The 288,358-nt window shown below is 42.8% G+C and overlaps 1 protein-coding gene across 1 annotated transcript; it reads left to right on the forward strand.

Annotated features, from left to right (window-relative positions):
• The first annotated feature begins 1,049 nt into the window (after positions 1-1,049).
• LOC124804758 (myogenesis-regulating glycosidase) lies at positions 1,050-238,999 on the forward strand. Its single transcript, XM_047265066.1, has 11 exons — positions 1,050-1,221; positions 114,530-114,663; positions 142,964-143,117; positions 145,911-146,048; positions 158,357-158,625; positions 173,334-173,495; positions 178,351-178,778; positions 190,841-191,091; positions 205,486-205,686; positions 221,950-222,261; positions 237,296-238,999. The coding sequence occupies exons 1-11, from the start codon at positions 1,201-1,203 to the stop codon at positions 237,611-237,613; spliced, it is 2,388 nt and encodes a 795-aa protein (XP_047121022.1). The 5' UTR covers positions 1,050-1,200; the 3' UTR covers positions 237,614-238,999.
• The last annotated feature ends 49,359 nt before the right edge of the window (positions 239,000-288,358 follow it).

Here is a 288,358-nt window from a genome sequence, read left to right on the forward strand (position 1 = left end):
TGTTCTGGGTACTGATTTCTCAGGGTCTATGCGCCGAAATTGCGTGAATATGTAATCACATGTCAGTTCTAGTATAATATATTTGTCCAATGAATACCCGTTTACCATCTGCATTCTTGGTGTAGCAATTTTAATGGCCAGTAGTGTATTCGAACTTTGAACATTGTATACGCTGGGAGAGACTCAGGGGTCACAGGTATAAGTGCGGCACAATGAAATTCAGTGAGTCTTAACCTCACTTACTGGTACACATACAGTGACACTTCTGGAAATTTTCTGTTGGCTTATCGAATCGATGCCACTACAATCTCTGCTGTGTTCCGTTCCGAAGGTGGACCAACACGCTGTTAAGCTGGTGGTCAGAGTGTTTTGGACCATGAGCGCGCGCGCGTGTGTGTGTGTGTGTGTGTGTGTGTGTGTGTGTGTGTGTGCGCAGAGTGCAACAAGCGCGGAGCCAGCAGTGATTTAACGCGGCGATCGTGTGTGTGTGTGTGTGTGTGTGTGTGTGTGTGTGCGTGTGCTGAGTGCAACGCGGCGCTGGTGCGGATCTGTGTGTGTGTGTGTGTGTGTGTGTGTGTGTGTGTGTGTGTGTGCGTGCAGAGTGCAACAATCGCGGAACCAGCAGTGATTTAACGCAGTGCTCGTGTGTGTGTGTGTGTGTGTGTGTGTGTGTGTGTGTGTGTGTGTGTTTGTTTGTGTGTTTGTGTGCAGTCGGCAGTGATTTAACGCGGCGCTCGTGTGTGTATGTGTGTAAGTGTGTGTGTGTGTGTGTGTGCGTGTGCGTGTGTGTGTGTGTGTGTGTGCAGAGTGCAACAAGCGGAGAGCCGGCAGTGATTTAACGCGGCGCTCGGGTGCCCGCAGGACGGCATCCCGTGGGCGGACGCGGACGATGTCGGGGAGGGGGAGCAGTTCCCGGCGCTGGCGGTGGCGCTGCCCCCGACGCCGACGCCCCCCACGGCGTCCACCGCGTCGCTGGCCGCCAGCTCGCTGGGCAGCGCGCTCGGCCCGTCGCCGCCGCCCTCGGCAGAGCAGCCGCCGCCGCCGCCGGAGCAGCAGCTGGACGAGTCGCTGCGGCCGACCGCCTCGTACGAGACGGTGGTCACGCTGCACGTGCCGCCGCGGCCCGCGCGAGCTACCGGCGCCGTGCCCAAGAGGCGCTCCAGAAGGACCTCCGTCTCGCTGCCCGCCGGCCTCGACGTCATGGACTCTCCCGACCTGCAGGTACGTCAACAGACAGATCAGCCAGAATTGCGCCCCTGTACTCTGCAACCTTGCATTTCTCTCGTTTGTCGTGCAGTATCCGAATGTTCGACCGTCCAGTGTACACGTAAACACACTGATGATCCAGAACGTTATGACCACCTCCTTACTAGCTTGCTGGTCCGCCTTCGGAACGAAAGACATCACTGATTCTGAGTATCAGGGATCTTGGTATGTCTCAGGAGGTATGTGGCGTTAGATATCTACGCAATGGTCATGTACACTGAAGCGCCAAAGAAACTGGTACAGGCATGCGTATTCAGATACAGAGATATGTAACCAGGCAGAATACGGTCGGCATTGCCTCTATGGGATAACAAGTATCTGGCGCATTTGTTAGATCTGTTACTGCTGCTACAATGGCAAGTTATCGAGATTTAAGCGAGTCTGTATGTGGTGTTATAGTCGGCGCACGAGCGATGAGGCACAGCGTCTCCGAGGTAGCGATGAAGTGGGGACATTCTTGTGCGACCATATTACGAGTGTACCGTGTATATCAGGAATCCGGTAAAACATCAAATTTCCGACATCGCTGCGGCCGGAAAAAGATGCTGCAAGAACGGAACTAACGACTATTGAAGAGAATCGTTCAACGTGACAGAAGTGCAACCAGAATGAGATTACTCACTCTGCAGCGGAGTGTGCGCTGGGATGAAACTTCTTGGCAGATTAAAAATGTGTGCCGGGCCGAGACTCGAACTCGGGACCTTTGGCTTTCGCGGGCAAGTCCTCTACCACTTTCCCGCGAAAGGCAAAGGTCTCGAGTTCGAGTCTCGGTCCGGCACACAGTTTTAATCTGCCAGGAAGTTTCAGAAGTGCAACCCTTTCCGCAAATTGCTGTAGATTTCGGCGCTGGGCCATCAACAAGCGTTAGCGTGCGAACCATTCGACGAAACATCATCGATATGGGCTTTCGGAGCCGAAGGTCCTCTCGTGTACCTTGATGACTGCCCGACACAAAGCTTTACGCACCGCCAGCGTCCGTCAACACTGACACTGGACTGTTGATGACAGGAAACATGTTGCCTGGTCGGACGAGTCTCGTATCAAATTGTATCGGGTGGATGCACATGTTTGGGTATGGAGACAACCTCAAGAGTCCATGGACCCTGCACGTCAGCAGCGGACTGTTCGAGCTGGTGGGGGCTCTGTAACGGTGTGGGACGTGCACAGTCAGAGAGATATGTGACCCCTGATACGTCTAGATACGACTCTGAACACGTACATAAGCAGGCAGTCTGATCACGTGCATCCATTCATGTTCATTATGCAGACCGGCGGACTTGGGCAGCTCCCTCAGGACAATGCGACACCCCACACGTCTAGAATTGCTGCAGAGTGACTCCAGGAACATTCTTCTGAGTTTAAACACTCCCGCTGGACACCGGACGCTCCAAACATCAACATTATTGAGCATATCTGGGATGCCTTGCAACGTGGGATGCCTTGCAACGTGGGATGCCTTGCAACGTCCTGTTCAGAAGAGATCGCCACCCCCTCGTACTCTTACGGATTTAGGGACATTTCTGCAGGATTCATGGTGTCAGCTCCCTGCAGCACTACTTCAGACGTTAGTCGATTCCATGCCACGTCGTGTTGCGACACTTCTGCGTGCTCGCGGAGGCCTACACGATATTAATCAGGTGTACCAGTTTCTTTGGATCTTGAGTGTAAGTCTTCTAACCACCACGAATTTCTTGCTCATGCAACCTCTTGATCTCAAAGTGGAACTTGCACCCTACTTCCTCAAACATTCGTTCCGTGGATAGCAATGTCAGTTTTCCGCTATAGATTTTACCCTATGTAGCCACCTCTAGTACCATGGAAATTATTCCCTGACGTCGTAACACATGTACTATCATCCGGTCCGTTCTTCTTGTCAGTGTCTTCCGTATGTTCACTTCTTCGCCAATTGTGCAGAGAACTTTCTAATTCCTTATCAGTCCGCCTCATTTTCAGCATCTTTCTGTAGCACCATATCTCGAACGAATCTATTCTCTAATTTTCCGGTTTTCGCACAGTCCATAATTGATTACCATGCTCCAAACGTATATCCCCAGAAATTTCTTCCGCAGATTAAAGCCGACGTTTACTCGTTGCTTTGACCGTCATGTGTTACTTTGCTTCCAATGTAGCAAATTTCCTCAACTTGGCCTACTTCCTAATCACCAATTTTCCTATTAAGTTTACTGCTTATTTGATTGCTACTACTCCTCGTCATTTTCGTCTCTCTTGGTGCTACTCTCAGTATATATCCTGTACTCATTAGACTGTTCGTTCCATTCAACAGCTCCTGTAATTTTGCTTCACTTTCTCGCTGAAGCAAGCAATGTGCTCAGCGACTCTTTTCACGGGTGTCCCTGCACCCTGAATTTTAGTCCCGCTGTTGAACCTTTCTTTTATTTCTGTCATTGGTTCTTCACGAATGACTGCATCCCTGTCTTACACTCTTTTTTAATCCCAGCACTTCGTTCTTTTTCTTCCATTTTTATTGTTTCCTTTTAGCTCTTGTACATATTATATATTGCCTGTCTTTCCCTTCCAAACACCTTGTACCATTTTACATTGTCGAACGCCTTTTCCTAGTCGACAGATTCTATTAACGCGTCTTGGTTCTTCTTAAGTCTTCTGTCCATTATCAGTTGCAACCTCAGAACTATATCGTTGGTGGCTTTACCTTGCCGAAGGCCAAACTGTTCGTCATTTAACAGATCCTAAATTTTCTGTTTTATTCTATTGTATATAATTCTTGGCAGAAACTTTGATGCATAAGCCGTCAAGCCGATAGTTCGATCTCGCTCTTATCTGCCCTTGCTATTTTCGAGAGCGTGTGGATGATATTTTTCCGAAAGTCTGATGGTGTGTCTCCAGACTCATAGATGCTACAAAGCAATTTGAGTAGTCACTCGGATTCCGCTTCCCCAAACAATTTTTGAAATTGTGAAGGAGTGTTATGTATCCCCTCTGCCTCATTTGATACAAATCTTCCAAAATTCTACGAAACTCTGATGCTAATGTGAGATCCCATATGATTCGCATCTCGACTACCATTTGTGTCTCAGTAATGCCATCAGGTAAGTCCTCCATCTCGTAGAGGCCTTCAGATCACTCTTTCCACATATCCGCTGCCTTCTTTGCTCTTTACAGAAGAATTCCCATTGCACTGGTAATGTTGCCGACCTCGCTTTTAATTTAATGGAAGGTTGTTTTGACTTTTCTGAATGCTGAATAAGTCCTTCTGATGACCATTTCTTTTTCGCTTTCTTCACATTTTTGTCGCACGTGTTTCGCCTAGGCTGTCCTGCACATCCCATTCGTCAGTCACTTATATTTCTGGATTTCCCAGAACATCGTTGTACTTCTTTCCTTCGTCGATCAGATTACGCAGTCTTCTGTTACCCAAGATTTCTTCGCAGTTACCTTCCTTGTACATAGGTTTTTCTGCTTAACTTCTATGATTGCCGTTGTTAGAGATTCCCATTTCACTTCATCTCAACTGCCTTCTGCGCTATTCATACCTGCAGCATCTATAGCTTCAAAGAAGTACAAATGCATCAACACTACTGGCCATTAAAATTGCTACACCACGAAGATGACGTGCTACAGACGCGAAATTTATCCGACAGGAAGAAGATGCTGTGATATGCAAATGATTAGCTTCTCAGAGCATTCACACAAGGTTAGCGCCGGTGGCGAAACCTACAACGTGCTGACATGAGGAAAATTTCCAACCGATTTCTCATACACAAACAGCAGTTGACCGGCGTTGCCTGGTGAAACGTCGTTGTGATGCCTCGTGTAAGGAGCAGAAATGCGTAAAGGTCGGATTGTAGCCTATCGCGATTGCGGTTTATCGTATCGCAACATTGCTCCTTGCGTTGGTCGAGATCCAATGACTGTTGGCAGAATATGGAATCGGTGGGTTCAGGAGGGTGATACGGAACGCCATGCTGGATCCCAACGTCCTCGTATCACTAGCGGTCGAGATGACAGGCATCTTATTCGCGGGGCTGTAACGGATCGTGTAGCCACGTCTCGATCCCTGAGTCAACAGATGGGGACGTTTGAAAGACAACAACCATCTGCACGAACGTTTGCAGCAACATGGACTATCAGCTCGGACACCATGGCTGCGGTTACCCTTGACGCTGCATCACAGATAGGAGCGCATGCGATGGTGTACTCAACGACGAACCTAGGTGCACGAATGGCAAAACGTCATTTTTTCGGATGAATCCAGGTTCTATTTACAGCATCATGATGGTCGCATCCGTGTTTGGCGACATCGCAGTGAACGCACATTGGAAGCGTGTAATCGTCATCGCCATACTGGCGTATCACCCGGCGTGATGGTATGGGGTGCCATTGGTTACACGTCTCGGTCACCTCTTGTTTGTATTGACGGCACTTTGAACAGTGGACGTTGCATTTCAGATATGTTACGACCCGTGGCTCTACCCTTCATTCGATCGCTGCGAAACCGTACATTTCAGCAGGATAATGCACGCCCGCATGTTGCAGGTCCTGTATGGGCCTTTCTGGATACAGAAAATGTTCGACTGCTGCCCTGGCCAGCACATTCTCCAGATCTCTCACCAATTGAAAACGTCTGGTCAATGATGGCCGAGCAACTGGCTCGTCACAATACGCAAGTCACTACTCTTGATGAACTGTGGTATCGTGTTGAAGCTGTATGGGCAGCTGACCTGTACACCCCATCCAAGCTCTGTTTCACTCAATGCCCAGGCGTATCAAGGCCGTTATTACGGCCAGAGGTGGTTGTTCAGGGTACTGATTTCTCAGGATCTATGCACCCAAATTGCGTGAAAATGTAATCACATGTCAGTTCTAGTGTAATATATTTGTCCAATGAATACCGGTTTATCAATTTTAATGGCCAATAGTGTAATTATTCCTCAGTACTGCAGTATCCCACTTCTTTGGAAACTGATTCTTCGGACGAGCCTACGCTTCATCATTAATGCTCGTGTATAGTTGAGAAAATTGCTAAGAAATGTCGATCAGGTGTTGGCACAACTCCTTCCCTCATTCAAAACAAACTGGACTGCTTGGGTTCTCAGGGAGCTTACTGTTCATTACAATGAACAGAGATTTCGCATCTGCACCGAGTTCAAAAATCGGTTTCCGTAGCGAAGGTGATGCATTTCTGGATAGGATTTTAACCTGTGATGAAACCTGGGTGCACTATTTTAAGACGGAGTACAACCGTTTTCGTACACTCAGCTTTCAAAATCGTATATGCGTTTTGGTAGCATCGTCGATTATTTGCTTTCTGTAAAAATGACTCAGACAATTTGTGTTTAATTTTGTTGTAAAAACGGAATAAACAGCAGCAAAGTTTTAGAATTGTTAAATATTCCTTTCGGTAAGTCTGCTAGATGTAAACCAGAAGTTTAGGACTGTTATCAGGGTTACGAAGAAGGCAGTGACGATGCTGGAGGCTGTAAACATCCTGGTCGCTGCATAACATTATCAGCAGATGAAATCGTGGAGAAGGTGAAATAAACGATTATTAACGACCGCCGAATCAGCATCACTGAGTCACTGGTGATGTTGGCATATCAAATGGTCCAAGTCATTAAGTTTTTGTGGGTTATTTTGGGTATCCAAATTGTGACAGAGAAATTGGATCCAAAAATGTTGAATTTCCAACAAAACCAGTGGCGAATGCAAGTTTTTCAAGAGTCGTTGGATGAAGTCAACAACGGTGCAGAACTAACGAAATGTGTCATGATAGGTGATGAAACATGGATTTACGGATATGACGTCGTAATTAAGGTTCAATAACCCCTGTGGGACCTTTTTGGATTGTCAAGACCGAAAAAAGTTCGTTAACGCTGTCCAATTTGAAGGCTATGCTCACTGTGTTCTTCTGTTGTAATGGCATGAGCTCTTAGCAAAAGATCAGACGATCAGCGCGCCATTTGCGTGAACCAGTCGGTAACAAAACTCCAGCGTTAATGGCGAAATAGTTCATGGTTGTCGGACTGCGATAATGCACCTAGTTACACTTCGTTGTTTGTTTGTAAATGAATCATTAAAGGGGCGTCGTTTCAAAATAAGAGATTAAATTAAGGAGAGAGCTAAAAGCTATCTCAAAGATCGACTTCCAGAAATGTTTAGGGGATTGTAAAAAGCGCTGATTCGAAGGTGATAACATTGATATAGAATAATAAATACAATTCTCTCAAAAATTGCTCATTATTTGTTGGTTAAACATTGTGTCTCGTAATGTGCTTCTTCAATGGTGCGTATTCACTGCCGTGTCCTCAGACAGAGCCTCAGTCATTATTTTGAAGTGAGCTGCATCGAACGGCACATCCACATATGAAAATAAGAAGTTTTACATAGCTGATTATTTTGGTGTTGATTTCGTTGTCTTCTTTGGAGGCATCATAATGTTCACAGTTTTTCTTCTAGTACGGAGAAAATTAACTGATGAAAGGATTGTAAAAATCGGGTAGTTCTCGAAATAGTAAATGAAGTAGAGTAACTAAACTTTGATACGTTTGCACTCTGCAGCATTTTACACATATTATGACGCTACAATTTTAAAAAAAAGAGAAATAATACATCTGCCCTTTATAGATTTACGAAACGACTGGACTTTCATTTACACCCACTTTCCGCCAAGTCTCTACACAAGGAATAAGAACACAGATCTATACACAGGAATGGGGCTGCATATTCGTCAGAGACAATCGCTGATACATATTTAGCAGAATTAATAAAATAAATTTACAAAATTTTATGTTAATACTTCAACATTATTTTAAATACATGGAATATAAATATTTAGACGGGAAGTACTTGATTTTTTAGATAAAGTTTTTTAAATAAATTTTTATCTGTGTATACGAATTTATTGATGGCCGCTGGTATCATAGGCTCCCTAATGTATCATTGGATAGATTACATTACAATCTTTGTAATCCGTCTGCTTGCTGTTATCGACGGTCGCGTCACGGATAGATATCTTCGGAATGTTTGTGGTATACGCGTGGTATGCGGTATACGCGTGGCATATGCTTTCGTGGTGGGACGTGACTGCGCGGGACGGTCGTCCACCAAGCAGAGACATTTGTATGGTGCACGCTTGTAGAATTTGCTGCTACCAAACTATCATCATAGGAGGGCGACAAGGGACTCCAAATTCCACAAGCCGCAACTCCGAAGTGTAATTTTCTGTGAAGACAATTGTGGTTCAGGAACTGCTGGGAATGTAAACAGCTGAGAGTTGTTGGGGAGTAAATACTTACCAATTTTAAAGGCATTTATTAGTAACACGCTCTACCAAATCACAGCACATGAGAGTAATAAAAACGAAGGAGATGTTACTTGTACTCAAATACATGAAATACACACAAACTTAATATCTTACCCAAAACGCCAACTCTACAATGCTATGAACCTTAAAATAAACGTCGCTTAACGAGAACAGGACAGCACAAGGTAAATCAACAAGCGTAAAACTAATCAAGTATGCCAGCTGGAAGGATATAAGGTATCTGGGCACAAGTTCAGATAAAATTCACAAATAAAATACAAATGAGAAGTGATTCAAAAACACCCAAAATGCCAATCAATTAAAGCCTGCACAAAAGACCTACACTATGCTGGAACACAGCAGGCCCAGCCAAATCAAACACTAGTCCAACCGATTAGAAAATCAAACACGAGTCCAACCGATTATAAGATCACCAATTTTAACAAAACTTAATAACAATACACTGCTGTGCAGAACTTAAGGGCGAAAGTCAGTCTCGCATGACGTGTCACTGCAGACTAGCCGCGCGGGATTAGCCGAGCGGTCTTAGGCGCTGCAGTCATGGATTGTGCGGCTGGTCCCGGGGGACGTTCGAGTCCTCCCTCGGGCATGGGTGTGTGTGTATGTCCTTAGGATAATTTAGGTTAAGTAGTGTGTAAGCTTAGGGACTGATGACCTTAGCAGTTAAGCCCCATAAGATTTCACACACATTTGAACTTTTTTTTTCTTAGTAAGAACTACTGCAGCATAGTACAGAAGATAACTGAAAGAAATATGCAATGAGATGAACAGAAATGACAGTTTTATTCAAACACAGTAATTGCACTGAAGTTACCGCAATTTATGGTGATCCTCTTGCCAGTAAGAAAAGGCGGGACGCGGTTCTTAATAGGGTGGGTGAGGTGATTGGAACTTCTTTATTTAAATGTGTGAATCTGTGCTTACATTGGTGAATGACAGAGCATGAAACTTCTACGTTATTTGATTCAGAAACAGCTGAGTAAAACTGAACGTACTGAGCCTACTTTCTCTTTACTTTTTCTTATCATGCCAACACTGACCCACAATATTCTAGCGCAACGCAATCTGAAAAAAAAAAATTACAACCTGACTTCAAATAATTAACACAAAAGAATGGCCCTGAATAAGAAGCAATCCTGACAATAACGTATACATTTCATTAGGCACTTACCTCGCAAAAATCTTCATTACGCGAACTACTGCAATACAGCGAGCGTCAATACTGCCAACTAAATAAAAGATTCGAACTAAAGCCACTAACTACTAATAGGCATGTGGTTAGCAAAGGAAATATTTTGTTGCAAATGAAATAATGTATTTTTTACCTTATTAATGTGACATACAATACATAGATATGAGAGTGAAACAAATGAAAACCTTAAATATTTTTTTGAATATTATCAATAGTGCAGAAGTAGTACAAAGCTGTATCACTTTTCAATATAATCTCCCCCACGCTCAATGCAAGTCCTCCAGCGCGTACAAAGTGCATAAATTCCTTTAGAAAAAAATTCCTTTGGTAGTCCGCACAACCACTCATGCACCGCGTGGCTCAAATGGTTCAAATGGCTCCGAGCACTATGGGACTCAACTGCTGAGGTCATTAGTCCCCTAGAACTTAGAACTAGTTAAACCTAACTAACCTAAGGACATCACAAACATCCATGCCCGAGGCAGGATTCGAACCTGCGACCGTAGCGGTCTTGCGGTTCCAGACTGCAGCGCCTTTAACCGCACGGCCACTTCGGCCGGCACCGCGTGGCGTACCTCTTCATCAGAACGGAAGTTCTTTACTCCCATTGCGTCTTTGAGTGGTCCAAACATATGGAAATCACTTGAGGCAAGGTCTGGTGAGTATGGTGGATGAGGAAGACACTCAAAATGCAGGTCTGTGATTGTTGCAACTGTTGTACGGGCAGTGTGGGGCCTTGCATTGTCATGTTGCAAAATGACACCTGCTGACAGCAATCCACGTCGCTTTGATTTGATTGCAGGCGGCAGATGATTTTTTTAGGAGATCCGTGTTTGATGCACTGGTGACAGTGGTTCCTCTAGGGATGTAATGCTCCGAAATGACGCCTTTTCCGTCCCAAAAGAGAGTCAGCATAACCTTCCCTGCTGATGGTTCTGTGCGAAACTTCTTTGATTTTGGTGATGAGGAATGGTGCCATTCCTTGCTCGGTCTCTTCATTTCCGGTTGGTGGAAGTGAACCCAGGTTTCGCCCCCCAGTAACCATTCTTGCAACGAAGCCATCGCCTTCTCGTTCAAAGCGCCGAAGAAGTTCTTCACAAGCATCAACACGTCGTTCTCTCATTTCAGGAGTCAGCTGCCGTGGCACCCATCTTGCAGACACTTTGTGAAACTGGAGCACATCATGCACAATGTGGTGTGCTGACCCATGACTAATCTGTAAACATGCTGAAATGTCATTCAGTGTCACTCGGCGGTTTTCATTCACTATGGCTTCAACTGCTGTAATGTTCTGTGGAGTCACAACTCGTTGTGCCTGGCCTGGACGAGGAGCATCTTCCTCTGAAGTCATACCACTTGCGAACTTGCTACTCCATTCGTAGACTTGCTGCTGTGACAAACATGCATCACCGTACTGAACCTTCATTCGTCGATGAATTTCAATACGTTTCACACCTTCATTACGCAAAAACCGAATAACAGAATGCTATTCTTCCCTGGTGCAAGTCGCAAGTGGGGCGGCCATCTTTATACTGATACTGCGACGGTATGTGCACATCTGCACTATGCTGCCACCTACAGGTCATTCTGCACGCTGTTTGTAGCACGCTTACCAACTTACAGGATAATGGCGCGGACGCCGGCCGAAGTGGCCGTGCGGTTAAAGGCGCTGCAGTCTGGAACCGCAAGACCGCTACGGTCGCAGGTTCGAATCCTGCCTCGGGCATGGATGTTTGTGATGTCCTTAGGTTAGTTAGGTTTAACTAGTTCTCAGTTCTAGGGGACTAATGACCTCAGCAGTTGAGTCCCATAGTACTCAGAGCCATTTGATAATGGCGCGAAATTTCGATTTGTTATTACAAATTTAAGGTTTTCATTTGACTCACCCTCCTATATAATCATGAATAATTTTCAATCTCCAAGACAGATACTTCCAGATCGTTAGCCTACGCTAACACTTCAGCCCTCTACCGTCTATCAATGCTAACTTCTCACGTTTAACTTCCATTACTGCTGGCGACTAACTTCCAACTGCCCAACAGTACTGGCGATTAATTTCCAACAAAGAGTCCGATCAGCCACAGAGTCTCTTACAAGAAAGCGCAGTCAGAGATCCAATGCAAATTGCCACACAGCACTGCCAACACAGGAGCAGCCCACTTACATGATGGCAATGCATGCTTGGAATGTATTCTCCTGCTGGCCACAATGTTCATGTTTGAAAGAAGTTCTTGTGGGAGGGCGTTCATTCCTGCACCAGCGCGATTGACGACTGTTCGATGGTCGTTTGTGCATGAGGACGTGCTGCAGTACGGCTCCCTATCGCGTCCTACACGTTCTCGGTCGGACTTTAGTTGGAGGACCGGGCATGCCAGTCAATACTCCGAATACCCCCTTAATCCAAGAGCTGCTCCATCTGCTTTGTTCGACACGCTCGCGGATTGTCATCGATAAAAATGAAGGCAGCGTTGGATGTACCCATGAAATGACGCGTACTAGGAAGGAGTACAGTGCCACAATAATGTTGATCAGTGAGTGTATTGTGTTTAAAGCTTTGGAGTTCAGCAAGCCCATGTATGCCTTTCTACACCGCAACACCTGGGCCACTGAAACGACAATGGTGGTCATTGTTCCTGGGAGCGTTACGTGTTCTCACCTCTCACCGTAGGAGGGCACATCCAGCATTGTCGACCATGATCGTTTTGGTGGTCCAGATGTTACGGTGTGGGGAAGTATTGTGTGTGGAGAGGTATGGTGTTGAATGGGCATGCTGACCTCCAAATCTTTGAACACAGTACATTCAAGGACTAACGTTATTGTGACGCTGTACTCCTTCCCCACAGCTTGAATGTGAATCACACCTATAATGCTAGCGATTGCACAACTAATGTTTTCATCAAACAGCGTTGGCACGACGCTCTTCTTGTGTACTGCTGCTCGAGAACACACTCCACGGGAAGTATCCACTAGGCTGCTCCACCGCTGGCCACACTAACTTGAAGCGCTGTCTGTAGTGCTCACACCGTCTCTGTTGCTCCCTTGGTGTCCTTCCTCGGTAGCTCACCATAGACGGACTCCACAGACTGACTGGTATCCCCGCTCGAGCGTTGTGGCGCTGTCTACACACCGCCCTCTTCAGGCTACTTCTGGGAGGCCAGCGACAAGCATCCGCTGCGCACGCTCAATGTACGGAAATTCAGTGTACTGTGTTTCATATCACAACCTGTCTCACCGAAACATTTCACCAGCCGCACCAACATCAAAGTTCCGAGAACCACTGCAAATTTTACTATTACCCAAAGATTACGCAAAAGACAATTTCAAGATAAAGCAACTAGTGGGAGTCTCATACTGTGGCTACAAGTGTCCAAATGATTCTACTCCGTTTCACGGCTTCAGAAGATGGCCCACAAAAACACTTAGTCTCAGTTATGAGACATATTCTAACTAGCAGTTTTTGACGAAGTTGGGTTACCTTCAGGCATTTATGATATAAACATCCAACAGTTTATTTTGACACACAGGCTAACACTAACTTCGCAAGAGCAATATGGCCTCTCACTATGCTTCTCAACCAATTATTCGGCAACAGTCACTCGCAAATATTCGTGCATTAAGACGTGATACATCAACTTTTTCTCTCTGTCATACAAAATGATAATGGCAAATCTCTTAATAATACCTTCAGCCGAAGCTCTTACGTCAATAACATTCTCACTGGCACAAAAGGGCGTGATATTCTTGACTATATTGCAGATCATTACTAAAGTGACACAGATTGACCCAGAATAGCTGCACAGAACCATGTGTAGTATAGGCATAAGATTTTTGTATTAAGATGCAGGAGATACCTGTGATTCATCCCTGCAAGCTGGTCAAACAAGCACAATAGTCCAGAACAAAACATTCCTTTAGACACTGCCAAATTGAACAAATTTCAGCTTTTGGAGGAAATTTGCACATTACCAAGTATATACGAACTACATATGTTACTAACTCTTCGGAAAGCACTGAAACCCTGGATTTTCTATGCTTTCCATTTTCACCATATCACAGGAAAAATTCTACGTCAACGTCTTGCATCTCTTCTCCTCTCTCACTTCAGTCAGTCATTTTGCAACCTACAGGTTACTTATAGTTAGCAGTGTGACTCTGTGATTGGAGTAATACACGTTATACATGTATAATATTAGACAATTTAAATGCAACCCTCGTTGCACTTAAATCCTTAAGAAGATACAAAGAATCGATCTTCTATTCTTTTTTTTGTTTTTTCCTTTATTGGTTTTCGATTCGCCCCCAGAGGAGAGGGGCGGGGGGGGGGGGGGGGGCTGGCAGCAGCTCAATACGCTGCTCTGCAGCCTACAGAAAAGTGATAAAAACAGAATTAGGAGATATAACAATAAAAGCAGGCGACAAAACGGTGCCTGTTAAAAACTGAAACGAGGCGAAAAAGTTGCGAAGAAAATATAAGAACAAAATGTCGGTGATACTGAGCAAAACACAATAGTAAGTAGACAGGAACAGTTAAAAAACATGACGACAGTCTGGTTTCTGTTCGCAACAGTTAAAAACACACATAGCGACAGTATGGTGGTTGGTCATAACACTGACAGGGGATGCACAACAGTGAACATTCACTTACAACAGCACTATGGAGGCGACATGCGGCAGACGGAGGCATGGGGTTGGACCTAAGCCGATGAAGGGGAAAAAGAGGGGAGGAGAGGAAAAGAAAAAAGGGAGGAGCCGATGGAGGGAGAAGACATAGGAAAAAGTGGGGGCAGGGTGGATGCAAGAAGGGGTTGGGAAGGCAGTGGAGGGGAAAGTAAAAGGACTCAGGGGAGAGAAGGGAGTCAGAGTGAGGGTAGGTGGGGAAAAAACCGGATGAAGAGGGGGAAAGGAGCCCAGGAAAAGGACAGAGGGAGAAAAGGGGAAGGTGAGGATCAGAGTTGATAGGAGGGATAAATGGAGGGAGAGAGGGCATCATCTGGGAGGGGGGAGTTGATGGAAGCCACGTCGGGAAAGGAGATGAAGGGTGTAAAGGTGGAGGGTAGACACAATGGAGAAAGCGCGGCTTTTGGGGAGGGGGGGGGGGAGGTTGGAGAGGAGAGGAGATGAGGGGGATCAAATCGACAGGAGGTGCAGAGGATGCGGCTATGCTGTAATGAAAAGGAGCACATGGGGGAAAGGAATCAGGTCATATTGGATCCATGTGGGGGACGGGAGGGGGAAGGTGAGGTGGAGTGCATGGCGCTCGAGGATCTGGAGGGACTTACAGCATTTGGGGGGTGGGTGGATATCCAGGTAGGACTGGTGACTGGCATAACAGAGGATGGGACGGATTAAGGATTTGTAGGTGTGGAGGATGATAGAGCGGTATCTTCTATTTTTTTTTCCTTTATTGATTTTTCATTCGCCCCAAAGGGGGGCAGGCTGGCAGCAGCTTAGTACGCCACTCTTCAGCCTACAGAATTTTTAAAACGTAAGAGGAACATAATAAACAATAAAAGCAGGCGATAAATTGGTGACTTAAATTGTAAAATAGCGGAAAATTGTGGAAAGTTAAAATATAAAACAAAGGGTTCGCGATGCTAATAAAATACACAAGAAGCAGACAGGTACAATAGTAGACTGACAATTAATAAAACACAGCGACAGTCTGGTTTCCGTTTGCAAGAGATATAAAAATCACGTCCAGCAACAGTATGATTTCTGTTCACAATACTTCAGAAAAGACACAAACACTGCACTAAAATGTCAGCACGAAGATGACACACCACGGCCAAGGGCAGATTGGGGGGGGGGGGGGGGACCTGGACAGATGAGGGGGTAAAAGGGTGGGGGAGGAGAGGAAAAATTAAGTGGGGTGGGGTGGGGGGGGGAGAACTGACAGAGGGAGAGGACTCATAAGGGGGGGGGGGCATATCTTCTATTCTTCTGTCTTTTATACCTATATACATTAATGCAACTGCCGTAATTCTGTCCTAGGTTCAGGGTAATCTTAGGAACTACTGTAGGGATTTTGATAAGGTTTTCAATTATAGATCGACTGATTTATGAGTAAGTTTTTTGTACTTAGCTTATAATTATTTCGTGCAGTCTGGCTGAGCTATGATGAATTGCAGTCTTCTGCCACTGTGAAAACGATGCAGTTACCATCTAGCGATGAATGGGAGAACTCAATTCAATCACAATAGCTCCTTTGTGTTCTATTCCAATGTCACATGTCAAACGATTCTTCGTATCAATGTTATGTGTCAGAGGGTGCTTTGTACCAATGTTCCATGGCATAGGATGCTTTTCACCAACAGTATGTGCAAAGGATGCTTCATTCCGATGTTTGGTGGCAGAGGGCTTTGTATCAATGTCATGTGGCAGAGGGTGTTTCGCACTGATGTGGCACGGCAGAGGGTGGTTTGCATTGATGTCTTGTGGCAAGAATAGTTTGTACCAATGTCAAGTGGAAGAGGGTGCTACATATCGATGTCGCTTGGCAGAGGGTGCTTCATACCAATGTTGAACAGCAAAGAGTGCACCCTACTTATGTTGCGTTGCAGAGGGTGCTTTTGTACTGATGCTATGTGGCTGAGGGTGCTTTGTAGTAATGTTATATTGCAGAGGGTGCTTTGTGCCAATGTTGCGTGGTAGAGGGTACTTTGTAACAATGTTGTGTGGCTGAGAGTGCTTCATACCAATGTCGTGTGACAAAGGATGCTTCATACCATGCTGCATGGTGGAGGGTGCTTTGTAGAAAACATGCCTGGTGAAAGGTGCATGTACCAATATCGTGTGCCAGAGGGCGTATCCTACAAATGTTACATGGTAGAAGGTGCTTCAGACTGTTGTTGAATGGGAGACGGTGCTGTGTATTGAGGCTGGTTCCAGAGGGTGTTTTGTACAAATGTTGCTTGGCAGAGGACACTTGATAACGAGATGGTGCAATGGAAGGTATTTGGTAGTGATTTCATTGGGAAATGCAGGAAAAGTTTATGCAGAAAATGTTGCTTGTGCCAGAGTGGTGCTGCAGTCAGGTGACCCCAGCAGTGTGGTAGCTCAGAGTTCCCACCACTGCCACGAGATGTCACTCCAAATTCCAGCTGAATATGGAACAGATGATATTCATTCCCCTGAGAACCTTCCTGCATTTGACTGCTCAAATCTTTTAAGTTACACGAAGGTTTTGGTACTCAGTTATCTAATAGTATTCTCTTTTTTTTTTGTATCATGAATCTATGCATTGTCCTGTCAACAAAGTTACTGCTGCACCAGACAAATCTTTCAGGCAAAGATACTTAGCACTATGCATACGAGAGTGGGGCAGGTCGCTAGTTCACTACTACGCATCACACGTCACCGAGCTTTAACAGATATAGTAATTCCTCGTGACACTTTTTGTAATATACATATCACATATAACTTCATAGATCTGGCAGAAATAGTCCTCTTTACTATGTACACAAATTTATCTCAAAAGATCTATTGACAATCCTCTCTCTTTTAACCACAACAAGTTGGATGTTACCTAACACCCTTCATCTCCTTTCCCAAGGTGGCTTCCGTCAACTCCCCCTCTCGGATGATGCCCTCTCTCCCTCCATTTATCCCTCCTATCAACTCTGATCCTCACTCCCCCCTCCTTTCCTCTGTCCTTTCCCTGGGCTCCCTCTTCCCCCCCCCCCTTCCATCCTGTTATTCCCCACCTACCCTCTCTCTGCCTCTCTTTTCTTCCCTGAGTCCTTTGTGCTCTCCCCTCCACTGCCTTTCCCATTCCTTCTTGCATCCACCCAGCCCCCACTTTTCTATGTCCCCTCCCTCCATTGGCTCCCCCCTATTTTGTTTCCCTGTCCTCTCCCCTTTTCCTCATCATAGGTCCGAGTTCTTTCTCCCGCCCCCCCCCCCCCCCCCCAAACAGCCAACGTGACACCTGTACAGTGCTGTTATAAGTGAGTGTTTAGTGTTGTGTGGCCCCTGTCGGTGTTGCGACAGCCGCCATACTGTCGCTAGTTGTGTTTTTTATCTCGGGCGAACAGAAACCAGACTGTCACCATGTTTCTTAATTGTGCCTGTCTACTTCTTCTTCCGCATCGTCACCGCAGTGTTTTTATATTTTAAATTCCACAACTTACCGCCATTTTTTACAATGTCACCATTTTATCACCTGTTTTTCTTGTTTGTTTCTATTCTCATTATGTTTTTTAACTTTTCTGTAAGCTGTAGAGCAGCATATTACGCTGCTGCCAGCCCGCCCTCCCCCCTCTCAGGGGAATTCAAATCCAATAAAGAAAAAAAAAGATGTTGCCTATATAAAAACCCTCACAATACTACAGCAGATAATGAGACATTTGACTTCAATGAACAGCAGACAGATTCAGCTTACTCACACCACGTCATTGACACAAATCCCGATTTAGGTATACTTGACAGAGAGTAATAACATGATCTTTCTCATTCACGTGCATCATATCGTATCATGAGAAGGCAGTTGAAGAAATTATACACAAGACGTTAGAAAATGTTATCTTTGTCAAAGTGGATACAACAGCACACTAATGGATACTGTCATCCATAGAAAAGGTTATACACTATAGCATAAAGAACGCCATCTTTTCATCCCTTACAAGAAATTCAGTGATAATGCAAGAAAAAGTACCCAATCCATAATGCATATGTATCATAAACAACACTGCCTTATAATGCACATCCACACTCTGACACCAGTTGTAGCGCAAAAAATGTTGGAAGTGGTAACTGCCAGAGTTGTGAGTGGGTAAATACTTATCAAGTTTAAACACATTTACATAACACAATCCAGCACATCATAGTACATATGCAAAGAAAAGTATTATTTGCACTCAAATCCAACAAATCGATATGAACTTAATTTCTTAAAAAAAATGCCACCAATCAAAAATCCTGGCCCTTAAAATAAATGTAACTTAACAGGAAGAGGAGAGCAGAAAGTGAATCAGCGAGCCTACAACTAGTAAACTACGTATGTTTGAAGGAAACAGCGTAGCTGGTCACAACTAGAGGATACAATTGACAAATAACATACAAACTTCAACTGACACAGAACACCTGAAATTAATACTAATTCTGCCAATCAGTTAAAGGCAACATGAAACAGACAAGTTAAACAACACAGAAAAGGGGTCTACAATGTGCTGGAATACAAACAAAATAGACAGCAAAATCAAGCACTACGCCAACCGATGACATGTAAAAAGATTACCACCTTAGATACAATTTAGCAACAACATAAGATCACACCCCCAGGGTTTAATTCACATTCTTAACAACTGAAATTTAGTTCAGCCGACCCACTTAAGCATTGCAGCAGCCCCACTGTCAGGACAGTTGTAAACAGTAAAAACATGGAACCATCCAACGGCTGGAACAGCTTGAAACCGTCTCACAACCAGAGCGCAAGTAATAGCACAGCTGATGCTTTCATCTAGCACCACCAACACGACACTTTTCTTATTGACTGCTGCTCAAAAGCACACACCACAGGTAGCATCCACTCGTATATTATAAGCAAAATCTCACCAAGACACCAGCCATCACCCAGCCACCCAGAGCAAACATCGATACCTGCGTGTTGATAACAATTTCCGATAGCTCTAGCTCAGGGCCAGACTCCATTGCACCATTGTGAATTTGCAGCACTGTGCCTATTGCTCATACCCAGCTCTGTTGCTGCCTTGATGTCCTTCGTCAGTCGCTCAACACAGACTGACTCCGCAGACTGACTAATATCGCTGGCCGAGGCTCATCGCAGCTCGACCGTACCAGCGCACTCGTCAGACTGCCGTGCTACTGACGATCTTCCGGCAACCAGCAACAAGGAGCTGCTGGACATGCTCAACTTAGCGGGTGGGAATGCAACATGCTGTAATTGATGGCACACGAGAAACACACTTCCTGCTGAGATTTTGCAAGAGTTGGATGCAACGTGCGACCAGCCCACGTGGTATTTGGCACAAGTGTTGTGGCCACGCCACGAACAACGCCCTGTCGGACGGATGAAGGTCCGCGCGGGATTAGCCGAGCGGTCTTAGGTTCAAAACGGCTCTGAGCACTACGGGACTCAACTGCTGAGGCCATTAGTCCCCTAGAACTTAGAACTAGTTAAACCTAACTAACCTAAGGACATCACAAACATCCATGCCCGAGGCAGGATTCGAACCTGCGACCGTAGCGGTCTTGCGGTTCCAGACTGCAGCGCCTTTAACCGCACGGCCACTTCGGCCGGCAGCGGCCTTAGGCGCTGCAGTCATGGACTGTGCGGCTAGCCCCGGCGGAGGTTCAAATCCTCCCTCGGGCATGGATGTGTGTGTTTGTTCTTAGGATAATTTAGGTTAAGTAGTGTGTAAGCTTAGGGACTGATGACTTAGCAGTTAAGTCCCATAAGATTTCACACACATCTAAACATTTTGAACGGATGAAGAGCATGATCAGGGGAAAGCGTCCTGTGTGCATGCACAACGTGAGTACCATGGTGCGTTTGGGAAACATGGGAGAAGCTATTCATGCACTCTACTTACTCGGAAATGACCTGAAAGTGATGTGTACTTGCCAGACAGCACATTTCAAGTGAACTGAGTGTCGCACTAGCACTGGCTTCTCCCATGGATAAGTGGTGTCTGGGAAATCACAGAAACAACGGGTAAATATTTCTCTCGTTGTGATATAAGCTAACCATTAGGTTCCTGTCACACCACACCCTTGGAAATCGGGGCATATTCGGAAGAACAGTCAAAATTTTTGATAATTAAGGGATATTGGTGATAAGTAAGTAATAAATATGCCTTTTACTCGCAGCCGTTTCATTCTTTGTTTTTTAATCAGACAGAAGTCACAAAATATAAGAAACTCCTCCATGAAAAGAATGCTCTTATATGTGAATAACATACACTCCTGGAAATGGAAAAAAGAACACATTGATACCGGTGTGTCAGATCCACCATACTTGCTCCGGACACTGCGAGAGGGCTGTACAAGCAATGATCACACGCACGGCACAGCAGACAGACCAGGAACCGCGGTGTTGGCCGTCGAATGGCGCTAGCTGCGCAGCATTTGTGCACCGCCGCCGTCAGTGTCAGCCAGTTTGCCGTGGCATACGGAGCTCCATCGCAGTCTTTTAACACTGGTAGCATGCCGCGACAGCGTGGACGTGAGCCGTATGTGCAGTTGACGGACTTTGAGCGAGGGCGTATAGTGGGCATGCGGGAGGCCGGGTGGACGTACCGCCGAATTACTCAACACGTGGGGCGTGAGGACTCCACAGTACATCGATGTTGTCGCCAGTGGTCGGCGGAAGGTGCACGTGCCCGTCGACCTGGGACCGGACCGCAGCGACGCACGGATGCACGCCAAGACCGTAGGATCCTACGCAGTGCCGTAGGGGACCGCACCGCCACTTCCCAGCAAATTAGGGACACTCTTGCTCCTGGGGTATCGGCGAGGACCATTCGCAACCGTCTCCATGAAGCTGGGCTACGGTCCCGCACACCCTTAGGCCGTCTTCCGCTCACGCCCCAACATCGTGCAGCCCGCCTCCAGTGGTGTCGCGACAGGCGTGAATGGAGGGACGAATGGAGACGTGTCGTCTTCAGCGATGAGAGTCGCTTCTGTCTTGGTGCCAATGATGGTCGTATGCGTGTTTGGCGCCGTGCAGGTGAGCGCCACAATCAGGACTGCACACAACCGAGGCACACAGGGCCAACACCCGGCATCATGGTGTGGGGAGCGATCTCCTACACTGGCCGTACACCACTGGTGATCGTCGAGGGGACACTGAATAGTGCACGGTACATCCAAACCGTCATCGAACCCATCGTTCTACCATTCCTAGACCGACAAGGGAACTTGCTGTTCCAACAGGACAATGCACGTCCGCATGTATCCCGTGCCACCCAACGTGCTCTAGAAGGTGTAAGTCAACTACCCCGGCCAGCAAGATCTCCGGATCTGTCCCCCATTGAGCATGTTTGGGACTGGATGAAGCGTCGTCTCACGCGGTCTGCACGTCCAGCACGAACGCTGGTCCAACTGAGGCGCCAGGTGGAAATGGCATGGCAAGCCGTTCCACAGGACTACATCCAGCATCTCTACGATCGTCTCCATGGGAGAATAGCAGCCTGCATGGCTGCGAAAGGTGGATATACACTGTACTAGTGCCGACATTGTGCATGCTCTGTTGCCTGTGTCTATGTGCCTGTGGTTCTGTCAGTGTGATCATGTGATGTATCTGACCCCAGGAATGTGTCAATAAAGTTTCCCCTTCCTGGGACAATGAATTCACGGTGTTCTTATTTCAATTTCCAGGAGTGTACACTGAAGCGCCAAAGAAACTGGTTTAGGCGTGCGTATTCAAATACAGAGCTATGTAAACAGGCAGAACACGGCGCTGCGGACGGCAACGCCTACATAAGACAACAGGTGTCAGGTGCAGTTGATAGATCGGTTAGTGCTGCTACAATAGCAGGTTATCAAGATTAAGGGGAGTTCGAAAATAATGTTATAGTCGGCGCACGAGCAATGGTACACATCGTCTCCGAGGTAGTGGGGATTTTCCCGTACGACCATTTCACGACTATAACGTGAATATCAGGAATCCGTTAAAGGCTGCGGCCGAAAAAGATCCTGCAAGAACAGGACCACATACGACTGAAGAGAATCGTTCAGCGTGACTGAAGCGCAACGCTTCTGCAATGTTCTGCAGATTTCAGGCCCATTCGTGTACCCTTGCTGAGTGCACAACACAAAGATTTACGCCTCGCCTGGGCCCGTCGACACCGACATTGGACTGTTGATGACTCGAAACTTGTTGCCTGGTCGGACAAGTCTCATTTTAAATTGTACCGATCGGATGGACTTGTACGGGTATGGAGACAACCTCATGAATCCATGGACCCCGCATGTCAGCAAGGGACAGTTCAAGCTAGTGGAGACTCTGTAGTGGTGTGGGGCGTGTGTAGTTGGAATGATATAGGAACCCTGATACGTCTAGATACGACTATGTCGGGTGCCACGTATGTAAGTGTCCTGTCCGATCACCTGCATCCATTCATGTCGATTATGCATTCCGACGGACTTGGCCAATTCCAGCAGGACAATGCGACACCCCACACGTCCAGAATTGCTACATAGTGGTTCCAGGAACACTCTTCTGAGTTTGAACACTTCCGCTGGCCACTAAACTCCCCAGACAAGAACATGATTGACCGTACCTGTGATGCCTTGCAAAGCGGTGCTTAGAAGAGATCTCTACCCCTTTGTATTCTTACCGATTTATGGACAGCCGTACAGGTTTTATGGTGTCGGTTTTCTCCAGCACTACTTCAGACATTAGTCGAGTCCACGCCACGTCGTGTTGCAGGTACTCCTGCGTGCTCGGTGGGGCTCTTCACGATATTAGGCAGGTGTGCCAGTTTCTTTGGCTCTTCAGTATAGAATATTGCAGAATATACTTGTATTCCATTCATGATGAAGTCACAGAATGTGTTAAAATCGCTAAGATGAAAAAAAAGTATTAGCATACGGCAAGATTCGTGTCTATTTCCTTCGACTCTGTAATCCACATCCTCTATTATTACGTTACGGCAGAGACGCGCGATTCTCAGATTCGGTGTTGTGCTTCTTAGTATCTGCTGGAGGCCTTTGCCCGCCGATGCGTTATTAACTGACGTTTCATTGTAAGACATCTCATCCAGAGTGACATATCTGTGATAAATTGTCAATGCGCTGTTGCCTCGAAGTGGCATACTGGAAGTTATAATATACAAATAGCGAAATGTGACGTAATCAGTATGTAATCTGAAGCATCGAGTGATACGTCATTTTGACATTTCCCAGTAAGGCGATTGTGAATTTAGTTTCTACCGGAAAACACCGGACACCTCACTGCTAGCGTAACGTTGATCGTTCAATTGGTGGCGACATCAGAGGTGATACGTCTGCAAGCTGCTGCGGCTTCTCCTGGACCGGGTACAGGGGATCTGCGCGCATCTAGCTTCATTGCCTTGATAGTAATTAGTTTTGAAACCTTCAGATCGTGTGGTCATCCACGAAGTAAGACCACTGTATCCCAACTGTCATTTATGTTGAATTTCTACTACTTTTCGTAGGCTTATACAGAAAAATATACTAGCTAAAGGAAAACGCTAATATTTTTCTTTTAAGCTTCTTTGTCTAACATACCTTTGGCGATACTATGAGCTCATGAAAGAGAATAATAAATGAATAACAGTAACATGCCGGCGAATTCGAACCTGCCGGGATGTTCCAATACCGGATTCGAAACAATATATGGTATTGCTAGTATTACCTAAAATTTTATCGGTACCTTGATAATGCCGGAACAAGAGTATTGATACTGACATTATTACCACATATTGATTGATTATGTACTTCTATACTTTTTACGTCTACATTCATACTCTTCAAACCGCTGTGAAGTGCATGGCGGAGGGTACCCACATATTAGAGCTTCCTCCCGCTCTATTCAGGTATGGAGCGCGGGAAGAATGGTTGCTTAAATACCTCTATCCATGTTATAGGAAATGAAATCTTGTCCTTGCACCCCCAATGGGGCGATAGATAGAGGGATGTAAGGTACTCTAAATTCCTCTCCTAACAGTGGGCTCTGATATGTTGTAAGTTGGTTTTCGCGGGTGATGGACTTCAGTCTAGAAGCCACTTTAGGTTTCACCGTTTTCGTGACCCGCGATGAAACAAACGTAAGGCAAATTCTGATACTTTTCTTTTTATACGTTCACTATCCCCTGTTCCTATTCGGTATGGATCCCCCACACTTCATCAATACTCTGGCTATTGATTGTTTATGTTTTTAACTTTTGCTACCTTTGCATGAAAAGGTTTTATAAGTGGTGCAATGTTTGGAAACTTGCTGTAAGTGTTCCAAAATAAAGAAATGCACTTGACAAGTCGAAAACATGTAGTATCCTACCACTTTAATTGCATTCAGATACAAATGGAATCATTCAACTTGTACAAATACTCGTGCGTAACAGCACTTATGGTCAGACTTGTGTGTGACCTACTAGACCGCGTCACAGGTAGAGATGAGTAAATTCGGTGTATACTGTATCGATCGATATTTTCAACATTTACAGGAATTTTTAAATAAATTGATCGAAGTCACAGAAATGATTTACACATATTTAAAATTTGACAAATACCTGTTTTACATCCAGCATTAACCAATAAAAGACACAATGTACAAAATAACTTATTTACATAAAAACTAATTAATGAAACCAACAATCATCGCCGATAGACATCAACAGAACTCTTTTTTTACTGTGTTCCCCTATCAGTCTGCTTCTGTTCTCTGGCACGACCAAGTTTACTAAGAAAGCCACTCTTTCGGACGAAACAGAAGAAGCTTGGCATGTTAAATATTTGTGAGTAATTTCTGAAAAACAAGTATCAAATGACAACTAAACATTTCACACAACAAAGTCTATTTTCCATTAAATACCAGTGCAGTAATGTGTGTGATTTTTGTGCCGATTGTGCATTACCTTTATAGTGCGTCTATCTTTTCTTGATACAGACAATTAGGAGATAAGAGAAGCGCACAATCTGTCTCATAACTGGGAGCAGGGAGCGATATTTTCCACCATTCTCATACAGCGATATCACCAAATGTATGCATTTTGTACCTTGTACCTATCGGGTGCAATGGAAGAAATATGAATATCCAGTGTAGGCACGTTCATGTTCAAATGTGGTGCTCATTTGTAGTACCAAATATGAAATTAAATTACGCCCATTGTAAAATATTTATTTTCAGACTGTAAAGATTGGTAGTACTTGGAATGGCTAAGAACTCTGCTAATGAGAACTATAGTGCCTATGAATCAAGAAAAGACAGACAAAAATATCGCTGTCCATATCTAGTATTAAATGTCCTTTCCGATGTACCGGTACCTTTAATGTAGACGATATATACCTATGTTACTTTGAAGTAATGACGAGATTTTGATACACCGATATATTTTTCCCATACCTAGTCACAGGGATCCTACACATGGCATTGTCAAAGAAATTTGGAAGTGCATTGAAGTCGCCGGTGGGATTCATGAAAATCAACTTTCAACTTAATCGCGCTATTAACGAATTGCGGCCGAAACTTTGGCATTATGCGCGAAAGGAAACAGTCTCCATTGCTGGCGATACACACCCAATTGCGGAGGATCCACTTTCCTCTGTCGTACTTTCTTTCTTTTCAAAGTTCCACTTCCTCGTGAGCACAATAAGAAAAATTTTGTACTGCGCTCTTCAGCTGTCACTCCCGGTAACGGCCGTACTGCTGGGTTAAGCTACTACTGAGAGGGCGGGCAGAGAGGAGTGATTCACCCACGGCCACTTGTATAGACGTGACAGGCGGGGATGAGTTGGCTATCTGCGATGCCGCTTGCACAATCAGGGGACGACGTTAACAGCTGGGCTAAGCAGCACTATGCAATAGGAACATCTTCTCTATTTCTAATGTTCCTAGAGAACATCGACAAGTCGATAGGACCGATGGATGTACAGTCGTGGACAAAACGAGCGAGACCCCTCGCCTTTTCGTTATGCTGATCCGCACAGCTTTGAAGTCTGCTACACAGCATAACAGGCAAGGCGACGAAGTGTTACCAACATACTATGCAAGTTCGATCAGCTGATGTACTGACATAGTACTGGAGAAAGTCGCGCTTCGAAGACGCCACAGCAGCATCTGCCACCACTTCGTGGGAAACGAAATACCTCAATTATAAGCCAATGTGTTGTATTCGCATATATGTGACTATGACTTGGATCTAAAGTGTGGTTATGGATAGTACGTATGCTCAGATTGCGAATTTAACATCATGAATAAAGACAAGGGGAAGGAAATTAGACGACCTTCCTCTTCCGTAACATCAAATATATTTTAGTTGTTCTTTCTTACATGGACTGCGCAGAAAATCACTCACCAGAAGTGAATAACGTTTTAGCAACACCAGTTGATATTAACAGCTTGCCGGCGCGCGTTAGCCGTGCGCTCAACGGCGTCATATCGCGGACCGCGCGGCTCCTTGCGCCGTCAGTTCGAATCCTTCCCCGGGCATGGATGTGTGTTAGGTCAGGTAGGTTGAATTAGTTCTGGGTCTAGGGGACTGATGACCTAAGCAGTTTGGTGGCATAGTTCTTAGAGCCATTTTTTGGCCTTTCGCGTAAATTTTCTTTACATAAACGGCCGTATTTTTAGATTGCGTTGACATAGCTCACTTCTTTACACCAGCAAGGGACCGTATACCGCAGGAAGTACGATACATTTCCGCTTGTTATGTCCACCTGTATTTGAGGTAAACGGGTTTTAATGGATGGATAGACAAATAGACGGTCAAGAAAGTGAGACTAGTAAGGTTCCATTTTTACCACTTTACGTGATGAAATCCTAACAACGAAAATAGTTACCATAGTTACTAAAGATGAGGGCCGCAAAATAATTTCCCCTACTCTTTATTCGAAATATTCTAGTTCAAAAATGGTTCAAATGCCTCTGAGCACTATGGGACTTAAGAGCTGTGGTCATCAGTCCCCTAGAACTTAGAACTACTTAAACCTAACTAACCTAGGGACATCACACACATCCATGCCCGAGGCAGGATTCGAACCTGCGACCGTAGCAGTCGCGCGGTTCCGGACTGCGCGCCTAGAACCGCGAGACCACCGCGGCCGGCAATATTCTAGTTGCATTCGAAACATCAAGATATTAATCGTAGCTATGATTTCGATCCAAATCACGTTTACAGGAATTCAAACAAAATCCTTTTGCCTATACACGTGGTAATTCAGATCCCACTATTAATGCCACCGCGTTTTAGATGCGCGAGCATTCCCATTTCTAGCTACCTTAAGAAACACTTCGGCTAATGAACGTTTTCTGACTGTGGCACGTCTAATGGAGAATTCTAAACATTGTAGAATACGTTTTGCAGCTACGTCGCCGTTTATTTCCTGGGGTTGTGCAGAATTATCCTACTAAATTTACTCGTTAATAACAGTTTTTTGTTATTTCGATAAACATCCCGAATGATTGTCACATAAGCGGTGACATAAAGGTAGACAATACGTGGTTTTGAGTCCAGAAAGCTCTGTGCAACAGAAACTGCAGATCATTTTGCTATTTTCATTGCGAAATTGCCCGCTTATTCATGTCTGGGCTGTTTGCCTGGGTTGTCTGCTAGCGTAGTGAAAGATGTTTGCTACTGCAAGGGAGGTCTGGTTTGTTTTCGGCTCTAATCTCAATGGAGGCAGATAGATAGACTATCAGTAAAGAAATTTTAAGAAATTCTCGAATTCCCAATACGTTTTATCGCTACCTTTATTCTGTACCGGCGTCCTGTAGATGTCGATATGAAACCCTTGTAGAATTTCATACTTGTTACTGCCTACGTTTCTCCGCTTCTGTCAGTAATTGAATTGAGTTAAATGTGGCACTGAATGATTTTTAACTGAATTTCGTTATATATCTTCACGCATTGCTAAATTTTCGCACTTTCATGGAAGGTCAGCAACGGTAATCCAATATGACTGATCTGAACGTTGACACAGACCATTTCGCGGCCGAATGCGCATAATATTTTGCTAATTCATAACGATTTGGATTACTTTGTCTTACTAAAACAGTTATGTTATCTCGATAAGCTGAAATTCATTTTTATTAGTACAGTTCGTACTAATTAGCGTTTCTTCTTTCATTTATATCTTACATTTAGGTGTTGTGGTTAACACACTAGTCAGCATTAATATAGTCTTACACATGATTGAAAACAGTCTGACAAATTTCTGATAGTTTTTCAATTTCACACCTGTGCATCGTATGTTGGTAGCACTTCGTCGCCTTGCCTGTTATGCTGTGTAGCAGACTTTAAAGTTGTGCAGATCAGCATAACGAAAAGGGGAGGGGTCTCGCTCGTTTTGTTCACGACTGTACTTACAGTGCTTATTTACTGTTTTTTTCTTTTCTTTTAGGCAACTATATTGTTTGGTTTTGATTGCCGCTACATCGTCAACATATTAAAGTATAGTAACTCTGAAAATAAAGATCGTCTGTGAGAAAGGATAGAAGCGAATGTCTTAGGCCACTGAGTTGTATATGTTACCGGCTAAATCTGATTTTAGGATGAACTAGTTTCGCCTAGGTCAAACTCGTTCATCCTTTTACCGATAGGATGAAATAATTTAGCCTAGGTCGAATCGGTTTATCTTAGTTAGCATGTACATCCTTTATGTTAAACTGGTACGTCCTAGTCTGAACTAATTTTGCCTAGTCGGAACTCATGTCGCTGCCTGTACGAACGGGGAAACTCCGAATCATCTCTGGCTTGCCCCTCGCGCCTCTCAACCGCTCTTCGCTCACACTGTTCTTTGAGTTGAAAGGTGTTTTGCATCGACGAGTGCGCGTGTTACGTTGATAGTTGCGTGTAAAAGATTTTATTATAATCCTAGTATAATGGTTGTGAGGCGTTTCATCATGGATGACCCTTCGTGTAGTAGACAAGCCAATCAAAAGCTTTGGAGAGAAAAGTTTCAGGAGGAAATTTTGCAGAGTGAAAACAAAAAGTCTTCGCATTATAATGTGTTATCAGTAGACGAAGATGCGGATATGGTTAAACAAGTAGAAGTTGGAAAAAAGAACATCATTACAAAAAAGAAGACTGAAACGATTTGCTGTTTTGAAAACTGGTGATGTGAAAAGATTCTTTGCTCGGTTTGAGGGGAATATAAAATACTTTGTTCCAGTTGACGAACTTTATGATGTGATTGACGCAACTCATGTGGCTGTGGGTCATGATGGTCGCCATAGGATGTTAGCCGAGACATATAAAAATTTTGTCAGTATCACGAACGAAATGATATGTCTCTATTTATCAATTTGTGATGTTTGTCAACAAAAGGAGACAAAAAAAGAGTGCTAGTTTCAAAGCCAACTCTCCATTCGGAAATGAGTAGCAGATGCCAAGTCGATTTGATTGATTTCCAAACACAACCAGACGGAAATTTAAAATTCATTCCAGTTTACCAAGACCATCTCACAAAAATTGTACTCCTTTGTGCGTTAACATCGAAGAGGGCTGAAGAAGTGGCTTATAATTTGAATGACATATTCCTAACTGTAGGGGCACCGTGCATTCTTCAATCTGATAATGGCAGAGAATTTGTCAATAATTTTACGAGTGAACTCGCCTAAGCTTTGGTCAGAACTGAAAATTGTGCATGGAAAACCAAGGCACAGCCAAAGTCAGAGTTCTGTTGAACTCGTCAACCAAGACATTGAAAATATGATAAGTTCTTGGTTAAAGGACAACAATTCGACGAAGTGGTCGGAAGGATTAAGGTATGTCCAGTTCATAAAAAATCGATCTTACCACTCTGGCATGAAACAATCACCTTACAAAGCATTATTCGGAATCGAACCTAGAGTAGGACTTTCCACTTCCTCGTTGCCTCAAGAAACCATAAATGATACTCAGGATGAAGATGACCTAAAGAAAGCAATCGAAGATGACAACAATACGAAGACAGTGATGATGATAGCATTTTAAAAATTAACACGAACGACATTCAACATACTAGAAAAATTGCGACAGAAAATTAGAAAAAACAAGCTAAAAGAATGAAAGCTTCCTCTGACGAATCCCATCCACCAGCTGACATTGGAGACAAAGTAACCATACCTGTTCCAGATGTAGATAAAGGCTGAGGTGACCTTCGAAACGTAATTGGAGTAATACTCCAAAAGACTGATGAGGCCTCTACAAAGTTGGCACCAAACATCGCGTACTTCAAAAACATTATTGCGGGTATAGTTTTATTAAAATTTTCCATAATTTTATGTAGTAAAATATTAAAAAATATTTGTTTTAACTTCTTTTTTATTTCTTTGAGAACGGATTTCGACGTCTGCATTCAGAAATTTTTAGATGCGGGAGACATTAACGAGGATACTGAAATATCTTTCAGGACTGCAGCCACAAAACATTCTGTTGGATCAGGGCAAAGCTTCGTGAAATGCAGTTGCATGAGAAACTGCACAACAAACAAATGCAATTCTAAGGAAAACAAAGTATTCTGCAGTAATAAATGCCACCAAAGTAACCCTAGCAAAGTAAGTAAATAAGCAAATTGCAGATAAGGTGATTTCTGTGGATGATTATATGTAAGTTGAACTAGTGATAGATGTGAAATTACTGTTTAGTTAATAAATAACTTTAATGAATCATATTGACTATTTTATTATATATTTATGAAGACAGTAGCTGATCTCGAAAGAACAGATACTATTGATGACCTGCACCAGGTTTCTCTAGAATGAATGATAATTAATTGAAACTCTCAGCTGCCGACAGGTGTTGTTGATATACCTCGACGGGAACACTTGAAAATGTGTGCCCCGACCGTGACTCGAACCTGGGATCTCCTGCTTACATGGCAGATGCTCTATCCATCTGAGCCACCGAGGACACAGATGAATAATGCGACTGCAGGGACTTATCCCTTGCACGCTTCCCGTGAGACCTACATTCCCAACTGTCCACAATTCTTTTCAGAGCACTCACACAAGGTTGGCGCCGATGGCGACACCTACAACATGCTGACATGAGGAAAGTTTCCAACCGATTTCTCATACACAAACAGCAGTTGACCAGCGTTGCCTGGTGAAATGTTGTTGTGATGCCTCGTGTAAGGAGGAGAAATGCGTACCATCACGTCTCCGACTTTGATAAAGGTCGGATTGTAGCCTATCACGATTGATGTTTATCGTATCGCGACATTGCTGCTCGTGTTGGTCGAGATCCAATGACTGTTAGCAGAATATGTAATCGGTGGGTTCAGGAGGGTAATACGGAACGCCGTGCTGGATCCCAACGGCCTCGTATCATTAGCAGTCGAGATGACAGGCATCGCGTATCCGTATGGCTGTAACGGATCTTGCAGCCACATCTCGATACCTGAGTCAACAGATGGGGACGTTTGCATGACAACAGCCATCTACGCAAACAGTTTGACGACGTTTGCAGCAGCATGGACTATCAGCTCGGAGACCATGGCTGCGGTTACCCTTGAAGCTGCATCACAAACAGATACTCAACGACGTACCTGGGTGCACGAATGGCAAAACGTCATTTTTTCGTATGAATCCAGGTTCTGTTTATAGCAGCATGATGGTCGCATCCATGTTTGGCGACATCGCGGTGAACGCACATTGGAAGCATGCATTCGTCATCGCCATACTGACGTATCACGCGGCGTGATGGTATGGGGTGCCATTGGTTACACGTCTCGGTCACCTCTTATTCGCATTGACGGCACTTTGAACAGTGGACGTTACATTTCAGATGTGTTACAACCTGTGGCTCTACCTTTCATTTGATCCCTGCTAAACCCTACATTTCAGCAAGATAACGCACGACCGCATGTTGTAGGTCCTGTACGGGCCTTTCTGGATACAGAAAATATTCGACTGCTGCCCTGGCCAGCACATTCTCCAGATCTCTCACCAACTGAAAACGTCTGGTCAATAGTGGCCGAGCAACTGGCTCGTCACAATACGCCATCACTACTCTTGATGAACTGTGGTATTGTGTTGAAGCTGCACGTGTACATGCCATCCAAGCTCTGTTTGACTCAATGACGAGGCGTATCGAGGCCGTTATTACGGCCAGAGCTAGTTGTTCTGGGTACTGATTTCTCAGGATCTATGCACCCAAATTGCGTGAAAATGTAATCACATGTCAGTTGTAGTATAATATATTTGTCCAATGAATACCCGTTTATAATCTGCATTTCTTCTTGGTGTAGCAATTGTAATGGGCAGTAGTGTAATTAGGAAAACGCTAAATATGAGTACATCTCACAGCATTATGTACTGCGTACAGTAGAGGAACAGATCGGCGACGATAATTTTTTTGTATTAGCATGACAATACACACGCTCATAAAAAATATATGTGAGTCAATGGTTTATGCACAATAACAAAATATGGCTCTGAGCACTATGGGACGTAACATCTGAGGTCATCAGTTCCCTAGAACTTAGAACTACTTAAACCTAACCAACCTAAGGACATCACACACATCCATGCCCGAGGCAGGATTCGAACCTGCGACCGTAGCTATCGCGCGGTTGCAGACTGAAAAGCCTGGAACCGCTCTGCCACGCCGGCCGGCTATGGACAATGACATTCTGAAGCCAGTGGAACACCTTTGGAAATAATGAGGACGTCGTCGTCACTGCATACCCCAGCGTCGAAAGATCGCTACCTCCTTTGGTTTCGCTCCTTGATTATCAGTGGTCTAATAACAATTCCTTATTGTATTTCATCACTGTTGCGTTTTATTCTGCTGGCGACTAGTTTCGATCTGCAGAGTTCATTTTCAAGTCAAGGCTGTTAAAACTGTTCTAACAGTGCTTTGTTAGGCGACAGTCACGTAGGAATTACACACATACTACACAGTCACAAGGAATCTCAGCCCGATTTCGCAATGTTGATGTGTTCAAAAAGTGCTGTTGAACTAGACTGTCATTCTTGCACAGACATCAGACACCTCATTGGAAGTGTCTCCAGCAGACTTCAAGCCATAATAGAGGCGAAGGATGGACATGCTCTATGTTAATGTCCAGAAATAGGTGTCTAATCAGATAGTGTACATTTGCTCATGCTAATCCACCGCAACAAAGGAGGGAAAGAAAATTAAAGTCCAACATTAAATTGACAAAACGATCACTATCCACGGAGCTCAAACTTGGATAGGACCTGGATGAGAACGTATATCAGTTGTACGCTCTTCGATGGAACCATTTTGGTATGTGCCTCAGTTGGTTCGGGGGAAATCAAGGAAAACGTAAGCAGGATGGCCAGACGAGGATCTGAATCGTGACAATTTAGAATGCGAGTCCACCGTGCAGTCTACCAGAGGCAGCAGAGTTTGAGCTGCAGCGACTGGCCGTGGAGGCGGCCGGCCGGCATTAGCCCATCAAGGCTGGTTCCTACTCATCAGCCGCGCCAGGGCTGTCCATACCGCCACGTGCAGCGCGGCCGACTGTCTCTGACTGTCTGTCCTCCCTCTGGCCATTTCTGACCGTCTGGTTTCCCTCGTACACCTCTCGTGCTATCCTAAGATCTGAATTTAAGAAAATGTGCTTTATTCTGGGTCTGCTTCTTAGTGTGTCGATGACAGTCATCTGGATGACATTTAGATGAATTACAGTACCTCAGGAAAGTGCACGGTGCTGCGTTTGCTGATGCCACATTCCCTTGAGTCACGAGACGGTCTAGACGGGGTACTGAAGGAAACGGTTCATCGCCGGCCGAACTGGTCGTGCGGTTAAAGGCGCTGCAGTCTGGAACCGCAAGACCGCTACGGTCGCAGGTTCGAATCCTGCCTCGGGCATGGATGTTTGTGATGTCCTTAGGTTAGTTAGGTTTAACTAGTTCTAAGTTCTAGGGGACTAATGACCTCAGCAGTTGACTCCCATAGTGCTCAGATCCATTTCAACCATTTTTGAAACGGCTCATCCTCTGCTTAACACCACACCCACAGGACAGTTTTTGGTTTCGCGGAGTTCAAATGGTTCAAATGGCTCTGAGCACTATGGGACTTAACTTCTGAGGTCATCAGTCCCCTAGAACTTAGAACTACTTAAACCTAACTAACCTAAGGAAATCACACACATCCATGCCCGAGGCAGGATTCGAACCTGCGACCGTATCGGTCGCGCGGTTCCAGACTGTAGCGCCTAGAACCGCTCGGCCACTCTGGCCGGCTTTCGCGGAGTCCCCACTGTAATACGACAATTTTACTTCTCACAGTTCCCACAGGAAGCCGGTTAAGTGATGTCCATGTCGACCACGACAGGCTGTACCGTGGCGTAAATCCTCTTTTAGTGGTATCTAATCATGTTTAGATCCGTCCTGCCACCACTGAAGTCTCGCTTCTGCCTTTGACTTCAACAGCGGAGCGGTAGTTGAGATAAAGCTTTTCTTGCAGCGAAGATGTTGTGCTACATTTCATGTTCGTGAAGTACGTGCCTGTCATTAGTGTTAACTTTGCTGCATTAGGATGTGGCTGTTACTATCTGATGTCGGGTGATGCTATTCCGGCCAGTACTTGAATTTCTGAATTGGAGTTGGTATCAACCATCCTGTCACCTGGTGGCAAGTTTCCAGTTGCAAGATGGTTACCACACAGGTGAAGCATGTTGTAACGCAAGGTTGAAGCCGACATCCGAAGCACATAAAACCTGTAGGCTTGTTCTCCAACTTGTGCCTTTGAGTTCTCGTAAGATATTAGCTCGTGCTGCGATCTTCATTATGACAATTATGACACTGTTGCATTGCTCCATGAATTCAGACCCCTGTCAAGAATAACCCAGAGGTATTTATGAACAGAGCTGTTGCAGAGTAATTTCCAACCATGAGACTCTGTAATTGGTTTATCAGTTTTGTATAAAGATCTATTATTCTTCATTTTCGTGTATGTATGTATTGTAATGTCAACGGTGTTTCAGCTGAACAATGCAAGTGGTATGCTTACGTAAACGCTATCTGATGAAAGGAGTCGCCGAATCCATTTGAAATTGTGTAGCTGTATTCCAGTTAAGTTTTACTAAAAATAATTAAAAAACTTAAAACTATATACTAAGGAAGCTATCACGTAAACGCTACATTAGGCAGTGCAGTGATCAGGACTACAGTGCGTGTCGTCACAGCGTGTCTCTTTCAATTGTAACGCTCAAAACTAACAGAGTGAGAACCCTGCATAAAATTACAAAGCTAACTTTGAAAGAATAAATGCCCAAAGGCTCCTGTTAAAATCCCCTGAAAATTTACGTAACCAAACTAAGAAAATTCCGAATATCAAAAAACACATACGCGAACATGTAACATAGCACTGCAAGAGTAAGAATGTCTGACAAAAAATAAATAAAAAATGAAAGAGAGAGAGAAAGAGAAAGAGAGAGAGAAAGAGATCTGAACTAAACTTTAACTGAACTCTGAACTGACCCTGATGATAACTTGTAAGACAGTGCTTGACTGTCAATAATCTTACTGTGTCCTAAACGTGATGTGAAAATGGCCCTAACGAACTTTCGTCACTTTTCTTGTGCCAACGGGAACTCGGTACTGCTCGAAAGTGGTGAATGTTAGAAAGCAGATCAACAACAAACCAGCTACAGAAAACCTTGCCCAAGTGCAATGCAAGGAAAAGCAACTAAGCAAAGCACATAAGCACATCGGACCAACACAAGTATGCATCTATCCTTGGGGACTATGTTCACCCACACATGCAGTTTGTTCTCCCTCGGCACGACTTTCTTCAGCAGGACAATGCCACGTGTTCACAAAGTTCGCAGTGTATGTGGATGGTTCGAAGAGCACCAGGATGCGTTTACCGTATTCCGTTGGCCACCAAACTCCTTGGATTAAAACCCAATCGAAACTATGTGAGACCACGCCGATCTGGTTGTTCGCGCCATGGATTATCGACCGAGAAATGTAATGTAGCCGACCACGGCACTGAAGTCGGCATTGCTCCACATCCTTGTCGATACCTTCCAGAACATCATTGACTTTCTTCCTGCAAGTCTCGCAACGCTCCGTGCTGCAGAAGGTGGTTACTCGGGTTCGTGGCTGGTGGTCACATTAATATGACTGGACAGTGTAAAATTAATTGCAGGAGTGGAAAATGGCAGACAGGTTCATGCAAAAATACTCATGAAGTGTTCACCCACAAAAGTGATAGGGTTTATGTAGGAAACAGGAAGGATCCAAGGAAGAGCAGCGCGGGTTCGTCACAGGTTCATTTAGTAATCACGAAACCGTCACCTCCTTAAACTTTTGCTATTTCTCCTGAAACATCGTGTGTATCTATGTGTGGTTTGCTTTAATCTGTTGCGAACAATGTGGCGAATTTTTTGCCGTACGTAAGTCATTTTTAACATTAATGACTGCTAACTTTTTAAAAGGAAAATAATTTAGGAAGTGACCTTCAACAACATATTACACTGAAGAGCCAAAGAATCTGGTACATCTGCCTAATATTGTGTAGGGCCCCCACGAGCACTCAGAAGCGCGAAACACGACATGGCTTCGACCCGAATAATGTGTGAAGTAGTGCTGGAGGGAAGTGACACCATGACTCCTGCTGGGCTGTCCATAAATCCATAAGAATACGAGGAGGTGGAGATCTCTTCTGAACAGCAAGGCATACCACATATGCCCAATAATGTTTTCGTCTGGGGAGTTTGGTGGCCAGCGGAAGTGTTCCAACTCAGAAGAGAGTTCCTGGAGCCACTCTGTAGTAGTCCTGGACGTGTGGGGTGTCGCAATGTCGAGCTGGAATTGCCCTAGTCCGTCGGCATGCTCAGTGGACACGAATGGATGCAGATGATCAGACAGAATGCCTACCCACGTGTCACATCTCAGAGTCGTAACTAGACATAACAGGGGGCTCATATCACTCCAACTGCATACGCCCCACACCGTTACAGAGCCTCCACCAGTTTGAACAGTCGCCTGCTGACATGAAGGACCGTGGATTCATGAAGCTGTGGCCATTCCCGTACACGTCCAGCCGCTCGATACAACCTGAAACGAGATTCGTCCGACCAGATAATATGTTTCCATTCATCAAAAGTTCAGTGTCGGCCAGGCTTAAAACTTTGTGTTGTGCAGTCATCAAGGGTATACGAGTGGGCCTTAAGTTCAGAAATCCGATATCGATGATGTTTCGTTCAATGGTTTGCACGCTGACACTTGTTGATAGCCCAGCATTGAAATCTGCAGCAATTTGCGGAAGGGTTGCACTTCTGTCACACTGAACGATTCTCTTCAGTCGTCGTTGGTCCCGTCCTTGCAGGATGTTTTTCCGGCCGCAGCGATGTCGGAGATTTGATGTTTTACCGGATGACATTGTAATTTTGTCGGAGACGGCAAAGGACTTGGAAGAGCAGTTGAACGGAATGGACGGTGTCTTGAAAGGAGGATATAAGATGAACATCAACAAAAGCAAAACGAGGATAAAAGAATGTAGTCGAATTAAGTCGGGTGTTGCTGAGGGAATTAGATTAGGAAATGAGACACTTAAACTAGTAAAGGAGTTTTGCTATTTGCGGAGCAAAATAACTGATAATGGTCGAAGTAGAGAGGATATAAAATGTAGACTGGCAATGGCAAGGAAAGGGTTTCTGAAGAAGAGAAATTTGTTAACATCGAGTATAAATTTAAGTGTCACGAAGTTGTTTCTGAAAGTATTTGTATGGAGTGCAGCCATGTATGGAAGTGAAACATGGACGATAAATAGTTTGGACAAGAAGAGAATAGAAGCTTTCGAAATGTGGTGCTACAGAAGAATGCTGAAGATTAGGTGTGTAGATCACATAACTAATGAGGAGGTATTGAATAGAACTGGGGAGAAGAGGAGTTTGTGGCACAACTTGACAAGAAGAAGGGACCGGTTGGTAGGACATGTTCTGAGGCATCAAGGGATCACAAATTTAGCATTGGAGGGCAGCGTGGAGGGTAAAAATCGTAGAGGGAGACCAAGAGATGAATACATTAAGCAAATTCAGAAAGATGTAGGTTGCAGTAAGTACTGGGAGATGAAGAAGCTTGCACAGGATAGAGTAGCATGGAGAGCTGCAACAAACCAGTCTCAGGACTGAAGACAACAACAACCGAATTTCTGATATTCACGGAACACTCGTGAAATGGTCGCACGGGAAAACCCCACTTCATCGCTACCTCGGAGACGGTGTATCCCATCGCTCGTGCGCCGACTGTAACTCCACGTTCAAACTGACTTAAATCTTGATAATCCGCCTTTGTGGGAGCAGTAACCGATCTAACTACTGCGCCGGACATTTGTTGTCTTATATAGACGTTTCCGACCGCAGCACTGTATTCTGCCTGTTTACACATCTCTGTATTTGAATACGCATGCCTATATCAGTTTCAATGGCGCTTGAGTGTATATGTGGAACTTGATCAAGTTAAAACAAACCACTGTCCGGCCGTCAGGAGAGGAAGCCCAATAGACGTCTGCCCTAATGTACGAAGCTTAAGCAGAGAGGTAACGTGTTTATGGGGTTGCACAGTTATAAGACTCTGAACTTGCATTCGTCAAGACGGTAGTTCAGTTTCTGTATAAATATCCAAAACTATATTATTTGGGCTTTCCATAAATCGCTTAAGGCATGTGCCGGGACTCAGGAGAGGGCTAGAAAGCTGAAATGAATTCCGTATACACTCTTTACACTCGCCAGCGTGTCCTGTGACGTCATCTCCGAACTCCTCGTCTCCGTGTGCCCGTAGGCTCGACTCGTGAGTCTCCACCGTAGCCTACTAGTCACCTGAGTCTGTTGTCGGGTGCAAGCGGAGCCAACTCGCTCAGGTAGGAGAGCGAGTACAGATATTCGGAAGTAAAACAGCACACTAGTGGCATTGCCGCTACATACGCAACCGTTTGGAAAGAAATTTCCCACATTAAACTGTAAATTACTTTTACGTCACAGTCATGATTTCGCTTTATAGCCTTTCTCAAATACATGTTTAAATGTCACAAAATGTTCGACTTGTCTACATGACCGATGCAAGTTTTATACCAATATAACGTCTGATCTGTTAGCAGTAAATATTGTTCTATTTACACATACATTTATACAGATAAATCTTTTACGAAGACTGCTGTGAATTTATTTTAATATTTCATATGTAGTCAGACAATGTTTAACAAGTACCTTGACATATACAAACTTTCGACGCGTTACGGAGTGTGTAACGACAGTACCATAAATTACATGACGATTAATTAATGTCGTGTGACTAGGGCCTCCCGTCGGATAGACCACTCGCCGGGTGCAAGTCTTTCGATTTGACGCCACTTCGGCGTCGATGGGGATGAAATGATGATGATTAGGACAACACAACGCCCAGTCCCTGAGCGAAGAAAAACTCCGACCCAGCCGGGAATCGTACCTGGGCCCTTAGGATTGACATTCTGTCGCGCTGACCACTCAGCTACCGGGGGTGGACTACATGAGGATGAAGCTAAAAAAAAAAAAAAATGGTTCAAATGGCTCTGAGCACTATGGGACTTAACATCTATGGTCATCAGTCCCCTAGAACTTAGAACTACTTAAACCTAACTAACCTAAGGACATCACACAACACCAAGAAATCACGAGGCAGAGAAAATCACTGACCCCGCCAGGAATCGAACCCGGAAACCCGGGCGCGGGAAGCGAGAACGCTACCGCACGAGAGGATGAAGTGTAATCTCTAAATGGCGATAAAGTAAATTACAGAAATGAATAATAAAAGTACATAACTCGCTGATTATTAATAAACGCAAGATGCCAAGACCAAATGTATACAGAAACAGCGCGCTTTTTTGTAGCAGCGACATAACAGTGACGTCGCTCTGTACCCTGTTTTCATTTGTCACAGAGTCACAGAACATATATTACTGCCGATTAAATTTGCTACACAAAGAAGAAATGCAGATGATAACGGGTATTCATTCAACAAATATATTATACTAGAACTGACATGTGATTACATTTTCAAGCAATTTGGATGCATAGCTCCTGAGAAATCAGTACCCAGAACAAGTACCTCTGGCCTTAATAACGGCCTTGATACGCCTGGATGGCGTGTACAGGTACAGCGTGTACAGGTACAGCTGCTAATGCAGCTTCAACACGATACCACAGTTCATCAAGAGTAGTGACTGGCGTATTGTGACGAGCCAGTTGCTGGGCCACCATTCACCAGACGTTTCCAATTGGTGAGAGATCTGGAGAATGTGCTGGCCAGGGCAGCAGTCGAACATTTTCTGTACCCAGAAAGGCCCGTACAGGACCTGCAACATGCGATCTTGCACTATCCTGCTGAAATGGAGGGTTTCGCAGGGATCGAATGAAGGGTAGAGCCACGGGTCGTAACACATCTGAAATGTAGCGTCCACTGTTCAAACTGCCGTCAGTGAGAACAAGAGATGACCAAGACGTGTAACCAATGGCACCCCATACAATCACTCCGGGCGATACACCAGTATGGCGATGACGAATACACGCTTCCAATGTGCGTTCACCGCGATGTCGCCAAACACGGGTGGGACCCTCATGATGCTGTAAACAGAGCCTGGATTCATCCGAAAAAATGACGTTTTGCCATTCGTGCACCCAGGTTCGTCGTTGAGTACACCATCGCAAGCGCTCCTGTCTGTGATGCAGCGTCAAGGGTAACCGCAGCCATGGTCTCCGAGCTGATAGTCCATGCTGCTGCAAACGTCGTCGAACTTTTCGTGCATATGGTTGTTGTCTTGCAAACGTCCCTATCTGTTGACTCAGGGATCGAGACGTGGCTGCTCGATCCGTTACAGCCATGCGGATAAGATGCCTGTCATCTCGACTGCTAGTGATACGAGGCCGTTGGGATCCAGCACGGCGTTCCGTATTACTCTCCTGAACCGACCGATTCCATATTCTGGTAACAGTCATTGGATCTCGACCAACGCGAGTGGCATACGATAAACCGCAATCGCGATGAGCTACAATCTAACCTTTATCAAAGTTGGAAACGTGATGGTACGCGTTTCTCCTCCTTACACGAGGCATCACAATATCGTTTCACCAGGCAACGCCGGTCAACTGCTGTTTGTGTATGAGAAATCGGTTGGAAACTTTCCTCATGTCAGCACGTTGTGAGTGGTGCCACCGGTGCCAACCTTGTGTGAATGCTCTGAAAAGCTAATCATTTGCATATCACAGCATCTTCTTCTTGTCGATTAAATGGTTCAAATGGCTCTGAGCACTATGGGACTCAACTGCTGAGGTCATTAGTCCCCTAGAACTTAGAACTAGTTAAACCTAACTAACCTAAGGACATCACACACAGCCATGCCCGAGGCAGGATTCGAACCTGCGACCGTAGCGGTCTCGCGGTTCCAGACTGTAGCGCCAGAACCGCGCGGCCACTTCGGCCGGCCTTGTCGATTAAACTTCACGTCTGTAGCACGTCATCTTCGTTTAGTAGCAATTTTAATGGCCAGTATTGTATGTTTTCTCATGGCGAAGATGGAATAAACGAGAATACAGCCATTTTGTTGGCATTGGTTTTGTATGTTTTACGTCTGAATAGCGGATTATAGCGTGAAAAGTTTTTCAGATTCACTCCTCCTCCAATAGAATACATTGTTAATTGTGTATTGCGCATTAGTTTTCATTTTACATCGTAACAGTCTCAAGGAACACGGCTTCTTGTAAGGCTGGCTCATCTCGACAATCGGTCATTTCGCCTTGTCGGTGCTACATTACAGCAGCAATGTCGTGTATTCATCTCCCGTGCTAACAATAAGTCACGACTTGCTTTACACTCCGGCAAGCTTCAATAACTGCCGGTGAGTCGACGAGTATGAAGCGACCGCAGGGCCACAGTTCTCAGGATCGTCATTCTCGTGGAACTGAAGGGCAACGAAGGAAACCCGTTAGTACGAACGTAAGAGGGCGCCTTGATCTGTGAAGTATACAACCCGAAACATTAGACTCGCACTCTCTCCGTTTCTGATCTCTAGAAAGGGCACCACCGTATTCTCCTCGGGTTCCATTTCTATCGAGCTCTTCGTCGATAGGACGTTAAACTCTTAGACTTCCTTAGTTTTAACACTAGTAGGGCAGATATCATAGACATGATTTGGAACAGAAAACCAATTTTCATGTGGCGTTTAGTCCAAAGACTATCATGCAAAGCCAAGTAGCCACATGGACAGTGCGACAACGTCTGTAGAATCACGAACTTTCAGCACGATGACCATGGTAGCGGCTTCACAGGAAGCGGCAGTAGCGACGTGGCGAAAGCAGTGCGCTCTCAAAAATGAAATGGCACCATGTCGTTTTTTTTCAGACGAGACGCAGTTATCAAGATGTCTGTGTCTGTGTGTGGAGACTCCAACAGAAACAGATGTTGCCATATTGTATACGACATCGTCGTATGGGCCAAACACATTGAGTTAGGCTATGGGGGTGCCAATGAGTACATAGTATGAACACAGAAAAATGGTCCTATTGGAGCACAAAAAAGGTGAGAATGCTTCAGTCTAAAAGACTGACTGAAAAGTGGACTACCAGATGTTTCCTTCTACCTTACTCAGCGCCTTTAAAAATTTTCTCAAAAATCTTGGCACGCAAACATATTTGCTTCGTTTTTAACATGTAATTCAACTGTCCTCAGAAAATCTCTCATAACTGTGAATCGCTCACTCCCACTAGCCCGTCGACGTAAGTCGCTCCTACCCATCCACTCCGACTAACTCATTCTCACTCATTCGTTCAGCCTGACGCATTGTCATTATCTCTTTGTTATTCTATAACTGTCACTGTCTCGTGTCTCACAGCCATAGTCTCCTTCGTTCTGTCCTACTACTACTCTCTTTGTCACTCTCTCCCTCTCGCTCTCTCTTGCTGCTGTTATCTCATTCATTCCTTCCCACTGCTGCTGCCTCTTGTCACCGTCACTGTCTCTCTCTTTCTCGTTGTCACTGTCATAGGCTCTATATCTCATCATCATTGGCTCTCACGAATTTCCACTTTATCCTTCTCTTTATTTCTCTCATCTACATTTACATCTACAAAGACGCTCTGCAAGCCACAGTACGGTGCGTGGCAAAGGGTACTCTGTAGCCAATACTAGTCATTTCCTTTCCTGTTCGATTCGCAAATATAGCAACGGAAAACTAACTTTCTGTATGCCTCCGTATGAGCCTAATTTCTCGTATCTTATCTTCGTGGTCCTTACGTACAATGTATGTTGGCGGCAGTAGAATCGTTAGTTGTTAGGCAGTCTGTTTCCGATGCCGGTTCTCCACATTTTCTCAGTAGTGTTTCTCGAAAAGAACGCCGCCTTCCCTGCAGGGATTCCCATTTGAGGTCCCATAGCATCTGTGTCGCAATTACATGTACGAGTAGTTCAACCCTACTGGTAACAAATCTAGCAGCCCGCCTCTGAATTGCTTCTATGTCTTCCTTCAATCCGACCTAGTACGGATCCCAAACATTCTAGAAGTACTCAAGAATAGGTCGCACCGGCGTCCTACTTGCAATCTTTTTTACATGTGAACGACTCTTTCCTAAAAGTTTCCCAATAAACCGAAGTCGATTATTCGCCTTTTCCATCACAGTTCTCACATGTTCGTTCTATTTCATATCGCTCTTCAACGTTACGCCAAGATATTTAAACGACTTGACATGTCAAGCAGAACACTAGTTATACTGTATTCGAACATTTCACGTTTCTTCTTCCTTCTCATCCGCAGTAACTTACATTTTTACACATTTAGAGCTTGCTGCACATCAACCGGAAATTTTGTCTAAGTTGTCTTGCGCCAGTCACTCAACCTCGGCAGCTTATCGTATATCACAGCATAATCAGGAAACAATCGCAGATTGCAGCCCACCCTGTCCACCAAATCATTTGTGTAGATAGACAGCAACAGCGGTCCTATCACACTTCCCTGGGCCACTCCTGACGACACCCTTGTCTCTGATGAGCACTCGCCGTCGAGGACAACGTACTGGGTTCTATTACTTATTAAGTATCCCACTGGCATTGTCTCCTTTACTCTTTTCCTAGCACAGTTCTGTCACTGTCAACTGTGTTCCAAAGGCACTGTATCCCTCTCTTTCTCTTACAATTGTCTCTTTTGCTCTTTCTACACCATAACCGCTGTCTACTATCTTCCAGTATTTATTACTTCTGCGTCTCTTTCGCACTGCCCCTGTCTCCTGCTCCCTCAGCATAGAAAAAGGGCGAATATGTTCGGATGCCCAAATTTTTGGGAAACTTCCTAATGGTGCTGAGGAAGGTAGAAAGAGGCAGCTGGTACATCACTTTCCAGTCAGTGTCTTTTAAACAGGAGCTTATTTGCCTTTTTTGTGCTTCCGCTTGTTACCTTCTTTCCCTGCCGCAACGGGGCGTGTCACTTATATGAAAAGAACTTCATGGCTCAGTAAAATTTTGGTGCTTTGGTGATGTGGAACTGAAATAACACAAAACTACTTTTACATCTCACACCGAATTTTACCTGCGTATTTCACGTGGACAAGTGTAACTTTGGATCTCTGTATCTCGGAAATGGATAAAAATATCAATAAAAGTTTGAATGTGGTTCGAGATCGGGACCTTAGGAACATATCGTAAAAATTTCAGCCGTGTGCTGTTAATAGCCATCTTGTCATCGTCGGATGAGATTTGGTCCGCTAGTAATGGTGAAAATGTAGTATAAAACACTTTTCTGAAGCGCTTATGAACTAATGGTGCCTCCAGACTTCCCATCGGGCCCACGGTAGACCACATGTAACAACCTGTTTGCTCCATTTTCCTAAGCTGGAGGGAAGTTTGACCCGTACGGTAGGATAGTGACAGTAAGATGATTATTCTGCTTGGTATACAAATGGCCCCTAACGCAAAGGCTGTCCAAAACATTTGATCCTGACAATGTATCACCAATAGAACCCCATGGATGAGCCTCGGAAGAATACCGTTTTTAAGCGCAGTATTTTGGAACACATTTGGGAGCACATGCTGCCACATGCGAGCCAATCAACTCTGGTTCTCGTAGCGGGTGATTTCGACAGCGGTTTTTACACTGTACCTTACCTTCGCGGCGCCCGTGATGTTACCTTTAAACAAGATAACACGAGACAGCATGTGGGCCGTACTGTCTTAACACACCTCGATACAAACGGAGTTTCACTGTTTTTCTAGCCCGCACTTCTCCAAACTTCTCACCATTTCAAAACATCTGGTCAGTAGTTGCTGGAGGGCTGTCTCACCACCACTTGCCTTTCACTACCATTGGTGGACTCAGGCACAGAGTACAGGCAGTATGGCATGGCATCTGAATCACTACTCTGCAGTTCACACTTAAGTGCCGAAGGGTTCGTCAACCACCTTATTTCTCTACTGTTCCACTCTCGAACAGCGCCTGTCTATAATGATCTCGATGTCGACGCAACGTTAATTTCGAACAGCCCGCGGGAAGAAGGAACACTTAAATCGTCTCGTGGCATCTCTGATTTCTCTTATTTTATTACGACGATCATTTCTCGTAATATAGATGGTTGCCAACAAAATATTTTCGCATTTGGAGGAGAAAGTTGGTGTCTGAAAGCTCGTGAAAGATTCTGCCACGACGAAAAATACCTTTGTTTTTATGACTGCCACCCATACTCGCATTTCATATCCGTGACGCTCTCTCTCCTTTTTCGTGATAGTACAAAACCGAGCTGACCATCTTTGAACTTATCCGATATACTCTGTCAATCCTATCTAATAAGGATCGCATACGGCGCAGCAATAATCCAGAAGAGGACGGACAAGCGTAATCTTGGCAGTCCCTTTAATACACCTGTTGCATCTTCTAAGCGTACTGCCGACAAAACGCAGTCTGGTTCGTTTTCCCCACAGAGTTATGCATGTGATCGTTCTAAATTAAGTTGTCCGTACTTGTAATCTCTAGGCATTTAATTGAACAGAAGGCCTTTAGATTTGAGTGATTTATCTTGCAACTGAATTTTAGCGGATTACCTTTAGTACTCCTGTGGATGATCTTCCACATTTGCTTATTCAGAGACACCTGCGACATATCGCACCATACAGATATCTTGTCTAAATCATTTTGCAATTGGTTTTGATCTTTGGATGGCTTTAGTAGCAGGTAAATAAATAACAGAAACATCGGTAAACACTCTGAAAGGGCTGCTCATATTGTCCCCTAAATCGTTTATGTAGATCAGGAACAGCATAGGCCCTATAATACTCCCTTTCAAAACGCCAGATATTACTTCTGTTTCACTTGATAACAAACACCTCTAACGCACGTCATTGCGGTGGCGTTGGGCTCTGAAGTAAGCCGGTTCGTAACCTGGCAGTGACCTGTTCGGACTAAGTTTAGTTTAATTTTTTTTAAGTGTACAGTATTTCACACCCTATGTCTTATACATTACAACTTTAGATTTGCAAACGGAGTGTTAAAATCAACGTTACCAAAATTTTCTCTAAATCTACAAATGCTATAAACGTAGGTTTTCCTGTCGTGGGCCTCTCTTCTAAGATACTCGCATGTCACAGGATAAGTATTGCCTCGCGTGCTCCTACATTTCTCTAGAAACCATACTGATCATCCACAAGATCAATAGCTATCAGCTGTATAATTCTTCTGTAGCTAATTAGATTTTTAACTTTGATGCCATGACTTACGAAACCGATGTTTCCGTGATACAGGGTGGCTATAATTAAACGAGAGATCGGAGAACAACGAAACATTTTGGAAACATTTGTAAGGACATGCGGAGGAGAGAAAAGAATAAACCATTGGAAGAAACATATTTTAATTTCCACACGGAAAGGTAACATTTTTAATTGTGCACCATGTTTACGTTCCAGGTGCTAGATGAATGGCTTGCCAAGCGAGTACAATTATTCGTACATCAGAAATATTTTCATGATTATCATACCCACTACAACTATGCTTGAAATATGAGCCCTAGTGCCTATCAGTTAAGCTATAATTTATTCTCGTCCTTACTTTTTAATGCAACAGAATGGATAACGCATCTGACTAGTAGCTGATGGACTCACTCCACCCTGACAAGGCTACATTTCCTTCCTGTGGTGCATATTTTATCCAAAGCTTGGAAATCCCAGCAAGAAAATGGAGGTTATGTTAAAATACCTCAACAAAATGGCTACCCACAACTCAGTAATCAAGACCACTATTTGTCTCATATAACTCCTCTTTTATTACAATAAATTCTTTCATGCTAATGTTGCAAAATTTCTTGCATTACACTTAAACACAATAGTAAAACAAGTGATTTTCCACCCAATGGGCATGATATAACATATGTATTTTACTATTCTATGGTCTCGTAATGTTTCAGTCTATTGCTACTGTTCGCTTTCTGGGTTGGTAAGGAATATTTTGCTACTTCATTCTCTCCCACGCTCTCGTAATCTCATTCATTAGCAACGTAACGAATTTACCGACTTTCGTGCTGTACTGGGAAAAATCATCTTGACCACTAAATTCGCTACTGTCTCATGCAAATCACACAGGTTAAATACACATAATAAATCACACTGACGGTATAAAACACATCTCTAAAAACAAAATGTTTGGTTTTCTACTCGTTCTGCTTTCCCACATCAAATAATAGTCATCCCAGATTCACACGTCACTGATCGACGTAATAATTTACCTATCACAAACTCTGGAGGATTTATGCACATCTCCCTGTGCAATGCAACCCTCATGGTGTTGCCGGGTAGATGGCTGACTCACCTTAATTCACTCTCAGAGTATCTGAACATCAAGCTGGCGTCACACGAATGTATCTCATAATGGAAGTTTTGGTATCTTATTTATTTCACACACGGATCCTCAACTGAATGCTAGGACAAGCACTTCTAATTCTGTTTATTGTCTCATAGTCAGGTTGTGACTCACACTGAACTCACCACGTGGAAGTGCTTGTCTCTAATTCAAGTTCTGCACACGGAAATCTTAATTACTTTCAACTTAGATTTACACACCCAAATATTTCATCTTAATACTACCACACGCTAGTATTTCGTCTTATGATTACAACACGTGGTTTCTTTGTTACTTTCGAAGAATCCTATGTTCCCCATGAATTTTTACCTGCCTATCTTTTTCAGAACAGTTTACATCAGCCTCCCACCAAAAGTTTCTGAAAAGAGAAATTATTAGTTCATCTACTCCTAAATATTCTACATGCATATCATTTTCATTTAACTTTGTTTTTCTGGAGCACACATAGAGCACGTCTTCACACCTCAGGAACCAGCGACAGAGTGCTGAAACATGGCCGTTCATCCGGTCATCCCGCACTTCCGCAGAAGTGTGGGAGGACCTTGCCACCGTATTGGTCAGCCACATTCCAGGCCCTCTGGTGCTCTGGTATAATTCCTCTCTTTGGTTCGGCCAAAGGTGACCAGAGAACCGTCTCAAGATGATCATAGAATCTACCTTCACTATCTGTGGTCAGCAGACGACCAGCCATTCATTCAATACACAAACATCACGAAACTGGATTCAGAGATCTATTTTAAGGAAGTGCACATCTGAATGATTAAACATAAAAATTGCCCTTCTTTTGTACATTGGTAACTGGCTTCGGTGTATTAAGTAAAATGGTGTTATTCTACAAAAAAGCTCTGTTCTGACAAGAACAACAAAGTATGATGTTGTACATCTTTTCTATGTCGAGCAGTACTGTACCCTTTCACAGATTACAGAAGTTGCTCAGTGTGACGACCATCTGATTTCACGACACCTGAAACCGCACTAGAGTTTGCTCTACTGCTGCCCGAAACGTCTCACGTGGGATGCTGACTTTCTTCCTGCATGTACTCATCCTCTACCTCCCTCACCGACAGAAATCAGACAGTTTCAAACCTAATGACCGTAGTGGCCACATAATTTTAAATTATCGGCCATTAATTCAGTATTCTCCAAATCTGACCTCAGCAACAAAGCGTTGATAGTCGCGAAGAGTAGCAGCACTATTACTGTTGTTTTGATAAACAGTTTTACGATTAAAGTACTGCTCACCTTGTGCATAGCCAAGTCGACTATTTGCAACTGTAACGCACACGGATGTTTGTGTTTCAACCCTTTATCGCAGTACCAGTACCGGCGCGTAACGACAGATCGTATCACTAACACTGCTAACAACGTAAATCCTCCAGCGTACAGGCTGAACATAATTCCTATAAAGCTGAGTATGCATACGCTAAAAAGTTTTCCTTCTACACTGGCTCAAGTAGCGAAAGTTTAATCACAACCACCCTGTACACCTGTCAGTACTTGCCCTCTTCGGTATAGCGATCATTATATTCTTTTTGAAGTCTGAGGATGTTTCACCAGTCTCATATATTTTAAGTAGCAGGTGGAACAGTTTTGCTACGGTTGGTTCTTCTAAGAACCTTCATAGCTCTCAGGAAACGTTGTCTACCACAGTTGCCTTTTTGTGTTTCGATTTAGGTCTTCCTGTACTCTGTTAAATAATCCTCACAGTATCGTTTTCATAATCGCATTTAACTTCTTTTCCTTAATGTTGTCATCAAGCGACTTTCCGTTATATGGCTCTTCTAGTTATTCCTTTCATCTTTCGTACTTTCATTCTTTTCTTGGTATTGGCATGCCAACTAGGTCGTAGTTGTCAACACAGCTCCTTTCCTTTGGCGCGTGTCATGGGCAGACATGCTGCCTCCACTTTGTATCTCTTTTCTAGTCTTTCTTCCTTCGCCACACCTTCTGTGAATCTATTTTTTTCCTTTTTGTCTGTTTCATTTTCTGCATTGTTACATATTTTCCTTTCATAAATTAAATTCTGTACGAGTATATCTGCGTAATTCAGGAATTTATATGGAACCCTTAACTTATTGCCTGTTTGATCCTCTGCTACCTTCACTTTCACATCGCTCAAAGCGACCCACTCATCTGCCTTTTTTTCTTTTTCGGTCAGTCATGGTCTGATGCCCGCTTCGAAACTCTCAATAGCTCCAATTTGTTTCAAGATAACGGTTCTCGTCCACTTAATTTAATACCTTTTTGTGGTCTCTTCAACATCTCAACATCAGTCAGCATGACAGACATAATAAATTATGCTCAGAGTCAACGTCTGTACCTGCATTCATTTTACTCTTTTACATCTGGTTCCTGTACCTCTGACTTATCATCATATAAATTATCTGAAACTTTCTGGTTTCTCTAGGCATCTACCACGCTTACAGACTTCCTTCATTATTCCTAAACCAAGCGTTAGCAAGCGTCTGCTCTGTCAAGGACGTAGTCAGAGTCAAAGGGGAGGTATACGTATATACAGGTTGGTCCACTGATAGTGACCGGGCCAAATATTTCACGAAGTAAGTACGCCGTGTACGGTAGATGCAGTATTAACCCTTTTAATTAAACATTTTCCAAAACTAACCTCTGTGGCTGTCTTTAAGAAGTGATCGGTACAGTTGTTGAGCCCTAATGTATACTACAGGTTGAATCAGAACTCTACCAACAAACATTCAGAGGTTGATCAGGAAAACCTCTGATTTTTTCGGTATAAGGGCCTACCGTCTCTGGCAGCTCGTTGCAGATTTGTTGCATTTTGTTTGATTCCTTGCCGTAACTACACTACTGGCCATTAAAATTTCACACAAGTTTGGCGCCGGTGGCGACACCTACAACGTGCTGACATGAGGAAAGTTTCCAACCGATTTCTCATACACAAACAGCAGTTGACCGGCCTTGCCTGGTGAAACGATGTTGTGATGCCTCGTGTAAGGAGGGGAAATGCGTACCATCACGTTTCCGACTTTGATAGAGGTCGGATTGTAGCCTATCGCGATTGCGGTTTATCATATCCCGACATTGCTGCTCGCATTGGTCGACATCCAATGACTTTAGTAGAATATGGACTCGGTGGGTTCAGGAGGGTAATACGGAACGCCGTGCTGGATCCCGACGGCCTCGTATCACTAGCAGTCGAGATGACAGGCATCTTATCCGCATGACTCTAACGGATCATGCAGCCACGTCTCGATCCTGGAGTCAACATATGGAGACGTTTGCAAGACAACAACCATCTCCACGAACAATTCGACGACGTTTGCAGCAGCATGGATTATCAGCTCGGAGACCTTGGCTGCGGTTTCCCTTGACACTGCATCACAGACAGGAGCGCCTGCGATGGTGTACTCAACGACGAACCTGGGTGCACGAATGGCAAAACGTCATGTTTTCGGGTGAATCCAGGTTCTGTTTACAGCATGACGGTGGTCGCATCCGTGTTTGGCGACATCGCGGTGAACGAACATTGAAAGCGTGTATTCGTCATCGCCATACTGGCGTATCACCCGGCTTGATGGTATGGGGTACCATTGGTTACACGTCTCGGTCACCTCTTGTTCGCATTGACGGCACTTTGAACAGTGGACGTTACATTTCAGATGTGTTACGACTTGTGGCTCTACCCTTCATTCGATCACTGCGAAACCTTACATTTCAGCAAGATAATGCACGACCGCATGTTGCAGGTCCTGTACGGGCCTTTCTGTATACAGAAAATGTTCGACTGCTGCCCTGGCCAGCACATTCTCCAGATCTCTCACCAACTGAAAACGTCTGGTCAATGGTGACCGAGCAACTGGCTCGTCACAATACGCCAGTCACTACTCTTGATGAACTATGGTATCGTGTTGAAGCTGCATGTGCAGCTGTACCTGTGCACGCCATCCAAGCTCTGTTTGACTCAATGCCTAGGCGTATCAAGGCCGTTATTACGGCCAGAGGTGGTTGTTCTTGGTAGTGATTTCTCAAGATCTATGCACCCAAATTGCGTGAAAATGTAATCACATGTCCATTCTAGTATAGTATATTGGTCCAATGAACACCCGTTTATCATCTGCATTTCTTCTTGGTGTAGCAATTTTAATGGCCAGTAGTGTAGCTTTGTATCTGTATTGCACTAAAAATAGTGCACAACAGTATAAATGTCGACGGTGAACGCCGTGTGTCTTGTCGCCATTTGCTGACGGTCCCTGTTCTTGACAACAGTAATACCTTCTTTAACTCGCTGCCTTCAAGTTTGCAATGATAACCGCTCGGTTCTGTCTAGGGTTTTGTTTTCCGGCAGTGTTAGTTACGCGTTAACAGCGATACACAGCAGTAGTGTGGAGGGCCTTGCCGATGAAGAGCTGGTCGACACGCACGTCGTGTATTGGTTCACTGAAATCAATGGCAGAGCGCATGACGACGCAGAGTTGAGCTGCTCTCAGTAACGACAGCTGCGTCAGCTGTAAATATTCGCCTACGAAAAACCAAATCCTTTATTTCGTGCTTTAAGTGTTGACGATTACGTATTACAAGCTTTTACACTGTTGTGAAGATATCTTCTCAGAAACAAAGGTGAATGGGGAAACAAATTGAATAAATCAAAAGTACATTATTATTCTGTTACGAGCTCCCAGACACCATGCGTCCTTTATACCAAACTATCCAGAAGGTATGACTAAACAACCTCTGAATCCTTATCGGTAGTTGTTTCCAGAATGAGAGCTGTAGAGCACTTCCCGGGAAATGCAAATGTCCCGAGATCGAGTCTCGGTCCGGCACACAGTTTTAATGTGCCAGGAAGTTTCTTTATCGGTAGAGTTCTGCTTTGCCTTGTGTGCTGTACTATTGTGAATTACTTTGTTGATATACTTAACGACTTTGTCGTTCGTGGGTGTTTATTACATGGATACTCTACACATGGTACAGATTAACTGGCCTGCTGCGACAATAAATACTGTACAACAAAAAGTTTCTAAAACTCTTATCATCATAATGCATACACTGTCAATTAAGTGAAACCGTACGTTTTTTAAAACGATGTTAACGTCTTAGCTGTTATTACGACTCGCGCTTACTTCAGAATTAGTGATGAGTAAATAATTTTTGTGCGGATAAAGGATGCGATTAGCTGTCACTGTTTTCTACAACATTCATTACTACTAACATTTATTCACATTTTAGTAATAGAAACGTACGTTCACAAACTGAAATAAGAATGAAATTCCACGATATTCATCAATATTTTAGTAATAGAAACATAAGTACATAAACTGAAGTAATAATGCAAGAGATTAGCCACAACAGCTGTCGAAATTTCTCAAACAAAAAAGATGCTTTTCCCACTTTCCTCTTTACTGTACTTCAGTAGACTACTATCACAGTTGCAGAAAGCGCTGAAGATACACTACATAATCTTTTCACTGGCATATATTCTCTGTAATGCATTTCTTCCAATATGATTAATGTTTCCGCCGTCATTTTACAACAGTCTCAGACGTAAGTTTATTTCATGACTTGACGTTACGGTACATTATACTATTTGCTAAAATTGAAATAGTGTACCAAGAAGAAAAAACCAGAAATTGATTAAATTTAGTCCTCCTGTATCATTTATCGTAAAACAGTTTTTTGTGCCTTCAGTGTTTTGACTTCTTTGATGCGGCCCGCCACGAATTTCTCTCTTGTGCTAACCTATTCATCTCAGAGTACCAAGCACTTGCAACCTACACCCTCAATTATTTGCTGGATGTATTCCAATCTCTGTCTTCTTATACAGTTTTTGCCCTCTACAGCTCCCTCTAGTACCATGGAAGTCATTCCCTCATGTCTGCTCTTTATCAGTGTTTCCACATATTCCTTTCCTCTCCAATTATGCGCAGAACCTCCTCATTCCTTACCTTATCAATCCACCTAATTTTCAATATCTGTCTGTAGCACCACATCTCAAATGCTTCGATTCTCTTCTGTTCCGGTTTTCCCACAGTCCACGTTTAACTACCATACAATGCTGTACTCCAGACGTCCATTCTCAGAAATTTCTTCCTCAATTTAAGGCCTATATTTGATATTAGTAGACTTCTCTTGGCCAGGAATGCCCTTTTTGCCATTGTTAGTCTGCTATTGATGTCCTCCTTGCTCCGTCCGTCATTGGTTATTTTACTGCCTAGGTATCAGAATTCCTTAACTTCATCTACTTCGTGACCATCAATCCTAATGTTAAGTTGCTCGCTGTTCTCATTTCTACTACTTCTCATTGACTTCGTCTTTCTTCTATTTACTCTCAATCCATACTCTGTTCTCATTAGACTGTTCACTCCGTTCAGCAGACCATGTAATTCTTCCTCACTTTCACTCAGGATACCGAATAGTATCATTAATATCCTTTCACCTTGAATTTTAATTCCACTCCTGAACCTCTCTTTTATTTCCATCATTGCTTCCTCGATGTACAGATTGAACAGTAGGGGCGAAAGGCTAAATCAATGTCTTACACCCTTTTTAATACGAGCACTTCGTTCTTGGTCGTCCACTCTTATTATTCCCTCTTGGCTGTTGTACATATTGTATATGACCCGTCTCTCCCAATAGCTTACCCTACTTTTCTCAGAATTTCGAACATCTTGCACCATTTTACTTTGTCGAACGCTTTTTCCAGGTCGACAAATCCGATGAACGTGTTTTGATTTTTCTTTAGTCTTGCTTCCATTATTAACCGCAACGTCAGAATTGCCTCTCTCGTGCCTTTACCTTTCCTCAAGCCAAACTGATCGTCATCTAGCGCATCCTCAATTTTCTTTTCCATTCTTCTGTATATTATTCTTGTAAGTAACATGGATGCATGAGCTATTAAGCTGATTATGCCGTGATTCTCGCACTTGTCAGCTCTTGCCGTCTTCGGAACTGTGTGGATGATGCTTTTCCGAAAGTCAGATGGTATGTCGCCAGACTCACACATTCTACACACCAACGTGAATAGGCGTTTTGTTGCCGCTTCCCTCCCCCACCGGTGGTTTTAGAAATTCTGATGGAATGTTATGTATCCCTTCTGCCTTATTTGATCTTAAGTCCTCCAAAGCTCTTTTAAATTCTGATTCTACTACTGGATCCCATATTTCTTCTAAATCCACTCCTATTTCTTCTTCTATCGCATCAGACATATCTTCCCCCTCATAGAGGCTTTCAATGCATTCTTTCCACCTATCCGTTCTCTCCCCTGCATTTAGCAGTAGAATTCTTGCTTTTAATGTTACCGAAGGTTGTTTTGACTTTCCTGTATGCTGAGTCTGTCCTTCCAACAATCATTTCTTTCTCGATGTCTTCACATTTTTACTGCAGCCATTTCGTGTTAGCTTCCCTGCACTTCCTAGTTATTTCATTCCTCACCGACTTGTATTTCTCTATTCCTCAGTTTCCCCAAACATTTTTGTACTTCCTCCTTTCATCAATCAACTGAAGTATTCCTTCTGTTACCCATGGTTTCTTCACAGTACCTTCTTCGTACCTATGTTTTCCTTCCCAACAACAGTGATGGCCCTTTTTAGGGATGTCCATTCCTCTTCAGCTGTACTGCCTACTGAGCTACTCCTCATTGCTGTATCTATAGCCTTAGAGGACTTCAAGCGTATCTCGTCATTCCTTAGTACATCCGTAACCCACTTCTTTGCGTATTGATTCTTCCTGAATAATGTCTTAAACTTCAGCCTACTCTTCATCACTGCTATATTGTAATATGAGTCTACGTCTGCTCCTGGGTACGCCTTACAATCCAGTATCTCATTTCGGAATCTCTGTCTGACCATGACGATATCTAACTGAAATCCTCCCGTATCACCCGGCCTTTTCCATGCATACCTCCTCCTCTTGTGATTCTTGAATACATTATTCGCTATTACTAGCTGAAACTTGTTACAGAACTCAGTTACTCTTTCTTCTCTCTCATTCCTTGTCCCAAGCCCATATTCTCCTATAACCTGTTCTTCTACTCCTTCCCCTACAACTGCATTCCAGTCTCCCATGACTATTAGATTTTCATATCCCTTTACATACTGTACAAGCATTTCAACATCCTCATATGCTTTCTCTATCTCTTCAATTTCAGCTTACGACGTCGGCATGTGAACCTGAACTATCGTTGTCGGTGTTGGTTTGCTGGCGATTCTGATAAGAAAAACCCTGTGACTGAACTGTTTACATTAACACACTCTCTGCCCTACCTTCCTATTCATAAAGAATCCTACTCCCGTTATACCATTTTTTTTGCCGCTGTTGATAATACCCTATACTCATCTGATCAGAAATCCTTGTTTTCCTTCCACTTCACTTCACTGACCCCTACTATATGTAGATTGAGCCTTTGCATTTCCCTTTTCAGGTTTTCTAGTTTCCCTACCACGATCAAACTTATGACATTCCACGCCCCTACCCGCAGAACGTTATCCTTCCGTTGATTATTCAATCTTTTTCTCATGGTAACCTCCGCCTTGGCAGTTCCCTCCCTGCGATACGAATGAGAGAATAGTCCGGAATCTTTTACCAGTGGAGAATCATCATGACACTTCTTCAATTACAGGCCACATTTCCTGTGGATACACGTTACGTGTCTTTAATGCAGTGGTTTCCATTTCCTTCTGGATCCTCATGCCGTTGATCATTGCTGATTCGTCCGCCTTTAGGGGCAGTTTCCCACCCCTAGGACAAGAGAGTGCCCTGAACTTCTGTCCGCTTTTACGCCCTCTTTGACAAGGCCGTTGGCAGAATGAGGGGTGACTTTTTATGCCGGAAGTCTTCGGCCACCAATGCTGATGGTTAATCAAAATTTAAGCAGCGGCGGTATTCGAACCCGGGACCGAAAGCGTTTTGATTATGAATGAAAGACGCTACCCCTTTTTTATCTCATTTCGTACTATATTGTTCGTTGAATTCATTCGGGGAGGACGTCCGATGGCACCCGTTCAAGTTCTTCGTTGATCCGTTTACTCAGATTTTTTGTTACAGAGGGTATCTAACCCTCTAACGAACATGCTGAATTACCGTGCCGGCATTTACATTACAAATATGCAGTTGCAACTGCAGGAGGAGATGCACACTACAGGAAGCTTAGTGAAGGTCTGAGGGATGTTATAGTCATTCAGATATTATGTACAAATATAATTTCGAGAAAAACGTGACACCACCAGCTTTACCTTCGAAATAAAAATACTCTCGTGTACTGAGACCTCAAGCGGCGATTGGTTCGCATCATGAATGTTCGGGTGCAGTGAAAATTGTGCACTGGCACCCAAAGTCCTTGTGTTGTGCCCCAATGAAAATTTCTGTTATGTCAGGAACAACTCGTCAAGCGTCGTAGACAATACGGTCTCAACAATGGTGAAATAACGCAGCCAACCGATTGCAAATAATAAATTAAACAATTATTTGCAATCAGTTGGTTGCATTATTTTGCCATGGAAACTCATATACGACTGCTGAAAGACAGCCATGTTCAAAACTGAAACGATACGCACGAAATCTGGATGGTCTGAGGTATTTGTACACTGGGGTCTACTGCGTCTGGAATCTTTTCGAGGCAAGTTCTGGAGTTTACTGCATATGTTATCAGGCTCAAGTTGGTTTTAGGACAAATGCTTTAGCCGACTCTCCATCATTACCAAATTGTGAAAAGAGTCTGTATTTGATCCTGGTTATTCCTTACAATCTATTATCTGATTTCGGAATCTCAGTCTGAACATGATGTAATCCAGCTGGAACCTTCCCGCATCTGCAGGACTTTTCCGAGCCCATATTCTCTCGTAACTCTGAATCACTGTGAATTTAATACAGACCATTCGATATCGATTCAGTCACAAGCGACGTCCCGAACGTAGGCTTCCACATGACAAGTAGTTTTAACTACAACTGTCTGTACCTGCTCTGGTGAGTGTGTGTTAAATGTCTTCACTTGTTCCTTTGTATCGGTTCCTGACGGCGGCTTCTTCAGTTGTCTGCAGTAAGACCAGGCTTGCAGTGCTAAAGCTCGGCAACCTGATCCTGCTGAGTGGATCGGATTCCATTCTCCGTCCGGCATTCGTTCCTCACATGTGTGACAACGCGAACTAAAACATCGGCAGGAGCTGTTCATTTAGTTGTGATAAAACATATGTTTCACACACTCAACCACATTCTGGATCATTAAGAGCAAATTCAAAGTTTATAAACGTTTAAAAATATGTTCAGTTAATAATATGTATTATGCACGGAAGAAAGATCACAGAAAACGAGGGTCACGGAGGGAAAGCTGTCCCCCCCCCCCCCCCTACCCCGCTTCCGCCATTAGAACTGACATCAAATGGTGCAAATGGCTCAGAGCACTATGGGACTTAACATCTGAGGTCATCAGTCCCCTAGAACTTAGAACTACGTAAACCTAACTAACCAAGGACATCTCACACATCCATGCCCGAGGCAGGATTCGAACCTGTGACCGTAGCAGTCGCGCGGTTCCGGACTGAAGCTCCTAGAACCGCTCGGCCACCGCGGCCGGCAACTGACATCATACCCAGCAGACAAACACACTGGTCCATTCAGTGTCTATTTAGAGACAGATGGATGATCTGATGGATATTGGCTTTTAGTAAATGTTGCCAGTGTAACCTGTCGTGAATTCTCGAAACTATTCCGCCAATCACTGGGAAATTAATATGAATTGCCTCTCCCCCCTCCATCCCTCCTTCCCCCACCCCTAGTTTAAATTTAATTCCTGTGTACTTTCTTAATGGGAAGTGCAGGGTGTCCATTAAGTCCCGCAGTCGTTTGAAAACATCATATAATGGAGACTTATTAGAGGTAGAACATCGTGGTTTGTTGGAAGATATTAAGCAGATCTCAAACATTTTTTCTGTTATGCTAGAATTTCAGTGTACGTCCCACTTGTTGCTAGTAGAACACCAAGGCGATATTCGAGTTCTACCCAACTATGGCTTAATATTTCAGCATCGACAGTTCCTATTGCTTCCACTGATTCATGCCCGAAGGGCAGCAGTGTCATTAACTAGTGTTCTGAACACGCGGTATTTGATATAATGTCACAAAAAGAAGTCAAATAATGCTACATCGGAAGAGAGCGGGGGCCATGCGATGGGGCCATCATGGTCCATCAGGAAATGTATCGTTCAGCACATCTCGCACATTCGAACTCCAGTGTGTGCTCCGCCACACTGGAAGAGGATGGTTGGCTGCAGCTCTTCAGTCTGTGGTAACAGGTACTGTTCGAGCATGCCCAGGTAAACATTTCCTGTTATGGTTTTCTTAAAGGAAAAATTAGGCCTATCTTGTACATCAGACCATACCTAACACTAAGCCCCGGTCTACCACAGATGTGTGTTCACTTGCGTTGTGTGTGTTTACGGAGCTAAAGTGCTGGCGGTTTACATGTCCAGAATGTTACTTCATATGCAAACAGGCACTTTCTCCCTCAGTCATTGTGAGCATCTGTTGAGGCCATCATGGAACACGCGAATGCATACCGCAGAGGACGATCGTTTGGCTGCAGTGCTTGGACCATTAGCACTTTGGTTGCTATAAAGGCGTAACCGCTTCATGGACAGTCGTTCTTGCTTGCTGCAATTCGCGTGTTTCACGACGAATTAGCTTCCCACGGCTGCGCTGACACGCAGCTGTCGACACATGCTTGAGACACAGGATTATCCACGTCGAGGAAGGTCTTCGATGGTGCCTGTCTAAAGGTTTCAAACCACCTCACTGTGCTTGTTTTTGCCGATGGTCTCCTCTCATACTGGCAGCGATAATTTCACGATATCGTTGCTACATATTTGGATTCTGCAAACCAGATGACACATTGCACCGCCTCCTGGTCTTTCGTCAGTTTGATGCAGTCCAAGTCAAGTCTCCAACAAAGGACAAACGAAAAATTCTTTATGAGCAATTAAACGTTTCACAGCATACTGTGATACTCTATCTTTAACAGTTTCCAGATTACGACTTTTTCAAATGATAGCAGAATTTTTGGACACACTATGCAGTAACAAACGGTCTTAGTAAGAAATATTAGTACACAGTGTCTACATCTAACGTCCTATTTTCAATTTGCTGCCAATACAACAATTAAGCCGCGCGGGATTAGCCGAGCGCTCTAAGGCGCTGCAGGCATGGACTGTGCGGTTGGTCCCGGCGGAGGTTCGAGTCCTCCCTCGAGTATGGGTGTGTGTGTTCGTCCTTAGAATAATTTAGGTTAAGTAGTGTGTAAGCTTAGGGACTGATGACCTTAGCAGTTAAGTCGCGTAAGATTTCACACACATTTGAACAAAAATTAAATGAAATAAATATATTTCCATCTCAGAAATAAGTTGTCCGACAAGTTAAGTTTTCACAAACAGTACAACATTAAATCAAAACAGTTCCACGTGAGCTCCTGTGGTGCCGCGAAGAATGTGTAGTCTGTTTTCACTTCCAAGCCAGGTATGGTGCAACATGTCTGGCGGCATGGTATCGATGACTTCCCCGAGTACGGGGTTCATGAAGGTCCCGCACAGCAATGGCGAACACTCTGTCCTTAATCTAGTCCCAGAGAAAACAAATCCAATGGTGTGAAGCAGGAGAAAGTGGAGGCCAGTTCACGAGCCCATCTCGCCCAATACGTCGTCAAGGAAATGTTCGATTCAGGGTTGTCGTAACATCTAACGACCAGTGACATGGAGCGCCATCGTGTTGAAAACAAAGATTTGTTTATAAGTCCACAACCTGGGGGGGAAGCAAACATCTTCTGCATGTCTAGATGGGTCATTCCTGCGCCGCGCGGTTTGAGGCGTCGAGTCACGGACTGCAAGACCCCTCCCGCCGGAGGTTCGAGTCCTCCCTCGGGCATGGGTGCGGGTGTTGTCCTTAGCATAAGTTAGTTTAAGTAGTGTGTAAGTCTAGGAACCGATGACCTCAGCAGTTTTCTCCCTTAGGAATTCACATACACTTGAACATTTTTTGGTTCCTGTGATAGTCTCCTCAGAAAATAACAACGGTCCAATTATCTTGATGCACTCGAGGCCACACCAAACGTTCACTTTCGGTCTATATCGCACTTTTTCCTCGTACTGTCTGGATTCTGTGATCCCCAGATGCAAATGTCATGTTTATTCATGGTTCAAGAGACATGGTAAGTGGTCTCATCAGAATGTACACTACCGGCCATTAAAATTGCTACACCAAGAAGAAATGCAGATGATAAACGGGTATTCATTGGACAAATGTATTATACTAGAACTGGCATGTGATTACATATTCACGCAATTTGGGTGCATAGATCCTGAGAAATCACTACCCAGAACGACCACCTCTGGCCGTAATAACGGCCTTGATACGCCTGGGTATTGAGTCAAACAGAGCTTGGATGGCGTGTACAGGTATAACTGCCCATGCAGCTTCAACACGATACCACAGTTCAACAAGAGTAGTGACTGGCGTATTGTGACGAGCCAGTTGCTCGGTCACCATTGACCAGACGTTTTCAATTGGTGAGAGATGTTGAGAATGTGCTGGCCAGGGCGGCAGTCAAACATTTTCTGTATCCATAAAGGCCTGTACAGGACCTGCAACATGCGGTCGTGCATTATCCTGCTGAAATGTAGGGTTTCGCAGGGATCGAATGTAGGGTAGCGCCACGGGTCGGCCGGCCGAAGTGGCCGTGCGGTTAAAGGCGCTGCAGTCTGGAACCGCAAGACCGCTACGGTCGCAGGTTCGAATCCTGCCTCGGGCATGGATGTTTGTGATGTCCTTAGGTTAGTTAGGTTTAACTAGTTCTAAGTTCTAGGGGACTAATGACCTCAGCAGTTGAGTCCCATAGTGCTCAGAGCCAGAGCCACGGGTCGTAACACATCTGAATGTAACGTCCACTGTTCAAAGTGCTGTCAATCCGAACAAGAGGTGACCGCGACGTGTAGCCAATGGCACTCCATGCCATCACGCCGGGTGATAAGCCAGTATGGCGATGACGAATACACGTTTACAATGTGCGTTCACCGCGATGTCGCCAAACACGGATGCGACCGTCATGATGCTGTAAACAGAACGTGGATTCATCAGAAAAACCGACGTTTTGCCATTCGTGCACCCAGGTTCGTCGTTGAGTACACCATCGCAGGCGCTCCTGTCTGTGATGCAGTGTCAAGGGTAACCGCAGCCATGGTCTCCGAGCTGGTAGTCCATGCTGCTGCAAACGTCGTCTAACTGTTCGTGCAGATGGTTGTTGTCTTGCAAACGTCCCCATCTGTTGATCCAGGGATCGAGATGTGGCTGCACGATCCGTTACAGCCATGCGGATAAGATGCCTGTCATCTCGACGGCTAGTGATACGAGGCCGTTGGGATCCAAGCACGGCGTTCTGTATTACCTACATGAACCCACCGATTCCATATTCTGCTAACACTCATTGGATCTCGACCAACGCGAGCAGTAATGTCGCGATACGATAAACCGCAATCACGATAGGCTTCAATCCGACCTTTATCAAAGTCTGAAACGTGATGGTACGCATTTCTCCTCCTTACACGAGGCATCACAACATCGTTTCACCAGGCAACGCTGGTCATCTGCTGTTTGTGTATGAGAAATCGGTTTGATACTTTCCTCATGTCAGCACGTTGTAGGTGTCACCACCGGCGCCAACCTTGTGTGAATGCTCTGAAATGCTAATCATTTCCATATCACAGCATATTCTCCCTGTCCGTTAAATTTCGCGTCTGTAGCACGTCATCTTCGTGGTGCAGCAATTTTAATGGCCAGTAGTGTATTTCACTTGATTGGAAAGCACGATTCCGGTCAATTCGATTAGGCACTTCACAGGCCTTTTGTGTAGTTGCACTTGGCGTCTGAAGATCCTGTGAAACCCGACGAATTCATTTGCGAGAACTTCGTAGGAATGCTTGGCGAACATTGTCAACTTCTTCTTCAGAACACGCCGACACCTGCATGCCGCTTCAGAATTCTGCTAGTGTCCAAAAACTCCGCCTATGTCATGTTTTTAACCTCTTGGCATCTGATGCTGCTTTCCTGTAAACAGAAAGAAACTGTCTTTGCACCATAACAACGGATTTAAACTCTGTGTAGGAAAGCACTGTTTTTGTCTTCTCCTAAACAGACACCTTTTTCGCTTGGACGCGCAATAATGAAACAATGAAAACTCGCTAAACGTTGACAAAAATTAGGCAGCAACTTTAGCACGTTCTGCACGCAACTGACAAGTGTGACCTAAAACAAAGAAAGAGATAGTACTTTCAAGCCGCCTTAAATATGGGGAATTTCGGAGTAGACACCCTATAGTTTTGCTCAAAAAAATATTAAAATGTGTGTGAAATCTTATGAGACTTAACTGCTAATGTCATCAGTCCGTAAGCTTACACACTACTTAACCTAAATTATTCTAAGGACAAACACACACGCCCATGCCCGAGTGAGGACTCGAATCTCTGCCGGGACCAGCCGCACAGTCCATGACTGCAGCGCCCAAGACTGCTCGGTTAATCCCGCGCGGCTCTGTAGTTTTGTACATGCTGCAATGCATACACAGTCCAGTCACATTAATGTGACCACTGCCTCTGTTCGATGTCAACGTGCAATGACAACTCACACACGGTAGGTGGCAGCACTAGCAGTTGAGGGTACATAAAGCGCGTAGGAGGGAGCGCGGACAGTAGTGCTGTCGTTGCAATGCGGAAATGGAGTGTTTTATGTGATGTCCAAAAGGGCATGATCGTTTGCTTTCGGGCCAAGGGTGGAGGAAATCCCGAAAGGCCTAAGTTTGTAAACTGTTCGCGTGCCGCCGTGGTTAAAATATACCGTGTTTAGCAAACTGGCGCTGAGTTAACAGCGGCGCACCACGGGCCATAAACGACTGACATGAACGACGGCTGCGGAGATGTGTATGGGTGCATAGACGTCCGAGTGTTGAACAACTCACCGCCCAGTTGAACCAAGCGGCTATCGACATTGTCACCTGCAAGACCATTCAGCGAACATTGCTGCGTATAGGCCTCCGCTGCAGGCACCTGGCTCATGCACCCATGCTGACCGCTGTTAATCGGCGAAGACGGCTGGAATTTGCGCACTAGTACCGTAACTGGACGTCCTCTGACTGGAGACAGGTGACCTTTTCGGATGAAACACGTTTCATGTTCCATCGGGTAGGTGGCCGTTGTAGTGTACGCTATGAAACTTCTGAAAGCAAACAGCCTACAACAATCTTCGCCAGCGTCCAGACCATAGGAGGGAGTGTTACGGTCTGGGAAAAATTTTCGTGACATCTCCTGGGTGAGGCCATTATTCTGGAAGACACAGTGGACCATCACAAGTATGCATCTATCTTTTGGACCACGTCCACCCTATATGCAGTTTGTTTTTCCTCAGCATGGTGCCATCTACCAGCAGGACAGTGCAACGTGCCTCGCAGCTTGCGGTATACGTATGCGGTTTGAAGAGCGTCAGGACGAGTTTACCGTTTGCCTCTGGCTACCAAACTATCTGGATTTAAACCCAATCCAAAATCTGTATGACCACTTCAGTCGGGTTGTTCGCGCCATGGATCCTCAACCGAGACTCCCAGCGCAGGCGGCCACTGCATTGGAGGTACCTTCCAGAACCTCACTGACTCTCTTTCCAAGCAGCAATCCGCGCCGCAGAAGGTGGTTATTCGGGCTTTTGACAGGAGGTTACATTAATGTGACTGAACAGGTGTATTTTGTCCGTGTATCCTCGTACACATTGGTCCATAATCAAGTGTAATTTATCTCTTAAATTAGCCCTCTTCCTTTTGAGGGTGAAGAAGGTGTACGAGCCGGCCGCTGTGACCAAGCGGTTCTAGGCGCTTTAGTCCGGAACCACGCGGCTGCTACGGTCGCAGGTTCCAATCCTGTCTCGGGCATGGATGTATGTGATGTCCTTAGGTCGGTTAGGTTTAAGTAGTTCTAAGTCTAGGGGACTGATGACCTCAGATACTAGCCGCGCGGGATTAGCCGAGCGGTCTAGGGCGCTGCAGGCATGGACTGTGCGGCTTGTCGCGGCGGAGGTTCAAGTCATCCCTCGGGCATGGGTGTGTGTGTTTGTCCTTAGGATAATTTAGGATAAGTAGTGTGTACGCTTAGGGACTGATGACCTTAGCAGTTAGGTGTAATAAGATTTCACACACATTACACACCTCAGATGTTAAGTCCCATAGTGCTTAGAGCCATTTGAACCATTTGAAGGCGAACGAAAGTGAATTCCAGATGAATTGGGAGGAATCACTGACATTATATTCTCGTTCAATGATTAGGCTGTACTGTGCACCAATTTACTCATGGCACGCATATTTATGCATTACTATATCTGCTTCTCTACTCTGCAAGCCACCTTTCGATACGTGGCGGAGAGCACTTCGCGTACCACAGTGATTTACAGCTTTTCCTGTTCCAGATGTGCACAGAAAAAACGACTCTATATAAAGCTTCGCATGAGCTCGAATTGCTCAGGCCAAGTTGTTCCTACCTCCTTAGCCTTTCTGCCAGGCAACTGACCAGTCCTGAATTTTCTACCTAAAATTTTTCTGTGTGTTATATCAGATTCTGTTATTCCTGCCTTCTTCGGGTCCTCTCTTACCACATCAATCAGTTTTATTTTTGTAATTTTAATTTTACTACGAGTTTCGTAGAACTTCACAATATTACTGTTTAATCTGGTTGGTTCTATTATATATACTGTCCAGTCACATTAATGCAACCACATGTCAAAAGCTTGAATAACCACCTTTTGCAGGGCAGACTGCTGCCACACGTGCAGGAAAAGGGTCAGTGAGGTTCTGGGCGGTACCGACAGAGATATGGAGCCATGGTACTTCCGCGTTGCGCTGGGTTTCTCGGTTGAGGATCCATGGCGAATACAGCGCAATCGATGTAGTCCCACAGATTATCAATTGTGTTTTAATCTGGAGAGTTTGGTGGCCAGGGGAGTACGGTAAACTCATCCTGGTGCTCTCCAAATCACGCGCGTACAGTGACAGCTGCGTGGCACGTTGCACTGTCCTGCTGATAGAAACCATAACGTCAAGGAAAAACATACTGCATGTAGCGGTGAACATGGTCCCCGAGGATAGATGCATACTTGTGCTGATCCATTGCGCCTTCCAGAAAGACGAGATCACCTGCGGAATGCCACAAAAACATTCCCCAGAGTATAACGCTTCCGACATTTGTTGCAGTGTGTTTGTTGTGTATATAGTTCCGCATAGTCAGCGCGTACACAACTTTCCCACTAGAGCGCGCCCCGCTAAGCACAACAGCGCAGGCGCAGCGCTCGTCCGTCTCTGCACTACGAGATGGCGCTGCCATAGAGACGGACCAAATTCTGCTTTCGCCGATCCGCGTTTTAGCATGTAACGCAGCCAATGAGATTGCTGCTTACGTAGAACCTTTTCTCTTCGCGGATCAGACTCGCGCAGTGATACATGAACGCACAAGGTATTATAACGAGTGTACAGACCTCCGATTAGTCAGTCTGCATTTGTCTGCAACAGTCTGTATGAGTTTTACATTTGTCTGTATCAGTCTACAGTCAAATTTCAGTCTTCGCCTAATAAGATTACCTTATTCCTGTACATAGCCATGAAGATAAATGTATAGACACTTTTGTCAGGTATCAGAGATATATCTGAGAATAAGATTAACGTACCAATACCAAAGGAACTTCATATTTTCAATTGTAAATAGCATCCAGAACCAAATAAGGTATTTTTATGCTTGTTAATATTTTAATAAATGTGTGTGAAAATTAATCAAGTTGGTCACCGTCAATCTGCTACTCTAAGCGTGCAAGTGGCATTTCTATCGTCTGACCTAACGGCAGAAGATAAACACGCCACGATAAGACCACGAGACATATTGCTGACACTCGCCTACTTCGTTAGAGCGACAAGTCAAATAATCTGATGGTGTGTATACTGAAGGTCTTACAGTAGGCGCACCACAGTGTCTTAACACGTTTCACGCCCTACACTCCGACGGCCATCTGTCCAATGGTCATGAAACGTGATTCATCTGAAAAGGCCACGTCTCACTGTATTGACGTGCAAATTCCAGCTTTCGTCGCCGGTCAACTGTAGTCAGCATGGGTGCACAAACCAGATGCCTGCTGCGGAGGTGCGTGAGCAGCATCGTTCGCTGAAGGGTCATTGAGGAGACTCTGTTGGTAGCACCTTGCTTCATCTGGGCGATCAGATGCTCAACAATTGAACGTCTGTTCTCCCGCACACATTCCCACAGCCGTCGTTCATCCCTGTCATCTATGGCTCGTCGTGTACCAAAGTTACCTCGGCACCGGTTTTGAATAACATCGTTTTGCCACGCACAGTATACTTTCAACACGGTGTCACGCAAACAGTTTACAAACTTAGTCGTTCCGGATATGCTTCCGCCCTTGGTGCGAAAGCCAATGATCTTGCACTTTTGGACGTCAGATAAATCGCTTCGCTTGAACATTACGACAGCGACCGCACCGTTTTCCGCGTCCCCCGTCATGCTTTATATACACTCCGCTGCTAGTGCTGCAACCTGCCGTCTGTGAGTGGTGATTAAACTTTGACGTCGAACAAAGGTGGTGGCTGTGTTAATGTGACTCGACCGTGCAATATGCCCGCAGAATTTTAGCCTCTACTTCTTAGTTTTAGAACAAATTTATTTTAAATGAAGCCACGTTCGCTTTTACCTGTAACCGTTCTTATTTTCCGCAGTTAAAATTTCAGGATTTTTGCCATTTCCGAGCATCTAAAAAGTCACGATACAACATGTTAAGAAAAATTTAATATGAGATTAGTAGTATGTAGTCCGCAGTTCGTGGTCTTCCGGTAGCGTTCTCGCTTCCCGCGCACGGGGTCGGGGATTTTCTCTGCCTCGAGATGACTGGGTGTTGTGCGTCTTTCATCATCATTTCATCCTCATTCACTCGCAAGTCGCCGTAGTGGCGTTAAAGAACTTGTGGAGCGGCGGCCGAACCGCCCCGCGAGGGGTCTCCCGGCCACCAATGTCATACGCTCATATATATATATATATATATATATATATATATAGTAGTATGTACAATCATATTTTGCAGTTTGTTAACATTCACGTACGTACAATATTTGATGTTATATTATATCATAGAAATAGGTTATGAGGCATCTTTGAAGGTACTGCGTAGGTTGGAGAAGGGCTATAAGAAAAATTTAGATTTATACCACCTGCAAAAAGTGCAAGAAACGGACCGTAGAAATAATTTTGTTTATATTGCTTTACGTAATCAATCTAAGGTAGTCTTATTATAAGTACGCACTTTTATATATATCAACCCCTCCCGTGATGTACTGGGTTCACTCAAGTTTTCAATACGTGAAACAGAGTATTGTGGTCGATAATGTGCCCTACAGCTGACTAGGCATGTGTCTTACGTTGTTAATTCTGCTCCAAGCTAAGTGACTCCAATCTGCATGTCAATAACAAACTTATTCATGTCATGAATAACAACCAACCACTATGTTGCAATCGAGAGTAACACAGTGATACAAGAACGTTATTCTTTCACCTATTTCAATACTTTTTTAACATCAAGTCTTGTAAGTATGTGAATGTTAACAATCTACAAAAATTTGTTGTACTCGCTGTCGATCTCATATTATGTCCATTAATTTCTTGTAGATGCCTGAAAATAGCAAAAACGCCGAAATTGCAATAGCGAAATAGTAGTTACAGCTAGAAGCAAAACTGATGTCACTTAAAAAATGTATAGAAATTGGGGACCCATATTACAATAAGCTAATGGAGTAAATGTTGGTATACTTTTCAATTTCTTTAAGAGCTTTTCGTTTGTATGTTCCTTCTTCAGTGTACTTTGGACCTAAAATTTGCCTAATTACATTTCTATATCTCTTTTGGATTTTGTTATATTTAGTAATCACCTCTGCTCTCCTGCTCTTCTCAGTACCTACTCGTCCTGTACCCTAATCATCCAACTTGTTTTTTCCATCGCTACCACTTCCACATCTGAGAAGCACCCATCTTGCTCTCTATTTCGTCAGTCTATATAAAACGCTTTGTCAGTTTTTTTTTCAAATCTTTGTACATATTTCTGCAGAAAAGTCTCCTTTTGTTACGAAATGCTTCTTTTACCGTTACTATATTGGTTTAAATTTGTGTGCTGCAAATCCAGCAGAAGCTTTCTATTCTGCTTCCTAGGCATTTAAAGTTTTGTCCATTCCACACCATCTTTAATGTTTTGTTTCCTCCTAGAGTCAATACTTTTGTTTTCTTTGTATTGATGTTCATTCCACATCTCTTTCTTTCGCTTCAATGACATCCACTATTTCCTGCAACTCTTTTTCATCTCTTACATGAAGTACCATGTCATCTACAAACATTCTTCCTCTTCTTCCTCCAGCATTTACCCCATCGTCATCCAGTGGACGGAGCTCAGACATATTCTCTACGTACAAATTGAAATGGGTAGATGACAGATAGGATCCTTATTATATTCCTTTCACAATTCATTTCGTTTGGTACTTTCTCCTGGCACTCTTACTGTCGCTTTTTGATTGAAATGTAATGAGTTTACAAGTTGCCTACTTTCCCAGTTTATTCTTTTACTTCATCTTAGCTGGTAATTGACCACAATGACATATGCCTTTTCCAGTACTATAAAGACCCTCATATTAGTTTATTCCCTTCTCAATAGACTACTCTATCAAAATTCGCAAGGGTCACATTGCATTCTTGCTCCCGTTTTCCTTCTGCAACCAAACTGCTTGTTAGCCAAATTCTCCTGAATTACCTTTTGCGGTGTGTTCCCTTGTATTTTTATTACTGTTCTGGAAGTTATTTAAATTTACTTCGTTGCTTGTCCTGCACTGAAGGCACGCAACAGATTCAATATGCTGCAGGTCCCTTTTACACAATTCGCAATACAATTTCGTCTTATAGCATTCTGAACTTTTAATCCATCTTTTATAGATCATTGTAGATAACTCATTTCAGTCTGTTTTTCTTGCGCCCCTTTCTTTTGAAATACTTATTCATTTCTATAAACTAGTTTTCGAGTCTTGTGAAGCTCGTCTTCAGATGGGACGTGCAGAAATTACGTATTTACTTTTGTAGCGTAATGCTGGATACAAGCTTGTGGCGTTGTTGATATCCATCAGGCAGCATCCACCTTCATTGCCTGTTGGTTAGAAATGGCTCTGAGCACTATGGGACTTAACATCTATGGTCATCAGTCCCCTAGAACTTAGAACTACTTAAACCTAACTAACCTAAGGACGTCACACAACACCCAGTCATCACGAGGCAGAGAAAATCCCTGACCCCGCCGGGAATCGAACCCGGGAACCCGGGCGTGGGAAGCGAGAACGCTACCGCACGACCACGAGCAGCGGACTGTTGGTTACAGAATTAATCACTATTTACTATAAATGCTGAGTGTCACCACAAATCCGCGAGAATCTAGCATACGTTGACACATTATGTATACTGCAGCGAGTTCTGGACACTCATTGTATACGGTGATTAGACATTAATTCTATTGCCATTAGGAAATGAAAACTGAAGGTTCCAGCTGGGTATTAACACCAATACTGCTCATACTGCGGCCAACGAGTATCCAGCACCACCCTACAAAAATAAAAGGTGTACCATGCGGTGTATCTATACAGTTAGTGACGGCTTAGCTAAAAGGAAAGGAAAGATGGAAAGAGCATTAACGGAATTTAGCGACTGACTAAGAGGAAACGGTTTGAACATATCACCGAGCGAATCGGCGCTGCATTTTCGCAAAATACGGACAACAAGAGCAGAATAAATAAATAAATAAATAAAACTGAGTTCTTATCAATTTATCAGTTTGCTACGACAAAGGTGGTAAAATACACATTTTAGACACACAGTAAGCAGATTAGAGAAAGTGGTGAGTATAACACGGCCGGTAACTGGCACTGCAAATGGGGAGCAGGTCAAAGTACATATCTGAACAAATATCGAGAATTGGTACGCCTACACTTAATTACAGGATGCTTCTGTTTTGGGTTCACAGCAGACAGTCTATGAGAAAAATTAAATAAGTGCTAATATAAAGCTGTTGGATTTCACACTGGAGCCATGGAGCCTCCACCAACTAACGCATTTTCCGTTAAAGCGAACGAACCCCAAATACATATAAGACGGAAATATGTAAGTTACAAATTTCTTATCAAACGTACGCACTTTTCTCAGGACATAATGATGGAAGACTTATACGACCTAACAGGTTTCTGACGGAAATATTTTGAGTTAACCAAAACATGTTGCTAATTGCATCTACATACATATCGAAAGTTTGAACAATGTGATAAAAACTATTTCGTCAACAAAACTACTCTATCATGAATGAAACTTAACAGGCCTATCATTGGGCCGAGCACTACCATATAATTTCGACGTACGAAAACTTGTGTATAGTTTTCATAGTACGACCATCATTTATGCAGATGGATAGAAGAATGAAGATGGCGCAAATAGAGGATATTGGGACAATACAAGGAAATATGGTAGAAAATTTAAGTATCACGATGATGGTAATGGAACAAATTGCAATCCCGGAAGCTCATCTTCCTCTTCAGTGTACTACTGAAAGTAATAACATTATTCTACCACATTCCAAATCAGCCTTTGCCTTGCTAAAGAACAACGCCGGAAAAATGAAATCATCCCATATCACACAGAATAGTTATGGATAAATCACAAACAATAAACGACCATCCATATATTCTACCGAAGAAAAAAATCCTGAAGTAATGGCAGACGTCTTCCTACAAAAATATAGACGACTAACAAGAAATGAATGGCATAAAGTACGGACGCAACTCATGAAAACATGAGGCACACAGTATGCTAGTATATCATCGGTCATATCAAGACCATCTTGCTACACGAAGAGCAGCTATGCAAGAAAGTTTGTATCCATTATAGCACGATTCATTTTCAACCATACACGCTTACTACAGCATCTACATAGCATTCGTGCGGCTCAGTCACCGCTCTGTGAAAGTTGAGTAACGTAGGACGTAAACCATCTATTCTTTGGATCCGACAATCGAAAAAAACAATCCTCAACATTGGTTTGGCATCTGGTGCCATTAATATCTGCTCTTCCAACATCTGCTGACTCTCCTGGCCACAAGAGACTACAGGGTTCACAAAGAACTCTTTCTCTTCCTGTGTGCAGGGAAATTAAATATGTAATATACACTGAAGAGCCAAAGAAACTGGTACACTGCCTTAATGTTGTTGTTGTGGTCTTCAGTCCTGAGACTGGTTTGATGCAGCTCTCCATGCTACTCTATCCTGTGCAAGCTTCTTCATCTCCCAGTACCTACTGCAGCCTACATCCTTCTGAATCTGTTTAGTGTATTCATCTCTTGGTCTCCCTCTACAATTTTTACCCTCCACGCTGCCCTCCAATACTAAATTGGTGATCCCTCGATGTCTCAGAACATGTCCTACCAACCGATCCCCGCTTCTAGTCAAGTTGTGCCACAAGCTCCTCTTCTCCCCAATTCTATTCAATACCTCCTCATTAGTTATGTGATCTACCCATCTAGTCTTCAGCATTCTTCTGTAGCACCACATTTCGAAAGCTTCTATTCTCTTCTTGTTTAAACTATTTATCGTCCACGTTTCACTTCCATACAGGGCTACACTCCATACAAATACTTTCAGAAACGACTTCCTGACATTTAAATATATACTCGATGCTAACAAATTTTTCTTCTTCAGAAACGCTTTCCTTGCCATTGGCAGTCTACATTTTATATCCTCTCTACTTCGACCATCATCAGTTATTTTGCTCCCCAAATAGCAAAACTCCTTTACTACTTTAAGTGTCTCATTTCCTAATCTAATTCCCTCAGCATCGCCTGATTTAATTCGACCACATTCCATTATCCTTGTATTGCGTTTGTTGATGTTCATCTTATACCCACCTTTCAAGACACTGTCCATTCCGTTCAAGCTCTTCCAAGTCATATGCTGTCTCTGACAGAATTACAATGTCATCGGCGAACCTCAAAGTTTTTATTTCTTCTCCATGGATTTTAATATTTACTCCGAACTTTTCTTTTGTTTCCATTATTGCTTGCTCAATATGCAGATTGAATAACATCGGGGAGAGGCTACAACCCCGTCTCACTCCCTTCCCAACCATTGCTTCCCTTTCATACCCCTCGACTCTTATAACTGCCAACTGGTTTCTGTACAAATTGTAAATAGCCTTTTGCTCCCTGTATTTTACCGATGCTACCTTCAGAATTTGAAAGAGAGTATTCCAATCAACATTTTCAAACGCTTTCTCTAAGCCTACAAATGCTAGAAACGTAGGTTTGGCTTTCCTTAATCTTTCTTGTAAGATACTTCGTAAGAACAGTATTGCCTCACGTGTTCCAATATTTCTACGGAATCCAAACTGATCTTCCCCGAGGTCGGCTTCTATCAGTTTTTCCATTCGTCTGTAAAGAATTCGCATTAGTACTTTGCAGCTGTGACTTATTAAACTGATAGTTCGGTAATTTTCACATCTGTCAACACCTCCTTTCTTTGGGATTGGAATTATTATATTCTCCTTGAAGTCTGAGGGTATTTCGCCTGTTTCATACATTTTGCTCACCAGATGGTAGAGTTTTGTCAGGACTGACTCTCCCAAGGCCGTCAGTAGTTCTAATGGAATGTTGTCTACTCCCGGGGCCTTGTTTCGACTCAAGTCTTTCAGTGCTCTGTCAAACTCTTCACGCAGTATCGTATCTCCCATTTCATCTTCATCTACATCCTCTTCCATTTCCATAATATTGTCCGCAAGTACATCGCCCTTGTATAGACCCTCTATATACTCCTTCAACTTTTCTGCCTTCCCTTCTTTGCTTAGAACTGGGTTTCCATCTGATCTCTTGATATTCATGCAAGTGGGTCTCCTTTCTCCAAGGGTCTCTTTAATTTTCCTGTAGGCAGTATCTATCTTACCCCTAGTGAGATAAGCCTCTATCCTTACATTTGTCCTCTGGCCATCCCTGCTTAGCCACATTGCACTTCCTGTCGATCTCATTTTTGAGACGTTTGTATTCCTTTTTGCCTGCTTCATTTACTGCATTTTTATATTTTCTCCTTTCACCAATTGAATTCAATATTTCTTCTGTTACCCAAGGATTTCTACTAGCCCTCGTCATTTTACCTACTTGATCCTCTGCTGCCTTCACTACTTCATTCCTCAAAGCTACCCATTCTTCTTCTACTGTATTTCTTTCTCCCATTCCTGTCAATTGTTCCCATATGCCCTCCCTGAAACTCTGTACAACCTCTGGTTCTTTCAGTTTATCCAGGTCCCATCTCCTTAAATTTCCACCTTTTTGCAGTTTCTTCAGTTTTAATCTACAGTTCATAACCAAGAAATTGTGGTCAGAATCCACATCTGCCCCTAGAAATGTCTTACAATTTAAAACCTGGTTCCTAAATCTCTGTCTTAGCATTATATAAGCTATCTGATACCTACTAGTATCTCCAGGGTTCTTCCATGTATACAACCTTCTTTCATGAGTCTTAAACCAAACCAAGTGCTAGCTATGATTAAGTTATGCTCTGCACAAAATTCCACCAGGCGGATTCCTCTTTCATTTCTTAGCCCCAATCCATATTCACCTACTATGTTTCCTTCTCTCTCTTTTCCTACTACCGAATTCCAGTCACCCATGACTTAAATTTTCGTCTCCCTTCACTACCTGAATAATTTCTTTTATCTCATCATATATTTCATCAATTTCTTCGTCATCTGCAGAGCTAGTTGGCGTATGAACTTGTACTACTGTAGTAGGCGTGGGGTTCGTGTCTATCTTGGCCACAATAATGCGTTCACTATGCTGTTTGTAGTAGCTTACCCGCACTCCTATTTTTTTGTTCATTATTAAACCTACTCCTGCATTAACTCTATTTCATTTTGTATTTATAACCCTGTATTCACCTGACCAAAAGTCTTGTTCCTCCTGCCACTGAACTTCACTAATTCCCACTATATCTAACTTTAACCTATCCATTCCCCTTTTTAAATTTTCTAACCTACCTGCCCAATTAAGGGATCTGACATTCCACGCTCCGATCCGTAAAACGCCAGTTTTCTTTCTCCTGATAACAACGTCCTCTTGAGTAGTTCCCGCCCGTAGATCCGAATGGGGGACTATTTTACCTCCGGAATATTTTACCCAAGAGGACGCCATCATCATTTAATCATACAGTAAAGCTGCATGCCCTCGGGAAAAATTACGGCCGTAGTTTCCCCTTGCGTTCAGCCGTTCGCAGTACCAGAACAGGAAGGCCATTTTGGTTAGTGTTACAAGGCCAGATCAGTCAATCATCCAGACTGTTGCCCCTGCAACTACTGAAAAGGCTGCTGCCCCCTTCAGGAACCACACGTTTGTCTGGCCTCTCAACAGATACCCCTCCGTTGCGGTTGCACCTACGGCACGCCTATCTGTATCGTTGAGGCACACAAGCCTCCTCACCAACGGCAAGGTCCGTGGTCCATGTGGGGGGACCGCCTTAATATCGACCGCCTTAATATCGACCATGAATCCTGCTAGGCTGTCCATAAATCCGTAAGAGTACGAAGGGGTGGAGATCTCTTCTGAACAGAACATTGCAAGGCGTCCCAGAAATGCTCAATAATGTTCATGTCTGAGGAATTTGGTGGCTAACGAGAGTGTTTGAACACAGAAGAGTCACTCTGCAGCAATTCTGGATGTGTGGGGTGCCGCATTGTCCTGCTGGAATATCCCAGGTCCGCAGGAATGCACAATGGACATGAATGGATGATGCAGGTGGTCAGACAGGATCCTTACGTACGTGTCACCAGTTAGAGACGTATGAGTGGTCCCATATCACTCAAACTGTACAGGCCCCACACCGTTACAGAGCCTCCACCAGCTTGAACAGTTCCCAACTGACATGCAGGATCCATCGATTCATGAGGTTGTCTCCATGGTCTATCCGCTCGATACAACTTGAAAAGAAACTCGTTCAACCAGCCAACATACTTCCAGACATTAACAGTGCAATATTGGTGTTGACGGATCCAGACGAGGCGTAAAGCTTTGTGTCGTGCAGTCATCAAGGGTACACGAGTGGACCTTCGGCTCCGAAAGCCCATATCGATAATTTTTCGTAGAATGGTTCTCACGCTGGCACTTGTTGATGGCCGAGCATTGAAATCTGCAGCAATTTGCGGAAGGGTTGCCTTCTGTCACGGTGAACGATTCTCTTCAGTGGTCATTGGTCCCGTTCTTGCAGCAACTTTTTCTGGCCTCACCGATGTCGGAGATTTGATGTTTTACCGGATTCCTGATATTCGCGATACACTCTTGAGATGGTCGTACGGGTAAAGCCCCATTCATCGCTACCTCGGAGATATTGTGTCCCATCACTCGTGCGCCGACTATAACACTATGTTCAAACTCACTTAAATGTTGATAACCTGCCATTGTAGCAGCAGTAACTAATCTGTCAACTGCTCCAGACACTTGTTGTCTTATATAGGCGTTGATGACCGCAGCGCCGTACTCCACCTGTTCAAAAATCTTTGTGTTTGAATACGCATGTCTATACCAGTTCCTTTGGCGCTTTAGTTTACATAGTTCTCATTGCAAGTGAATTACAACGTGTGAAAATTTTTATAGTGTTCGTATGGTGCGAGCTTCGGAAACCAAGGTAACCGAAGCGTTTGGTGTTGCAAGAGGCACCGTATTGAAGACGCCGCATACAGCGAAAGCGAAAAAACATGATAAGCTAAGTGTGTCTTGAATGAACGCGACGCCTATAGAAAAGGAGTGTGACGAAACATAAGAAGACAAGAGCTGCAAAAGTCACTGCAGAACCGAATGTCTCACTCGCGAACGCTGTCACCGCCAAAAGAACACGAAGGGAGCTCCATAACCAGGGGATTTCAGGGCGCAATGGAATTTCAGAAGCACTCATCAGTGATGTAAATGTCCATAATAGGACGCCGAAACAATAAAACATGGACTATGGAGCAGTGGAAGAAAGTCATTTGGTCGGATCACTCTCGTTTCACACTGTTTCCGACTTCTGTCCGAGTTTACATTCCAAGAGTGAAACAAGACGGGAATTCGGTGATGATATGGGGAAATCATATCGTGGTATTTCACGGGGTCCATAGTTTCTCTGCAAGGACGCATTACTGCCAAGGCTTATGTAACCATTTTGGGTGATCAGGTTCATCCTACGATACAAAAGTGTTTCCCAGTGGTGATGCTGCGTTCCAAGAAGACACGGCCCTGTTCACACTGATCCCATCGTCCAGGACAGGTTTTGTGAGAACGAAGTTGAACTGTCACTTCTCTCGTGGCCACCACACTCAGCACATGTCACTGTTATTGAGCCTTTGTGGTTTACTGTGTAGAGAAAAGTGTGTGAACGCTGTCTACCTCTATCATCGTTGCCTCAACTTGCCACTACTTAGCAGGAAGAATGGTATAAGATTCCCTTCAAAACCGTACAGATCCTATATTTATCCATTCCGAGATGATTGCGATCTGTTTTAAATGCAAACGGGTCTCCTACACTGAATTAGGCATGGTAACATGTTGTGTTCTTGGTCTTTCCATATTTCTCTGCACACCTCGTATATTGGTAGTACTTCTGTGTATTAATTATCTAGTAATGCAATGTGTACCTTTCATTATGGTTTCATCTCTCTCTGTTTTACTGTCACTGACCTAATGCAATACCACATACTATTTAATTCTGAACCTTCATTCATTCTAAATAGCTTTAACTCTCCATGTACTTAAGCAAAAATATTGTATCTGACCTACCTAAACCAGTTGAAAAAAGGCTAAGAAATTATAAGAATTAAGCACTAAAGATAAAAAAACCGTATGTAGATGGCTGTATGAGTAGAGGCCTAAAAGTCAATCACAAAACTTCTGCATGCCGCTACGCATCAAAAGATAATCCGAAAAGATTCGATAATCATTTTTATACTTAAATTAATGGCTGTCGGTACGTGCTCATACACCACCTCAACAGACATATGCTTCTCCAATTTGTTTTGACAATTCATGGTATAAAATGGTTCAAATGGCTCTAAGCACTATGGGACTTAACATCTGAGGTCATCAGTCCCCTAGACTTAGAACTGCGTAAACCTAACTAATCTAAGGACATCACACACATACACACATCCATGCTCTAGGCAACATTCGAACATGCGACCGCAGCAGATTTCATTGTAGACATTAGTTTAAGTCGTACACTCGTACGAAGTTATATAGGCTTAATAAACGAAAGATTACGACATAAAACGAATTTTATATCCACAGTATAATGAAACGAGTAAAAATTCTGCTGGTAACACGATAAAGAATGATAAAAAGTCGTTGGTACACATTTGTTATATTCCCAATATAGTTCGTGTTAATGACTATGTATCTAAATTAATAATAAACATTTCTTTTGTACGTTCTATAAGAATTGTTTCAAAAGCTGCGGGTGGATAACTGAATATTTGTGTAGATCTATTTGTGCCATGTAGACAGAACATGAAAAGCTCGATAACTAGTTGATGGAAATAAACTAAAGTTACGTAAGTGACTGATCGTAGTTATCTCTATTTGTATTCAAGATAGACATCCTCTAAGGTGAGTATTGTCGGCCTCGACAGTTCGCTAACCTAAACGCTTTCTCAGTGCACTGCGCGCCGTGCATTATGACAGACGAAATCAGATGAACGGCTGAGCCCGTCTGCTGAGTGAGTCCCGCGAAAGCGATAGGTCGCAGGCAGGCAGAGCGTCTTATGACGTCAGTTGGACCCTGGGTGGGGGGCACCGGATCGTCTGTCGCGCGAAGCACGCCGGGAGTCGAGACAGTGGCATGGCGGCGACGGGGCAGGGCGACGAAAACAACAACAGCACCAAAGACGCCGACGTCGCCGCCGCGCGGGCGTGCGTCACCTTTCTGCAGCCGACGCGGCCCAAGCGCAGCGGGGGCAAGAGGGTCAGGGTACGTATTCTCTTGCGGAGGCAGCCATTTTCTCTAAATCTCCGTGACTTTCCAGAGACGCTGCAGCATGGAGCACAATCTCGTGACATAAGCAGTATTGGTCCACTGGGAGTCTGAGTGTTTGTCTCTGCTACTTGTTGATTAGCTGCGCGCTACTTGCAAAATATTTATTTGTCTGACGAGTGATGATCAAACCGGCAAGTGAATGGAGAGGGAAGGCATGAGTGGTTCACATGGCAGAAGCTTACGTTAAGAGTGTAACACATGTATGTAATGTATTCTTTCGTTGTAAATAGAACGGTTCCGTTAAGAATATGGAATATGACAGTCTATGCGCCGTTATGCCGATCTGACGGTAACAAATAATGCTTTTTCGTTTCTCGTTTTTTTTCCAGCTAGTAAGCGCTCTGAGATATCAGTAACGACGACTTTATTGTTCCAATTAAGGTCACTTCTTTCTCGACGGAACGAGGAAAAGAAGTAAGAATCGACTGCTCTGTATCCACATATATACTGTACAAAGTGAAGTGACAGAGGATAATTTTCATTCTATTATAGACCCATATTAATATTCCTACCTGTTCCGAAAACGGATGTGCCTCTTTTTTTCCCCACGGGCTCGGAGGGACTGGAAAGAGGATGACGAATATTTGCAGATACCATATTGAATAACGTTTCCAGGAATATCGTAAAGCTCACTTCATGAAAAATTAACATCTTTCATCGAATGTCAGTCAGTATTTCTCAGAATATCTGTTAAACTGTCCCACATTTTACTTATGTTTCTTTCCACGTGTTAGAAATGTTATGTATCCATATCTACATCAAAACTCTGCAAATCACTGTTCAGTGTGTGGCAGAGGGTACTTCTTACTGCATCAGTTATTAGCGCTTTTTCCCGTTCCTTTCAGCTATGGAGCAGAGAGAAATGGCTGCTTAATCACCTCTGTGTAAGCTGTAGGTATCTTTTCTTCGCGGTCCCTGTGGAACCGATATGCAGGGGTTGTAGTGTATTCCTAGATTCACCACTTACAGTCGGTTATTGAAACATACTAAATAGGCTTTCACGAGATACTTTGTCTTCTAGCGCTTACTAGTTCAGTTCTTTCAGCATTTCTGTGACACTCTCCCATCGATCAAATAAACCCGTGACCACTCGTGCAATTCTCTGTATATGTTTAGTGCCCCCTGTTACTCCTGTTTGGTATTAGCCCCACAGACATAGCAGTGTTCTAGGATGGGTCATATCGGTATTTTTAAGCCATCTTCTTTGTAGACCGATTGTCTGTCCCTAGTACTCTGCTAATGAATCGAATTCCGCCACATGCTTCACCTATGACAGAGCCTAGGTAGCAGTTCTATTTCATATCTCTACAAATTGTACTATCGGGTATTGTATTAGTCGACTAATCTCTTTCTATACCAAAAGGCACTTTCGCCACACTATACTGCCATATCGAAGCATGCCTTTTTTCTAACTTACAGCTCAGTCTGTGAGGCTGTTCCTCATAATACGAATACTATTACTTCCAGCTACATGTATGACATAATAGAGTCCTTTCCTGACTCACAAATTGTGTTTTCTGAGACTGTCACTTTTTTGTTTAATGAAGTGTTCGCCACTACATTCCTCTTTATTGTCCACCTCTGAAGAAGGCTGTGAAAAAGAGACTGCGTATTTCTAAGATTTGCTACCGGAGTACACTTTCTCATGGATTACTGTATTTACAGGAAACCCTGTTATTGCTACTAAAACTGTCTGCTAAGTGGTGAATGTACAACATGAATAACAATGGCCCTGTTAGGCTTGCTTGAGGAACATTGCACGGGGCGTGTCAGGTGGAAGAGTAAGTATTTTGGAAGGACTGATTCGAATGAAACATTCTACATAACATGCTTACGCAGATAAAGATAAGTTTTCATTTCACCTGTTGGTATTCCACTTGTTATGGATTTATTCATCGAGTGTTAGTTTCGTTTTGACTTTAGTCTTACGAAGTTTTACTTGAATTTACATAATTGAAGTTTTCAGCTGTGAATGTGACTTACTGGATAATTCTACTGTATCGTTCAAGCACGCCGCACATGTTTACAAATGAAACAGGTTCAAAAGGCTCTGAGCACTATGGGACTTAACATCTGAGGTCATCAGTCCCCTATAACTTACAACTACTTAAACATAACTAACCTAAGGACATCACACACATCCATGCCAGAGGCAGGATTCGAACTTCCGACCGAAGCGGTCGCGCGGTTCCAGACTGAAGCGCCTAGAACCGCTCGCCCACAACGGCCTGCGAAACAGGTTCCTTTGGCTACAAGAATATGTATGTTAATACAGAACAATGGGACTCTGCACATTCTAGTTCTCAGGTGACACATCATCTAAACCTAACATACCCCGGAACATGGATCGGCAGATTAGTTACGTTTCTTTTCCGTCGAGGTCCCTGAAGGTTGCACCATTAGGTTTTTGCTTGCGTGGATGGTTGAAAGGCGAAGTCTAGAAAGAAACAGTGAACACAAGAGACGAACTGATCTTTCAGATTATGAATAATGACACCCCGATCAAAAAGAACCAAAACGAACTCAGAAAAGCTACGGGCGGTGTTGCAGAGAGAATCCCAAAGTGCATTGAAATCGGAGATAGAATTCATGGAAACTAACTTTGAATTAAATCAGTTGCCTTCGTTTAAAAGCTTCTGTCGGTATTTGGGTTGGATTCTAACAGCTGTATCTCTCTAACCAATGAAAAACGGACTCAGGTTGTATTGAATGTTTTATTCGAATATTTGCTGTTCCTCCTGACACACCCTTTATATTAATTCAGTGTGTTATATGACTTTTCATCCAGGATGGCGTTATGTAGCGGAAAAATACTCCTATAAAAGCACAAAAAAGGCGAATATGCTCCTCCTTATTAAAAGACTCTGACTGAAAAGTGGTGTACCATCTGCCTCATTCTATTTCCGTCAGAACTTTTAAAAAATTTCGCAAAGAAAATCGCGCTCTTTTTGACATATAACTCGCCTCTCATTCCCATAAGCTGGAGTAAGTGCTACTCGCTCAGACCCAGTAGTCCATCATTGTTAAGTCTCTCTAGCTCGTCCAGTCCCAGTTACCCATTCTCACTCACTCATTCTTCCAAAACTTCTTGTCGTTATCTGTTTGAGGCTGTCCAAGTGTCACTGTCCCCTGTCTCACAGCCACGGCCTCCTTCGTTCTGTCCTATTACTAACTGTCTCCTCTCACTCTCATTGTCTCCATATTATTCTCTCTGGCTACTACCATCTCATTCATTCTTTCCCCCACCTGCGAAAATTTTGAAGAGTGCTGATGAAGGTTGAATGAGACAGCTGGTACCCTGCTTTTTCAGTCTTTTCGTAAAGAGGAGCGTATTCGCCTTTTCTTTGCTTCGATAGAAGCATTTTTCCGTCGATTCCCTTCTGTTTTCTGCCACAGCAGGGCATGTCAATCATATGAAAAGAAATTGATGGGTCAGTAAGATTTTGATAGTTTATTGATGCGAAATTGAAATAACACAAAACTAATTTTACAGCTCACACCGCATTTTACGTGCGTATTTTAAGTGAACAAGTACAGTATCTTTGAATCTCTGTATCTGGGAAACGGACAAAAGTATCATGAAAATTTTGAGGTGTTTTCCAGATCGGGATCTTAAGAATAGATCGGAAAAGTTTCAACCATTTGCTGTTCGTAGCCATCTTGGACGCCTCGGATGGGATTTTTGTCCGCTGGTGAAGGCGGAAAGCCGGCCGATGTGGCCCTGCGGTTCTAGGCGCTTCAGTTTGGAACCGCGTGACCGCTACGGTCGCAGGTTCGAATCCTGCCTCGGGCATGGATGTGTGTGATGTCCTTAGGTTGGTTAGGTTTAAGTAGTTCTAAGTTCTAGGGGACTGATGACCACAGATGTTAAGTCCCATAGTACTCAGAGCCATTTTTGAAGGCGGAAAAATACTAAAAATACCCTTTTTTGGGTTTTCCGAGGAAGCGCCTATGAACTAATGCTACCTCCGTAAATCCCATCGAGCCCACCATAGACCTCATCAAATGCATAAAGAGCCAACCGATTTGCTCCATTTGCCTAAGCAGGAGAAAGTATATAATTTTCATGTTTTGACGCTATACTGTAGGCAGTGACACTAAGGGACCAAACTGCTGAGGTCATCGGTCCCTTGTCTTACACACTACTTAAATTAACTTAAAGTAACTTATGCTGAGAACAACACACCCACCCATGACCGAGGGAGGACTCGAACCTCCGGCAGGAGGGACCGCATAATCCGTGACATAGCGCCTCTAACCGCGCGGTCACTACGTGCGGCAGTGACACTAAGACGATCATTCCGTTGGGTATATAAATGGTCCCTAGTCCAAGGACTATCCAAAACTCTTGACCCTGCCTTTTTATCACAAATGGAACCCGATCTATGAGCACTGAAAAATCCCGTTTTTACGTACGGCGTTTTGGAATATGTCGGTACACATGATGTCGCATGTATACCGATGACATGAGTTGTAATGCTCCTATTACATTTGTCATTCGGGAGGCGCAGTAATAAAACACTGCACTAGCATTATGACGCTGGTATGTGTACAGATATCATTGGTGATCTTGCAGCTCTCGAAGAATGAAGTTATAATGAAATCTAGACCTTTCGCTGCTTACAGGGGTTGATAAATATCATCGGAGACAGTTGCATTAGGTTGAACGGTAGACCACAGGTCTGTCAGGGAATGTAAGTTTAGGGTTCATGGGTTCCCTAGATCGCTAAAGGCAAATGCAATCGATTGCCCCCCCTCCCCCCGCTTCCCCTCCTCAAGCCCCAAAGTCCTTCCTCACTCCGAACCCGTTCCCTGTTTCTAATGACCTCGTCGTCGGGGAGACGTTAAGCCTTATTTTCCCACGTCGATTACACTTCCTTGAGGCACGGCAAATAATACAAATGTACTTGCAGATTGTACCAGACCCAGGTAAACATGCTACGTTCTGCCTGCTGAGAAAGATTAATCCAATCGTAAACGTGACTGAATACGCCTTACGGACGTAGTTTCCTTAATACTACAGTGGAATCTCTTTTATCTAGACTAGTTGAGACCGCGGGTCAAACGGATTATTGGAAATCAGGTTAATACTTCGCAAGCCACCTTATGGCATGTGGCGGAGATTACTTTGTGCACCACTCTCGCTTCCCCCTTTCCCTATTCCAGTCGATAATGACTCACGGTAAGAACGATTGCTGCTACCATCCTTGTGAACTCAAATCTGACTTTATTTTCATGTTATTTTCACGAAATATACGCAGGAGGGAGGAATATATTGATTGACTCTTCTAGGAACGCGTGCTCTCGGAATGCTATCGGAAACAGTAGGCCACACCGTACTGCAGATCTCCGTGTCGCTTTCGCGCTTGCTAAATGAATCTGTAACGAAGCGTGCTACTCTTCTTTGGATCTTCTCTATTTCCTATATCAATCCTATAGGGTACTTATCCCAGCGTGACGTGCAGTATTCAAGTATTGGTCGAACGAGGTATTTGTAAGCTGCCTCCTCCTTGGGCTGACTAAATATCCTGAGGATTCTTCAGATCAACCTTTCTTATCTGCTATTTTTTTGACGTCATCGTTCCACTTTAAATCGATTTGTACACGTACGCATAGATATTTTATGGACGTGACTGCTTCCAGTGATTATTCTGAAATCGTGTAATCATGCAATAGAAGGTCTTTCTGTCTATGTATTCGCAATGCTTTACATTTGTTTGATTTGAGGGTCAACTGCCAAGCCCCGCAACAAACGTCGATCCCCTGCAGTTCTTCCTGTGTTTCGTTACAATTATATAGGTTTGCGGCTTCTTTGTATGCAACAACATCATCCGTATGAAGCCTAATGAAGCTTCCGACGTCATCCATTAGGCCATTTACACTGATCAGGCAGAACATTATGACCACCTACTTGATAGCCAGTATGGCCAGCTTTGGCACGGATAACAGCGGCGACGCGTCGTGGCGTGGAAGCTGTGAGGCCTTCGTAGGTCGCCGGAGGGAGTTGGCTTCACCTCTGCACACACAAGTCACGTAATTGCCGTAAGTTCCGGGCAGTATACAGTGTGTCTCAAACCTTTTGAGTCAAATTGAAACATGTGATAGTAAGTCCACAATCGTTTATATGGAGATAGGGAACAAATAGTCCGAAACCCATATTTGTGCTACGGTCGCAGGTTCGAATCCTGCCTCGGGCATGGATGTGTGTGATGTCTTTAGGTTGGTTAGATTTAAGTAGTTCTAAGTTCTAGGGGACTGATGACCACAGAAGTTAAGTCCCATAGTGCTCAGAGCCATTTTGAACCTCATCCGTGAACGATAAAAATTATACGAAGTTCGGCAATACAGCACTGCGGTCGATAATCCATTGGCAGGAGTGGACGCGGGGCTCAAAATCCATTGGTCCTGGTGCTTGCACACTTTGTTTATAATAAGGGTGTAACAAATCTTCCACCAGTACTCTCTATACTGTATCCTTCGAAATGTGCGTTTCACGGGCCAGTTGACAAGTGCTTATTGCTGGCCACACGATCCAACACCATGTCCTCAAACTCTGGTGTTTCGACTTGTCTTTGTGGGATCATGGGCTGGCTCTCTATGGCGTGAACGATTCCTTCTCTGGTAAGTTGGTGTGCACGGAGATAAACTCCTCCAGTTATGATGCGAGCCAGCTGACAAGTGCTTATTGCTGGCCACACAATCCAACACCATGTCCTCAAAGTCTGGTGTTTCGACTTGTCTTTGCGGGATCATTGGCTGGCTCTCTATGACGTGAACGATCCCTTCTCTCGTAAGCTGGTGTGCACGGAGATAAACTCCTCCAGTTAGGATGCGGGCCAGCTGACAAGTGCTTATTGCTGGCCGCACGATCCAACACCATCTCCTCAAAGTCTGGTGTTTCGAATTGTCTTTGCGGGATAATTGGCTGGCTCTCTATGACGTGAACGATCCCTTCTCTCGTAAGTTGGTGTGCACGGAGATAAACTCCTCCAGTTAGGATGACACCTGAAGGGAAAGCGTTCTCTGTACATCCTGCTGTACCGTACATTAAATGCCTGTCTCCCAACTTTCCTGACGAGTAACGTTCCATCTCTGACAAGACGTCATGCACTGCACACAGTAATACACTTCGCCATGGACACACCACAAGCTATCTGATCCAATGAACAACTGACACCAGTGATAGTGGTGTGCGTGTGACACAAGTTATTGTGCGGGTGCGATGCATGCAGTCGTCACATACACACGTGTTATTATCTAAGTTGTGTACAGTATGTCTGTTTGGTGGTGAGGGGCGTACACCATTTATCACCTGCTGCCTGTTCCTGTGTGCAACAGACACCTGGGATATTTGAGACAGTGCGACAGAATTGAATGCTCCGTTGCAGCACATGTAATGAGACTAGCGAGCGTCGCTTAGAATAATTACTATGAGCTTTCGTTGCTGTTATGCTGTGTACTCTTCTTACGTGCATAACACAATAAATGTGCATTTCGTACTATTGATACCGTATCTCCATTCAATCGGCAGTGGAACCATAGTCACCTGTTTCCATTTGACTCAAAACGTTTGAGACACCCTGTCTCTTCCACACCTCCTGTACAGTCCATAGTGGAGGGCACTTCGTAACAATATTGTCGATATTGTGCTTTGTTCCACTTACATATTCAGTGATGGAATAAAGACTCCTCTGTATTCGTCTGTATGCGCCCTAATCTCTATCATCTTCTCATGATCCCTAAACGAGATATACGATCAAGGCAGCACGACTTGTGGCGCTTCATCCTGCCTCCGTCCCCTTCACCCTCCTCCTCCCCCCTCCTCCCCGGGCCATTCCTCTAACAAATGGATCCAACTTACAGATATGAATCAAGCATTCAGTTTGAATAACGATCAGTCAGGACTTAGCATGGGATGTAGGTAAGCTGGAAGGCCTGTACCATAATCGTTACCGTGGGAGGACCCTAAATTTGACGAACTGAAATTCACCCTAAATCAAAGAAAACGACTCACCACGAGGGAATCAGCCGAATTGGACAGAAATTGGTAGATGTGATGTACATATACAGACAAATAACCGTTTACAATTTCAAAAAAATTGGAGGATTCATTCAAGAGAAAAAGCTTGATAAACTCAGCAAATCAATAAAGCGTTGATCCGCCCCTAGCCCTTACGCAAGCAGTTACTCGGTTTGACATTCATTGCTAGAGTTATTGGATGTCCTCCTGCCTCTAATTAGCGCGTTATGTCGTCAAAATACCTAGATGGTTGCAGGGCACTACCCATAATGCTCCAAACGTTCCCAGTCGCAGGCCAAGGCATAGTTTGGTAAGCACAAAGACAAGCTGTAGAAACTCTCAATGTGTGCAGGTGGGCATTTGCTTGCTGAAATGTAAGCGCAAGATGGCTTGCCTTTAAGGGCAACAAAATGGAGCATACAACATCGTCGACGTACCGATGTGCTGTAACGGTGCAACAAATGATAACGAAAGAGGTCCTGCTATGAAAGGAAATGGCAGCCCATACCATCACTACCGGTTGTCTGGCCGTATGGCGGGCGACAGTCAAGCTGGTTTCCACCCGCTGTGCGGAGCATCTCCAGACAAGTCTTCGGCCTAGAATCTCACTGATTTGAGTAGAATTGTCTTCAGTGATTAGTCCCGCTTCGAACTGAGCCTCGGCGGCCAGCGATGATGTCTCTGGACACGCTGCGGGGAGCGGTATGATACCAGGCCGACTGTCGCTCCTATGCTCCTCGACAGCTAGGAGTGGCGCCATTTCTTTTCATAACGGGATCTCTTTGGTTGTCATCCGCGGCACCCTTACAGCACTGCAGTACATTGACGATATTCTACGACCCGTTTTGTTGCCGTATGTGGCAAGCATAATTTCAGCAGGATAATACCCGCCCGCGACGCGGGGTAGTCGCGGGGTCTTAGGCGCCTTGCCACGGTTCGCGCGGCTTCCCCCGTTGGAAGTTCGAGTTCTCCCTCGGGCATGGGTGTGCGTGTTGTCCTTAGCGCAAATGAGTTTAAATTAGATTAAGTAGTGTGTGAGCCTATGGACCGATGACCTCAGCAGTTTGGTCCCGTCGAAACTTACCACCAATTTCAATTCTTACCCGCCCGCACACGACGCGACTTTCAACTGATTGTCTTCGTGCTTGCCAAATCCCCTACGTTGGTCAGCAAGTTCGCAAGGTCTCTCCCCAACTGAGAAATATCGGAGTATTGTGGGCGGGGCCCTCCAACCATCTCGGCATTTTGACCATCTAAGACTCCAGTTGGACAAAATTTGGTACGATATCGCTCAGGGGGATTCCAACAACTCCATCAACCAGTGCCAAGCCCATTAACTACTTGAATAAGGCGACCAATGGGTTATTGACTTGCTCAATTTGTGAAGCCCTTTCTCATGAAAAAATCATCCTATGTTTCTGAAATTTTAATCATTTGTTTGTCTGTAAATTTACAAACCTATGTCCATTTGATTCGGATAATTCATTCGTAATTCGTCGTTTTTTCTTGTACTCAATATTCTTCATTTAAAATGTACCAGCAAACAGGGAAAGGAATACTAAGCACTTTAAACGGAGGAATGACTGCACTAGAATTCAATATTAAGTTTTACAAGTGACCAAGCGGCAACTAAAAATAACAAAATGATATCAAGGAAGCCACTGCGTGGCTGAGACGGCCGGCCGTTATGGCCGAGCGGTTTTAGGCGCTTCAGGTTGGAACCGCGCGACCGCTACGGTCGCAGATTCGAATCCTGCCTCGGGCATGGATGTGTGTCATGTCCTTAGGTCAGTTAGGTTTCAGTAGTTCTAAGTTCTAGGGGACTGATGACCTCAGATGCTAAGTCTCACAGTGCTCAGAGCCATTTGAACCACTTTTTTTTGGCTGAGACGAGACAGAGAGAGAGAGAGAGAGAGAGAGAGAGAGAGAGAGAGAAATACTTGAAAAAAGGAACAACGGCGGCGCATGACAGCGTGTTAGCCAGCCTGTAGGCCGCATCTCACCGTATTATACGGACGGAGGCCAGTGTTTGTCTTCCGATCGCGTGAATCACGTAGATCATTTATACCTCGTGAATAGTAGACGTCCTACTCGATTTTAAGGCGCTCTCACAGTTCCTATTACGTGTATGAGCCCTTGCAGCGAGACTTTCACCAACATGGCGGCTACGACGAGGTCTTCTGTGATGAACACTGCCTACGAAGACGCTACGTGTTGCTGCTCCAGGACACCGGAAAAAGTGAGCAACAGACTGTAAGCGTCCACTTTTACAAAAAAGCTGTGTTTATCTCAGTAGCAAGTTCTGAGGCACCCTCCGTATCTTTTACGTTGCCATTACCTGGTTGGTAATAACAGCCAACTACCTCCCAAGAGGGTATTCCTTCGCTCCTGGCGTCCTTTTTCAAACCAAGGATTCTCTCCAAGTCACCGCCAACTTGGTGGTCACCAGTAATTACACTTTGAAAGGAGATGCATTAAAACTAACCTGGCGGAAAGTTACTCCTGGTCAGAGAGAAGGTTGACGCATTTATGATCAAAATTAATCAAAGTTATGAGGACACGTATTATAGGATATACAACGGTTTGATCTTTGCTAAGGTCACTTTCAGTGACGGACGGAGGCCAGTGTTTGTCTTCCGATCGCGTGAATCACGTAGATCATTTATACCTCGTGAATAGTAGACGTCCTACTCGATTTTAAAGCGCTCTCACAGTTTCTATTACGTGTATGAGCCCTTGCAGCCAGACTTTCACCAACATGGCGGCTATATTGGGTAGCAATAGTTAATATAGAATGAGATTTTCACTCTGCAGCGGAGTGTGCGTGTCTGTGGACGAATGTCATCCCATTATTCCCCAACAGCTGGAACCAGAGAAGGCAGAGCTGTGTGAAGTCGTCGTCTAACTCATCCCAAAAGTTTTCCATGGAGTTCAGGTCGGAACTCTGAACAGGCCAGTCCAATTCAGGAATGTTACTGACCACAGATCATTGCCTCATAGATGCTGCTTTATGATAGCGTGCTTTGACATGCTGCTAAGAATATTCTTCGCCTCCGAACCCTCCCTCTATTATACGCAGTACACACTTATGTAAAACGTGTTCAGATGCGTCCGCATTTATCGTTTTCTTAAGCGCAATAAGGAGACTACAATATAACTACGAAAAACACCGCCATTCCGTAACATCACTTCCTCCGTACCTCATTACTGGCACTACACATGATGGCAGATAACGTTCTCCACGTAATTACGAAACTCAAACCATTTCATCGGATTTCCACTGGGTGTAGCGTGATTCATCATTTCAAATCACTCACATCTATTCATCCATTGCCAGCCGATCGCTGTGGCCGAGCGGTTCTAGGCACTTCAGTCCGGAACCGAGCTGCTGCTACGGTCGCAGGTTCGAATCCTGCCTCGAGCATGGATGTGTTTGATGTCCTTATGTTAGTTAGGTTTAAGTAGTTCTAAGTCTAGGGGATTGATGACCTCCGATGCCAAGTCCCATAGTGCTTAGAGCCATTTGAACCATCCACTGCCCAGTGACGTCGCTTTTTACACACCTCGAGCGTCGCTTACTGTTTACTTCAGATATGTATGGCATTTGAGGAAGTCATCTACCATTGCACCCCATTCTTTCTAACTCGCTACGTAAAGTCGTTGTGTTACTGGACTGCTGGAAGTACGTCGGAACTCATGACTGATTCCTTCTTCTGATTTCATGCGATATTTTACAACCACCCTCCTCAGTGCTCGACGGCTTCTGTCCATTAGCTTACTTAAAATGTCTGTAGCTGAATAATGGAAACCTTTCTGGATTGCACTAAGTGACATTTAGTCTTTGTGATGATTATTTATTTCTAGTAGTGATTTCCTGAACTGAGCTGTTGATTTGAAAAAGAGATATTTATGACAGGTGTCATTAAGGAATAAATATATTGGGTAGCAATAGTTAATATAGAATGAGATTTTCACTCTGCAGCGGAGTGTGCGCTGATTTGAAACTTCCTGGCAGATTAAAACTGTGTGCCGGACCGAGACTCGAACTCGGGCCCTTTATCTTTCGCAGGCAAGTGCTCTATCATCTGAGCTACCCACGCACGACTTACCACCCGTCCTCACAGCTTCAATTCTGCCAGTACCTCGTCTCCTACCTTCCAAACTTCACAGAAACTCTCCTGCGAACCATGGCTAAGCCATGTCCCCGCAGTGTCCTTTCTTCTAGGAGTGCTAGTTGTGCAAAGTTCGCTGAAGAGCTTCTGTGAAGTCTGGAAGGTAGGAGACGAGGTACTGGCACAATTGAAGCTGTGAGGACGGGTCGTGAGTCGTGCTCGGGTAGCTCAGTTGGTAGAGCACTTGCCCGCGAAAGGCAAAGGTTCCGAGTTCGAGTCTCGGTAAGGCACACAGTTTTAATCTGACAGGAAGTTTCAATTGTTAATATCATCATATCCTTGAACAAGCCTCTGCACGCTGTTTGTGAGTTAACGAGCATTGTGCTCTTATTTAAATAAATAGCCAAAAGAATCAGCTTACAGGAATTGTGAAAAGAACCCTGTCGTCCAGGACCGCTTACCAAAAAGGACGAGTATTCACCACAAGATGGGGAAACTCACCGGCATCTGTTGTCTATTGACGCCTAAGCACTGTCGTATGCGAGTGAGACAGATGACAACCTGCGTCATAGGGAAACTCGGTAGAAGCCGATTGTGGCCGAGGAGACGAAGCAGTGTTAAATAAGGCAGAACTAAGATCGACCATAAAGGGAAACATTTATGAAAACTGTTTAATTCTGTAGTAATGCAGGGAATGAAGCCACAGTAATTTTAATCTGTCATCCTCCAAAAATTTTCATGGTGATCCCAATAGAACTTGGATATTGATCATATCTACGATAGTTTAGGATTTACTGTTAAAGTGAAATTAACAAGTTTTATAACAAAATCATGAAGGCTAAAATCTGAACGCTTTCATATAGAAGCGGATTATTAAAATGACAAATGTTGTAAATGTCAACTATGTAACTAAGTTTGTTTAAAACATATAGTAAATTTAAATTATCAGTATTTTCAGTGAAGCATCAGATGATCATTTCCTCCACACAAAACGCATTGAACGCTGACAGCATGACACCTTATTGAATCATTAGGTAATAGAATATTTGTTGTAAATTTTATTGCATAATAGTTACTTTTGTTCTTTATTTATTTATTAAAAAGCACATGGGTGCAACGCTACTGGCCGTGGCATTGAAAGCTAAGAAGGAAATTATATTGTTTTTATGTAAAAGAATTTAACGTTTTTATGTAATGGATATTATTGTTACTTAATTTAGAACGTGAAAGTGGTCAAGCTTTGATTATTTAAATATTTTAAAATGTAAAATAATGTAGAATAATCTGTAGCCAATCAGATAGACGGCTTCAGGAAAGGGAACTGTACCAATCAGTTGAGCGAGGATGTAAGACGCGTGGTAAACGCGGCCGGGATCGGGCAGAGGAGCCGTTCGGCTGAAGACACCGAAGCTTACAGTTCGGGTTGAGACGCGAAAGCTGACAGTCGGTCCATAGGCAGCTAGGAAGTGAAACGACTTAGAAAATTTCGGTGGTATCGCGGGACTTTGTCTCTGAGCGGTGAACCTACGCGCGCCTGGTCTGAACTAACTTTTCCCGTAGATAACTTGTATTTCGCGATGAGATTGTGAATGATCGTGCTGTGTCAAATGGATATGCTCTCTAATGTAACAATAACTCTAAATACGACCACTTTTGCTACTAGTTTGCTTTCTGAATAAACATTATTCTAACCAAATCGCAACTGTATGGCCTACATCATTCATGCGTCGTTAATTTAGTTCCCGATATTATTATTACTGTTATTATGTGTTATGTTAACTTTGTATTTAGCGAACTTGCCATCAGCCAGGCAATTTAACCAAAGAGCCACAAGTGTCTAATTTAGGGCGTGTAACGCGACACGTGCGGTTCAACCCCTAGACGAGTTTGAGCCAAGACATTTCGATAAAGCGGAACCGCATCTGAGCCCGAACATGTTTGGGATGTTAGCTCGCATGTTCTTGAGTTCACACCACAAATGATTCATATCACACCCTTTTGGACTTGGGTAGCTTTACCTTGGCTTGAAGAGTTATCCCAAAAAATGATCCCGTATGGCATTATGCAATAAAAGTAAGCGATTGTATTGCTTAAAATAATTGCCCAACCCTCATGACTCTGATAGTCTTTTTTTATCGGTAATACCTTTCTCAACCATATTTTCGCAGCAGGAAATCGGTACATGCAGCCTCCTATGTAATGGAGGTAAAAGTAGAGCTACATTGTCAGTGTATATTCTAAGAAAGAAAAAAAAAAAAGCCCCGCACCAGGGAAGTACCCGAATGAGAAGGAAACGAGTAGTAGTGACGTACATGTACAAATTATTACAATTTCAGTGAAACTGAATGATTTATTCAAGAGAAAGAACTTCACAAATTGAGCAGGTCAACAACGCGTTGGTCCACCTATGGTCTTATGCTAGCAATTATTCCGCTTGGCATTGATTGACGGTGTTACTGGAAGTCCTCCTGTGGAATATCGTACCAAATTTTGTCCAATTGGCGTGTTTGAGCGTCAGAATCTCGAGTTGGTTGGAGGGCCCTTCCTATTACGTTGTCAGTTTTGGACAGATCCGGTGAGCTTGCTGGCCAAAGGTAGGGTTTGGCGAGCACGAAGACAGGTGGTAGAAAGGCTCGCCGGGTGCGGGCGGACATTTAATTGCTGAAATGTAAGCCCAGGATGGCTTGCATGAAGGGCGACAAAACGGGACGTAGAATATTGTCGACCTAATGCTGTGCTGTATATCTGCCTTGGACGATAAGAAATAAAGTGACACCCCGGACCATCACTCTTGGTTGTCGGGCCATATGGCGGGCGACAAGCAGATGGGTACTCAGTCGCTGTTCGGCGCGTCTCCAGACAAACTCACGCTGGTCATCGGGGCTCTATTCGAAGTGGGACTCGTCACTGAAGACAATTCTACTCCAGTAAATGACATTCCAGGCCGAATGTGCCCGACGCCACCTCAAATGTGCTCGCTGGTGTACTGAAGTCAATGGTAGTCGGCGCACCGTGAATGTCACCCCCTATATGGCCAGACAACCAGGAGTGAAGTCCGGGATGCCATTTCATTTCATAGCAGGATCTATTTGGTTGTCGTCCGCGGTACCCTTCCAGCACAATGATATGACGACGACACTCTGCACTCCTTTCTGTTGCAAGCCATTCTGGGCTTACATTCTATCGAGATAACGCTCGCCCGCACACGGCGAGACTTTCTACTATTTGTCTTCGTGCCTGCCAAATTCTGCCTTAGACAGCAAAATTTGCTGGAGAACGTTTGGAGCATTATGGGCAGAGCCTTCCGATCAGCTCGGGTTTTTGACGATCTAACGCGCCAATTGGAGGCAATTTGGTGCGAAAACGCTCAGGACATCCAACAACTTTATCAGTCAGTGTCAAGGCGAATAAGTGCTTGCATGAGGGCTAGAGGTTGATCAACGCGTTATTGTCTTGCTCAATTTGTGAAGCTTTCTCTTGAATAAGTCGTCCAGTTTTTCTGAAACTGTAATTATTTGTTTGTTTGTACACGTGCGTCACATCTATCGGTTTCGTCCCATTTGGACAATTCCTATACCAGTAATAACGCTCCTTGTACTGATTTGCGAAGCGTACAGGTAGATGGAACCAGTAGAAGCTACTGTGAAACTGTAATTTCGTTTTTGGATCTCAGTATGTGCATGGCAAAGACGAAAGATTCCTGTTATGTTATGTTAACCGGGGACCTAGAAACGACGGAAAGGCTCTGTCCTCGCCGCAGCCGCAGTGGTCCGCAACCCCACGACGACTACCGCAGTCCACTTCACTCCTCCGCTGTCCCACACCGAACCCAGGGTTATTGTGCGGTTCGGCCCCCGCTGTACCCCCCCCCCCCCCCCCCCCCCCCAGAGAACGTCTCACACCAGACGAGTGTAACCCCTATGTTTTCGTGGTAGAGTAATGGTGGTGTACGCGTATGTGGAGAACTTGTTTGCGCAGCAATCGCCGACATAGTGTAGCTGAGGCGGAATAAGGGGAACCAGCCCGCATTTGCCGAGCCAGATGGAAAACCGCCTAAACCATCTAGAGAAAAATCCGCTGGGCGGTTTCGTGCCGGTGACCGGCGCTCCTTCCCGCCCGTAAAGCCGTGCGTTAGACCGCACGGCCAAGATTCCTGACTATAGTTTGGTTCAAAATGGTTCAAATGGCTCTGAGCACTATGGGACTTGACTTCTGAGGTCATCAGTCCCCTAGAACTTAGAACTACTTAAACCTAACTAACCTAAGGACATCACACACATCCATGCCCGAGGCAGGATTCGAACATGCGACCGTAGCGGTCGCGCGGTTCCAGACTGTAGCACCTAGAACCGCTCGGCCACCCCGTCCGGCTGACTATAGTTTACATCAGTGCGTCTTATAATGAGCGATAGTTCTCTATTGATCTACTGTTAAGATGCAAAAAAATTCTGCTAGTGTATCATTTCCTTTTCTGTCTTTTCCTGAACTTTGTTTTGCCACTGGCTGTTTGTTATCAACTAAGACAATATCTACCTGCCCCGTACCAAGTTAATGTGACAGAGATAAGATATCAGAGGCCTTGGTATCAGTGTTGCATTGGATAACTTAATTCTACTGGTGCGACTTTCTGCAAATGATTCGAGGGAGTAAGCTTTCCAAACACACCTCCGCAGTTACTAAGGAGCGGCGTACCCACATAATATGTATCTTCAGGAGCATACTCGCATAAATTGTATCTTTAAGTGCTTACCCACATATACTGTATCTTTACTTATACTTGTGTAACAGCACTATCGCAAGGGAGCAGGAGAAAAAAAAGACAAGGATATCCGTTACCATGACAGTCTATGTAGAAATTATGATTACAGAAGATGTACTGAGACAGCTGACTTACAAATTCTCCTTCAAGAAACTCAGTTCACGTTCTCTCAATTCTACATCTACAAGCGGCCCACAAAGTATGGTCAAATCGAGGAAGTCCAGTTCTTGAAGTGCGTAGGCAAGACCCATGAAACTAATGGAGCCGAAAAAATAGCGCAGAGAATTTGTCTGCAGGAACTCTTAGAGTGTATACAGAAGAATTCACCTAGCTCACAAGGTGCGACATAGTCGCGAATAAAAACAGTGAGTCGGTAAGTTTGGAAGGTATATCTATGTCTATGATCACAAATTTCGTATGTTAGGACTGTCGATTTCGGTAAATGACGACCATCCGCAGATCTGTTTAAAACATATCTCAATATAACGAAGCGAGCAAAGTTGCCTACTTCTCACCATATTTTCAATTATGTTCTATGATGCCTAATTGACTGTGTTTGTGTTTTCAACGATGCCACTCGGGCGTTATTATATTGCGATGTGGTTTAAACAGATCTGAGGCTTATCACCGTTGACGGACTTTGATAATATTAGGTCAAAAAATTTTATGATTGAAAGCTAGAATAAAACAAACGAATTCTGAACTTACTGATAACGGATATTATGAAATCCACCAAAGTAAACGATGATTTCTGGAAGATCACGAGACATGACAGGACTAGATATAATGAACTAGTGGGTGACTTAGCGAAGAGTCCCATTCAAAACGGCACATGTGAAACAAATTATCACCGTCATTAGACCTGAGAAGAGTCGTCGATACGCAGGAAAGGCAAATGTTTCAAACATACACAGCCAAAGATTCCCTCGAACCCCTGATTCCATACAGCTTAGGCAAATTAAAAGTTTCACAATGCGCATGCGATTTAGCCATGGATTCTTCCCCAGCCTTCTTTACCGAACACATGTTAGAGGTAATCCTTACAGTTGTCTCAGAACAATAAACTGTACACAGACCAGCAAACTCATTTGATACAATAGTTAATACGATCTCAGCAACAATAACCAAATAATACAACAGCGTTCCTTCATCAAAATAACATATTAATTTTAAAACTAATTAATATTTTTAAGAAATGTATTCTTGTAAAATCCTGGAAAATTACTAAAACACTAAGAGATTTATGGAAAAAGAACGTCATGATATTTACTACTATAACTAGTTTGTCTCGCCATACGCACGAAATCTTCTTGGACTGTCAACCGAGTGGCAGCGTCGTCTTGTAGTAACGCTGTGCGCCATCTTTACGGTGAAGAGAACATTAAAAGGTATGGCGCCATTTGCGCAAGAAGGGTTTTCCGCTTTAATGAGCAGAAAAAGTAAATAAAGAAATACATAAAAAATGTTGAAGAAATTCTCAGGATACAGCTGTCAGGAATTGAGCCTGATATTAACAAGCTTCTAAAAGAGATCCAGCATTAAGGTTTCCACTAATTTCTTACTAATTTGTTTTCCAGTTACATAGTTTCTGCTGCAACTTTGCTCATTATTAATTGATACGCTTTTTGTGGAATACTTATCATCCTCCACAACACCAACTCCCATATCTTTTATCCCACCGCTGGCGTCCCCCAGGGCTCTGTCCTCTCCCCGCTCCTTTATCTTTTATATTCCCAAGCCACCCCCACCTGTCCACCTTCTCCAGTATGCTGATGACACCGCCTTTCTGGCTCTCTATCCTACCCTTCAATGGTCCCAACGCACCCTCCAAACCCAGCTTGACCAGTTCACAACTTGGTGTAACCAGTGGTTTCTTCGTCTCAACCCCTCCAAAACACAGGCAATGATCATAGGCCATACCACCCACTCCTTCTCTCTCCATGATTTCTACCTCACCCTGTATGGTCATCCCATCCAGCTCACCCCCACCCTGAGATACCTTGGACTCAACCTCAACCAGCACCTCACCTGGACCCCTCACCTCCTGGCCATCCAGCAGAAAGCCCATTCCCATCTCCACTTCCTGAAACTCTTGTCTGGCCAGACATGGGGATCACATCCTTCCACCATCCTCCACACTTACAAATCCCTCATCCATCCCATCCTCTGTTATGCCAGCATTGCCTGGATCTCCGCAGCAAGGCCCTCCAAATCCTAGAACACATGCGCTCCGCCTTGCCTTCCGTATCCGCCTTCCTTCCCCCACATGGCTCTTGTATGATCCCATCCCCTTCCCCCACCTCCTCCATTTCCTCCAACATCTCCGTATCCTTTACACTGTCCGTAGGCTTGATCTCCCCCACCCCCTGGTTTCCTCCTTCCTCTCCACCCCCTGCCCATTGCCGTGCCTCTATTGCTGTATCCCTCCCTCTCTCCTCCTCCACACCCTCCATCTCCTTCATCAGGGCAATTTCCAGCACCTCCCCCTCCTGGATGATGAACTTTGCCATTACATACACCCTTACTTCCAACTTAAACTGGCCTTGTTCCCCTCCCCTTCCCCAGGGCCCCCCTTTTGCTTCCCTGAGTCACTGCACCCCCACCTCGGCTGTTTTCCTCTCCCATTCCTTCCCTTCTGAGCTCTCATTCGGCGCGCACCCTACTTTATCCCCCTTTCTCTCCCGTCCCCCTTTCCCCCTTTCCCCTTCTTCCCATTTCCCTTGTCCCCCCCCCCCCCCCCCTGCAGATACTCCCAGGTTTTTATTCGTTATCGGTGTGCTACGTTAGTGTTGTATTTCAGTGCCGTTTTACAGTGCCATCTAGTGATGTGGATTTTAATTATGTGCTCGACGTGTTTATCGTCCATGACAGTTCCTCGCTACGCCGTCCGCCATGTGGCTGTTTTACTCATTCTACGGGCTTTTATGTTCCAGCCGTACTTTGCCTGGCGCCTTTTAAAGTAGTGTGTGTTGCTTTTTTTGTGTAACACACATTTTTAGATTTTTATCTCCGATTTACAGTCACCGCTTTGTATGTCTTCTTTGCTTCTGTTCCGCCCTTTTTGTTTCTACATTCCGCCATGTTATCTCCTTTATATTGTTTTTAAATGTCTTCCTGTCTATTTATGTCTCTTGGCTGAACAGCAGCGCCTAAGCTGTTGCCAGCTCGCCCCTGATGGGGAATGGAAATGACAATAAAGGAAAAAAAAAGTGGAGCACTTCTGTGCGATTACCAGTCTGTAAATTATCACCGATAGTTTAACTATTTATTACATTTGTACATTAGACGTGCTAATGAACTTTTTTGAAAGATTTTTAGGGGGTTCTGCATTTCAAAATTTAGTTGAAAGTGGTCCTCCATCGAAAATAGAAACGTTGGCCTGTTTTCTGAGCTCTTTAAAGTAACACATGCGTCTGTCTCAAGAAGCTGCCTAGACAAAAGCTGCCTGCAACACCAGATCATTTTCAGGAAGACTGCAGTGGGTCGACAGTTCGGGCAGTAACCATCCAGAGCGACTTAAAGTGGAGTGACCACAGACAGATTCATCGAGAGAATTTTAAGGAGTGTAATCAGTTCACGAAAGAAGTGGCTTACAAGACACTTATCCGATTAGTATTAATAGAGGAGACAGAGAGACTGTCAAAGAGAGAGAGAGAGAGAGAGAGAGAGAGAAGTTCCAACGAAGAGGGACGAGTTTTTCACCACGGAATCGTTTGTTCGGTACTAGAATGTTGGTATCTTTTCTTCTTTGTAACTCTATATGCGTAGTGTAGAGTGTAAGTTCCTGAATCTAATTGCTAATAAATGTGATTACTTAAGCCCTGCATTGCCCAATTGAGAGAACAGTGATGTGTTGCCTGACGTCACAGTGGAAAGTTTTCAACATCTCAAAAAATACGCCAACATTGTTGTTGTTGTTGTGCTCTTCAATCCTAAGACTGGTTTGATGCAGTTCTCCATGCTACTCTATCCTGTGCAAGCTTCTTCATCTCCCAGTACCTACTGCAACCTACATCGTTCTGAATCTGTTTAGTGTATTCATCTCTTGGTCTCCCTCTACGATTTTTACCCTCCACGCTGCCCTCCAATGCTAAATTTGTGATCCCTTGATGCCTCAGAACATGTCCTACCAACCGGTCCCTTCTTCTTGTCAAGTTGTGCCACAAACTCCTCTTCTCCCAAATTCTATTCAATACCTCCTCATTAGTTATGTGATCTACCCATCTAATCTTCAGCATTCTTCTGTAGCACCACATTTCGAAAGCTTCTATTCTTTTCTTGTCCAAACTATTTATCGTCGATGTTTCACTTCCATACATGGCTACGCCAACATAAAAACAATAAAATTACACATCAAATGAACTGCTAAATTTCATATGAATAAATTATCCAAATTACTTTAATAAAAGTCCACTGCTGATTTACGTGGCTAAGAGATGAAACAAAACTCAGAATACGAAAACTGTTTCACTCACGGATATACCACACTGTTCTTCAAATGTACCTTGCATAACAACTAAATAACTTCCAAGCTGAATGTAAACTGACATAATCATTGATTAATTTTGTATTGAATTGTCCTGTATGTACAGTGTTACTGTATGACTTTGGCCCTCATCTATTCTTGCACTTACCTCGGTACATTAAAAGTTCTCTCGAAAGTGGAGCACAGCAAGCAGCGCCGCAACAAAGCTAAATTAAAGCGGTAAACTGAAATTAACATTGAAGCCACGTACAATTCGGACATAAGCAACACAGAATTTCTTGCATGGTAATAATTTTGGGTGCAAATGTTCTACAAATTGATGTTCTTAAAACAGTGTTATAGCAAAGAATCGCTTAATAACTTCAGTGTCAAGATCGTGAACAGTACTGACCTAATACAAAAATGACGGGTCTTCAAAACAGTTGTCACAGCTTGATAATTCAAAAATTTTACTTTTCACAAAAGATTAATCTACCCAAAATAATCTCTATTTTTCGCCTGGGGAGAAGAACTAACTTCCATAGCTCTGAGCAGTCCATGAGATGTTTCAACCAAACCTCTGTACAACAATAAATTTTACAACAGAGTGCTACCTAGATGCAAGTTTAAATTAAAGCTGTAAATTTACCTGTACTCAGTACTAGGCAAAACTCTTTTCAGAATCCATAAATACTCCCATCATTATCTTATTTAATCATCTACATCAAATTTGTATTCAACATTTAGCAACTGCTGACTACTCAGTTCCATGTCTGCTTCCCTACACATCTCGACTAATACATTGACGCTCCAAAGTAACTGGTATAGGCATGCGTATTCAAATACAGAGATATCCAAACACGCAGAATACGGCGCTGCGATCGACTCAGCCTATGTAAGACGACAACTGTCTGGCGCAGTTGTTAGATCGGTTACTGCTGCTACAACGGCAGGTTATCAAGATCTGAATGAATTTGAAAGTGCTGTTATAGTCGGCGCACTAGCAATCGAATACGGCATCTCCGAGGTAGCGATGAAGTGGGGATTCTCTCGTACGACCATTTCAGGATCGTACCGTGAATATCAGGAATTCGGTAAAACATCAAATCTCCGACATCGCTGCGGACGGGAAAAGATCCTGCAAGAACGGGACCAACGACGACTGAAGAGAATCGTTCAACGTGACAGAAGTGCAACCCTTCCGCAAATTGCTGCAGATTTCAATGCTGGGCCATCAAAAAGTGTCAGCGTGCGAACCATTCAACGAAACATCATCGATTTGTGCTTTCGGAGCCGAAGGTCCACTCATGTACCCGTGGTGACGGCAAAGCTTTGCTTTATGCCTTGGCTGAGCCCTTCAACTCCGATATTGGACTGTTGATGACTGGAAACATGTTGCCTTTTCAAATTCTATCAAGCGGATGAACATGTACGAGCATGGAAACAGTCTCATGAATCCATGGACTCTGCATGTCAGCAGGGGACTGTTCACTCTGGTGGAGACTCTGTTGGTGTCAGGCATTTGCACTTGGAGCGGTATGGGACCCGTGATACGTCTGGATATGACCCTGACGGGTGACACGTAGCATCCTGTCTAAGCACCTGCATCCGTTCGTATCGATTGTGCATTCCAGCAGGACAATGCGACACCTCACACGTTCAGAACTGCTACAGGATGGTTCCAGGAACATTCTTCTGAGTTTAAACACTTCCGCTGGTCACCATACTCCCTAGACATGAACGCTATTGAGCATACCTGGGATGCCTTGCAAAATGCTGTTTAGAAGAGATCTCCACTCTCTCGTACTCTTACGGATTTATGGACAGCCCAGCATGATTCGTGGTGTCAGTTCCCTTCAGAACTACTTCAGATATTAGTCGAGTGCATGCCACGTCGTGTTGCGGCACTTCTGCTTGTTCGCTGGGCCCCACACGATATTAGGCAGGTGAACCAGTTTCTTTGGCTCTTCAGTTTAATAATGGTCTTTCCGTCAGCGCCCTCAGGCAGAGACAATGTAACAATAAAACCAAAGATCGTGAATCGACATGGCATGCTCTCAGATGTGTGCATGTCGGTATATGAAAATAATAAGTTAACAGTTCCGTAATGACCAAGACGACACACACACCTCACACGTTGCAGAGAGACTCAGCAAACTCCAATGACAGACGTTACGAGTGAGGCGTTGTGCATCACTGAGAGATTTACTGTTGGTGTTTCGAGATGTTGGTTTCCATATTACTTCCTCCCACATACGTCTCGCGAAATGATCGAGTCAAGGAAATCAGTCATTAGATGTCATACGGAGCTCTAACGAAAGTCGGTCTCCCTGCGTGAAAGGAATAGGAAAGTGAGGAACGACAGTGGTACCAGAAGTGCCCTCCGCTACACACCGTAAACTGGCTTGCGGTGTACAAATGTAGACGTAAATGTTTTATGACGCTATCGTAACCGAGACAAAATTTTTCTTAGTTCGACTTTGTCGGGGAAACTTACACTCGGATAAACGAGAAACTTTATTCAGTTAGGAAGCAGACGAGCAGCAACTTTTATTTACGCACGGTGCGCAAGATTCGCGGAGCTGTTATGAGCTCCTTCACTGACCTTGATGCGTGCATGCGGTGTCCTGCAGGGCCTTGCGGAGCCGAGGCAGTTCCAGAAGCTGTGGACGTTGCCGATAACTCTTGCATAAGTAAACTCTATGTCGTGTCCATCTCAGCACCTTGTGTAAAGAAAGTAGCTTCAAGCCGTGTTAGTTCTGTGCTTTTACTTTAACATTGAAGAACGCAAAAATACAGAGAAATTTGAATTACAGGTCGCGTAGCTTCCCCTGCATACAAATTAACTGGTATTTCTAACTGCACAGCTGAACTTCAAAGTAATATAAGTTGTTATACGCAAACTCGTATGGACGTATTAGGCAGAGGACATCAGGAAAGGTACAACATTCCAGACTCAATAAATCAAGTGAGAATATCTATTAGGTACTAACATTACCTACAGTCTTTCTAACAACTTTCCCATCACAACGTGAATGTTTGAATGTGTATCATATACACAGAGTACTAAGTGGAAGGCGTTTTGTCACTGCATCGAACTGATCTCTCACTTTCCACTGTTTCCCGTTTTTGACGTCCGTACGTCTTGAGCATTTGCCTATCCACTAATTAAAGTGGTTAAATTTCTGTGGCGCTTGTGGTTCTTTGCTCTCCGTTCAGCCTAAATAATAGATATTTGAGTCTATTTACGTATTAGCTCGCAAAATACTTGTATGCACAGTTACAGATGGAAACGTCGTAAGCCGAGTAAGTAGAATCTCTATCGAATAGAACAAAAATTCTAAAATAATAATTTATTTATTTATTTACGTAGTTTACGCCTACATTGGAGCACTAAAATCAAACATAATACAACAGAGTTTACAATGATTACGTTTAGGTCTTAGCAGTCAGCAATTTCTTTGTTTTCCAAAATTTCCTCATTCGCTGTGACCTGGCTGCTTTTTCTTCTGCAGATATGACATACTTCTTCCGTTCTGATGGTTTGAAGGTCAGCCGTGTGTAATTGTTCTTCAGAAGCAGTTTCTCTTCTCTGAGTTGAATTTGGTGTGTGGTGATGTTCAATCCATCCATATCACTCTGTACTTTTCTAAACCAGACGTTTTTGGTTTTACTGTTCCAGAAGTAGTCCAAAAAGTACTTCAGGATTCTAGTATTTGGTAAGCAAGAAATGTGCCCGAAAATGCAATCCTTCTTTTCCGCATTGTATCAATAATATCAATAATGAATTCACTTTCTTTATACACTACTGAATTGGGCCAAAGTCTCTACTGTCCATTAACTTGATGTTTTTACTAATAATTGTTCAGAGTATTCTTCTCTCAACTTTCTGCAGTTTGTCAGTTGTTGTTTGAGTATTTAGTCTGAATAGTGTTTCACTTGTATATGTTGCTTCCGGTTTAACGATGGAGAAGTAATGTCGAAATTTAGCATTTATTGAGAGAGATCGTTTCTTGTACGTTGGCCATGTGGTTCTCTGCGCTCGCTTTAGTTTTAATGTTCTACTCTCTATTGATGCTCTTTCATTACCATTCCAGGTAATAATCTCACCAAGATATTTAAACTTTTTTACTACTTCAATTTTTTGATCATTATGGAATTTGGTATGGGATGTGTCAACAGGGAAGCTGGGCATCATTTCTGTTTTCTCAAACGAAATTTGCAATCCAACCTTTCCCGATAATCGTTCTAGTTGTACTATCTGAACCTTTGCTTCATCAATATTGTTTCTAACAACGCCAAATCATCTGCAAATGCAAGGCAGTTAAGTCGAATCTTTCTTCCAATCTTAATAGATGGTGGGCATATCTTGTTCCATTCACGAATGATTTTCTCCAAGACAATAATGTAGACAGTCCATCGTCTTGTCGAAGGCCAGTATGAATTTCAAAACGTTCAGAGACTTCATTTCTGAACCTTACTCTAGCTTTGGTATTTCGAAGGGTGACTGCAACGAGGTTGACAAGTTTCTGATGTAAAACAAATTCTTTAAGAATTGACAGTAGAGATTCACTATGGATACTATCGTAGGCTTTTTTAAAATAGACAAAGGTGATCACTAGCTTCTTGTTCCTGACCCTCTATAATTATTTGAATCCGAGCTACCTCCTTTTTTGTGTAGTGGATGATTATTGTAACATTCCATTCCTCTGGTAACCTACGTTTATAATTTGTAGACTTGAGAAATCTTTTGACAATGTTGACTGGAATATTCGCTTTGAAAGTCTGAGGGTACCAAGGATAAACTACAGGGACGGAAAGGCAACTTACAACTTGTACAGAAACCAGACGGTAGTTATGAGAACCGAGGGGCATGAAAGGGAAGTTCTGGTTGAGAAAGAAGTGAGACAGGGCTGTAGGCTGTCTTCCAACAGAAGTATAGGGTCAGTATTGCCCCGCATGCTCCTGTATTTCTGCGGAATGGGAACTGATCTTCCCCGGAGTCGGTATCTACTAGTTTGTCCATTCTTCTCTAAAACTTCATGTCAGTGCTTAGCAACAGTGAGTTATAAAACTGATAGTTCGGTAATATAGACACATGTCAACACCTGCTTGCTTTGAAATTGGAATTATTACATTCTTCTTGAAGTCCGAGTTATTTCACATGCCTCAAACATCTTGCACACGAAGTGGGATAATTTTGCTCAAAATGGTTCAAATGGCTCAAAAACACTATGGGACTTAACATATGAGGTCATCAGTCCCCTAGACGTAGAACTATTTAAACCTAACTAACCTAAGCACATCACACACATCCATGCCCAAGGCAGGATTCGAACCTGCGACCGCAGCAGCAGCGCGGTTCCGGACTGAAGCGCCTAGAATCGCTTGGTCACAGCGACCGGCCGATAATTGTGTCATGGCTGACTCTCCCAAGACTATTAGTGGTTACGACGGAAAGTCGTCTACTCCAGGAGCCTTGTTTGGGCCTAGGTCTTTCAGTGCTTCGTTAAATTGTTCTCGCAGAATCATACTTCCCATCTCATCTTCATCTACTGCACTCACCTTTCCGTAATGTTGCCTTCAGTTTCATCTCCTATGAATAGACCGTCCTTACTTCTTCCAAATTTACACTTTTCCTTCTTTGCTTAGTTCTCGTTTCCCATCTAAGCTCTTCACATTCACACGGCTGCTTCTCTTTTTTTTCAATTTTTTAATTTTGCTGTAGGCGGTATTTATCTTCCCCCTAGTGAAATATGCTTGTGAGTCCTTGTATTTGCCCACTACCCTTTCCTATTTAGCCATTTTTCGCTTTCTGCCATTCTCACGTTTTAGACGGTTGTATTCCCTTTCACTTGATTCGTTTGCTGCACTTTCATATTTTCTCCTTCCATCAATTAACTTCAATATCTCCTCTGACATCCAAGGATTTCTGCTAGGCGTTGTCTTTGTACCTATTTGATCCTCAGCTGCCTTCACTATTTCGTCTCTCAAAGCTAACCATCCTTCTCAGCTGCCTTCAGTATTTCGTCTCTCAGAGCTACCCAGCCTGCTTCTAGTGTGTTGCTTTCCGCTGTTCTAGTCAATTGTTGCCTAACGCTCCCTCTGAAACTCTCAACAATCTTTCGTTCTTTCAACTTACCCAGGTCCCGTTTCCGTAATTTCCTACCTTTTTGAAATGTATTCAGTTTTAATCTAGAGTTGCTAACCAATAAATTGTGATCAGAATCCACGTTGGCTCATGGAAATGTCTTACAATTTAAAATCTGGTTCCAAAATCTCTGTCTTATCATTATACAATCAATCTGAAACCTTTCTGTGTCTCAAGCTCTCTTCCACGTATACTTCCTTTCATGATCCTTAAACCAAGTGTTATCGATAATTAAATTATGCTTTGTGCAAAATCCTAACAGGCGGCTTCCTCTTCATTCCTTTCCCCCAGTCCACATTCACCTAATTTTTTTCTTTCTCTTCATTTTCCTACTATCGAGTTCCAGTCCCTAATCACAATTAAAATTTTCGTCTCCCTTCAGTACCTTAAATAACAACGAATAAAAGCACTCGCCACATGCCATATCAGGCAATACTTGCACAGAATTTCCATCCTCCCCTTGTTCACTTTCTTATTGCCTGCCTCTGCGAACCGATCTTTTCACTAAGTATGTACACTACCGACCATTAAAGTTGCTACAACAAGAAGAAATGCAGATGACAAACAGGTATTCATTGGACAAATATGATATACTAGAACTAACATGTGATTACATTTTCAGGCAGTTTGAGTGCATAGATGATGAGAAATCGATACCGAGAACCACCACCTCTGGCCGTAATAACGGCCCTGATACGCCTAGGCATTGAGTCAAACAGAGCTTGGATGGGGTGTACAGGTACAGCTGCCCATGCAGCTTCAACACGATACCACAGTTCATCAAGAGTAGTGGCTGGCGTATTGTGACGAGCCAGTTGCTCGGCCACCATTGACCAGACGTTTTCAGTTGGTGAGAGATCTGGAGAATGTGCTGGCCAGGGCAGCAGTCGAAAATTTTCTGTATACAGAAAGGCCCGTACAGGACCTGCAACATGCGGTCGTGCATTAGCCTGCTGAAATGTATGGTTTCGCAGGGATCGAACGAAGGGTAGAGTCACGGGTCGTAACAAATCTGAAATGTAACGTCCACTGTTCAAAGTGCCGTCAATGAGAACATGAGGTGACCGAGACGTGTAACCAATGGCACCCCATACCATCACGCCGGGTGATACGCCAGTATGGCGATGACGAATACACCCTTACAATGTGCGTTCACCGCGATGTCGCCAAACACGGATGCGACCATCATGATGCTGTAAACAGAACCTGGATTCATCCGAAAAAGGACGTTTTGCCATTCGTGCACCCACGTTCGTCGTTGAGTACACCATCGCAGGCACTCCTGTCTGTGATGCAGCGTCAAGGGTAAACGCAGTCATGGTCTCCGAGCTGATAGTCCATGCTGCTGCAAGTGTCGTCGAACTGTTTGTGCAGATGGTTGTTGTCTTGCAAACGTCCCCATCTGTTGACTCAGGGATCGAGACGTGGTTGCACGATCCGTTATAGCCATGCGGATAAGATGCCTGTCATCTCGACTGCTAGTGATACGAGGCCGTTGGGATCCAGCACGGCGTTCCGTATTACCCTCCTGAACCCACCGATTCCATATTCTGCTAACAGTCATTGAATCTCGACCAACGCAAGCAGCAATGTCGCGACACGATAAACCGCAACCGCGATAGGCTACAATCCGACCTTTATCAAAGTCGGAAACGTGATGGTACGCATTTCGCCTCCTTACACGAGGCATCACAACAACGTTTCACAAGGCAACGCCGGTCAACTGCTGTTTGTGTATGAGAAATCTGTTGGAAACTTTCCTCATGTCAGCACGTTGTAGGTGTCGCCACCTGTGCCAACCTTGTGCGAATGCTCTGAAAATCTAATCATTTGCCTATCACAGCATCTTCTTCCTGTCGGTTAAATTTCGCGTCTGTAGCACGTCATCTTCGTGGCGTAGCAATTTTAATGACCAGTAGTGTAGAAAGCTTAAAGGCAAAACCGTGTTTCAATTTTCCATAAGATAAGTCGCAGCAGTGGTTAATGTAAACGTTCCATCAAACTGCTCTGCCTCTTGATTCATCGATGCTATGGGCGTTTTGTGGCAATAACGATGTAACTATAAGGGGTAGTCAAATGTAAACGGGACAGATGGAAAAATTTGAGTAAACTGTTTATTATTTCAAAAGTAATTGCAATAATTCTTAATGCATTTATCCCACTGCGAGACAAGACAGTCAACTGTTTGATGGAAAAATGTTTGCGGTTGTCTACAGAGCAGCGAATGTACCGACGCGTGCACGTCTTCGAAGCAGATCGACGGCCACGAATGTTTAGTGTTGATACAAGGCCTGGTAGGGCATGTAAGGAGCGTGAATAGCGTCAGATGTTGAGCGATTATTGTGAAGGACACGGAGATGTCACGCACTCGCGTGAGATACCGTTATCAGTACCTGGCAAAGTTTGAAAGGGGCCTATTGTGAGCCTCTGTTTGACGGGCTAGTCGAATCGTGCAGTATTCAGTTTCGCGCTGCATTCAGGTGTGGCAGTGACACGATGTTGGACCGCGTGGGAACGTTAAGGCAAGCACGCTTGTCGTCAAGTATCTGGTGACGACATCTGATCACTGGAAGGAAGGATCACTAGACTGTGCGCCAAGCACATCGTAACCCTTCCACACCTGCGCCTGCCATCCGAGAACAAGTAATGAAATCTCTTCAACACTTTGTGTCATGGCGCACCCTTGGTCGGAGCCTGCCATCAACTGGACTAGAGAATCTCCGTCGTGTGCGTCGATTGTCGTGGACACAACAACATAAACGGCAGTGTTTAGATTGGTACCGTTGTCCGCAGCTCGTGGTCGTGCGGTAGCGTTCTCGCTTCCCGCGCCCAGGTTCCCGGGCTCGATTCCCGGCGGGGTCAGGGGTTTTCTCTGCCTCGTGATGACTGGTTGTTGTGTGATGTCCTTATGTTAGTTAGGTATAAGTAGTTCTAAGTTCTAGGGGACTGATGACCATAGATGTTAAGTCCCATAGTGCTCAGAGCCATTTGAACCATTTTTGGTACCGTGACGGGGAGACGTGGACTGTTGATAAGTGGCTTCGCATTGTCTTCAACGACGAATTTCGCTTCTACACTAGGTCCGATGACCATCATTGGAAGTCTGGCGGTAACCTCAAATGTTTTGGAGAGACAAAGCGGTGTTACTGTGTGTGAGAAGCCGTCAGGAATGACTTGAGTTGACGGCTAGTGGTGATTAGGACCGTTGATAATTTTAAAAATATCGGGAATCCGATACATCGTTAACTTGAAATAAATATCGATGTATTCTCTCGATACATCGAAAAAATTTCGACACATCGGTATGCTGACGCAAAAAATATCGACGTACCGGCCTAGAAAAATATCAGCTGCACATTGTAATCATACTGCCGGTTGTAAAGCTGTATATTTAGCTATTGATTTATTATTAGATAGTCTGTCCATCGACAAGCTAGCTGCCAGCCTATCCCCCTTAGAGCAAGAATTGAGAGGAAAACGATACACGTTCCCGCTTGGCTTGGTTCAAATGGCTCTGAGCACTATGGGACTTAACTGCTGAGGTCATCAGTCCCCTAGAACTTAGAACTACTTAAATCTAACTAACCTAAGGACATCACACACATCCATGCCCAAGGCAGGATTCGAACCTGCGACCGTAGCGGTCGCACGGTTCCAGACTGTAGCGCCTAGAACCGCTCGGCCACGCCGGTCGGCCCCGCTTGACGATAACCGCTTTACCAACATTGGTAACTGCATGCATGTGACACAATGAAAGGTATCCGATGGGTCCCTCGTTCGGTTTCGTCACATATCAGATTTGTCCAGAACACTCCCTGTTGACTTCCCAGGTTTTTCATTTTTGCCAGCGCCAGTGACTTAGCAGGTGCAGTGTCATAATTGCGTGATGAAGCTCAACTTTTTCAGTTTCTGAAGGTAGCGCTGAGCGCCGGTTACGTCAGCATTTCCTCTCGCACTTCTCCGTCCACCGCAAATACCAATCTTGTCGTTTAGACTTTTGTTCATTATTTGCAGCAATTGTTTTCGAAGAATGCCGATGTCAAGAAATAGCACACTAGTTGACTTAAAAATTGGTTTTTAACGTAACTGGCAACTGTTGTGGTACTTCTTTACATCGGAAATCTTGTTATTCCATTCATACCGCCCCTCCACCCCACCCCAGTGCAAGCGACTTTTTTTTCTTTTTTTTTTTTGCCACTTATAATTGCTTCACACAGTCAAAGAGGACTGGATGTGATGAAAGCTAGTAAGATTCTATCACACAATGAAAATATGTTCTTCTACAATTTCAAAAGAACAACTTCAAATATTTAGCGAAAACTCTGAAAAAAATAATAAAAATATCAGCACTCGATGTTGCCATTTTGATGTCGATATATCGGGGAGGATTATGTAGCCGGTATATAACGATATGTTTTGGAAAACTGTCGATACATCGATATTTTCATACATATCGAGTAGTGGTTGGAGAGCACTGACGGCACAACGGTACGTGACGGACTTCCTGCATCTTACGCTGGGAAGTGCGGTACAGGTTAAGAGAAACTGAATACCTGTAGAATACACGCCATGGTTTAAAATCCCTGTGGTGTGAGTATCACAGTAGATACTAACGAATCCAGAAATTCAATGCTAGGATCGTAACCGGGTCGGTACATACGTAACACAGTTTACAGTTAAGTTTTGATAGAAAGGATATAATGCTAGCTTAATATTTGAACGAAATAATTGTCCGATTTAGCTTTTGCACAGGATCGTTCGGAACTGAAACAGAATCGAAACAACAAAGACTACCACACAAATTACTGCTCTTTTACGAAAACAACACACGCTATACGTAAGTAATTATAGCAGTGCAGCATTAGTGAATTTAGGCAGCGATCGCACATGAGACCACTACTCGGTACACGTGAGGACTAGTTTAGTCGGCGCAAAATTGAACAGCCAGGTGGTTTTCCCACATTACTTCACCAAAGTAGATGAAGTCAATATTACAGCATTCGAATTAAAAACAACTGCCAGCATCAGTAACTTAGAAGTAGATATCCTCGATGTAGCGAACCAGGTTAAAGCACTTAATAAGGGCAAGCCTTCTGGTCCAGATATCGTACCTGTTAGGTTCCTTTCAGAGAATGACGATACATTAGTCCCATACTTAACAATCATACACGCCCATTCGCTCGGCGAAAGGTCCGTACCAGAAGACTGGAGAGTTACACAGTTCACAGCAGCACTCTAAAAAGGAAGTAGGAGTAATCCCCTGAATTACACATCCATATCACTGATGTCGATTTGCAGTAGGATTCTGGAACGTGTACTGTATTCGAACATTACGAATTACTTCGAAGATATGGTCTATTGACACATAGCGTGGATTAAGAAAATATCGTTCTTGTGAAACACAACTGGTGAAGTAATGAGCGTTATCGAAAGGGGATCTCAAACTGATTTCCTATTTCTAGGTTTCCGGGAGGCTTTTGACGCCGTTCCTCACAATAGACTTCCAGTCAAAGTATGTGATGGAGTATCGCTCCAGCGGTAAGACTGGATTCGTGATTTCCTGTCAGAAAGGTCTTAGTACTTAGTAATAGACGGGAAATCGTCGAGTAAAACCGAAGTGATATCCGGCGTTCTCCAAGGAAGTGTTTTTACGCCCTCTGCTATTCTTAATCCATGTAAACGATTTAGAAGCTAATATGAGCAGCCCTCTTAGATTGTTTTCAGATAATGTTGTCATTTACCGTCAAATAAAGTCATCTGAAGATCAAAACCAACTGCAAAATCCCGTAATGCGATATCTGTATGGCGCCAAAAGCGGCTGTAGTCCCGCAATAATGAAAACTATGACGCCATTCATATGAGTAGGAAAATAAATCAGCTTAATTTCGGATACACGATAAATCACAGAAATTTAAAGGCTGTCGGTTCAATTTAATACCTAGGAATTACAATTACGAACAACTTCAATTAGAACGACCACATAGATAACTTTGTGAGTAAGGCAATCCAAAGAGTAGGTTTTACTGGCAGAAACTTAAAAGACGCAACAGGTCTACTAAAGATGCTGCCTACACTACGGTTGTTCGTCCTCTGCTAGAGTATAGTGCGCTTTGACATCCTTAGCAAATTGGACTGATGCAGGACATCGAATAAGTTCAAAGTAGGACAGCTCGTTTTGTCGTATTATCACGAAATTTGGGAGACTGTGTTAGGGACATGATAATCGAGTTGGGGTGGCAATTGCTAAAACAAAAGTGTTTTGCGTTGCAGCGAGATCCTTTCACGAAATTTCAGTCAGCATTTTTCTGCTCTGAATGTGAAAAGATTTTATTATCGCCAACCTTCATAGGGAGAATAATCACCATAATAAAATAAATCATAGATAGTACGAAAAGATAGTTTAAGTGCCGATTTCTCCCACTCACTCTTAGAGACTGGAACGGAAGAGAAATTGTCCGGAATTGGCTCGAAAAACCCTATGCCACGCATTTAAGCATGAATTGCAGGATAATGATGTTCACTGAAGCGCTGAAGAAACTGGTATAGGTATGCGTATTCAAATATAGAGATATGTAGACAAGCAGAATACGACGCTGCGCTCGGCAACGCCTATACAAGACAAAAATTGTCTTGTGCAGTTGTTAGATCGGTTGCTGCTGCTACAATGGCAGGTTATCAAGATTTAAGTGAGTTTGAACGTGGTGTTATAGTCAGCGCAGGAGCGATGGGACACAGAGTCTGCGAGGTAGCGATGAAGTGGCGATTTTCCCGTACGACCATTTCGCCAATGTACCGTGAATATCTGGAATCCTGTAAAACATCAAATCTCCGCCATCACTGCGGTCGGAAAAAGATCCTACAAGCACGGAACCAACGACCAATGAAGAAGACGTGACAGAAGTGCATGGAGACAACCTCATGAAGCCAAGGACCCTGCATGTCAGCAGGGGACTGTTCAAGCTGTGGAGGCTCTGTAATGGTGTGGGGCGTGTGCAGTTTGAGTCATGTAAGACCCTTGATACGTCTATATACGACTCTGACAGGTGACACGTACATAAGCATCGTATCCATACATGTCCACTGTGCTTTCCGACGGATTTGGTCAATTCCAGCAGGACAGTGCGACACCCCACACGTCCAGAATTGCTAAAGAGTGGCTGCAGGAAGACCCTTCTCAGTTTAAACACTTCCGCTGGCCACCAAACTCCCCGGAGATGAACATTATTGGGCTTATCTGGGATGTGTTGCAACGTGCTGTTTAGAAGAGATCTCCACCCCCTCGTACACTTAAGGATTTATGGAGAGCCATGCAGGATTCATGGTATCAGTTCCCTCCAGCACTACTTCAGACATTAATCGAGTGCTTGCCACGTCGTGTTGCGGCACTTCTGCATGCTCGCAGGGACCCTACACTATAATAGGCAGATGTACGAGTTTCTTTGCCTCTTCAGTATGGATGTAGATGGGCTAGAATCCCAAAAAAGTACCATCAAAAATAAGTTACTTACCGTCTATCTCCTGCGTACCACTGAGCAACTGCTGCCTGAGGAAAATTCTGCAATGGTTGTACTGTCGTGTTTGCCATGTGTTTCGCTAGTGATACCGTCCTGCAATTGGTTTGACGCCGTGTCGTGGTATGTTGCAGCTGACACCCACCACGTCGCATGACGGCGACCTGAGCGACAGCTCCTTCACGGACGGCGACCTGACGCCCGGCAATGGCGGCACAGCAACGGGTACCGGCACTGAAGACTCAGACACCGACACCGACTCCGCCAAGTAGGTACCGCTGCCAGGCCTGAAGGCTGGTGCCGGCGGCACGACTGTTGTTCCCTCACTGCCACAACAAATGATGAATCTAGGCTGCACAAGTGCCACTTGCTATCTAGAAATTCTGAATGGGAGGGAAGAGAGAGAGAGAGAGAGAGAGAGAGAGAGAGAGAGAGAGAGAGAAGTAGCAGTAGTTCGAATCTGGTGATAAATGTTTTCATCGCTCTTGTTTTACCAGCAAAGGAGGTGGGGAAACTGTTGACACAACACAAAATTAATGAAAACACAGTCGAGATCGCGTTGGTTATTTTATTTAAAATGACCGGTTTCGGCCTAGTCTTAGACCACCTTGAGCACAGCACTGTGAGAGATAAGATAATTGCTAGTTACATTAAGAAATCAGTGACCTAAAATTAAGTAATTTATGCTTATTAAAACTGAAGAGTCATTACCCATCAGCTGAAGTTGAAGATGTCCAGGAGAGTCAGTAGACCTCAGTCGCTGAAACTACTGCTGTTGGCTGGGCAGCATTGCGTAGACCTGGTGAGGGCGTGTTTGTGCTCTACGAGGTGCGACAATAAAGTAATGAGACTGATGTGAAAAAAATGTTGCTTACCGTTTTAGCCAATTTTAGTGTTGTCTCCTTCAAAGTAGTTCCGTTCTGATTGCACACACTTTTTCCAGCGCTTCTGCCATTGATGGTAACATTTCTGGAGCTCATCTTCTGTAATATCCTCCAAGACCCTCGTCATAGTTTTTTGGACATCTTGTGTTGTTTGCAAATGGTGTCCCTTGACAATCAAATTGCAGGTCTGTGATTGTTGCAGCTGTTGTACGGGCAGTGTGGGGCCTTGCATTGGCATGTTGCAAAAGGATACCTGCTGACAGCAATCCACGTCGCTTTGATTTGATTGCAGGCGGCAGATGATTTTTTAGGAGATCCGTGTTTGATGCACTGGTGACAGTGGTCCTTCTAGGCATGTAAAGCTCCGAAATCACGCCTTTTTCGTCCCAAAAGAGTGTCAGCATAGCCTTCCCTGCTGATGGTTCTGTTCGAAACTTCTTGGTTTTGGTGATGAGGAATGGCACCATTCCTTGCTCGCTCTCTTCGTTTCCGGTTGGTGGAAGTGAAGCCAGGTTTCGTTCAAAATGGTTCAAATGGCTCTGAGCACTATGGGACTTAACATCTGAGGTCATCAGTCCCCTACAACTTAGAACTACTTAAACCTAACTAACCTAAGGACATCACACTCATCCATGCCCGAGGCAGGATTCGAACCTGCGACTGTAGCGGTAACGCGCTTCCAGACTGAAGCTCCTAGAACCGCTCGGCCACACCGGCCGGCCCAGGTTTCGTCCCCAGTAACTATTCTTGCAAGGAAGCCATCACCTTCTCGTTCAAAGCGCCGAAGAAGTTCTTCACGAGCATCAACACGTCGTTCTCTCATTTCAGGAGTCAGCTGCCGTGGCACCCATCTTGCAGACACTTTGTGAAACTGGAGCACATCATGCACAATGTGGTGTGCTGACCCATGACTAATCTGTAAACATGCTGCAGTGTCATTCAGTGTCACTCGTCGGTTGTCCTTCACTATGGCTTCAACTGCTGCAATTTTCTGTGGGGTCACAACTCGTTGTGCCTGATCTGGATGAGGAGCACCTTCCACTGAAGTCAAGCATTTGCGAACTTCCTACATCATTCGTAGACTTGCTGCTGAGACAAACATGCATCACTATACTGAACCTTCATTCGTCGATGAATTTCAATAGGTTTCGCACCTTCACTACGAAAAAACCGAACAACAGAACGCTGTTCTTCCCTGGTGCAACTCGCAAGTGGGGCGGCTATCTTTATACTGATACTGCGACGGTATGTGTGCATCTGCACTATGCTGCCACCTACTGGCCATTCTGCACGCTGTTTGTAGCACGCTTACCAACTTACAGATTAACGGCGCGATATTTCGATTTGATTTTACAAATTTAAGGTTTTCATTAGACTCACCCTCATAGTTCCCTTCTGATTGCATACACTTTTTCCAGTGCTTCTGCCATTGATGGTATCATTTCTGGAACTCATCTTCTGTAATATCCTCCAAGGCCCTCGTCATAGCTTTTCGTACATCTTGTGTTGTTTGAAAATGGTGTTCCTTGACCGTCGTTTTGACTTTTGGAAATAGAAAAAAGCCACACGGAGCGATATCTGGTGAATAAGGTGGCTGTGGTAGTACTGAAATTTGTTTTTAGGTTAAAAATTGCTGTACTGACAGAGCAGTATGGAATGGCGCATTATGGTGATGCTTAATCCAATTATCAGCAATGTTGGCACGGACACGATGAACTCTTTGACGAAGCCTTTCTAAAATTTCTTTGTAGTAATATTGGTTAACTGTTTGTCCAGGAGACACCCACTCTTTATGCACAATTCTCTTGGAATCAAAGAAGCACACAAGCATGCATTTCACTTTTGACTTTCACATGCGAGTTTTTTTTGGTCTGGGTGATCCCTTTGAGCACCATTGCCAACTTTGGCGTTTTGTCTCTGGATCATACTGAAAAAATCAACTTTCATCACCAGTGATAACACGGCTCAACAATTCTGGATTGATTTCCGTTTGCTCTAACAGATCGGCTGCCACATTTTCCCGTGTTTCTCGATGTTGTGGTGTAAGATTTTTGGGGACCATTTTTGCACAAATCTTTCTCATACCAAGATCTTCAGTCATTATTACATGAACCGTTTCTTGATTGATGGTCAGTTCTTCTGCAATCATTTTCACAGATAATATTCGATCAGATCGTACGAGTTCATGCACCCTGGCCTAATTGACATCCGTCCGTGAGGTTGATGGTCGTCCACTGCGATTTTCATTTTCAACATTCGTTCTGCCTTCACTAAACATTTTATTCCAACGAAAAACTTGAGCTCTTAACGTAACCTCCTCTCCAAGAGCCTTCTGAAGCTAACCGTAAGTTGTAGTCATGTTTTCACCCAATTTAACGCAAAATGAAATGGCATGGCGTTGCGCAATATTATGCAGTTCCATTTCCGTGACGAGAGACACAAATACGTGTTAACTTATTACAGCACAACTCACGCCTAACCAGTTGCATCGATGTGCCGCTTGGACTAGAAGCAGCTTATAGAGCAAGGTCAAAGATGTGCCTATGCAAGCCTGCATGGTTGCCACATCTTGCAAACAAAATCAGTCTCGTTACTTCATTGTCGCACCTCATATGACGTCAATGTCAGCCAATGAGGAACGATTAACATAAATTACATGTAATTTGGAGATACAGTTTACCTGAAAGTGAATAATTATAAAAAAGTTGTGTCTATAGGTCAGAACAGATTGTTAAAAGTAGTGAGTAACTGTAATAAGATTATTTAAAAATTATTTCTCTTACTTCTTGTGGTATCATCTGGCGGAAATAATTTATTTAACCGGTATAATATATCCATAGACCGGCTATTTAATCAATAGAATGTTTGTACAGAATAAACAAATGCATTTATGTAAAATAATTATCATCTATGATAATTACAAAGTAACTACACTGTGTTCTTGAATAATACGAAATTTAGTAGAACATTCGCGCCCTCTTCTGGTCTGAGCTGGCTATCTACAGACACTCATACACCACCAACATGGAGACATCCTAGTTAATATGGCTAGCAAGTATCAAAGATATAAAAAAATGGAAATGATCGTATGGCATTGTTGGGCAGGAGGCCCCCGTCGGGGAAGTTCGGCCGCCGTATTGCAAGTCCTTTTTAGTTGACGCCACTTCGGCGACTTGCGGGTCAATGATGATGGAAATGATGATGATGGACACACAACACCCAGTCCCCTGCCGGCAATCGAACCCGGGCCTCCTGCGTGGTAGGTGGAAAGGCTATCGCTACGCTACGGAGGCGGACCATCAAAGATATATATCAAGGACGACGGGTGTTACCGTAATGACAGGTCGATCACAGCTGTCAAAGGTAAACGGGATGGATAACGACTCTTCGATTTTAATAAGTATAAATTATTTTAAGTCACTGACCTCTTTATGTAACTAGCATGTTATCTATATTCCACAATGCTATTCTGAAGATGGCCTAAGAGTGGGCTGAAGCCGGTAATTTTAAATGAAATAACCATCGCGATCCAGCTTGCTTTTTCACTAATTTTGTATAGCTTACAAAATCGCTGTTTCCCAAAAAGTTACGAAAACTTTTTTGGCATGACGTTTCTTACTGTTCAGGGTCCTTCATGTTTAAGGCTACTGCTGGAAGCAGGCATCAAGGACCAGGAATGTGCGAAGTTACTGAGTAGGAACAGCAGGGTGGATACTTTTCAGAAACTATTCGGTGTGTCAGGTTTATTCAGAAAATCTACCACTGGGGTTATAAGTATGGTCCCAGGGAGGCCACCAACAGATTTCGGGGCATGTTGGCAGAGAGAGGGATGGGAATGCACGTCTGAATAGGTCGAGTGCTGGCTGCTAAGAGAGGCCAGTTTCTGTCGTCGGAAACATGAGTCCGTCAGTAACTCCTCACCAAGCCGTCACCCTGTCAGCGTTATTGACTATGAGAACGATGCGCTCACCAACAAGGTGTGGGTTGGCAGTGGCATCCAGTAGTCTCCAGCACCGAACAGGCCTAGGCTCGTCATGATTCTTCAGTAAATGGCTGTCACTCCGTACAGAGAAAAATTGAAAAAAAAAAGATGTTTTATTGGAAGAATAAAGTTTCTCCCATTGAGTCTCTCGGCCTACGATGCACATTACATTCTGTCCGTGCACTAACACCCTGTGTTGAAACCTATAAAGCTTATCAGAGTGGGCTGGAATGTCTGCTCCCGTCGTTTTCATTTCCTTATCCAGTGTGCCTCTCGAATACAATACAAGGTATAATGAGTACAAGTGCAGATATTTTTATTGGTGACTAAGGACGGAATGTTGAAAAACATTTCATCATCAATTACTTCATTAGAGACTAATAATTACAGCTATTGGGAGTAGTATGTTTTTAAGTTGGTTAGTACTTCCAAGTATATGTGGCAAAAACAAGTCAGTAGTGCCCATTATCTCCGGAGCAGTGGGTCAGGTGTCGAAGCTGGGATGCTTGGACGGAAAATGGTTCGTCAATACTGACAGGCGTAGTCCACTTAGTGGTACTGTTACGAACATGCAGGAAACATCAGATTGTAAAGTTTGTGACGAGTTCATGGGGAGACTGTTCGACGCAGAGAAAAAGCAACCACCACAAAGATGTGTGTTTATGTTAACGTAGCACGTATAAAAATATATACGTTTATACCCATTACACCACGCTAACAATACAGATGAGGCGGCGCTGACCTCCCCTGCTGTTTTACTGGCGATCGGCAGGGGGATTTAGTTTCTTACGTTGGCTAGGCAAGAGTGACACCAATCTAGAGACTCTGAAAAAGAAGAAAAAAGTTATTCTCCTGCGACGGTGTTACCGGGAAACAAGTTTGAACATAACGCCCCCTTTCTTGCTTTTTAATGAACACGCCATCTTGGGAATCTTAAAATTATACGGTCTTCTCATCCTGTGGTCTTTTCCTTGACAACACGTCGGTCAATTCTAAACCCTTTCACAGCAATAAAAACAGATTTCTTTTGATTCTATTTATGACTCTCAATGATGCCTGACGCAACAAGTTACCCCATGCTGCCCGTAATCCATTCAGTGAGTTATATAATTACGTCCTATTAACGGAACATGCTAAGACATACCTACCCAAAGGCAATGGTAAAAGAAATTCATTGATGACGATTTGAAGGAGTAATAGACGCAACGTTGGAAAAACAGAGCCAGTGACACTGACATTGATCACACAGTGATCAATGTTCTACGTGTACTGGCTGCCTGTGTGACAGTCGCATTTCAGCGCACTTGATGGACACCAGGTAATCCTGACGGGATGCACGAGTCAGACAGACGAAACACTTTTCAGGATTACTAAGACAGCCGCTCTCAGGAGGGTTGCAGCCACATTGTGATAAACTGTATTGTAACAACAAATAGAGAGCCTAAAGTGCAACAGGTCACTAGTCAGTTCAGTACTGGACAACAATAGATAGCACACAGTCACACCGCTATCAACCACCTCCTTGTTAAAGGTGACGGAAACCGTTGTCTCATATGGACATCTTAGAGCAAGTTTCGGAACAAAAGGATTCACATGCGCAAAGGAAGACCACCTACGGACGTTTGGGGCATGCTGCCTAGACGGATGAGGCTCAGCATGCATTAGTCCACAGTGGCAGCGAGGTAATATTGGGGCGAAAATCACAAAACGTAGTGGACCGCATTCCCAGGTCCGCAGTTATCGGAGTAAGGTGCGGGTAGGGTAAAGACATGATTGTTCGCTTCACTCATGAAGTTTCATCGCTCACAATATTTAAAAAAAAAAGAATACGTCGGCAGCGCTGTTCACATTGTTAAATACGTAAAGTTAGTGTTCGATGCGTGTAGTTACATTTCCACAAATTATGGCTTGGGAAAATAAAAATCTGCACCCAACTACAGCATCACAAACACACACGGAACACATTTGTCTTACTAGGAAACGAAGCAAAGAGAAATAAGCTTTTATTACCAAAACATTACTTAGACAACACAAGCACATATAGCCAACAGCTCGTGACACGACCAAAGACTGTAACAGGGGGAGATGTGACATTTCCAAGGAAATGTCCGAGTCGATATCTCTGAAAAAACAACATACCATTATATATTGCGAGACACCTCACACTTTGCAAGCACAAATTTAGTATTGCCACATTTAAATTGTCTTTTTATAATAATGTAAACAAAATCGTCACGAAAATTCGATTTTGTACGCGTTGCAGACACAGAGAGCTATCATAATCCTCCTAACGCAAGACTGTATGACCGCCCTCCGCAGCTATAAAGGCCAAAAAGCTGCCACAACAGGTACTAAAGTGATGCTGTTCTCTACATCGTATAGATGTGTAAATGAGGGCCGGCCGGTGTGGCCATGCGGTTCTAGGCGCTTCAGTCTGGAACCGCGTGACCGCTACGGTCGCAGGTTCGAATCCTGCCTCGGGCATGGATGTGTGTGATGTCCTTAGGTTAGTTAGGTTTAAGTAGTTCTAAGTTCTAGGGGACTGACGACCACAGATGTTAAGTCCCATAGTGCTCAGAGCCATTTGAACCATTTGTAAATGAGGAAGTCGTCGTATTCTAAAAAAATTGGTGTATCACAACCGGAAATGACGATAGAGATTCTACCAACTGAAATATGTGCTTAATATCAGGCCCCCAGCCACATCCACCATGTCAGGACTTCTAGTAAGCAAAGCTTAACGAAATAGCTGTAAATATTATAAGATTTTAACATTGTAGTGTGGTAACACGACAGTGCCGGTTCGCAGAGACTAAGATAACCGACGTCGTAATACACGAAAAATAATGTGATTACTGCAGCGACTAGCGGTACGGAATTACCAAGAGTAGCCGAAGTGACGCAATTATATTCCACAACAGAATAGTTGAAAGGTCATCAAGTTCGTAAAGCCTTGCACAGGCAACAAACACACAATCAATTCTGTAGTGGTCTCTAGCCAGGTCATACCAAGTTCATTCACGTGTCTGGTCACTTTATAAAACTTATAACGTGGTTACCAGTAACGTTGCCCACTACTGGTCTTGTGATTTAAGACATGTACACTACTGGCCATTAAAATTGCTACACCACGAAGATGACGTGCTACAGACGCGAAATTTATCCGACAGGAAGAAGATGCTGTGATATGCAAATGATTAGTTTTTCAGAGCATTCACACAATGTTGGCGCCGGTGGCGACACCTACAACGTGCTGACATGAGGAAAGTTTCCGACCGATTTCTCATACACAAACAGCAGTTGACCGGCGTTGCCTGGTGAAACGTTGTGTGATGCCTCGTGTAAGGAGGAGAAATGCGTACCATCACGTTTCCGACTTTGATAAAGGTCGGATTGTAGCCTATCGCGATTGCGGTTTATTCGTCAGCGCCATACTGACGTATCACCCGGCGTGATGATGTGGGGTGCCATTGGTTACACGTCTCGGTCACCTCTTGTTCGCAGTGACGACGCTTTGAACAGTGGACGTTACATTTCAGATGTGTTACGACCCGTGGCTCTACCCTTCATTCGATCACTGCGAAACCCTACATTTCAGCAGGATAATGCACGACCGCATGTTGCAGGTCCTGTATGGGACTTTCTGGATACAGAAAATGTTCGACTGCTGCCTTGGCCAGCACATTCTTCAGATCTCTCACCAATTGAAAACGTCTGGTCAATGGTGGCCGAGCAACTGGCTCGTCACAATACGCCAGTCACTACTCTTGATGAACTGTGGTATCGTGTTGAAGCTGCAAGGGCAGCTGTACCTGTACACGCCATCCAAGCTTTGTTTGACTCAATGCCCAGGCGTATCAAGGCCGTTATTACGGCCAGAGGTGGTTGTTCTGGGTACTGATTTCTCAGGATCTATGCTCCAAATTGCGTGAAAATGTAATCACATGTAAGTTCTAGTATAATATATTTGTCCAATGAATACCCCTTTATCATCTGCATTTATTCTTGGTGTAGCAATTTTAATGGCCAGTAGTGTAATATATACAATTGGAGGTCACCCGTATGAAGCAGCCAACCCTAACTGTCTTGTAGTATGACATAACTCTACTTGTCGCTGTATATGAGAGATGTCACTTCCAAGCGAACGTCACCTTCCACCTAGGAAAAACTTTATAGAATTACCGATACAAGTTGGTTCCGTTAATGTAGATTTGTAGTGAAGTTTCGTGAGGTAGAAATCGTGAGCTGTGTATAAACTAATGGTGCCGTGGCATATTCTGCAAAAAATGACAGCGAATAATAACGTAACGGGATAATTTAATGGTAAATTTCGCGATTTGTGTGACTGAGCAGCAAATAGCGATGGACAGGTAGTACCACCGACGGTACTATTGAGAAAAACGTTTCCTCTGTTTTAATACAGCCCTTCTGTCTGAGACAGAGTTGCTTATTATAGCCGTATGCAGACAGAATATAAAAGTTAATGGTCTACCTGCATGCGAGAAGATAAACTGCAGAGGGGTTCCGAGTCAAAAAAATGGTTCAAATGGCTCTAAGCACTATGGGACTTAACTTCGGAGGTCATCAGTCCCCTAGAACTTAGAACTACTTAAACTTAACTAACCTAAGGACCTCACACACACCCAGGCCCGAGGCAGGATTCGAACCTGCGACCGTAGCGGTCGTGCGGTTCCAGACTGTAGCGCCTAGGACCGCTCGGCCACCCCGGCTGGCGGTTCCGAGTCAGTCCTAGCAGAAGTGATGTAGTCACAGTACACAAGTATAGGAGACAAATTATCGGATTGGTTGTTCGAATACAATGGGTGGAACCTGCTAAATTGAATTATATTAAATTGTCATCTGCTGTCCAATTCTCATGTGCTGTAAACGATTTGACTGCAGCAGGAAGGTGGAGCTGCAGGGATGTTAGTGATCAACCACAAGGCGATACTGCTGACACAGAGCTCTCAAACAATGTCATTCTACATATAACAAATCGCAAAGTTCGCGTATGTAACACTTTAGCAAGCCTACCAGCTGAAATAACACCTAGGAAAAACTTTATAGAATTACGGGTACAGGTTGGTTCCGTTAATGTAGATTTGTAGTGAAGTTTCGTGAGGTGGAAATCGTGAGCTGTGTATAAGCGAATAGTAGCACATATGCCGGTGGCGATGTAAATACTGCTTGCTGACGCGCATTTCCAAACAAGGTCTCTGACACATAGTCTGAGCGATGCTGTATACGCTTCAGACACTTAGTAAAGCACTTTTTAATATATATATATATATATATATATATATATATATATATATATATATATATATATGGGCAGGGTTACAAATTGCGTGTGTGAACTTGCTTAAAAAACACATTTAATGTTTTTAGAATAGACACATATTAATTTGTGAACTGTGGTGTTTAACATATTACAAAGGCAAAAAATACACTATTTGCTGATAATGTCTTAATTATGTTGAATGAATACTCTACCTATAGGTGTATAGGTACCCAATATGCAGCACACGAGGAAATGGGAGTACACATTTAACACAGATAGAAATGTGTACTCACGGATGGGGTAATGCGCTCACCTCGTCCTGGAAGCGAATTTTACAGAGACGACCACCCTCAACCACATGTTGTTCAGATGACTTATCTTTGTTCGGGATATCTGTCTAAAGTTTAATATTTAACACTTCAAGGGCACTCAGCCCTTGTGAGGCAAAATGAGGAGCTACTTGATTGAGAAGTAGCGGCTCCGGTCTCGGAAACTGACATACGGCCAGGAGAGCGGTGTGCTGACCACATGCCCCTTCATATCCGCATCCAATGACGCCTATGGTCTGAGGATGACACGGCGGCCGGTCGGTACCGTTGGGCCTTCATAGCCTGTTCGGGAGGAGTTTAGTTTGAGTTTAGTTTACTGTAATTATTGCATTTTTTGTTCGACAGATAGTATGCACAAAGTCAGTGCTCTTTACATGAACCAGAAGCATACATTTGCAGAACCAAAGAGCGTGTGGTGTCCACGGATCAACTTTTTCATACCAATGCTTCAAACCACAATAAAAATACACTGCATCATCACCATTGCCCGTATAAACGTACCCCGCTTCACTTACCTCATCTGGTCGCTGCTTAGTAAGAAGAGACCACTCATGAAATGTTGGTAAACTAGACCACACTGGTCCTGGTATGATTTTTTCTGAATTGTATTGAGGCGTTGGTTCTGGAAAGCAATTTGGACGAATTTCGATTCCGCCAGGTCTACGTCCTACACTTATATAAATAATCAGTACGGTTACATGACTATTATCGATTTGCAACTGCCGTGAACTGGAATCGTAATGCACACTGCTGTGTCACGTGCTGCTGCAGTGGAATTGGAGAACGGACGACGACTCAGCACAGCAATACCAGGCCCTCTGCGACTGCTGCTGCAACCTGAGGGACAGGTCAGGTCTGCGGTGGTCTAGCGGTTCAGGCGCTCAGTCCCGAACCGTGCGACTGCTACGGTCGCAGGTTCGAATCCTGCCTCGGGCATGGATGTGTGTGATGTCCTCAGGTTAGTTAGGTTTAAGTACTTCTAAGTTCTAGGGGACTGATGACCTCAGATGTTAAGTCCCATAGTGCTCAGAGCCATTTGAACCATTTGACAGGTCAGGTCTGCAATTGCTCTTCTTGGTATCAAGAACCGACGATTTGGTATCCTCCTGTTAGGACTTGCTGTTGCAAGAGACCGGTCTCCCAATTAGCAGCAAAAGTTGTACCGCTTTCAGTCTATTCCAATTGTCTTATCGTTGTCCACAAGCACATTACTGTTTAAGTGGCAGTCTCATTCGATGCAGACGTTGTAGTCTCATGTTAGATCGTCGCATATGTCTACTCTGTTAAAAAATTCCAGCAAAATCTTGCGTTATGTCCAAATCCAAATGGTAATCGTCATCGACATTAAGCTGCTCCAATATTGTTGGCATTTTAACGTCGGCTAATTCCACTTTACGTGGTATAGCTACAGAACGTATATATTTCCCTGAGATGGTTTGAAGTGCTTCTTACCGATTTTTTCCGGTATTTCTCTTGATGTGAAACTGTCATTCCCCCGTAACAGAAATGGTATCTTTACCTTAACACCACATCTCGCAGTGATAGACTTGGAGAAACTGCGACGTAGATAACAGATAAGATGAAGAGCTGGGCACAGGAGAGGAATTCGTGGCGGTCCGCATCATACCAGTCAGAAGACTGATAACTTAAAAACAGAAAAGATAAGTTGAATAATCCACACATCTCCCTCTTTAACACTACAGACCGCCCCTTCTCTAGTTGCTCCTGGCAGTCCACTTGATCACATATTTTAACAACCTTAATGTTATTGCAAAACAGTTCCGTAAGGAGTATAAGCACACTTTCATCCTGCTAAGAAGCGTGCCATGGTTGGAGTAATGCATACTATCAATATCAGTAACAAGGTTGTGGCCTGCCGCGGTGACCGAGCGGTTCTACGCGCTTCAGTCCGGAACCGCGCGACTGCTATGGTCGCAGGTTCGAATCCTGCCTCTGGCATGGATATGTATGATGTTCTTAGGTTAGTTAGGGTTAAGTAGTTCTAAGTTCTAGGGGACTGATGACCTCAGATGTTAAGTCCCATAGCTCAGAGCCATTTGAACCATTTTGGATAACAAAGTTGTCCATGTTCTCCAGTAATGACAACAAACCAGAGCGTTCGTAAGTTGGTCTTTTCTTCCTCCCTAATAACTGAGAAATGTTTAGCACATTGTAGGAAGACGTATTAATACCACAGAAGCCTCCTTTTACCCTCTAATGATGAAAGATAGAAATACTTCTGATCACATGATCTTCCTCCTAAATTTGCTTGTACTTACAGTCTGGTTGTAAACTCCTAGTTCAGTTGCACTACTGTGCATATCCATGTGTCAGCTTCTCACAGGGCTGTCAGGCGTTGGACGTTGGTCGTCATGTGTCAGGCATCAGAATCAGGTGTCAGGCGTCATGCATCGTGTGTCAGGCAGCAGGCACGAGAAGCTGGGCGTCAGGCGTTAGGCGTAAGGCAACCAGTTCGGTTAATGGGAGATAGTAAGGCAGCACCTTATCCTGGAACGCTGGTACAACACGTTATAACCAATGATGCAGCAGCTTAGGCGTACAACGAGGTGAGAGGCAAGGCATCTGATGTCACTCACAGGTAAGCAGAACCACCTACGGAATTTCAGTTTAATGATTACGTGATCAATGCAGTAGCAGATATACTACAGTTTGTAAAAGTAGATTTATAGATGCAGGACTCTGTTGTTGTTGTCTTCAGTCCTGAGACTGGTTTGATGCAGCTCTCCATGCTACTCTATCCTGTGCAAGCTTCTTTATCTCCCAGTACCTACTCAAACCTACATCCTTCTGAATCTGCTTAGTGTATTCATCTCTTGGTCTCCCTCTACGATTTTTACCCTCCACGCTGCCCTCCAATACTAAATTGGTGATCCCTCGATGTCTCAGAACATGTCCTACCAACCGATCCCTTCTTCTAGTCAAGTTATGCCACAAACTTCTCTTCTCCCCAATCCTATTCAGTACCTCCTCATTAGTTATATGATCTACCCATCTAATCTTTAATATTCTTCTGTAGCACCACATTTCGAAAGCTTCTATTCTCCTCTTGTCCAAACTATTTATCGTCCATGTTTCACTTCCATACAAGGTTACACTCCATACAAATACTTTCAGAAACGACTCCCTAACACTTAAATCAATACTCGATGTTAACAAATTTCTCTTCTTCAGAAACGCTTTCCTTGCCACTGCCAGTCTACATTTTATACCCTCTCTACTTCGACCATCATCAGTTATTTTGCTCCCCAAATAGCGAAACTCCTTTTCTACTTTAAGTGTCTCATTTCCTAATCTGATTCCCTCAGCATCACCAGACTTAATTCGACTACATTCCATTATCCTCGTTTTGCTTTTGTTGATGTTCATCTTGTATCCTCCTTTCAAGACACTATCCACTCCGTTCAACTGCTCTTCCTAGTCCTTTGCTGTCTCTGACAGAATTACAATGTCATCGGCGATCTTTAAAGTTTTTATTTCTTCTCTGTGGATTTTAATAGCTACTCCGATTTTTTCTTTTGTTTCCTTCACTGCTTGCCCAATATACAGATTGAGTAACATCGGGGAGAGACTACAACCCTGTCTCACTCCCTTCCCAACCACTGCTTCCCTTTCATGTCCCTCGACTCTTATAACTGCCATCTGGTTTCTGTACAAATTGTAAATAGCCTTTCGCTCCCTGTATTTTACCCCTGGCACCTTCAGAATTTGAAAGAGAGTATTCCAGTCAACATTGTCAAAAGCTTTCTCTAAAGTCTACAAATGCTACAAACGTAGGTTTGCCTTTCCTTAATCTAGCTTCTAAGATAAGTCGTAGGGTCAGTATTGCCCCACGTGTTCCTATATTTCTACGGAATCCAAACTGATCTTCACCGAGATCGTCTTCTACCAGCTTTTCCATTCGTCTGTAAAGAATTCGCGTTAATATTTTACAGCTGTGATTTATTAAACTGATTGTTCGGTAATTTTCACATCTGTCAGCACCTCCTTTCTTTGGGATTGGAATTATTATATTCTTCTTGAAGTCTGAGGGTATTGCGCCTGTCTCATACATCTTGCTCACCAGATGGTAGAATTTTGTCAGGACTGGCTCTCCCAAGGCTGTCAGTAGTTCTAATGGAATGTTGTCTAATCCCGGGGCCTTGTTTCGATTCAGGTCTTTCACTGCTCTGTCAAACTCTTCACGCAGTATCTTATCTCCCATTTCATCTTCATCTTCATGCTCTTCCATTTCCATAATATTGTCCTCAAGTACATCTCCCTTGTATAGACCCTGTATGTACTCCTTCCACCTTTCTGCTTTCCCTCCTTTGCTTAGAACTGGGTTTCCATCTGAGCTCTTGATATTCGTACAAGGGGTTCTCTTATCTCCAAAGGTCTCTTAATTTTCCTGTAGGCAGTGTCTACCTTACCCCTAGTGAGATAAGCGTCTACATCCTTACATTTGTCCTCTAGCCATCCCTGCTTAGCCTTTTTGCACTTCCTGTCGATCTCATTTTAAGACGTTTGTATTCCTTTTTGCCTGCTTCATTTACTGCATTTTTATATTTTCTCCTTTCATCAATTAAATTCAATATTTCTTCTGTTACCAAAGGATTTCTACTAGCCCTCGTCTTTTTACCTACTTGATCCTCTGCTGCCTTCACTACTTCATCTCTCAAAGCTACCCATTATTCTTCTACTGTATTTCTTTCCCCCATTCCTGTCAATTGTTCCCTCATGCTCTCCCTGAAACTCTGTAAACTTCTGGTTTAGTCGGTTTATCCAGGTCCCATCTCCTTAAATTCCCACCTTTTTGCAGTTTCTTCAGGACTCTATCTGTAACATATGTTTATACGAATATAGCCCGTAGTCCTCTCGATGAGTATGGAGGTGGCATAGGCGGTCACGTGTTCTGAGAGACGTAAATTCTTGCAGTGAAACGTGTGTCCAAGTCACAACAACATAACAGGACGCAATATACGGGAGAAAACTGTCAGCTCAACTACAAAAGAAATAATAACAATAATAATAATAATAATAATAATAATAATAATAATAATAATAATAATAATAATAATTCCCGTGGAGGCCCGGGAAAGAATAGGGCTCCGGTATGTTCTGCCAGTCGTAAAAGGCGACGAAAAGAACAAACCACTAATAGGGCTAACCCCCGTTTTAGTGTGATTAGTTGGTTCAGGACAGAACTAAAGAACCCTCGGACAAGCGCCGTCATGGTCGGGGACGACGCTTGAACCCTATGCCCGCCCACAATGGTAACGACACTGCTAGCCAACTGGAAAATGATTCAAATCCAAATAGAGGTGTTTTGCAGGATATGCTTCCTGCAACCACCCTAGAAGGAAAACAAAGACAGAGGATGAGATGGTCAGATGAAGTTAATCGACACCTCATGTTCTGTTATTACCAAGCAACAAACCTAGGAACCAACACAACTGGATACAGATCACAAGTATACACAACATTTATTACCAGATACCCAGAATTAAAATTTTTAACAGAACAACGACTAGCTGATCAGATCCGTGTAATAATTAAAAAATAGCAGGATACCCCAGTCAGAATTAGAAAACATCAAACAACAAGTACAACAAATACTGGAACAAAATAATGTGCAATCAGAAGAAGAAGAAATTACAGCAATGGACTCAAACATCCCAGCACAAACAAACAAAGAACACCATGCATCAATTAAACAATCAGAGGAAAACGAAATCTTAAGACAGCCACCAGAACAAGCACAAATAGAACACGAAGTGACACACATGTTAGATATAGAAGAAAAATTTCAGCTGACATATATAGAATACAAAGACACAAATACAGACATTAGACCATTCTTGCATAGACCGCCAAATAACCCACAAGTCGAAACAACAGTAAAAACTATCAACACAATCATACACAACAAAATAAATGAAAATACAACTATGGAAGAGTTACAACTACTGGTTTATATAGGAGCATTCACTACACTAAATATACACACTAGGCAGAGATCAGAACCAACCAACACACAGAAGAAACCCACAAAACCAGCATGGCAACACAGGCTACAGATCAGAATAGAAAAACTGAGAAAAGACATCGGACAGCTAACACAATTTATAAGAAATGAAATGTCAGAAAAAAAACGAAAAAGGTTAGGTAAAATCTCACAACAAGAAGTGATAGAGCAATTAGATGAAAAGCAGCAGAAATTACAAGCATTGGCCAAACGACTTAGAAGATACAAAAAAAGTGAAAATACAAGGAAACAAAACCAAACATTCAACACAAACCAAAAGAAATTTTACCAGGCAATAGATAACACACACATTAAAATAGACAATCCACCAAACATAACAGACATGGAACACTTCTGGAGCAACATATGGTCAAACCCGGTACAACATAACAGGCATGCACGGTGGATACAAGCAGAAACAGATACATAAAAGATAATACCACAAATGCCTGAAGTGATAATTTTGCAACATGAAGTCACCCAAGCAATTAATTCTACTCGCAATTGGAAAGCCCCTGGAAAAGATAAAATAGCAAATTTCTGGCTAAAGAAATTCACCTCAACACATTAACACCTAACTAAATTATTTAACAGTTACATTGCAGACCCATACACATTCCCTGATACACTTCCACATGGAATAACTTATCTGAAACCTAAAGGTCAAGCAGACACAGCAAACCCAGCTAAATATCGCCCCATAACATGCCTACCAACAATATACAAAATATTAACTTCAGTCATTACACAGAAATTAATGACACATACAACACAGAACAAAATTATAAATGAAGAACAAAAAGACTGTTGCAAAGGAGCACGAGGATGTAAAGAGCAACTGATAATAGATGCAGAGGTGACATATCAAGCTAAAACTAAACAAAGGTCGCTACACTATGCATACATTGATTACCAAAAAGCTTTTGATAGTGTACCCCACTCATGGTTACTACAAATATTGGAAATATACAAAGTAGATCCTAAATTGATACAGTTCCTAAGCATAGTAATGAAAAATTGGAAAACCACACTTAATATCCAAACAAATTCAAATAATATCACATCACAGCCAATACAGATTAAGCGTGGAATATACCAAGGAGATTCATTAAGTCCTTTCTGGTTCTGCCTTGTTCTGAACCCACTATCCAACATGCTAAATAATACAAATTATGGATACAATATTACTGGAACATACCCACACAAAATCACACGTCTGCTATACATGGATGATCTAAAACTACTGGCAGCAACAAATCAACAACTCAACCAATTACTAAAGATAACAGACGTATTCAGCAATGATATAAATATGGCTTTTGGAACAGACAAATGTAAGAAAAATAGCATAGTCAAGGGAAAACACACTAAACAAGAAGATTACATATTGGATAACCACAGCGACTGCATAGAAGCGATGGAAAAAGAGATGCCTATAAATATCTAGGATACAGACAAAAAATAGGAATAGATAATACAAATATTAAAGGAGAACTAAAAGAAAAATATAGACAAAGACTAACAAAAATACTGAAAACAGAAATGACAGCAAGAAACAAGAAAAAAGCTATAAATACTTATGCTATACCAATATTGACCTACTCATTTGGAGTAGTGAAATGGAGTAACACAGACCTAGAAGCACTCAATACACTTACACGATCACAATGCCACAAATATAGAATACATCACATACATTCAGCAACTGAAAGATTCACATTAAGCAGAAAGGAAGGAGGAAGGGGATTTATCGACATAAAAAACCTACATTATGGACAGGTAGACAATTTAAGAAAATTCTTTATAGAACGAGCAGAAACTAGCAAAATACACAAAGCAATTACTCATATAAATACATCGGCTACACCACTGCAATTTCATAACCACTTCTACAACCCTTTAGATCACATAACATCAACAGATACGAAGAAAGTAAATTGGAAAAAGAAAACACTACATCTAACACAGCCACACATCGATCAAGACGCATCCAACACATGGCTAAGAAACGGCAATATATACAGTGAGATGGAAGGATTCATGATTGCAATACAGGATCAAACAATAAACACCAGATATTACAGCAAGCATATTATTAAAGATCCCAATACCACAACAGATAAATGCAGACTTTGCAAACAACAGATAGAAACAGTATATCACATCACAAGCGGATGTACAATACTAGCAAATACAGAATACCCAGAAGACATGACAATGTAGCATAAATAATACATCAACAGCTTGCCTTACAACATAAACTTATAAAACAACACGTTCCCACATACAAGTATGCACCACAAAATGTACTGGAGAATGATGAATACAAATTATACTGGAACAGAACCATTATAACAGATAAAACAACACCACATAACAAACCTGACATCATACTCACCAATAAAAAGAAGAAATTAACACAACTAATCGAAATATCCATACCCAATACAAGAAATATACAAAAGAAAACAGGAGAAAAAATTGAAAAATACATCCAACTGGCTGAGGAAGTCAAGGACATGTGGTATCAGGATAAAGTTGACATTATACCAATTATACTATCAACTACAGGAGTCATACCACACAATATCCACCAGTACATCAATGCAATACAGCTACATCCAAACTTATATATACAACTACAGAAATCCGTAACTACTGATAAATGTTCAATTACCCGAAAGTTCCTAAATGCAATATAACATATACCGTACAGTTAAAAGGAAGTCACACATTTGATCAAGGTCCACGTCACTTTCAATTTTCGACCAGACATAACGTCTGAGAAAAGAAGAAATAACAATAATAATAATAATAATAATAATAATAATAACAAAACGTATGTTACACAAAACGAACTCGTCACAGCTCAGAACTAGCAAAATATACAATGACGGCATGACATACTAATCTAGATCTGTGACTGAATTTGGTTTGGAGCCACAGCGCATACACATTGTACAATTCAAGGAAAATAATAAAAAACCCACTGAGGATGCCACAGTCACGGTGAAACATGTTTGGAAAAAGGCGGGCCCATCCTCTATCGGTTATAAAAAGAGAGGTAATTTAATATCTCCTCCAGTTTCTGTTTTATGTTTTTTTTTTTTTTTTAATGAGGAAGTTCCCGCGCTGCACCATGTAGTAGTAGTAGCAGTGGTAGAGTCTGCGCAGGATACAGTGATCGGTGCGCAGTGACGAATTTTCGTCGGAAGTGAAGGGTGAGTTCATTCGTTTGTTCGGAAGGGAAGGTCACCATTATTTGCCCGCTTTTGACCGCTTGGCAACTCAGTGTTCTGACAGTATCGTGGTGCACTCCCTGCAATCTTTCTAAAACGATTTTGCAGGAACTATTTGATAAAAAAATTCAGTTTTCCATTACTTATAACTTCATATGTCGGCTTCATGATGAAGTGCTCATCGCTTCGTTAATACATGTAGTTCAAGGAATTGTGACATCTGTATTTAAGTAAGACACTGCACGAAATTCGAAAAATTTTACAATGAAAAATAGGGGTTCCTATAATTTGGCATTTGGTGCATATTACATAATAAGTAGCATGTGTGAAATTTATGTAACATACTGAAATTTTTCGACTCTATATCTCACCAGTCCTGAGAAAATTTATTTTATCGAATACACTCATGTGTGATCGCACGCATCAGTGATATAAAGCCAGAATGAAATGTTCGTAACATTTCTCATCTCTCATAAAATATTTGAGATATCGAAATGAGATTTTGGCAAATGATTGCACGCAAAAGTGAGAGCGTTTCTCCATGTGGTTAATGCGCGAAACTTCATTATCGTCTGTGTTATTCAACTAACTACAGACTTTTTCGATGAAACAATGTAATTTTTAAGCGCCATCTATATGTGGTAAAACGTGAAGTACTGTGATTTTGGAACAAAATAAGTGAAGACAATATACGTTTATTTTTGTACCGAGGATGTGATTTTTCATAAGCTGGTGACCTTACTTTTCCTCAGTTCCTCACTTAATAAACTTAACTAACCACTGTTTCGGGATTCTATCGTAGGTGCTTTTGCATAGTACGTTAGTGAGGTGAGAATGTGTAAATTCCACTGAATTTTAGCAAAATAGGCTAATCTTCACACAGAAACAAGAGAAATGTATGTTTTACTCAAAATTCGCCACGTATGACTCTTCTCTGGGTGTTCAATCCATTAGCAAGTCAGGCGAAAATAAATCGCTGCTTTTGTTGCAATTTCAGGGGAATTCCTTTTAGATATTAACCAAAGAAGAGGTGACACTAAATTTTTTTTGATGTTCAAATTGAAAGTGTAGTCATGGAGGGGCTTCATTTAAAGTTTCCAAATTTATGGGCTTAAGCGTCAGTTTGGCATTTCACCTGCAGTGGATTGACGGCCCACCTGCAACGCCCACCATTACCTCTCTCCCCATGCTTGCCTACCCGATTGTGTGTCTGTCAGCCACTTTGTTCGGCATGCACTTTTTTCTTATTGTTGTTGTTATTGTTACTGTACATCCTGTAATAGAGCTAATAGTAGCATACAAGTAAAGTAATTAAGATAAGTGAACACAGACTGAAAATGACTAAAACCTATGATTCTTGCTTTGTGACAGGATAAGGGCACTGAACTATGAATTATAATAAAGTCATAGGAGAACTGCAATTATGGATACTTGTAGATAATCATAGAAATAAAGTAACAGTATTATATATTTTTTCATTTATTTATCGTATGGTACATATCATAAAATATGTCATGTAAATTAACAACACGACACCACAGAGATGTAGGACTCTAAAGCACAAACATAAAATTTAAAAATGTAACAAAATTTACACTTTAATATAATGAAGAATCTGAAGTGTCGGCAGAAGTGCCAACACCGTGTTGTTTGAGGAGCCGAAATGCACGCTATAAGCTCACGCAGGATGGCGTGAGGTCTGAAACAGAATACGTAATGAATGCTATAAAGAAAAGTACGTAGCTTCTGGAATACTTAACTTTAATTCATAATTGTAGAACATCGCTCTTGATGATACATTAATAGAATCTCAATATCAATTGAATACGGCGGCTTGCTAGGTCGTAGCAAATGTAGCTGAAGGCTATGCTAAATATCGTCTCGGCAAATGAGAGCGTATTTGTCAGTGTCTGTTGCTAGCTACGTCGGCTGTACAACTGGGGCGAGTGCCAGTCCGTCTCTCTAGACCTGCCGTGTGGTGGCGCTCGGTCTGCAATTACTGACAGTGGCGACACGCGGGTCCGGCGTATACTAATGGACCGCGGCCGATTTAAAGGCTACCACCTAGCAAGTGTGGTGTCTGGCGGTGACACCACAGAATCAATCACATAATTCACAACTGGACATCTGGATTTTTAATGTAATGAATCACACTTCGTATCAACGTCAGAAATTCGTTTATGTGTTTCCCATATGTCTGTCATATAATAACGATTTATTGACTTGTACCTTGTTAAGCTAAAGGCCTTTGGAAGCCCGCTTGGACAATGCAAAACAGGAAATCACAGACAATGCAGAGAGCCAAAGTGGTAGCATTTAAGTTGCCGGAGATAAACAGTAGCACTAGATCCTATGGATTGCAGACGCTGTGGGCAGCTGTCCCAAGGGAGAAGTTTCATCTCAGAGAGTTAACTGGTAACTACATCCACCGCCTACTTCACAGTAGGAGATGGTCACAAAAAGACACGTCCTTGCAGAGATAGCAGTCTTGATACTTGCCCATAAGAACCGCAACGTCAGTGAGTTTACAAAGGTTAGAGCGCTACAACAGTGGTCCCCATCCGCGAAAGGCCTCAGGGCAGGTCCAAATGACGTGAAACACTATAAAGGATGGGGTCCCTCCACGCCCACACCTACGTGGTGACCAAACCAAAAGTTCTACTGTCACCTCCGTACAACATGTTAGTTTTTGAATCAGGAGTCACAGAATGCGGGCTGTGATGTTATCCATGCGTCTGGGTAAGATTACTCATTTACATGGTCCATCAGGCGATAGAAGTGGTCGAAAACGATCGAAGGGTAGCGGTTGTAAGGGCAGAGGAAGAGAAAGTGCCAAGGCAAGCGCCAAGGGAAAAAAAACCTCTGCGACAGTAGGACGGGTAGTAAGGACAGTAGTGGCTTGCTAGCCGCGACAGAGCATGCAAGGTGAGGTAAAGTTAGTGTGAGGTATCGTGCATCGTTACCTATGTGCTGCGTGTTCGTTAACTGGGGCAGTCCGGTTGCTGCGGCTGAGCTCGTGTGGAGTTTCCTTGGCCTGCTGCAGTGGCTTCCTCCCTGTAACAAAGGAATTCAGTGCGGCAACGCATGCGTTGCTGTTATGCCCTCTGCTGCGCCGCGTCGTCAGTGATTTGGCACAGCTTCATCAGGCTGGTGCTGAACATCGGCGGCCGGCCGCCGTATGGCGTCCTGCTCTACTGCACGGCGCAGCCCTTCTGCACCTGAACCTCGAGCAGCTCCGCTTGTTCAGAGAGCTGCGCCGCTTCAGCGTCGGAGAAATGCAGGCCGTTCACTCGCGCTCGTGCGATGAAGGCTGCGTTTTTGTCTTCTCGGTGCCTTGCGGGGGCCGTCCCAGCGGCGGTCGGCGTCGCCGCCAGTGCCTCTGGGGCGGTGGTTGTCTTCTTTGCACCTTCCACCTGCGGTGCTGCTGGGGCAGCCGCTGGGACAGGCACGCGAACGTTCTTCTGCCAGGTCGCAGGAGTGTTCGCAGGTTCTTCTGCACAGAGGCCTTGGGCGAAGACTGCACGCAGTTGCCTCAAGGCCTCTTCCTTCTCTGCAGCCACGGCGGCTGCGAAGGCAGCCCTCTCTGCCGCCATGACGGCCCTCACTGTTGTTGATAGCCTAATAGGAGGGACAGCGACGTTTAGCTATCGGATGAACGCTGTTGCTACCAAACAAGTAATTTCTTAACGTACCAGTTAGAAACGTTCCTACCTACAGAGCAGGAGAAAGGGGAGGAATGTGAATGTGGTTGACCAGAGGCGCCCTGAAGATGCAGTGCCACTCGTCAGACGGGCCAAAGCCTGTAAAGTGCCAACGGATCGGTGGGCCGACTGTAGTAACGGAGAGATAGTGCGGCGCCACAATCCTTTAAAAACCCAAGTTTTCGTATTCTGGCAAAGTTCTCAGTCAGATCGTTGGGATGCCAACTGAGGGTCGCTCATCGCCAGCCTCGGGTAAGGCTGTTTCTCTCATTTGGAGTGTTGCTGTCAATGTTCGTACGATGCTACTAGTGATTGCTGTTTGTGTTAGCTCTGACCTCACGAACTCGGGCACGGACTTCTATTGTGCAACCATAGGCTTTCTTAGCTTTTTCTAATGTTTAGGTTTAGCATTCAATGTATTAGTCTGATTGCAAATGAATCGTGTCAATCATACCCTTGAGTATCCTTGAACCACCTGCTGCGAGCATCCTATCGACTCCCAAAAGCAATGCCCCTCGTAGATACCCAGTGACAGTGTTTGGTGTTGATCCATGATATCTTCACTGGAAGCCTGCCTTTCTGCATTTGTTCTTAGCCGCTTGGAAATTACAGACCGACCTGCATCCCCTGTCTTCCCTATGTCCTTGACTTCCGCAAGGTGTTCGATACAGTTCCCCACAGTCGTTTAATGAACAAAGTAAGAGCATATGGACTATCAGACCAATTGTGTGATTGGACTGAAGAGTTCCTAGATAACAGAACGCAGTATGTCATTCTCAATGGAGAGAAGTCTTCCAAAGTAAGAGTGATTTCAGGTGTGCCGCAGGGGAGTGTCGTAGGACCGTTGCTATTCACAATATACATAAATGACGTTGTGTATAACATTGGAAATTCACTGAGGCTTTTTGCGGATGAAGCTGTGGTATATCGAGGGGTTGTAACAATGGAAAATTGTACGGAAATGCAGGAGGATCTGCAACGAATTGACGAATGGTGCAGGGAATGGCAATTGAATCTCAGTGTAGACAAGAGTAATGTGCTGCAAATACATAGAAAGAAAGATCCTTTATCATTTAGCTACAATATAGCAGGTCAGCAACTGGAAGCAGTTAATTCCGTGAATTATCTGGGAGTAGGTATTAAGAGTGATTTAAAATGGAATATCATATAAAGTTGATCGTCGGTAAAGCAGATGCCAGACTGAGATTCATTGGAAGAATCCTATGGAAATGCAATCCAAACACAAAGGAAGTAGGTTACAGTACACTTGTTCGCCCACTGCTTGAATATTGTTCACTAGTGTGGGATCCGTACCGGACAGGATTGATAGAAGGGAGAGAGAGAAGATTCAACGGAGAGCAGCGCGCTTCGTTACAGGATCATTTAGTAATCGCTAAAGCGTCACCGAGATGATAAACTCCAGTGGAAGATTCTGCAGGAGAGGCGCTCAGTAGCTCGGTACGGGCTTTTGTTGAAGTTTCGAGAACATACCTTCACCGAGGAGTCAAGCAGTATATTGCTCCCTCCTACGTATATCTCGCGGAGAGACCATGAGGATACAATCAGAGAGATTGGACAATCTTTCTTTCCACGAACAATACGAGACTGGAATAGAAGGGAGAACCGATAGAGGTACTCAAAGTACCTTCCGCCACACACCGTCAGGTGGCTTGCGGAGTATGGATGTAGATGGAGATGTAGATCCTGTGTTAGGACATGCCACATCCTCACGTTGCGGTGTCGTTTGATGTGACCGTTCATCTGTCTTTTGGCACCGTTGTCACACTTTGAGGAAGTAATTATGTTGTACTTGCGAAGTGCATGAGCTGACATGGAATGGTTGGTCCTGATCGGGTTAATGGTTGACCATGTCGTATGTGGTAGTTCTTAGCCGGCTAGGGTAGTTGTTACGCACAACATGTTGTGAAGTTCCGACTGCGCTGTATAGGTCGATATTTCCTTCCACTAGCAACATGGTAATATGACGAATATTGTAAATTCGCATTACTATTTAATGGAGAAGGAAATGCACACTAAAGATAAGCCATAATTATTTACATAAATGTAAATCTGAGTCGTAATGGACCATTATTGTTACTAATATACTTGACTATAAAAAAATAAATAAATGTCTCGTGGAGTTCATGACATGTTGCGTTCTCATTAGTGCAAACAGATCTGCACGTGATAAGACGGATGGTGAGACGATACGCAGTGATAGGGGCAGTATACCACGTGACACTCCAGCCAATAGCGGCATTCGACCGAGTAAGATTGTAGAGTGCGCTTTGGAGTGCTAGTACCGCACATAGTGTTGATTTCCACCTAGTTTAAATACAATAAAAGTACTTAGCCACTGGTGTGTTCCATACGCCTGACGCCTGAAATAAAGCTAACATGACATTTATTACTTTGAGAAGTGAGAGCGATACTTTTCTGATAATGTAAATTTTTCCATGGTGGATCAGCAACGGATGAGATGGCTCAATGCGGCGCTTTCCCCCAACATTGGCAGTTACGAGGGTAGGCAACGTTTGGAGCGTTTGGTGTGGGACAGAGATAGAGAACACAACGGCCACACTGCAAAGTATTCTCTCTCTCTCTCTCTCTCTCTCTCTCTCTCTCTCTCTCTCTCTCTCTGCCCAGAATGCACCACGCACCCGCGTTCCTTCTTGAACACCGCTGTCACCAATTCAATTGGCAATGGACACCTGTGCATGTGTTACGTCACGGATTACTGTTCCATTAAAAAGGGGCTTTCACGATATTTGCGAAGTAGTTGTACTCTTTATAAGACATCTGAAAGGATGACTCGGAAGTTTGATGAAGACGATAATGGATTTTTTATCTGTAGCCAGCAATGTTCTTTAGCGAAAGACTTTCAAGGCGAATGAAGAGACAATACGTTTATTTGTAGACAGCGCTTTGTCGACAATACTTCAGCCTTGTGATTTCTGTTTTTCATAGTTTTCAGACGTGCTGTTGTTTTCGCGGCATCCTACATCACTTCTTTTCTGTATGTGGATCAGAAGTTTCCTCATCTCTAGCTCGAAAATTCACATGTTTTGTTCCTGCTTCACAAAAATTACATTCATCTCCCTGTTAGCAGCGCCAGTTTTACTTCAATCCTATATTCTTGAATTTCCATTCTTATAAAAGGAATATTCGGACATTAGCGATTCTATCGTGGATCTCTCCGCTTGGAGCTCTAGGTGGGGGGACAACTTTACCGCAAGAAGTTCGTTTTAGAGGACAGCATACAATGTGGTTACACTTTAATGTTTTCGATGAGGCAGTTTCTGACGATTCAGCGTCCCTGTGCCTTTAGCCATTGCTGATTTTTGTCACTTTTTTGTAGTGTACTAGTTTCCCATCCTTATGGCAAGAGGATGAGCTGAATTTCAGCTCACTAAAATTCGCTGATTAACTTTACACAATTTCGAATGGTTTAGAAAAATTTCACATGATACACTGTAACTAATATTCATACAAAAGCCAGTTAATGTGCGTTCGTAGGAGAGGACAGAATACTGTAACATTCGATTAAAACCTTGGTGAACACCTGTGAGACATGTCACACAGCATTAAATATCTACAGATAACCCTACAAAGCTGCTTCAACTGAAAGTGATACAGAATCAATTCGATTTCTTGAGAAAAATCTGGGAAGTCCCATGCGTCTACAGGGTGTTACAAAAAGGTACGGTCAAACTTTCAGGAAACATTCCTCAGACACAAAGAAAGAAAATATGTTATGTGGACTTGTGTCCGAAAACGCTTACTTTCCATGTTAGAGCTCATTTTATCACTTCTCTTTAAATCACATTAATCATGGATTGGAAACACAGAGCAACAGAACGTACCAGCGTGACTTCAAACACTTTGTTACAGGAAATGTTCAAAATGTCCTCCGTTAGCGAGGATACATGCACCCACCCTCCGTCGCATGGAATCCATGATGCGCTGATGCAGCCTTCGAGAATGGCGTATTGTATCACAGCCGTCCACAATACGAGCACGAAGAGTCTCTACATTTGGTACCGGGGTTGCGTAGACAAGACCTTTCAAATGCCCTCATAAATGAAAGTCAAGAGGGTTGAGGTCAGGAGAGCGTGGAGGCCATGGAACTGGTCCGCCTGTACCAATCCATCGGTCACCGAATCTGTTGTTGAGAAGCGTACGAACACTTCGACTGAAATGTACAGGAGCTCCATCGTGCATGAACCACATGTTGTGTCCTACTTGTAAAGGCACATGTTCTAGCAGCACAGGTAGAGTATCCCGTACGAAATCATAATAACGTGCTCGATTGAGCGTAGGAGGAAGAACATGGGGCCCAATCAAGACATCACCAACAATGCCTGCCTAAACGTTCACAGAGAATCTTTGTTGATGACGTGATTGCACAATTGCGTGCGGATTCTTGTCAGCCCACACATGTTGATTGTGAAAATTTACAATTTGATCACGTTGGAATGAAACTAAAATGAGCTCTAACATGGAAATTAAGTGTTTCGGGACACATGTCCACATAACATCTTTTCTTTATTTGTGTGTGAGGAATGTTTCCTGAAAGTTTGGCCTTACCTTTTTGTAACATCCTGTATAAACGAGACAGCATAGCAGAGTGTTGTGCGGCTTTATGTTGAGTACTGCTTGAGCTTTTGAGACCCCCGTATCTTTACCCAAACGAAGAAGTCTGTAGAGTTCATACACAGGCTGTGTTTAAGGAGGTGATCTGGTACGTCCATGAGAGTTGTTGGAAGAAAGTCGATATTCTTTTTCCCTCACGAAATGGTATTGGATGGTTTCAACGCAATCCTTATTCAGATGGACTACAAAACAGTTGGTCTGTGCCCTTCGAATTTTTCGTCTAGGACCGAAAAGACACACTCAGAGAAGTTAGTGCAGTATCCATTCAGTTTTTTGGAAACAACTGACGAAAGCGCCAGCTACCGTCCAAAGTGACCTGTTCGGTAAGAGGTTGAGCATTAGGTTCAAAGCGAGAAGGTCGTACTCTAGCTACCAGTCCCTAAAACATTGCGTCTGTCGAACTACTGTTACATCCACGTGCATCTTGGGACTGGATCCGCTGTTAATTTAGCTCTGTCCGTTTCTCACGTACAGGTCGCCGGTTCGACGCGTGCGACGAAAGTCTGCGGCGCCGCCCTCGGACGTCCGAGTCGACGACATCGACTACCTGGATGTGCCGGAGCTGTCGCCGGGAAACTCCATCACCAGCAACACGAGTATTGCTAGCCTGCTCAAGGAGAAGATCGCGGTAAGTTCGTCGCTGTCGCAGATTGCAGACCCCTGGGTCAAGGCGCCAGGCGATGCTCTTAGCTTTGTGATGTTCCGAGTCGCTGGTTAGAGCGCTACGACAAACGATCCTCGATCCTGCATGCAGCATCACGATGGACGTGTAGATGTCTGGAGGCTCCGAGTGGAATGGACGTTGCCAGATTCTATTCATCATCGTCATATGGTCCCAGCACCTAGAATGGTGATAGTATAGGGTGCCATTGATTTCATAACTCGATCAACTCTGGTTAGCATAGCTGATAATTTTAACAGCGGGCTTGTACATTCCAAACAGCTAAGGCCAGTGTCTGTGCTCGGTTTTCAAGGTCTTTCTACAAGAGCCGCATGTTATCTGTGCCATCTTGACCTACCGCGACACAGAAGGTTTTCGCCTGTTGCTCCTGCCGGGAGTTTCCATAGATCTCTCACTCTTTCAAAACGGGTGGTTATTACTGAGAGTCCGCACACCACTCGCCAGCGACCACGATTAATGAAGGGTGCCCATACGCCCGACATCCAGTCTCACTTCGACTTGATATCTGACTGTTAGGGACGTTGTTGTTTCCAGAAGTGGCAACTCTGTGTACTAAACTTCGCAGCATGCACACTTCAATTCACCTATAAATTTAATCATGTATTCTTTCTACTATACTATTCTGTTCTATCGCTTGCGCCTTTGTCCCGCATTTTGCGCGGGGTTGGCGTTGTTAAATCGGATTTGGCATGTTCATGTGAAGGGGTGGCTGGATGCCCTTTGCATGGGGGCTTAATTTAATTTATGATTGAAAATATTTTTAGTAGCTGTATGTCCGTCCGATTACGCAGTGTCTCGTAATCGGTTGGCCCTGACTAGTATTATTACGCTATCTGATTGCAACAAACAATGTAAGTAGATTTTCGTAAACACAATTAATTAATTAAGTCCCCAGCAACTATAAAACCTACAAAATCCAAGCACAAATGTAACTGTTCTCTATGTGGGAGTGTGACTCAACGTACGCATCTGGCACGGTTCTTCTTCAATAACACAAGAATTTTTAATTAACATTTATACTGAATTAATTAAAGAAAGTAAAAATACCATAATTACTCAAGAGAATCACAATTACACTCTAATCCAAGAACACAAGCCAGATGCTTTGTTGACTGAACCTGTAATGACGCATTATTTCAGACACACAATTAATAAAAGAACATTGTAGTTTTTACCTTCATATATATTGACGAAATGCACACAATAACATCTGCTATCTCTCCCATCAAATAACTGCATAAAACATGGAACAACACTCTTTACTACAACATCTTACTCCGACCTCACGACAAGCAGTGCCTACTAGCACATCTCGGTACGAACTCTTAACACATACTGTCCTCTACGAGCTCTCTACTAGCACTGACTTCTACGAACTCCCGACAACCACTGACTGCTATGAGCTCTCGACAAGCACTGACTTCTACAATCTCATAACAAGCACTGACTGCCATGAACTCTCAACACACACTGTCCTGTACGGGCTCTCCACAAGCACTCACTGCTACGAACTTTCAACAAGCACTGACTGCCATGAACTCTCAACACGCACTGTGGAGGCGGCTTAATAGTACTCTTTGGCGCAATCTCTGGCGCAGTGGCACAGTGTAGCCACCTTTCACCTTCCTGCCGCCACCCCGTATCCCCCGGGACGGAATCAGAGTACCCCATCTGTCTGCGTCTAGTGTAAAGCATGGAAAAGTGCGGGTGTGTTTTAAATGTCTGTGAGTCGTGTAACTGAGGCGGGACGTGGGGACCAGCCCGGCATTCACCTGGAGGGATGTGGAAAACGGCCTAAAAACCACATCCAGGCCGGCCAGCACACCGGCCCTCGTCGTTAATCCGGCGGGCGGATTCGATCCGGGGCCGGCACGCCTACCCGAGTCCAGGAAGCAGCGCATTAGCGCTCTCGGCTAACATGGCGGATTTGGCCAACCTGGCGGGTTATTCTTTCTATTATACTGTATATACGTAATTAATAAAAAAATATTTTATATCCTTTCCAGTGTCGTAACTGTAATGTCCAGTAGTGTATGTAACTGAATAGAAGGGCTACCTCAGGAGAACATTCCTTTAAAATTTTCCTTAAAATTTTGCTTTTAAGAGGTTTCAATATTTTCCCGAAGTCCCTCGAATAATGTGGACTCGCTTCAGTTTGACTGTGTTCCTGATGATTCTCCTATACTGCAAATGCTTCGACCGCTCGCATCTTATCTTTAATTACTAGTTCATCATGTCCCGTGACAGGCTTCCCAACTTTCCATCTAACCATTGTATTTATTTTATTTTCATAGCTATTAATATGTGTCAGAACATGCAATCTTTATTAATTTTGGTAATTCTTATTAGTGCAGAACAACACCGTTTGTAATATGTCATGATTTGCAGATCTATGATTATCGTGCCCACTGTCCATTTTGTACAGATTGCTTTCCCTGGTGCAATGTCCTTTGATATCCATGATTTCTTGGATACACAAGAAGACACTGTGAGCTACCAATCGCTCTAAAATTTATAAGAACACAATCTAATGGGAACATCTATTGTGCAGTTGATGATATACTGTAGAATGCGTGAGACTTAGCTATTTTTTATTTTGCTGCTTCTTTTTTTAACCTGATATTGTCAAATGAACTGTATTACATAAACTTGATTACAGGAATTTCATGATCTAAGATTTTTCACTAACTTAAAGAGCCTTGTGCAAGTGATACTCCAGAACTGGCCATTTATTTACAGCTCTCGTTCCCCGCCTACCTAAAGAAGAGGAAGCCGCCACGCGAGTACAAACTGAAGGCGTTCGTCAGTTTCTTGTTCCTGTGCATCGTTTTCCTGGTCGGTTTCGCATATGTAATGTATGACAAGCACGTCCTCCAGGTAAGTCCAGGTTAAACTGCATCCTATTGTCCGTAAAATATGCACTATGTATTGAGCACATGTTATATCAGTGATGGAGTTCGAGATAATGAATTAGGAAAAATAAAATTCGTTAAACACCATTTGAGTTCAGTTGCACTATCTTTGTGATAATCTTATTTACTTGCCATGTACGTGAGATTCATTTGATGGCTAGAAAGGGACCGTGAACCACTAGTAAACTGACGGAAATGGAAACTGTTTCACCATGAAGCATCAGTCCGTTATTGACCAAAATTTGTGAACATGTTCAACACATAATGAGTGCTGAATGATTAAAGTTCCATTGCATTCAAACTGATGTTCATCATCAGCATTAGCATCAGGCGTGATTCCCACGGAACCGAAAGCACTCTGGTATTTGTAGTACTAATAGAGCATACTTCCCCCGAGGGCAATCTTAGCGAATTTCTTGCCTTATGTAACATACATAAATAATATAAAATATTTCTTCTCGTAGTCAAGATAAATGGCATAAGGCTGTTTAGCCAACAGTCCTGTAGTCTCAGCAATACTCCATGTCTTCCAAGCCAAAATGTTAGCATGCCACAGCAATGCCTCTGCGACGTGGTTGCCGTCGTCGCTGGCGGCGCAGTGTTCCTGTGTCTCGCAGTTTGAAGGCGATTGATATTGACTTGGCCGGGCAGTTTAATAAACAGCAGTTGACTGGAGGTCCAAATGTTTTTCGTGGACTCCATCTGAACTTCACTTGTGATGTACAAGCAGTGTTTGGAGGTAGTACCTGGCTGACACTTGCTGTTGTATGGGGGAATCAAGCAGATTATGGTGGCCTTGAAGCATTTCCAGATGCTAACAATCTTAGCGAATTTCTTGCCTTATGTGACATACATAAATAATATAAAATATTTAATTGCATTAATATAAGTACTTGATTATACGGAGTTGTCAGAAACAGTCTGAAAAGCTTGTAAGGGTGTTGTCTTGAGAAATTACTGTGAAGAACAAAATTCGATTCGTTGCGCCACTTCCGAGTTAATTAGCTTTGAAGTTAGCCAATTTTTTTTCGCTCGCAGATTCAAGCAGCGCACCAGAGACGGTGTTGCCAAACGTGCTCTTCATTCGGTTTTCTAAAAACGGATAAATGGGGAGGTACGAGAACTGGACATGGGACTGTAGTAAGGATCGGGCCCGAGCCAGAAGCTGGGCAATCCCCTCCGCTATCATCTATGGTATGAGAACAACTGACACTAATTGTACCTGGTGGGCCGCTGGGATTTGCGAGCATAATTATTTGTCAGCACAACCTACCCTACAACAACCCTTACAAGTTTTTCACACCGTTTGCGACCATCCTCTATAATAATTTTCCCCCCTAAGAACATAGGTAGCTACAGCGTTTGAGAAATACAAGCTTTAGAATAATAAATTAATATTAGTTAAATGAAATTTATAATTACGTATTCAGCTAAATTTAGTGTATTACATTAAAATATTCGCATTAAAAAAATGAAACATGATTTTGAACTCCAAAAATTAAATAACTGAAAAGAAAAATATACACAAAAAATTTAAAAAAGCTTATATATACACGCGCGTGCACGCACACACACACACACACACACACACACACACACACACACACACACACACACACTGCTAGGCCAAAACATTATGACCATTCCCCTCCGCGAAGTTGAATGCCTCCTGGTGCTGGAATGTAATCGGAAGAGAGACGAATAGGCAGTCATTATAGATAAGATACGGGCCGCAAATGCAGAAATCCACAGATATAAACGATTTTATTGTGGCGCTGTGGCTGGAAAAGAGGATCTCTAAAACGTTTAAGCCGGTCGCCTGATTGAGTGCTACTGTCGTGGGCACCTATGGAAAGTGATTGAAGGATGTGCGAAATAACGAATAGGCCATATAGTATTGGAGGACGACCTCGTCTCTTCACAAAACGTAAGAGGTAGGAGAATGCCCCGATCGCCCCCCCCCCCTTCCCTCCCCCTCCCCCTCTCCCACCGACATGCAATCCAGGATAGGTAGCGAACTGTGGCACATCTGACAACAGAGTACAATGCTGGTGCAGGCCAAGTGTTTGGGAGCACGCCCTTCAAAGGGCATTGTTGAAGATGGAGCTCCACGTCACACGACCACTATTACGTGTTCCTGTGTTAACCCAACGACTTCGTCAGTTATGACTGCAGTGGGCACAGCATCACTTAGTTTTTATCCATTTCTTGTTACATCAGGTCGATGGTTAGGTTCTTAAACGCCCTCATCCAGGCGAACGGCTGCACGAAGATCCAGTCCGGTGAGGGCAGAATTGTGCGATGGGGTACACTGAGTTGGTCTTCCACGGGAGCTGTGGTGGTAAGCGAAGGCGTCATGACAGCAGTGAACTACGTGAACATTATTGCAGATCACCCGCATCGCTTCATGCTTGAAGTCTTCCCCTATGGCGATGACACCTTCCAGCAGCATAACTGTCCGTGTTGCAAAGTCAGAATTGTGTTACAGTGGTTTGAAAGGCATTATCGTGAACTGACACTGATGTCTTGGCCAGCAAATCTGTACCCATTGAACCACATGTCGGGCGCCAGCTGCGTGCCCGTAAACCACCATCTCGTAATTTGCAGGAATTGCTTGACCTGTGCCTAGACATCTGGTGCCACATACTTCTGGAATCCTGTCGAGGACTTATGGAATCCATACCAAGCAGAATTTCTGTTGTACTGTTTTTTAAAAGTGGAGCAATTCGCTATTAAACAGGTAGTCATAATGTTCTGGCTCATCGGTGTATATGTATTACAAACAATAATTGAGTACCTGATCAGAGGGTTAGCAAATCATGAAGATTGCTGGCTGGAGGCTGCTGTTAGAGTACACGTCTTCCTATCCCATTCCAGGCACGGTATATGGCTGACAAATCACGGAACTGGGAATACCAGTGTTGGATCCATTCATTCCTCAAGATATTCCTGATGTGAACTTCAGGGTGCATTATCCTATTGGAATATGTCGTTTGGGAGCCTGGTCATGAACGGTATGATAACATGCCTTTTTGTTCTTGCCACATATTGGTGAGCTTTCAGCCTCCCTTCTAAAAGTACCATATAAGCCCTTTTATCATATCCAAAGCTCCCCACACCATTATTCCAGGAGTTGGAGAGCTATGGGTCTCGAGAATCTCTACTTCCTGTTACTTTTCACCAGACCATCTTCAGACTCGTTGGTGTCCATCTGAACGCCACAAACAGAAGAGATACTGCTCGTTTTGTACTACAGAATGCCGTTCAGAGTCTCATTTGACTCTGGCTCTACATCAGTCGCTGTTGTCTGTGGTGCAGTGTCAGCCATTAAAGACCCATGGCAAAAGGAGCGCTCAGTCCAGCTTCCAGCATTTTGTTCCCGGCGGTTCGAGGTGACGCTCTGCCTTTAACTGCAGCCCGGATTTCAACTGTTGTCGTCCTCCTATCCGTCAAAGTCAGTCGAAGAATCCTGTTATCTTCGCCTCTTATCTTTGGAAAAGCCAGCGCCTAATCTACTTGCCACACTGTTCTCCTGACTCCATCTCATCACCACTCATTCTGCAGTCATTGCACTATAGACAGCTGTCTCTGCGATATGTCAGTGTGATGCTCCCCACGTCCTTCAGGCGAATGTTTCGACCTTACTCAAAGCTCGAAAGATGGCGGAAAGCTACACTTGCACATTCTCTGGGCATGTTTGTTCAGATCCGCACCTGAAACATACCAGTAACGTTAGGCACTTCCAAAAGCCATCTAGCCATCATGTACCCGTACTATTCTTTATCTGCAGGAACAGAAATTTTCTGTTCTCAAAATGCGCTCACCTTTAGATGAAATTTTAATCATATATCCTACAGCTATGGAAATACTGGAGTACCAGTTTGGTAACGGTTGGTGGAGGTGTTCGTTGTGCAACACCTTCCATTGCAGTGAACTGGAAAACAGCACACTGTTTGATTTTTTATTTTAGTATACAAACTTTTTTTTTGCTTTATTGCCTTCATCAGTACATGTCCTGAAGTTGTAGATGCACATATGTCAACTTCGAGTAAACCATTATTGCTGTCTGTAGTTGTTGGTCGTAAAGTTATTATCAGAAATATTTTAAAGTTGTTCGATAATTTGCTGGTGCTTGTGTGTAATACGTTTTTTTTTACTATCTGACAGTTGTAAAAATTTGAGTTTGACAGCTAGTTGTTTACTCAAAGATATTTACTGTGCAAATATCTTTGAGTAAACAATCAGCTGTCAAAAATGGAATTTTTTCAGCCCAAACATGTCAGTGGTTCTGTTTTATCAAGAGGCTGAAAAAAAAAATTCCTCAAAATTTCTCATAACACAAGCTTTTATTTTCTTCATAGCAGTTGGAAATAATTTTAGAAAGTAGTGCATCAGATTTTAGACTAGAAACAGAGATAGAGGGAGGGAGATATGGATGAAGAAGGTGATGCATTTACTGTTTACTGACTGGTCTGTGTGCCGACAGCCGATGTACTTCGAGCAGATGCGCTACAACCGAGGCCCACGAGGAAGACAGGCCGCGGCGCGTACATCATGAAGGTAGGTCTGAACTCACTCGCTCGGTCAGCACAGCAGACATAATGCGTTTCCAAACCTGTTAACTTGTAACAAGGTGTGTACGCACTAACGAGAATTGCATCTTCTACTGGAATCTGCTATTATGAAGTCTTACTAATTAACAGTACTACAACAAAATTTAATTGAAGATCAATGCACGATATAAATGGTATAACGGCTTGTTTATAGCACTTTGTCTCTTTTGCTTAACAGTCCCCATTTCATACAAGAAGTAGTGCTTATGCAACTGATAATCATTTCGGCATGATTTTAATTTTCTTATACCCCAATACAGCCGTAACAAATTATAAGTAGGCCTATAGACTTTCGATCATTGTAGGACTAACCACAGTAAGACTCCATGATAGCAAATTCCAGTAGAAGATACAATTCTCGTTCCTACGTACATACCTTGTCACGTGTTAACAGATGTAGAAACGTAGTTTGTGTGCTGAGTAGAGCGAGCGAGCGCAGGCCTACCTTCGTGACGTATGAGTCGCGGCCCGTCTTTCTCGTAGGCTCGGCTACAACAAGGAGCGGGAGATGCGCACGTTAGATCGCATCTCGTACATGATATGTCTGAGGGGGAGGGAGGGAGGGAGGGGGAGAGGGAGGGAAGGTCGTATGTACGAGGGTCGTTCAATTAGTAATCCCCCGCATTTTTTTCTCAGGACTTATTTATTGTTAAGAGTCAGAGTATGCTGACAATATGCAACAACATGTCTTGCGCATGTCCTATTTTTCTACGTAGTCTCCATCACTTTCTATGGCCGTATGCCAACGTTGTGGAAGAGCATGTATTCCCTGCTGGTAAAAGCTCTTGTCCTGTAAGCGTAGCCATGTTTTCATTGCATTACTGACATCAAAGTGTATTTCTAATAGAGAATCTTTAAGCGGTCCAAAGAGATGGAAGTCCGTGGGTGCCATGTTAGGACTGTCGGGTGGACTGCCTTTTTGTTTCCGGCGCAAAGTGGTGCACCCAGCTTTCGTCCCCCGTAACGATCTGTGACAGAAAGACCTCTTCGTCTGTCTCAAAATGCTCCAACAATTCAGATTAAATGGCCTGTCTTTGAATCTTGTGGTCAGCTGTGAGCATTCATGGAATCCATCGTGAGCACGTCCTTGAATATCCGAGAGTGTCGATCATTGCAGACGCACTTCCAATGCTGAACGACAACTGTAGAGCCAATTGTCGAGTAGCGATGCGCCGGTCGGCACGAATAATGGCATCCGCACGATTCAGCATGTCTGGAGCAGTGGCTGTGACAGGACATCCGGAGTGTGGCTGATCACGGAGATCTGTTTCTGCGTTTCCTGAGGCTGTAACTTAGTTTACCCATCGTCCAACTGTACTTCAACTGCACCATCGCCATACACCGCGCTGAGACGTTTATGGAAGTTCATCACAGTTTCTTTTTCTGCACACAAGAATAACAACACGCTGCTTGTAACGTGAGTCGTATGTATTCGCCATTTTGACTCTGTACTACGGCTCTGCCATCTTCCAGAACGGTTCGAAACTTCACCGGCGCACAGAACAAACATCAAATGTGAACTACCAACAAGGAATGTAATTACGTAAGCTTCTGCGACCAGAATCAGTCGACATAAAAGTTTTCTGGGTGTGGTACTGCGTGAGGAGGAGGAGGAGACTAGTGTTTAACGTCCCGTCGACAACGAGGTCGTGAGAGACGGAGCGCAAGCTCGGGTGAGGGAAGGATGGGGAAGGAAATCGGCCGTGCCCTTTCAAAGGAACCATCCCGCCATTTGCCTGAAGCGATTTAGGGAAATCACGGAAAACCTAAATCAGGATGGCCGGAGACGGGATTGAACCGTCGTCCTCCCGAATGCGAGTCCAGTGTGCTAACCACTGCGCCACCTCGCTCGGTACTGCGTGATAATGTATAAAACTACTGCTACAGGAGAATAACCAACGTTTCGGCCACGGTTGCAGAGGCCTCCTTCTGAGTCTACTGGTGCGTTCAGGCTACGCAGTATCCCTTATATTTTGTTGTTACTGTTCACTGCGCATGCCCTTACGTAGGTAAGATCTTTGAGAAGTTTCCCTATCTTCATCCTGAACGTACCACACCCAGAAAACTTTTATGTCGACTGGCTCTGGCCGCAGAAGCCTACGCAGTTATATTAGCAACCTGTATGGGCAGGAAACACACAGCAACATCCACAAACTGGAAACGTTCAGGAAGAAGACAGGGAAACTTATGAACGATCTTATCTACGTAATGGCATGTGCAGTGAACAGTAATAACAAAAAATAAGGGACACTGCATAGCCTGAACGCACCAGTAGACGCAGAAGAAGGCCGCTGCAACCGTGGCCGAAACGTTGGTTTCTCTCCAGCAGTAGTTTTCTACATTATGACGCGGTACCACACCCAGAAAACTTTTGTGTCCACCAACAAGGGCGTTTGTCTATGTTGTTGTTGTTGTTGTGGTCTTCAGTCCGGAGACTGGTTTGATGCAGCTCTCCATGCTACTCTATCCTGTGCAAGCTTCTTCATCTCCCAGTACCTACTGCAGCCTACATTCTTCTGAATCTGCTTAGTGTATTCATCTCTTGGTCTCCCTCTACGATTTTTACCCTCCACGCTGCCCTCCAATACTAAATTGGTGATCCCTCGATGTCTCAGAACATGTCCTACCAACCGATCCCTTCTTCTAGTCAAGTTATGCCACAAGCTCCTCTTCTCCCCAATTCTATTCAATACCTCCTTATTAGTTATGTGATCTACCCATCTAATCTTCAGCATTCTTCTGTAGCACCACATTTCGAAAGCTTCTATTCTCTTCTTGTCCAAACTATTTATCGTCCATGTTTCACTTCCATACTTGGCTACAGTCCATACAAATACTTTCAGAAACGACTTCCTGACATTTAAATCTATACTCGATGTTAACAAATTTCTCTTCTTCAGAAACGCTTTCCTTGCCATTGCCAGTCTACATTTTATATCCTCTCTACTTCGACCGTCATCAGTTATTTTGCTCCCCAAATAGCAAAACTCCTTTACTACTTTAAGTGTCTCATTTCCTAATCTAATTCCCTCAGCATCACCCGACATAATTCGACTACATTCCATTATCCTCGTTTTGCTTTTGTTGATGTTCATCTTATACCCTCCTTTCAAGACACTGTCCATTCCGTTCAACTACTCTTCCAAGTCACTGTCCATTCCGTTCAACTACTCTTCCAAGTCCTTTGCTGTCTCTGACAGAATTACAATGTCATTGGCAAACCTCAACGTTTTTATTTCTTCTCCATGGATTTTAATACCTACTCCGAACGTTTCTTTTGTTTCCTTTATTGCTTGCTCAATATACAGATTGAATAACATCGGGGAAAGGCTACAACCCTGTCTCACTCCCTTCCCAACCACTGCTTCCCTTTCATATACCTCGACTCTTATAACAGCCATCTGCTTTCTGTACAAATTGTAAATAGCCTTTCGCTCCCTGTATTTTACTCCTGCCTCCTTCAGAATTTGAAAAAGAATATTCTAATCAACATTGTCAAAAGCTTTCTCTAAGTCTACAAATGCTAGAAACAAGTACGTTTGCCTTTCCTTAATCTTTCTTCTAAGATAAGTCGTAGGGTCAGTATTGCCTCACGTGTTCCAACATTTCTACGGAATCCAAACTGATCTTCCCCGAGGTCGGCTTCTATCAGTTTTTCCATTCGTCTGTAAAGAATTCTTGTTAGTATTTTGCAGCTGTGACTTATTAACTGATAGTTCGGTAATTTTCACATCTGTCAACACCTGCTTTCTCTGGGATTGGAATTATTATATTCTTCTTGAAGTCTGAGGGTATTTCACCTGTCTCGTACATCTTGCTCAGCAGATGGTAGAGTTTTGTCAGAACTGGCTCTCCCAAGGCCGTCAGTAGTTCTAATGGAATGTTGTCTACTCCTGGGGCCTTGTTTCGACTCAGATCTTTCAGTGCTCTGTCAAACTTTTCACATCTCTGATCACACCTCGTACAGGTTGTGTGTGAGTCAGAGGGAAAGGAGAAGGGTAGGAGGGAGGGTCGGGTGGATGGATGAATGGATGGATGCAGTTGGCGGTGCATTTACTGTTCAGTGATTGGTTTGTGTGCCCGCAGCAAGTGTACTTTGAGCGGATGTTCTAAAACAGGGGTTCCCAACAAAATTTTCTCGAAGAGCTCCTCATCGAGCCTGATTGGTACCTTGTCATATGACAGTATCAAATACCTAAAGAAGCCAAATTAAGAGTCTTTTTATACGCTTTCTATTTTTGGTACTTAGAAAAAACATTGACATATTCATTATTGAAAAAATATTGAGCTTAAAACTTTTTCAATTTAGCCATCATTGTTATTGCTAAATTTGTAAGTAGGCTGTTTAGGTTTTTATGTTGGTAACGCCACGTAGCGCTCTATATGAAAATCACTGACTGTGCTGTGTGAAGGCTGTGGTTGGTTTGCATTGTTGGAATTTGCTATTGTAGTGTTGCGCAGTTGGCTGTTAAGAGCGCGTAGCGTTGCGCATTTGGAGGTGAGCCGCCAGCAGTGGTGGATGTGGGGAGTGAGATGGCGGAGTTTTGAGAGAGGATGATCTGGACGTGTGTCCATCAGGGACAGTAAATTTGTAAGACTGGATGTCATGAACTGATATATACACTCCTGGAAATTGAAATAAGAACACCGTGAATTCATTGTCCCAGGAAGGGGAAACTTTATTGACACATTCCTGGAGTCAGATACATCACATGATCACATTGACAGAACCACAGGCACATAGACACAGGCAACAGAGCATGCACAATGTCGGCACTAGTACAGTGTATATCCACCTTTCGCAGCAATGCAGGCTGCTATTCTCCCATGGAGACGATCGTAGAGATGCTGGATGTAGTCCTGTGGAACGGCTTGCCATGCCATTTCCACCTGGCGCCTCAGGTGGACCAGCGCTCGTGCTGGACGTGCAGACCGCGTGAGACGACGCTTCATCCAGTCCCAAACATGCTCAATGGGGGACAGATCCGGAGATCTTGCTGGCCAGGGTAGTTGACTTACACCTTCTAGAGCACGTTGGGTGGCACGGGATACATGCAGACGTGCACTGTCCTGTTGGAACAGCAAGTTCCCTTGCCGGTCTAGGAATGGTAGAACGATGGGTTCGATGACGGTTTGGATGTACCGTGCACTATTCAGTGTCCCCTCGACGATCACCAGTGGTGTACGGCCAGTGTAGGAGATCGCTCCCCACACCATGATGCCGGGTGTTGGCCCTGTGTGCCTCGGTCGTATGCAGTCCTGATTGTGGCGCTCACCTGCACGGCGCCAAACACGCATACGACCATCATTGGCACCAAGGCAGAAGCGACTCTCATCGCTGAAGACGACACGTCTCCATTCGTCCCTCCATTCACGCCTGTCGCGACACCACTGGAGGCGGGCTGCACGATGTTGGGGCGTGAGCGGAAGACGGCCTAACGGTGTGCGGGACCGTAGCCCAGCTTCATGGAGACGGTTGCGAATGGTCCTCGCCGATACCCCAGGAGCAACAGTGTCCCTAATTTGCTGGGAAGTGGCGGTGCGGTCCCCTACGGCACTGCGTAGGATCCTACGGTCTTGGCGTGCACCCGTGCGTCGCTGCGGTCCGGTCCCAGGTCGACGGGCACGTGCACCTTCCGCCGACCACTGGCGACAACATCGATGTACTGTGGAGACCTCACGCCCCACGTGTTGAGCAATTCGGCGGTACGTCCACCCGGCCTCCCGCATGCCCACTATACGCCCTCGCTCAAAGTCCGTCAACTGCACATACGGTTCACGTCCACGCTGTCGCGGCATGCTACCAGTGTTAAAGACTGCGATGGAGCTCCGTATGCCACGGCAAACTGGCTGACACTGACGGCGGCGGTGCACAAATGCTGCGCAGCTAGCGCCATTCGACGGCCAACACCGCGGTTTCTGGTGTGTCCGCTGTGCCGTGCGTGTGATCATTGCTTGTACAGCCCTCTCGCAGTGTCCGGAGCAAGTATGGTGGGTCTGACACACCGGTGTCAATGTGTTCTTTTTTCCATTTCCAGGAGTGTATATATGATGACTTTTGAATATTATTAAGGTAAATACATTGTTTGTTCTCTATCAAAATCTTTCATTTACTGACTATGTCCATCAATAGTTAGTGCCTTCATTAGTTAGAATCTTTTATTTAGCTGGCAGTAGTGGCGCTCGCTGTATTGCAGTAGTTCGAGTAACGAAGATTTTTGTGAGGTAAGTGATTCACGAAAGGTATAGGTTATCGTTAGTCAGGGCCATTCTTTTGTAGGGATTTTTGAAAGTCAGATTGCGTTGCGCTAAAAATATTGTGTGTCTTTTTAGTGTTGATCAGAATAGGTAAAGAGCGAAATGTCTGAGTACGTTCAGCTGTTTGAAAATCAAATATTGTAAGTGTTGTGTACATAGTTCCGCGTAGTCAGCGCGTACACAACTTTCCCACTAGAGTGCGCCCCGCTAAGCACAACAGCACAGCACAGCGCTCGTCTGTCCCCGCACTACGAGATGGCGCTGTCTTAGAGACGGACCAAATTCTGCTTCCGCCAATCTACGCATTAATATGTAATGCAGCCAATGAGATTGCTGCTAACGTAGAACCTTTTCTCCTTGCGGATAACACTCGCGCAGTGATACATGAGCACGCGAGGTATTGTAACGAGTGTACAGACCTCCGATTAGGCAGTCTGCATTTATCTGCATTAGCCTGCATTAGTCTATAGTCAAGTTTCAGTCTGCGCCTAATAAGATTATCATATTCCTGTACATAGCCATGAAGATAAAAGTATAGACACTTTGTCAAGTATCAGAGATACGTGAGAATAAGATTAACGTACCAAGGCCAAAGGAACTTCAGACTGTCAATTGTAAATAGCATTCAGAATGAAGTTAAGTAAGGTTTATGATTGTTATTATTTTAATAAATGTGTGTGTGAAAATTAATCAAGTTCTGTTTAAAGTTGGTCCCCGTCAATCCGCTACTCTCAGCGTGCAAGTGGCATTTCTATCGTCTGACCTAACAGCAGAAGATAAACACACCACGATAAGTCCACGAGACATATTGCTGACACTGGCCTACTTCATTAGAGCGACAAGTCAAATAATCTGATGGTGTGTGTACCGAAGGTCTTACAGTGCGCACACCACAGTAAGAGGTTTATTAGCACAGTAATTCATTAATTTTTTTAAGGGAACGTTTCAAATTGTCGATTATTGCTCAAAATCTTTGTCTTCAAATCTAGATGTTTACTATAACAAACTCTTTAAAAAATATAAATCGAGTATGAACAGTAAATGACAGGAAAAAATTAAAACTGAGTGTATTGGTCTTTCAATTTTAATCGACTTGAGATTGCATTGAGTAGACATGTGTGAAACATAATAGCATCTTGCGGACCCCTCTCGCATAGCTCGCGGACTCCTGGGGTTACGCAGACCACCTGTTGGGAACCACTGCTGTAAAACGAGGAGGAGTGGTCAGGTGCGGATCATGTTCACACCTCGTACAGGTTGTGTCTAAGATAGATAGATAGATAGAGAGAGAGAGAGAGAGAGAGAGAGAGAGAGAGAAAGGGAGAGGGGGGTTGGATGAATGGATGGGTGAATGCAGAGGGCTATACATTTGCCGCTCAGTGACTGCTCTGTGTGCCCGCAGCGTGCGTACTTCGAGCGGATGCGCTACAACAAGGAGGAGAGGCAGGTGCGCATCTTCGACGAGTCAGAGCGCGAGCTGGTGGTGGGGCGGCTGGGGCTGGAGCTGGGGCTCGGCCCGGCCTACGAGTGCCTGGAGAGGGACCGGCGAGACGCCGCCGCCGTCTGCATGGAGTGGCCGCGCCGCGCCCGCCTCCACTGGCGCTACAGCGAACCACAGCAGGAGCCCAACGCCGTGCGCTGCTACCGCCTCTCCTGGCAGGCGCTCAACACGTCAGTACTAGAGATGGGCAAAACTGTTCTTTTCAGAGATTGGATCAGAACTGTTCACTCCCTGAAATGAATTAGCTCTTTTTCATGACTCACCACTCATTTACAATAGAAAATAAATGGAAGGCACATTGTCCTTTAAACTTGGTTTATTCCAGTACTACACCTGTATTTTGATCTTATTTGATCCTATTTTTAAGTAACACAGATAATGAGTAAGAATTTTGTATTGTTTATTGAAATTTCCACGATATGACAAAGTTTTTGATTATTGCTTTATTTTGCACTATCGTGGTTTTGTGGGTGATCGGAAAATGTTGTAACTTGAGATTTACATTAACAATATATTTGGCTATAATGTATTAAAATTTCATTAACCTCATACAAATTCATCGCAAGCCATATATTTTTAAAGTGAACGTTTCCTCCCGAAGACGCCTAAAATCGCAAAATCCGTACCAGAATAAGAAAAAAAAAATATATAAATTTGACTGTAAAACGAAAGTGCTGCATATAGCCTTACGCAGAATAAAACAAGGAAAATATTGGTGTATCACATTTTGCGATACGTTTATCGGTTCGCTCGTAATTAAAGCGTAAATTCGAGTGTCCATAATAAAAATCCTATAGTAAGAGGAGTCATCAGGAACCTAATCTAATCAGTTTAAACAAATAAAAATAAAATAAAAACAATTGATGTATACATAACATAATAATGTAATATACATAGCGGTATTACTACGAAGAACAATATCCAGTAGGGACGAACTCCGATGCAGAGGCGCTGAGTCGAGCGGGTCGAGCCGCGAGCTGTATTACTGCGTGAGCTGAGACCGCAGAGACCAGAGTGACACCTGAGTCGCTTTGCTCAACGCTCTGGCTAGAGTCGAGACGGTGGGGTGAGCGTTGAGCGGGCGAGTTCCGAGGGTGGGGGGAGCGGTGAACTCACCCGCTCCGAAACAAATCGTCCATTCCCTTGCGAGCAGGTTGTCGCAAGTAGTTCCTATGGTATCCGCTAGGTGGCTCTCTGTACTGTTGCTCGCATCAACTGCCCAGAGGGCAGGACGTGCGACTGAAACGATCGCCGACAGAGTGCGATGCGATGTTAAGCTGCGCCAGACACTGCGCGCGGCAGACGACGCACATGGACGGCACGGCATATGTGAAACACAAAATCCAATGGGGCACTGCACAATGCAGGCAGCCAAGGTAGAAGCAGGGCAGAGGCCGGCGCTGGCTGTGTTGTGTGGCGTGCACTGTGCTCTGACCAGCAGAGGCGCTGCTGATATGCTCCGTCTCTCTCTCTCTCTCTCTCTCTCTCTCTCTCTCTCTCTCTCTGCCGTGGGAAACGTTTGGAGCTACCGTTCTTTTTTTCTGAATCACTGATTGTTCACTCCTTTGAAAGATTCAACTCTATGAATTAGTTCAAGAGCGCATCCCCCATCTCTAGTCAGTACCTCAGGCGTCAGCCACGCGTCTGCGTATACAGCCTGGTCCATTGATCGTCACCGGCCCAAATATCTCACGCAATAAGCGTCAAACCAAAAAACTACAAAGAACGAAACTCGTCTAGCTTGGAGGGGGAAACCAGATGGCGCTGTGGTTGGCCCGCTAGATGGCGCTGCCATCGGTCAAACGGATATCAACTGCGTTTTTTACAATAGCAACCCCCATTTTTCATTACATATTCGTGTAGTACATAAATGAATGTTTTAGTTGGACCACTATTTCGCTTTGTGATAGATGCCGCTGTAATAGTCACAAACATATGGCTCACAATTTTAGACGAACACTTGATAACAGGTAGGTTTGTTAAATTAAAATACAGAACGTAGGCACGTTTGAACATTTTACTTCGGTTGTTCCAATGTGATACATGTACCTTTGTGAACGTTTCATTCCTGAGAACCCATGCTCTTACAGCGTGATTACCTGTAAATACCACATTAATGCAGTAAATGCTCAAAATGATGTCCGTCAACCTCAATGCATTTGGTAATACGTGTAATGACACTCCTCTTAACAGCGAATAGTTCGCCTTCCGTAATCTTCGCTCCTGCATTGACAATGTGCTGACGCATGTTGTCAGGTGTTGTCGGCGGATCACGATAGCAAATATCCTTCAGTTTACCCAACAGAAAGAAATCCGGGGACGTCAGATCCGGTAAAAGTGCGGGCCATGCTATGGTGCTTCGACGACCAATCCACCTATCATGAAATGTGCCTTTCAATACCGCTTCAACCGCACGCGAGTTATGTGCCGGACATCCATCATGTTGGATGTACATTGCCATTCTGTCATGCACTGAAACATCTTGTAGTATTCCCGGCGGGGTCAGGGATTTTCTCTGCTTCGTAATGACTGGTGTTGTGTGATGTCCTTAGGTTAGTTAGGTTTAAGTAGTTCTGAGTTCTAGGGGACTGATGACATTAGCAGTTAAGTCCCATAGTGCTCAGAGCCATTTGAACCAGCAATTACGCACTAAATCAGCATACATTGCACCATTTAGAATGCCATCGATAAAATGGGGGCCAATTATCCCTCCTCCCATAATGCCGCACCATACATTAACCCACCAAGGTCGCTGATGTCGCAGCCATCGTGAATTCTCCGTTCCCCAATAGTGCATATTATGCCGCTTTACGTTACCGCTGTTGGTGAATGACGCTTCGTCGCTAAATAGAACGCGTGCAGAAAATCTGTCATCGTCCCGTAATTTCTCTTGTGCCCAGTGGCAGAACTGTACGCGACGTTCAACGTCGTCGCCATGCAATCCCTGGTGCATAGAAATACGGTACGGGTGCAGTCGATGTTGATGTAGCATTCTCAACACCGACGTTTTTGATATTCCCGATTCTCACGCAATTTGTCTGCTACTGATATGCGGATTAGCCGCGACAGCAGCTAAAACACATACTTGGGCATCATCATTTGTTGCAGGTCGTGGTTGACGTTTCACATGTCACTGAACACTTCCCGTTTCCTTAAATAACGTAACTATCCGGCGAACGGTCCGGACACTTGGATGATGTCGTCCAGGATACCGAGCAGCATACATAGCACACGCCCGTTGGGCATTTTGATCACAATAGCCATACATCAACACGATATCGACCTTTTCCGCAATTGGTAAACGGTCAATTTTAACACGGGTAATGTATCACGAAGCAAATACTGTCCGCACTGGCGGAATGTTACGTGATGCCACGTACTTATACGTTTGTGACTATTACAGCGCCATCTATCACAAAGCGAAAAAAGTGGTCCAACTAAAACATTCATATTTCTTTACGTACTATACGAATATGTAATAAAAATGGGGGTTCCTATTTTAAAAAAACGCAGTTGATATCCGTTTGACCTATGGCAGCGCCATCTAGCGGGCCAATCATGGCGCCATCTGGTTTCCCTCTTTGAGCTAGATGAGTTTCATTCTTTGTAGTTTTTTCGTTTGATGCTTATTTCGTGAGATATTTGGCCCGGTCACTGTCAGTGGACCACCCTGTATACCACTACTCCGCGATTGTAGACTGGAAATGAGAAACTGTGAAGAACGGAGCAATAAACTGACACAAATCCGCATTAGAAATCGTTTTATTTGAACGAAAGGGAATTGTGATACATGATCTAGTCGCATTAATGTACCACTACTCCGCGATTGTAGACTGGAAATGAGAAACTCTGAAGAACGTAGCAATAAACTGTCACAAATCCGCATCAGAAATCGTTTTATTTGAACGAAAGGGAATTGTGATACATGATCTAGTCGCATTAATGTGACCTCCAGTCAGAAACTTGAATAGTTACCTCTTGCAGTGCGAACTGCTTCGACAAATGCAGAAATAGAGTCAGTGAGGCTCTGGAAGGTACCGATAGGGACGTGGAGGCATCAACACTCCAGTGCCGTGTCGAGCTGCGCTAAGTTCCCCGGCTGAAGATCCATGGCGCGAACAGTCCGATCGAGGTGGTCCCACTGATTCTCGAATAGGTGTAAAACCGGGGAGACTGGTGCCCAGGAGAGTAGGGTAACCTCACCTCGGTGCTCTTAGAGGACACACGTACACTGCGAGCTGTGTGACACGTAGCAGTGTTCTGCTCGTAGATGCTATCGTGCCGAGAGAAAAAAAAAGCTGCTGGTAAGGGAGCACGTGGTCCATAAGGCTAGATGCATATTTGTGCTGATCCGTTGTGTCTTCCAGAATGACGAATTAACCTAGGGAATGCCACGAAAACATGCTCGAGACCATAACGTTCCCTTCTGCTTGCACGGTCTTTGCTTTCGGACGTTTCACGTTGTACACGCCAAAGTCCATCTGTCCGATGGAGCATAAATCTGATTGATCTGTAAAGACCACGTGTCACCACTCAGTGGACGTGCAGTTACGGTAGTGGCGTGGAAATTCCAGCCTTCATCGCCGGTGAACAGAAGTCAGCATGAATGTATAAACTGTGCGGCTGCTACGGAGACCCGTGCGCAGCAACTTTCGCTATGCAGTTCGCTAAATGGTCGTAAAGAAGACACTGTTGGTTGCCCCTTGGATCATCTTGGCAGTCAGTTGCTCAACAGTTGCACATCTATTCGCTCCCACTGTGTCTGTTTTTGTGTATCATTAACATGGACAAGTGCAATGAATATGGATGATACGATACTCTATGGTATTCTGCGGTTTGAATTCACTCTTTTTTTTTTTTTTTTTTTTAGCAGGTGCATTGATTTGATTTTGTAAATGATACTGACAATATTATACACATGTATAATGCATTATTCAAACTACAACTTCTCCCGGATAATTACACTCCTGGAAATGGAAAAAAGAACACATTGACACCGGTGTGTCAGACCCACCATACTTGCTCCGGACACTGCGAGAGGGCTGTACAAGCAATGATCACACGCACGGCACAGCGGACACACCAGGAACCGCGGTGTTGGCCGCAGCATTTGTGCACCGCCGCCGTCAGTGTCAGCCAGTTTGCCGTGGCATACGGAGCTCCATCGCAGTCTTTAACATTGGTAGCATGCCGCGACAGCGTGGACGTGAACCGTATGTGCAGTTGACGGACTTTGAGCGAGGGCGTATAGTGGGCATGCGGGAGGCCGGGTGGACGTACCGCCGAATTGCTCAACACGTGGGGCGTGAGGTCTCCACAGTACATCGATGTTGTCGCCAGTGGTCGACGGAAGGTGCACGTGCCCGTCGACCTGGGACCGGACCGCAGCGACGCACGGATGCACGCCAAGACCGTAGGATCCTACGCAGTGCCGTAGGGGACCGCACCGCCACTTCCCAGCAAATTAGGGACACTGTTGCTCCTGGAGTATCGGCGAGGACGATTCGCAACCGTCTCCATGAAGCTGGGCTACGGTCCCGCACACCGTTAGGCCGTCTTGCGCTCACGCCCCAACATCGTGCAGCCCGCCTCCAGTGGTGTCGCGACAGGCGTGAATGGAGGGACGAATGGAGACGTGTCGTCTTCAGCGATGAGAGTCGCTTCTGCCTTGGTGCCAATGATGGTCGTATGCGTGTTTGGCGCCGTGCAGGTGAGCGCCACAACAGGACTGCATACGACTGAGGCACACAGGGCCAACACCCGGCATCATGGTGTGGGGAGCGATGTCCTACACTGGCCGTACACCACTGGTGTTCGTCGAGGGGACACTGAATAGTGCACGGTACATCCAAACCGTCATAGAACCCATCGTTCTACCATTCCTAGACCGGCAAGGGAACTTGCTGTTCCAACAGGACAATGCACGTCCGCATGTATCCCGTGCCACCCAACGTGCTCTAGAAGGTGTAAGTCAACTACCCTGGCCAGCAAAATCTCCGGATCTGTCCCCCATTGAGCCTGTTTGGGACTGGGTGGAGCGTCGTCTCACGCGGTCTGCACGTCCAGCACGAACGCTGGTCCAACTGAGGCGCCAGGTGGAAATGGCATGGCAAGCCGTTCCACAGGACTACATCCAGCATCTCTACGATCGTCTCCATGGGAGAATAGCAGCCTGCATTGCTGCGAAAGGTGGATATACACTGTACTAGTGCCGACATTGTGCATGCTCTGTTGCCTGTGTCTATGTGCCTGTGGTTCTGTCAGTGTGATCATGTGATGTATCTGACCCCAGGAATGTGTCAATAAAGTTTCCCCTTCCTGGGACAATGAATTCACGGTGTTCTTATTTCAATTTCCAGGAGTGTATTTTGTTCAAATTGCACAAGAATTCCACCTGACGTAGTGTAATAATGTTGACTGTAAGCAGAGTTCATATCACTAAAATTACATATCGTACATCAGAGCTTTTATAATATTTCTCTTCAATGGATTTAATTATTCTTAGCAAATTGATCATGAAAAGGAACCACAGAATACCACCCGCACGCAACACTGACGTATGCTACCAGAAATATTTTCCCCCGTGATTCGTGCGTAGTTTAATTTTGCCCACATACATCAGCAATGAAATCTTGTTTAACAATAAATACCATCAGCACTGTTCCTAGAAAATGTACTCTGATTCGATTAATTTTTTTTCTTTTATAGATAGAATTCAGTACCAAAGGTGCACATTTATTTCTTACACATCGTAATATTGTTTGCAGTTTCAAGTAATTTAAGTTTGCCGTTGTAATAAAAGTTAAGATTGCGGCCAACAAAAGATAGAGGATTTCTTTTTTGATTAAGATTTTCCTTTTCCCAATAAATAGTTAATCATTTAAATTGATGCCACCAATAAAAAAAAATTATTAAATTTTTTGCGAATTAGTTTAACACAAACCCATGCTATTTTCAACTAGAAGTACAGACGAAGTTGCTATATAATCGCAACTAACAATGGCTGCGCTTCTTGCAGCTATGATAAAACAATTAATAAAAAATTTTAATTAAAAGAGGAAGTGAATTTTCAATAATTAATCACAAATAGTTTTAACGCATTTGGCTCTATTTGTTTTTACCGGCAAATGAACATAAAGGCACAATAATTTTACATTAAATGTTTTTCATTTAACAGACCTCAAATCGATTCGCGTCTTGCGTCGGCGATGTACATCAGAAGAAGATGACCAAAGGGTACAAAACAAAACAAAAGAATGACATAGATTAACACAGAGTGTGAGACAAATATTGTCTCTGTTTTACATAATTATCATCTTTTTAAGAAATAATTACATAATTGAATGAACGTTATCCACACGTTCATATTCCACTCGGAATAAAAAATACATATATATCGTGGATGTTATAGCACACTCCTCCGCAGCTGTCATTGATCTCTGTCATCTATGACCCATGGTGCACCTTATTTGTCGTGGGGCTCGTTTTGGTTAGCGCCATTTTGCAATGTACGGTACACTTTAACCACTGTGTCATGGCGAACAGTTTGGAAACTTGGTTTGAGCATTACGACAACACTGCACTGTTTTACCTGACCCCCATCGCCACCCTCCTCCCCTCCCCCCCCCCCCCCCCCCCCCCCCCGAAGGCGGTGGTCACATTAACGTGACTGCACAGTGTAGTTTCAGACAGGAATGTCTCGTGGTTTCACACAAGTGAAGACTGAAATATTTATCATTCGGAACTAACCTAAACCACGGACAATGCTACACATCAGTGCGTCACCAAAACCAAGATTTCAGGAGGGGGAGGTGTTTATAATCAACTATTAAATAACACCAAAAGCGAACTCCAAGATGAGATTTGTAAGTATCATATCTTCCTATCGACATTACATTTCCCGACACTTTGTCACATGAGGTCTTACTAAAAGGCGCCTTTTGGGGAGATCTTAAATGCCATGGTGGTAGGTTCGAGGTGTGCTTAATGCTTTTTGTGTTTTCAATTCTAAACTCGAGACGTTTAATGTTTTGTGTGTATTCTATGTGCGGCGTTCATGAATTCCCGCTACGAAAGAGTAATAAATTTGCGTGACGTCGCGGGTCTTGTGCTGCGATGATTTTTGGACCAAGGAAGGAATACTGAATAACTACTGTCGAATCAGGTAGTAACTTAGAAAACAGTCTTGCAGTTTGTTAACCTATCAAAAATGGCTCTGAGCACTATGGGACTTAATTTCTTAGGTCATCAGTTCCGTAGAACTTAGAACTACTTAAACCTAACTAACACAAGGACATCACATACATCCATATCCGAGGCAGGATTCGAACCTGTGACCGTAGCAGTCGCGCGGTTCCAGACTGTAGCGCCCAGAACCGCTTGGCCACTCCGGCCGGCTGTTAGCCCATCCTGTCAAGCATGTTCACACAATGGAATAAACTCACTTCTAAGAGTGAGAGGGAAAGAGAACTCCTATACGTACATAACATCCAATATTACAGAAGATACTTTCCTATTAAATTAATAAGAAAGTCCGAGAAAGTTTTAGAAAACGTGACAGTGAAGGAAATAATGAGGAGAAAATGGTACGTGAACCGACAAACATGAACGCAATGTCTGCGCCTATATCCACTAAACTATTGTAATCTGTGACACTTATGTTGCTTATATTATCCCCCAATCTCTGACGTGCCACTAACTGACATTTAGTTATAATACAAGAGCTATTCGGAAAATAAGTTCCAATCGGTTGCGAAATAGAAACTACTATGAAAATGAAAACTGTTTTATTTGCAATAGTTAGCTACACCTTAGAGCTACTTCTTTACATAGTCGCCGCTCAGACTTACACGTTTTTCGTAGCGTTGTACCAACTTTCCAACACCCTTGCCATAGAAGACAGCCTCCAGTGCTTCCCGCCAATTCTCTGCGCTTGTCTACAGCTAGTTGTCTGTGCCCAAAATGTTGTCTCCACAGCCAGAGGCTCATGTGAGCAGTGACGAAACTCAGGACGAGACAATTACGGGCTGTGTTGTGGGTGATCAAACACTTCCCATCGAAAACGCTGCAGGAGCATCTTCATTGTTCCTGCAGAGTGCGGCCGAGAATTGTGATGGAGAACAAAACGCATGATAGTTATGTTATGTGGACTGCTAAATCTTTCACCAGGCCTTCATTTTTCGCTGGAGACACTATTTTCTGTGTATCTTTACGTGCTCACTGTGCGCTCAGAATTGAAAAGAGCGACGTGCCGCGATCGACGGGCATACTAGAGACACTACCTACCACATCTGTGCAAAATTCATCGTATTTTCACGGTGGTTTCCATTTCGCAACCGATCGGAAGTTGCTTTCCGAATAGGTCTCGTAGATCGTACCAAGAACGACACTATATATATATATATATATATTGCGTGTGCCATTGCCTTGAAAGGGCACTGTTTCATAACACATAACTTATAATACGAAATACAAAAACTGTTTACCAACAATATGACGCTTCCCGTCACTTTCGTACACCAGATCGCACCAAAATCGAAGCACAAGATATCCTCAGTGTGCTGATGCTTTGAAACAGCATAATATATTCATAGGACATAAGTTATACTATAAAACCCGCCAAATATGGGCTTCAACAGATTAGGACGAAATCCAACATGGTGTCCCCCAAGTCCTGCTTGTTAAATAGACATGAGGTATACGTGATGCAGGACAGCTAGCGGCGAGGGATTATCCGAACGGTCTGGGGCGCTGCAGTCATGGACTGTGCGGCTGGTCCCGGCGGAGGTTCGAGTCCTCCCTCGGGCATGGGTGTGTGTGTGTTTGTCCTTACGATAATTTAGGTTAAGTAGTGTGTAAGCTTAGGGACTAATGACCTTAGCAGTGAAGTTCCATAAGATTTCACACACGTTTCCTAGGACAGCTAGGCTGATGGTACTTTGCTTTCGCTAGAACTATAAGAACTTTATCCTGTAACAGGCACTGAAATACTCAGCTACATACAGCTTAGCCGGCGTTTCAAGGCGCAGATTTATTACTGCCTGTTCGAAAACTATCTGTCAATATCACCAGTTCTAAAAACGTTGACTATCATATACACTTTGGAGCGACACCGTCCCATAGCTTATAACTACAAACTGTGTATATTTTATGTCATTCATAACGTGTGACAGAAAATGCAGTTTACAGAAAAATACGAGAACATCCAATTTCGGCATTTTTAACGTTCCCATTTCCAGTCTTCAATTAAAACCTAATTGTTTAGCAGAGGGTGCAGTGAATTCACTTCCAGACTATTTCTCTACCACTGCATTAACGAATAGTGCGTTCGAAAGGCAATCATTTAAACTTTCCGAGCGAGCTCTGATTATCTCTTATTTGGTCATGACGGCCATGTCTTCGTAAGTAAGAGTCCAGGGCGCAGTGGTCGCCACATCTCACAGGAACTCGCGGTCAGCTGTACCTTATTTACGTTTAGGCTGTTCCAAATGCGGAAACGTGTTCCAAGGCACAACATGGTCATGTAACTATTGAAATTTAAAAGCGTTGCAATAGAGAAAATTTTGTCAGTATGGTATTTAGTCGTCTACTGTTTCATTATTACGGTACTACATAACAAAAACCAGTAAGTGAAATCAAATTAAGCAAAAGTGTTGTTAGGGAGTTAAATACATTTTCAAACTGAAGCTACCAACTTCCGTTTTCAAGACAAGTAAAATTGTTACGACATTAACGAAACTCAGTTATTTTGCAAGTATTCCAAGTTCCGCTGTAGAAAACGTTCTTCTTTTTCAAGACAGCAGATGGTAACGACCCAAGTCTTTATCGGCCACAAGTTATTTAACAAGTTTTAGAAGTATATAGATTTTTACTTGCCATAAAATTTTGTAACTGAAGAATTAACAATACACTCCAAATAGCTTGAATGCGTTACACAACAATAAAATATATACGAATCTAAATGATACACAAGTCACAACTTCATATCTAGCAACAACAAAAGCTGTAGGAAATGGCGGAAACTGTTTCCGGCGGCCTCTAGTACGCATTCCTTCATCCGATTCTAAAATCAGTCACTAGACTGAAGTACCGACCAGAAACATGTGTTCCTAGGTACACTAACCTCTAGGTACAGCACTCTCTCCTGTCTGAAAGTAAAAACGGAAGAATTTGGTCCTTACAGTAATTTCACAGTGTCGTAAATCACTCATATGGCGCATGGCATTACTCCAAATTCGATATTTTCACGTACACACTCACCTTTGCGTACTAGGAAGCCATTTTGTGGCGCCATCATAACGTAGTTAATTGAAACAGAGACTCGGCAGTACCATCGAGTGCAGCAGAAAACCTGAAACATGGCAGTGGCTTCTTCTTTCCTTATAAGAATGAATAAATAAATAAATAAGTAAATAATAAAAAATTGAATAGGAGCGACATGCGGGGTGTGAAACTTGTCAGAAGCACGCAATATGCATTTGAATTTATCCCATCAAAGCTTAAGTTCATTCCAGGTACCAAATGTGAATTATTACGATGCCTATGAAACCTTTGTAGTGTTGACGGTACTATTGAACGGGGTCTGTCTAAAAAAACGATGTAATAATGTTGAAAGTCAGCAGAAAGCTCTCGGACCAACCTTACGTCGTCCCATAGTCACGTGATTTTTGAGGTCAGTGTATGTTAGGTACAAAAATTCGGTTCTGGTCACCTGAATGCACGCTCCATAGATGCCTCGACTCTTTGGTTGCTACACAAGTTTACAATGTAGCAGGAAGTTTAACGGGTGACTCCATGTTTCACTGTATTGCGAGCAACTGCTGCACTGGTGTGTGCGCCCCCTCAGATTTAGTGCTAACATGGCCCAGTGAATAGCCCTTCAAAAACTGAAAACAGATCAAGCATGAAAAGAGGAATAAGGTGTACTGAAGAGTGAAAGAAAAGCAAAGTAGGAACAGTGAGCGGAACAAGCTTAACAAATGCAATATTGATGGAAGACAGCCAGCCATGGCGTCATGGTTAAGTGGTCACGGTGTTGGACTGTGAAGCGAACAAGCCGTGTTCAAAACTCTCACGTACTACTTACTTTCTTCGCCCCAACATTACGAACATTCCTTCCAGTCACTGAAATGTCCGCCCCCGGTAGCTGAGTGGTCAGCGCGACAGAATGTTAGTCCTAAGGGCCCGGGTTCGAATCCCGGCTGGGTCGGAGATTTTCTCCGCCCAGGGACTCCATGTTACGTTGTTCTAGTCATCATCATTTCAGCCCCATCGACGCGCAAGTCGCCGAAGCGGCGTCAAATCGAAATACTTGCACCCAGCGAACGGTCTACCCGACAGGAAGCCCTAGTCACACGACATTTATTTATTGAAATGTTTGATCTGTTCCTGTAGTTTTGGCAGTTGTAGAGTGGTTGTAGAGCATGATTCTTTGGTAAGAATACGTTACCGACGCAAGTAAACGTGATGAATAATGAGAGCACGTGAGATACCATGTAGACATCTCACAGATGGCTCTGAGCACTATGCGACTTAACCTCTGAGGTCATCAGTCGCCTGGAATTTAGAACTAATTAAACCTAACTAACCTAAGGACATCACACACATCCATGCCCGAGGCAGGATTCGAACCTGCGACCGTAGCGGTCGCTCGGCTCCAGACTGTAGCGCCTAGAACCGCACGGCCACTCCGGCCGGCCGTCTCACAGAAATGAAAACATTATATAAACGGGTATGAACTTTGTTAAAACTTCCGAAACGGATCGGAACTCCAAAAACGTTAACAAGACATGCTTTGAGAGAGCACAGAGAAACTGTCAGATGGTGAAAATGTTGCGTTCATTTGCTGCAGCGTATGTGACAAACTATTATGTTTTCATCATTTCCTTGGGTGTGATCACATTCACATCCATACGAACACGCAAATCGGGCAAGGAGGTATATCGCACTCACTTACCAGGCGTACAAATTAGGTCCTATCATATGACGCACGCACTGTCACTAATGCCGTGAATGACGCGCCACACGTCTTTTCCTGTGGAGTATTCAGTTGACTAGTCGCATTGTGATCAAACGTTTGCAGTTGCCATTCGGAAGCAACTTCCTTTCGGATGCCAATAGAATAGTGCAGAATCAACTTTCATTATAGGTCTCTTACTCACACCTCGCTGTTGCAAACGGACGCTACACCACACACAGACACAAATTTGAATACAACGAACAGTCGCGTCAGTGACTAGACGGACAGTTAGCAATCTTGTGAAAAAAAAGAAATCGGCACGATCGAACTTTGAACACGGGCTCGTCCGCTTTGCAGTCCAACAGCGTCACCGCTTAACCACTTGGACCGTTCACTGTCATTTATTCGCACGAAGTAATGGCCGCTATCGACAGGGGATCTCAAGTTGATTCCGTATTTCTAGATTTCCGGAAAGCTTTTGACACCGTTCCTCACAAGCGACTTCTAATCAAGCTGCGGGCCTATGGGGTGTCGTCTCAGTTGTGCGACTGGATTGGTGATTTCCTGTCAGGAAGGTCGCAGTTCGTAGTAATAGACGGTAAATCATCGAGTAAAACTGAAGTGATCTCAGGTGTTCCCCAGGAAAGCGTCCTGGGACCTCTGCTGTTCCTGATCTATATAAATGACCTGGGTGACAATCTGAGCAGTTCTCTTAGGCTGTTCGCAGATGATGCTGTAATTTACCGTCTAGTAAGGTCATCCGAAGACCAGTATCAGTTGCAAAGCGATTTACAAAAGATTGCTGTATGGTGTGGCAGGTGGCAGCTGATGCTAAATAACGAAAAGTGTGAGGTGATCCACATGAGTTCCAAAAGAAATCCGTCGGAATTCGATTACTCGATAAATAGAACAATTCTCAAGGCTGTCAATTCAACTAAGTACCTGGGTGTTAAAATTACGAACAACTTCATTTGGAAAGACCACATAGATAATATTGTGGAGAAGAGAGCCAAAGGTTGCGTTTCACTGGCAAGACACTTAGAAAGCCGGCCGCGGTGGCCGTGCAGTTCTAGGCGTTCAGTCCGGAACCGCGCGACTGCTACGGTCGCAGGTTCGAATCCTGCCTCGGGCATGGATGTGTGTGATGTCCTTAGGTTAGTTAGGTTTAAGTAGTTCTAAGTTCTAGGGGACTGATGACCTCAGATGTTAAGTCCCATAGTGCTCAGAGCCATTTGACACTTAGAAGATGCAACAAGTCTACTAAAGAGACAGCTTACACTACACTCGTTCGTCCTCTGTTAGAATATTGCTGTGCGGTGTGAGATCCTTACCATGTTGGATTGACGGAGGACATCGAAAGGGTACAAAAAAAGGGCAGCTCGTTTTGTATTATCACGTAATAGGGGAGAGAGTGTGGCAGATATGATACCCGAGTTGGGATGGAAGTCATTAAACCAAAGACGTTTTTCGTCGCGGCGAGATCTATTTACGAGATTTCAGTCACCAACTTTCTCTTCCGAATGCGAAAATATTTTGTTGAGCCCAACCTACATAGGTAGGAATGATCATCAAAATAAAATAAGAGAAGTCAGAGCTCGAACAGAAAGGTTTAGGTGTTCGTTTTGCCGCGCGCTGTTCGGGAGTGGAATGGTAGAGAGATAGTATGATTGTGGTTCGATGGATCCTCTGCCAAGCAATTAAATGTGAATTGCAGAGTAATCATGTAGATGTAGATGTTTATATTTTGCTGTTTTTTTTCAACGTTCAGCACACCTTTTTCTTGTTTTCATGCTTGCTACGTGATCAGGTATGACCGGATGTCCGTTGGGCCCTTTTACCACTAAATCTGACGGGGATGCGACGTGGAGTTTCCCTTGTTCGTAGGCCTGCCAGATGAGGTGGTGCTGCGTTGTGTTCCAGGCAGCCCGTCCCGCGTGACTGCTACCAGTTGGGTGACGCCAACTGGTACGGCGCAGGGCACGTGGCGGGGAAGCTGTGGCCGTTGCCCCAAGGGCTGTCCCTCAACTGCTCGCCCTTCGTCACTGGAGGCGGGCCTCATCCGTGGGGGAATGTGCTCAGCAGGTACGTGTCCTCTACTGGTAGAAATTAACTACGTTTATGTCATGTGCTGCTAGGTCTAAAACTGCTATTATTATACACTGTTTTCCTAAATAACGAAAATATAACAAATGAGGAATCACTCGGCGAAATATAATGAAATTAACGCAACATAAGCTCACCAGACGATATATTAGACAGCCTCCTGAAAGAGCACTCTGGTCACTTCTTACAAGGGAACCTCCCCACCGCACCCCCCTCAGATTTAGTTATAAGTTGGCACAGTGGATAGGCCTTGAAAAACTGAACACACACCAATCGAGAAAACAGGAAGAAATTGTGGGGAATTATGAAAAAAAATAAGCAAAATATACAAACTGAGTAGTCCATGAGCAAGATATGCAGCATCAAGGAGGATGTAAGCTCAAGAGCGCCGTGGTCCGGTGGTTAGCGTGAGCAGCTGCTGAAGAAGACGTCCTTGCTTCAAGTCTTCCCTCAAGTGAAAAGTTTAATTTTTCATTTTCAGACGATTACCAAAGTTCAGGCACTCACACATAATCAACTTCGCTCTCCAAAATTCCAGGACATGTCCAGATTTGCTTGGACATATGCAGGATCTGACGGTCTACCCACGGAAAAATTTGAAAACGTTAAAAACATATGTTTTGACAGAGCACAGGGAAAACTGTGCGACTGTGAAACTGTTGAATTCATTTGTTGCAGTTTATGTGCCAAATTCTTATGTTTTCATAACTTTTTTGTGAGTGATTATCACATCCACAAGAAAACCTAAATCGGGCAAGGTAGAAGAATCTTTTTACCCATTCGCCAAGTGTACAAGTTAGGTGGGTCGACAACATATTCCTGTCATGTGACGCACATGCCGTCTCCAGTGTCGTATAAAATATAAAAGACTTGTTTTCCTGTGGAGGAATCGGTTGACCTATGACCTTGCGATCAAATCTTTTCGGTTCCCATTGGAGAGGCACGTCCTTTCGTCTACTAATCGCACAGTTTTTCGGTGCGGTCGCAAAACACAGACACTAAACTTATTACAGTGAACAGAGACGTCAATGAACGAACCGACAGATCATAACTTTGCGAAAATAAAGAAAGTAAACTTTTCACTCGAGGGAAGACATGAACCAAGGACCTCTCGTTCCACAGCTGCTCATGCTAACCACGGGACCACGGCGCTCCTGAGCTCACACTAACCTTGATGTTGCCTATCTTGCTCATGCACTACTCAGTTTGTATATTTTGCTTATTTTTTTTCATAGTTCCACACAACTTCTTCCTGTTTTCTCGATTGATCTGTGTTCAGTTTTTCAAGGCCTATCCAATGTGCCAACTTATAACTAAATCTGAGGGGAGTGCGATGGGGACGTTCCCTTGTTAGAGGACTTGATAGCAGGGCTGTTGATAAATTATTGGTACAGGGTGCGGCAGTCAAACCTGCATCTTTTAAATGAGTGTAAAATAAACTTGGATGCAGATATCAAAATTTTATTCATACAGTTTTATTCTACGTTAAAAAGCATTTAAGAAACATCAACAAATTTTTTTCATTGTTTCAAAATGACATCAGCAAGATGGCGTCCTCCTCGATCACAGCGTTCTCGCAGGCGATTTACGAAGGTGTCCATCACACAGCATAGCATACCCTGAGAGATTCTCTCGATTTCCATCCGGATTCTTGCTTTGGGATCACCAACGTTATCAGGTCTTTCTTCACACACTTTGCTCTTAAGGTAGCCCCATGAGAAAAAAAACCACAGGCTGTAAGGTCGGGTAAACGGGGGGGGGGGGGGGGGGGGAGGGGGGCGCAAGCAATCGCTCCATTCTTGGAAATCACCCGGTTATTAAAAATTTCAAATTTCATTGAGAACATTAATGCTCACACAGGCTGTGTGACTTGATGCTCCATGTTGTTGAAATAATGTTTCATCATTCACTGTGTACTGACGAAGCTGAGGTATGAAGAATGTCCTTAACATTCTTGAATAGCTCTCAGCATTCATGGTAACAGACTGCCCTCTTTCGTTCTCAAAAAAATAAGGGCCTATCATTCCTGATGAGGAGATTGCACACGAAACTGTTACCTCGGTTGAGTGCAGGTGTTTTTCATGGAGTTGGTGAGGGTTCCGATCACTCCAGTATCTAAAGTTCTGCTTGTTCTCATATCCATTGAGGTGAAAATGTGCCTCGTCACTTACACAGAGGTTGTGAACAAGCTTCTCGTTTTCTTCAATCGTTTGCAAAAGTCTTTCACAGAAATGCTATCAGACCACGAAGTCGTTATTATACAAAGCGTTAACCACGTGGATTTTGTATGGGTGGTGATGTAAGTGTAACCTCAAAATCCTTCAGACAGTCCTGTCAGAAATTCCGAGCGCAACACTTTGTCTACACGCTGATCTCTGGGGGCTTCTTACACGTTCCACATTCTCGGAAGTACGCTCTGTCTTCGCTCCGCCACCTCTTTTCCTTGTTTTTTCACCGACGTTTTCAAAGTTTTCGACACAAGTCTTTATTGAGTCAACCGAAGGGACCGGCCTATAACGATTAGTTTGAAAATGCTCCCGGAAACGACGCTGAGGGGCTACATAGCTGCCGCTTTGGTAGAACGCTTTCACCGCTGCTCCGTGGGTACTGAAATGCTTTGTGTTGGGGAACGCAGTAGTGACCTTGGTTACTCGCCCCCCCACTACTTCCAACGCTTCCGTGCAGTAAAAATAAAAGCAGGTTTGACTGCCGCACACTGTATACCGATATATCAGTACGTCTCCAAGCAGTATCGATATCGAAATGACAATATCGAGAAATGATATTTTTATTTTTATATTACATTTTTTTCGCAATTTTCGGTAAATATTTGAAATTGTTCTTTTGAAACTGTGGTAGAACATAATTTTACTTTCGTTGTGTATAGGAGTCTTACTACGTTTTGAGCTCTCATCACATACAGTCTTTTTCTTTGACTGTATGGTGCAAGTATAGGTGGCACAAGTGGCACAAAGAAGAAGTCCGATTGCACTGGGGAGGGGGAGGAGGGGAGGAGACATTTGGAAATTTGTGGTAAGGTCTAATGGGACCAAACTGCTGAGGTCATCGGTCCCTAAGCTTACACAGTATTTAAACTAACTTACGCTAAGGACGACACACAAGCCCATACCCGAGAGAGGGCGGACCGTGGCAAGACGCCTCAGACCGCAAGGCTACGGAAGGAGGTGGAGGGGGGGAGAGAGGAGGCCGGAGGGACGGGGTGTGAGTGGAATAGCAAGATGTCTGATGTGAAGAAATAGTACAGCAGTTGCGTTAAAAAACAATTTTTAACGCTACTAGTGCGGTATTTCTTCACATCGGCATGCTTCACAAAACAGTTGCTGAAACTGATGAACAAAAGTGTAACTGGCAAGATTGGTCTTTACGATGGGCGGAGACGTGAGGGGAAATGCTGACGTAATCCGCACTCGGCCCTACCAACAGAAACTACAATGTTTAACTTGACAGCGCAATTTTGACGTTACAACTGCCAGGTCGCTGGCGTTTGCAGAAACGAAAAAGCAGGGAAGTCGACATGAAGTAGTCCAGACAAATTCGATATGTGACGAAATCGAACAACGGATCCATCGGACACCTTTTTCTATGCCACTTACCTGCAGTTACCATTGTTAACAATGTGGTTATCGCCAAGCATGAAGAAGCGTCGTTTTCCTTTCAGTTCTTGCTCTAAGGGAGATAAGCAGGCTGCTAGCTTGTTGATGTACAGAGTATCTAATATTATTGTGTACTGAACTGGGGACCTAGAAACGACGGAGAGATTTCGTTCCTGTCGTAGTCCTCAGTGGTTCACAACGCCACAACAGGCCACAGCAGTGCACTCACCCCACCGCCGCCCTACACCAAACCCAGGGTTATGGTGTGGTTCGACCCCCAGTGGCGCCCCCCCCCCCCCCCCCCTCCTGGATGTTTGCGTGATAGAGTAATTATGGTGTACGTGTACGTGGAGACAGTGTTTACGCAGCAATCACCAACATAGTGTAACTGAGGCGCAATAAGGGAAACCAGCCCGCATTCGTCGTGGCAGATGGAAAACCGCCTTAAAGACCACCCACAGGCTGGCCGGCACACCGGACCTCGGCACTAATTCGCCGGGTGGATTCGTGCTGGGGACCGACACGCCTTCCCACTCGGGAAGCAGCGAGTTAGACCGCGTGGCGAGCCGGGCGGGCATCTAATAGTAAATCAGTACTTCAATATACAGCTCTAAAACTAGTAGTATAATTTACTGTGTGCAGACGATATTTTTTTGGCCGGTACGTTGATGTTTCTTCTTGCAATATATCGATAATCTTTCCGACATATCAATGGTCGAATATTATATATTTTTAATTACGATGTATCGGATTCCCAATATTTCAAAAAAATATCGATAGTCGTACTATTAGGAGGTGAACAAGTGACCTTCACAGCTGACGTACAGAGTGCGGCATTAGGAGAACAATGTGTGGAAACCTATCTGCTAGGAAGCTCAGACTCTGGTGACAATACTAGTCTGATAATCACGAAGGTCCTATCTTACCCACTAAACACATTACATAATGAATTTTTCACTCTGCAGTGGAGTGTGCGATGATATGAAACTTCCTCTTAGCTTACAACCGTGTGTGGAACCGAGACTCGGACTCGAGACGTTTGCCTTTTGTGGGCAAGTGCTTCACCGACCGAGCTGCCCAGGCATGACTCACGATCCATCCTCGCAGCTGTACTTCTAAGGAGATCGAGTCTCGGTCCAGCACACAGCTTTAATCTGCCAGTAAGCTGCACTCAACACAGTCGATTAGCGGTTGTCGAGCAGAGAGCTGCGTGTCGGCAGGTACTTCCTGAGCTCTGCCGGCGTGAGCATCTCCGTGGACGCGGGCACGCCGCTGTACGTGTCGCTCAACGCCAGCGGCGACGGCGCCCTCTGCCTCGAGGGCCAGCACGACAAGTTCGCTTACCACCGCGCAGGCGCGGGGTCGGAGGCGCCGCCGCCGGCGCAGCTCAACTACACGGTGTGCACGGCTGCCAACATGCGCGACCTGCACTCCTTCCTGGCCGACAAGAACATGTGGGACGGCATGCGCGACCAGGACCGCGAGCTGGTCGACGCGCTCATCTCGGAGCCCGTGTGGCAGATCGCGCCGCCCGCCGCAGACCTGCTCACCGAGGCCGCCGTCTACAACTACACCGAGGAGGTGATCGCGCTGCCCTTCCTGCGCCAGGGACACGTCATGCTCAACTCGCTCTGGCAGGCGCACGCCGGTAAGGCGCGCGCAGTCCCACATTAACCATTTGAGTTCCAACAACTACAAAAAATATGTAATTTTAAAATTTTTCACAAAATTAACCTTTATTGTCATCGTAAGCAATGAATACAAAACTGAAGACTGGAAGTGGGAAACGCTGAATGTGCCAAAAATAAATATTTATGAAAATGGGAATTTTTTCTTTTTAAAATTCAGTCTTGATCACACCACGTATGTTACAAGAACATAGGTCACCGGTTTCGGTCATATCACATGACCATCATCAGACCTTTAATTTAATATAGAAAGTAATAGAAACCTTACTAGATTGACAACAAAATGACAAAATGGTTATAAGGATAAAATACAATAAGACGTGTTATATCCATGGCATCCTTCGCAGATGGTAGATGGAGCACTCTTCTAAGCTGCTGTGATGTCAACTGGTGCCAGCAAAGTTTTTTTTTTTTGTTTTTTTTTTCTTTATTGTAAGTTAGGACCTTATACAAGGTGGGCTGGCAGCGGCAATTGTAGACCGCTCTTCAGCCTCAGGCAGTACAAATAGAGACCTCCACAACATCGTTGACTTTGAAACCATTGTGGTAGTACCACCTTAGCCCATAGGGGGCACACTGAGTATATATCGTCTGTACAGTTATTTTAAAGCTTTTAATTGATATTTTATACAATATTTAAGTAATTCCATAGTTGTAAAGAGATATTTTATACATAACTATTTTTATATTATTATTGTACTTTGTTTTTTAACGTTTTGACGATTATGTGAACCCATTTTATACTGATTGGTTGACGTGAGGTGGAGGGAGAAGAGGTAGCGTATGCTTGTCACTTGCTGGCACCCCCTCCCTGATGATGCCCTCATCCCTTCCATCTACCCCTCCTATCACCTTTGATCCTCCTCTCCCACTTCCGGTGTTTTTCCTCAGGGCACCCTCCCTCCCTTCTCTCCTTCCTCCCCCCTCCTCCCCCTGGGCTTCCCCTACCCCCCATACCTTCTTTCTTCTCCCCATCTCCTCTGCCCCTGGCATCTAAACTCTCCCTTCTCCCCTCTCCCCCACCCTCTTCTCCTCTTTTGCAGGTCCCCGGACTCACACACGCGTCGTAGACATTAGCGCGCCGGAGATCGTCGCCATCAGTTTTGTGTGTGTGCTGTCGTGTTTGTGCTTTAGTGTTGTTCGCCGCCCACGCTCCATCGTTCACGGGTATCGTCATCATCATCAGTGTTCGTGCACAGCGCTGACAGTCTTTTGTTTTCTTCACGTGTGAACAGCTTCGTGTTATTTTTAATTGCTGTGTCTACTGTTATTTTAACTGCCGTTATGTTCTGTTACTTATGTGTCTTCATTGTTTATCTCTATTTGTACTGCCTGAGGCTGAAGAGCGGCGTACAATTGCCACTGCCAGCCCACCTTGTATAAGGTCCTAACTTACAATAAAGAAAAAAAAAAACTTTGCTGGCACCAGTTGACATCACAGCAGCTGAGAAGAGTGCTCCACCTACCATCTTCGAAGGATGCCATGGGTATAACACGTCTTATTGTATTTTATCCTTATAACCATTTTGTCATATTTTATTGTCAATCTAGTAAGGTTTCTATTACTTTCTAAATTAAATTACAGGTCTGATGATGATCATGTGATATGACCGAAACCGGTCACCTATGTTCTTATAACATACGTGGTGTGATCAAGACTGAATTTTTAAAAAGAAAATTTTTTTAAATTTTTGATCACTGTTTCAAAAATGTTTATTAAAAATGGGGAGTACGTTATGAAAGTTATATTACAAATAATTTGTATTCAATGAAATATAAATTCCGATATTTGACATTACTGTTAATACTTCACCCAAAAACGTTTTAAAAAGAAACATTTATATTGAGCAGAGACTACCTGTAAAACTTAACGTATTGAGGCTGAATGTGTCACGCAACGTAGCCAAGGAAACGCCGAATGTCCACTCATTTACACAAAGATTCATAAGCGCTCTAATTTCACATCATGAAACGGAAGCATAGCAAGTAGGTCCCATAGCAAATAGATCCTTTTTCTCTCTTCACTTAATTTTGTTAACAGTGAAAGTTGGGTCACATTTCATAAGGACGGCTGATCATTGAAGTTCTCTCCCTTTTTAAACACAGACAACTCAGTCCAGTCTTTTTCATCAAAACGAGTTTTCATTAGAAGCTTGCCTTCCTTGTCTGAAGTGAAACTATCACTTCAAGCTTAGGTTGTCCTTAGTCTGCTGCTGTTAAGATACGTATTAGCTAAGGAAGCCAGATCCAAGAAACCACCTTCACCCATGTTGATAAACATAAAAGGTTTTCCTTACACTACTTGGGACCACCACATTTTCCAGTTCCTCAGGCACCACTGCGTTTAACATTCTTTTTCCTTTTCTCTAAAACACCAAAGTCTCTATCGGAAGGCATGTAACTACGAGTGGACACTAAAAACTTGATTTCAACACTTTAAAAGATACGTACTGGAACAAGCAACACTGAAGCTACCAACATCGCAACATCGTACGACACAGTTATCACACCACAGAATGAGTTTACACAACATTCAAAGAGCTACAACGGTAGGAACTCTCAGTAGGTACAGGTTACTACAATCACTGCCTTTAGGCGAATGGCACATTCTGCGTTCACCGTGCCGCTGCCGATGGAACACTCATTCTCCTATATTTATCGGCCGTCTTGTGAACTAAATGGAAACCTTTGTGGTATTTGCAGTGTTTTGGCACTTTCAATGTTTCCCATTTCCAGTCTTCAATTGTCCAAAAGTAAATAACCGATTGTTTTATGGAGGTAGTCTCATATTGGAACCACTGGGACCTACATTTATCAGTCTGCCATCATTTACCGTTGGAAAAAAAGCTCAAAAACACTTCTGTGGGAGATTGACAGCTTACATCAACATTTGATCCGACCACTTCAATGAAGTCATGCTCAGCTGCTAATTTGTACAGTGTAAACCATCATATTTGTGAGTTTATCATGGCAAGCTCATCTCCACTGTCGTCATCACCGTCGTCATGAACAGCATTTTCAATGAGTAGTTCAGGATCTGGCAAAGGGGATGAAGTTCCTGCTGTACTTGCCTGTTGGAGAACATATACAGAAGCATCCTCAGGGCAGTTTCTGCCTCACATGTCTGTGAATCCAAATCACTCGTAATTTCCTCCTCTAAAAGAAAAATGTTTAGATCATGGGTGACGTCTGGAAACTTCTATGAACATATAATGCCTAAAACAAATTATAGTTCCAAATAACAACAAAAATGGGCCTAAAAATTAAAAAAATTACATGCAATTACAAAATTAGATATGAAAGTACAAACAGTCCCAGTGGTTTCGCCTCGAAACCACTCCTAAAGCCTGTAGTACAAACTCAAATTTACGTCGCAATAACTTTAGAAATACTTACTTTCACTCTCAATGGTCTCCTCAATAAGATCACAATGCAAAATCCATGTGTCAAGTAAATTATATAAAAAATTTGCGGACATATATCTCCTACACTCAAGTAGAAAAAACTCCGCACCGACTGTTGCTTTGATTGCTGTAAACGACACCTATATTCCAATGCATTCGTGGAATAATTCAGTGTACAGCTTGGGGTTTGTGTCTCGCAATAGCATAATTGTTTCACGCGAAAGGCACTAGTACCGCAAAAAAATTAACAAAATGGTAGTTTCAGGCAGAAACCACTTGGGCTCAAAGGGTTAATCCTTTCTATTTATCCTATTCCAGACCCATTTCAACGTTTCCCAAACTTTGAGTCATAAGCAAAGCTCGGATTTACAAGTTAAAGCATGTTGCATTCATGTTTCCATGTTTTGACCATTTGGAGGAAATGCATATTTCGAAGATTTCATCGATATAACTGCGTGAATTTAGGCATTTATTTTACATGAATATTACTCAAATATCAGATTAATAAGTCATGATTGCAAAATATTAATACGAAGTCTCCACAAAAGAATGGAAAAACTAGTAGAAGCCGACTTCGGGGAAGATAAGGTTGGATTTCGGAGAAATGTAGGAAGACGCGAGGCAATACTGGTACTACGACTTCTCTTAGAACATATGTTAACGAAAGGCAGACCTACGTTTAAAGCATTTGTAGACTTAGGGAAAGTTTTTGGCAATGTTGACGGCAATACACTTCTTGAAATTCTGAAGGTAGCAGGGGTAAAACACAGAGAGCGAGAGGCTGTTTATAGCTTGCACGGAAACTAGATGGCAGTTACAAGGCTCGATGGGTACGAAAGGGTGTGGGACAGGGTTATTCCATCTATACAATGAGCAAGTAGTAACGAGACTAACCAGAGATTAGGTCAAGGAATTAGTGTTCAAGGAGAAGAAATAAAAAGCTTGAGGTTAGCGGGTGACGTTGTAATTCTACCAGGTACAGGAAATGACTTCGAAAAGCAACAGAATGGAATGACCAGTTTCTTGAAAGGAGGATATAAGATGAACATCAACAGAAGCAAAACAAGGATAATGGGGTGTAGTCGAATTAAATCAGGTGGTGCTAAGGGAACTACATTAGGAAACGAGACACTTAAGTAGTAGATGAGTTCTGCTACGTATTTGAGCAGAAAGAAAATAGGTGATGGCCAAAGAGAGAGGATATAAAATTGAGGCTGGCAATGGCAAGATAAACGTTTCTGAAGAGGAGAAATTTGTTAACGTCGAATATAGATTTAAGTGTTAGAAAGTCTTTCCTGAAGGCATTTGTCTGGAGGGTAGCCAAATTTTTGGAAATATGTGGTAAGGTCTTATGGGACCAAACTGCTGAGGTCATCGGTCCCTAAGCATACACACTGTTTAACCTAACTTAAACAAACTTACGCTAAGAACGACACACACACACACATGCCCAAGGGAGGACTCGAACCTCCGACGGGGGGCAGCCGCACGGGCCGTCACAAGACGCCTTAGACCACGCGGCTACCCCGCACGGCTGGAGGGTAGTCATATATGAAAGGGAAACATGGACGATAAACAGTTTGGATAAGAAGAGAATAGAAGCTTTTGAATTGTGGCGCTGCAAAAGAGTGCTGAAGATTAGATGGGTATAACGAATAACTAATGAGGAGATACTGAACATAAATGGGGAGAAAAGAAATTGATAAGACACATTCCGAGAGATCAAGGGATGACAAATTTAGTGTTGCAGGGAAGTGTGTGTGTGTGTGTGTGTGTGTGTGTGTGTGTGTGTGTGTGTGTGTGTGTGTGCGTGCGTGCGGGGTGGGGGAGGGGGGGTAGGGGGGGGGGGCGTCAGAATCGTAGAGGCAGACCAAGTGATGAATATAATAAGCAGATTCAAAAGGACAGATGTTACAGAAGTTACTTGGAAATGAAAAGGTTTGTACTTGGTAGGATAGCATGGATAGCTGCGTCAAACCACAACAACAACATTGCATATTATATCATTTTTCTGGTCTCTGTGCATATACTGCTGTACCTTGCATGATAAAATCTTTTGTTATGGTTTTTAGGATTACGTAACTCATTCGGTAACAACGAAACCCTTAGAGGATCACTTCACACTGACCGTCTGTCGGTTTGTCTGTCTCTACGTCTGACTGTTAAGACCCCTTTTTATCAGGAAAGGGTAGAGGTATCAAATTGAAATTTTTCTCAGATACTAGGGTCTGCAGTCCCTTGGCGATGTACAAAATTTAAGCTTCTAAGTCACTGCAGCCATACTGTAATTTATGTTATATATTTCGATACTTGCAAACTGAGTCATCAAAACCTGTAGATGAACTGTCTGTATATGTAATTAAGATTTTGTGAAATCTACAGAGCGTGTGTGCTACTCTCACTTGTCTGGTAGCCAAAAGTTCATAGTATGAGTAATTTTTCAAATGTTGTTTAAGTCTGCAAACTTCATAGTGAGTTAGTTTGGTTCGGTAGATGTCGGTAGAAGTTAATATACTTCATGCCAATAAATTTCAGTAAAAAAAGGATCCTACTGTTGTTAAGCGGCGCTGCCCTGTGTATCATGAGGGCCGGGAAAGAAATTAAAATGTTTTTTCAATGCGTTAAATCGTACATAAAAAAATATGACAACTGCAAGGGTGCGGATAAATTGGTAAATATTTCAGAGATTTTGAGAAACGCCTCTGCCCTTATCGGTTAGTATAATTGAGTAATCGTTCGTAACTGATGTTCAGCTAAGCTTAAGCAGCATTATTGTTGTTAGTTAAGCCGTTGAGACGATTCTGGGTTGGTTGGGCCACTCTTGAGGTGTCGCGCGGCGCGAAAGACACCCTTTTGACGAGTTTCGGTCACAGCAAGTAGTCGCTCAGCCTGCAGCGCCGTGCGCCGAGCCATGGAGCTTCTCCTTGCGACGTTCCACGGTCAGGATCCCACCGATATGGTGACGAGCCCTGGAGGGGCGCTGCAGGCGATGTCGTGCTGTTAGCTAAGGCAAGTCGCTTTGGTCGTCTGCTGCCATACTCCATTAACGCCAAATTTCGCAGCACTGCCCTAACGGACACGTTCTTCGTACGTCCCACATTGATTTCTGCGGTTATTTCACGCAGTGTTGCTTTTATATTACACTAACGACTGTACGCAAACGTTGCTGCTCTCGGTCGCTAAGTGAAGGCCGTCGGCCGCTGCGTTTTCCGTGGTGGGAGGTAATGCCTGAAATTTGGTAGTCTCAAAACATTCTTGGCACTGTGAATGTCGAAATATTGAATTCCCTAACGATTCCCGAAAATGAATGTCCCCTGCATCTATCGCCAATTACCACGCCAAACAAGGGTACGTACATTTCTCAGGATGCGGGGGCGTTGTGGAGTCTTGCATTATCCTGCTAGATTATACCATTTGGTACCTTGGTTATGAAGAGGATACCAGCAGGGTTTATATCATTCTTTCAAAACGCTGACGAGCATTTACCTTCGGCCGGCCTTAGTGGCCGAGCGGTTCTAGGCGCCTCAGTCCGGAACCACGCGGCTACTACGGTCGAAGGTTCGAATCCTGCCTCGGCCATGGATGTGTGTGATGTCCTTAGGTTTGTTAGGTTTAAGTAGTTCCAAGTCTAGGGGACTGATGACCTCAGATGTTAAGTCCCACAGTGCTTAGAGGCATTTGAACCATTTGAATTTAGCTTCCCTTCAGCAATTGCTAAACCAGTCCTGTTGGTACATGCTATAGCTCTCCACATTGTGATTCCTGAGGTTGGAGATGTATGAGTCTCAAGAACGGCTGCTGCCAGTGACCTTTCAATCTGTGGTATGGTATTAGCAATAAAAAACGGATAGCGGTTCGAAGTCTTACCTCAAGTTTCTAGAAATCTTTTGCCCACAGTCCATGCTGCCACTCTGTCTGTAGCCTCTGCCCAGATTGCAGCTGTTGTCATCGGTCTGTTTCTCAGAGCCAGTCGAGTAATACCTCAACTTTCTCGTGGTGTAGTCCTTCTGGAAGGACCTCAGGCTACTCTTCTTGCCAGACTGTTTGCGGCGGCGCGGTTCTTACCGTCCCTTTACGACGAACTCGCACCTACCTGTGAACATTGTCTCAGCATATCATCAGTAGGGAAGCCGAGCGAAACCTACTGTACTTCGACGTGAACCAGGCTGCAATTAAAGTCACTAATCTACGTTTCGGGAGGAAGTTTTCGCACGAAATGAAAGGTTGGAAATTTTGTCCTCAATTAATATATTCTGAAACTTAGGTGAACAAGTATCACTGCCAAGCCCGTGCTAGTCTTAACGCAGTCACTCACTACCCCTTTCACTCACGTTAGCAAGTTTATGGTGTTGCATTTCCCGAAAACGTAATATCTACAAAAGTACGGATTGTTTCTGATTGAGAATGCTCGCCAAAAAAAAAAAAAAAAAAAAAGTCTGTCGGTACCTAATGTAGTCACAGATTTTAGCCACCGACCTGCTCAATACGCCACGCGGAATTTACGTCTTTCTTCGTCACAAAATACACTTAAAAATTCCGAAATTTCTACACACCCATCGGAATAATTACGCCGTCACTTTACGACACTTTTGATGTATGAAACACTGTTAGATCCGGAAACTTATCATTTCCATCGGAACTACTACTACACGCTACTACACACGTCCGAACTGTTTCATGGCTAGGCTCCGACTCCTCTCAAGAATACTGTAAGTCTTCTCTACCAGCAGAGAAAGGCGCGCGAAGAATATTGCTTTACCATTGGTCAGTTTACTCAACAGCCAATAGCAAAACAACATTCTCCCGCGTCAGTCCGCGCTTTTCATCAATAACCAATCGCAAAATAGTAAACGTAACGACTGCACATTTTACCGATGTGCTGAAGTTTTGTTTATGCATAAAGTTATTTACTATTGTTGTTTATACCTGAATTAACTTTCCCTTTGCCGTAAACTTACTTTACAAATCTATTCTACAGAAATCCCCTTTGTCCACATCCATACTTCTTCGAAATGTTCCCACACTAAATCCCACTACATAACTCGTTGAACAATTATCTTCATTTTAACATTAAACTGCGTTCACGCATCATTCATGCTGCTAAAACATATTTATAACATTTTACACACACAAAAAGACATAACAACACTTTATGAAAATACTAGAACAGTTTATGAAAAACATTCTATTACTTTAGTGCACTCTAGTGGGCACAATCGAAACTAAATCACAGTCCCCTATCCAATACTGTCCTCTATCGGCTGATACATAAACTACGTGCGCGTCCAATCTCGCGTCACCATCTGTCGCTATCCAGCTCTGAGACTCATCTCCCACTTAGCCGCCTCCAAGGCAGGATCGGTATATGGCCGAACGCCTCATGTTGTCCATAGCGCATCTCGTCACCATTCTTCCTACTGTCTGCGCGATTTGTCGGCACGATGGTCCCACGTCGCTCATGCCAATGATTCGACCTTTCTCAAAACCCCAAAGATGGAGACAGGTTGTGCGCGCATGTCCTCTGTATATGATGTGTTGCGACCTCCTCTAAAAGGTAAGGACACAGCCAATAGCCAGGTTGTGCCCACACTATTCTTTTCCTAAAACCGTAATGTTTTCCTGTAGTGGAAACCCTTAAAAGTAAGCTCGCACAGGGATGTAATACTGTTCAGTGTGAAACGGAACTTGTTGTGCCGTTCCAATGTTTTATTAAGTTGCTAGCACGCAGAAATTGTTAGCAAGAGTTTCTTCTCTTGCAGGTAATACCTCAGCTGGTGTCCAAAAGGAGAGAATGGACTAAACAGTGTTATTTATTGAATTTTTTTTCTGTTGTGTACCACGTTTCCCATTTTCCTTTCCTTTGTGCGGCCTGGACGGTATAAATGAGTGAGTGTGTGAACTAGCAGAAAGCTTTAGGCACAGATTGTAGCACTGCATGAATGGTCGTTCTGGGGTAGGGTGGTACCAACCCCCAAACGTGAACAAGTTTAGCAGAGACCAAGTTTGCAGGTCAGGGCAAAGATGACACGTAGGCGCGCGAATTGGCTCTGTCAGGTTGGCGCGCCACCCCCACCATGTTTTGTAAGCGGAACGGTTAGGCGAATTCGGTTGGAAGAGCACTTGTTCCTGGGTCGTGGTGCTGGACAGGCATGGAGACGCAGCTCTCGTTTTGGTAATGTTTACATAGGTATGAGATTGTCTGAAATCTGCTCTCTAATGAAGTCCAGATGTTGAAATCAGATGCGAAATTACCACTGAACCCCATAAGGGAATTGATTTTCTTAATTTACTCCAATTACAGTAGACCTTGCGTTAGTGCCTTGTTCAGGCAACGCACCATGTGCCTTAAGCTCACGGCCACGTTATTGCTCTGTGCTTAACGGAAATTCACTCATTCAATGTATTTTAATCTGCTCTTCCATTTACAGTAATATTTTGGGGATTTTTATTTATTTTCCATATGTTTTCTTTGTGATCTTGCTTTCGCGCCACGTGGTCGGTTGGAGCGCCGCCGCATTGATAAATTGTAGTCTCGGTCTGAAAATATATTGTACACGATGAATAATCATACAATAGTGAGCGAGTGTAAAATAGGGAAGGAATAATCGTGTGTGTCCATATTTTTCTGGGTTTCTGTTGGCTACTGAAACTTGGCCATATGGGTTGAACAGCATTGAAGTGATGTTTCTTGTGCACCCCCATAACGATTTGATTTGTTGGCGATTTTGTGCGTTACGTAACATACTCGTGCCACTAGGAAAAGTATCGGATTTTAATGCCCACCGATTTGATAAAGATTTGCGAAATACTCTTCCACCCTGACCTAGTTTTGCTTGTATTGTCTTCGCGGAACTTGTTCTGAGTAATCTATGGCAACTGAATGTAATAACCGAGGGTTTAGGTATAATTGTGCGGTTGTATAGAATTACATTGAAGCCAGGTCTGCGCTCCTCCGTCCCATTCCATAATTACGTGGCGAAACTGAACCACGTTAACTAGAGACCGGTTTTGATGATGTACATTGCAAGAGAAACACGACTTGTTGTTGAAATACCATCGGTACTGAATAAATATCAATTAATCTCTACCCTCGGCTGATTATTTACTCCTTCCATCATAAAGAATGAGTGGCAGTCAGTACCACAGTCGAATTCTGGGTCATGAAAGCAAATAAAAGCTATATACTGCCTATTAAGCCCTGTATAGGTGCCTTCTGTAGTGGTTTAACAAAAATGCGTTATCCGTTGCCTTCAAATTTCTACCGGTTCGTTAAAACCTTCCGCTAGAAATTATTAATACCCAGCAATAACTCGTAGAGGCCAGTAATTTCGTGGACCACACGAATTTAAGAAACCATTTACTACAGATGGTAGCTTGCAGTAGCGGTAGGACATGTCAAAGCGACGGTAGAATTTTACCACCACCACCACCAGTACTGGTAGGTTACGTTGCAAGTGTATCCCAGAGGTACGGAAATACTGGAGTATCAGTGGGGTACTGTTCGGTCGAGGTCATTTCTGTCAGTGTAACGTGAGACGTGTCAGTGTGGCCGGCCGGAGTGGCCGAGCGGTTCTAGGCGCTTCAGTCCGGAACCGCGCTGCTGCTACGGTCGCAGGTTCGAATCCTGCCTCGGGCATGGATGCGTGTGATGTCCTTAGATTAGTTAGGTTTAAGTAGTTGTAAGTTCTAGGGGACTGATGACCACAGCTGTTAAGTCCCATAGTGCTCAGAGCCATTTGAGCCACTAATGGCTGCTATATCTAAGATTGAACCTTTGCGTTTCCCATCTCAGATTTTCTGCTTTCCCTTCCACGTTCAGACTTCTGACATTCCGCGACCCGACTCGTAGAACGTTATACTTTCGTTGGTTATTCAATCTTCTCCTCATGGTCATCGGCCCCTTGGCAGACTCCTCCCGGAGATCCGAATGACGGACTAGTCACCAATCTTTTTCTAGTGGAGAGATCACCATGACGCTTTTCAATTAGAAGCAACATCATCCGTGAATACACATTGTGTCTTTAATGCAGTAGTTTCCACTGCTTTATGCAACCTCATGGCGTTGATCATTACTGATTCTCCCGCCCTTTAGGGGCAGTTCCCCAACCCAAGGGCAAAAGAGTGCCCTGAACTTCTATGCGTTCCCCCACCCTCTTTGACAAGGTCGTTGGCTGATTGAAGGTGACTTCTTACACCGGAAGTCTTCGGCCACCATTGCTGATGATTTTTATTAAAATTTGAGTGGAGCCGGAGTTGATTACTAATCAAAGACGCTACCCCTACACCATCGGTGCTATCTCGCACAGTATTAAGCGTTTTTCGTACCATATGATTAGCATTACCACTCAGATCCCACACTCTCCAACCTTCAACCATAGTTTCCTTCGCAAGAGGGCCGGCCGCTGTGACCGAGCGGTTCTAGGCGCTTCTGTCTGGAACCACTCGACCGCTACGGTCGCAGGTTCGAATCCTGCCTCGGGCACGGATGCGTGTGATGTGCTTAGGTTAGTTAGGTTTAAGTAGTTCTAAGTTCTAGGGGACTGATGACCTAAGAAGTTAAGTCCCATAGTGCTCAGAGCCTTTTGTCAGTGTGCTGAGACGTCGCGTACGGTGGTCAGGTGACCTGGAGCTGGACGCGGAGCGGTTCGCGACGTGGGAGGAGACGTTCGACATCCTGCAGCGGCGCGGCTTCGGCCTGGTGCTGGGCGTGCAGCCGTTCGTCAGCACGGAGTCGGCGCACTTCGCCGAGGCGGTGCGGGCGCGCCTGCTGGTGGCGCAGAGGGACACGCCCTACTACGTGCCCGCGCTCGTCGCCCGCGGCCCGGGGCTGCTCAGCGCCGGCGTGCTCGACGTCACCAACAACCACACCGTGAGTGCGCACCTTGACCGCCACTACTTCATCTACATCTACATTTGTACTCCGCAAGCCACCCAACGGTGTGTGGCGGAGGGCACTTTACGTGCCACTGTCACTACCTCCCTTTCCGGTTCCAGTCGCGTATGGTTCGCGGGAAGAACGACTGCCGGAAAGCCTCCGAGCGCGCTCGAATCTCTCTAATTTTACATTCGTGATCTCCTCGGGAGGTATAAGTAGGCGGAAGCAATATATTCGATACCTCATCCAGAAACGCACCCTCTCGAAACCTGGGCAGCAACACACACCGCGATGCAGAGCGCCTCTCTTGCAGACTCTACCACTGGAGTTTGCTAAACATCTCCGTAACGCTATCACGCTTACCAAATAACCCTATGACGAAACGCGCCGCTCTTCCTTGGATCTTCTCTATCTCCTCCGTCAACCCGACCTGGTACGGATCCCACACTGATGAGCAATACTCAAGTATAGGTCGAACGAGTGTTTTGTAAGCCACCTCCTTTGTTGATGGACTACATTTTATAAGGACTCTCCCAATGAATCTCAACCTGGTACCCACCTTACCAACATTTAATTTTTTATGATCATTCCACTTCAAATCGTTCCGCACGCATACTCCCAGATATTTTACAGAAGTAACTGCTACCAGTGTTTGTTCCGCTATCGTATAATCATACAATAAAGGATCCTTCTTTCTATGTATTCGCAATACATTACATTTGTCTATGTTAAGGGACAGTTGCCACTCCCTGCACCAAGTGCCTATCCGCTGCAGATCTTCCTGCATTTCGCTACAATTTTCTAATGCTGCAACTTCTCTGTATACTACAGCATCATCCGCGAAAAGCCACACGGAGCTTCCGACACTATCTACTAGGTCATTTATATATATATATTGTGAAATACAATGGTCCCGTAACACTCCCCTGTGTTACGCCAGATGTTACTTTAACGTCGGCAGACGTCTCTCCATTGAGAACAACATGCTGTGTTCTGTTTGCTAAAAACTCTTCAATCCAGCCACACAGCTGGTCTGATATTCCGTAGGCTCTTACTTTGTTTATCAAACGACAGTGCGGAACTGTATCGAACGCCTTCCGGAAGTCAAGGAAAATAGCATCTACCTGGGAGCCTGTATCTAATATTTTCTGGGTCTCATGAACAAATAAAGCGAGTTGGGTCTCACACGATCGCTGTTTCCGGAATCCATGATGATTCCTACAGAGTAGATTCTGGGTTTCCAGAAACGATATGATACGTGAGCAAAAAACATGTTCTAAAATTCTACAACAGATCGACGTCAGAGTTATAGGTCCATAGTTTTGCGCATCTGCTCGACGACCCTTCTTGAAGACTGGGACTACCTGTGCTCTTTTCCAATCATTTGGAGCCTTCCGTTCGTCTAGAGACTTGCGGTAAACGGCTGTTTGATGGAGGTATTCGACACCGGAATTGAGGAATGCACTGATTCACTCAAAGCAGTCAGTTAGTTTCATGTTCCGTGCGTCATTTGTATAGTGAGTTACTCATAATTATGTGGAACGCCTCATTTTACATTCATATTACATTTTGATATGTAAATACAAACCTACGTTTCTAGCATTTGTAGACTTAGAGAAAGCTTTTGACAACGTTGACTGGAATACTCTCTTTAAAATTCTGAAGGTGGCAGGGGTAAAATACAGGGAGCGGAAAGGTATTTACAATTTGTACAGAAACCAGATGGCAGTTCTGAGAGTCGAGGTACATCAAAGGGAAGCAGTGGTTGGGAAGGGAGTGAGACAGGGTTGTAGCCTCTGCCCGATGTTATTCAGTCTCTATACTGAGCAAGCAGTAAAGGAAACAAAAGAAAAATTCCAAGTAGGTATTAAAATCCATGGAGAAGAAATAAAACTTTGAGGTTCGCCGATGACATTGTAATTCTGTCAGACACATCAAAGGACTTGGAAGAGCAGTTGAACTGAATGAACAGTGTCTTGAAAGGAGGGTATAAGATGAACACCAACAAAAGCAAAACGAGGATAATGGAATGTAGTCGAATTAAGTCGGGTGATGCTGAGGGAATTAGATTAGGAAATGAGACACTTAAAGTAGTAAAGAAGTTTTGCTATTTGGGGAGCAAAATAACTGATGATAGTCGAAGTAGGCAGGATATAAAACGTAGACTGGCAATGGCAAGGAAAGCGTTTCTGAAGAAGAGAAATTTGTTAACATCGAGTATAGATTTAAGTGTCAGGAAGTCGTTTCTGAAAGTATTTGTATGGAGTGTAGCCATTTATGGAAGTGAAACATGGACGATAAATGGTTTAGACAAGAAGAGAATAGAAGCTTTCGAAATGTGGTGCTACAGAAGAATGCTGAAGATTAGATGGGTAGATCACATAACTAATGAGGATGTATTGAATAGAATTGGGGAGAAGAGGAGCTTGTGGCACAACTTTACTAGAAGAAGGGATCGGTTGGTAGGACATGTTCTGAGACATCGAGGGATCACCAATTTAGTACTGGAGGGCAGCGTGGAGGGTAAAAATCGAAAGGGAGACCAAGAGATGAATACACTAAGCAGATTCAGAAGGATGTAGGTTGCAGTAGGTACTGGGAGATGAAGAAGCTTGCACAGGATAGAGTAGCATGGAGAGCTGCATCAAACCAGTCTCAGTACAGAAGACCACAACAACAACAACATGTAAATACAGAGTGAACTACATTGTAGATCCAAAGAAACTGGTATAGGCATGCGTATTCAAGTACAGAGATATGTAAATAGGCAGAATACTGCGCTGCAGTTGGCAACGCTTGTATAAGACAACAAGTGCCTGGCGTTGTTGTTAGATCGGTTACTGCTGCTACAATGGCAGGTTATCGAGATTTAACTGAGTTTGAACTTAGTGTTATAGTCAGGTGCAGGAGCGATGGGACATAGCATCTCCGAGGTAGCGATGAAGCAGGGATTTCCCCATGAAACCATTTCACGAGTGTACCGTGAATATCAGGCATCCGGTAAAACATCAAACCTCCGACATCGCTGCGGCCGGAGAAAGATCCTGCAAGAACGGGACCAACGACGACTGAAGAGAATCATTCAACGTGACAGAAGTGCAACCCTTCCGCAAACTGCTGCAGATTTCAATGCTTGGCCTTCAACAAGTGTCGGTGTGCGAACCATTCAACGAAACATCATCGATATGGGCTTTCGGAACGGAAGACCCACTCGTGTACCCTTGATGATTGCACGACACAAAGCTTTACGCCTCGCCTGGGCCTGCCAACACCGACATTGGACTGTTGATGACTGGAAACATGTTGTCTGGTCAGACGAGTGTCGTTTCAAATTGTAACGAGGGGATGGATGTGTACGGGAATGGAGACAACCTCATGAACCCACGGACCCTGCATGTTAGCAAGGGACTGCTCGAGCTGGTGGAGGCTGTTAAAGGTGTGGAGCGTGTGCGATTGGAGTATTATGGGACCCCCTGGTACGTCTAGATATGACTCTGACAGGTGACACGCACGTAAGCATCTTGTCTGATAACCTGCATCCATTCATGTGCATTGTGCGTTCCGAGAAAATTGGGGAATTCCAGCATAACAATGCGACACCCCACACGTCCAGAATTGCTACAGAGTTGCTCCAGGAACACACTTCTAAGTTTAAACGCTTCAGCTGGCCACCAAACTCCCCATACATGAACGTTGTAGAGGATATTTGGGGTGCCTTGAAACGCGCTGTTCACAAGAGATCTCCACCCCCTCGTACGCTTACCGATTTATGGACAGCTCTGCACGATTGATATTGTCAATTCCCTCCAGCACTACTTCAGATATTAGTGGAGTACATGGCATGTTGTGTTGCGGCACTTCCGCGTGCTCGCGGGGGGCCTACACGATATTAAGGGGGGGGGGGGGTACCATTTACTTTGGCTCTTCAGCGTATATGAAATAAAGTCGCCATAACTTCTGAACGGTTTGCGTTAGGACATTCAAACTGAGTGGTTGGCCGCGGGGCGTGATGGAAATTAGTATGTGAATATGGTTTAGTTTAAGCGAATAAGCCCAATTTTTTGGGATGGGTTCGTCAATAAGCAAAATTGGCGCATTTAGGGGACTGAGAATCCGCATTTCGCGAGCAAGAAGACTCTTCACCCGCTACGGGTGACTATATGGTGTGCACTGCCCAGTCACGGAATAATCGGTGTATTATTCCTTGATGGCACAGTGAGCACCGAATGGTACGTGAAAGTTTTGGAAGATGATTTCATCCCATTATCCAAAGTGATCCTGATTTCGACAAAATGCAAGACGGAGCTCGGCCCCACCGAAGCAGGAGAGTATTTGATGTCTTGGAGGAGCACTTTGGGTATCGCATTCTGGCTCTGGAATACCGAGAGGCCACTGGCATGGGCCTCGATTGGCCGCCATATTCTTCGGATCTGAACACATGCGACTCCTTTTTTTGGCGTTTATTAAAGACAGGATGTACAGCAGTAAACCCAAAATCATCGCTTAGCTTAAAACAATCATTGAGGATGTCATCGACAGCATCGATGTTCCGACACTTCAGCCTGCCATGTGGAATTTCGCTTTTCGTCTGCGCCACATCAGCTCCAATGATAGCAGGCATATCATACATGTCCTAATCTAAATCCGAATATTTGTAGCGACGTTTACATGTTGAATAAAGTCTGTGCACGTCGTAGTTTGTAACTAATTCACGTTTCTTTTCATATAGTTCAATAATTGTCAATCTGCATGAGTACGTGCTGACCAGTTACATTTTTAAAAAAATGCTGTACAGTGTTAATAATTTCTACCATGCATATTTTACACCTTACAAAAATAGAAATGCTTCTATGGAAAAGAAGAAACTGTGAAGGAGAAATTTTGTCTATAAATGACATGAATCATTGTACAAGTCTGCGATCATTATCCCTGGTCAGTATAATTGACTGTGTTAATTGCTATTTACATCTATTTTTTGTAAAAAATACACACGTTAGTGCGTTTCGGTTATGACTACCGTCTGAATCTGTCAGATAAATAGAACAAATGAGAAGTAATATTTCCGCAAGAAATACTGTTATACATTGTATAGAACAAATGAAGACATGCCACATTTAAAAGCTCGATTTACTCTATTTTGCCGATACACGTGTACACTTGTACCCTGACTAGAGCTCTTTAGTGAGACAGTCTATGTTCAGTGTCAATCTGTGGACTTCAGCTGGCGTTAAATGCATCTCGACCTGTCAGCTAAAACAAAATTAACATCTACAAATCAAGCATACAGTCATTTCATAAAATAAACTATAAAAATTATGAACTGCAACTTTCACGCTAAAATTAAAAATAACGTCCACAAATTGAACAAACTCATTTCATAGAAAACAGCGTAAGTTTCCTGGAGCCACCCTGTAGCAATACTGGACGTGTGGGGTGTCGCATTGTCCTGATGGAATTCCCCAATTTCCTTGGAACGCACAAATCACATGAATGGATGCAGGTGATAAGACAAGATGCTTACGTGCGTGTCACCTATCAGAGTCATATCTAGACGTATCAGGGGGTCCCATATTACTCCAACCGCACATGCTCCACACCATTACAGAGCCTCCACCAGCTTGAACAGACCCTTGCTGATATGCAGGGTACATGGATTCATGAGGGTGTGTCCCTAACCGTACACGTCCATCCGCTCTCTACAATTTGAAACGAAACTCGTCCGACCAGGCAACATGTTTCTAGTCATCAACAGTCCAGTGTCGGTGTTGACGGGCCCAAGCGAGGCGTAAAGCTTTGTGTCGTGCAATCATCAAGGGTACACGAGTGGGCCTTCAATGATGTCTCTTTGAATGGTTCGCACGCTGACACTTGTTGATGGCCCAGTATTGAAATCTGCAGCAATTTCCGGAAGGGTTGCACTTCTATCACGTTGAACGATTCCTTTCAGTCGTCGTCGTTCCCGTTCTTGAAGAATCTTTTTCCGGCAGCATCCATGTCGGAGATTTGATATTTTACTGGATTCCTAACATTCACGGTACACTCGTGAAATGGTCGTACGGGAAAATTCCCACTTCATCGGTACCTTGGAGATGTGTCCCATCGCTCGTGCGCCGACTGTAACACAACGTTCAGACTCACTTAAATCTTTACTGTCTCCCATTGTAGCAGCAGTAACCCAAGTAACAACAGTATACACGGGTATAATTTAGAATCTTACACTTGTAGATCTAGTACGGATAAAGGAGGAGTTGCCATTTTCATAAAACAAGCGTATAAATACAGAACTGTTGAAATAAGCAAATTTTGTGTTGATCAGCACTTTGAGGTTTGTGCCTGTGAACTTCAGCTAGCTAATTATGTTGATATTAGCAAAAGTGTACAGGTCTCCACTAGGAAATTGGGAGCTATTCATAAAAAAGTTTGACTCCCTATTATACTGTCTTATCAGACAAAAAGAAGAAGTTATTAATCTGTGGTGATTTCAGTGTTAACTTTCTAAGCAATTCTGATAGGAAAAGTGGACTAGAAGTGTTAACAATGTATAACTTAGAATCAGTGATGAATTTCCCTACACGTATAGCTCAGGACAGTAGTACTGTAATAGATAATGTATTTGTACAGCAAGAGTATGTAGAACAAACACATGTTTTCCTCATGGTAAATGGATTATCCGACCATGATGCACAACTCATTAACTTACAAAACCTAATAGGGTGTACACTTCAGAAACCTTTAAGTAAAAGTGTGAGCGTGCTCAACCCGGTATCTATAGATCACTTCAGAGAAAGTTTAGGAAATGTAAACTGGGAAGATGTATGTAATGAGCCAAATGCTAATGATAAATCCAGCATATTTATTGATAAATTTATATCCCTGTTTGAACATTGTTTTTCAAAGAAAATTACTAAATGTAACACCACAAACTTTTCAAAGAAACATTGGATTACTACAGGTATTACAGTATCTTCAGAATGAAAAAGAAAACTGTATGAGACAGCAAGAACTAGTAAAGATCCAGAAGTAGTTTTACACTATAAAAATTATTGTAACACACTGAGAAAAGTCGTAAGTAAATCAAGGAATATGTATGTCAGAGAAGAAATTAACAACTCCAGCAATAAAATCAAATCAATATGGAATGTTGTTAGAAGGGAGACGGGAAAAGTAACCACTGGGGTAGGTAGTATTACTGTCAAAGAGAATGAGACCATCTTAACCAACAGTACACAGGTATCCAATGTATTTAACAATCACTTCTTAAATGTAGGAGAAAAAATTGGTGACAATCGTTCAAAAGAAAAAGCCAGGCAGTACATGGAAGAGACAGTTTTGAAGAATTTTAGTCAGATTAAGTTTCATCTAACAACTCTTGCGAAATAAGGAAAATTATTAGATCTTTGAAAAATAAATGTTCTGTTGGAGTAGATGACATCTCTAACAAGTTATTAAAACGAAGTGGAGCAATTACAGCTGATGTTTTGAGTCACATATGTAATGCATCACTGACTCAGGGTATTTTTCCAGACAGGTTAAAATATGCCATTGTCAGGCCTCTCTACAAAAAGGGAGAAACCACACATGTCAATAATTACCGGCCAGTATCCTTGCTTACAGCATTTTCAAAAATCTTTGAGAAAGTAATGTACTCAAGAGTGGTTAGCCATCTCAACAGTAATGGGATGCTTAGTAAATCACAGTTTGGATTTCAGAAATGCTGTTCCACTGAGACAGCAATATACAATTTCACTGTCCACATAATGGAGTCTATAAACAGTATCAATGTCACCAGTAGGAATATTCTGTGACTTATCCAAAGCATTTGATTGTGTGAACCATGACATTATGTTAGAGAAATTGCAATTCTAAGGTATAAGTGGAACAGCATATGAGGTTTAAGTCATATCTATGGAACTGGAGGCAAAATGTTTCTTTATATGCTTCCAATGATTCAAAGGAGTTTGCCACTTCATCTAACTGGGGTGAAACTACATTAGGTGTTCCACATGGTTCGATCATTGGTCCCCTCCTGTTCTAGATATATGTGAAACAAGATGCTGAACTGACACCGTTTGCTGATGATACAAGCATAATTATTAATCCAGTAAAAGGAAGTCCGGTAGAAAATGATACAAATAAGGTCTTTGGAATAGTTATTAATTGGTTTTCTGCGAATGGGCTTGCTCTGAACTTTGAAAAAACACAGCACATCCAATTTTCTGCTGCAAAAAGTATAATTCCTTCATTAAACATAACACATCAAAAGAAGTCAGTTGCCAGGGTAGAGCATACTAAGTTTTTGGGTGTACATGTAGATGAGAATCTTAATTGGAAAATTCATATTTTGGATCTCCTAAAGCGACTAGGTTCACCAACTTTTGCAATCAGAATAATTGTCAATTTTGAGGATGTAGAAATTAGTAAGCTAAAATACTTTGCATACTTCCACTCTCTGATGTCATACGGAATAATATTCTGGGGCAACTCAACACTTAGGCAAAAGGTATTCACTGCTCAAATAAAAGTAGTTACTGGATTAATCAACAGCGACATTCATGATTACAATACCAGAAAAAAGAAAGACCTACACTATCCTTTATTTAACCTATCTTTGGCATAGAAAGGGGTAAAATATGCTGCTATAAAACTTTTTGATAAATTACCAGATGAAATAAAATGTCTCACAGACAGCAGTAATAGTTTCAAAAACAAATTGAAATCATACCTCCTTGACAACTCCTTGTATACCATAGATGAATTCTTGAATGTGAGTAAATAAATCTGGAGATATAATGTATGCATTTTGTGCCATTTAAGGGAATGGGATAGATAATAGAAATATTTAGGTATAATACTATAATTTTAAAAAAAAAACCTTGTTTCCTGTGCGCATTTCTTGTGCATTTGACACGTTCCACATCATAACGGTTTTCCGTGCTATTGATCAATGGAACACGTAACTTACTAACTAACAGCGCCAGACACTTGTTGTCTTATATAGGCGTTGCCGACCGCAGCGCCGTATTCTGCCTGTTTACATATGTCTGTATCTGAATATGCATGTCTATACCAGTTTCTTCGGCGCTTCGGTGTATTTTAGTAATAATGCCTTTGTCTATATCTATTCTACTATATAAAGACAAGTCGCTGTCTAACGTTGTTAGCAAAAGTCTCGGCAAGTTCTTGACCAATTTGCTTCAGATTTTTACACCCTGCCCTAATGAGCATACTGAAGATCAGAGACTATATATTTTATTATATGTAATACATAAGGACCTAAGCAATATACAAATGCGAAATGTTACTACCAGAAACCTCGAAAACTTCTTGATCTGTTTACTTCACAATTTTACATATTACTCCAACGAGCTTCCAGATGGATTTAGGCTGTACATTTTTTTAATATACACTGTAAGGCAAAAAAAGACGCACCACGAAGGAGTTACGCAGATTGGTCACAAAGCGGTAATTACACAGGTATTGTAAACTTTGACGGCAGATGGATGAACGTGTGACGCTGCAGTACAATTCCACTGTACAGTTGGCAAGCTTAACAAACAAGGGCATGTCGATACCAGGGCATAAAATGCTCGCGAATTTCATTCTGTGTACTCAGATGGGCAGTAATTATATCTCGCAGACAGGCGCGTGAGCAGTTTGCGCAGGTCTCAGTATCTGAGTGAAGACACGTAGTTGGGCTATAAGAAGCCAGTTGGGATAGTCGACGATTTGAGTAAGTGCGCTGCCACTGTTCGACGGTGTTGCCAGGAATGGGAGAACCGCAACAGAACACAGCGTCCAGAAGGCGGCGGTCGACCTAGAGAGACGACAGAACGTGAGGGCCGAACAGTCGTCAGAGACACACTCAAAGCTGCGCAATCATCATCATCATCATCATCATCGATCCGACGTGCAATCTGGTGCTTCGGTGACCACAAGGACCATTAATAGGCGGCTCACAGAAAGGGGGCTGAGCTCAGGGCATTCTTAGCACCGACTGTCATTGACCTCCGCCCACCAACAACCCCTTTGCAGTGATGTATTCGGCCTGGAATCTGACTGACGAGTAGAATTGTCTTCAGTGATGAGTCTCGCTTCCAAGTAAGTCCCAGTCACCAGCGTAGTCGTGTCTGGCGACGCCACAGACAGCGGTCGGATAACAACATGAGTATCGCCCACCATACGGCCCAACAACCAGGCGAGAGGGTCTGGGGTGCCATTTCATTTCATAGTAAGACTCCTTTGGTTATCATCCGCGGCATCCTTACTGAACACTAGTACGTCGACAATGTTCTATGCATCGTGTTGACTTGCTCAATTTGTGGAGGAATTTCTCTTGAACAAATCATGCAGTTTTTCTGAAACTGTAATCATTTGTTTGTCTGCACATGTACATCGCATCTACGATTTCCTTCCCATTCGCATAATTCCTTCATGGTAGGTCGCTTTTTTGTCTTAGAGTGTACATAGCATATCAATATACAGTATACGTAACATTTAAAGGGGAAGGTACATAGCAAAGTCTCGAAAAGTTCTTGACCGATTTATTTCAGTTTTTCTACATGATTCAGATGCACATAGACTATCTATTTTTTAATATAGTCATACATATTATACAATAAAAGAGTATGTATGTATACATGTGTTCCACATGTCCTCTTAAACTGAGGGTTAAGAACCACCTTTGTCTTAACGGGGTAGGGTGGGCGTTAAAAATAAGTCTAGATCACGTCGCACAAATAGCCATATTAGTAACTTGAAACAAACTTTACACATAATTTCAAAAGATTACGAGACGCCCGCATCTCGTGGTCGTGCGATAGCGTTCTCGCTTCCCACGCCCGGGTTCCCGGGTTCGATTCCCGGCGGGGTCAGGGATTTTCTCTGCCTCGTGATGGCTGGGTGTTGTGTGCTGTCCATAGGTTAGTTAGGTTTAAGTAGTTCTAAGTTCTAGGGGACTGATGACCATAGATGTTAAGTCCCATAGTGCTCAGAGCCATTTTTTTTATTACGAGACTTTCTCTCGCTTACAACCCCTCCTACACCACTCCCGCCCCCTGAAAACACACAATATACCTGAAAACACACAATATGGTGAAGACAAAGTTTATCGCTTAGTACATTTCCGCTGTTCATGCAGTAAACGTGACACATCAGACAAGACATTTTCATGTATTACTTCTTTACTACTAACTGTATTCCTAAAAATGTTGCATTCAGTGTCTACATTTGCCACAGGGTGTATCTCCAAAATTATATCATTGTACCACACATAGTTCAGAATATATGACATAAGCACTGAGCAGCGAAGTTCGCTAGAGATACAAGTGAAATACGTCCGTGTTTTTAAGTAAGTGCTGTTCTGAAATAAATGAAAAACAAGTAGACTTATCTTAGCTATTTCATTTTTACGCGAAAACCTATACCTAAATCCACTTTCCTACATAATTCCAGCCAACATTTCGACACTTATCATATCGTTAAACCAGATTTTGAATACCGTCCTCATAGCAATCTGCCACTCGATTAGGCAACAACTACACGAAGCGCACTTCTTGACGATTGAGGAAACTCATCACGCAACATCGAAATCGTAAAACGTCTGTTATCTATCACTTTTTCATCAACGTCCGGCACCAAATCGTCAGTAATGACTTAAAGTCACCCACCTCGTTCCTTGTGATGCACATTCGTATGGCCATCGTTAAAAGCTGTCACGCATTTCCGTACCATCGTTCAAAATGTTTTTTTCTATACACCTCATCGATCTGAAAGCTCAGAAAGTGCTGAAACATGTTCAAGTAATTGTGTCTTTTATAAATCAGAATTTCTCTCCAGAACCCCATTTTTACCGTTTGAAGTACGGGACAATTACAGGATCACTTGTCCACCTGTCTGTCTGACTGCTAAAATCCCTTTTTCTCATGAATGAGTAGACGTATAAAGTTGAAATGTATGTCCCATACTATGGTCTGTAGTCCTTTGTCGATGTAAGTAGTGTAAGATTCTAAGTTAGCGCAACCAAAAGATACGACCGTTTATGTCAAATTACTCGAAACTCTCACCAGAGCCTGTAGGGTACTTCCCTTCGAGCTAGAGCCATGAAATTTGGCAGGAGGCAAGGTGTCACAGTACAAGTAGAGAAAAAATTCTACAAGGGATCATTTATGATTGTATCACAGGAAAAATAATTTCTTGTTATTGTCAGACTGTATGGCTGTCCGTCTGTTAAGACCCCATTTTCTCAGCATCGGGTAGACGGATCAAGTTGATAATTATGTCGCATGCTAAGGCATATGGTCCCTTGACGGTGGAAAAAAGTTAAGCTTCTAAGTCCATACAATCAAAAGATACAAACTTTTATGTCAAATATTTTGATACTCGCAAACTCACTCATTGAAATGCATAAGTACTTCTGGTTGATCTATAAGCTACGAAATATGGCAAGAAACGAGGTTTTATGGTAGAAATAAAAGAAAAAAAAGGTCAGATAATTGTTAACCTGTAATTATTTCACATGAAAAAAAATTGTTATCCAACATCAGATTTAAAATGAAAATCTGGGAAGTCTTGGAATTCCTATGACTGATATTTTCGCAGTGTGAACATCGATAACAGGCTAAAATAATTGAGATTCTCGATTCTCGGAATGGATGAACTGCCTATACAGAGTGGTCCATTGATAGTGACGGGGCCAAATATCTCACGAAATAAGCATCAAACTAGAAAACTACACCGAGCGAGGTGGCGCAGTGGTTAGCACACTGGACTCGCATTCGGGAGGACGATGGTTCAATCCCGTCTCCGGTCATCCTGATTTAGGTTTTCCGTGATTTCCCTAAATCGTTCCAGGCGAATGCCGAGATGGTTCCTTTGAAAGGGCACTGCCGATTTCCTTCCCAATCCTTCCCTAACCCGAGCTTGCGCTCCGTCTCTAATGACCTCGTCGTCGACGGGACGTTAAACACTAACCACCACCACCACCACCACTAGAAAACTACAAGGCACGAAACTCGTCTAGTTTGAAGGGGGAAACCAGATGGCGCCATGGGTGGCCCGCTAGATGGCGCTGCCATAGGTCAAATAGATATCAAGTGTTTTTTTTTTTTAATAGGAACCCCCATTTTTATTACATATTCGTGTAGTACGTAAGAAAATATGAATGTTTTAGTTGGACCACTTTTTTCGCTTTGTGATAGATCGCGCTGTAATAGTCACAAACGTGTAAGTACATGGTATTACGTAACATTCCGCCAGTGCAGACGGTATTTGCTTCGTGATACACTACCCGTGTTAAAATGGCTCGTTTGCGAATTGCGGAAAAGGTCGATATCGTGTTGACGTATGGCTATTGTGATCAAAATGCCCATCGGGCGTGTGCTATGTATGGTGCTCGGTATACTGGACGACATCATCCAAGTGTCCGGACCGTTCGCCGGATAGTTACGTTATTTAAGAAAACAGAAAGTGTTCAGCCACATGTGAAACGTCAACCACGACCTGCAACAAATATTGAATAGCATATTTCATGACAATTGGATTGGTCGTCGAAGCACCACACCATGGCCCGCACGTTCACCGGATCTGACGTCCCCGGATTTCTTTCTGTGGGGTAAATTGAAGGATATTTGCTATCGTGATCCACCGACAACGCCTGACAACATGGGTCAGCGCATTGTCGATGCATGTGCGAACATTACGGAAGGCGAACTACTCGTTGTTGAGAGGAATGTCGTTACACGTATTGCCAAATGCCCTGAGGTTGACGGACATCATTTTGAGCATTTATTGCATTAATGTGGTATTTATAGGTAATCACGCTGTAACAACATCCGTTCTCAGAAATAATAAGTTCACTAAGGTACATGTATCACTTTGGAACAACCGAAATAAAATGTTCAAACGTACCTACGTTTTGTATTTTAATTTAAAAAACCTACCTGTTACCAAGTGTTCGTCTAAAACTGTGAGCCATATGTTTGTGACAATTACAGCGCCATCTATCACAAAGCGAAAAAAGTGATCCAACTAAAACATTCATATTTCTTTACGTCCTACACGAATATGCAATGAAATATGGGGATTCCTATTTAAGAAAAACTCAATTGATATCTGTATGAACTACGGCAGCGCCATCTAGCGGGCCAACCATAGCGCCATCTGGTTTCCCCCTTCACGCTAGACAAGTTGCGTTGTTTGTAGTTTTTTCGTTTGATGCTTATTTCGTGAGATATTTGGCCCTGTCACGATCAATGGACCACCCTGAATACATAATTAAGTTTGTTCGTAACCCGCAGAGCGCGAGCCTTAACCGCACCTGGCCAATTTTTCCTTCTCTTTTGTTTAATTAATCAGCTCGTTTGATGGTTGTCCGCCTGAACTCGTGTGCAGGTGGCGTGGCTGCAGCAGCGGCTGCGGGGCGTGCAGGAGCGCTACCACGTGACGGCTTTCTACCTGGAGGTGGGCACCGCCACGGACCAGCCGCAGTTCTACCAGTACTCGCGGCCGCTCTACTCTCCCGACGAGTACAAGACCGTCTTCACCGAGAGCGTGCTGCGCGCCGGCTGTCCCGTCGTCGGCGTCACCGGTGCCGTAAGTTCCGAGTCCTCCGGTCGTCTCAGGCCGCTACTGACGAGCGTGCCTGCGCCTTCACTTCTACTGTCTTTACTAATACACTACTAGCCATTAAAATTGCTACACCACGAAGATGACGTGCTACAGACGCGAAATTTAACCGACAGGAAGAACATGCTGTGATATTCAAATCATTAGCTTTTCACATCATTCACACAAGGTAGGCGCAGGTGACGATACCTACAACGTGCTGACATGAGGAAGGCTTCCAACTGATTTCTCATACACAAACAGCAGTTGACCGGCGTTGCCAGGTGAAACGTTAATGTGATGCCTCCTGTAAGGAGGAGAAATGCGTACAATTACGTTTCCGACTTTGATAAAGGTCGGATTGTAGCCTATCGCGATTGCTGTTTATCGTATCGCGACACTGCTGCTCGCGTTGGTCGAGCTCCAATGACTGTTAGCGGAATATGGAATCGGTGGGTTCAGGAGGATAATACGGAACGTCGTGCTGGATCCCAACGGCCTCGTACCACTAGCAGTCGAGATGACATGCATCTTATCCGCATGGCTGTAACGGATCGTGCAGCCACGTCTCGATCCCTGAGTCAACAGATGGGGACGCTTGCAAGACAACAATCATCTGCACCAACAGTTTGACGACGTTTGCAGCAGCATGGACTATCAGCTCGGAGACCATGGCTGCGGTTTCCCTTGACGCTTCATCACAGACAGGAGCGCCTGCGGTGATGTGCTCAATGACGAACCTCAGTGCACGAATGACATAACTTCATTTTTTTCGGATGAATCTAGGTTCTGTTTACAGCATCGTGATGGTCGCATCCGTGTTTGGCGACAGCGTGGTGAACGCACGTTGGATGCGTGTATTCGTCATCGCCATACTGGCGTGATGGTATGGGGTGCCATTGGTTACACGTCTCGGACACCTCTTGTTCGCAATGACTGCAATTTGAACAGTGGACGTTACATTTCAGATGTGCTACGACCCGTGGCTCTACCCTTCATTCGATCCCTGCGAAACCCTACATTTCAGCAGGGTAATGACGGCCGAATGTTGCAGGTCCTATACGGGCCTTTCTGGATACAGAAAATGTTCGACTGCTGCCGTGGCCAGCACATTCTCCAGATCTCTCTCCAATTTAAAATTTCTGGTCAATGGTGGCCGTGCAACTGGCTTGTCACAATACGCCAGTCACTACTCTTGATGAACTGTGATATTGTGTTGAAGCTGCAAGGGCAGCTGTACCTGTACACGCCATCCAAGCTCTGTTTGACTCAATGCCCAGGCGTATCAAGGCCGATACTACGGGCAGAGGTGGTTGTTCGGGGTACTAATTTCTCGGGATCTGTGCACCCAAATTGTGTGAAAATGTAATCATATGTCAGTTCTAGTATAATATATTTGTCCAAGGAATACCCGTTTAGCATCTGCATTTCTTCTTGATGTAGCAATTTTAATGGCCAGTAGGGTATTTTAATTTTTTGCAGGACTGACAAGGGAAACTCCCATCTCAAGCACCTCAGTTTTAATGGTACGATGGCCTAGTGGATAGCTCGTCAAAAACTGAACACAGATCAAGCACGAAAACAGGAAGAAAGTACACTGAACTGTGAAAAAACAGACAAAATAGAAACAGTGAATGATCCAAGCATGAGATACGCAACATTAACCGAACTGGTAGATCCAAGGCGCCGTGGTGATGTGCTCACGGTGTCGGACTGAGAAAGCGGAGTTCCATGTTTAAATCTCCCTCGTGCCTTTTTTTTTCACAAAATTTTGAACTGTCCGTCTGGTCATTGACGTGTCTGTTCGCTGTATCCACATTTGTGGCCGTGTCCAATGACAGGACGGACAATTAATAATTTTGTGAAAAAGAAGGTATTTTGCTACGAGGAAGATTTGAACACTGATCTCCTGTTTTGCATACCAACACGGTAACCACCTAACCACGACGTCTTGGCTCTGCCATTTCGTTTGATGTTGCATGTCTTGAGCTTGGAAAGTTCACTGTTTGTATTCTTCTTCTTTTTTCGTGCATCAGTACACCACTTTTCAGTTTTTATGCTTCGTCTGCATTCAGTTTTTGACGGCTATCCCTTGGGTGAGCGATGAGGAGATTTCCTTGTGAGTAGTGCGTTTGTCTGAGATATCTCAAGGTTCTGCGACACGTGGTCTGTTACCTCGAAAGATATCAAGCTGCTATCATGAAACTTGGTGATGGTGTCAGTACTTCTCTATGTATTCGCCCTTCGATGCAACACATTTTTCCCAACCTCGAATGTCGAAGGACGCGGAGGAAATATTAGTTGTATAACCTTGAAAGCGGCACAGGGGAGGGGGTGGGAAGGAGGGCGGAACTTTCATTCTCTCTCAAATGCAGCTAATGATACGTTACTCAACACAAGCACATAAATACGAATATTAATTGACTGCTTGTATAGACCACACGTACCTGTTTATCGTCGGCACTTGTCTTCTCGATGCTGCACCACCAACTCAAACTTAATCGTGTAACTGTTTATTTAATTGGTTGTATGTTGGGGGAGCACACACATAATGAGAACCACAAGTATCTGATAAAGATTACATATATTCTACCAGTAAAACACGTTGATGTGGGTCGCGCTGTTCGTCCACTGTTTAAGTCATACAACAGACGTAAGTTTTAATTAGTACTTCGGCTACTATGGTCTACAAGATGCATGAAAAGTTTGGTGAATGGTCTCAGAAAGTAAATAAAGCAGCAGTTACAAACAAAATGTATTTAGTGACCTTCAAAGTAATCATCATTAGCTACAACACACTTCTGACATTGGTTGTAAAGCTGCTGAAAAATCACGAGACGTGGCCCTATCAGTATGATCCGCAGGCCAAGCGACGGCCAGTCGGATGGTGTTCATCGTCTTTCCTGCCTCCCTCTGGGAGAAATTCATGATGGATCAAGGTGATCAACTTCGTCTTAATGTCGGATTTTGTCAGCCACCGTTTTTTCAGGAGGTGGGCAAGCTGATGAACATCACACCGTTGACTGTCGCTTGGTCTCCGGATCATTGTTGTAGCATCAGGTCTCATACGTGTAATGATGCGGATGTCCAACAAAACGTGCCAATTGTGCTTGAAGTGATTCCACGAGAAGAGTTTTGCTGACAGTTTGCAACAGCTTTACAACCGATGTCAGAAGTGTGTTGTAGCTAATAGTCACTATTTTGAAGGCCAATAACGGTATTTTGTTTGTAACTCTTCTTTCCTCTATTTTCGAAGAGCATTCACTGAACTTTTCAGGTGCATCTTGTCTTTGCAGTACATTGAAACCTACTGCCCCCATCTCTAGTCACACTGTTCGTTTACTAGTATATCAGTCACTAAAAAACCACTTTTTAGAGAATTAGCTATACTTCTGATAGTAGGCACAGTTTCTTGTAATTAACATTAGTTCACCCTGACGCTGCTACAAATCACCTTCACGAGTTTCTACGCACCGTATATTACGGCGAATAAGATATAAATCTTCCTCAAAGATATTTAGTTTTATTATATCCTCACCCCATAAGATGACCCCCAAACTATCAACGGCCTTAAATTTAGTTTATAATATTCATAATCCGGGTAATAACATGCGCACTGATTCGGGTAATGACTATAAGTATATTTATAAAAGCGTCGTAATGATTATTGTTTTGCGGACATACGCGATCTGTACTACTAAACAATTGGTTCGGCTGCACACGTCATAAACCAAGAGACTCCTTCAGCAATATTTTAGGTTTTGACTGTATAAACACGTGCCGAATAACGAACTCATATGTACAGCTAACAAGTATTGTTGAGTTTGGTTTCTGTGTTCAAACAGTTTGTACTGTAAGTGAAATCGGCATCAAATTTGTGAAATGCGTGCCTAATGATGGATCCAAAAAAAAGAGAAGGCATTACGAAGCAAGATTCAAGTTAAAGGTCATAAAACAGGGTAAAGAATGGAATATCTGCGCTGCAAATGGTTCAAATGGCTCTGAGCACTATGGGACTTCACTTCTGAGGTCATCAGTCCCCTAGAACTTAGAACTACTTAAACCTAACTAACCTAAGGACATCACACACATCCATGCCCAAGGCAGGATTCGAACCTGCGACCGTAGCGGTCGCGCGGATCCAGACTGTAGCGCCTAGAACCGCTCGGCCACTCTGGCCGGCCATCTGTGCTGCTGCAAGGGCTTTCGATATAACAGAGACGATGGTAAAAGATTGGTGAAAGAATGTAGACGCAATTAAAATAAAATAATGCAATGAAGAAGTGTTCTTACTCGCTGGCCAGACTTAGAAAAATGGTTCAAATGGCTCTCAGGACTATGGGACTCAACTTCTGAGGTCATCAGTCCCCTAGAACTTAGAACTACTTAAACCTAACTAACCTAAGGACATCACACACATCCATGCCCGAGGCAGGATTCGAACCTGCGACCGTAGCGGTCGCGCGGTTCCAGACTGTAGCGCCTAGAACCGCTCGGCCACTTCGGCCGGCCAGACTTAGAAAAAAGCGTTGCAGAATGAGTATAATAACAGGGGTGGCATTGTTACACTATGTGATAAAAAGTATCTCGATTCTCCCAAAAACATACGTTATTCATATTAGGTGTATTGTACTGCCACCTACTGCCAAGTACTCCACATCAGCGATCTCAGGAGTCATTAGTCATCATGAGAGAGCAGAATGGGGCGCTCCGCGGAACTCACGGACTTCGAACGTGGTCAGGTGATTGGATGTAACTTGTGTCATATGTCTGTACGCAAGATGTCCACGCTCCTAAACATCCCTACGCCCACTGTTTCCGATGTGATAGTGAAGTGGAAACGTGAAGGGACACGTACAGCACAAAAGCGTACATACCGACCTCATCTGTTGACTGAAAAAGGCCGCCGACATTTGAAGAGGGTCGCAGTGTGTATTAGGCAGACATCTACCCACACCATCATACAGTAATTCCAAACCGCATCTGGATCCACTGCAAGTACTATGGCAGTTAGGCGGGAGGTGAGAAAACTTTGGATTTCATGGTCGAGCGGCTGCCCATAAGCACACATCACGCCAGTAAATGCCAAACGACGCCTCGCTTGGTGAAAGTAGCGCAAACATTGGACGAATGAACAGTGGAAAAACGTTGTGTGGGGTGACGAATCTCGATACGCTATGTGGCTATGCGATGGCAGGATGTGGGTATAGCGAATGCCCGGTGATCGGCATCTGCCAGTGTAGTGCCAACAGTAAAATTCGGAGGCGGTGGTGTTATGGTGTGATGTGTTTTTCATGGAGGGGGCTTGCACCCATTGTAGTTTTGCGTGGCACTATCACAGCACAGGCCTACATTGATGTTCAAGCATCATTACGCTTCCCACTGTTGAAGAGCGATTCGGGGATGGCGATTGCACCTTTCAAAACGATCGAGCACCTGTTCATAATGCACGGCCTGTGGAGGAGTTGTTACACGACACTAACATGCCTGTAATGGACTGGCCTACACAGAATCCTGACCTGAATCCTATAGAACACCTTTGGGATATTTTGGAACGCCGACTTCGTGCCAGGCCTCGCCGACAGACATCGATGCATCTCCTCAGTGCAGCGCTCCGTGATGAATGGGCTGTCATTCCCCAAGGAACCTTCCAGCACCTGACTGAACATATACCTGCGAGAGTGGAAGCTGTAATCAAGGCTAAGGGTAGGCTAACACCATATTGAATTCCTGCATTACCAATGGAGGGCGCCACGAACTTGTAAGTCATTTGCAGCCACGTGTCCGGATACTTTTGATCACATCGTGTATGTTGTTACAAGTGATATGACTAGGGATTATACATTGATGTGGGCACGTGCCAGTCGAGAGCACGGCAAAGAATTTAAACCAACAGTAGGTAGGTGCAGTCGTTTCATGAACAGAAAAAATCTGGTAATGTGCCAGAAAAGAAAATTTGCTCAGAAATTACCGAAAGATGTTGACCATAAAGTTACGGGTTTTTATACATTTCTTATTCATATGAGGAAAAAATATAACTTTCCACTATCTCATATTGGAAATATGGATGAAAAACCTATGAACTCCAATGTGATAAACAAAAGAACTGTGGAAACGAGGGCCGGCCGCGGTGGCCGTGCGGTTCTAGGCGCTTCAGTCCGGAACCGCGAGACTGCTACGGTCGCAGGTTCGAATCCTGCCTCGGGCATGGATGTATTTGATGTCCTTAGGTTAGTTAGGTTTAAGTAGTTCTAAGTTCTAGGGGACTGATGGCCTCAGATGTTAAGTCCCATAGTGCTCAGAGCCATTTGAACCATTTAACCATTTGTGGAAACGAAAGGCGTAATAACTGTTCAGGTCAGAAATATAGGCTACGAAAAGACCAGGTTTGCAGCAGTATTAACATGCATGGCAGATAGAAAAAAATTAAAACTTATGGTCATTTGAAAGCGGTTAACCTTTCCTAGAATAAAATTTTCACCAAGCATTTCTGTAAATTTTCTCGAAAGCGGAGGGATGGGCGGTAATAGTGTAAAATTGTGGCTGAATAATGTGTGGCAGAGGTGACAAGGTGCTCTACGAAATCAACCAAGTTTCCTGGTGTGGGATATGTTTCGCAGTCGCATAACTGAGAATACCGAAAATCACATCACAAGAAGAAATACTAAGATTGATGTTATACCCGATGGTTTATCTTTGATGCTACATCTTTTAGACGTCTCTCTGAATAAAGCATTCAAAGACCACATGCCCAAACAATGGAATAATAGGATGACGAGTAGCGAAAAGTCGTATACGAAAGATGGAGCTATGCCCGCTGCACCACTTGACATTATATGTGATTTCGTGATCAACTCAGTGGAAAAAGTGGAGAGGAAACTCTGATCAAATCCATCAAGAAGTGTGGGATTTCCAATGCTATGAACGGTACTGAGGACGGTTTGTTATGGGATACTGATGACGAAGCAGAAATCGATTCACAACGTGCATATGACGACCCTGTCAACAACGAAAGTGAGAATGTACTTGAAGAGCTGCTTTCCTTAGATGATGATTGCGAGGATTTTGCAGCGTTTTAAATATACTGATGAGTGCTTTATTTTATTTTATAAAGGTTTTAATTTGTACAAATTTCAAACTATGTTTTATATCTGTCGTATAAGACGACCCCGATTTTGGGTGCCTTTTTTTTATGCTTCAACTATCGTCTTATCTGCCAAAATATACGGTAATTGTTTCGCGACGCGACTGAATATTGATCTCACGACACGAGGTACGAACGACAGTATTTCCACTCATAAATTTTAACTGCACATGGTTTATAGACCTCACTCTCTCAATTACAGTGTTCACTGAATTAGGTCAAGTCCACGCTTTGTTGATTCAGTAAGCATCACGGCGGGGCTGGTTGTTACCTCGACGACAAGACACACGAATGCAGAGAGTACGCTTTTCACAATAATTTAATAATAGTTTACCAATGAACACAGATATCGAATATAGAACCTCTATGGTGAACGCTTTAAGTGTTCCTGGCAACGTAAAACAGCCGGCGGTTTGTAGGGCACACATCCAGTAATACTCGTGGCTCGCACAATGAAATCTCAAGCACAATTCACTAACATTCACACTCCACGCTCTCAAGAGAGGCTACCATCAATTATTAGGCGGGCAGTGATAACTACAATTCGCTTACAATCGCCATTTTGGCTGTACGCTAAACGGTTCACCTCCAAAGGCGCTTGTCACTCAATGGTTTCTTCATCCGAGGAAAGCGGAAGCAGACACGGGTGCAATGTAGAGAGAGTACAAGGGATGAGGCAAAATTCGATGGCTCAGAATGGCTCTGAGCACTATGGGACTTAACGTCTGAGGTCATCAGTTTGCTAGAACTTAGAACTACTTAAACCTAATTAACCTAAGGACATCACACACATCCATGCCCGAGACAGGATTCGAACCTGCAACCGTAGCGGTCGCTCGGTTCCAGACTGTAGCGCCTATAACCGCTCGGCCACCCCGGCCGGCTCAATGGCTCAGAGATGCAGCATGTGTCCTGTATAGTACGAATTAAGATTGTGCCGTGGAGCAAAAACACACCTCTGTCTCCAAATCTGGCACAAAGTCCAAAGAAATTCTGGTCCTATGTGAAGTACGCCAGCGACAAGACGCAAGCAATACCTTCACTGCCAGCCGAAGTGGCTGAGCGGTTCTAGGCGCTACAGTCTGGAACCGCGCGACCGCTACGGTCGCAGGTTCGAATCCTGCCTCGGGCATGGATGTGTGTGATGTCCTTAGGTTAGTTAGGTGTAAGTAGTTCTAAGTTCTAGGGGACTGATGACCTCAGAAGTTAAGTCCCATAGTGCTCAGAACCATTTGAACCATTTTTTGAATACCTTCTCTACATGATAGCTGTGGTAATGTTGCCAATGACAGTGCCACTAAAGCGGGGTTAATTAAACACCGTTTTCCGAAATTCCTTCACAAATGCGACGAAGTACGAGTACAATATAGACTGGAGAACTTGCCTTTATTAAGTAATTTATGCTGCCTCGCTACACTGACAATATCTATTTCTAAGTTTCTCATGTAGGAAGCTGATCTTGACTCTAATTCTGGAATATTTATTTCGTATTCTTTGGCGAAGGATTTACTGAAAACTGTGTTTAGTAACTTTGCTTTAGTGGCACCGTGATCAGTAACATGAACGTTGTTATCGTGCAGTGAAGGTATTGATTGCGTCTTGCCCTTGTGTATATTACAACAACAAAAAAATGGGTCAAATGGCTCTGAGCACTATGGGACTTAACATCTAAGGTCATCAGTCCCCTAGAACTTAGAACTACTTAAACCTAACTAACCTAAGGACATCACACACATCCATGGCCAAGGCAGGATTCGAACCTGCGACCGTAGCGGTCGCGCGGTTCCAGACTGAAGCGCCTAGAACCGCTTGGCCACACCGGCCGGCTGTATATTACATACAACCAGAATCTTTTTAAGTGCTGTGCCCGGTCTAGCGGTTCTAGGTGCGCAGTCCGGAACCGCGCTACTGCTACGGTCGCAGGTTCGAATCCTGCATCGGGCATGGATGTGTGTGATGTCCTTAGGTTAGTTAGGTGTAAGTAGTTCTAAGTTCTAGGGGACTGATGACCTCAGGAGTTAAGTCCCATGGTGCTCAGAGCCATTTGCTGTGCCCGATTTCGGGAGAGAGTTTTGGTGTGGAAATTATTAAAAGCATCTCGCATTGAAATTCGTGCAGAGTTTCGAGCTTCTGTAAAACTTCGCCAATCTTTGAAATTGTGCGTTATTTTAAATTTGGCAAGCTTTTTTCGTCGCTTCTGCAACAGTGTTCTGACCTGCTTTGTGTGCCATGTGGGATCAGTACCATCTCGTATTAATTTATATAATTTTCTCAATTGCCGTCGATACTATATTTTTGAACGTAAATCACGTAAGGTCTTCTCTTACATAGTCAGTCAAAATATTTCTGTGTAAGCTTGTTGCAAATTTCCCAGATTTTTATGAAATAATAATGTCTATTCATCCACCAAATTTTCCTTTGCTTTTTCTTTTCATGCCTTTTATGAAAATATTAATAAATACGACACAGGATGTCCGTACTTAAAGTTCCATTTTAAGAACGCTGTAGAAAGAGAACCTTTGATCATAATAACGTCAAATTTAAGCAGCTTAATATTGATGCAGGGGGAAGCATCATGGATCAAAACATAATGAACGAAAATTTTACCAACAGATGGCGTTGAAAGCTTCTTAACGCAAATGGTGTGGCTACAAATGAAAGATGAATCGAAATATGACAGCTTTGGTTTGAGTTGCATATTACACCACCTGTACTGTTCAAAGTGCATGACTGCACAAGCTGGCAGCCGACATGTGTGACACTGTTTGTTAGGTAAGCCCATCCACTACGGCAAGGTCGTACCACCTCGTATGGGAAAAATCGATTTTTAATTGTCCTGAGGCATAAACAGCATAAAAACTAAAATGACATCGATTTTTAATTGTCGTGAGACCAAAAAAAAAACCGCATAAAAAATAAAATTACTTCGGTTCTTACTAGTATTTGTTCTGGGGCCAAGAACTACATAAAAACAAAATGACATCGGTTTTTAATTGTCATGAAAATGGCACAAGACATGTTCAGTATGCTGTCCACTGTTTTTTGCCGTAAGATGAAATCATGAAACAGCGTGTACCACAACCTACTGGAGTGTCTCGGGTATCACGTTCAGAATGCGTTGCACAGTGCGTGCCTTCACTTGAGCTACGTTCGTGACTGGAGCACTGAACACAAAATCTTTCATATAACACCATAGCCAGAATTCATACGGATTAATATCGGTGATCTGGATGGCCGGGCTGTAGGGAAATAACCGCTGATAATTCTAGCATGGCTGTGCGATACACGGAGGAGCGCCATCTTGGACCAAAGTGATCTACTCACACATGCACGCTGTTGTAGGGTTAGAAGACTTTGATGCGCAAAAGACTCTCATAGCGTTTACCAATGGCGGTACAGGTAACAGCACCCAGAGGACTCTTCTCGATAAAATACGGACCTGCGATAAAAGACGCCGTCAACTCGCACCACACAGTGATCTTTGCAAAATGAAGCGGTATCGGTTGATGGGTGCGCACGTTTTCCGTTCTGCTTATTCAGCACCTCTGCGTATTGACATGTTCTTTTAGATGGAAAGCTATATGGCAAGCTGGATAGAGGGATTGCAGAGGAGCAGTTCGGATTTAGAAGAGGAAAAGGAACAAGAGATGCTGTTGGCCTGTTAAGAACTATAGGGAAAAGATATATGGACAAAGGTAGAGAAATCTTTGCTGTTTTTATAGATTTAGAAATGGCTTTTGACAGATTTCAATGGAACAAGCTGATGGATATTTTGAAGTGGAAAGGAGTAGATTGGAAAGAGAGACGACTGATACAGAATCTATATTTACACCAGAAAGTAAGGATAAGGATTGGAAATGAAATGTCAGAAGGAAGCAGCACTGGACGAGGTGTTAGACAACGTTGTTGCCTTTCCCCACTGTTGTTGAGGAGATTATTGCGAAAGGCTTAGATGGGAAAAGAGGAATATGTATTGGTGGAAAGAGAATAGAATGTATAAGATTTACTGATGACATGGTATTAGTGGCAGAAAGTGAGCGGACAGTGAATAACATGCTCAAAGATCTGAATGAAGCTTGTGTGGAATATGGGATGCAAATAAACACAGCAAAAACAAAGAGTATGGTCATCAGTACAAGACGCAGACTGCCGAATATTAAAATAGGACAATCTAGCATTAGCCAAGTAAGTGCATTTAAATATCTCGGAAGCACAATAACTGAAGACTTGAGATGTCACCAGGAGGTGAAAACTAAAATTGCCATAGCGAAGGAGGCATTCAACAGAAAGAGGAGACTCGTATGCGGCAAATTAGATGAAGGCCTGAGGAAAAGGCTTGGCAAATGTTTTGTCTGGTGTGTCGCACTATATGGGGCAGAAACATGGACGCTGAGACGAGAGGATGAAAAAAGGTTACAGGCATTTGAGATGTGGATGTGGAGGAGAATGGAAAGAATTAGCTGGATGGAAAGAATGAGTAATGACAGAGTATTGGAAAGGTTTGGTGAGAGATGTCTGCTGAAGGTTGTAAGAGAAAGGAAAAAGAACTGGTTGGGACATTCATCGACAAGGGAGTGCTTGCTAGCAGATGCTTTGGAAGGATTGGTTTGTGGGAGAAGACTGAGAGGAAGAAGGAGATACAAGATGATAGACGACATAAAGTGGAAAGGAAATTATGCAGATCTGAAAAGGATGGCAAAAGACCCGGCAGCCTGGGGAACTGCCATGTGAAAACCTGCCTTTTGGTAGAACACTGATGATGATGGTAGATGGAAATGTGTTTCATCCGTCCACAGAATAGAATGTTCCATAGACATTCATTGTCCACTTCCACGCGAGCATGAAATTCCAGGAAGGTCGGCAGGAAACAACTCCTGAACGTGGGTGATTTTGTATTTTCGTAGGATTTTATGCACCGTGCTAACAGGCAGGTCCAATGTTCGAGCAATTCCCCGTGCACTGCCTGTTTGCACACCACCGCCCGACTCTTCCTGCGATGTTCTGGTCATATCTTCGACAGACTTTGTATCAACTGCTTTCCTCCCTCTCCCGTTTTACACTTCAAAAGAACTTGTCGTTTCGAATTTTGTAATCATTTTCACCAGACCCTTAGTAGACGTTGGAGCAATGCACTTTTTCATACCTTGAGCGTCCAGAACTTCTGCACAGTTACCGTCCTTGTAAAAGAGCCTTACCACATCGTACGATCCTTCACACAGTGAAGTTGGGGATATCGGACACAAACTGAGGAACAGCCATGTGGCACATGCCTGTTGGTGTGCATTTCTGACGCTTACAGCACCATCTATTGATCAAATTTTCGTTACATTGTTTTTGCTCCATGACGTTTCCCCCTGCGTCAATAATATGCTGTTCAAATTTCACGTCATTCTGAGCCGTGGTTCTCTTTTTACAGCGTTACGAAACTGGAACTTTAATTATGGTCACCCTATACAGTCAGCATAATTTCAGTTTGTTTGCAGTTTAAGTAACGTAATAACTCAAAACAAGAAAAAGGAAAAAAATTACCGCAGAAGGACTCGGCCTTTCAGTACCGTTCAGAGGCCGCTGCGCTAACCGCCGCCCGCAATTTACGTTAACACAAAGGGCTCATGTCTCGCGCGAACCACGCTAGATATGCTATTTTTTCTAAACACTTGGCCATCTGGAGTCCCTTACACTTCTATCGCTTTCATTTCTGGCCAAGCTCCGCATATTCCGTAAATCTGGATGAAATCAGTCACCTCGCCGAGTGTCAACTTAGTTTGCGGGGACGGTAAAGGGCCCTACACTCGCACCGACCGAACGACCATCATATCGGACTTGTGTAGGCGTTTTGGCCAGCCGACCGACTGTCGCGTCTTTCTTCATCCGATAAACTGTGCTCTGTGTAGCGTTGTCGTCCCAACTGCCCTACAAAAGTTCGTCTGTTGCCACTGCGCATGGGATTAAATAGTGCAGATGCCCGTCTACCTTTCGTATTTCGATATTTAAGTTTTAGTTCCGATATTTAACGGAAACCAAAACTAAAAACCGAAATACAGATAGATTAAATCTTAAATTTCATTTCCGATATGGCTCAGAAATCAAGCCTAGAAACGGAAATATAGATAGTCGACGGATTTTTATTCAGGAATTAATAAATTGGCGACATTGTTACAAGTGTTAACAAAATACAGCAGATATCCAAGCCTTCCGCGATGAATAGCGAAGTGTAGGACTTTTCTTTTTACATTTCTCACAGTTGCTAAATGCTTCATTTCTAATGCATCTGTTGTATTTACTAGATAATGGGCACCACCACCATTTGTAGTCCTCTAATTTGAAATGAACTTGCTAAACTTTCAGGGGACATCTTGTACTCTACATACATACAGAAATTAATAACTTTTACATGAATATCTTTTCTTCTATTTACTTTGCTTTTTTAGGATGTATTTCCCAGGCAACTATAAAACACGTTGCAGGTAACATTTTATATTATAATTATGAATATACAATTACACTTTACTTGTGTTCCTCAGAGCTTCTGCCAGTGGCTAGAGACTGTAATGTCGCTAACAGCCTCTCCTCGCAGCTTGCAGCCTTTCATTACTGCACCGTATTCCTGTTTGTTGAGAATGTGCTGACGATGTTCAGCAGCTGTTGAATTACGAAACCACCTCCATAAGTAACAGAGCATCAGTGAGTTAATTTCTTTCTTTGCGTTAGCCATTTCTTTATCCACAGCCTTCTTTCGGCTTTTATTGGCCTTGTTACCTTTAAAACAGCCTAGACAAATCGCAGTTTTTTGTTATTGTATAAAACAAAGCAGCATCTCATTGAAAATAATCTCATAGATTTGTTATAGTACGATAAAAAATTATTTGATAGTTGACGCCTGTCGCTTGCCGCTACGGTATTGCCACATCGGCTGCTCGCTACTTCTCAGTTATAGGTGACACACACATATGATGCGGATCACTTCACAGATGTTGTTAATGTATGACGCGGAGCGATGTTGGAAGCGACCGCCGCGAGGCACCACACAAATGGCAAATGCGCAGTCAACAGCTTACTTTAAGTGGCCAAAGGCTACGGTAGACGACGCGTTTTGTAGCCCAGAATTTAAACTCATGTACCAAGCTAACCACAACCATGTTACGTGCAGTGCATCCAACAGAACGGCGGTCGAAAATCTGTGGCAGAATTGAAATCACGATCTCTTTGTTCACAGCGATTAAAGCTAACCTCTAGGGGGAAACTTAAGACAGAAAAAATTTCAGTTTCAGCCTTGAAAGCTAACTGTAATTGCTCGCTGTCATTGGTTACCTGTAACCATCCTCACGCTGGCTACACGAGCTGCCATGTTACCAAGGATGAGCAGTCCTCGCTGGCATTTGGTCGCATATTATACGCAACACACAGATTCCAAATTAAAAAAAGATTGATAGGAAGAAAAAATAAGTACAAATAAAAAAGTCAATACGGCGATGAAAATGACGCAGCGCGATATTATAAATAAAACATTGCATTTAAACTAATTAACTGAATAAAAATAATGATCAAATTTCTTTGTTTAGATTTAGAAACAAAAAAATTCGTTACATGTGATGATATTCGAGCTGACGAAGTACACTTCGGGTGCATCCGTTAACCATTACGCTATGACACAACACTCGTTTAAGAAGCGATAACCTAGTCGCATCAATGAATTACAGTCTTAAAAAACTCAGGTTCACACAATGTCGTGCGAAGCTTATTTAATGTAAGCCAACCGCTGTGCTTGTAACCGTTAATGTGACAATGAATCGCTTCGTGTGTGGAAGTAGCCAGTAGTGTTTGGTTAGTGCTGCGTATTAAATGTGTGTATTTCATTAGCTTCGTTGTGTGTGTGTGTGTGTGTGTGTGTGTGTGTGTGTGTGTGTGTGTGTGCTGGTTTTGCTGTTGTCATTATGTGTGCTGAAACATAAAATAAAACGTGGCAGACCTGTGATTGGGAATCCAGAAATATCAAGAAAGAATATCAGACAAGGAATTGGAAGTGAAATGACCAATTGTTCTGGCAGTCTGGGAACAGTGGATGGTTCTGGCGTGCATTGAGCGCTTTGAAGGAAGGAAACCAGCTCTAATGCGTGAAGTGTCAACTATCAAGTACATCTACATCTACGTGATTACTCCGCTATTCAAAATAAAGTGCCTGGCAGAGGGTTCAGTGAACCACCTTCGAGCTGTCTCTCTACCGTTCCACCGGCCGGAGTGGCCGAGCGGTTCTAGGCGCTACAGTCGGGAACCGCGTCACCGCTACGGTCGCAGGTTCGAATCCTGCCTCGGCCATGGATATGTGTGATGTCCTTAGGTTAGTTAGGTTTAAGTAGTTCTAAGTTCCAGGGGACTGATAACCTCAGCTGTTAAGTCCCATAGTGCTCGGAGCCATTTGAACCACTTTGAAAAAGGCCTTTGTGTTAATGATTTCCACACCAATTCACATATCATGTCTGTGGCACTACCTTTCCTATTTCGCGACAACACTAAACGAGCTGCCCTTCTTTGAACTTTTTCGATGTCATCCATCAGTCTCACCTGATGCGGATGCCACAACGCACAGCAATACTCCAGAATAGGGTGGACAAGCGTGGTGTAAGAATTCTCATTAGTAGACCTGTTGCAAGTTCTAAGTGTTCTGCCAATGAATCGCAGCCTTCGGTTTGCTCTACCCACAACATTATCTATGTGGTCATTCCAATTTAGGTTATTTGTAATTGTAATTCCTAAGTATTTAGTTGAATTTACAGCCTTCAGATTTGTGTGACTTATCGCGTAATCGAAATTTAGCAGATTTCTTTTAGTACTCATGTGAATAACTTCACACTTTTCTTTATTCAGGGTCAGTTGCCACTTTTCGCACCATGCAGATATCTGATCTAAATCATTTTGCAATTCGTTTTGCGCATTTTAATAGAACTGTATAAATAACTCGCTGTGAGCGATACGAATGGGGCGGCGCTGTATTCGCTGAGTTCAGTCAGTCACAACGTGTGTAGGCTGCCACGAGATCGATCGGTCAATCGACCGATAAAACTGGTGCTTGTGAGCGAGCCGTGTGACAAGTGAAACACGGGACGCAGGTGCGGCGGCCGCGGGCGCCGGTGTTCGTGTCGCTGCCGCTGGCCGCAGGCACGTGGGCGGCGCTGCAGTCGGTGATCCCGGCCATGCTGGCGTACGGCGTGGCGGGCTACCCGCTGGTGATGCCGGGGGCGGCGGGCGGAGACCTGCAGGCAGAGGGCGCGGACGGCGGCGAGCCGGACCGCGAGCTGTACGCCCGCTGGCTGCAGCTGGTGCACTTCCTGCCCGTGGTGCGCTACCGCCTGCTGCCCAGCGCCTACGACGAGCAGCTCGTCGACGTCGCCAAGGAGCTGACCGCACTGCGCGCCAAGACGGTCAGTGTTTGTACTAAGTCGCCAATTCGAGAGAGGTCGTGCTGCCCTCTCTCCCATCCCACAAACAACACTTTTTTTTAAGAGAGTCGTGTTACCAACTTAACCTGCTGGTACAGTACTTTATTTATACAACCAGCTTCTGTCATCTGACCATTATCAGGTTCTCACACAGAACTACGAGGGTCACTCCAAAAGAAATGCACACTATTTTTGTAAAAATACAGTTTTCATTCTGCATGTGTGAAAGTATTACTGTGTGTAGAAACATCCTTCCCGCTTGTTTTCAAACTTAGTTCAACCTGTTCCCGTGAGTGGCGCCTTCACAGCATGTCTTCAAAATGGCTGCTACACTTGACATTCGTCAGAAGCAACGTGCTGTCATAGAATTCCTGTGCTGTGAAAACGAGACAGTGGGAAACATCCACAAGAGGTTTAAAAAAGTGTACGGAGATGCTGCTGTCGATCGCAGTAAAGCTAGTCAGTGGGCAAGCAGGTTACGTGATGAAAGCGGGCACAGCAATATTGAGGATTGTCCTCGCAGCGGCAGGCCTCGTACTGCACACACTCCAGGCAATGTGCAGAGAGTTAACGAACTGGTGACTGCTGACAGACGCATCACAGTGAACGAATTGTCACGCTACGTTGGGATAGGGGAAGAAAGCGTTTGCAGAATACTAAAAGTGTCGGCGTTAAAAAACGTTTGTGCCAGGTGGAATCCCAGGATGTTGACAGTGGTTCACAAAGAAACAAGAAAAACGGTATGCAGCGAACTTTTGGAACAGTACGAGAATGGTGGAGATGAATTTCTTGGAAGAATTGTTACAGGTGATGAAACATGGCTCCATCGTTTTATACCAGAGACGAAGAGGCAATCAATGGAGAGGCATCATGCAAATTCGCCCAATTAAAAATTCAATTCAAAACCACACCTTCTGCTGGAAAAGTTATGGCTACAGTTTTTTTCGTTTTCGAAAGACTTTTGCTTGTGGACATCATGCCAAGTGGAACCACCATAAATTATGATGCATATGTGACGACACTGAAGAAACTTTAAGCTCGACTGAGTCGTGTTCGACCACATCGGCAAAAGCAGGATGTTTTACTGTTGCACGACAATGCACGGCCACATGTCAGTCAAAAAACCATGGAAGCGATCACAAAACTCGGATGGACAACACTGAAACACCCGCCTTACAGTCCTGACCTGGCCCCATGCAACTATCATATCTTTGGGAAGCTGAAAGACTCTCTTCGTGGAACAAGGTTTGAAGATAATGACTCCCTTGTGCACGCTGCCAAACAGTGGCGCCAACAGGTTGGTCCACAATTTTACCGTGCGGGTATACAGGCGCTGGTTCCAAGATGGCGTAACGCAGTTGAGAGGGATGGAAATTATTTGGAGAAATGGAAATATTGTTCCTAAAGGATGTATCTACACACTGTAAAACTTTCAAACATGTAGATTAAAACATGGATTTAAAAAAATAGTGTGCATTTCCTTTGGAGTGACCTTTGTATTAGGCGAAATACACTGAAGCGCCAAAGAAACTGGTATAGGCATGCGTATTCAAATTCAGTGATATGTAAACAGACAGAATACGGCGCTGCGGTCGGCAACGCTTATATAAGACAACAAGTGTCTGGTGCAGTTGTCAGATAGGTTACTGCTGCTACAATAGCAGGTTGTCAAGATTTAAGTGAGTTTGAACGTGGCGCACGAGCTGTGGGACACAGCATCTCCGAAGTAGCGATTAAGTGGCAATTTTCCCGTATGACCAATTCACGAGTGTACCGTGAATATCAAGGATTCGGTAAAACATCAAATCTTCGACATAGCTGTGCCCGGAAAAACATCCTGCAAGGTTGGGACCAACGACGACTGAACAGAATCGTTCAACGTGACAGAAGTGTAACCCTTCCACAAATTGCTGCAGATTTAAATTCTGGGCCACCAACAAGCGTGGCGTGTGAACCATTCAACGATGCATCATCGGTATGGGCATACAGAGCTGAAGGCCCACTCATGTACCCTTGATGACTGCAAGACAAAATTTTATGCCTCGCCTGGGCCCTGTCAACACCAAAACTGGACTGTTGATGACTGGAAACATGTTGCCTGGTCGGACGAGTCTCATTTCAAATTGTATCAAGCATATGGACGTGTATTGATATGGAGACAACCTCATGAACCCATGGACCCTGCGTGTCAGCAGGGGACTGTTCAAGCTGGTGGAGACTCTGTAAAGATGTGGGTCGTGTATACTGCAGGACAAACATGACCCTGACAGGTGACATGTACGTAAGCGTCCTGTCTGATCACTTTCATCCAAGCATGTGCATTGTACATTACGACGGAATTGGATAATTCCAGCACGACAATACGACAACCCACACATACAGAATTACTGCAGAGTGACTTCAGGAACGCTCTTCTGAGTTTAAACACTTTCGCTGGCCACCAAACTTCCCAGGCATGAATATTATTGAGGATATCTGGGATGCTTTGCGAAGTGCTGTTCGGAAGAGATCTCCACCTGCTCATACTCTTGCGGATTTATGGACAGCCAGCAGGATTCATGGTGTCAATTCCCTCCAGCATTACTTCAAACATTAGTCGAGTCCATGCGACGTCGTGTTGCAGCACTTCTCTGTGCTCGCAGGGGCCCTACACGATATTAGGCCGGTGTACCAGTTTCTTTAGCTCTTCAGTGTATAAAATAGTTATTGTCAGGTGTAAAACCATGAATAATAGACAGTTATCACAGTGTAATATCAGTGTAAATGTGTGGCGTGAATCTGTTCAGTGTTAACACTGATGTGACAACAATCATGGGTTAGCAATATGCACATATACAGATGACAGTAATATCACGTAAACAAGGTGTAAAAGGGCAGTTGTAGGCGCTAGAGTCTGGAAACGCGCGACTGCTACGGTCGCAGGTTCGAATCCTGCCTCGGGCATGGATGTGTGTGATGTCCTTAGGTTAGTTAGGTTTAAGTAGTTCTGAGTTCTAGGGGACTGATGACCTCAGAAGTTAAGTCCCATAGTGCTCAGAGCCATTTGAGCCATTTGTAAAAGTGCACCGCATTGGTGGAGCTGTTACTTCTACTCAGGTTATTCAGGTGAAAAGGTGTCCGTCATGACTGGAATTAACAGACTTCGAACGCAGAATGGTAGTTTGTGCTAGACACATGGGACATTACATTTCAGAAATCATTAGGGAATTCAATATTCCGATCTACAGCATCAAGTGTGTGCCGAGAATACCAGATTTCGGGCATTGCCTCTTACCACAGACTACACAGTGGCTTACGGCCTTCACTTAACGACCGAGAGCAGCGGTGTTTGCGTAGAGTTGTCAGTGCTAACAGACAAGCAACATTGCATGAAATCACCGCAGCAATCAATGTGGGACGACGACGAATGCATCCTTTAGAACAATGTGGCGAATTCTGATGTTAATGGGCTATGGCAGCAGGCGACAGATGTGAGTACCTTTGCTAACAGCACGACATCGCCTGCAGCGTCTCTTCTAGGCTTGTGACCATATCAGTTGGATCCTAGACGAATGGAACAACGTGGCCCGGCCAGATGAGTCCTCATTTCAGTTGCTAAGAGCCAATGGAGGGGATAGAGTGTCCACAGGCACTACAAAACCAAGGACCTAAGTTGTCAACGAGGTACGGTGCAAGCTGGTGGTGGCTCCATAATGGTGTACGCTGTGTTTACATGCAATGGACTCAGTCTTCTGGTCCAACTAATTAAACACTGACTGGAAATGGTTAACTTCGGTAGCTTGGAGACCATTTGCAGCCATTTACGGACTGTGTTCCCAAACAACGATGTCATGTCACTGTGCCAGAAATGTTCGCAACTGGTTTAAAGAAAATTCTGGACAATTCGAGCAAATGATCTAGCCACCAGGATCGCCTGACACGGCTCCCGTCGGATATTTATGGGATGTAATTGAGAGGTCAGTTCGTGCACAACATACTGCCATGTCGAGTTGCTGCGTTATGCCAGGAAGGAGGAGGCTCGACACGGCGTTTGGAGGTGTCCCATGACTTTCGCCACCTCAGTGTAGTTTTAACAGGACTAAGTACACTCCATAACACAGTTTTTATACATGGTGATCCATTGATAGTGACCGGCCAAATATCTCACGAAATAAGCATCAAACGAAAAAACTACGAGTACAAAGAACGAAACTCATCTAGCTTGAAGGGGGAATCCAGATGGCGCTATGGTTGGCCCGCTAGATGGCGCTGCCATAGGTCAAACGGATATCAGCTGCGTTTTTCTAAATAGGAACCCCCATTTTTATTACATAATTGTGTAGTACGTAAAGAAATATGAATGTTTGAGCTGGACCACTTTTTTCGCTTTGTGACAGATGGTGCTGTAATAGTCACAAACGTATAAGTGCGTGGTATCACGTAACATTCCGCCAGTGCGGACGGTATTTGCTTCGTGATACATTACCCGTGTTAAAATGGACCGTTTACCAATTGCGGAAAAGGTCGATTTCGTGTTGATGTATGGCTATTGTGATCAAAATGCTCAACGGGCGTCTGCTATGTATGCTGCTCGGTATCCCGGACGACATCATCCAAGTGTCCGCACCGTTCGCCGGATACTTACGTTATTTAAGGAAACACGAAGTGTTCAGCCACATGCGAAAAGTCAATCACGACCTGCAACAAATGATGATGCCCAAGTATGTGTTTAGCTGCTGTCGCGGCTGATCCGCACATTAATAGTAGACAAATAGGAATCTCAAAAACGTCGGTGTTGAGAATGCTACATCAACGTCGATTGCACCCATACCATATTTCTATGCACCACGAATTGCGTGGCGACGACTCTGAACGTCGTGTACAGTTCTGCCACTGGGCACAAGAGAAATTACAGGACAATGACAGATTTTTTGCACGCGTTCTATTTAGCGACGAACTGTCATTCACCAACAGCGGTAACGTAAACCGGCATAATGTGCCCTATTGGGCAACGGAAGATCCACGATGGCTGCGAAAAGTGGAACATCAGCGACCTTGGCGGGTTAATGTATGGTGCGGCATTATGAGAGGAAGGATAACTGGCCCCCATTTTATCGATGGCAATCTAACTGGTGCAATGTATGCTGATTTCCTACGCAATGTCCTACCGATGTTAGTACAAGATGTTTCACTGCATGACAGAATGGCGATGTACTTCCAATATGATGGATGTCCGGCAGATAGCTCGCGTGCGGTTGAAGCGGTATTGAATAGCATATTTCATGACAGGTGGATTCGTCGTCGAAGCATGGCATGCACGTTCACCGGATCAAACGTCCCCGGATTTCTTTCTGTGGGGAAAGTTGAAGGATATTTGCCCTCGTGATCCACCGACAACGCCCTGACAACATGCGTCAGCGCATTGTCAATGCATGTGCGAACATTACGGAAGGCGAACTACTCGCTGTTGAGAGGAATGTCGTTACACGTATTGGCAAATGCATTGAGGTTTAAGGGACATCATTTGGAGCATTTTTTGCATTAATGTGATATTTACAGGCAATCTCGCTGTAACAGCATGCGCTCTCAGAAATGATAAGGTCACAAAGGTACATGCATCACATAGGAACAACCGAAATAAAATGTTCAAACGTACCTGCGTTCAGTATTTTTATTTAAAAAACCTACCTGTTACCCACTGTTGATCTAAAATTGTGACCCATATGTTTGTGACTATTTCAGCGCCATCTATCACGAAGCGAAAAAAGTGGTCCAACTAAAACATTCATATTTCTTTACGTACTTCACAAATATGTAATAAAAATGGGGTTGCTATTAAAAAAAAAAACGCAGTTGATATCCGTTTGACCTATGGCAGCGCCATCTAGCGGGCCAACCATAGCGCCATCTGGTTTTCGCCTTCAAGCTAGACACGTTTCGTTTGACGCTTATTTCGTGAGATATTTGGCCCGGCCACGATCAATGGACCACCCTGGAGATTGACGACATAATTTATCTTGCGATATGATAGCAGTGTATTATTCAAGTTTTATCACATGACGATTACGATTTTATGTTTCGCCTAACACAGTACTGTGAATACTTTTATGTGAGAACCTGATTACAGTCAAACGACTGAAACTGGTTTTATAAGTAAAGTACTTTACCAGCAGCTCAAGACGATAATAAGAAAATTTTCAAATGTATGAGAGCTGTGAGACACCCTCTCCTAAAAATGTATTGGAACCTTTTTTTATTTATCTTCATATGAACTATCCAGGATCATGTAACGACAGTCCTTTGTCGTTTGCTATTTTTCCAGTACTTCTCCTCACGGTAACGTTTCCTTTCTTTCGTCCATGTTGTTCCTGATTTCTTATTTATTCTGCCCAGAAAGTCATCTAAATTTAGTATTTTACTGTCGGTTTATGTAGGTACGATATGCAGCCAGTCCTTTTTTATGGGTTCGTACCTCGATCGGTAAAAATGGAACCCTTATGGGATGTAGGTATGATATGCAGCCAGTCTCTTTTTATGGTTCCGTACCTCGATCGGTAAAAATGGAACCCTTATGGGATCACTTTGTTGTACGTCTATCGGTCTGTTTGTGTGTCCGACTTTTCCGCACAACCATTTTTCTCAGGAACGGGTGGATGTATCAAGTGGAAATTTGTCACATATTAGGGTCTATTGTTCCTTGGCGATGTAAAAAAGTGGTTGTTCTAGGTCAATGCAATCAAAAGATACGGCCATTTATGTCACATACTCGTATTTTGATACTCGCAACCTCGCTCACCAAAACATATAGGGTACTTCCCGTCCACCTCCAATCAAGAAATTTGGCAGGAACCAAGGTAACACAGTATTAACAAGGAAAAAATATCCTAAAACTGTTAATTTATAATTATATCATACGAAAAAAATATTTATTTTGTGACTTGTTGTTCGCTTTCAAGCTTGAAATTGAAACATTCTCGGAAGTCTTTTAATCCCTTGGGTCGGTATCTTGCCAGTATCAACGTAGATAAGAGTCAAAAACTGTCGAGACCCTCGATTCTCGGAACGGATCGACTGTCTATAAACATAAATAAGTTTGTACGGAATCCTAAGAGCACGAAACCTATTCGAAACCGGCCAATTTCTGAATTTAATACCATTTATTTTACGATTAAGTAATTTTTTAGGCACTGCAGGACCGTCGTCGGATTACGGTATTACAGGAACATTATTTTCTAGACCAAATGCAGTTTGACGCTAAGGTTGTTGCGCTGGCGAAAATATCGGAAATTTAGGCTTAAGTTAACAAAATGTTTACGAAAAAGGTTTTATGGTAAATGGACATCGAACGTATATACAACAAGTTTGCGGATGCTAGTCATTCCATTTAGCCGCATTGTTATCTTTGACAAGAGATGCATTATATCATAGAATAACATATTTACAAGAATTGAAATAGACTCAAGGGCGCCCATATGATGGTTTGCGGGGGGTGGGGTCCTAGACGTGGGTGCATGAAACATTTTTAAGATCTTTGAATGCGAATGGCGTCATAAAAGAACTCCAGTTCTGACCCTGTTAAAAATATGTGTAATATCAACTTTTATTATTTCTTCTCCCTGAGAGCTGGGATGTGTACATGAATTGAACTTTTGTCTGTAGAAATATGGCAATATACTACTACTACAACTAATAATAATAATAATAATAATTGAGAATAAAGGTAACAGTAAACTAACAGAGTGAATTGTTACGAAGTGTGAAACAATTAAAAGCATGGTACCATACTTCCCTCTGATTATGAGCCTACAGTGGCTCAAAAACTAGTTAATGGTACAATAAATCATATTTAATTGAAAAATCAACTATGTGTATGCCATGCCTACATAAACTGCTAAGTCAAGTCAAAGTTGCATACGGATATAATAAATTAGTATTTTATTCTTAAAAGAGCTTCTTTCTGGTATTTGTAAGTCTTTGATGTTGTTTCTTTTTAGTTCTTTGACACATACTGTCTTTTCCATTCCTTCAATTACCTTGTATTACAGGGACACACCAATTTGGCACTATAGTCATGCTGACCTGGTGCCATGTGATATCCAATTTTCTGTGCACAACTGGAAAACCTCCAGCAACATGACCCCACGCTTTAATATATCTCCATTGAGTAGTTAATGTTTGGTACATCACTTTATCTAGCTCGTTCTTAAATTTTGGGGACAGTGTGTTATAACTAGAAATAATATTCACATTTAGATTACAAATTTCTGCTTGTGAAGGCACAGATGATGAAAATATCCAGAGTGCCTATGAAGCATTAGCTGGGCAGCCAAGTGTTGTGGATAAACTGAACAAAATGTGTTGGGTAGAGGGAGAGAGTGAACCTGAGGAGATCAAGGAACCCCTTTACCATGCATGGCATGTTTTTCTTTTTATAATTACACTTTATAGTTAATCATTCTCTAAAATTTTGCCAGTTTTTGTCAACAATGAGAAGTTGTCAACTCAGTAAAATACTTATAACTGTATGAAATTGCAAGCTGTACATATCATCTCTAATCAAAGAGAAGTATAGTCTTGAGGTGACATTTCAAATAGTGTTACCATATGTAAAATTTTTAAAGTAGGGTGTTTATTAATGAAAAGGAGAATAATTTTTGAAAAGGAAAGAACACTCAGAAAGGTATTTACTGAGTGAAATGTCATAAGCACCTCTACAACTTGAACTTTCTTCTAAACAGGCGAACTGTTTTCTGCAAACAATGACATTGTTCTTTCCACTGCTCAAATTTCTCTCAAGATCCCCAGACCTTTTGTTTCCAATAATCGTAAAAGCTGTTACACATTTTACATTTTGCCTAACTGTCACAACACCCTTCTTTAAAATAAGGATATTTTTGCTTTTGTTAACCTGAAATTTACGCTTCCTCTTCTTATGCGTGTTACAAACACTACCCAGTGGTTCTTTCACTGGCCCCTGCCAATGAGCTAACTCCAAGTTTTTCTCAAGAAATTAGTATCACAGAAAATAATAGCCAGTAGAAAGAAACATGACAGTGATATTTTTTCTTACTCACACCACAGTCTAACTCCAACTTTCCAACCATGACCCAGATATTTGAGGTTAATACTGAACCACTTGGAACTATTTCTTTCACACTTCATGGGCTCATATAATACTATACTTGTTTCAAATTTAAAGGATTTTTCATTGTTAAATTACACTACCTGACAAAAAAGGTGAAGCACCAAGAAGGCATTGCTGGATGTCAATGTAACTTCTTACACATACACACCAATGGTTGATAAGTAAATGACTGTAATTGCAATTTTATGTGAAAGATGCACTATGTGATCAAAAGTATCTGGACACCTGGCTGAAAATGACTTACAAGTTCATGGCACCCTCCATCAGTAATGCTGGAATTCAATGTGGTGTTGGCCCACCCTTAGCCTTGATGACAGCTTCCACTCGCACAGGGTGGAAGGTTTCTTAGGGAATGATTGCCCATTCTTCAAACAGTGCTGCACTGAGGAGAGGTATCGATGTCAGTTAGTGAGGCCTGGCACGAAGTCGACATTCCAAAACATCCCAGAGGTGTTCTGTAGGGTTCTGGTCAGGACTCTGTGCAGACCAGTCCATTACACGCATGTTACTGTTGTGTACCCACTCCGCCACAGGCCATGCATTATGAACAGGTGCTCAGTCATGTTGAAAGATAGAGTCGCCATCCCCAAATTGCTCTTCAACAGTGGGAAGCAAGAGGGTGCTTAAAACATCAATGTAGGCCTGTGCTGTGATAGTGCCATGTGAAACAATAAGGGGTGCATGGCCCCTCCATGAAAACACGACCACACCATAACACCACTGCCTCTGAATTTTACTGTAGGCACTACACACACTGGCAGATGATACACACTGGCAGATGATATTCACCGGGCATTCACCATACCCACACCCTGCCATCTGATCACCAGATTGTGTACCGTGATTCATCACTCCACACAACATTTTTCCACTGTTCAATCATCCAATGTTTACGCTCCTAGGCGTCGTTTGGCATTTACCGGTGTGATATGTGGCTTATGAGAAGCTGCTCGAACAAGAAATCCAAGTTTTCTCACCTCCCACCGAACTGTCCTAATACTTGCAGTGGATCCTGTGTGATGGTCTGTATAGATGTCTGCCTATTACACATTACAACTTTCTTCAACTGTTGGCAGTCTCTGTCAGTCAACAGACGAGGTCGGCCTGTATGCTTTTGTGCTGTAGTATCCTTTCACATTTCCACTGGAAACAGTGGAGCTAGGTATGTTTAGGACTTGGGAAATCTCACGTACAGATGTATGACACAAGTGACACCCAGTCACCTGACCACATTCGAAGTCCACGAGTTCTGCGGAGCATCCCATTCTGCTCTCTCATGGTGTCTAATGACTAATGAGGTCGCTGATCTGAAGTAGGTGGCAGCACAATGCACCTAACATGAAAAACGTATGTTTTTGGGGGTGCCCGGATACTTTTGAACACATAATGTACAACTTCCATCAGAGTGCATTAGCTTTGTTGATGTTTAGTGTTGTTCCCCAGACTGGTAGAATATATAAGATATGTGAACAGCATCAGATGTTGAGTTTTCATATACTCATGTGAGACAGTGTTATCATCACCTGACAGAGTTTGAAAGGTGCCTTATTTGGGTCTCCATTTGGTAGGCTGCTTGAACCAAGCAATATTCAAATGGCATTCAGACATGACTTAGGACTGCATGATAATGTGATGGCAAGCATACTCATAGTCAAGGTTCCAGTTTACAAAGTCTGACCAGGGAGGATCACTATATTGAGTGCCAAGCATATCATAACCCATTCACATCTGTGCTTGCCATCTGAGAGCAAGTAATGTTCACCCTGGAACATTCTGTGTCATCCCAGACCTTTGGTCAGAGACTACTAGCAGTTGGACTAGGGAATTGCCGTCCCATGCAAAGATTGCCATTGACGTGACAACTCAAACCGCCACATTTGGAGTGGTAGCATAACCAGGAAGCATGGACTGCTGATGAATGGCACTGCGTTGTGTTCAGTGAAGGATTGTGATTCTGTACTATGCCAAATGACCACTGTCAGTAAGAAGGTGGTGACCTGGGGAGGTGCCCCATTCTTCAAATGATTTGAAGAGGCATAGTGGAATCACTCTTTGTGTCATGGTGTGGGGAGCCATTGGCTGTTTCCAACGCACAGCTGTTAGTGACTGAGGGAACTCTAACAGCACAATGGTATATCACGAATATGGTGCATCCTCATGCATTAGCTCTCATGTGACTGTATCATAGGGCCATTTTTCAGAAGACCTGTCATTGTCCACACATGATGCAAGTGTGGACAATGTTGAGATACTCCCATGGCCAGAAAGATCCACACATCTGTCCCAAGTAGAACATTCCTTGGATGAGCATGAATGTTATCTCTGACCCATTGCCAGTATCCAGGATATCAAGAATCAGAGAAAATACTTGTGGGCTAGCTTGTCTTATGGGAGGAAACAACAGCATTATGACACCCCTCCCAACCAAATTAGTGAATGCATCCAGGTCAGAGGGGGTGCAACACCATACTGATATGTTAGCTTATACTGCCAAGTTCTCTGTAAATTTGACTCAGTTTTGTAATCGCTACACTAAGATCACATACCCTCTCAGTCTATAAGGTTTCATTTTGTTTCCTCCCCCTCTTCTGGGCATTTCAGTTTTCTTTGTCAGGCCGCGCCATTAGAAATGTACACTTGGAACAAGGGAGAAATTAAATAAAAAATAAAATCATCCAAAACATTTTAAATGTTAGATTCATATAGAATAAAATTCAGACATTTGATGAGATATGCAAATGGCTGCTGGATACGACCAGCATACAAAAAAAGAGTACATGTCATCCTTTTGCTGGATGAGAGTAACTCTAGTTTCAATAAGTTTCCAGCTTCTCAATTTTCCCCTGAAAAGGTTATGTCATTAATAAATTTGTATGAACTGCAGGAAGACTTGAATATAACCAGCATTTGGTGAAATGTCTGACAGCTGACCTTCAACTTGTAATACATGTTGACAGACAGTATAACTTTGTCAGTCACTCCAAAGATAGTATCACAGTCTTAAGAGAAGTCTAAGTTTTATTGACAGATTGACAGACATTAATTGAAAAAAGTCAAAATGAGCGTAAGGAAGGATGTAGAGCAATTTAACTAAAAAAAAAAAACTCCACCCAAACAGGCCATGAAGGCCCAGTGTTACCAAATGTCTGCCATGCCATCCTCATCTCACAGGCATCACTGGATGTGGGTATGGAGGGGCATGTAAACACCACACCACTCTCTAGGCTGTTGTCAGTTTCTGTGACCAGAACACTACTTCTCAGTCAAGTAGCTCCTCATTTTGCCTCATGAGGGCTGAACGTGCCCTGCTTTGCAACAGCGCACAGCAGACAAGGACAATCTCCAATCTAAGTGTTGGCTAAGCCTGACAGCACTTAACTTTGGTGATCTGATGCAAATCAGTGTTCCCACTGCAGCAAGGCCAAGGACAATTTAACACCTGTGCATTATTAGGACAGGATCTTCCAACCTACTGTTGATTTGTATAGTCAGTATTTTGACAATGGGTTTGTTGGTAGAGTTGATTATGCATTAACACACCTTGTGAAGAACTTCCTCCATGGGACAGGAATGGAATAACTTGCAATATCTGCCAATGTGAACTGGACTGGGCATGCATGAGACCATTTGAAACTTTCAATGCATGCTCATTTAAATCTGCCTCATACTCTGGATGTTCTTAGTTAGTTAGTTATGTAGTGGAGATGCTGAGTCGCATAGGCACAATAAAAAGATTCACACACTCATAGCTTTCGGCCATTAAGCCTTTGTCAGCAGTAGACACACATACACACACACGCGCACACACACTCATGCAAACGCAACTTGCACACACGTCTGCAGTCTCAGAGAGCTACTTAATGGCCGAAAGCTATGAGTGTGTGACTCTTTTTATTGTGCCTATCGTGACTCAACAACTCTGCTATATGGTTAGTGGCAACTTTCTTTCTCTGGTATTGTTACATTCCATCCTGGATTTTCCATTGTTTGATTAGTTAGTCAGTTTCATGTTCCATGGATTATTTTGCATGTCAATGAGTCATTTTACATTCACATCACAAATTAATTTTTAAATATAGCTACATGCTGAACATATAGATGTGAGTTAGTAATTCCTATGCACCACCTTTTATGCATTGCAATAACAGAAGTTATTCTGTGGAATAGAAGGAATAATCACAGAGAAGCTTTTTCAGTTTGTTTTCAAATTTTACTTCGCTGTCTGGCAGACATTTTATATCACTAGGTAAGTGATAAAGACAACCTTATTGTGGAGTAATGAATGTCATATTGCTTTCTGGTATAGTAATTACATTCATCGTCGTTCCTTTTGAACTGCAGTGGATTCTTTACAATGAACTTCATGAGGGAATAAATATACTGTGAAGCAGTATTCAGAATGCCCAACTCTTTAAACAGTTGTCTGCAAGATGATCATGGATGAGTACCACATGTTATCTCACAGCATGTTTTTGACATAGAAAATTTTCTTTCTGAAAGGTGAGTTACTATAGAACATATTATATTATAGAATGAAAATATACAAAATGTGTCAACATGCTGATTTTTATCTCCCCAAGTTTTGCAGTGATTGAAAGTGGAACTATTTGAGAACTGTGTTGTTTTATGTGTTCCAAAATGTGCTTTTTCCAGTTTAAATTCTCATTAAAATGTACAACTACGAATTCTGGAGTTTGTCTTATTTGTTATTTACTCACCATGTGTTACACTTATCATTGTTGTAGTACCCCTAGATGTTCAGGACCGAATATGTTGTGTCCTTATAAAATTGAGTGTGAGACCATTGGAAGAAAACCAGTCAATGATCCTTTTAAGAACATTTTTTACCATTTTTTCTGTTTCTGTATGTATCCTTGGATTTATTACAATACTAGTGTCATCCACAAAAAGAACTAATTCTGCTTTTTATGTAGTAGATGAAAGATTCTTTACGTAATGAGGGACAGCGGTGGACCTCAGATTGAGCCCCTTTACTATATTAGCTGAATTACTAAGTACAACGTTCTGCATTGTTTTTGTTAGATTTGACATTATCCATTCATTGGCTATACTATCAGTTCCTTAAAATGCCCATTTATGTAGTAGAATATTGTGATTCACACAGTAAAATGTAGATAGGTCACAGAAAATATCTACCATCACTATTTTATTATTTAATGGTTGTAAAATTTGGTGAGTGGTCATGTAAATATATTCTCAGCGAGTAACTCTTCTGACACCAAATCTGTAATTTTCTGAGGATATTATTTTTTGAAAGGTAAGATACCATTCTAGAACACATCACCTTCTCAAAAATTGTGTAATGAGCTCAGCAATGAAATAGGTTGGTTGTTATTGACGTCTTTCACACCATCTTTCTCAAACAGGGGTTTGGCAGTGGCATATTTCAGTCTCTCTGAAAAAAATGCCTTCAGTTAGTGATCCATTACATATTTCTCATGAGACTGGGCTTATTATATTTTTCATGCTGAGGAGGGAAGCTACCAAATAGTGTAACAAGCTTGATCAGAAATGTCTTGACACTCTGTGGACATCATACCAAGGACAATTCACACATTTGAAAATGCACAGGGCAGAGCAATGTGTGTTGAATGTTATCAGGCAGAACACTTTGCTTTCATACATGTGCATTTTTGAACAGACTATGTTTATTTTATTTCATAGTGAAGTAATTTTTGCTTAGTTTTTTATTATTTATTCGTTCGTACTATTCTCTCTATGAATCTAACCCCATACACATTCACAGGTATGAAGATAAACTAATTTTTATTTTATTTTTTTATTTAAGCAGTTTAATTTGGTCTCTTTGTCCTTGGTTTGTTTTCCACAGTCTTCATCCCATTGCTCAGCATGTGATATTTCATCTTGTAGGTTACTCCAGTGTTGAAGAAGTTCACAGAAATGGCCCTGGTGTCAGGCCTACCAGTCATCCGACCTCTGTGGATGTTGGATCCAGCAGATCACACCTGTCATCGTGTGCTCGATCAGTTCTCTGTTGGTGATGAGATACTTGTAGCACCAGTACTGGAGCCTGGTGCTGTGCATCGAGAAGTCTACCTTCCTGCAGGTGTCTGGAGAGATGGAATTGATGGAAGCCTGCGCAAGGGCAGTCGCTGGCTGCACCATTACCATGTTAGCCCTGACCACATTGCCTACTTTATGAAGATGCCAGACAACACTCGGTTTTAATGTTCTCATATCATTTTACCATGATGATTGATGAAGAACTTCATAAAAATGGTCTCCTTGCTTGGAAGAGTACAAATGAATAAAAAGCATGATGTAAAAATATTACTCAAAATGTAATGAGAGGAGTTCTCAGACTGCTCAGAGTGATTTCATTTCTTTCACAAGTTAAGGGGAAGTATATCAAAAGCATGAAGTGCCTTCTATATGAATGCTCTAAACAGTTTTTGATAGTGTAACAATTTTGTCTGATGTCATGTTATTTGGTAGTGTTTTACATAGCATCTCAAGACTTCAAATGTTTGTTAGGAACTTAAAGCATTCCATATCATGTACCTGAAATGGTGGTGTGCTACTCAGGAATATGTGTGTCTTCAGCTCTCCTGTCTCCTAGATTATGTTGATATATGTAATTTTAAATATGTCTTTTGTAGAAAAATCCAGATCAAGAATATTAGTTATGCACGGGAGATGTCATCACCCCTCTTTTACAGAAACCAAGAAAATAAATGAGACAACAGAATCTCATGAACTGACATGAAGTGACATGAAGTTTTGTTGTTTAGCTCTCACTAGGCACTGGTTCAAATCTGAGAACAGATAATGGAAGATTCTTCTATGAAGCATGCAAAAACAATGTTTCTGCTAACAATTACAGTGACCACATTAAAAGTTCACTGTTAGGTTTCTACTTGGACTGTTGGTCTAGTTTTCATGAAACACTAATGAAGCAATTACATAATATTTTTACACTTTAAAGTCATTAGCATTTTTAAGAAGTTTTACTATAATGAGAGTGGCATTGTTTTTATTATGAACCAAGAGACTGGGACTGGAAAATACTTATGTGCTTGTTACATATCTGTGATAGTTGATGTTTCATTGGTGACATGAATTGTTTTCATAATTATTGTTACATATGATAAAATATAAATGCAAAAGACAACTACACAGAAAGTGTAGTTTCATATTTGCTATCAGAAGTCAGACAAGTGAGAAAGTTTGCTGTAGTGTTTAAACCTTCCATCAGATATATGCACAGAATATTTAAACTATAATACCCTGTTATTTTTAAATGCTAAACATTACTCAAAGTAAAATGACTTAGTGAAATAAGAACCTTGTAAGAGTTGTAACTGAAGAGTCTTATACTCCTCAGAAAATGAACTGTGAAAGTTAGCATATTCACAAATATATTTTTTTAAAAATTAGAGAAAATGTTCTAAAAGACACAGCAATTATACTACATGGATATGTTAATCATTTTGATGTAGCTTCAAGTTTTAATTTCATCTGTCACTGAAGAGTCTTAATTTTTGAACACTGTGACATAGTATTATAAATATATTGAAAGTCATAGGCAAATATATGACAATTTTGTTCCTCTAATTGTTTTATATTTTTTAATCCTTTTCTGTGAGGTGTAATACATACATTCATTTTTGTTAGGATTTTGAGTTGTTCCCAATTGTGAAGTGTAATTTGGAAAAAAAGAAAATGGAATCAGAAACTGTGAACAATGACTGGGAAAGACTGTCAAGAATTTCCCACAAAACCAGAATGATGATACCTTTTTAAGAAAGGAGTAGTCTCTAATTTGATTAGGTGCATACCTTTTTTTAAGAAAAGTAGAAAGCATAGAATTGTACTCACATTGCGTCAGTCATATTAGTACTTTTACTGCAAGGAGAATATAGTCTTTTAGTGAAATTTAAAGCATAGTTCCATGAAAATGCCATTGGGAACTTGATCGGCAGCATTTGAACTTTAGATAGGTTGTAGTGGGTCAGGGAGTGGCTATAGTTTCAGCAGTGTTGCTAAATGTTGAAAGATGCATATAAACGTAGTTATTCCACACAAAGCTGATATCTGGCCTTAATTAAACAGTAAAATCCAGTAATACGCATAAGAGAATGAGGTATGCGGTGTACAAGGGTTGTTGTTGTTGTTGTTGTTGTGGTCTTCAGTCCTGAGACTGGTTTGATGCAGCTCTCCATGCTAATCTATCCTGTGCAAGCTTCTTCATCTCCCAGTACCTGCTGCAGCCTACATCCTTCTGAATCTGCTTAGTGTATTCATCTCTTGGTGTCCCTCTACCATTTTTACCCTCCACACTGCCCTCCAATACTAAATTGGTGATCCCTTGACATCTCAGAACATGTCCTACCAACTGATCCCTTCTTCTGGTCTAGTTGTGCCACAAGCTCCTCTTCTCCCCAATTCTATTCAATACCTCCTCATTAGTTATGTGATCTACCCATCTAATCTTCAGCATTCTTCTGTAGCACCACATTTCGAAAGCTTCTATTCTCTTCTTGTCCAAACTAGTTATCGTCCATGTTTCATTTCCATACATGGCAATGCTCCATACAAATACTTTCAGAAACAACTTCCTGACACTTAAATCTATACTCGATGTTAACAAATTTCTCTTCTTCAGAAACGCTTTCCTTGCCATTGCCAGTCTACATTTTATATCCTCTCTACTTTGACCATCATCATTTATTTTGCCCCCCAAATAGCAAAACTCCTTTACTACTTTAAGTGTCTCATTTCCTAATCTAATTCCCTCAGCATCACCCGACTTTAATTCGAGTACATTCCATTATCCTCGTTTTGCTTTTGTTGATGTTCATCTTATACCCTACTTTCATGACACTGTCCATTCCGTTCAACTGCTCTTCCAAGTCCTTTGGTGTCTCTGACATAATTACAATGTCATCGGCGAACCTCAGAGTTTTTATTTCTTCTCTCTGGATTTTAATACCTACTCCGAATTTTTCTTTTGTTTCCTTTACTGCTTGCTCAATATACAGATTGAATAACATTGGGGAGAGGCTACAACCCTGTCTCACTCCCATCCCAACCACTGCTTCCCTTTCATGCCCCTCGACTCTTATAACTGCCATCTGGTTTCTGTACAAATTGTAAATAGCCTTTCGTTCCCTGTATTTTACCCCTGCCACCTTCAGAATTTGAAAGAGTTCCAGTCAACATTGTCAAAAGCTTTCTCTAAGTCTACAGATGCTAGAAACGTAGGTTTGCCTTTCCTTAATCTTTCTTCTAAGATAAGTCATAAGGCCAGTATTGCCTCACGTGTTCCACCATTTCTACGGAATCCAAACTGATCTTCCCCGAGGTCGACTTCTATCAGTTTTTCCATTCGTCTGTAAAGAATTCGCATTAGTATTTTGCAGCTATGACTTATTAAACTGGTAGTTCGATAATTTTCGTATCTGTCAACACCTGCTTTCTTTGGGATTGGAATTATTATGTTCTTCTTGAAGTCTGGGGGTATTTCGCCTGTCTCATCCATCTTGCTCACCAGATGGTAGAGTTTTGTCAGGACTGGCTCTCCCAAGGCCGTCAGTAGTTCTAATGGAATGTTGTCTACTCCGGGGGCCTTGTTTCGATTCAGGTCTTTCAGTGCTCTGTCAAACTCTTCACGCAGTATCGTATCTCCCATTTCATCTTCATCTACATCCTCTTCCATTTCCATAATATTGTCCTCAAGTACATTGCCCTTGTATAGACCCTCTATATACTCCTTCCACCTTTCTGCTTTCCCTTCTTTGCTTAGAACTGGGTTCTCATCAAAGCTCTTGATATTCATGCAAGTGGTTCTCCTTTCTGCAAAGGTCGTTTTAATTTTCCTGTAGGCAGTATCCATCTTACCCCCAGTGAGAATAGCCTCTACATCCTTACATTTGTCCTCTAGCCATCCCTGCTTAGTCATTTTGCACTTCCTGTCGATCACATTTTTGAGATGTTTGTATTCCTTTTTTGCCTGCTTCATTTACTGCATTTTTATATTTTCTCCTTTCATCAATTAAATTCAATATTTTTTCTGTTACCCAAGGGTCTCTAGTAGCCCTCATCTTTTTACCTACTTGATCCTCTGCTGCCTTCACTATTTCATCCCTCAAAGCTACCCATTCTTCTTCTACTGTATTTCTTTCCCCCATTCCTGTCAATTGTTCCCATATGCCCTCCCTGAAACTCTGTACAACTTCTGGTTTTTTCAGTTTATCCAGGTCCCATCTCCTTATATTCCCACCTTTTTGCAGTTTCTTCAGTTTTAATCTACAGTTCATAACCAATAGATTTTGGTCAGAGTCCACATCTGCCCCTGGAAATGTCTTACAATTTAAAACCTGGTGCCTAAATCTCTGTCTTACCATTATATAATCTATCTGATACCTTTTAGTATCTCCAGGGTTCTTCCATCTATATAACTTTCTGTCATGATTCTTAAACTAAGTGTTAGCTATGATTAAGTTATGCTCTGTGCAAAATTCTACCAGGTGGCTTCCTCTTCCATTTCTTCGCCCCAATCCATATTCAATTACTATGTTTCTTTCTTTCCCTTTTCCTACTCTTGAATCCCAGTCACCCATGACCATTAAATTTTCATCTCCCTTCACTACCTGAATAATTTCTTTTATCCCGTTATACATTCAATCAATTTTTTTGTCATCTGCAGAGCTAGTTGGCATATAAACTTGTACTACTGTAGTAGGCATGGGCTTCATGTCTGTCTTGGCCACAATAATGCGTTCACTATGCTGTTTGTAGTAGCTTACCCGTACTCCTACTTTTATTCATTATTAAACCTATTCCTGCGTTACCCCTACTTGATTTTGTATTTATAACCCTGTATTCACCTGACCAAAAGTCTTGTTCCTCCTGCCACCGAACTTCACTAATTCCCACTATATCTAACTTTAACCTATCCATTTCCCTTTTTAAATTTTCTAACCTACCTGCCCGATTAAGGGATCTGACATTCCACGCTCCGATCCATAGCACGCCAGTTTTCTTTCTCCTGATAATGACGTCCTCTTGAGTAGTCCCCGCCTGGAGATCCAAATGGGGGACTATTTTACCTCCGGAATTTTTTACCCAAGAGGACGCCATCATCGTTTAATCATACAGTAAAGCTGCATGCCCTCGGGAAAAATTTAGGCTGTAGTTTCTCCTTGCTTTCAGCTGTTCGCAGTACCAGAACATCAAGGCCATTTTGGTTAGTGTTACAAGGCCAAATCAGTCAATCATCCAAACTGTTGCCCCTGCAACTACTGAAAAGGCTGCTGCCCCTCTTCAGGAACCACACGTTTGTCTGGACTCTCTACAGTTGTGCTTGCACCTACGGTACGGCTATCTGTATCGCTGAGGCATGCAAGCCTCCCCACCAACAGCAAGGTCCATGGTTCATGGGGGGTAGTTTAGTAATTAAACAGAGAAATAGCTCTGCAGCAAATGTGATTCATTAAATTAGCACAATTATTATCTACCTTTCCAGATATTCTCCACCAACTTCTATGCACTTGCCCTGTCTTCTTATGAGTCTTCTTATCTCTCAATGGAGAAGTCTTTACCTTGGTCTTGATACCAGATATGTAATTTTTTCCTTTACCTTTTCACTGCTGCTGAACTAGATGCCACAAAAGCTCCTTTAATGGGGAAAAAACTGATAAAAATCTGAAGTGGCAAGATAAGGGCTATGCTGAGGATGAGGTAGGAACTCCCAACCCACTTTACTAATAGCTCCTGGATCAGTTATGCTGTACACGGTTGAGCATTGTCTGGAAGAAGATTGCCTTTCGTCTGCCATCCTGGAAATTTCCTTTACAGTATGAGGCTGACTTTGTTTTCAGTCATGCCTGAGTAGTATAGGCTGTTGAGAGTGCATTTCACCTCCAGGAGTCAAAGAAAACTGGACTGTGGACATGCAAAAGAAGGTTAATTATTGCATTTTGAATTTCTTATGAACAGCAATTGAGGGTGTTTCTGCTGTGTGGTTTGATGATTGGATTCAGCCTCAGGATAATTTATCAAAGTTTCATCACACATTAAAATCCTATCCCAAAATGCCTTACCTGGGTTACTGAAATGACTTTTTAGCATGACACAGATATAAAATCTCTGTTCTTTGTGATGAATGGTAAGCTATCTGGGAACCCATCTTGCAGTAATTCAGTTTGTTATGAACAATGGAATGAGTTGTCTAACTAAAGCTGTCTTCTTGTATAAATGAATCAATATGAGCTTGCAATGCCAAGATCAATACTGCTATCAAATATTTGCAGAGGTGGCCACCAGTTACATGTCTGCAGCTATGCACAAAACCCCACATTGTTCATATAACTACTGTCCTCGTGTTTGTTCAGCTGAGAGAATATTACTGACAGTTATACACTTTCTGAGACTAAAACTCAGGTCACAGAACACTGTTCTTCAAAAGTACTTTCTTCTGGCAGGCATGCCTTATAACTAAAATTTAACATATTATGTCTACATAAATATTAATCACATAGATGACTAATGCACTCTGTAAGGTTGCTACTAACACATAAAAAAGTTTCAGTTCTGTGCATTAGACATTGCCTACACTATATATTTTTGACTGTTTGATTATTGAATGACCCTCATATGTCACACTCATGGCATTGCAGAGACATATCTTTTTGCAGTAGAGCTAGCAACTCTGGAATTGGGCCTGAATGAAGGAATGTGCTATTCACAGATGAATCCTAGGGAATGATTCCCATTTCATGTTTACCTACTGGGGAACTACCATATTTGGCTGTTGCTGTCACATGGACATTGTGGAAGGAGACAAGTTTGGTGGTGGTTGCCTTGGTATTGAAGGCCTTATGTAGGGCAGGTGTACAAAGCTTAACATTTTCATTAGTGATTAAAGAAATGTATGTAATCCACAGAGATACACATGTGAAGAACCATAAGGACATGTGTGACTTTTTGAAAGTGCAATTAGCTCAGACAACATCTTCAAGAACAATAAGGGCTGTCTACATTAAGCTGTTCTCATGGGTGAATTTTTCAGACATGACTATATTGTCCACTTTGATTGGCTAACAAGGTATCTGAAGCTGAGTTCTGTGGACAAAGAATGGGTAAGTTTCAGCTTATCAAGTGCCACAGAGGAGTATTACATGTCTGTCTTGAGAATGGGATTAACTGTCAAAGAAATCTTGACCTATCTCACAGTGAGCAAGCCATGTTGCTGCCAAACATGGGCTGCAACTAGGGTGACGTATTACCTATTAACTGTTTTAGTACATAATAATTTTTCAGTGTTGATATTTTACATTTTGAAATATGCACCTCCAACTAATTACATTGTTGAGATTGTTGTGTGGCAGACATCTTGTCATTAAGCTTTACCATGTTCTGTAACCCATCCAAAAACGTGTTCAGCAAATATTTTTTCATTTCATAATAATGGAGACCTTTTGGATATCAGTGTAATCAATGACATAATTAGAAAATCGACACTTTTTCAGTAAGTCATGGTCTCATTGTAGAAAGCATCCAGGTGCAATTCAGGTAACTTTTGAAAAAGTAAATTTGGGAGCAGTAAAATAAGACTGCACACACTGTCTGCATACAAACTACAGTACTCTATGGCTTGGCAGCAGGAAACTTTGATAGTCATGACATTGTGGAATTAATAGCTAGAACTGATGTAGAGGAAGAATGAGAAGTGCTAAAGCAAGAGTAAAATCCTGTGTGTTGTAGAGAAGACCTGAGATCTATGAGTAAGGAATGCATGAGTGAAAAAAGGTAATTTAAAATAAATAAATCTTCAGGACTACAAAAATAAGATCAAAAATATCTAATAATGAAATATCTCTCATGATATGGAAGTAACATCAGTTAATGGATCGTACAGAGAAAGTAACCTACTGATATAAAAAATTCCATACTTTGTTGTCAAAATATATCTATGCATTTGTGATGCATAGCACTTTACAAAAAATCAGTACAGCAAATATCAGTTGTAGTTTGTGTAAACATAGCAATTTCTTTATGAAACTGTGATTTATTGGTGTTGAAGTATGGCCCTGTAATGATATTTGGAGTTCAGTTTTAATACACATCTTCTTTTAGCAACTTATCCATTTTAGTAAATCACTGATGATAACAGTTTTTATCTGTGAGACAACTCTTAATTGACTGTCACATGCTAGGTGAAGGAACTGTGATAGGATCTAGTTAATAACTATGAGTGTTGGATTTATCTCCTGGCTGGGATAACAGTTTTTATCTGTGAGACAACTCTTAATTGACTGTCACATGCTACGTGAAGGAACTGTGATAGGATCTAGTTAATAACTATGAATGTTGGATTTATCTCCTGGCTGGGAACATGTATGTAGCCTGGTACATAACATATCCACTGGCTTGACAGCCTTCCTATCCTGTGTAAAATGTTTTTGCTGTCACTAATATAAACTGCATTTCCTTATCGCCTGCCTTTGAATATGGAAGTATGTGAACTGCAAATCCATTTTACTTCTTTCAATCCTTTAAAAGTGTTGATAAAGTAGTATAATGCAAAACATCATACATAATTTCTAGACAGTAACTTGTTAAGGATGGCCACAGCTTTGTTTGACTCATGGGAGAGTATCACGAAACTGTTGAAATCCTGAACTGGCACACTTTTGAAGATAGATTTAAATTATCTTGTGAAAGCCTACTTACAGTATCTCAAGAATCAGCATTAAGTGAAGAATCTAGAGATAATCTTCAGCCCTCTATTTATTACTCCCATAGGGATTGTGAAGAGAAAATTAGACTAATTACAGCATGCATAGAAACATTTAACAAGTCATTCTACCCACAATACGTACATGATAGGAGTGAGAAGAAACTGTAACATATGGTAGCATGTTAAGTGTCCCCTGCCATGAACTTCTCAGTGGGTTGCAAAGTATTTATGTAGATGTAGGTGCTAAGATCTCTTCAGTGAAAGTCATATTTGAATAAAACATTCTTGGTTTTCCAACAGCGTCAATTTGCATAAAATCCTTGAGCTTTTGATGGCCATCTCCGCCATCATCGTCAAGAATTCACTGACTGCCAGGGTTGTTACAGTCTCTCACTTATACAGGCATGATGACATCATTAGCAGCCAATCAGATCAAGCCAATGTGGCGCACGTGCATAAGTCGACCGGGGCAGCTAGCAGAGCTGTTGCCCATGGCAGCACCGGTGACGTCAGGTGGCACCAGGTGCAGGCGCCACGTTTGAAACTGCCGCTCCAGCATTGCGCATCTGTCTCTGCTTTCTTTTGATGTCCAATGCCCGTCCCCATGCCCTGCTGAGTGTGTATCCCTGGTCTCTGTTGAAATTGTTGTTTAAGTGAATCTCGGCCACTTCCTTTATAATGGAGTCCCAAAAAAATGGCTCTGAGCACTACGGGACTTAACAGCTATGGTCATCAGTCCCCTAATGGAGTCCCAATATGTCGACGCATGAGCCACCGTGGTTCTGAACTCTGCAGCCTACCACCTGAAGATGCTACATTTATTAGAAGACCCCACGTACCACAAGCTCACAAGCTTAGTCGTGATCCCACACAGGCCATTGTTAGAAAGACAGGGAAGTTATTGAAGGATTGTGGCTTACCAGATGAAGTGGTGAAGAAATTAATGCCTAATGCCGCCAGACCTCCCAGGCAGATACATAAAGAAAGTGTTACCCTGAGGTCCATTGCTAGTGCAACCAGTTTGCCCACCTACAGACTTGCTAAACATCTGGCAGGATTATTAGCACCAAAATTGGGACATTGCAAACACCATGTTGTCAACTTGCCGAAATTTGTTGAGACACTCAAGAGAACGAAGATAGGCCCGAACAACCTAATGGTTAGCCTGGATGTTGTGTCACTTTTTATGATGGTGCCAATACAAGACACACTGGATCTTTTGTCCCAACATTTTCCATCTGGAATCATTAAGTCATTCCGTCACGTCCTAACGACAACGTACTTTTTGTACTGCGATGAATATTATGAGATGACTGACAGCACAGCCATGAGATCACCACTCTCTCCAGCAGTCACAAATTTCTTCATGGAGCATTTTGAGGAGCAGGCTCTTCAAACTGTGACATTATGGCCCTCTTGCTTTCGATGATACGTTGATGACACCTTCCTGATGTGGCCTAATGGTGAAGATTCACTACAGCAGTTCGTCGATCATATAAATGGTGTCCATCCCAACATTAAATTTACTGTCGAGATGGAGAAGCATGGCAAGCTACCATTCTTGGATGTTTTGGTTGAGTGGAAGGCAGGCCAGCCTGGTCATTCAGTGTACTGGAAACCAAAACACACTGATCGGTACTTGAATGCCAGTAGTTTCCACCACCCTGTACACAAGAAAGCTGTCCTGAACACGTTGGTTCATAGAGTCAAGATTATCTGTGACAACGACCACGTAGAGTCTGAACTGTAGAACTTAAAACGTGTTTTCGGGGAAAATGGATACAGCAAAAGAGAAATCGCAAACGCTTTCAAGGGCCGCTGATGAAAGAAACCTGTGAATCAGTAGAAGAGGCCAAACAGATTGTATTCCTGCCATACTGTGGAGCAACTAGCAGTAAGTTAGGACATCTACTGCAGAAACATGGGCTAAGACCAGTGTTCTGGCCTGCCCCCAAGATACGAGATATGTTGCGCCCTGTTAAAGATGACATTGCTCTTCGAGTGTCCGGTGTGTGTGGTGTACCCTGTGAATGTGGCAGCATGTATATTGGACAGACAATTCACACGGTTGCAGAGTGTTGTACTGAACACAAGCACCATATAAAACAAAGGGAGCTTGACAAGTCGGCCATAGTGGAACATTGCCTAAAAAACAAACATAAGATACAGTTCGAAAATACAAAAATGTTGGCTCATGCATCAACATATTGGGATTCTGTTATAAAGGAAGCAGCTGAGATTCACTTAAACAACGACAATTTCAACAGAGACCAGGGATACACACTCAGCAGGGCATGGGGACAGGAGTTGGACATCGAAAGAAAGCAGAGACAGATGCGCGATGTGGGAGCGGCACTTTCAAACATGGCACCTGCCCCTGGCATCACCTGATGTCACCAGTGTTGCCATGGGCAATAGCACCGCTAGCTGGCTGAGTTGACTTATGTGCGCATGCCAATTGGATTGATCTGATTGGCTGCTGATGATGTCATCATGCCTGTGTAAGTGAGAGACCGTAACAGCCCCGGCACTCAGTGAACTCTTGACAATGATGACGGAGATGGCCATCGAGCTTGAGGATTTTATTCGAATTGACATGGCTGGAAAACCGAGAATGCTTTATTCATGTATGCCGTCACGAAAGACTCCAAGGACACAAAGTCATATTTCATTTCAGCTCTGAAATTCAGATTATGCAAAACGCAATATTTTTTTATCAACATAGTGTGGCATGGTATTAATGACATGCACTTGTAGTACTGGAGTTTTATATCGAGTAACTGAGAATCACAGTAATAGGGTTCAACTAAAGAATAAAAGTAAAGTCAGGAAGGAGGAATATCAGCTATCGGCATGGTATCTACAGCTGCTTCTCCTGTTAAAAGCACACCAAAAAATATGATATTTGACATGCATCTGTTCCCTACTGTATTACAGGATTTTAATTGGGAGCAGTACCACAGTAAGATATTTACATTAGAAATGATATGTGAGAATACTGTGTAAAACACAATGGAAATATATTACACAAAGGCATTTTCAAGGCTCTAACACTTACATGATGGTATTTGTTCTCTTTGACTGCATCAGTTGCTATTAATTTTAGAAGAAATTTATTTGCACATCCATGGTGTGACATAAACCAAATTTTCATTAAGTATTGCCTGTTGTGCATTGTGAGTAGGAAGTTTTATTACAATGCCAATATCCCAACAAGCTTTCTACAGCTGTAATTAAGAACTTAGTCAGTTTTATTTTACTTTTATTTTATATAATTATTCTTATTTTATTTAGTTTCAGGCCAATTAAGAACCATGTCAAGATAATTATTTAATTCTCTTTTTCTAGACCTTTCTCCAAAACTTTCATTTTCTCAGAATGAGTTTTTTCCTCTCATCTGCTCCAGCTGTTTTCCTGTTTGTTTTATCTTCTGAAAATCTATGAATTTCTTGACTTCCAGTCTGAATTTGTCTCTGATGAATGAGATCCTTTTTTCTGTCTGTCTCATTTTCATAGGGACCAATGACCTCCACAGTTTGGTCCCATAGTCCTTATCACAAATTTTCAAAATTTTTTCTCATTTTCATTTGACTACCCCTGAGACGTAGAATGACAATTGATATCTGTCTTTTGGACTTACCAAACCTTTACAATGTAATGCGTGTAAGTTGTAGAACCTCTGCCAGAGACTTTCACAGTCACATAATTTCCTGAAGAATTTACCATGTTCTCATCATCTGAAGACAGACTCATTGCTGAAAATAAAACTTTATAGGTAACAGGTCCTTCAGACCCTTCAGATTCCTCCAGTAATGATAACAATAATATTAATAATAATAATAATAATAATTATTATTATTATTGTTTGCCCATAATAACTTTACAGTCTTGGGCATCATTAGCTTCTGTACATTTCCAAAGATATAATGCCATAACAATAAGTACACTGTATACTGTTATATAAACACTTACCACATTAATTTACTAAGGGACACAAAACTAGAATTGTCAATAATGGAGCTCAGAAATTTTTGAGTGAGTATAAACATTTTTTCAACTAACAACTGTTTCAGTTTTCTTTTAAAATATTTCCATGAAGCTGCTTTATATTATTTGACAACCTATTATATAATTATCTTCCAGCTTCAAGTGGACTTTGATCTGTAGCTCTTCTATTAGTGAAAATAAGGTAATTGGATAGATAAAAAATCTATTCACCATGCAGTGGCAGAGCTCAGCAAGTGACACCAGGAAGTCTGCCTTATAAGCCATGCTGATTCCTAACATGACCCAGGGAAGGGTGTTGAACCAATCACCATCATGGCACATGAGGGCCACTTTCAAGAAATTCATAAGGGGCCAAAGGGGGTGATCAAGTCTGTTTTTGGTATGCCTCTCTGTTCCGTATATATTCATAAATATGCCTTGTGGCAGTACAAAACACTGAAAATGTGTGGTGTTTTAAGTAGTTAGGTGAAGTCTTGAATTTGTGGGACAGGATAATTGTCTGTTATTGTATGTACATTGAGATGAGGATAGTCACTGCAGAGGTGCACTGTGCTGTCCATCTTGGGGACTATGTGTATGAGGGAAGAACAATTACTGTATGATGGGTGAACAATGCCTGCTTCATCCACTGGAGTCTTAGTGAGGCATAGTTTGTGTGGAGGGAGGCTGCACGCTTTATGATGCACTGAGGGGCCATCTGTCAAGACAATTTTATGTGTCATTCCATTCACAATAGTGTTCATTTGGACCAACAAACGTAACAAGAGGATATCTCAAGCAGGAGTTGGTAGCACAAAAGAGTCACTAACCTGACATGCCATCAGTGAGAGTGAAGGCAGGTACACTGGAGTGGTAGAGCAACGCCACTGGTAACGAGATGTGGCAGTGTAGACAGGTGTTGTATGAGGCATCACACATCAGTGAGAGCCTGCATAGCCATGAATATGGTGTGGTACAGTTCTGCATCATGAGCATGAAGGTCGTTGGCCTCAGAGTGCTCGGGTTGAAGCCAAGCGAAGGATGCGGCAAGGCAGTTCGCTAGAAAAGAGCACTTGATGAGAACCATGTCAATATCATTGGAGGGATTGGGGGGGGCGGGGGAGCTAAGGGAGTGACTGAACATTCAATATATGTAACCAAAGCATGGTGAAATAAAGTAGATGACAGGAGATCAGGCAACAGGCTGAGTGAATCAGAAAGTCACTTCCAAGTAATTAATGGGTCTTTGATGTCGGCCATGTGGGAGGACCATTTGAATGCTTCACCAGGAATGAGTTTAATATGCAACATGGCAAGCTGTTGATATGAAGAACAATTTTATTTGCTGCTCGAAGGAAAAGTTTGGCTGGTATCACGTCCACTACAGTGAATGAGAGTGGAACAACACCTACGTCAGCTTCAGTGTTGACAAGGAAATGACAACCCAAGGTGTACAGATGGCCTCAAGGACTAGAGGATCAAATATACTGCAATATCTGCGTGTCCTTTGTCATTCTCATGAACCTTGGCACCTACTGCGGCCCACTTGAAGCACTTGTGAATGCGCGGGGAGGTCAGCAGTCATGGTCAGAATACCCAAAAGTTGTGTGGAACTAGCATAGAGGATATACTGGGTGGGGTGCCGTGCGTGGGTCATCTGGGACCACAACACCCTCTGTGGTGACAGGAGAGGGGAGTGCAAGGAGGGCATGCTCTAGCAAGGCGTCCCCTTGTTATGTTTGCTGGATGCAGCTGGTGGTTCAGATTGCCGGACATTAGGTGACTTGTGTGGGACAGTAGGTTGGATAGATGCAGGGATAGCTGGGTGTGATTGACTTGACTGTCCCATTAGCCAGTGTGGAAGTGGGCACATTAAATGGCAGGGCATTATTGGGGAGAAAGTCAGTGTAAAAGACATGCAATGCATGTAATTGCTGGCCACTCTGTGGATAGGGAAGCTGTGCATGTGGACCTTGAAATTGTACAGCTGAGTCATCTGTAGTGGAGTGAGGTAGAAATTTCAGAGAGAGGAAACCAGAATCTTGTGCTGAAGAAACTTTCTGGTTAACATAGAATCTTGTAGCAGATGTTAGCACAGGTGGGTGCTGCACCCAGCGTGGTATCACAAAGGAGATTATAGTCATCTGTTCTGGCATAGTAACCACTGGAGAAACAAGCATTCATGTTGTAGTGGTAGCACCTGTGTAAGAAAGTAGTTTTTTAAAATCAAAAGTCAGTTCCGTGGTGGTGACATCCTGTACCATCAGGAAGGTTGGAGGTTGAGTCATTGTTTGAGCTAGTGCAAAACTGGTAGTAAGTAATGCACAAACTGAAGCATATTCACATAAGTCAGGGCCACCAATGTGGATTTCGTATTGATGCTTATGAATTCCACAAAGAGAAATAACCAACTCTTTACACTCAAACTTACTTTATTAATGCATGATCACATGAAACATAGCACAACATTTGAAACAACAATAAGAATCACACTGGTTCCAATGCTAACTCTGAAGATAGAGATTTTTAGATAGATTTTTTAGATTAGTTTTTCATTCCATAGATCCGTGCTGAAGCGATCCTCGTGGATGTCGAACATGTAATTTTTTTTTTTTTTTTTAAGCTGAAATAACGGTACTAATAGTATGAATACATCATTTGTTTCTATTGAAAAATTCGTCAATGGAGTAGAAGGAGTTGGCCACTAGTAAGTCTTACAGGCTCCTTTTAAACTGATCTTTATTTGTAACTAAATATTTTATGTTTGCTGGCAATTTATTGAAGATGAGTGTTCCTGAGTAGTGGACCCCTTTTTGAACTAAAGTAAGTGCTTTTAAGTCCTTGTGCAGATCATTTTTGATCCTGCTATTGTATGCATGAACTGAGCTGTTTGTTGGAAAAGAGATATATTATTTAGGACAAATTTCATTAAGGAGTAAATATAATGAGAAGCAGTAGTTAGTATACCCAGTTCTTTGAAGAGGTTTCTACAGGATGTAAGTGAATTTACTCCACAAATAAAACGTATTACACGCTTTTGGACTCTGAAAACTTTTGTTTGACTTGAAGAGTTACCCCAAAATATTATACCATATGACATTATGGAATGAAAGTAGGCAAAGTATGCAAGCTTTTTCATTTTTATGTTGCCTATGTCAGCTAACACTCAAATTGCAAATACAGATTTGTTAAGGCATTTCTGCAGTTCTGTGGTGTGCTCCTCCCAACTGAATTTATTATCAAGTTGTAATCCCAAGAATTTAAGACTGTCAACCTCTTCTATCTGCTCTTCTTCATACTTTATGCACATGCTGGGTGGAAACCTCTTACAGGTTCTGAATTGCATATAGTGAGCCTTTTTGAAGTTTAATGTTAGTGAGTCGGCTTTAAGCCATTTATTAATATCCATGAAAATATCATTAGCAGATCTTTCTAGAACTACACAAGACATACTATTTATTGCAATACTTATGTCATCTGCAAACAAAACGAACTCTGCTTCTGGCAGTGTAACTGATGAGAGTCATTAATGTACACAAGAAAAAGCAATGGCCCTAAGATGGATCCTTGTGGGACACCACATGTAATTTCTTCCCATTCTGATGATGACTGATGACTTAATTCACTAGTCCCTTGCATTGACATCCTTTGTTTCCTGTTAGCGAGGTATGAGTTGAACCATTTTGCAGCACTGCCCGTGACACCATAGAATTCTAATTTATTTAAAAGGACGTTGTGGTTCACACAATCAGATGCCTTTGACAACTCACAGAAAATACCTGCTGCTGGTAATCTGTTATTTAATGAATTAAGTACATTTTCACTGTAGGTGTAAATAGCCTTCTCGATATCAGAACCCTTCATAAATCCAAACTGTGTTCTTGATAATATGTTATTTGGGGTCAGATGGTTGAGAAGCTGCCTGTACATTGCTTTTTCTAAAAATTTTGAGAATGCTGGAAAAAGTGAAATCAGTCTGTAGTTTGATGGTATCTCTTTATCCCCTTTCTTGAATAGAGGCTTAACATCAGTGTATTTTAGCCAGTCAGGAAATGTCCCAGTTATAATTGACTGGTTACACAAGTAACTTAGAATTGTACTAAACTCACACAAACATGCCTTAATTAACTTTGTTGATATTTCATCGTAACCACTAGAATGGTTTGTTTTTAAAGATTTTATTGTGGAAGCTATTTCTTTGGTGAAGTGAGTGACATATTCATGTACCTGAACCTATTTGTAAAGGCTAGTTTCAGATATTCAAGGACATTATTTACTTATCTTGACAATCCCATTTTATCAGTAACGGATATAAAGTACTTGTTAAATAGATTTGCCACACTATGCCTATTGGTTACTAATGTGTCATCTACCCTTAATGCTATTTGCTCCTGTTCCTTTCTGGTTCTACCAGTCTCCTCTTTCACTATACCTCATATTGTTTTTACTTTGTTCCCTGACATTGCAATCAGTTGTATAGATGTCTGAATTACTCTTTTTAATATTTTACAGTATTCCTTGCATTTAGCTAAGTCATCAGCATTGGAGCTATTCTTGGTTGACAGATACATTTTCCTTTTTGTCTTACTGGAAATCTTCATTCCTTGTGTAATCAATGGTTTTATTATAGACATCTGTTTAATTTGAGTAACTTTTAGAGGGAAACAGTTTTCAAACATGGTACTGACACTGTTCATGAATGTGTTATATTTTTCATTCATGTCATGAGCACTATAAACATCTTTCCAGTTCATATCTTTGAGCAGTTTTCTAAAACACTCAATTTTTGGTTGATTGACTACTCTCCTGTACTCAGATTTAGCAGTCTTGATAATCTGTTTAGGATTTACATCTAAAACAAGGATCTGCATGTCATTATCTGATAGTCCATTTATTACAGGTTTTATGATATGAATTTGTTCCTTTGATTTGTCTATAAAAATGTTATCAATGGCTGTCCTTGAGGATTTAGCGATCCTAGTTGGAAAGTTTACTGTGTGAGTTAGATTGAAAGTCAACATTACTAACTGCAGTAAATGTTTACTGGAAGATTGCATTAGAAAATCTGTATTGAAATTACCAGCAATCAAAATTTCTTTGTTTCTTCCTGTTAAATAACCCAAAAGAGCTTCTAGATGATTTATGAATAGATTATAATTTCCTGCAGGTGCTCGATAAATAGTTACTATTATATAGGATCTGTTATGGAACTCTATTTCTGTTGCACATGCTTCTAGATGCTGCTCTAAACAGAAGTTATTAATGTCAATATTCTTGAATTTATGGCAGCTTTAATAAATGTGGCAACTCCTCCTCCATCCATATCTACTCTCCAGAAGTAGGAAGCTAGCTTATATCCTGAAATGTCTAACATATCTATACCAGTGGTCACTTGATGTTCAGAGAGGCAGATTATGTCGATTTGGTTAGATGAATTTATTTCATCGATACAAATTTGTAGTTCATCAACTTTATTTCTGTCCCGGCATGTTCTGGTGTAATAAAGATAACTGATACTGCATACTAATGGGATTATAACTGCTTTGGGGAAGATGAACTGACAGTTTCTGGTTACTTTCTGTTAAGCATTGTTTAAATGGAGGATGTATGTTAAAATCTGACTCCTGTTCATCTGTATTCTCAAACTGAGAGTGTCTGCCAATCTCTCTTAAAACTCGTTTTCTTTCCCCCTTCCCTATCCTAAAAAAGGCGCCCTCTGACACCTGTGACCACTGGTATTTTACCACTTGTGACAGTGTCTCCCCTTAAGTTTTGTGCAATCAACCCAGACAGTTTTCCCTTGCCTTTCCTATTGATGTGAAGGCCACGCCTAGTGTAGTCCCACCTATTGATACCATCCACAGGAATCAAACCAATATGGGACCCTGTATCCGTCCTAAGCAGCCACTCCAACTTGAAGTTCACCCTCCGACGCAAGAGTTCAAATGAGGCCGATCATGGTGTCTCAACACAGACACAAATCCCACACTCGTATGCTTTGTTGCTGATGCTATCTTCACTAGGTTACTCTTTATGGAATATTCAGAGTCTCTGTCAATGCTATTTCCCAGACCACCCACTATAATCACGGCATCCTCCTTTGTGAAATCCTTGCATAAAGAACCTACATCCTCTGTTGCCTGACCCAGATCTGCACTAGGCTTGAAAATGTTTGTGACCTGGTACTCTGGACCTAGATTTTCCTGCAGTAGTTGGCCAACACCTCTACCATGGGAGCTACCTAACAACAGAACTTTCTTTCTCTTTACAAATTTCCCTACCTTTTTCAAGTCCTTGAAAGCTTGTTGTGCCCTTTCTACAGCTTCAGCTACATGAGGCTCATCGGATTCTGACTGAGGCAACAGGTCAAATCTAATTTCAAGATTTATGACAAAGCTGTCTGATGCTCTTCTTTGCCTGTTCCCCATATTACCTGTTGCCACTTCCCACCTCTGTTCACCCTTCTCCCTCTTTAACCTGTCCAGATCCTCCCTTGCCTTGTCTAAGTCAGTTTGAAGAGCTGCAATTTCCCCTTTCTGTTTCAGTATTTTCCTATCTCTACTGCAGATCCTACAATACCACTGGTGAGCCTCATTTATTTCCCCGTTTCCCACACCACTATATTCGCCCAAATGAAGGAAACTACAGCACCCATCACACCACATCCCAGAACTGACGATCCTATGTTATGTCACACACTTCTCACTCATGGTAAAAACAGAAATCATATAAACTGATTTAAGTACTGACTGAAACGTAAACAAAGGACCCTAGAAACTATTCAGGCAGATATAAATAAATTGAAAGAGTACTGAAAAAAAAATGGTGATTACATATAAGTTTAAGTCACTGTTTACTTATGATACGCGCATGTGAAATTAAGCCTAAATTCTGTGCTATAGGTGTGAGAAGGAAACTAAACTTCTTACCCCATTTAATCTTCTTTAACACTTCACTAACTTGATAATGTTAGATTGTTTAGTTGTTACAGTTAATGCAAAAATTTAGCTTTGCATGAAAATAGTATTAATGACTGAACTTCATCAAAATTATAAACTGCTTGTTCAAATTATGCACATTATAATTTGGGAACAATAGTGTGCTTTAGGCATGCAATCATTGTATCACCAAACTGACTGTTTTCAAGTAATTTAAAAAGCTGAAAGATACACTGATTAGTGTACATCTACTAAATAAAATGTGATGCATTTTAAGCATCACATTATTATTTCACTATAAAATTATGCTAACAAAATGTACAGGACATTCTTGTGCAGAACCCCAAAAAGGAAGCAGGATACTAGAGTGTTACACATCATTTTCATATTTTTCAAAACATTTGGAAAACGGAGCTCCTACAGATGGTAGAATATGCACAACAGGTAAGCATTCTGTAGTGCAATTTAGTCCTTGGTGTTGAATCATAATAAAACAAAAACTGGATGTCATTATCTGTAGGTGCCCTCATACAGAACTATTTGAGATAAAATCTGTATTCAAATCTCTGTGTACAATCATCTCCCACTTATTTTTATTAATTCATATTAGTACTCCCTTCAGCCACTTAATGAAGTTTGAAACATTTCCTGTTGATGGTCTACATACATACTATCAGAACTGCTGTCTTGTATGTTTTGAAGTCCACTACTGAAGTACAGCATTCAGATAGGTATTCAGTGCAGTATTCACTAAGGCCTTTGGGTTAGGACTTTATTCCATTTTTTGTGTTTATAGCTTCCCCATTTAATAATATTATGCTTACTACAGTAATGTGATACTCACTTTTGTCCATCTAGATGCATCTGTCCAATCTCTTTGACTTCCAAATGAATAAAATGTTCCATTGTGCATAGCACATCTCTAGAAATACCTTTAGATTTTTCGATGTCTTATATTGACAATGTGCCATTTTTTGTTTCTCCAGTTATTTCTGCAACTGTTTCTATAGCAGCTCTGTGTTTTGGAAATGTTTACCCTGGTGCCAAAAATATTGGAAATCACATATGTTACACAGATACTGTTTTGGTTACATTGAATGCGTGGGAATGCTGCTCCATGAGGCATCATCGCTTGTCGTCGTCTCAGATCTGGCACAACAGACTCTTTGTCCAGCAGTTGGTCTAGTGACTTGAAAGTGTTTGGATGCTTATGCATGTATGCTCTTATCTGTAATAGATATTGTTCTACAGCGCATTATGACAGTGTGGTTATTCAATGTGATCGTGCCCTGTACCCTCTGGATTTACAAAGGTGACTCCCAATGATCACAATCATGCAGAAATTCATCACATTCATCATTTTTCACAATTATGTATCACCAGTGCTGCTGATATACTCACATTGTGTTGCACACTTTTCACTAACAGCCAAATTCTCTTCACCTATGACATCTGCCACTAAAGAGCAACATTCACAACAACCACATATGAAGTAATTTCTATGCTGATACAGTTACTACACTAGGACAATGTAGCCCTCACATAACCATCTTTTGCTGAAATTCATACATCATGCTAACGGTTTCTGTTCTGGACAGTGCATTACTGACTTTTTAACTGCCCTTGGTCATCAATAGTGTAAGTGTGGTTCAAAATATGACACTAGTTCCAAACAGTCAAAAGCAATAAACAGTTTGCTGTGGGACCTTGCTGCTGTCACCATCACACAGAAACAACAGGCAGTAGCTGAATGGCAATATTCTGTCTGCTTGTATTCATATTCATTCACCACCATTTGATGCTTTACACAGACAGTTGTGGAACAGCTACATCAAGAACATTCCACCAAATATCATCAATACATTCATACCACTGACAATGATGCTGATGGCCATTCACCACAATATCAGCTTTGACATGATTACTTCCACACAGTGGCTGAGCTTGATTGGCTTCGCCCGACCACTTCTTACTCTGACATCACTGTACCTGGCTGAGAGACAGTCTTTGTGCAAAATCAACAAAACCTCACTTCTCCACCACACAAGCCCACTCACGCCAACACAGAACATCACTAACTGTGCCACACCTGTGCAGAATATCGCCATCCATGTTGTGCCCAGGTCTGTGCGGAATACTGCTGAACATGCTGCATTCATGCCTGTGCAGAACACCACAACTGAACAGAACCACTTCTTCTAGTATCATACTACATACAACCATATGCCAAAGAACTGCATTCCATACACCACCACACCCACCTGGAAGCAGTTTGTTGACATTGCGTGTGTCTGTCGCCTATCTTGCTACTACTTGATAGCGCCTCAAACAGTGTCACTTGCTCGGCAAGACTTGTTGTTGGACTCCCAACAGGATATCACTACTGCTTCACAACAGTGCCCACATACCCACCAATAGGAACTTATCCTGCACTTTGATACAATGTACCGGATAACTGAGTATTCTGCACCATGCAGGGTGACTGGACTCTCGCCCATTCCGCACATGTTCCCGCAACCTGTCATGCCATATGCACCTCTGAGAACTGTATTTCAACCATGCCACCTGCTTTCTCCCCTCCCATGAACCAACTTTTGGCATATATAAGCTCTGACATCAACACTCTACCACTTGATGGCTCATCGAGAGAGGATGAACGTACAGCATCACAGCTGCGTGAAGCTGCCAGCTTGTTAATTCCAGTGCACTGATCCAGGATCCAGACTCTGCAACAGTCCATATCCCACCATCTGCATGGACATTCTCTGTTAAGGACAACATAAAACAATGCCTAGGGATGGACTTTTTATGTCACTTCCACGTCTTCTCAGTCATGCAACATGCCATGTTCCTGGACTTTGAAATGGTCCTCTACACCCCAGGACCTTCCACACTGGCACCTCCACTCCTACCCTGTATACTGACTGTTCAAGAGAAACAATAGGAAGAAAATTGTACATCCATTGGTACACTCAAGCAGTGTACCACCTCAGTTGATGAGACCTTCACCAACACCACATCAACTACCATGCATCATCAGGTGCACTCCATTGCTTCCACAATACAATAACTGTGCCCTTGTTCTGGCACTTGAGCAGCTCACAGCCTTGAAACACATCCATTATGATGACAAGAGTGGGACTGCACACATGGTCCCAGTCCCACTGACTGGCTGTACCAAACTGGTGTCCAACCACTGTCTCTCCTCAGTCTACCCAGTACTCACACTGTCACCAAGCCTTGGCACACATCAAAGCACAAGCATTTGTACACAGCACCCTGCTGCATCCCCTGGCTACAACGCCAATGGCATCATCGGGCACGTGCTCTGGCTGTGCAGTACATCATTGCCACATTTCTTCTGCTTCACTCATTGCCACACAGCTCATCTGGTGCCCACTGCCAACCTTCACATGACAACAGAAACACCACTGGCTACTTTCGACTGTTTCCATGCTCGATTACTACACACTTATCACTGGTTGACAATGCTCTACAGTGCTACATTCAGGTCGCATTGGAGTAACTGAACACAACACGATGTCATTTTGACTACCTTAAATTGCACAGTTTGCCTCCAGCCATCACTGACTACTTCAGTGTATCTTCTGACTGAGTTCAATACAAAAATGCTGGACTGTGCAATAACATCTCTGTCTACAGCAACTATAGCCACGACCTGAACTAGATTGGTATCCACTATTTCTTCCTCCCCTGTCTGCCATGGACAGGCTCTGCACAGATTGTGCTCATCAAATTAATTTCAGCAAATAAATTACCAGCTCATGTCAGTGCACTTTCCTTTGATTGACAGTTGGTGTAGTGACTTGAATGTGTTTGGAGATATACGTACATATCCTCTAATCTGTAATAAATATTGTTTTACAGTGAATTAGGACTATGTGGTTATTCTTGATAATCATGCCCTATGCCCCACAGATCTACAAATGCTTCTGGAAATTAGTGGTGCAAGTAACCTCTTACCAGAACCATTCATGTGCAGACCATGACATTGTGGTGAAACGGTGTGAGAGGCAAAGCATCAGTCACAGCACTGCAATATGTTGAGCAATTCATGATGTTCTGCATTTACTTACTCAACAGAACATTTCATCCAGAGCATCCACTTCACTCAAAGAGTGACACATTCTTCACATTTGTGTCGGGAGAATTTCCAGCAATATGCCTATTGTCATCTTCAATTGTATAGTTGAGGTTACAGTCCATACTATGCCAAGCACCCCCAGTAACCAATTAGTGACCTCTTGTATCAAGATGTTTACCCTGTGAGCCTATTGCTTTCTCAGTAGAGAAGCCTTTATGGGAATCAAACTCAGAAAAGTGCTTCTTTTGCAAACTATCCACAATTTTTTGGGAAAATGGGAAGGAGGGAGCTATGTCTATAAGTAGAGGTCACTTACTTGTGTCTATTTCTATAAATATGTGTTATAATGCACACTTCACTCTTTTGGGAAACATATATTAACTAATCAACTGGTTACAAAAGTAAGTCAAGGACCGCACTGAGAAGCCAGCACCAGATTTTAGTACTTACACTGAAATACCATCATAACTAGAAGGGTTACTAATTTCTGGTGCTCTAATGATTTTTGTGATCTCTCTAGCAGTCAATTTAACAAAACTGGTGTCTGTAATTTGTAATTTATTTGTGTGAAACATGTAATTACATGCATAGCAATTGGTAGTACAATACCACAGTATACAATCTAATTTTACTTTATAATAGGAACTTAAGAATGTAGTCCAAATTATTTGACATAATATACTTTAGATTTTAGTTTCTACAGTAGGCTATAGAAGCACTCCTCAATAAGCCACAATTTTAGATGTTTTTTGAATGTCTCTCCAGTTATTACCTTCAGTTCATTTGGCAGTGCATTGAAGTATTTTGCTCCATTAATATATGGACTGTTTGCAGTTTTTTTCAGTCTTCTGTGTATCATGTGGTAATTTTGTACTTGTCTAGTATTGTGATCATGAATTTCTGCATTACGACAGGTATATTTCTTATCTTCTACAGTTAATACTATTGTTTCAAACATATACATTGAATAGATAGTCAGAATTCTAAATTATATAAACAATTCCTTACATGATGTACAAGCATCTTTTTTGCCTAATATTCTCAAAGCTCTTTTCTGGAGTTTAAATACTCGGTCTACATGAGTTTTGGAAGCCCCACACCACAGTGCAAGACCATATGCTAGAAATGGATGTATTAAACCAAAATACATCATCCTCATTGTTTGGGTATTGACATATGGAGCTATTCTTACTAAAACATACAGGCTAGATGATAGCCTTGCACCTACATTGTCAATTTGTTGTGTCCATAGTAGTTTGCTATCTATGCATATACCTAGGAATTTACACTCACTGCAGATTTTCCCTATGATATTGCTATCTTGAGAATCAATACAAGTTTGCAAATCACCAACATTGAAGGGGATTATATTTGTTTTTTGTAAGTTGACTTTTAGATTGTCATTTTCAAACTTTTCCTTTGCAATATCTATAAATTTTTTCACCTCTATGCCAAGATTAAGAATATCATTTCCCCAACAAAGGCCTGAAGTGTCATCTGCATACATTGTAATGAAGGTATCATTTTTTACTATCTTTGGGAAGTCATTGACATAACATATAAAAAGGAAGGGACCAATTATCGATCCCATAGGCACACCAAATTTATTACTCCTGACCCTTGATGTATAATTTTTTTATGTTTCTTCACTATTGTGTGAGATTGAGGTACACTGTCTTCTGTTTTTTAAATATGATGTGATGAGGTGCAATAATTTTTCACTTATGCCATCTCTGGCCAGTTTTGACAGAAGTGCCTTATGATCAACCCTATGAAAAGCCTTTGATAGGTCTAGGAAAACTCCAGCTACTTCCATGCCTTCATCAATTTTGTCAAGAGCTTTCAGCATAAATTGAAGTGTTGCAGTCATGGTGCTATGACCACTTCTGAAACCATGCTGAAAATCTCCCAGGATGTTGTGCTTATTATAATGCTCTAAAATATATTTCAGAATTATTTTTCAATTAACTTGCTAAAAACGGAAGTTAAGGTGAATGGTCTGTAATTTTCTACTAGTTGTTTATCACCTTTTTTGTAGAGAGGTTTAACAGTGGCTAATTTTAGTATGTCAGGGAACACTCCTTCTTTTAAGACACTATTTATTAGATGCACCAAGGGGATATGCTATATTGTTTTCGCACTGTTTAAGTAAAAATGGAGAAATTTCATCCCATCCAGCGAATTTTTTATTTTTACATTCTCTGATGAGCTGCAAAATATCCTTTATTTCAAGTCATGGAGTTGATTAGCTTCAGACTTGTCCTCAGCAAGACTTCAACAGGCACTTTATCAGTGGTACAAAAGTTCAGATTCTATGATATCTATGAAATAGGTCATTGAAAATGTTACTGATCTCTTGAGGATTGGTGACATCAATATTGTTATTAGATATCTGTATGTTGACATTATCTTTTAGTTTTGTTTTACTGTCTCTTATTTCATTTGTTATTGACCAGCAGGTCTTGGAGATACAATCTGAATTTTGTATTTTCGAGTTAATCTTTCAGCCTTCAATCTTTGACTTGCTTGCAAAACTGGTACTTGTATTGTTTGTATTTATCCCTGTGCTCATTGTTTTTGGTCTCTCTTTGTATCATATACATTTCTTCCATTTTTTCTTTCAGTTCTTTGGTAGTATTATCAAATTCCATGGGCCTTGTCTGTCTTGCCTTATTCTTATTAATATTTGTCTTTCTGATGGGAATAGTGTTATTTAGATGATAAGATAATGTATCTAGAAAGGCATCCCATTTATTATTCACTCCTTCGGCTTGAAATACTAGATGCCAAGATTCATCACCAAGGCTCTCTCTCAGCGTGGCAATGTTGACAACAGAGAGATTCCTTTTGCATTTATAAACTTTCTTTGGTTTTATAGAAGGATCTCCATTTACCACTAATAGCTGGCCTAGATGGTCAGAGATGTGACCATTTACAACAGCAGCTGTGGCAATATTTTCACAATTAGTAATAACATGGTCTATAGAGCTTATACTAGTTGGAGTGATTCTAGTGGGTATGTCTCCCAACAGATCTTTTGCACTATAAGAATTACACAGTCCTTTGAAGCGTTTGCTTTCTTGGGAATCTTACAATATGTTGACATTAATATCCGCTAATAATATAACATTTATGTGCTCTTGCTTGGACATTAATTTACATAATACTGTATCAAGGGAATTAAGAAATAACTCAAAATTTCCATTTGGTGATCTATACAATGCTAAGATAAAGTACACAACAGACAAGAACTTTTAACTTAATTGCTACAATTTCACAGTGCAAATCAGTGGAATACTCTTTTACCCAAGCGATAATTTTGTAAGATTCTACTGGGTTATTTGTTCTCAGGTAGATATCCACTCCTCCACCTTTATGGTTAGAACAACAGTAAAAATCAGTTAATGAATAATTTTTGATTTTAAACAGGTCTATGTTATCTGCAGATTTTTGGTGTTTCACTGACAACTAGTATGTGGGGATGTAATATCTGAAAGATAGTGCCTCGAAAACATCAATCTTATTGCCTAATCCCTCTACATTATAATGAAGGAAACAAATATTGCTTTCTTCAGGCACATTTTGTGCATGATCATTCCCTCTTCTGCTTTTTAGTTTCCCTTACTATTTATAATGTTGCAAATATCAGTAATCATCTTAGTGAAGATCTTGGAGCCTAACCTGCTGTTTGGATGTGGAACATGCAATGTCTGCCAGAGTAAGTCTAGTAAATCTCCTTTTGATCATCCATTTTATTTGTACCTGTGTTTTAGCTATATTTTGGAAGAATTAATTCCATTAGGGCCAATGAAATTAATTTAGCATAAAATGTCTCACTGATACTATCAGCTGCAAGTTGAATGTGTTTTTGCTTTGCTCAGTTCATTAATTTCTTGCCTAAAACTCCAAATTGCCATTCCTTGGTTCTTGTAATTTTGAACTTTTTGTGAACATTGCATGAGTTTTGCATTTTTGATGACACAGTGAAACATTAATTCTTGATTGGAGCTAGTGGTTATATACTACTAAAACAAAAAATTATATTTATTGGGCCAGTTATATATTTTCCAAAGAAAACACAATTTATCTACCTAGCCAAGCTGACTTTTGGTGTTCCTTCATTTTTATCTGATGAATCAGAGTTCCAAGAGTTTTTGGAATTCACAATATCTTGAAGTTCTTTCAAAGAATACTTCTTTTGTTGAGCCATTTCTTGTGAAACACAATTTACAAAATATTTGATAAAATTCTAGATCTTAACAGACATGATCACCAGTTTGGGATTTATTTATTTGGGTCCATTGTACAAATTCAAATTATATTGATATGAAAACAAGAACTGTCACTGTATCAGCACTCACCAAAAATTAAGACAGAAACACAATGACTGAAACAAGCCTCAATCTGCAATGTCTGATCTGCCTTCAAATCTCATATTTCACATTTGTGATTAGAAGAGGTGAGTGGAGTGGGTAAATGAGTGAGTGTACTCAGCACTAAGCATGCACCTGATAACTTTAGATTTGCTGCTACACACACCATCCTGTGCAAAAAGTGCATGTCCTAGTTTCCTCCTAGATAAACCAGATGGCATTACTAGGTACATTAAAGCTTTTTAGCCCTAATGGGGACCATAACAGGAACTGAGTTGAGAGAAAATCTGTCAAGTCAGCACAAAATTTCAAGGTTCTCCTAGAAACACTATAATAACTAGTACAATTATCATGTTTAATGACCTGATGAATTTTGTAACTGCTTTACGGGTTATATTTTTGAAACTGCCAGTTGCAGGTCATGTGAACAGTATCTGAACAATAAATCTGTATTTTGATGTTTTATTAGTGGGTGCAATGTTTACTCCTAATTTGAGGAAGTAATCATTGAGTTTATTGGCCAATTTCTCACAGAGCAATTTTATTGGGATCTAATTTCATTTGGACAACTGTTTTTGTTTGATTCTCAATTAATAAATACACTATCTGTTCTTTCCCATAATTTCATCTTAAATACTATGACCAGTATTTTTTTTTTTCAAAAAGTCTTTGACGCATTACATTTCTTCTATGATCTATACCCAACTGATCATTACATTTTATTGTCAACAGTGACTGTCATCCTCAGGCAGACCATGGCTATTGGTTTTATATTTAAATCTGAAGGTTCCAATATTGTGAAAAGAAAGTTACTACTCACCACATACTGGAGATGCTGAGTCACAGGTAGGCACATCAAAAAGACTCCCTCAAATAAAGCTTTTGGCCAGTAAGGCCTTAGTAAAAACTAGATGACAAACACATGCATACATACTGACGCAAATGCAGCTCATGCACACATGACTGCAGGCTCAGGCAAGTGAGTGCACACTGCAAGCAGCAGTACTAGTACATGATGGGAGTGGCAACTAAGTGGGGGGGGGGGGGGGGTGTTAGGAGAAGGCTGGGGTAGGGAGGGGAGGGGAGGGGGAGGGATAGTAAAATATGAGTGGCAGACAGTGACGTGCTGGTGGGGAGTTCACAAGGGCGAAGTGGAAAGAGGGTAGGTCAGCTATGTGCAGTTGGGAGTTAGGATGAGGGGCAGTGGAGAAGTGGGGAGGGGGGCCAGCACTACACAGCCCTCATTACTTTATTGTACCCAGTATTTTTACTTCTCTCCTTTTCTGCTATCTACCCTCTCCCCCCCCCCCCCCCCCCCTCTCCCCACCTCTCCGTTACTATCCGTCTAACCTCCCAACTGCATGTAGCTGCCCTACCCTCTCTCCACCATGTCCCTGCATGCTCCCCAACAGAATGCCACCCCTACCCTACTATCCCCCCCACCCTGCCCCAGCCTTCTCCTTACCACCACCCAGTCACCACTCCCATCACGCACTGGTGCTGCTGCTTGCAGTGTGGCATCACTTGCCTGAGACCGGAGTTGTGTGTGTAAGCTGCGTTTGTCTGAGTGAGTATTTGTGTGTTTGTTGTCTCATTTTGACAAAGGCCTTACTGGTCGAAAGCTTTATTTGTGCCAGTCCTTGTGTTGTGCCTATCTGTGACTCGGCATCTCTGCTATATGGTGAGTAGCAACTTTACTTTTTACAATATTGTTACATTCCGTCCTGGATTTTTCCATTGTTTAAATCTGAGGGTTGCTGGCTTTAAAAAGATATTATCAGTGACTGCTGCACTATATCTTTCAATGCTTGTAGGGAATTTTATTGTGGTAAAAATTGCAAATGTGGATAAGTGACAGAAAATCAGCATCAATTTTTCCACAAATAATAGTTCTCCACTTAAAGAGTGCATAACATTATTGAAACTGCATGCACTGTTTTATGAAGCTTAAAGTATGGTATTACCTGCTTGTGGTCTGTGAACTACCAGTACTACAAGGTTATGTTTTTTCATACTCAATATTTTGGCACAGCAGTAGTGCAATAGTATCCATCAAAATGAATCTGTTCAGTTACAGTGGTTTATATGTGGTGTTCTGATACACACAGCATATGAGTATCCAATGACAGTCCACTTGCCCTTTCATTTTCATTTATGCACATGAGAAGTTCATCATTGTCATTAATGGTTTCATTGTTATTCATAGGTTTGTCCTGGCTTGAGCTGTTTCAACTATAACTATGTTTTTCCTGTCTTTGAGACAGGATGCAATTGAGTATAGTCCTCATGCTTCAAAGCTTTTACTGAACCCAGTACAAAGAATAAAATTTAATGCTTTTATTTGCTGGGGCTAAACCAAGCAGGTTATAAAAGATTACAAGCCAGAGAAATTCAAAAGGCTCATAATTTTTTGGCAGCTTGAATCTGGTTAACAAACACAAGACAAAGCCTACAGCTTATGTAACTTCTGGTAGCTTTGATTAATGTAATAAGTAGTTTGTAAGAGATAGAAAAAAATTGTGAGTGATATTTGCCACTGGGTATAGACCCTGCAAACAATATGATGTAAAACAGCTGATGAATAATGAGTAAGTGAAACAAGTTACATCCAAATGAGATGTAAAGCATCACAAGAGTGTTCATGCACCAGAGCCCAGATGCCTGTAATGGGCTATCATAAAGAAAATTAATTTAGAATTGGAAATAATAAACAAATTCTTCTACCGTGGTGCTCTTTCACCCTTCTTCTAAAAATAACCCAATCAATGGCAATCCAGAAGAAAGTAGTCCTATGGAAGTATCTTGCACTGGGATAATAATGATACTTCTTCTGTTGGCCAAAATCATGGAATCTGCAATGAACAATCATCTTCTCATATATTTTGAACATAACATATTACACATTGTACAACATGGATTTCAAGAGGATACTCCTTCATTATGTCAGTGTCTACTCTTTTACGTTACTTACTTAACAAGAAAAATATGTAAATGATACATCGTTACTCACCACATACAGGAGATGTTGATTCATAGACAGGCACAAATATTGTTAAAAAATTTAAGCTTCCAAACAATTTTCCTCTCCAGAAACAGAAAAAACACACACATTCTCATATAACACACATTCACACAAGCACAACTCTCACACACATGCCCATTGTCTCTGGGTACTGGGACCCGACAAATGCTATGTCTGACATGAGCAGCAATCTGCTGGAGTGGGTGGGGTAAGGAGGCAGTATGATGTGGGGAGTGGGAGGTATAGGTATACCATGTGTGTGTGTGTGTGTGTGTGTGTGTGTGTGTGTGTGCATGCAGAGGAGACACAGTGGGGATAATGGGGATAAGCTAGATGCAGCATCAGAAGGCTGTGCTGGAGGATTGGGTGAGGGGGGGGGGGATGAGATGAGAGAAGTAGAGAGGGGGGGGGGAGAGGAGGAAAGGGAGAGGAGAGAAGCGGAGATGGGGAAAGGGGAAAAGGGAGAGGAGAGAGTGGAGGAGCAGAAATGGGGGAAGACTAGTAGGTTTGCTGGTTGAGTAGAGGGTGTGTATAGTGCTGGAGTGGGAGCAGGGAAGAGGGTAGGCAAGTAGAGGACAGGGACTAGCAAAAGTCGAGCCCATCAGTGGCGTACCACTGTGGGAGGAGTGGCAAGGATACTAGAGAGGTTATTTCTCATTTCAGGGCATGAGCTAGTCAAAACCCTGACAGAGGACGTGATTCAGTTCATCCAGTCTTGGTGGTACTGAGTCATGAGACGTGCACTCCTTTGTGATTGGACAGTGGATATGTCAGAGGTGATAGCTGACTGGAGAGACAAGGCACAGGAAATCCGTTTCTGGACAATGATGGTTAGGTAATTTTGGTCTGTGGAGGCCTCAAAGAGATCTAAACTGTGGTGGCTTGCTCAGAGTTGATCTTCCACCTAAAGCAGGATCTTCGGTTGGCTGCCCCACAATGAAGGAAGGTGGCTCTTGGGGAGCAAGGTGAGATGGGTCATGAGAAGTGAAAGCAAACAGAGCCATTGTAGTCAAGCTGGGGTCAGTGAGAGAGTTCGTGAAGGCTTGTGCTGCAGTATGCAGCTTGGCAGTTGTGGTCCATGGCCTGGCAGTGCATTGCTTTCATCATCATCCTTAAAGTGGAGCCACGAATCTGTCACACAACGCCTTACTTGGAAGATTTTATTTCCAGAATGAGATTTTCACTCTGCAGCGGAGTGTGCGCTGATATGAAACTTCCTGGCAGATTAAAACTGTGTGCCCGACCGAGACTCGAACTCAGGACCTTTGCCTTTCGCGGGCAAGTGCTCTACCAACTGAGCTACCGAAGCACGACTCATGCCCGGTACTCACAGCTTTACTTCCGCCAGTATCTCGTCTCCCACCTTCCAAACTATCAGTGCACACTCCACTGCAGAGTGAAAATCTCATTCTGGAAACACCCCTCAGGCTGTGGCTAAGCCATGTCTCCGCAATATCCTTTCTTTCAGGAGTGCTAGTTCTGCAAGATTCGCAGGAGAGCTTCTGTAAAATTTGGAAGGTGGGAGACGAGATACTGGCAGAAGTAAAGCTGTGAGTACCGGGCGTGAGTCATGCTTCGGTAGCTCAGTCAGTAGAGCACTTGCCCGCGAAAGGCAAAGGTCCCGAGTTCGAGTCTCGGTCGGGCACACAGTTTTAATCTGCCAGGAAGTTTCATATCAGCACACACTCTGCTGCAGAGTGAAAATCTCATTCTGGAAACATCCCCCAGGCTGTGGCTAAGCCATGTCTCTGCAATATCCTTTCTTTCAGGAGTGCTAGTTCTGCAAGGTTCGCAGGAGAGCTTCTGTAAAGTTTGGAAGGTGGGAGACGAGATACTGGCAGAAGTAAAGCTGTGAGTACCGGGCGTGAGTCGTGCTTCGGTAGCTCAGTTGGTAGAGCACTTGCCCGCGAAAGGCAAAGGTCCCGAGTTCGAGTCTTGGTCTGGCACACAGTTTTAATCTGCCAGGAAGTTTCAAGATTTTATTTTCTTCAGCCTTTCCTCTTGGTGGCTCAGACTGAACTTGAAAGAAATGAAGGTTATTGTTTTGGAAGCTGAGTTATTACATGTTCTGGCAGTGCACTACTATCATCATTATCCTTAAACTGGAGCCATGAAATTGTCATATGTTGCCTTATTTGGAAGATTTTATTTTCTTCAGCCCTTCCTCTTGGTATCTCAGACTGAACTTGAAAGGAATGAAGATTATTGTTTCAGTAGCTGAGTTATTGTAAGTTCTTCCACCCACAGTCCATACTTTGTGATCGCTTTGTCCTGATTTTTTACTTTTTGGTGGTGTGAGAGATAGATAGCCTCTCAGTTATAATTAGGGCCTTGCCTCACCAAATTTGTAATATTTACATGTATGATGTGCTGCTGTTCCTAAGACGACATGTGAGTGACTTAATTTAATCTCTTGGAGTGCTTTGCTCACATAAGGAATTGATGTGCATTTTAGTATGCTTCAGTGTTGCCCACAGAGCTCACTAAGTCGAAGGTATGTCCTATGTCACCATGTGGTTGTGCTGGTTGATTTCCAGGGCATATTATTAACCTGTCTGCTTGTTGGCAGGAGAGATGCAAACTGTAAGCTGGTAGAGTTTTTCACTTCCCTTACTTTCTAAATTTTGCTGAATCAGTGGAGGATGCTCCTCAGGCCTCTGAGTTTTTTGTGGTAATCCATTTAATGAATTTGGGCTAATAATTTTGTTGTAAGAGAATACCCATTGTAAATTATTCATACATGTTGTATCGCCTAGGGTGAAAATTGTTTAATGAGTCTTGTTGCCCTGTATTTGATAATGGGCACTTGCTACTAATGTGACTGTATTTTGGTCAATAATGTATGACTTTCTCAGTCTTAAATGTAAATATTAAGATGAATATTGCTTAACATTATTGTACCCAGTAGTTCAGTACATTGTTTTTCTGCAGTGTGTGGGTCACATGAAGCTCTAGTATTTGTATCTTAACTAACAAGATTTTCTGTATCTCAGGTGCACCTGTCACATTTGTTCTTTAAGTCAGCTGGGCCCTTCCAGCTGTGAGAGCAAGCTTGGCTTCCTTCAGAGCATTCAGTCAGTGCTGTCAGCTTCCTGGTTCCCACAAAGGTAACATACACATTGGAAATGCTAGCCTGTGTGTTTAAAGGTGACAAGGGGTTCTCAATCTGTACACAAAACCTGCTACTCTCAATGTGCAGATCCTATAGACAATTTACGTTTACTGTCAGAAATTATTGTTTACACTTTTGACTCCATGACCTTAAGATTTGATCTAATAGCTGTATGTGCTATCTTGCAGATTCCAATGTGTCTCCTGTTAGAGTGTATGAGAGAGAGAATTTGCCCAATTTACCAATTTCTTTAAAAGTAAAATTCTAATACTGAATATTTTTTAAATGTTTTTCTTGTCGTCAAGTTTGTACCGATTAATTATTCTTATGGTCTCTTCATATTTTCTCTATTTAGTTACTTTTTTGAGGGGGGGGGGGGTGATTCTTATTTCCTGAAGTAATATAGAATGCATAAGAAGCAACAACATCAGTCTGAAAACAAGGACGTATCATGAAAGCTTTCATTTAGAGTGTGGCCCTATATAGATGTGAAACTTGGACAGTGGGAAGAGAAGAGAGAAGATGGCTAGAGGCCCTGGAAATGTGGTGCTATTGAAGGATGATGAAGATCAGCTGGAGAGCCCAAAGTAACAAATGACGAGGTGCTTAGAAGAGTACGGGAAACGAAAATCTCTATGGAGGCACATCCAAACAAGAAGAGGCAAACTTGTAGGGCACATCCTAAGACACAACATCATTGGAACAATGGAAGAAGGAGCTATTGGTGGAAGGAATCAGCGGTGGCAACCCAGGATATCATACACGCAACAGATCATAAATGATGTTGGATGTAACACATATGTGAAATTGAAGATGAATGCAGACAGAACAGAGGAATGGCACTTTTCTGCAAACTAAACTTAGGGTTTAACACTAAAATAAGAAGAAGAAGAATTTATGTAAGTAAATGCTCTTCATGTTAGTGTCCTGATAATAGCAATAATTTCATGAGTATGTAGGTCAGAAGTCAAACCCACATACACTTAGAGACATTTATTTACTTGGAGTAACAGCAGAATTACAGCTCAAATAAATAAATAAATAAATAAATAAAAAGAAAAGAAGGAAAAAAGCCACCAAACCATGAGAATCAGCTACTCGTCCCATGACAAACAATGAACTTCACTGGTTGGTCTCTTGTTCCCACAAGTATTATCATATTTATCATATTATACAATACTTTGGTTTGAAACACTTCCGAGACATGTTGTGCTATAGTTAGAAGATTATTTCTGTAGTTTCTTCTTAGTTTCATGGAACAATATTGTGTGTCTTTGAATTTTTCCTTGTTGTCAGAGTCTGTTAACAATTTTAATGGGCCTTTTCAATTTTTTTTTATTAATCATCTGCTCTTCTTGATGGCTGGCACTTGTTATTTATATAATAAAGATGTGTTTGTATTTTCATCAAACAGTGAATGTTGTTGAATGAAGAGAAAACTCCTGTGGTTAAGTCCTCCCATTTGGTTCCTTTCCTCAAAATCCTTTGGGCATCAAAGCCTGCATCAAGACCCTTGTTGTGTAGAAGCAAATGGGGGTGATTGTGAAGGAATGTGGGTACAGTGTCATCACCCTTAGTTTAGATTATGAAGATGTCACAATGAAAATGAACCAGGCGAAGGGCTTGGATTTTTGGGTGGTTAGAAAGGATTCCTCTAGATGGTCAATGAACAAGTTGGCGTAGGATTTTGCATTGTAGGTGCCCATTGTTGTACCACAGATTCAGTTATATATGATGCCTTCAAATGAGAAGTACTTATGGGTGAGCATATAAATCAAGGTAGCCAGGAAGAGATTGTAGGTTCGCACTCAGTGGGTCATTGGGAAAAGTAATGTTCAGTAGCAGCAAGGCCATGTGTGTTGGAAATGCTAGTGTAGAGGGCTGTGGTATAATAATTGGTGAATGGAGTGCCTGCTTGCAAGGGAACAGGTACTATGGAGAGTTGATGGAGGAAATGGTTGTTGTATTTTATGTAGGGGGGTAGGTTATGGGTAATAGGCAGAAGGTATTGCTCAATGACAGCAGAGATTCTCTCTGTGGGGTTACAGTAACAGGCCACAACTGGGCATCCTGGTTGGTTGATTTTATGGAATTTAGGAGTGTGGGTGTGGTAGGGTTGAGAAGAGAGAGAGAGAGAGAGAGAGGCGCATGGGAGAGGTTCTGGAATGGACCTTAGGATTCAAGGGGAAACTTATTAGTTTCATGTTCCACGAGTCATTTCACATGGTAAAATATGATGATGTGAAATAAGTCATTAAAAAGAGTATTAAGGTATTTGGTGTTTAACTATGCTGATCATTTAAAGATGAATTCACATAACAGGAAAAAAGCTACTAGTTCCTAAGTAAATATTCTTCTATGGAAGGGCAGGAGTTGTCCAGAAGAAACTCTTTAGCTTACTTTCAAATTTAACTTTGCTATCTGTCTGATATTTAATGTAATTAGGTATGATACATGATCAAAGAATTTGACAGCAGCAGTGTCACTTTTTCCTGCGCTAAGATATATTTTAATGAAAAATTATGAAGGTCAGTTTTGCAAGAAAGATAATGTAGGATTAAGAACAGATGAAATTCACAGCATTACCAGTTTCTGATCTGAGTAAAGCATTTGACTGAATGCTATGAATTTTCTTGTGTTCTCACAAGAAAATTAAAAACATATCGCATGAGCCACTCTTTTTTGAAATTATCTGAACATCTTGAGTCCGGTATTTAAAATTTCTGGTAGAGCTACATTGCAAATAGCAGTGTTCACTATAAAATTGTATAAGAGCGATAATAAACAGGGTTCACTGTTTTTTGATGTAAAAATATTTTATTTCAAAATTTCCTTTGTAAACAAGTAAATATGACACATGATTTTTAAGTAAGTGCCATTTTAAAACAAAAATAAAAGAAGTAGATTTTTTTTTGGCAGTTTTATTTTTATATGAAGGACTGTATTTTAACCTACTGTTCTACATAACAACGTCCAATATTAAGGCATATATCATATCATACAGCCAGCTATCCAATAACATGCTCATAAAAAGCTGATACCTTATTAGGCAACAGCTGCATACAACACACTTCTTGACACCTCAGGAAACTCATCTCATAATATAAAAATCATAAAGTATTTGTTCTATCAACTTCCTACATCATCAGTACTGACTGGAGATTGTGTATTTCATTCCTCATCACATACAGCTGTATGGCCATTTTTAAAAGCTCTCAGCCATTTCCTTACCATCCAATCACTCACCATACACTTCGCTGATGTGACAATGCATTTCTGTTGCTTTCATGCCTTCAGCAATAAGAAAATGAATCACAACAGTACTTCACAGCCAGTGGGGTTCTCAATTGGAGGAGGTATTCCAAATACTCAAAAACAAATGTTAACATACCAAATACTATTAAGAATTATGTAGAAAACTATAGTGAAGTACAGGCTTTCAAGTAAAAATAAAAATGCTAAGAAAGTCTGCTTGTTTTATTTTTATTTCCAAATGGTAATTACTTAGAAAACAGAAAACATGCCTTGTGTTGAGCTACTAATAGCAGATAAACAGTAGCTGTATAATAAAACCAAGGACACAGCAGGTTTTTTTTTTTTTTTTTTTTTTTTTTCAAAGTGGTAACTTTATTACTAATTTATATATTTTACTTGATTAAGGGAAGTTAACAAGATAGAGTGGCTGAGGACTTTGTGCCTTGGCCTCTTAAGTTTTTAATTTATGTAAATGATTTACAGTCCATTGCCAATTATTAGATGCGCTACACATTTTTAATGTTATTTGTAATAATTATGTGTTGAGTACTATACTTAATTTGATTAATTGGAATATTTATGACAGTCATTCAGGGCACTTACGACATTGTTGAATTTTTTATCTATTGTTGCTACATGGTATTGGATTGTTGACTTATTGTAGGTATGAATGTGCAGAGTACAGCATACAGGAAAGGACCTGTTCAGTGACGTTGTTGCGTGTAATTGGTGTAATACTTTGTCTCCTTTGATTATCAATTTCATAATATTGACATCCCTATTTATTGTTTAAGAGCCAGATATTACTAATTGTGACATTTAAAAATGGCTAAAAGAGGGGACATTTCACCATGTAGAAAAGCTGAGGTCAAAGTCCTCGTTAATATCGAAAATGTATTCCAGCTGGGATATTTCACAAAGGTTGGAAATGTCAGAAGCTAGCATGAGGCACATAGAGAAGAAAATTGATTAAGGTGAAGAACTGAGCCCCACAAGGAAGAATAAATATGGAAGAAAACCAATTTTCACCCTGAGGTCAGAAAGATTTCTCAAAACAGGTTGCCTAGAAAACAGATTTGAAACAACGAAACAGATAAAATCTCAACTGGAAGAGGTTAATGTGAATACATCTTAATGCACTGTTCACAGAAAGTTGAAGGATATTGATTTCAAGGCCTGTTGACTCACTAGAAAACCAAAGTTAACAGCCACAATGAAAGCAAAGCGTCTGAAGTGGGCTAAACAGTGGTGTGATAAGGATGTGGACTTCTGGAGATAGGTAATGTAACTTTAAAATTATTATTTGTGATATTATATAACCTATGTACATTTATTCATAGTATATTAATTATATTTCTTGATTTTACAGGTATACTTCAGCGATGAAAACATTTTTGAAATTTTAACTAACAAATCTCAGTATGTGCGCTGTTGAATAGGAGAAAAATTTCATCCCAAATTCATTATTCAGACCGTAAAACATGTAACTAAGGTGGCGATTGGTCTGTCATCTGTGGCGAGGGTACAGGATGTCTTAATGTGGTTAAAGGCATAATGAGGCAAGACCAGTGCAAGGAAGTCCTGCAAAAACAGTTAATACCACAGATCAGAGAATGGTTCCCAAATAGGGAACCATTAATTTTTATACAGGATGGACCTCCTTGTCTCACAGCCAGGTCAGTTAAATCCTTTCTGAAGGAACAAGCTATCCCTCTATTAGAATGGTCAGGTAATAGTCCCGACATGTATCCCATAGAAAATGTATGGGAACTAATGAATAAGGAGGTGGCAAAAGATGTCATCACAACAAAAGATCATCTATGTGTGGTATCCTCAGCCACAAATGGAGGACACAGTACAGTCCTGCATCAACAGCATACCACATCGTATTAAGGCAGTCATAGCTGCAAAAGGTGGCTCAACAAGATATTAAAACTAATATTTTCACTTTCACAATATTTTAATTTTTGTTGTAATTATTGAAATAAAATATTTTCGACAAATACTACATTTTGTTTATGTGGTGTCACCGCCAGACACCACACTTGCTAGGTGGTAGCCTTTAAATCGGCCGCAGTCCGTTAATATACGTCGGACCCGCGTGTCTCCACTGTCAGTGATTGCAGACCAAGTGCCGCCACACGGCAGGTCTAGAGAGACTTCCTAGCACTCGCCCCAGTTGTACAGCCGAGTTTGCTAGCGATGGTTCACTGACAAATTACGCTCTCATTTGCTGAAATGATAGTTAGCATAGCCTTCAGCTACGTCATTTGCTACGACCTAGCAAGGCGCCATTATCATTTGCTATTTATCTTGTGATGCATGTACCGTCTGACCGATGTTCACCAATTATGGATTAAAGTTAAGTATTCCAGAAGCTACGTACTTTTTTTACTAGACTCAACTCCTTTAACTGTTCCAGACCTCACGCCAGCCTGCCTGAGCTTAAAAGTGTGCCTTTCGGCTACCTCATAGTGGCTTGGCTGTCTTGTCAAGCCACAACAGTTTATTTGTTACAATGCCTTAGTTTTGAAGTAGACTACATACAATCATTTTAACACAATTTGTGTATTAAAAAAAATTCGTTAGACATATATCAAAATTAGCTTAAAAACTGTAGTGCATCAAATAAATTGGCCAGGGACTGTACATTGCAGTGATCAGATCTTACTGTTCACAGATGACAAGACAGTATCTAGCCAATTTCCACTCAGTCAATTCATGAAACAAATGGAGTATTCTGTATGATTGAGGAGTGGTGCATAATAAACCAAACGAGAACAACATGCAGCCAGTATATCCAAAAAGAAATTCAGAAAGCCTTTAGTGTGAACTGAAAATCCACATTGCATTACTTGTAAAAGGAAAAACACAGAAATTGTGAACTGCAGATTGTTAATTAGTGTCAAAAAATGTTAAGTATTGTTTGATGAAGTGCAATTCTTGCCACTGGAAATGTTCAGAATGAAAATTCAGATTACTGTAGTGATGTTCAAAATGGTTCAAATGGCTCTGAGCACTATGGTTCTCAACATCTGAGGTCATCAGTCCCCTAGAACTTAGAACTACCTAAACCTAACTAACCTAAGGACATCACACACATCCATGTCCGAGGCAGGATTCGAACCTGCGACCATAGCAGTCGCGTGGTTCTGGACTGCAGCGCCTAGAACTGTGTGGCCACCATGGCTGACTGTAGTGATGTGTCACTGGATTAAATTACTGAAGTTTTTGATACTGGTGTGGAATGGCTAAAAGTGAAGCTAAATCACATAGTGGCTTTAAGTTATGAGTAACATAGTTATTTCTTAATTTAAGTGGCTACCACTTTTAAAAGAGCACCATAGAGTCTATTTTCTGTTACTGAGCTAAATACAGATGCATACTAACATTAACAATATCATTAAAAGAATAGATTGCTACTCACTGTAAATTTGACACATTGAGTTGCAGACAGGCACAACAAAAAGACTGTTACAAATTGGGCTTTGGCTGAAGTCTTCTTCAGAAAAGAAAACAAACACACATTCACATGAACAAACACACCTCATGCACACATGACTGCTATCTCTGGCTGCTACAGTCAGAATGCAACTGTCATATTGAATTAACACAGCAATCTTTGTTGGGTTGTACAAGGGGAGGGACAGCAAGATAGGTGTTGAGGATGAGAAGAGCACTGTCTGCCAGAGCATGCACAGACTAGATAGCAGCAGGTCAAGGCTGCTAGGCACAGCATCAGGAGGCTGAGGAGGATGGAGGGGTGACAACAGGGAGTGGAAAAGGAGAGGAGCAGAGAAGGGGAAAGACTGATGGGTGCACTGGCAGAGAGCAGTACACAGTGAGGATGAGGGGATGTGAATTAGGAGGAGAAGACAGGACAAAGGGAGCAGAAACTGTTGGGTGGAGGGTGTGGGGACAGTAGATTACCTTAGGTGGGCTAACACCCCTCTGTGCAGTTCAAAATAGCTGGTGGTGGAGGGTACGATCCAGATGGCACAGGTTGTGAAGCAGCCGTTGAAATCAAACATGTTGTGATCAGTTGCATGTTGTGCCACAGGGTGGTCCAATTTTCTCTTGGCCACAGTTTCATGGTGGCCAATCATCCTGGTGGACAGATAGTTAGTATAAAAAGTTGTGCATTGACTGCAGCAGAGCTGGTATATGATACAGCTGCTTTCTCAGGTGGTTTGGCCTCTGATGGAATGTGATAAGTCTGTGACAGGACTGGAATAGGAACAGATGGGTGGGTTTATTGGCAGGTCTTGCACCTAGGCGTTCCCTAGGGATATGATCCCTGTGTCTGGGGACTGGGATTGGGAGTGATATAGGGATAAATTAAGATGTTATGAATGTTGGCTGGTTGATGGAACACCACTTTAGGAGGGCTGGGAGGGTTCTTGAGTAAGATTCCCCTCATTTAAGGGCATGATGATAATAATCAAGGCCCTGACAAAGGATGTGGTTCATTTGTTCCAGATGAGTGTGGTACTGGGTGATGAAGGGGGCACTCCTTTGCAGCTGGTTTTTGAGGGTGGTGAGAGGATTTTGTGTGTATATGGGGGGGGGGGGGGGGATATTGCACAGGAAATCTGTTTGCAGGCTAGGTCTGAAGGATAGTGCATGTCTGTGAAGGTCTTTGTGAGACCTTCAAAATTCTGGGCAACAGAGTTCTTGTCACTGCAGATATGCCATCTCTGTATGGCCAGGCAGGCCAGGCAGTGCGGGAGAGATTTTTTGGTGTGGAAGGGATAGCAGCCTTCAAAATGCAGGTACTGTTGGTGGTTGGTGAGTTTAATGTGGGCAGATGTGAGGGTAGAGCAATCAGAAAGGAGGAGGTCAACATTCAGGAAGGTGGCATGTGGGGTTGAGGACAGGTGAAGCAGGTGAAGCAGATGGGGAAACAGGTGTTGAGGTGTAAAGGAATGAGCACAGAGTGTCTTGGCCCTATCATGAAAATATCGTCAGTGAACCTGAACAACACCTGTCATATGGTGTTTTGGGAGACTAGGGATGTCTCCTCTTGATGGTCCGTAAATAGGTTGACTGTGCCGTGGATTTGTTTGTATACCTTCCCTTCAAAGTAGAAATAGTTGTATGTTAGAATAAAGTTAGTAACATGTGTGGGAAGATAGGTAGTGGGTTTGGAGTCTGAAGGATGTTGGGAGAAGTAGTGTTCAATAGTCACAAGACCATAGACATGGGAGATGTTGGTGTATAGAGAAGTGGCATCAGTACTGACATGTAGCAATCCAGAGGGTAAAGCGGTGGGGTTGGCATAGAGTTGCTCAAGAAGTGGTTGGTTTCTTTGATGTGGAAGCCTAGATTTTGGGCAATTAATTCTCCTACCACCCCAAAGAACCAGCTATAAAGGTACCACCCATTCATCACCCAACAACACCCTGAATTGAAACAACTGAACCACATCCTTCATCAGAACTTTGATTATCTATCATCATGCTCTGAAATAAGGGACATCTTACCCAAGATCCTTCCCGCTCCTCTTAAAGTGGTGTTCCATCACACACCATCCCTATGCCATTCCCAATTCTAACCCCTTGCTGCAGGGATCCTATACCTTTGGAAGACCCAGGTACAAGATCTGCCCAATTTACCACCCAGGCTTTCCCATTCCAGTTCTGTCACTTGCTTATCCTACCCCATTGCCAGGCCACCTGTGAAAGCAGTCATGTCATATACCAGCTCTGCTGTGATTATTGCACAACTTTTTATATTGGTATGACTACTAACCAGCTGTTCATTAGGATAAATGGTAATTATCAAATTGTGGCTAACAGAAAAGTGGAACACCCAGTAGCACAAGCTGTAGATGAACACAACATGCTCAATTTCAGTGACTACTTCACAATCCATGCCATATGGATCCTCCTGTCCCAGCTTTTCTGAACTGCACAGGTAAGTGTTATCCTCACAACACATTGTCTCTTCCCAAGACTATACCGCTCTCATTATTTGGTAACCTGCTGTCCCCACACTCTCCATCGAACAATTTCTGCCCATTTTGTCCTATCTCCTCCTCCCAATTCAAGTCCACTCGCTCTCACTGTGCACCACCCTCTGTCAATGCACCCAGTGGTCTTTTCTCCTTCTCTTCTACTCTCTTTTTCCACTCACTGTCCTTGCCCTCCCCCATAGCCTCCGAACTCTGCAACTGGCAGCCTTATCCTGCTGCCACCTAGGCCCTGCATGCTCCACCCACACACACACCAGGCTAATCCTCCCATTCCTTGCAGCACTTCAAGTTTCTGCTTTTGTTCAATGCAACAGCTACATTCTGGCCATAGCAGCTGCAGATAGCAGTCATGTGTTTGAGTTGTGCCCTCTTGTGTGAATGTGTAAATGTGTGTATGTTTTCTTTTCTGAAGAAGGCTTTGACCAGAAGCTCAATGAGTGATGGTCTTTTTTTGTGGCTGTCTACAACTTAACATGTCATCTTTATGGTTATTTGCTATCTATCCTTTTCATAATATTACTGATATTCCAATCTAGAGTTTCCATTGTGTATATATTAACATTATATCTTTTGTTAATGCATTAATGTATAGTTTTTTCTATTTGTGAGTATTCTTGAATTTAATACTGGGCAAAGGAGTTCTCATCTGAAGGTCTCATAAGGGCCTTCACAGACAGGCACTGGCTCCCCCCCCCCCCTTCCTCCTCCAATTATTCTGAAACCTAGTCTGCAAACAGGTTACCTGTGTGATGTTCTCAGACGTCTGTAATCCTCTCAACAACCCCAAGATTCAGCTACAAGGAATTTAATTTCCCCCTTGTTACACAATATGACCCTGGATTGGAGCACCTGAACCATATCATTTACCAGGGCTTTGACTGGCTATCGTTATCATGCCTAGCAATGAGAGATCACATCCCTGTGGAAAACCAAGTTGCAAGACCCACCCAATCCACCTACGCAGCACTTCCTACTCAAGTCCGGCCAGAGGCTCATCCTATCTCATCAGAGGCAGGCTTACCTGTGAAAGCAGTCATGTCATAAGCTGTCAGCCAGAATGAGTGACAATTGCCAAACTGTGGCCAAGAACAAAGTTGACCAGCCAATGGCACACTTTACAGCTGAGCACAACATTCTCCAGTTCATATGGGTCATCTAAATCCTTCCCTCTACCACAAGCTTTTCCAAACTATGCAGTAGGACTTATCCTAGAAACACATCCTCCAGTAAACCTCCTGGCCTCAATCTCCATTAACCAATGTCTCCACACCCTCTACCCAACAGTTTCCCCTTTCTCTGCCCTGCTGCCTCCTCCCATGTTACCTTCATCATCTGCTGCACCCCATTGGCTCCAATACTTATGTATTCCATGTCTACTCTGTGCACCTTGAAATGAAGCTTTGCCTTTGTGACTTCTGTGTAGTGGTAGGTGGCAATGTAGATGTGTGATTAGAACCTCTCAAAACAATCTCTATTTCTGCCTAAAGAAGGAGCCACTGGCTCTGAAAGCTTGCCACTCACAACAGTCTTTTATGTGTGTTTTCTGCTGCCGCTTTGTGAGTAGATTTTTTATCTATCCAATTAAATAATTTTATCTATTTTATATTTGTATGACTTACATTCAGAAAGGTAGTTTTCATGTATGTTATGACACTTCACAAATACCAACTGAAGTTCTATCTATATTATTATTTTTATATTCATGTTTGCCTATATTCTCCATATTTTAATTCTGAAAATGTTGAGTATTATACACAATGAGATTTGTTACCATATGTTTTGACAGATAATATAAATTTTTGACAATGCATAAGTTATAAAAACATTTATCTAAGATTTTGTATTTTCCAAATAGTATTCATGGTTCAAATAATGTCATCTACATAAATGTTATCATAGACTGATATTTCCATCAAGTTCTAAACTCTTTACAGCTTTTATCTTGCTACAGTGGTAACACTGGTTCCTGTCAGATCACCAAAGTTAAGTGCTGTTGAATTTGGCTAGCACTTTGATGGGTGACTATCCTGGTCTGCCAAGTGTTGTTAGCAAACTGGTGGACTCAGCCCTTATCAAGCCAATTGAGAAGCTACTTGATTGAGAAACAGTGGCTCCAGTCATGAAAACTGACTATGGCCAGGGCAGCAGTGTGCTGACCACATGCCCCTCCATATCTGCATCCAGTGATGCCTAACATCTGAGGATGACTTGGTGGCTGGTCAGTACCATTGGCCCTTCTGAGACCTTTTCAGACCCAACACAAGCATTGATCTCTTTGTTCCTTTGTAATGTATTATCATTGTTATGGCAACATGTGAAGTTATGAGTTAGTTGAAGGAGGTCAGTATGTGTGTGTTTAGTACCGTGAGAAGTCGGTTGGGATCTGAAATGACAAAAAAAGGCATCCATTAATGTAGAAGTGAACTTTATCTTGTGAATAGGAGTTTTTATTATATGTGTGTTAGCCATCAGTTTTGTAGAAGAGATTTTATGAGATGGAAAGCAAGAGCCTAAATTCTGGTTAACATCATTTTTATCTTAATGTTAATTATCAACATTCAAGCTTATGTTGATAATGATTATTTTTGACAAATAAGCACCTTCACAGAAAAGTGATAAAAAATCTGGAACTCTCTGTGAATCATCCCCTAGAACACAAACTGAATGAAGAGCTAGCTACTGTTTCAACATAAAATTAAGGTGAGTATATACAGTATCTGAAACTTCATGTAGCAACCAGTATACAGACAGTCTACACTTTGTTGCCAACCAGAAATCATTATACTTTTATACGTCAAATTACTCTGACACCAAAGTGGTTAAGAATTTGAACTACAATTTTTTTTTTATTAAAGAACATTTTTATCCAGGAGGAGATGGGTTGATTAAAACCTGCCACCCCTCCCTACTGCATTCCTAGCTAGCTAACTGGCTGACTCCCTCCAAGCGGATACCTATTTCCAACCCCTCTTCCTCTCTTGCACCTCTCTCTCTCTCTCTCTCTACCAACTGACAAAATCACCACCTCATCCTAGTCTGCATGTAGAATGCTCCTGCTTTTTGGTGAATGGTCATTCTTACTTCTTGAATCGCAAATATATTTCTACAAGCATATCCTTCACCTTGATTGCAAATGACTTACAAAGTTTCACTTTCATATAAAATTTTCGAGATATATGTTCACCAAATTTCATAAATGTATAAGATTTGTCCCTATGTAGTGGGGGGGATAAGTTAAATCGTAGACACTGTCAATAGAATTAGAGCACACTAGCAGTGAGAATGATGGTTTCAGTCCTATTGGAACCAAACAATTATTGTTGAGATTGAAATTGATTGCAACTGCTCAATAAGACAGAGCTGCATAGAATAAGTGCCCTGGGTGGCTATATCATGAAACAAGAGTTGTTTCCATGAGACAGCATTACTAACACTGACCATTGTTCATTTTCCCACAAGACTGACAAAGCCTAATTGACAATATTTTTGCTTCTTAATGGATGAAAATTTTAAGCACACATCAAAGAAGTGTGATGAAGCATAATATTGTGTGGAATTGTCATTAGCATTCATCTGAACAAGAAGTTCTCATTTACAGTCACTAAGAGAGTTTTTAAGATAAGATAAGATAAGATACTTTATTGTCACATAACATGTTTTTATACAATCATTCAATTGAGAACATTGGTGACTTGTCAGTCTTTAAACTAAGTTGTTACAGTATTTTATATACTACAGGAAATACGTCATACATACATTGCTTATTGTAATAAAAATACAACATTATATTTTAAATCTTTTCGTAACTCATCGAATCATTACTATAGCCTTCACACATCTATATGAAGTATGGATGTACTGAATGGGATACAAACCGCTATATAATTCTATATATAAACATGAATATACAGTGAATGTGTATACTTTGTATCTGTATGGCTTCAAAAGTATACCATTTGTACTTGCATCTTTACTCCCTATTCCTATTTATAAATTCTTCTAGATTATAATAACATTTGCTTTTTTGGTATGTGCCAATGGTCTCCAATGTGGATTCCCCAAATATTGACCTTATCTTATTTCTGATCTTCAGAGCCATGTAATATGGAGTATTTTCATATACTGTGAGTTGGTGACAAGGTAGCATGTACTTCAATTTATGTCTAGTTTCATAGGCATGTGTGAATGTATTTCCTTCAAACAGATGTGAGTTTTTCTGTTCAAAGAGAAGTATTTCATATATGAAGATGGAAGGGATTGTCATGAAGTCCAGGCTTTTGAATAATGGTTTGAATGAATGTCTACTATTGGTTCCTGTCATTGGTCTGATATTTATTTATTTATTTATTTATTTATTTTTTATTTATTTATTTATTTTTTTTTTTTTTGAAGATTCGAAGGAGGTTTGTCTTTTCAGCACCCCAAAATATAATTCCATATCTTATAAGTGTTATGAAATACACATGGTATACAGTTTTCTTCACTGTTAAATCCGTTACTTTGTGTAGTACCCTCATTGCACAAACTAAACTATTTAATCTCTTCAGTAAACTGTCCACATGGTCGGTCCATTGCAAATTTTTATTTAAAGTTATCCCAAGAAATTTACAGAATCAACTGTGATCAGTTCTTTACCTGAATATTCTATTTGCAATATACATTCAGTAGTTTGTTTGGTCCTGAAGTGTATGATTTGGGTTTTTTCAAGATTTAATTTCATAGCATTATCTTTTATCCATTGTTCAAGTTCTCGTAGAGTTTGTTTCGTGGTCCTTACTCATTCGTCAGTGTTTTTGCAGCAGACTACAGCAGTTGAGTCATCTGAATAAAGTATTGTATCTGTATTTACTTTCTAGGCATGTCATTTATGTAATATAAGAACAGAAGTGGTCCTAATATCGAGCCCTGGGGCACGTCTGCTTGAATTTCTTTCCAGCTAGAGCAAGTTTTCTCTCCCTTTTGATGTATCACCACCCTTTGGTATCTGTTTTTGAGATAAGATGAAAACCATCTTGTAGATTTTTCCATGGGAGCCATAGGTACCCAATTGCAGTAGCTTATGGTTTACTGTGTCAAACACCTTTGAGAGGTCACAAAAAATACCAGATACACTTTGTTTGTTGTCAAGGCATTTACTTACTCTGGAGATTAGTTCATTTACAGCTTGTAAAGTGTTTCGTCCCTTCCTAAACCCATATTGGTTGTTGTTGTTGTTGTTGTGGTCCTCAGTCCCGAGACTGGCTTGATGCAGCTCTCCATGCTACTCTATCCTGTGCAAGCTTTTTCATCTCCCAGTACCTACTGCAACCTACATCCTTCTGAATCTGCTTAGTGTATTCATCTCTTGGTCTCCCATATTGGTTATTGGGAATAATATTACCTTCCTTATTGTACTTTTATAATTGATTACATACTATTCGTTCAAGTATTTTAGAGAAAACTGGGAGTATAGACACTGGGTGGAAATTTACTAAATCATCTTGTTTTCCATTTTTGTAGACTGGACAGACTTCAGCACATTTCAGTCTGTCTGGAAAGCAGCCCTCATCAAATGATTGGTTTATTATTTTACAGAGTTGAGGTGCAATGCTGTCAATTCCTGCCTTTATGATATTTGTTGGAATTTCATCCCAGCCCACAGATTTAAGAATTTTTAGGGATTGTATGATGTTAGCTACTTTATGACATGATACTGCAGTAAATTTAAACTCTCTTGATTCCTGCAGTACTGCATCAGGTCGTATTTGTGGAAGTAAGAAGTTATGAATTTTGTTTGTGGTTATGAAGTACTTATCAAATTCTTCACAGATGTGCCGAGTGTTAGTGACAGTTCCACTTACAGAAATGATTGCCCAACAATAAAAAGAAACATGATTTATCATTTATTTATTACTTCCTTTCAAAGAAAGATAAGTTAATCTGTACAGAGATACCAGCTATTTGTGAAGAAATCATAGATAACAAGCAATAATCTGCCACCATGTCATCTGCACCGAAAGCATCAATGCCAAACATGGCCATTTGTGACTTAATGACCCATTGATGATGAGATCTTTTATACAACAAGTACACTCTCCATGCTGGTTCAAGTGAAAAAGTGAGCAATCTATAAACCTGACAACAGCCGTTTGCCATCCAGAGACTGCTAGCCATTTAGCCTGAAATGAAAGTCATACACTGAGACAGAACATGGAAAAATTCTGAAAAGATCATGATTTTGTCACAGCAAATACTGCTGTATTTGTAAGAAATTGTAATCAGTTTAATGACTAGCTGGAGGATTTATTGAGAGACAGAATGTATCTCAATAACCAGGTTAGAGAATCATCTGTAGGAACTGAAGTTAGTTAAGGTATGCTGACTTGACAGATTCTGTTACTTGATTCCTCATACTTATTGTAGACAAAGCGTTTAAGCATTAATATCCTGTGAGATTGTGCATTTCACAAACTTTTAATTGTGATATGTATGAATATGGTATTAATTAATTAATCACACTCGAAGTCATTCACATCCTACAAATAATCAAGAGGAACAAAGCAATTAGAATCACTTTTGACTTGCCTGTTCTCAAAAAACCACAAAGATTATATTAATGCAAATTTTCTTACCTGTAATAATGATAGAGACAGATTTTGAGAATGTAATGAGCTGCTTTAGTCTGGAGACAGGTGTTGACTTTCCTACAAAAGCGACAAAGAACTGCATGAGCCTGATTGTCAATATTTTTGTAGAGAATAACAGAATTGATAACAGATGTCTAAGGAAATGGTCTTTCTGATGATGATAAGTAGCTGTTGAAAATGTATGATGCATTTCCTGCTAACAGGGGTACATTAATCATTAGATCCATTAGATTAGTTGACAGTGAAAATCTGCAAAGCTTCATCAGATATTTGTAGCAATTGAAAAGGGACATAATATAAAGGGTGACTAAAAAAATTCCATTTGAGGGCATTGCAGCAGTGTACATGCAACACAGTGTGACTCCAGTGTAGGCAAGGGATTAGTAAATGTGAAAAAGTGAATTATGGCAATGTTATTACCAAATGCAACCAAACAGGACCAACACACTGTTAATCTTTTGTTGGCTGCTGAAGAACAGACACTGGTAGATGTTCATCAGAGAATGAAGAATGTTTTATGGGGCATCATTCTGTCAAAAACCACCATTGCACAATGGATGGCCAAGTTCTGTGCTGATCATCATTTGACACAAAATGCCTGTTGATATGGGAGGCCAGCCTAATCCATTATGCACAAATGGGAGACACTCAAGCACCAACTCTATATTCCAGATCTCTCCCTATGCAATTATCATGCCTCTGGTCCTTTACAAAAGACCTTGAATGGTTGACAATTCCTGTCGGATGAGGATGTGCAGCAGGCAATTATGAACTTCTTCATTCAATAGCACATAGTGTTTTTCCAAAAAGGTATCTTGAATCTGATGCATGAGTGGGT

The sequence above is a fragment of the Schistocerca piceifrons genome, chromosome 7 (assembly GCF_021461385.2).
Source record: "Schistocerca piceifrons isolate TAMUIC-IGC-003096 chromosome 7, iqSchPice1.1, whole genome shotgun sequence".
NCBI classification, from domain to species: Eukaryota; Metazoa; Arthropoda; class Insecta; order Orthoptera; family Acrididae; genus Schistocerca; species Schistocerca piceifrons.

Bases quoted from the DNA above. Each gene is read 5' to 3' on its own strand.
- LOC124804758 (XM_047265066.1), top strand. From the start codon at position 1,201: ATGGACTCTCCCGACCTGCAG. The intron at 1,222-114,529 runs GTACGTCAACAG...GGTATGTTGCAG, and splicing joins TGGACTCTCCCGACCTGCAG to CTGACACCCACCACGTCGCA. The intron at 146,049-158,356 runs GTAAGTCCAGGT...GTGTGCCCGCAG, and splicing joins ATGACAAGCACGTCCTCCAG to CGTGCGTACTTCGAGCGGAT.